General features: G+C 52.5%; 2 protein-coding genes across 4 annotated transcripts in view; both read left to right on the top strand.

The window, feature by feature from the left end:
• ATP9A (ATPase phospholipid transporting 9A (putative)) overlaps nucleotides 1-75,125 on the top strand; it is a 101,538-nt gene extending 26,413 nt beyond the window's left edge. The window contains exons 4-28 of the mRNA XM_053671248.1: nucleotides 1,508-1,616; nucleotides 14,055-14,113; nucleotides 15,388-15,439; nucleotides 17,200-17,294; nucleotides 20,104-20,184; nucleotides 20,916-20,991; nucleotides 25,769-25,845; nucleotides 27,125-27,285; nucleotides 28,642-28,784; nucleotides 29,680-29,792; nucleotides 38,076-38,288; nucleotides 47,131-47,292; nucleotides 55,068-55,160; nucleotides 56,360-56,443; nucleotides 57,749-57,919; nucleotides 59,248-59,346; nucleotides 62,417-62,506; nucleotides 62,582-62,726; nucleotides 63,469-63,533; nucleotides 66,001-66,156; nucleotides 68,955-69,019; nucleotides 70,608-70,716; nucleotides 71,199-71,256; nucleotides 73,046-73,249; nucleotides 74,663-75,125. Of these exons, the coding sequence (XP_053527223.1) occupies nucleotides 1,508-1,616; nucleotides 14,055-14,113; nucleotides 15,388-15,439; nucleotides 17,200-17,294; nucleotides 20,104-20,184; nucleotides 20,916-20,991; nucleotides 25,769-25,845; nucleotides 27,125-27,285; nucleotides 28,642-28,784; nucleotides 29,680-29,792; nucleotides 38,076-38,288; nucleotides 47,131-47,292; nucleotides 55,068-55,160; nucleotides 56,360-56,443; nucleotides 57,749-57,919; nucleotides 59,248-59,346; nucleotides 62,417-62,506; nucleotides 62,582-62,726; nucleotides 63,469-63,533; nucleotides 66,001-66,156; nucleotides 68,955-69,019; nucleotides 70,608-70,716; nucleotides 71,199-71,256; nucleotides 73,046-73,249; nucleotides 74,663-74,799 (2,817 nt within the window). The 3' untranslated portion in view covers nucleotides 74,800-75,125. The remainder of the gene's footprint in view (nucleotides 1-1,507; nucleotides 1,617-14,054; nucleotides 14,114-15,387; nucleotides 15,440-17,199; nucleotides 17,295-20,103; nucleotides 20,185-20,915; nucleotides 20,992-25,768; nucleotides 25,846-27,124; nucleotides 27,286-28,641; nucleotides 28,785-29,679; nucleotides 29,793-38,075; nucleotides 38,289-47,130; nucleotides 47,293-55,067; nucleotides 55,161-56,359; nucleotides 56,444-57,748; nucleotides 57,920-59,247; nucleotides 59,347-62,416; nucleotides 62,507-62,581; nucleotides 62,727-63,468; nucleotides 63,534-66,000; nucleotides 66,157-68,954; nucleotides 69,020-70,607; nucleotides 70,717-71,198; nucleotides 71,257-73,045; nucleotides 73,250-74,662) is intronic.
• Nucleotides 75,126-133,880: 58,755 nt separating this feature from the next.
• Nucleotides 133,881-258,840, top strand: NFATC2 (nuclear factor of activated T cells 2). Of its 3 annotated transcripts, XM_037133634.2 has the most exons (11): nucleotides 133,881-134,256; nucleotides 152,375-153,383; nucleotides 154,445-154,616; nucleotides 190,828-191,030; nucleotides 191,812-191,984; nucleotides 206,056-206,196; nucleotides 218,693-218,748; nucleotides 219,152-219,278; nucleotides 221,485-222,174; nucleotides 247,358-247,445; nucleotides 254,431-258,840. In XM_037133634.2, the coding sequence occupies exons 1-10, from the start codon at nucleotides 134,127-134,129 to the stop codon at nucleotides 247,399-247,401; spliced, it is 2,745 nt and encodes a 914-aa protein (XP_036989529.1). In that variant the 5' UTR covers nucleotides 133,881-134,126; the 3' UTR covers nucleotides 247,402-247,445; nucleotides 254,431-258,840. The 3 variants fall into 3 exon arrangements, with proteins under 3 accessions (XP_036989529.1, XP_036989528.1, XP_036989530.1); XM_037133633.2 differs by lacking the exon at nucleotides 247,358-247,445; XM_037133635.2 differs by lacking the exon at nucleotides 247,358-247,445 and having other exon boundaries at nucleotides 134,172-134,256; nucleotides 152,886-153,383.
• The last annotated feature ends 23,608 nt before the right edge of the window (nucleotides 258,841-282,448 follow it).

Genomic DNA, 282,448 nt, shown 5'->3' with positions numbered 1-282,448 from the left:
AATTTCATATATATGAACATGTATGTGTGTGTGTGTATATATATGTATATATATTGTAAGTGCATACACTTCATAAGTTGGGATCCCAAGATGTCCACGGAGGGAGCCAGCTGGGCGTCTCCTTATCTTTCCTGACTCTTACATCTCAAGTGTGGTACCTGGGGTGTGTGCTGTCTCCCCTCACAGTATCCATCTGCCTGGCCCGTGGCATAAACCCATCAACCGAAAGGATCTTGGGGTACAGACCTGTTCGCACCCCTGCGATCTCATTCACCTTATCGCTGGCACCTGTGGTGGGGAGGGAACTTGAGCCACGTTGGGTATAAGTATTTTGCTCTCTTAACTAGATTCATGTAGATATGACTGAGGAGAGATGGATGGTGCAGGAATTCGCATGCCTGAGAAAGTTGGCTAGGAAATGAGGTCCACTCGGGTGGATTCTTCCAAACCAGTCATCGGAAGGGCCTGTGGACCAGAGGCCAGGCATATGGGGAGGGAAAAGGATTCTTCACTCTGTGAGCAAGAACCAGAGGAGCCAAGGAGAAGGAGGTTGCTTGAGATCAATCACAATCACGCTAGGATGTGAAGTGTTTGGGTCTCTCTGTCTCTCTTTTTTAAGATTTTATTTATTTATTTTTAGAGAGGGAGAAGGAAAGGGAGAGAAACATCAATATGTGTTTGCCTCTCATGTGTCCCCTACTGGGCACCTGACTTGAAACCCAGGCACATGCCCTGACTGGGAATCAAACCAGAGACCCTTTGGTTTGCAGGCCGGCACTCATTCCACTGAGCTGCACCAGTCAGGGCATGTTCTTTATATTTTTACAAGGAGGAATGCCAGGGGCGTTTTGTAAGAAAAAGGAAGGAATGAATGTTCTTGCCTTTGTGGGTGGATACAGGAGGAAAATCTAGCTGGAAATAGTTCATGAGTTGGGCTACCTGACTCGGGAAGATGAAGCAGTTTTAGATTTGTTTATTAGTTGCTATGACTCTGTCATATGGAACAGTGTCTCTTAAGAGCAAGGACTCTGGAGCCTGCTTTCCAGAGTTCACAATTCCTGCTTATCGCTTAGGAGCTTCGTTACTCAACCTTCCCATGCCTCAGTTTCCCCCTCTGTAGCATGGCGATCCCTGGGATGGTGACCTGGTATGGCGGATCTCGTGGGGTCGTTGGGAGGGTGAGAGACATGGCCATCAGATGCACGTGTTAGCGGTCACCATCCCTTAGCCACCGTCTGTCTGTGGATGGGCAGCTTGGCTGTATCTACGTTTTTCACTCTCAGAAGCCCCTCAGAGTTGGTGAATGGGGCGTCCTCGTGCGTCTGTGTCAGTGAGAGTTCCGCCGGGGTGTGTGTGTCGGAGGCTGGTGAAGAAGGAGGCTTGCTGGGGCATGTGCATTTGGGGTAACGAGCTCGTTCTGCGCTGCCCTGTGGCCTTTTCCATCCCTGGCCACAGGAGAGGAAGCTGGGCTTCAGCAGGGCTCACCCCCTGTCCCTTCTCTCTGCAGGGCTTTGTGCTGGCCGTCACCATCATCCGAGAGGCCGTGGAGGAGGTCCGGTGTTACCTGCGGGACAAGGAGGTCAACTCTCAGGTCTACAGCCGGCTCACAGTGAGAGGTCAGCCTCCGGCCGCCTGGCCAGGGAACAGAGTTCAAGGCCTCGGGCCGACGGGTGTCTGGGCGCCGTGTGGTGGGACAGTCACTCAGTTGCTGGTACCAGGGAGGCTAACACGTTCCCTGGGCTTGGGGAGCCGTGGGCTGCATCCCCAGGTTGCCAGGTCCTCTGAGAAATGGTCCTGTCAGCCACGCATCATCAACGTGGGACTGAATTCTCTGCTCTTGGAATGCCCTGGTCGCTAATTCCTTACCTTACCCGGTCTGGCTGGGAGGGAGGAGTACGTCCTGGCCCCCTTTGTGTGGGAGGCTGTGAACTTGGCCCCTACATCCCTTTCCAAGGGAGCACAAATTCAAAGGATGCTCTTTCAACATTACAGAACTGCCTTCCCCTTTGTTACAACTCCCTTAATGTCACCACTTTGCAACATTAGTTTTTATGACTCTGTTTATCTACTTTAACATCGAATTACAGTTGGCATACAATATTAGCAACATTCGTCCTTAAAAAGGCCCCAGACTTACATCAGTACTGCATCTGTGATGATGTCTGTGTTGGCATCTCATAAAATTCTCAGAACCGAAGAGCGGAGAGGGCCTGACTCCAAGGGAAGGGACCAGATAGCCTTTCCCCACCCAATCCCTTGGGAGACACGAGTGTGTTAAGTGGCAGAACTTGAAAACCCACCCAGAACCCCGCAAAACCACCCAGCCAAGGCTGACTTGGGTCTCCCACTTCCAATTCTGTAGTAGATTTCCTGTGAGGCCAGCCGTGTTCATGAAAGGAGAGATGGGTACCTTCAGTTCCCTGACATCACTGATCCCATCCAGGGCTTGGTGGTGTTCCAGGAGAGGGCGAGGGAACAAAAGTGGGGCCTTGCCTGCAGGAAATGGAGGGTTCTGAAGGATAGAGAAGCCGGGGTGGGGGTGGGGCGGGTGGGGGGGTCGATGGTCCCTGACCCAGGGCAGGAACTGCTTTGGCTGAGCCGTTAGCCTTCCAGAGAAGCTGGCCATCCACGGTTTCAGGGTTTTGAGGAGAATTTTCCTTTTGGGAAAAATGCCAGAGGACTGTGTTTGGGCCTCCAAAATATTTTTTTTTCCTTTGAACAAAAATTCCTTAAGGGCATGAAAATGTTTGTTTTAGTGCATTGAGTAGATTTTCATAGTTGGTGGTCTTAAAAAAATCTGCAAGTCTCTGGCAGAAGGGGGAATTGAGAATTGGGATAGAAACAGACGTTCTATTACTGCCAAACCACTGTATTTTTAGGGCATTTTGCGCACTTCAGAATGAAGACTCAGTATAATCTTTGCAAAGGCAGGTGGCTTGGCCTTTGCACGCGGGTCATCGGAAGCCCTCTCTGGAGGGTGTGCTCTGTGGCCGTGTATATTAAAGCCTCTCTTAGTAACACGTTCTGACTATAACATTTAAAATGCTTGGCAACGGACAAAAGGCCCAGCGGAGAGGGTGGGCTTGGAGCCCAGAGGAGGGGCTCAGTGTGCCCCCCATTCTCGCATCCGGGTGCCTCCCTTTCTGTGGTTCTTTTCACACCGTGATTGCTCTTCTGGGCAGTGGTGTCTGTGCCCTCCCCGCAGCCCCTCTTCAGCTGCTGTGGTAGCCCCACTCCGCCCCTGCAAAGGAAGGTCCAGAGGAGAATTGGCAGATGGCTCGAGCAGTAAAAACGTGTCTTCCTTTGTTGGTCTCCTTTGGTGGCCCTCGGTTCCCATTGTCGCGCCAATGGGACAGTAAGGGCAGACAGAGCGGAGCGCTGAATATTAACCCAGAGCGGACCCTGCAGTTGTTTGGAAAGCCCCCCAGAAGGGGCACTGAAGAGACTCAGCTTGGGAAGTGATGGGGGGAGGGTGAGTTTAGTTATTTGATACGCTTTCGGGGCAAGGGCCAGAGAAAGAAGCCCAAACTGGAAGATCTCAGAGAGAGGAAGAGAGAGGGAGCCTTTTCTGACCTCAGCTTTACTATTTAATGACTTAATCACAATTGCTCGAGTGAGGCATTTCACCGGGAACCTTTCATTGAGTGAAGTTCAAAAGCAAAATGAAACAAGTGCGGGTCTGTATACCTGTGCGGGGCTGTTTCCTTGGGGGGGGGGGTCGCATGAGGTCTTAAAATGAATTTTTCAGCCCCATTTTTGCACTTAGAAATGTTTAGAAACCAGAATGTCACGTCCGTGACCACTAGCTTCTAAGCCACGGGATTTATCTACCATTCTGCGTCATTTCCTGATTAATAACACAGTTACTTGTACTAAGAGTGAAAATGATTATTATTTTTTTTTTTGGTAATAATTTCTAACAAAAGAGTTGCAGGACTCAGCAGAGAACTCGTGCCTGTCAGCCAGCTTCGTTTAGCCCCTAAATACTTCTTCTCTGTTTGATCCCCAAGAGGACACTTCTCTGCCCTAACACATCACAGTTGGCCGAATCAGGAAGCTCAGCACTGGGGCGCTGCTATTACTCTCATCTCGAGCCCTTACTCAGAACTAGCCATTTGTCACTAACGTGGCCTTTAGTAGCATTTTTTTTCCCCGAGGTCTGGGACCAGTCCAGGTTTGCCAGTTGCCCTTGGTTGTCTTTTCTTCTGGGCCTTCCAGCCTGGCCTAGCTCCTGGGTGTGCGTTGCCACTATGCTGCCGTTTTGGGGATGGACAGGCCAGTCCGAGGTCAGTTACTTCTTCGTTTGCCCCTCAGTTTGTATCTGCCTGAGGTCTCACAGTTAGACGCGTGGCATGCATTTCCAGCCGGAGTTAATATGGCTTTAAGAATGTCGAAGGCACGGGTCTTTGTCATGATGTTGCCAAAGCTTCAGAGGCATTATGTTAATCAACTTGAAAACATTTCAATCGAATTCTTTAGAAAAAAAGAATTCGATTTTGACCAACTGACCTGAAAGTGCCTTGGGAGGAAATGCGGATGACGGCTATTTTGTTTCTTTTAACAGCTGCTTTCGACCTTTTTTTCCCCATATTATATATGTATCTTTTAATGTCTGTAAAACAATAACAAGGTGGTAGCAATGCCCGAAGTGCATGAAAATTCACGGAGAAAAGTACACAAATGCTGAAAATACATGTGAAGTGATCTGAGGCTTCTTCCAACATTTCCGATCATTTTATTTTCCTCGATGTGTATCTAGAACAACAGGCCAGTGAGATTAATTTTTAATTTAATTGTCACGGTCTAATAAGGATTCAAAGTATTTTATTAACATAATCACTCATATGCATGGGAATGACTTTTTCATCATTCTTTTAAGAATGTTTGAGATTCCATTTTGTCCCAAATCTACAAACATTTTCTGTTTTTCTTTTCCCCCCCAAGGACATGCTTATTGATTTTTAGAGAGAGGGGAAGGAGGGAGAGAGACAGAGAGACCCGGATGTGTGAGAGAAACATCAGTCAATGCCTCTTCCATGTGCCCCAACCTGGGGCCAAACCCACAACGTAGGCATGTGCCCTGACTAGGAATTGAACCTGTGACCTTTTGGTTCACAGGATGACACTCCAATCAGCTGAGCCACCCCGGCCAGGGTGATAGTTTTCTGTTCTAAAGAGAGAAACACAAGGGGCCGGGCTTAGGGAATTCAGGGTCCAGTGAGGCATCTGGGCAGGTAAGCAGATCATTTAGAAAATCTACCTAACGGTTGTCCTTTACGGGCGTGAGTGTGGGGCCCTTACGAGGGAGGTCCCCTTTCCTGAGCACTGTGTTCCTGGTTCTGGGCTGTGCTACACCTGGATGGGACACTCCTGGGTCTGCCCCTCCCACCTGTGTGAGTAGGGCCCCTAACTGGTCAGTAATTGGACATTATCATAGCACCTGTCTAAGGGAGCGGCTTCAATGGAACTCTTACACGGGGAGAACATAGGGCTGTGCCCACGATTTGCTGTGCTAAGAAAGGCGGTACTGATGATACGCATCACACCAGGGGCTCGCTAAGTGTCAGTGGGTGAATAAACAGAGGTATTAGCCAGGGAGGTTATGGGAACCCAGCAGGGAGATGCTGACGCCGTCTTCCCAGAAGAGCTGCCCTTCATCCTGAGTCTTACGGGTTGGGAGAGAGCAGGGCTGCCTACGAGATTTGTGGTGTCCATTGAAAAATGAGCAGGAGGGCCCTTGCTAAAATACTGTTACGATTCTCAAGACGGGGAGAGCAGAGCGTGAAACCACGTGAGAGACCCTTCTGCTCAGCACTGGGGTCACGTACCCACGAAGTTGCCCGCATAAAGGTCAACCCAAAGGCCCCAGGTCATGATGGTCAAGCGTGTGTCGAGTCGGAACCCCGGGTTCTGGCTCCACCTTGTTCTTCCCAATGAGGTGGTCTTTCGGGAGCCTGACCCTCCTGGGGGCACAGGAGACCCTGTAGGCCAGTGAGGACCTGAGACCCTGGGGTCCAGGAATCTCTGTATAAGTCACGCTGTGGGGACAAGGTGGCGCCGGAGCTGTTTGAAGCAGGAGGCAAAGAAAAATGGAGCAAGTGTACCTACCACCAGCCAGCCAGGGAGGAGGCCTAGGCCGTTGTTTTTAAACAGCCCCGTGGGGGCAACTTTTCCAGGGAACTGGGGCTCAGAGGGGGGGGGGTGCTTCGGCTGAGGTGAGGTAGCTCGTTAGTGACGGGGACCCTGGCTGGTCCGAATGTGCAGCCTTAGCCTGTAGGTCCGGGCACCTATCGTGTGCCAAGACCTGAGTTCAGCCCTTTGCTGTAGACTATCTCAGCGGTTGCTGTAGTGTTCAGCCTTAGTACATATGATGCTGAAGGACTTTTGAGGTTTTAGTTTAATTTTTAAAAAGATTTTATTAACTTTTAGAGAGAGGGGAAGGGGAAGAAGAAGAGAGGGAGAGAAACATCAATGTGTGGTTGCCTCTCGCACACCCCCTACTGGGGACCTGGCCCACAACACAGGCATGTGCCCTGACTGGGGATCGAACCAGCAACCCTTTGGTTTGCAGGCTGGCATTCAATCTACTGAGCCGCACCAGCTAGGGCAGGACTTTTAAGATTTTTTTTAAAAACTTTTTTTATTGATTGATTTTTAGAGAAGGAGGAAGGTGGTGGTGGTGGGGGGAGAGGATCTGTTGCTCCACCCATCTATGCATTCATTGGTTGATTCCTATAGGTGCCTTGAGTGGGGATTGAACCCAGAGCCTTGGGATGATGTGCCAACCAAGTGAGCTAGGTGGCCAGGGCAGGCCTTTTACGATTGAAATCATTTTAAAACACATTTCTGAGTGCAGAGACACCTATCAACTCAACTCCAGGGGTAGAAACTTGAAAGCTGTTTCAGGATAATGCTCTCCGATCAGTGTAAGCCTCCCCTTCGCTTCTGCTGGAAATCTGCATTTCAGCGTGGTCAGAGGCTTAAGCAAAGCCCCTAGACCTTTATGGGTTTTGTGGCTCTAATTATAGAGCTGTGTCCCAAAATTAACAGCATGCAATGGCACTGGAAACCCCAAAGGCAGCGAAGAGAGGATCTTGAAGTGGAGCCAGCCCAGCCAAACTTTCAAGTAACTTTTGAGTCCAGTTACTTGAAAGGTTTGGGTTGGGTCAGGAAGGCAGCATGAGGAAGTGAACGGTATCTCTTCATCCTTGTCTCCTCCAATGCAAATGTTTAACTCCGGCGGATCGGGTCTGCCTCCATTACCACAGGTGGCCCGGGCAGTTGGATTTGCATTTTCACAGCATGAATTCCAGGGTTTTCATACCAGGAATGTTTTCCCCAGACCCAGTTGCAGTCACGGGCTAAATGAAGCAAGCGGCTAATTAGCCTGGAAAGAAACTGCAAACAGAAGCATAATTAACACAATCCCCGATGTGTCTTTCCTGCTGGGGACATCTGGGCACGCCGTGAACCGTAAGTCATAAGCCAGAGGCCTGTGCAAAAGGGAGGCCTGGAGTGTTTCGGTTCACACGTGGGGTCAAACGCAGGGATAACCTTTCCTCCTCCCCGGTTCTTCCCCGATAGCTCCCCAGTCACAGACTGATCTTGAGGATGTCTCGCCTCAGTGTGAGAGGAATCTCTTTTTCAATTCAATTCAGAATCCACTCTGGACCATCCTGCAGGGTGGCAAGGAATGCAACTAAATTTTTAGGGCAAAGGACATGTGTGTATTTCTTTGGGGGTATTGTGTTTTGTCTGAGTCCATCAGAAGGTAAGGTAGTGGAAGGAAGATGTGTTCGTTGCTGAGGAGTAGTTTAGCTACTAGTCAATGAATGACATCAAAACGCTATATTTCTAAACACAAGTTTGTGTTCTCTATATGCGTAAACACATGTTTCCCAAGTATAAACTCCATTCAGACCTGGGGGGATGCTAAGAGAGGCTTTGTGCATTCTTTAGAGAAGAGAATGAGAGCGATGGACTGTTTTATATCATTTCAGCAAAAGTTGTCTACTAAGGATCGCAAATACTGTTCGCTAAGCAAAGAACTTCTCTTCCTGACCTTCCCTCATTAAGATTCAGAGCCTCTGCTTCTAGCGGGTCTTATTTAAGACAGATCTGGCCAAACACTTTCTTACACATTCTCTGGCCCCTGCAAAGTTGTACTTTCAGATCCCTAAGGTTTTTTTTTTTTCTTCCAGAGTACTCAATTTCCCTTTCTTACAAATATTGGTGAACCGTTCTATTGTTTAATTAAAAAAAAAAAAACCCTCACATGCAAATTGCACCGTTATCTTTCCCGGAAGGTATTTCCCCCCCTGCTGGGCGTGCCGGTCTATTTCAGCATCCCTGAGCACTGAGAAGCAAGGAGGACCATTTATATATGTATTTGAAAGGCCTCTGTTGGGTATAAACGTGTCACAGCGAAACACCAGCTTTTCTTTTTTAAGTTCCCACTGTTTTAAACAAGCCCCAGGACATGGCCGTGGAGTTTCCAGCAATGCTTTTCAACCCTTTCACCTGTTTCCCGATAACAGTGCTTCCTGAGGCTTTGGGGCATCCCGACAGCTCTCCGGGAATATGAAATTTTCAACCTTAGACCCTGCGCACTCGGCTGCTGGGCCCGCAGAGGCGATTGCATGCCCCCCCCCCCCCCCCCCCCCCGCAGGAAGTGTACACTTGCTGTAGAGTCTACAACTCGTTCGGTCGGATCAGAGCGGGAGCTGAAGAGTAAACCATTAACCAGGGTTGGCGCACGTGGGTTGCTGCTGTGGATCTGCAGGATCAGTCTGCATCCTGCGTGCACAGTGAAACATAGAGCGAAGCTGGCGGGTTCGGGGTCAAAACACAGGCCCACACAGACTGGTGCCCAGAATCTATTTAAATTTTTTTTTTTTTTTTTGCAGGCTGGTCTGCATTTTGACTGAATTGTCGTTTGCTTGTTTCCACTCAGGGGAAACATCTGGTTTCTGCCCCCAGTGCGGACAGACCGCTCTTATTCTGAAGCTGTCATCCATGAAAAGCGTAGTTTGGGCTCAATAGGTTTGCTTATGAAAGGCTCGGGGTCCGCCTCTACAGAAATAAACAGCTCTCCTGATTGAAAGGTTGTTCCCCGCGACAAACCCCGGCTCAGAGGCGGGCTTGGGCGAAGTGGCGAAAGCGGAAAGGAATGAATTTATTTTATAGAGAGCATCTAATGATTGAGGATGTGGCTGGTGGAGAACTGCCCACTTAACCTTCGTGAAAGTCCCTTCGCCAGCCTCTGTCGAGTTTCTGCAAATGCATTTAAAACGTTCGGCCGGCCGTAGAGGTCGGAGAGGGGTGCAAAGCAGAAGAGAGATTTACGGAGCGGGGGTGGGGTGGGGAGGGGAAGGGGAAGACAGAGTCCTGTAGCTTCAGGTCTTAGAACCGGTTCAGGCTTTCCTGTGCACTTCACAAAGGTGAGGTCTTGGGAGTTTCTGCATCTGTCCGGGACAGCAGTGTCAGTCTCGGGGCCCCGTGCCAATGAAAAGGTGCGGCCCCTTGTTCGGAAGTTACTAAGAACTGTAAGATGACAACAGCCAGTCACTCACCCAAGGGTTGGCAGCTTCTCAGTGGGGTGTCAGGCGAGTCTGTGGGGAGATGGGTGTAGTCACTGTAAACGTGCTGGTTTATTTCTCCTATTTGTTAGGGAGACAGGGAGCTCCGCCAGAGGGCATCTGTATCTTGTTCTTTCTTTTTTAGTTTTTGCAAGAACTATGGCAGAACACTTGAAACAGTGGTTAAATTAAGGTTAGAAATGCTGTGTTCTGGGTCCTTTCCACAACTGAAGCGTGACTCCCTTCTGTCAGTCCCAGCCACTGAGGGCTCTACTCTTCATCTGACCAGCACCCCCACCCCGCCCCGCGCCCCAGCTGTGCCTTTCCTACCAACTGGGAGCCCAGGACGGGGACATTTTATTCGGCCGAGCTGGGAAAAGAGCTCAGTAAACGTTAGGAGATAAGTACCAGTATCCGCTCCACCCTCTCTCCTCTTCCTGTTTTTTTCTCTCCTTTTCTTCCTTTTGGTTTTATTTGTCTTCTCTCAGCCAGAACACATGTCTACACACAGACACCCACTAAACACGGGCCCTCCATACAGGCCTGAACTGCCCATGTTTTGGTCACCAAAAGGTGACGACAAGGGACAGAAAGTCCACCTTTACGGTCAGGACTGCGTGTGAGCTCAGTAGAGCGGTTGGGGACAAGGTCTCCCTTTTATGAAGGTGCAAAGCTGAGGTTAACACCCCCCCATCACCCGTCCCCAAATGCATGCCTGTGAGGGAGCTTTGCTGAAGAAGCACCCGGGGGGGGGCGGGGCTCCCGGGCGCACATGCCCCCCCCCCCCCCCCGCCCCGCCCTGCAGAGGGAGCCTGGCCTGTGGCTGCCGGTGCAGCAGCAGGAGGGCCAGCGTGCAGGTCGGCCGCCTGCTGGGTTCGCCACAGCCGCCTCTGCAAACACGGGATTAAAGGGGTTTTGTTGAGGTAGAGCAGATGGACAGGGAGAGGCCCAGTTCACGCTTGCCCGTCATAAATCAGGGCGCTCTGCACAAGAAGGGAAAAATCGGAGCCTGCGCACCGAAACGTTTGAGCGACTTAATTTACTATTTCTTTTCCTTGTTAGAAAAGCGCCTTGAGCTTATTGAAAAAAAATCAATGTGAAGAACTTAGAAAGTATGTGTGCCAGATCAGAAGATAAACCTCCGCATCCGCAGAAATTGCTCTCACGCCTTTCAGTATAATCCTTCGATTTTGCCCTGTGTCCCACTAACACACACATGTACGCGATTATTGTTTAATAAGACTAAAACACATGCCACTCTTCCAGCTGGATAGTAAAAGATGTAACCTGGTCTCGAGGATCGAACACCAAGCGTGATCGTTTGGGTCAGGCCACCAGCATAAATTTTAGTAATAAAACGAAAGACAACGTGTAAATTTATGTTTAAGAAAGTTGGGCCCAGCTCCGGGGAAGGTAAAGTTCACTAGTGTGGAGGGCCGAGTTGAATTTACGGCCTCCCTTCCAGGAATGCCTCCTTCAGCTCCCCAGGAAGAACCGCGGGGTCTGTGCCTGGTTGTGCTGTTGCCCCCTAGTGGTGCAAGAGGAATTGTTCAGGCAGGAGAAGAATTTGGCACCTTGGACCCTCTCTCAGCCCATTTCTAACGATCTGACTGTTTGGATCAGTGGGTACCCTTTATTCCCTCCGTAAATGTATTGACCAAAGCCCGAGACAAACGGATGCTTGAGCCTCCCGCGTGGCAGGGCCCAGGTCGTTGGACTGAGTTCCACACTCTGAACGGCGTTAGAGCAATTTCTTTCTGTGGATGCAGAGGTTTTATGGAAATGAGACGCTGTGAAATGCCCACGTTCTGGGGCAACATACTCATTCTTGGGGAGGAACTGAGGGTTGGTCCCGCCAGTCACCATCCGCTGCATACTTTCTAGACGTCAGTAGGGTTCACGGACAGTTCTTTTAGTGCCAGTTCTACTTACTGGGATAAACTTTAATAATTAAATCCCCAAACTAGTGAAAACCAAACCCAAATGGAACCTCTCACGGATGTTTCAATAGAAATATTGGAATGCTTTGAAAAGTACCAGTGATGCCGAATTATTAAAGAGACATGTGGTGTTATGTGAAAAGTGTGAAATATTGTGAAAATTGTAAAAATCTAGAGTTGTGCACTCAGGTTATTTCATTAGTGTTTGTAAGTTCTTTTTAGTGCTGGCGAAACAAAAACTCGAACTCCTCATCGTTAATGTGGAATATTTCTTGGACAGGGGGTTGAGTTATTATTACTATTTCTTTTCTGTCTTGGCTGGACATTTGTGTGTTCAGTGGGCTCATTACGAGACACCAATAACATAGATGTTTTATGGCGTAGCTCTCTTGGGTGAGATTTTGACCCATTACCGTGGTGCTGGACACTTGGCCCTGATCAGCCAATTCCACCGTCACTTCTCTCTGTTCCCTGCCTCCCGGTGATGTTCTCGGTCTTGCTAGAGGAGTTCCCGTCCGCACGCACATATCTGTGCCACTCACATGCTTTCTCACCTTTGTGCCTCCCTTTCCTCTGTTCCTGGTGACCAGTCTCCTTCATCTGGTTCATTCTGGGCCCCCCCCCAACATCCAGCATGTATAGACACCTCCCTGAACACCCCCTACCCCAGTCACTCATTTGAGTCATGCTTCCACTCAAGGGTGAGTGGCATGGGTCCCCACCCTTAGGCTAGGCCTGACCGTTCACCTGGCATTCAGGGCGTGATGCCGAATGAATCATCAGGGCTCCGCTGCAGCTCTTCTCCACAGGGGGGAGCTGTCCCTCCTACCTGCTCCCTTCGCCCTCCCCCACACACCCATCATTTCACACACTGTTTTGCACTAACAGCCTCTGACTGTCTTTCTCACGAGCTCATGGATTTGCACACTACAGCTAGTGGGCCAAAGTGAGCCCACCACCTTTTTTTTTCTTTTTTAATATGGCCTGGGGGCTGAGGATGGCTCTTGCATTTTAAAATATGAAATATACAAAAACCGTTAGTCGTTGTCAGGGAGACACTGGGAGAACTGCAGGCATTGTCTCAGTTCTCGGCTTGTAATACCCAGACTGCCTGTTGTCTGGGCCCCTTGCAGCCAAGTTTGTCATCTCCTGCCTGAGACTTCATCACTGAATTCTGAGGATATCATGCTCAAGAAACGTTTTTCAAGTTGAACTGGACTTACCATTTCTCATTCCTTCCTCTGGAGTCACACGTGGGTTGAATCCGGGTGCTGACCTGTTGTAACTGTGAGGCAGAGACAGGGCGTCTCTGAGCCTGTTCTCATCCGAGAGGAGATGATCTCACCTTCTTCTCCAGAGGAGGAGGGCCAAAGCCATGCACACGTCTGTTTCCGAGCTGGTGCTGAGCTCGGAATCAGGGCCTTAATGTTATTCTTAATTTTTGTCCAGGTAGACATCCGGCAAAAGTAATCTGATTGTTTTCATATAAACCAAACTATCTAGCAGTTATAAATTAAAAAAAAAATTAACTTGCTCTTCCTGAGAATGGCCAGAGGTGACCTCTGAAAATGACTCATTATTCCTTTGATCCATAAAATTATGCGAATCAGGAGGTTCAAATGTCTGTGTTCACCTTACGAACACCTGTGAAACTTCCCAGGCCATCAAGGGTGCGCGTATTCGAAGAGCCACCAAGCATGTGAAGGGTGTCACTTTACAGAAGCAAGGAGTGCCCTTCTGTCCTTAGTTACAGGGTGGAGTTGGTAGGTGTGCCCTGGCCAGGCAGTGGGACGGGACACGGGGCCCGTGGCTCCGAAAGGGGGCTGAGTTTTTGCTGCCTGGGCTTCAAAATGCAGAGAGTGTTGCTGAGCGGAAGGGTTCAGATGCAGCGTCTCCGGTCGTTGAGCACGTCCCGAAGAACACAGCTCCCTAGAGGCAGCGCAGGGCCGTGCGGGGCAGATCGGCCCTGCGTCAGTTCCCCCTGCCACATGGACGCGACCCTTCCTGACGAAAACAGTAGGTGGTTCCTGAACCAGAAGAGGAGGCTGCACAGGACAAACTGAAGAAACTTATGACCCGGAGGGTAAATTCAACATACAATAAATACTAATAAAAGCAAAAAAAAAAAAGTCATTTTGGATTAGCTTCTTTCTTTTTGGTGGAATTGAAAATTAAGAATCGCCCTTCTGTCTGTGCGGCCAACTCTTCCTTTTCCTCCCCATTTCTGTGTGTGGGGGGGGGTGTCTGAGGCTGCACCAACCCCTACGGTGTGGGCTTGGAGTTTCTCAGGCACCGTTAAGACAAGATCTCACTGGAAGGGGGGCGAGCACCCCCCCCCAGCTCTGTGTGGGGTGGGGGGGTGCTGGAGTCTGGAGCCAGCTCTGCCACAGGTGACCCCCTTCTCAGATGGGCAGGAGGTGGCGATGCTGGGGGCGGGGTGAGCTGCATCGACTCAGGAGGCTGGGGGACGCTCCGTCAAGACGGTGGCGTCCCAGTGAGTTCTGGTACCATGTGTCTCGGGCCTGTTCCCTTGCAGGGACCACGAAGGTGAAGAGTGCCAACATCCAAGTGGGAGATCTGATCATCGTGGAAAAGGTGAGCGGGGTCACACGGCCCGTGTGGGTGCCGATGGGAAGCCCCTGCCTCCGCTTCGAGGTCCGACCTGTGATTTGTGGATCTGACAACCGCTGTGGGCACTTCTGCTCCGCAGCTCCGCCGGGGGAGGCGGAGACACACACACGAAATATTTTTTGAAGTGTATGTGTGCTAGTTAGCCAGAAATCCTGCTGACAGACGCACGTTTTGATTTCCTGTTGGAAGTGTGTTGTTGTTTTGGAGTGCTTGTTCTTTTAACGTGTAAAGTCTTTGCTAGAACTCTGTTAACTGCAAACTGCATAAGTGCTGAAAAATGTTTGTCCCTTACCTTTTGAGCCATTTTAACTTGCATTTTTTGACTTAAAAACGTCGTTAATTATGCTTTTTATAAAACCATGTTTTTACGGGGAGGAGGAGCTCACGTGAGAACAGTAAAGCGGCCAAAAACTGCATCTTTAAAAAACAGCACCGTGAATTTGCTCGTTACTTCAGCAAACTTACATCTCTTCCTACCGTGTACATTTAGAAGGAGTTGGGTTTTGGGGGTGGTCCTGGAAAGTGTTAGAATAATATTTGATTAGAAAAAGAGTGTGTCTTAAACCAGTGTCTGTAGGAAGTGAACTGTGCTACTTTAAAAGGATTAAATCCGAGAACTCAAAGTTGATTTGCGGTGAAGTAAGGCTCTTCTGGGTGGCAGTGTGGAAGAACAACATACACCGTGTGTTTTCACAGAGTTCCCTCTGCTCACAATTAAACCCTGGCAGCTGTGGGCTTCTCTCTCTCTCTCTCTCTCTCTCTCCCCCTCTCTCTTTAAAAATGGCTTTTGTTGCTTCTCACAACTTGACTGCCTTACTCAAATCCCACTGGAAGCCAACATCCAGCCAGAAAATCGGGAGAAGCCAAAGCATGAGCAGGGTGTGCATGCCCTTCATTTCAGCAGGCAGCCTGGACCTAAGCCGGCGAGGGGAGCCGGCGTCCGGCCCGGGGTCCCCTGGCTGGAATTTCAGGAGGCGACAGTTGCATTTGCCACAAAACTAGAAACTCTCTTTCCGAGATAAGCTTCCAGTGGGGGATTAGACATGGAACAGCAGCGTGCAAGATTTTTTTCAGATTCAAAACAAATTAAATCCCCCCAATCTGCCTTTGACAAAGGCAGATGCTGAAAAGAGGTGGAGGGGTTTGGAGGCCCCCACCCCGCCGAGGGGGTGGGGGGCCAGGGGACGGAAACCCCCCACGTGGGCATTCACAGTAACAGTCTTTCTTCCCTAACACAGAACCAGCGGGTTCCTGCTGACATGATCTTCCTGAGGACGTCGGAAAAAAGCGGTAAACATCTGGGACCAATTTTGAAAATAACCATTAACCTTTCAGTGGTAATTTGGCAAAATAATCATTTGAAAATGTAACAGAAGTAGATGATCATTTCGGAGCCACGGAGGCGAATCCAAACAGCCCTTTTAATAGAGCGGTCTTCAAAAAAAAAATTTTTTTTTCCCTTGCTCACAGGGCAGTAAGTAGATTTTGATTGTTCCAAAGGTACAGTGAGTCGGTCGCTTGCTGAGTCCCAGCTGGTGAAGGCACACACACACACACACACACACACAAGCACACATGAACGTACGCACGCGCGCGCCCGGCTTTGGCTCTCTGGGCTGCGGCCAGCTCCCCACCAGGAGCTGGTGGGAGGTGGAAGTGCATCTGACCAGTGGAAACACACAGACCTCCTCTGTGCTCTGAGGCAGTGCCAGGAGGTGTGTGATGAGATGGGCCGTAGAGGGACAGGGCGGAGAGGTAGGTGGCAGAGAGGAACTGTGAGTGGCAGGGCTGCGCCCCCCCTTGCCCACCAGTTTGTTTGTTGTTACAGCCCGTGAGAGCGTGGACGCCACTCACGGCTTTACAGGACCCTTCTCCCTGTACCACGCCCCTCCCGCCCCCCGCCCCGTGAGCTGACAGTCCAGCCTGCCCACCCCATCAGCAGGCTCCCTTCTCCACATCTTCTTTCTCTTTATTTTTTGTTATTTAAGCCTCTCAGAGGGAACAGGGCAGTTTTTCTCTTGCTTATCAGGCACAATCAGAGATCTTTGAACCCCTGGAAAAAAAAATGCACGTTTATATTCCTTTGAGGTTACTGCAGCCTATTTTATTACAAATGGAATAAAAGTATGGGTGAAATGTTATACTAATAATTCGTGAAGTGATGCAGAGAGAGGGCCGTGGAAGGCCCTAGATGAAAGCAGCCCTTTAAAAATGGCAGCTTTGTCCTCAGATTGGCTGTGTCTGGGTCCATGAAAATGGAGTTGGACTGTTGTAGACTAGGGTCCCTGAGTTCTGTGCCCTCCAAAAAAAAAACCAAAAAAACAAATCCCCCCAAAAAAGATTAGAAGCGTTCTTCCTGGAGAGTCCTCAGAAGTGTCAACTGCAGCGCCAGTGAAGTCGTTACATTCTCTGGTGAAATACACAGCTGACCGGCAGCTCTGACTGGTGGGTGAGACCCAAATATGCGCCTGTGCAGTGTGCCGGCCGGCTGGCCTAACAGCAGGCGTCCGTAGTGCTCTGCAGGTTACGGGGACCAGCCCTTCAGTGCTCACCGTAGGAGGTTGCTGCTGGTTATCTCCGTTTGTACACTGGAAGAAACCGAGGCTCTGAGAGGGTGTGCAAGCTAGCAGTAAGCAGTGGAGCCCGGACTTGAACTCAGGAGGCCGGGTTCTCTGAGAGGGTGCTCCTGACCCCTGCCCAGAATGGACTCGAATGCTGGTTACCCCATGCCACCTGCTGTCATCTACTGAATCCTGACAGCAAGCTCGTGAGGTCTGCATTTCTCCCCGTTTTATAGAGAGGATGCACAGAGGGGTAGCGAGGTCAAGAAGCAAGCCCAGGCTCCCCCTGTGAGTGACTGGGGGAGTGAGGATTTGAACCCAGAGCTCTCTGGCCCTAGAGCTGACGGAGGGAGTGGGACATCAGGCACATGTTTACTCTCCCTTTTGGTGGTCAGCCATTTGTTGGCTGTTTGTACAAGCCCCCAGAGCTGCCAGGGGAAGGCCACTCGAACTGCCGGCCAGTGGACAGCCCCCACCTCCCTTCCACAGGGTCTTGCTTTCTGCGCACGGATCAGCTGGACGGGGAGACGGACTGGAAGCTGCGGCTCCCGGTGGCCTGCACGCAGAGGCTCCCCACGGCCGCTGTGAGTAGCTTTCCCTGCCCGGGCACGGACTGGCCACGGCCATGGCCAGGCTCTCAAACTCGGGCGTCCTCTGGGGCCAGGCATGGGAGGTCCAAGGTGAAGCGGGGCTGCTGGGGTGTTTTGGGGTCCTGGGGAGCCCTGAGCGCTGGTCGGTTCCAGGCACCATGGCCATGGACAGTGCTGACTCGGCATGCAGGAAGGGGCTGGTCTGAGGGAAGCGCAGAATCTGAAATCTTGACGCACATGAAAGGTCGGCTCTAGCTCTGGCTAGAGCGGTCGTTCCTCTGCACAGGACCTCTGGAGGCTTCGCGGCTTCTAGGCATCTGCCTGCGTCCCTCCTCTCCTGCTTAAACCCGAGTGATCCATCTCCCTGCCGAGGCCCTGACCTCTGCTTCTGGCCCTCCTCCCACAGGCCGTGGCCACCCTGGCCTCTCGGTCAGGCGTGCTTCCGCCTCCCAGTCTTCCTTGCTGGGTCCTCCAGGGGGAGCGGTCACACCCCACTGCCTGCTGGCCGGGCATCTCCATCACATCCTAGGATCTTGGTCTCAGGTCCCCCAACCTCAGAGGCATTTTCTGACCATCCTCTCCCTGCATTTTCACTCCACCCCCCTCAAGGCAGCATCTTCAAGAACTGGGTTCTGCCCAGTATGTTCAAGGCTTAATACCCAGTGCGTGGAACAGCATATACCTGGTGTGTGGAAGAGCGAGTGGGCCCTCTCTCAGGAGGTGGTCAAAGTAGCCAGAACTGACAGGCACTCAGGGTCACCAGGGCCCCACAGTCCGTCCGTCCGTCATCAGCTCTGTGTTGCACCACGACCTGTAGGGTGTGGGAGGGAGAAGAGAGACAAAGAATAGGTTCAAACACAAGCCACATGTGTTGGATGTGGCAGTGGGTTTTTGCACCAGGTTACAAAATCACAATGTAATTTGAGCGCCCAGAGACCAACATATGCCCCCTGAGTGGTCTGCAAGGGTTAAGCAGAACACATAAGCTTCTCCTGGTCACACTGGTTGGTGCTGTTCCTCCCCCCGCCCTTTAAGGAAGGAGTGGGCAGGAGAAAGGTCCGTGTCTCAGTGGAGTTAACATAACGATGAGCGTGGCCCTGGTGTTAACTGTTTTCATTGCCAATAACGAGAAAGAGTGGCATTGCCGCCGTGACACGTTCAAGCCAGGATTCTAGAGCAGCGAGTCTCTCATTGAGGTCAGGAGCTCCTGGGGACCTGTAGGAGGCACTGTTGTGCCTCCGAGATGGGGCTCACCTAATGAGGGGCTCTGGTTTTATCAGGGCGACGTGTTCTACTTTCTGGTAAGATTTCTCCCAACAAAGGTTTCTGATCCTCAAAGCGATTTGTGGGACCCCCCTTTAAAGAGACAGCCTAGAGCCTAGAATCGCGAAGATTCCTGCCTGTCCTGATGCATGTCTGTGTGTATCACCCAGTTTAATAAACACTCTCTGCCCGCCCCCCCTGTCTGGCCCAGGCCTGGGTGGGGCCCGGAGAGCTCTCTCCCCTCTGGGAACTGAGCCTTTATGGCCAAGCAGTCTGAGTGGAGAGCAGCATTTCAACAGAGGTGTAGAGTAACAGATTGCGTGAAGAGATTTCCTCAGTAATATGTGAATGCATTCTTGTTTCTTTAAAAAAAAAAAACAACATCCCATTGTGTGAAAGTGCTGACTAGTCCCGCCTGCTGGAAGCCTCTGCCCCGAACCTCACCTCCGCCCCCAGGGGGTCATGTGCAGTCAGAGGTGATCCTCCCAGGCCTTGCAAACAGACAGCCGTGGACTTGCTGGGGGAGTGTGGTTGTACGGAAATGGGGTTGTTCTGTGTTAATTATTCTGTGACTTTGTACTCCCTTTGACTTGGAACGTGTCTCTGAACCTCTTCTTATGAGGCCCGAGAGGCCACGGTGTGAACATGTCTGCACATGAGGTCTCCTAGGTCGTCAGCAGAAAGGGGTGGCCCGTCATACCTTGTTGCCGTGGGGTACTGGGGCCGGTCTTGCCTGACCACCCGATTGGTTTGCTTTCCCACTTAGAAAATCGTGGTAAAATCCATATGGCAGAATGTTTAGCATCTGACTGCATTTAAGTGGGTAGGTCTGTGGCGTCCACTCATCTCGTGCGTCCACTCGTCTGCCGGCGGACACTTGGGTGGACCCTTTCACCTCTGGGCTGTTATGAATGCCGCTGCTACGAGTGTGCGTGTACGAACACCTCTCTGAGACCTTGCTTTCAATTTCCAGCAAATGGAATTGCTGCTCAAGTAGGAATTGTGTGTTTAGTTCTTTTGAGGAACTGCCATACTGATTTTCATGGCGGCAGCATTTTACATTCCCATCGGTAGCGCACAAGGCTTCCAATTCTCCACTCCCTCTCTGGCACTCACTTCTTTTTTTGACAGTAGCCATCCTAATGGGTGTGAGGTGTCCTTGTTCACTTTTTCACCTCTGCTCTTTCTAGGGCTTTGCACGGGGCAGGTGCCTGACAGCCATTTGTCAAGCGGGCGGGGACTTTCCTGGCCATGAGCAAGCCCCCAGCCCAGAGTGTGGTGAAGGGGTTCTGTGCCGTTGGTCAGTTGGGGGACCAGCATCTTCACCGTTGTGTCTCTCAGCGCCCTGGGTTATTGCTTTCAGCGCTTCCTAAACCTACTCAGTGGAAGGTTTTCCCTCTTTTCTCCACCCACCCTGTAAAGTTAAGCACCTACTTGCTTGGTTCAGAAAAGACAGCGGCTTTTGAAAGAGTGTCTGGTTGGCTGGCTCCTGCAAGCTCCCTCATCATAAACTGACTTTGTTCTTCCCTGCGTGGAACAGGATCTTCTTCAGATTCGATCGTACATCTACGCAGAGGAGCCGAACATCGACATCCACAATTTCGTGGGAACGTTCACCAGGGTAAGTAAGGGCAGCTCGCCGTGGACTTTGGTCTTGGAGCGAATGTTTGCCATGGAATCCTGCAGACCAGCATGCATGGGGCTTCGTCCGGAAGGAGCTTTCGGTGGGGGTCGGGGTGGGGGTCCCCAGGAAGGAAGTCCCGCCTGGCAAGCTGGCACATTGTTCCTTAGTGGGGTCCGCGCCACTGGGGTTTCCATTGGCCTCTCCCAGCTGGAACGACCCGACGGCTTGGACATTCGAGTTGTTATGATTCACATTAATGCTCAAATCTGGAAGATCCCATCTCCCTCAGGTATCTCTACGCATCCTGCCTGCCACTGATTAAGCCACTTCTCAACCATCTGGAATGGAAGTTAAATTTGGGTTTGAGTCACGTCAGGGACCGGGGACGAGAGATTTATAGAACCCACACTAACCAGTTTGCATGGTCTTTCTGTGAAGGCGTGAGGCTGCCCCTGCGGGATCTGCTTCTGCAGCTTAGTTCTCACCTGATAAAACTCTTCTTCCGTGTTAGAGGCTTGTCCTTCTTAAATCACAAGCCTTTTTAGGTGTTTCTGTGGGTGGAGGGGACCCCGAGGCCAGTAGTCCCCGCCCTCCTGGCTGAGCCGTGGGTGCCCACCCAGGGCTCATCATCCTTCTCTGCCTGTCGGGAGAAGAACAGGGTAGAGACGGCTTGTGCGTTTTTGTCCAAACTCGGCCCAAAACGCATGTGTCCATCTGTCCTCTTCCAGGAGGACAGCGACCCGCCCATCAGCGAGAGCCTGAGCATCGAGAACGCGCTCTGGGCCGGCACCGTGGTCGCGTCAGGTGAGGAGGCGCCTGCTCCGGGGAACGTGGTAGCAATTTGCAAGGGGAGGAAAGTCCTCTCCTGCAATTAGAGTAATCATCTGTCAGTGGGGACAATTAGTCCTCGGTCAAACGGCGCTTTCCACTTGTTCCGGCACCTCCAGGGAATCCAGCTGACACCTAATTGCTCCTCCGACACTTAGAGACATTGCGAGGAGCGGCCGCGCCGGCCCGCGGACTTCTCTGCAGCGTCCGCTCCGGGAATAGCCCTTAATTGCCCCTGCAGATTGACGTTCTAATCTGTCCCAGAAATGGGGTCTGCCCGGACATTCTGGCTGCAGGTCGTGGCTGTGAGGGCGGCCAGGCTGCGCCTGCTGGTCGGAGGGGCTCCCTGCACTGAAAGAGGCCGTGGGCCTGGGCTGGAGCCTCAGTGCTGAAGACACCAGGATGGCAGGGGGACGGGGGCCTTTCAGTTTTGAGCACTAGGGTGAGACTGAAGAGGAGGGGCCGTGGGGGTTCGAGCACAGCCAGGGGCAGCCCTGGTTGGTATCAGTGGGCCCCCGCCGGTCTGTCACGCAGTGTGACAAGCCCTCCTTGTGCATCACACATTTCCTTCAGCCATCCCAAAGGTGCCGTGAGGTTCGTGCCAGTATTGTCCCCATTCTGTGGATGAGGAAACTGAGGCTCAGTGAGGTTAGGTAACTCGCCCAAAGCCACACAGCAGGTAAAAGGTGAGCTGGGACTTGAACTCCAGAAGCAGAACTCATTGTGCAGCTATTAGTATATAGTAAATAATACATAATAACATAGACTATCATTAACAGAATTCCACCTCCGGCAACCTTCTGCCTTTACTATGCGAGGGATCCATTTTTCCCCTTTCATCATCTCCCTCCTATTAACCCAGTTGCCTCTGTTTGATGGCTCTTTGTGGCTCTGGGTACAACAGACACGTGGTCCAGATACCGTATGATAAGGGGAGGGAGTCCCAGCATGAGGGAGAGCCCAGGCCACCTGGTGTCCCTGTCCACAGACGCGCCACCGAATGCAGATGGACAGAGATGAGCTCTGCCCGTCGTTCCCGTGTGGTGCTTTTCTCCCTCCTGCCTGCATTGGCCGCATCCTCTGGGCCGTCTCTTAGTTCCCCTGGTGACTGCAGACGTGAGAAATCGGTCCTTAAGATTCTGCATGGTCCCTGCCCGGCCACTCCTTGGCTTCTGATGGCCTGGATGTGTTTAGTTCACCCTTGTTTTGATAACGTTAATTAAACATTTTGGTAATAAGGACCTGTGTAGATGCCCATCTGGTTTCATCCTGGTGCTTTTCTCCTCTCCTTCCTTCCTGCTCTCCTGTGCGTGAAGTGAACCCTGATCGAACGCTTGTGTTTAACAATGCCAGTCTCCTTCACCAGGTCCTGGCGCTGTGTGGTGCGCCCGAAAATCCTCGTCTCCACTCTCCTGGGGTTGGTAGTTTTCTGTAAGTTTAATGCACACTAAAGGTGTGGGGGGAAGAGGAGACAGGAGAGAGTTCTAGGAATTTGCTCTGAAACCAGTAAAAAGGCAAGTGATGGAGGGGCAGAGGCAGAGAATTCTGAGGTGGAGGGAGTAAAGTGTAGAGGCTTGTCGTCAGCCTTACTCTCAGAAATGAACAACCATCCTATTTACTAGGTACTTTTTATTTACTGAGTGCTTTGCTGCCATTCTCCTGCATTGGTCTCACAACATTAAATGAGGACATTCAGTGGAATGCAGAATGGACACTCAGAGAGGTTAAGCAACTTGCATAAGGTCACACAGCCTTGGAGCAGTCATCTCCTGGCAGGAGGCGAGTGGAAGGCAAATTGGAATCTTGAACGGGGAGGAAAGGATTTTGAAACATCTCATTTGACATGCATTGTGGAGTTAACACGTGCAATTTCTTTTCACTTGTTCTAATTAATAATCTCTCTGTGCTCGGTAATGTGGGAGGAGAGAGAGCAGGGGTTCCCCGGATCCACTGGCAGTTTCGGAGGGAGGCTGCAGAGCTGGCCTCAGTTTCCGTGGCTTCGTGCTACAGTCTGATTCTAATGCAAATATGGAGTTCAACATGAGCTGTTTCCTTCTGGTGCTCAACTCAAGAAATGGCCACCAAGAATATAATCTTAATTATATGACATTTTGCATCTGTGTTTCCTGTAGAATCTAACGCTTGTGTCTTGGTCACTCTTCTGTTGTTAGTTGGAAGTTTAAACCATAATAAAGCTTGCCAGGGTGGGTACTGAAGGTTCAGCATCAACCTGTAAGGGATGCAGTTGCCATGGTAACCCCATACTGTGCTGCTCTGCTGAGGCGTCACCAGGGCAGTGGTAGGGAAGGGGTGGGGAGGCTTGGTAGAAAAGGTGGCCTGGAGGTGACAGAGGCCAGGTGTTCTTGTCCAGCTCTTCTGAGACTCTCAGTGGTGAGGGACCAGTTTGTGGGGTTCCCCCAACCCCTCCCCCCAAATCTATACCGGGTGGGTCCATGCCCTGCTGTGTGCGACCAGCATGCAGGTCATGCCTGGCGTACCTGGCGGTCTGAGTTTGGTAATGGCTGCCTGATCAGTGGGGCTTGTCCTGTGACTGCATGCTCGGGAGTCCCAGCAGTGTCTGATTGCCTTAAACATTGCTGAACTCACTCCGGGGCCCGGCATTTCTCTTGTTGCCGACCGGGAACCAAGGGGTCACGGTGAGGCCTGACTGCAGGACCATGCTGTTGTGCAGAATGAGGAAGAGCTTCATGAAATGTCGACCACGATGGCCTTGGAGGAACGGGCCGGGGCCTGGCTGGCAGGTCAGAGAAGGGCCCCTGGTCTGCAGGGTGCAGAGGGTGAGAGGGACAAGGATGGCAGAGCGAGGAGGGGCAGTAGAAGTGACAGCGTAGGAGGTGCGGGTCAGAGGGCTGCGCTGGAGAGGCCCGGGTCACCCAAGGCGCACGGGCCCAGCGTCACCAGATCCTCCGGTTTTCCAGGAGAAGCCGGAGACCTCCACTGTTTTCCTGAAAGCTCCTGTCTTTAAAAGTTGCGAACGAATTCAGCACCTTGACAGCGCTGTGTTGGCCTGTGCTTTCTCTGTGGGGTGAGGCCAGGATCACATCTCCTGGTGGCAGTTTTGGTCTTGAGCGCAGGGAGATGTGGAGGGGAAGGCCATCTTCAGCAGTAAAGGTGATGAGGCTGGCTGGTGCCAGTGAGGGACCCTCCCTTGGGGGGCTCTTGTTAATAGCACAGGTTTCAGAAGAGGCGGGAGGAAACAGAGAGTTCTGTGAGTTTCCCATGAAACCTCTCGAACCCTGGGCATCGGGCGTGGAGGTGAGGAATGCAGTGAGTGAGCTCAGCCCAGGCTCGGCTCCCCCTGTCCCACCATCTGCCGTGGCCACAGGCCTGCCCGCACTGGAGTCGGCCACCTGCCCGGGAGCGGCCAGCAAGCTCCCCCGGCCTGCCATCTGCCTGCAGCAGAACGCCGCGTGCATTACACATTCACCTCAAGGGACCTTGGGGCTCTCTGTCCAGGGGACACAGGCCCAGCCCCTCATCTGGAGTCACTGAGACCTGGCTCGTGCCTCTCGGAGTTTCTGTCTAGTCTTTGGCCTGTGCTGCGCGGAGGAGAGGAGGTCAGGTGTTATTCGTCCCCGGGTCTGCCCTGAGAGCTTGGCAGGGACGGCCCGTCCCTGTATTTCGGGTTTCAGCTCAGATGTGCTCAGCTCCTCTGATACCCAGACCGACGGCAGCCTCGCCCTCCTCCCGGCCTCCTCCCGGCCTCCTCCCGTCTCTCCTGCCTGTCTCCACCACAGCACCCAGCATTCCCTTGGTTGCCGTGTTCCTTGCTTCCCTCCTTGACTGTCTGTCTCCCTTCCCACTATGTTGAGCGTTTTCTTGGCACACGCTGAAAAGGGAAACAAAGGTACATTTTTGATAGATGTCAGTCCCCACCGACGTCCCCCAAGTAGGTTGTTCCAGCTTATGCTCCCACCAACGGCAGGTACGACAGGGTTCAATCCCCCACCTCTTGGCTATCATCAGTCTTTGGAATTTTCTTTACTATGACAGGGCTAAACGATGGTTTGTTTCACAGTTCTTTGATTTGTCACCGGGTTGTGTTGTGCCAGGGGGTGGGGGTGGCTCTCAGGAAAGACTTGTCACCTGGACAGACAGACACCCCAGAGACATGCTAGTCGGACACAGAATCTGAAGGGAGTCAGACTCGGCGGCAGGAATGCGCTGTAAGAAGGTGGGTGGGTCCTGGCTGGTGTGGCCTGCGAACCAAAGGGCTGCTGGTTGGATTCTCGGTCAGGGCACAGCCCAGGGTTGCAGGCCAGGTCAGCTCTTCAGTGGGGGGGTGCGTGAGAGGCAGCCCCACATTGACGTTTCTCTCCTCTTACTCCTTCTCTTCCCCTCTGTCTAAAAAGAAATAAAGGATTAAAAAAGAAAAAAACGTAGAAGATGGGTGGCGTGTCTGTAAGTCCCCACAGCAGTTCATGCGGATAGCAGTGTTCTGGGCATTAACCAGCTGGCCCTGTTTGGCACTGGACACCTGCCATGTGGCCAGTGAAAGTGGGGAACTGCATCTGATCTCATTTTCATCTAATTTAAGCTTAAGTTGCCACACACGGCCGGCCGCTACCTTCCTGGTCAGTGTGGCCATAGGTTGCAGGTGGGCCCCAGCTCGAGCATGCGGACCCGCTCCCGGTGCAGGTGCTGGATTGGGAGGACGCCCTGTCGGGGGCGCAGGCCCTGAGCCTGCCGGTCCGCGCTGACGGTTCTTTGTGCCGCGCTGCTCTCGTTTCAGGGACCGTCGTGGGCGTCGTTCTGTACACGGGCAGAGAGCTCCGGAGCGTCATGAACACCTCGAACCCTCGGAGCAAGGTGCGTGTGCGGCCCCGGGACGTGTCTCCTGCTCGTCAGACCTCGCGACCTGGTGTGCTGTGACAGCTGGCGCTGGGGCTGAGGAGCCGGACTTAACAACGGGGGCACCTGACAGTGTTGTTTCATTTTTGCAAACCTGCTGTCTGCATACTTGTACATATGTACATAGATACAGCCATACACACATGTAACACCTGTAATACACAAGTAGGTGTTCATGCATATATATGAACATGTATATGAATATATATGAATACATATACCCATAAATGTTCGAATGTGAATACATTTTATGTATTCATATATATGAATACATACAATTTTACAAATTTATTTCTTGAAAAAAAATTATGGCCCAAACATTTTTGAACATATAACATTTTAAAAGCTTTTACGTGAAAGCAAACCATTGTTTGCCAGGTGTCACACGGGGTCCTTCACGCACATCTCATCGAAGCCTTACACCCACGTGTGAGCAGGTGCTTCCGGAGTGTGCGGGAGGGCGGGCCCGGGTTCAATCCTCCCCCAACAGTGGGCGGGGCCAGGTCTGCAGTCTGCCTATTGGCTCCATGACGGCTCATTTCCCACTGGGGCCCGCCCTCCCCACCCCCTGCCCCGTGTTTAGGTCAGAACGTTGCAGAACAACTTCCCTCTGACAGGTGCCGAGTTTCCCAAACTCCGGTCGTTTTCACCCCACTATGACAACTGTAAAATGTCACTTATTCCATGCCTTTGCCTTATCTTAGGCCATATTTCTGTGAAGTTACGGGTGTGCTGTGCTAGTTACGTTTTAAAAAAATACACGCTAAAATAAATAGGTAATTATTAAGCTAACGATGTTAATTCACGCAGCGCCCGAAAATCGGGAACCGCCAGGGGCGTGGGCCCCGCCCTTTCAGGCGCGTCTGCGTCAGCGTGTGGGGCGGTGCTGGGGGCGGGGACTGAGTCGCTTTACAGGTCCCTGTGCAGGACAGCGACCAAGCGGCACAGGGTCCCAGCAAGCGTGGCCATAACCTGGTCATGTGTTTCTAAGCCTGAGTCCTCTTCAGTCACCAAGAAAAACCTGATAGCAGAATTCTTTGACATCCCTTGGATTGGATGTCTGTTATGGACTCCAGCCCCCACCCCCTCCCCGTGCTGAGTGTCCTCAGCCAAAGCTGCAGGGGTCGTCCCGCCTCCTCACCTGAGTGGAGGGGCTCATGGGTGAAGAACCGTTCTCCAGGTGGGCTGTGGGTTGCACCCGCTAATCCCAAGCACCCCTTTGCGTCCTGTCCCCCAGATCGGCCTGTTCGACCTGGAGGTGAACTGCCTCACCAAGATCCTCTTTGGCGCTCTGGTGGTGGTGTCCCTGGTCATGGTGGCCCTGCAGCACTTTGCCGGTCGCTGGTACCTACAGATCATCCGCTTCCTCCTCCTGTTCTCCAACATCATTCCCATCAGGTGAGCAGAGGACGAGGCTGTGTTCGGGTGCCGTGACGGTGACTTCTCTTCGCCAGCTGGCCCCTTTGCCGAGCGAGGACCAGGAACAGTCAGGGTCGGGAGTGTGAGCCACACTGGGGGCTGGAGGGTCTCAAAAGCGTGTGGCTTCACGATCCCTCTTTTCTTGAGTGACTCTGTGCTCGGGAGGTCTTGCCGCGCCCCGCCCAGTCCACGGTAAGGAAGCCAGTTGGAGCTCATCTCACCAGCCAGCTCCAAGGGGTGGGTAGTGGCCGTGGGGAGTGTGTGCTGAGAAGGATCCTGAGTCCCAGTCTGGGTTCAGCAGGAAATAGTACAGTGACTGGTGAGCAGTGGAAGCAGGCGCCGATGGTTTGCCTCATGTGGAGGATGCATCAGTGGTTTAAAAATGATACAAGCAGTAGATCCTCGTGAAAACACCCCAGAGGTTCACAGTAGCCAAAGATTACAATAAATCAGTTCGGAGAAGATGGAGCACCTGTGCAGATGGATGGTGGGAATGGTCGCATAGCAGTGTGAACATCCGGAACTACCCACTTTAAATAGTAAACTTGATGTTGTGTATATTTTACCTCAATTTTAAAAAATGAGCATAACCCTGGCCAGCGTGACTCAGTGGGTTGAGCATCATCCCGCAAAGCCAAAGGTCACCTGTTCGATTCCCGGTCAGGGCACATGCGTGGGTTGCGGGTCTGGTCCCTGGTTGGGGTGCGCATGAGAGGGAAGTGGTTGATGTTCTCTCCCTTTCTCCTTACCTACCCCCTCCCTAAAATAGATAAATAAAATCTTTAAAAAAAAATGAGTATAGCACTGGCTGGGTGGCTTATTTGGTTGGACCACCGTCCTGTGCACCAAAAACTGCAGGTTTGATCCCCAGTCAGAGCCCTTACCTGGCTTGTAGGTTTGATCCCCAGTTGGGGTGCGAATGGGAGGCAACGGATCAATGTTTCTCTCTCACATCACTGTTTCTCTGTCTCTAAAATCAATAAACTTATCCTTGGGTGAGGATTAAAAAAGTGAGTGTACTATCAAAAATATATTAGTTCAGAGAACTCGGAGTTAAGAAGTGAAACAAACAACCGCCCTGTCCGCACTGTGAGTGGCCGTGGTCTGTGACAGAACAGCTTCATGGGCACAGTGAGTGGCTCTCGGGTGACTGGACGGCAGAGTTGACTCCGGCTGTGTCTGGGGAATTCAGCCCCAGGAGGGGCTTCTCCAGGGGGCAACTCCAGGTGCCGTGGCCCAAATGACATGTGCGGACAGTCCTTGCTGTTTACGAGAGGAGACACAAGGAGCCCTGCGTCGGTCCCGGTAACCGGTTTGCTCTGGTTTTCTCGCCAGTTTGCGTGTGAACCTGGACATGGGCAAGATTGTGTACAGCTGGGTGATTCGAAGGGATTCGAAAATCCCGGGGACCGTGGTGCGTTCCAGCACGATCCCTGAGCAGCTGGGAAGGATTTCGTACTTACTCACTGACAAGACAGGTGAGCTTCCTGCCCCCGGTCCCCCCACACCTGAGAAGGGGCGTGGGTCCTCTTCCTGAGGGTGATAGAGGTGTCTGCTGCTGCTCTTTCATTTTCCCCAGCTTTCGATGAAGCGCGATTGTTTGGGGATGATGATGATGGTAATAGCAACAAAGCTTTACATAGTACCACTACCTTTGTGCAGAGCACTGTTCTGGGGTGTTTATATGTAGTTACTTAGTTATTCCTCATCTCAGCCTGGTATTGTTACAGGTGAAGAAGTGAAACAAAAGTTGACTGGTTTGTTTCGAAGCAGCCTTTGAACACAGGCAGTTGGCCTCAAGTCCTGACCTGGTACCCCAAATTACTGCTCCACAGTTTGGTATCATAGTGGTTAAGAGCAAGGACTGGGGAGCAGGGAGGCCTGAGTTTCAGCTCCGTCTCCACCATTTCACATCCACAGGATGAAAGGGAATCTATTGCAAAGATCCGGGGTGGCTCACCAGGGCAGAGAAAAACCGGGTGTCTGGAAGGAGAAAAATCAGGAAAGTTCTTGCTCAAGGTTCAGGTTCCTTTAAGATAGAACCTGATTGGACTAGTGTATGTCACCTGCCACCCTTCTGGCCAATGGAATGGTCAGGCACCCTGACTGACACTCCCTGTGGACCATCCCAGGAAATGAGGGGAGGGGTAATTTCCCCCGAGGAAGCCTAGGATGCTGTGTTCAAAGGACAGGGAACTGGATTCCAGGCCAGCAAGACCCCACGGCAGAAGCAGGGGCGGGCTAAACCAGTGTGTGACGTGTAGTAAACATTCCAAAAAACCCCCATAAAAAACAAAACCGGTCTGTCACTGCTGCTAAGGCCAGTACCAGCTCCAGGATGTGGCCCCGTCACCCGTTTGCCTTGCGTTCCAGGAACCCTGACCCAGAACGAGATGGTGTTCAGACGACTGCACCTGGGCACGGTGGCCTACGGCCTGGACTCCATGGACGAAGTGCAGAGCCACATCTTCAGCGTCTACACCCAGGTACCCGCCGCCGCCGTCGGTTCTGCCGCCCACACCTTCATTGAGATGTGACTCGGCTGTGTGACTCCCCTGGGTACTGTCCTCATGGGGACTGAGACTTCTGTCCCGAGGGCTCACTGTGTGGCTTGCCACACTCACTGGCTCCAGGCTGAGCCCCCTCCCCGCCCCCTTCTCAGCACCGCTGGCCCGCTGATGACCGTATCAGAGTCTCACGGCGGTGGTCTGTCCCCCCACGCCCCAGCAGGAGACACGCCCTTGTCCATGTGGATGGTGTTTTTAAGAGCTTGTGGTGTTTGCAGAAGCCATTCCTTCTCAGGACATTTGTGTAGTTCAGCATTGGTGCCCCGTTTTTGGTTCAGCACCGGTCACACTCTTTGCAAAGTGTTCAAAGTCGGAAAACGACAGTACTTACTGTGAACTTTAATCTTGCGCTAGCGAAGCTCATGAATCAATCTGCCCATCCTGGCCGTGGGTTTAAAAGGGCTGAGTGTCGCGGGGTCAGTCCATCTCGAGGTTGGTGTGAGCCCAGAATCATAGCACCCCCCCCGACACGCCCTCCTCTCCTCACGTCTAAAACCCTGCAGTGAACACAGGAATACATCCGTGATGAGCGGCGTGAAGGCTTTCCCGTGGGGTTTTCTTTACAGGTTTATTGAGGTATAATTTACGTACTGTAAAATTCAGCTATGTTCAGTGTACAGTTCAGTGACTTTTTAGTAAATTAAAGACTCACGGAGCCATCAGCACAAGTCTGTGCCCGAACACACCCACCGCCCCAGCCCGTGAAAGCGCCATTCACCTGTGGAATTTATTACTGGGGTTTTGTAACAGTGTTGTGTGGGGCACGGTGCTCAGCACCCTGGGGTCACATCCCTGGGGACGGTCAGAGTCCCGAGACCCAGTTTCAACAGGTGAACCAGGGGGCCCCCAAGTACACCAGTCTGGGGACACCTGCGGGAACCTGAGGCACACCCTCATTTTTCAGAACATCAGTGTCTGCATCCGTGGACTCCAGAATCGACATTTTAGCTTCATCTTTGAAATTACAGCAGCGTCTAAATCTTACTCGTGGTCTTCAGACTGACCCAGGGGACCCCCCACCCCCCACCCCCTCACTCCACGTATCAGACCAGTGTGTTGTCAGCTCTGTGGACAAGCCCTTGAGGTGCCCTGCCGAAGGAGTCAGAACTCTGTGATGGGTTTTTTCCAGAACATCGAAATGTGGCTTGCAGGTTAGGGAGTGTCCAGGTGACAGGTTTGAGGGAGGTTATTTACCTGAATTAACCTCAGAGAGAAGACAGGTAGTTTTAAAAGATTCCAGCAGGAAAAGTTCAGATTATTACTACAAGCCTGTGTAAACCATGGGAAAATGGCCAACACCTTATGAGATCAAACCAGGACAGGCTTTCGATGTGGCGATTTTTTCCTTCTGGCTTATTTACTTATTGGTACCTGTAAACCCCAGTTGTGTTACAATTCCCCAACCATAAAATTTACCCCTTCAAAGTGTACAATTCTGAGTGCTTCTCAGTATGTTCTCAACTTTGTACTTCCGTCACTACTATCTGATTTCCAAACATTTCCACCCCCGCCAAAGAATCCCCACCCCTACTGCTCCTTATCCCCTCAGCCCCTGGCAACCCCCCGGCTACCTTCTGTCTCCATGGGTTTGCCAGTGCTGGACATTTCATGGAGACAAGACCACACAGTGTCTTCGGCAGCTGGCTCACTTCATCTAGCATAGTGTCTTCAGAGCCCTTCCGGGTGGTGGCACGTGTCAGGACTTCATTCCCCTTTGTAATTGAATAACAGGTGTGACAACCTGAATTATAATTTCCAATTGATTATAATTCCCAGTGTCCCTTTCCCTGACTCTATCTTGGGGTTGTTTTTTTATATCAGCTAATACTGTGAAAACTGCTGTTTTTTATTTTTATTGTACCTTTCCAGAAGTTTACCTTTTTACTGTTTTATAATACAAAATATAACATTATACAAAGCTAAACATACATATATGCCCGGGCTGGTATAGCTCAGCGGATTTAGTGTGGGCCTGCGAACCAAACAACCACAGTTCGATTCCCAGTCAGGGCACATGCCAGTTCCTAGCAGGGGACGCACGAGAGGCAACCATACATTGATGTTTCTCTCCCTTTCTCCTTCCCTTCCCCTCTAAAGATAAATAAATAAAATATTAAAAAATACATATATGGCGGCACTCAAACATTTTTTCCCCAATGTGTTACATGATAGAAATATTTCGAGACCGCTGGTCTGTGTTACCTGGTGTATGGAGTCATCTCTTCTATTTCACTCACCGCAGCAAGTGGGAATATCTTTAACTGTTAATATAATATGTGTGTCTCCCCAGGAGACCCAGACCAGCACTTCTGCGAATGCCTCGAAGCTATTTTGTACTCGTAAATTCATCTTTTTCAGAAATCACGGTTGATACCATTCCACACATTATGATCTGCGAGCTGTCAGTTTTCATTTAATACTTTGTCTCGATATTGTTTCAGGATTGTCCTTGGAAACTGGAACTCACTTAATACTTTGTCTCGATATTGTTTCAGGATTGTCATTAGGACTGGAACTCACCAAGCTCCTTTTCCATGAGTGCTGGTGGTGGACTTGTCAGTTTCTGGTTCCTTTCCCGCATGCGCCGGCCCGGCGGGGCTGTGATGGCTTCCGGTTGCCAGGGCTCACTTCCCGAGTCCCAGGCTGTGTTCCTTTCGCTTTCTGCCTCCATCGGAGACATGGATTGTTTTATCTGTGTTTTTTTCTCTGGGACACAGCTTGCTTTGTTTTGCACTCATCTAAAAAAGTTCTATTATTTCTTTATAATGTATTTATTTTTGGCTGGAAACAAAAGACACATGCTAGATAAATATGAAGGAAAAAACATTGAAATCACCCGTATCAACATCACACAGAAATACCAATGTTAACACCTGGGTATTTAAAACACCGAACTTTCTCTCTGCCTTTGTGTGTCTGGAGAGGTGATGGTTTACTTTGCTTCTTTGGGGAAGTGTGTGTGTGTGTGTGTTTCTTTTTCTCTTTAATCCTCACCCAAGGATATGTTGATTGATTTTAGTGAGAGAGGAGGAGAGAGATAGAGAAACATCGATGTGAGAGAGAAACACCAATCGGTTGCCCCTGGTACGTGTCCCAACTGGGGGTTGAACCCGTAGCCTTTTGGTGCACAAGATGACACTCCAACCAACTGAGCAACCCGACCAGGCCTGTGTTTCTTTACAGCAAGAAGGCATCATATTTCCGCAGGTCTTTTTAACTAGAGTTGAATTGGACCCTCTTGCATTCCTTAAGTGCGGGGGAACCAAATAACTGTATTTCTTAAAGTTCTTAACATAGTTATTGTTCATTTTGAGAAGCATTTCTGGTTGAAGAACCACTGTTAGAATAATACCATCCAACTTCCTTTTTTCACTCATGTCAGCGATTCTGATCATTTTTAATGGTTTATAACAGGGCCAGGACTAACTAGGGTAAGAAAAGTGAGGGTATCCACCTTGAGAGCAAAATTTGATGGGAATGACCCCCCAAAACATAGCAATCAAAATAAATCATAGTCTAATGCAACATTTTCAAAACTCAAAATTCATGCAAAAATCCACCATGAGCACAATATGGCAATTTTAAGTCGACAGGATCCGACTTGTGCAGTTGGGTCTCCCCCACTTCCTGGCCTTGGTGTTGTAGTGTCCGTGGCTTCGTATCGTGGGTTTTTTTGCCTCGGCATGTGATGTATCAGGACGGACAGTTCTTTGATGCGAGGGCTGTCCTGTGCATTCTAGGGGACAGTGGGGGAGAGACATCAATGTGCAAGAGAATTGGTTGCCTCTGGCATGCCCCCAGCTGGGACCTGGCCCACAACCCAGGCATGTGCCCTGACTGGGAATTGAACCAGCAACCTTCTAGTTTGTGGGAGGACACCCAACCCACTGAGCTATAGCAGTCAGGGCCATTTTAGGGTTTTAGCAGCATCCTTGCCTTCTACTGTCTAGATGTTTGTAGCAACCTCACTCACCCATCAGGGGTGGGGCAGAATCACCCAAGGGGAGAACCCCTGTGTTATCCAGGCTTCAATTTCTTTTTTTTTAAGTCTTTTTAAAATCTTTTATTCTTTAAAGATTTTATTTATTTTTAGAGGGGAAGGGAGGGAGAAAGAGAGGCAGAGAAATATCAATGTGTGGTTGCCTCTCCCACGCCTCCTACTGGGGAACCTGGCCTGCAACCCCAGGCATGTGCCCTGACTGGGAATCAAACCTGTGACTCTTGGGATTTAATTTCAAGGCATTGAGATTTGTTTTCTTGGTCATGCTTTGAGATGTCTGCTGTTCAATAGCGGCCACTATTTACTCAGTCACCTCCACAGCCTGCAGCTCAGTCGATGCATCTGGAACCAGCAGCCCTGAGCCTGCCTCTGTGGAGGTGCCCCTTCGCGGTTCACGGGGTACCAGCTTTGAGCATTCTTTGGGGAGTGAAGTGGGACTATTGAGACAGGAATCCCTTCTCTTTGCCAGTGCGTGTATACCAACCGCTGCCCATCCGTAATACCCATTAATACTACGAACGTCCGTGCAGCGGTGGTGCAGTTTTAATTGCATTTAGAGAGAAAATTGATCTTCGTGGTGACTCCGTATTTAATTTTGTATTGATCTTCCCTGTTCTACAGGACGGAGCTCTCGATGGGGACTGCCCCTGTCTCAGGTCACTAATGAGAAGCCGGGGACCACTTTTTATTGATTCCCTGAGTCTCATTGGGTGGCCGGGCGCCGTAGAATGACTCGGAAGCATTGGATGGTATGAGGCACCCCCCCCCCAACGGCCCACGTCAGGGGCCTTTGTGCATGGAGGTCCCGATTCCTCTCCCCACTCCTGACCCCACGTGGAGCTCTGCCACCCGCTTCCCTCCCTAAGAGGGCCGGTGGTTGCTTCCCCCAGGGCGGAAAGGCTCGTAACCTGCCTCTGTGGATGCCACATCTGTTTTGATTTTCCCCTGGTATTTTTTAAGTAAGAAGAAATGTGTGCAGGTTAAAGGGCCTATGGGGAGGAGGCCAGAGGTAAACACTGTACAACGTGAAACTCTTCCATATGGGGAACGTGAGGATGTTTGAGGACGGGGCCCTACTGCCGATGTGGCAGCACCCCCAGTAATTACCGGGGCCTTAATGTTACGTGTGGATCGCCGTCTGGTGTGCGAATGAGCCTTTCACTCAGCAATTAAAAGAGAATTTCAGAATCAGTGGTTATGACCCCTCCTCCCGGGAGCAGCTTAGTGGGAAAGGGGATACGTGTTAATTTGAGAGAGAAACAAGTGAGTCTGGGACATTCAGCCAGTGGCCTGGGGGTCGGGGCCAGTTCCCCCCCATCTTCGGATGGGTTGTCAAATGGTCCCCTGACCTGAAAGGGAGGTCCTTGCAAAGATGGGGGCTCTCTGTGTTACCCCACATTTGAAACATTAGTGGGAGCATTTGTCTTCCATAGACATGAAGTCAGATTGCTTATAAAAACCCAAGTTTGCAAAGGGCCGAAGGGCGCCCTGAATGCGCTTGGCCTTGCCTCCGGACCCCCTGTTACTAAAACTTCCAGCTGGAGCAATTACTCCGTCCAAGGCCTCGTTACTGACCCTCGTGTTAAGTCATAATGTGGCCCAGGTGCTGAGGAACGTGGGCGAAAACGCAGACGCTTGCGTCGGTGCCTAGAACAGATGCAGAAAAAAACGTTCTGGATTCGGCCTCCCTGGTCAAGAGAAACTTCCCAGACATCGTCGGTCCTCTTCATAATGTGGGAGTGAAATTCTTCATAATCAGAAGCACTTGGCCAATAATGATTCATTTAAACTGTAGCTCTGATTCATTACTCTAATTATTGTTACCATGCAGTGCCCTTTGGCCTGGAAGTGAAACTCCTGTCCTCTTGACACCAGGGGTTAACCGAGCAGGAAGCCAGGGTGGGGGGGGGTGCCTGCGTGACAAGAATAATTTAGTAATTGTCTAATTACCTGAGGAGTCGAATGCCCCTGCTAAAAATAGTATTAAAAAAATTAAACGCAAGCCATTTTCTTGTTTCCCGTCACCCATCTGTTCTCTATTTTGGGCGACCAGTGTGTCCACGGGTATAAAACGCGATTCATTCTCAAAGATCGGATCGCTTCTCCTCCGTTGGCCACAATGTGTTTTTAATGGAGTGGAGCGCCCAGTGTGTCCGTAACCTTCTTGAGCTCCCGGGACTCGGCTGTGGAGGCTGCAGGTCCTTTGTCCAAAACTGCGATTTAGAGTCTGGACCTGACCTGTTTGAGATGCATTTCTTAGAGATGGAAAAGTCAGCGCCCCCCACTGTCACCTCAGGGGGCAGAAAATTGTTTATTTACTAGGGATGTAACAAAGAAGCTGTCTGTTCTCATGTCATCCAGTAAACAAGCCACTTCTAGACAGAGGGGACAGTAACCCACAGGAAGCTTGGCTTCCACTGGGGAGGGCAAGTGGGGTAACGTGCATTAGGGGGCCCAGAGAAGCCCTTTTTCAGGAGCGGACATTTGAATTCAGACCTCCTTGATGGCACAGAGCGAGCCAGCCCCATGGAGGTCTGGGAAGTGAATGGTGTTCTAGGCGGAGAGCACAGCAGGTGCAAGGGCCCCGTGGCGGGAAGCAGTGCGGCAGTGTTCCAGGGACAGAGGAGGTCAGCGTGGCTGGAGCAGTGAATGAGAAGGACGATGTCGTGAAAGGAGGCTGCAGAGATGGGCAGGGGCTGATCAGAACGGCCCCATGGGCCCTGGGAAGGCATCTCAGTTTGACTGAACACTGCACCATAAGCTCAGTGGTCATTTTTCAGTGTCTTAATTTCTTATTATATTTCAAGGCAACAGAAACCATTTTTTTTCTTTTTTAAGATTTTCTTCATTTATTTTTAGAGAGAGGGGAAGGCAGGGAGAGAAACATCAGTCGGCTGCCTCTTGCACGCCCCCATCTGGGGACCTGGCCTGCAACCCAGGTGTGTGTCCTGACTGGGAATCGAACCAGCTACCTTCTGGTTTGCAGGATTTTGCTCAACCCACTGGGCCACCCCAGTCAGATCAGAAACCCTTTTTCAAAGGAAGGCCTTCATGGCACCCAATGTGTAACATAGAGAGGAGCGGGCTGCTTGTCTTCCACACTGGGATGCTGAGCGGGGGTGCCTGGGAATTCCTGCTCCCAGGAGTATGGAGCTGGGGTTGAACCTCACCCTGGAGCCCACTCCTCTCATTGGCAGGAAACGGGGCGGCCCAGTGGGCCTGTGTGACTTTTCACAACTCATCCAGGAATAAAGCTCAGAGCTGTTAACCTCCAGTGCTCTTTTCCCGTGTTGCGTGAAGCCATTTCCCCCAGGCCTTAGCCCGAGAAGGAGGCTCAGCCACGTGTTGAGAGGTTTGAACAAGGGGTTGGTGAGGGCTGTGTTAGCAACGGAACAGCTGCTTATGCGGGTTAAGGGCCCGACATCGGCATGGAAAGCAAATATTGAACGTGTACAGCAGTGCTCTTTGAAAAAAAAAAGTTACTCTCGAAAAACCTGCCTTAAGTGCAGGGCTAGGTACCATTCTGCGGGACCTTCATCTGGGCAGGCGTCATTCCTGTTGTCACTGTCCCTGGCCCTGCCCAAGTTGCTTGTGACGGATGGCTAGTACCCCTGTGGAGCACCAGCCGAAGCTGTTGTCTTTTATTTGAAACCAAGGACCTTTAAAAGGGTGATTCTAAACCAGGGCGGTTCGGGTCCCCCTGGGACATCTGTTGGTACATCCAGGGAAGAGAGGTGGTGCTTCTGGCATCTAGGAGGCGAGGCCAGAGGTGTGGGTGGACACCCTCCAGCGCGCAGGGCTGGGCCACTGCAGGGAAAGTCCGCCCCGCGTGCCAAGGCTGAAGCTGGTCTGAAACAGCAGGGTCGCTCACAGCGTGGTGGTCCCTGCCTAGGGGGGGCCCCCTCAACCCTCCCTCAACCCCACCCAAAGGTAGACAGAGTGACCTGTTCACAGGTAGAACCCCCACATTCATTATGCTGTAGTTATTCTTCCCTTAACTTTGCATGCTTTCTTTCCCCCAAGCATAAGTGATCGGACCCCTGACAGTTTGTGCCCTTTATCGCAGTGGGGCCGTGGACGTGCCTGAGCTGCCTGTTAGACCTGCGGTGGGGAGAGCGGATGCCCGCCTGGCTGTTCTTCCACACCCTCGAGACACTTCCGTGCCTCTGGTCACCTCCCATGTTTGTCTCCCCTCCCTGTAGCAGCCCCAGGACCCGCCGGCTCAGAAGGGCCCCGCCATCACCACCAAGGTGCGGCGCACCATGAGCAGCCGTGTGCACGAAGCCGTGAAGGCCATCGCGCTCTGCCACAACGTGACCCCCGTGTACGAGTCCAACGGCGTGACCGACCAGGCCGAGGCCGAGAAGCAGTACGAGGACTCGTGCCGCGTGTACCAGGCTTCCAGCCCGGATGAGGTAAGCCTGGGGCAGGTGTGGTTTTGACAGAGACGCCCTGCCCGTCCCCCATGGGCTGCAGGCGAGACCCCTGAGGGGATCCCAGGGCAAGGTCGACAGGAGCCAGGGAGCTGCAGGGCTGCCGGGCAAATGCACGTTCAAATGCATGCAGGATTTGGTCTTTCCTAGAAGCAGTTGTCAAGGGCTTGAGAGCTCTCCTCGGCTCTAAGCCAGGGCTGGTCTGGGTCTCCCTGGGACACGTGGCAACGTCTGCTGATACATCTAGGGAAGGGAGGTGCTTCTGGCATCTAGGTGGTGAGGCCAGAGGAAAGTGCACGGGATCTCATTTGTGATGCCGGTGGCCAGCCCATCCGGGGACACAAGGTCCCATTGAAACCACATCCCCTGTAAAAACAGTGTTATTGGGATCAAATGCACAGACCATACAGCCTCCCGTCAAACCTGCATAGGTCAGTGGGTTTTTAAGTACAATCACAGAGCTAGGCAACCACGACCACACTCAATTTGGGGACATTTTCATCACCCCAACAGGAAGTGCTCCAGCCCCCTCCCTCCCCCAGCTCCCGGCGGCCACACCCACTTCCTGTCTGTGCAGAATTGCCGTCTAGGGATGCTTCGTACAAATGGAAATGCGTAGGGGACCCTTTGTGCCTGGCTTCTCTGTGCTGTCACACGTGTCAGAACTTCGTGACTCAGTATGGGTGAGAGGTGTATTCTGTTGTGTGGGGAACCCTGCGTTCCCTTCATCCATCTGGTGGTGGCCATTTGGACTGTATGTGTGTGTTTGTTTGCTATAATGGGTGACGCTGCTGTGAACATTGGGGTACATGTGTGAGGGGACACATGTTTTGTCTCGCTTGGTGTATATTTAGGAATGGGATTGCTGGGTCACCTGGTAATTCTATGTGTAACCTTTATGTTTTTTTTTAAGGTTTTATTTATTTATTTTTAGAGGGGAAGGGAAGGCAAAAGAGAGGGACAGAAACATCAAAGTGTGGTTGCCTCTCACGTGCGTCCCCCGCTGGGGACCTGGCTTGCAACCCAGGCACATGCCCTGACGGGGAATCAAACCGGCTACCTTTTGGTTTGCAAGCCACTGCTCAATCCACTGAGCTGCACCAGCCAGAGAGCACTTTTTTTTTGGATAGAAAATTTGGAAATTTCAGAAGACAAGAAAGAAGAAAACAGGTTGATTGCATTCTCACCCATAAAGGACAATAGGCGACTTCCCCAGAGCATTCGGTCCCAGCTGACCTGCGTTCGGGATGTTACGTAATCGCCCAGCGCCTAAGCAGCACCGTTACTGTTGCCATTTTCAGAAAAGAAAAGTCAGAGGTAGCAAGATAGGTTTAGCCCGCAGTCACCAGGATATATTTTAAAGTTTCTTGTTTCCGAATAATGTCGGACTTAGAGAAAAGTTGTGAAATTTAGGATAAAGAATTCCCATTCACCCAAACTTCACTCGGATTCTTCCGATGTTAACATTTTTGCTCCTTTTCTTTATCATCCTCCTTTTTTCTCTTTGAAGAGTAAGCCGCAGAGATGATCCTCTTTTACTCACGAAAACGTTTCCTCTTTTACCTAAAAACCGAGGAGGTTTATCTGGGTCGGGAAACGAACGCTGATGCAGTACTATTATCTAACCAGCAGCTCTTCCTCGGATTTCAGCACCTGTGTTGCTAACTTACATTTTCACACTCCTCCCCGCCACCCCCAACCCTGGCAAAGTGTTTCCCCAGATCCGGGTCCCCCGCAGGAACACACACTGCATTCCGTTGTCACGCCCATGGAGTCTCTTTTGGTCAGGAACCAGTTCCTCCACTGGCCTGGTCTTTACCACCTGGATCCTTTGCCAGTGATTTTGTGTAGTAACACGTCTCCTGATATGGGTCCACCTGACGTTTATCTGGTGTGTGCTTGGGTCGTGCATTGGCAGCCCTGGCCTCACTGTGTGGTGTTAGCAGGAGACATGCGATGTTGGCGTGCCCTGCTCTTGGAGATGCCAGCTTTGGTCGCTTGGCCAGGATGCGGTCTCCAGAGTTTCTTCCTGGTAAAGTTACCGTCTCCCTTTGTAGCTCATCTTATGACTTCTGCCCCCTCCGTGGCTGGGCCAGGGTTCTGACCTGGGGAGTTTGACTTCAGAGCCCAAGTTCAGTCCTTTTACTAAACCATTTTTTTCAGATGCCCCTGGGGACATTTTGATAGTCTTCCAGTTTCTTATAGTTTTTTTTTTCCCATAAAAAATGGGAATTTTAATACAGGTGTGGTTTTGTGGCATCCTTTTTCACTTAACATTTTATCATGCCTATTTCCCAATTCTCTTGAATATTTCTTGGAAGGGATCGGTATGTATCCTGATACCTTTCACTGTTCTCACGTGTGTGGAACTCCGGGTGTTTCTGACTTTCAGCCATGATACTTATAAATGTCTCAGTGAGCATCCTTAAACGTAGTGTTTCTGACAGTGTTGTGCTTGGGTTCACGAATTCAGCAGGCACGTTTGGGTGCCTACGATGGGGTGCATGATGTCAGCATCGGACGGGCCTGCAGCCCATGTCCCCGCGGGGGTGGCAGGAGGGAGACAGCTGAGCGCCTGAGCCTCGAGCTTCAGCTGTGCACCCAGGCCGGCCGCTGTCCTTGTCTTCCTGCCTCCATGTGGCTGGGACGTGGGGTCGTGCCTGTGGGTGGGACGTGGGGCCCACGGTGGGGTGCCGTGAAGCCTTGCTAGGCAGCCAGTAAAGCCCATGGGTCAAATCGAATGAGTATTTTTCAGGCCCATGATCTAAACGGCCAGAGTGCTTCCCAGAAAAAAAAATTAAACCATTGTACTCCCCCACCAGTATCCCAGGACTGCCGATTGTGTGCTGGTTCACTTTAAGAAGGACAGGGCTTCTCTGACACAGGAAGTGTTCCAAGGGTCTGGACTCCCCTGAGCGATCAGCCAGCCCTTGTTAGCTGGGGAACAGCACAGAGCCTCCCCAAATCTCCGAAAATGATGGATTCTCAGATGTCTCTGTCTTTTGTCACTTCTTTTTCTGTTTGGGGGGGGGCAATGGAATGTGTCCCCCAGGAGACTCCTCCCTCCTTCCAGCCGGCTTGGTGTTTGCGGAACAGCTCAAGGTGTGACGCCCATTTCACCCGTGACCATGGACATTTGAACCAGGCTTTTTAGGGGTGAAGAATGTGGTGGCCCCGGGCCGAATGCTGGGGGTGGGAACTGTGTGCAGACAGAAGGACAGTAGGTGCGGATGATCCAACTGGTCTCCTCGGGCCGGACTCCAGTCACCGCAACTGGAGGTTGGTTGTCGCTTCTTCACTGGGGTTTGCCAGTTCGATCCCGATTTTCCGTTCGGGAATGGGAGGACGATACCACTGAATAGTAGCTGCAAGAAAGGGCCAGATTCCCTGTGCTGACAGGCTGGGAGCCAGCAGCGTCTGGGGACTGGCGGCATTTGGACGAGTCCCCAATGTTGGGGCTCTGAGCAGCCCTACTCCTGCCCCTGAGCTTCACTGCCCCAGTCGGTTCTTGAGAGGCAGGTGTGGTGCTCCGCCGGGCCTGCCCCACGCCCTCTGCCCCCGCCGAGCCGTGAGAGGCTTGTTGTAGGGCTGTGCGTGGAGCTGTCCCCGAGGGCGAGTCTTTCACGGAACGAATGCTCTGTGCTTCTTAGCTCCCTTAGGTTGCAGTGGACAGACCTTCACCTCTTCTCTCCATTCCTTGTACTGGGGTTCAGATTGGTCTTGCTTTTCTAGGCTTCTGAGTGGTGTCTGGAAAAAAAAAAAGGAGGTATGTATTTTCTTTTGGCCTTTGGTGTCTTCACAGGGCTCAGTGTCCCTTCTTGGTACTTCCCCCAACCCCCACAACCTAATTATTTCATGTTGCGCAGTTGTTTTGTATTTATGGTGGAATGTAGTGAAAATTATAGGTGAGAAAAAAAAAGTCAGCCACAATCCTGCTAACAAAAGGCATAGCGGCTGTTGGTGAGTTACTGACCAGCCTTCTAGACGATTTCAAAAGCGCTGTACCACCGAAGGCAAGCCTGTGCCTCGACTCACACCACGTGACCGAGAGCAGGCGAAATCGCTGCTCTTGCAGCCCAGTCTGTCGGGAGGCTGTGCTGTCCCCAGATCCCTGTGGGATTGGTTCCCCACGGTCAGGGCTGCGTCTAGAATCCTAACTTTGAAATCCTATATCAATAAAGCATCTCTGGTCCAGGCAAGGTCAGTCTATGAAATGCAGAGAGGAGCCAGGGTTTGTTTTACCTCGGAGTGGCCGGAGTAATTTCCGCCAGTTGGGGTAGCGTTCATTTCCTGTAACAGAAAGCAGGATTTCCTAAATTTGTTTCCTGTGCACATTCCGCCTGGGAAGCCTTGAAGGGTCTTCATTCAGCTATTGATTACAGCCCGAGGGGCCCTCCATACAGTAGCTCCTGGGGAGGAGGGGGAGATCTAAGGGAGCAGGCAGGCTTCAGCCAGGATGACCTCCTCTCACTGGCAGGATATGGGGGAGCCCCTGGGGGGGTGGTAGGGATGGGAGAGACTGTGGCAGGAACGCAGCTTTCAATGTGTCTGTTCCGTGGGGTGAGCGGTCAAGGAGGTGCGGGTAGTGCAACCCCATGACTTGCTGATTTGTTTTCTCCATGAATCTTTTCATGTTAAAAAAAGATTCTTAAACTTTAAAAATCACAAGCACTAATGTTTTCCCTAGAAGAAGTGGACACCATAGATCCAAAAAGAAATGGATAAACATAACCTGTAATTCTTAGCAATGACAGCTGTTTACGTTCTGGCATAGATTTTCCCAGTTTTCCTAAACTTATGTGTGTTTGTAGAAATATAATTTTATGTCTCTGCGCTGCAGCATTGTACGGTAGAAGGAGGGTACAGTGAGTTAAGTAACATCCTTCAGAAAGTCGTATGGTTTTCACAGTCCTGTAGGACTTAGGCGAGCATGTGTGTGGTTTTGTGTCATGGATGTATTCGTATGTATACTGCATGCACACACATTTATATACATAGGTGCATGCACACGTAGGTGCGGACATGCATGCATGGACATGCACGTGTGTTATATTTGCAGCGGGGAACCCCCTCAATCAGAGGTCAGGTACACAGGTGTTCTCACGACAGTATGTCCTTGCTTCTGACAAGAATTCAAGGCTCCTTCGAGAGCCTGACCGGGCACATTTCCCAGGCGCACATTCCCAGGTACAGAGGGAAAATGATCGAAACTTGTCACTGGTGGCTTACAGCTGACGCACCAGTGTTGCAAAGGGCCGGTCAGGGACAGTTCTGGCACGGGTCCTTCACACGGGCATCTTAGGGAGGGATTTCCTGACGAATGCAGAACAGGTAGCCGACACGTGAGCTGGGACCGGCCCCCCTTTGCCCCCTTCTTGGTTTCTAGCACTTGATCCAGTTCGGATGTCATTGCTTGTGCATTCCTTTACCTTAACGAGGTCTCTCTTCCTGCCGCTGCTCTGACCTCCTGCTGCTCTGACCCAAGGTTCCCTGAGACCCCAGCTCAGGCTGTTAAGAACAGTGACACTCAGGGCCCTGAAACCCTTTGGGATTCGGCAGTGGGGGGTGGTTCCTTCAAGGGGACGCTCAGACGTGTTGGAGTGAGAAGCAGCCTGATTTTGCGCCACCTGGTTGTGTGAAGGAGGGGCTTCCCACCACACCCCGAGGTGTTTGTTCCAGCCTTGGCCCGAAGGGGTGGTGAGCACCCCGATCTATGCCCTCCGCCCTCCCAAGTCTGTCTCTTCTCCATAGAACCTCGGCGGGGTGGGGGTGGGGGGAGAGGTGGTTTCCTGTGCCCCGTGAGAGAGCAGCTTTAAATGAACGTTGACAGAGTCACAGGAGGAGAGTGGAAGGTGAAAATGAACAACCCCCCGCAAGGCTCATATCCTGTTGGAATCAGCCCCTGAAGAGATGATGAGGTTTTGATTAGGACGAGGGACCCAAGGCTGTGTGTGTGTGTGTGTGTGTGGGGGGTGAGCAAATACAATCTTTATCACTTTTTATTGAGACAAGCATGGGTCCCTTAACTCTATTGAGAGACAGTAGAATGAAAGAAACTTGGTTAAAAGATATTTACTTACAGTCCTTGATTCTTCCTCCATTGGGGACACTTGCCATCCCTCATTCCAGAGTACAGCTCAGCGCTTCCTGTAACACACAGTCCTGTGCGGCCGTGGGTGGCGAGGGGGCCGCGTGGAAAGCCCCTGCTCGTTCTGGAGTCGGAGACCCCTTCTCCAGTGAGGTCAAGGGCAAGTTTTCGGGGATCAGCAGGTCTCCTCGAAGCCCACATTCACAGACTGTCTGCATCTTCCCCAAACGGTGAAATTAGGTTTTTAGGGGTGAAGTAACAGCTGCTTGGAAACAAGAATGAACAAATCCCATAACAGTTGGTTTGAAAACCTGCCAAGAAGAATTTTTCTTTTTCTTTTTACATCAAATTGGTTTGTAGAGGAATGTACATTTAGCCAAGCTTTTCTGGGCTTTTGTATACCTCGGTATTTGTGTGGTATTGGGACATTTATGTACTTAATTAAAAATAAAAGAGTTGCCTGTACATGCTAAAAATACTTGAGCAGCATAGAAAGATAAAAGTCAAAGCTGGAAGTATTTCTCTGCATGTGTGTCATTCCGGACACATTTTACATACAGATGGGACTGTTTTGTATATATGGATCTTTACTGGCTTGTTAATTTTAAACTTTGAAAGAAGATTGTTAGGAGGTAAGACGGGATAGTGAGTTAAACAAATAAATGGCTTTACAAAGACTCGCACAGGCTAGAACAGCCAGAAAAAAGGGAAAGAAAACCGGTCACGACTCGATTAGCCCTTTCTTGGGGGAGGTCAGTGTGAAAGCTTCTGCCGTGGGTCGAGTTGGAACACTAGTTTCTGTTCACCTGGCTGACTGGCTGCGGCGTAATTAAAACAGGGTGGAGTTGCCCCTTCTTGAAGAAGAACTTCTTTCTCATGTAAATTCAGTTAATATCTGCAACAGAAACCTAATTAGATCTGCGAGCCCAGGGCCAACTCAGGACGTATAAGCAATGTTTGGACCTGGGGCAGAAAGGAGAAAGAATCCACTTCAGGCCCAGGAGGGGGTGGGGTGGGTGGTGGAGCAGGGTCAGAGCCCGGGTTTGGGCTCCGGTTCGATGCCCCCCCACTCCCACAGGGCGTGACAACTCAGCTGAGGTGGTGCCTAAGGGTGCCAGGATGTGGGTGACTCCGTGGCCTTTCCAGAGTCTCTTGGTGGAAGGAATGGGGCCTCGGGGTGAACCCTGATAAAATAGAGGCGTCAGAGGCAGCAGCTGCTGCCTGATTTCCTGGAAAAGCGACCTTGACTTACCATCCCCTCAGTGAAGCAATAACCGTTATGAAACATCTCAGAAAAGCGGACTGAGCGGGTAATATAATGCACGGTGTAACCCCACTTCCAGGCGTGAAGATACTAAAGACGTTTCAGGTAGAGTTGGCGCCGCCCGTATACCCCTTTGCCAGCTCCCCTCACTCCTCCAGGCACTGTCCTGAAACCCACTCCCTTTTCTTTCCCGAAAGATTGTTCTACGAGAAGAAAGGGAGAGGGGGTAGACACCATGCCCCTGAACTTGGATCAGAATAAAGTGGCAGCTTGTTCGGTGTTGAACCCGGACACCTCCTCTGTTAGTTTCCTGCTGCGGTGGCAGCAGAATTGCTGTAAATCGGGAGTTTCCCCACGACACGGACTGGTTACACTCTAGTCCTGCAGGTCGGAGGTTCCCCGAGTTTCCCAGGGTGTTATTAGGGTGCGGGCAGGGCTGTCTCCCTCCCCAAGGCCCCGGGGACAGTCTGTCCATGCCATACCCAGCTCCCAGGGGCTGCCCACGTTCCTGGGTCTGTGATCCTCCATTATCACAGGAAGCGATGTCACACGTCTCTGACCCTGCTTCTGTCCTGACATTTCTTTCTGGCCACAGCTAGGGAAGTTCTACCATTTCAAGGCCCTGCATCTCCACTCTGTCTGCAAGGCCCATTTCGCCATGGACGGTACCTCAGTCACAGGTGCTAAGGCCTGGGACGGGGGCACCTTTGGGGGCTGTTGTCACTCTGCCTACCGTACCTCCCCTCGACTTTCTGATGGTGGCAGTTTGGTGGACGCCTGACACGCCGTGCCTCCAGGAGTACAGTGGTGACTGGGTCCCCGCCTGGCCTGGCCTTTGTCCCTTTCCACCAGCGTCACTGGGGGGCAGCTCCCCTTGTCCGAGCCTGGGCTTCGTCATCTGTGCGACCGGTGTTCTCAGCCTCAGCAGGGCTGATGTTTGGGGTGGGCTGATTTTCTCTTGTGCCTAGCAGTGTTCCCTGGCCTCCACCCACTCCATGCCAGCAGCAGGCACCCCCTCCCCCAGTGGCGACAACCACAAATGTCTGCAGACGTTGCCAGATGCCCCTTGGGGCGGGGGTGGTGGGGGTACAGAATGGCCCAGTTGAGAACTGCTGTGCATACCACCCGGCTGGGTGTCTGCGAGACTGTTCTGTCCAGGTAATTGTCTGGCCTGGTACAGAAGGGACCCGTGGGCGTCCTAACCACCTTTAGTCCCGTGCAGTTCTCTCCGCCTGGGCCCTGGAAGAGAAGGTGAGTTGTACCTTACAGGGGGCGGCCGTGAGGGCAGGGCCCCCACAGGCCCGGAGGGGCAGACGCCAGTGCTGGGGTGTCAGAGAGTTCTCCCCCAGGGACACGGCGGCTGCTTGCTTTCACCTGCCTGCTCCCCCGTCCACGACGGTGTTCATTCGCTTGACCTGTGGCCCAGGACCCTCCGCCCTGTGCCTGACCTTCGACCCTGTGTTACATTGTAGGTGGCCCTGGTTCAGTGGACAGAAAGCGTGGGCCTCACCCTGGTGGGCCGAGACCAGTCCTCCATGCAGCTGAGGACCCCTGGCGACCAGATCCTGAACTTCACCATCTTGCAGGTCTTCCCCTTCACCTACGAAAGCAAGCGCATGGGCGTCATCGTGCGGGTGAGTCCCCTGCGGCCTCAGCAGGTTCAGAGCCCCGAGTGTCTGTGGTGTCCCAGTGGCTTGCCACGCTTCCTCACCTCTTCCTAAGCACCGTTATCACATTGTCTGCTGCCCAGACTCACAGGGGGATCCAGTCTCCTAAGCAGAAAGGAAATTAGTTCCTCCATCAGGCAGAACCGCCGATAGCAGACCAGCTTCTGGTTGACCCGGTTCTAGAGGGAAAGGTCTCAGGAATGTGGATGGGGCCCTTGTTGGTACGGACACATTTCTCATTGGATGCTCTTTTGTTTGATAGTGTATTTTTTAAAAAGATTTTATTTATTTTCAGAGAGGGAGAAGGAGGGGGAAAGAAAGTGACAGAAACATCAATGTGTGCTTGCCTCTCACACACCCCCTACTGGGGACCTGGCCTGTAACCCAGACTTGCGCCCTGACTGGGCATTGAACCAGTGAACCTTTGGTTTGCAGGCTGGCACTCAGTCCACTGAGCCACACCAGCTGGGGCTAATTGTGTATTTCTTATGGAGGCGAAGTTCACATAATATAAATGAACCATTTTAAATGTATATTTCAGTGGCATTTAGTACATTCACAGTGATGTGCACCCTTCCGTCAAATGTCAAAACAGGTTTGTCACCCCAAGCGGAAACCTGGGTCCTGTTTAGCATCGGCAGCCCAGCTTTCTTCCCCCTTGTCCCTGGCGATCACCAGTCTGCTTTCTGTCTGTGGGTTTACCTGTTGCTTAAACGGAATTCCACAACCGATGACTTCCTGTGTGTGGTTCCTTTCCCTTGGCGTGACGTTTTCAGGGTCTGTCCATGTTGTAACAGGTGTCAGTCAGCACTTCGCTCCTTTTCATGGCCGCATAACATTCCACGCTGCTTATCTCCTTGACGGGCATTCGGGTTGTTCCCACCTTTTGGTCGTCGTGAACAGCGCTGCTGTGAACATGCACGTGCAAGAACTCATACACCCGTGTGCAGTTCTGTCGGGGCGCACCTGGGAGTGGAGCACGCCCAGTTGGTCCCTCTGTCACTGGGTGCTTCTGTCTTCTAAACACATGAGGCACACCCACTCTCTACGGTGCTGTCTGACCTTCCGTCCCAGCCAGCTGTACTCACAAGTCCTGGTGTTTGCACATCCTCCGCCACACTCGTTACTGTTTGTGTTTGTGTTTCCCGAATGACTCGTGGTGTTGAACATCTACGTAGGCTTGTTGGCCACGTGCATGTCTTCTATGGAGAAATGTCTGTTCAAGTCCTTTGCCCACTTTTTCATTGGGACATCTTTTTTGTTGCTGCTGTTGTTGAGTTGTGAGAGTTTTTTATATAATCTGGTCACTCGAGCTTTATCAGAGATATTATAATGAAAAGTTTTTTCTTATTCTGTAGGTTGTCTTTTTACTTTATTGATAAAATTTCTTTGGTGCACAGAAGTTACTAATTTTGACTCAATCTAGTTTGTCTTTTTTTTTTCCTTTTGTCGATCTTGACTGGGTATCACATTTAAGAGTTCATTGCTAAATCCAAGGTCATGAATTGACCCCTATACTTCCTTTTAAGAGTTGGGTAGTTTTGGAGTTTTGGGTCACTGGTCCCTTTTGAGTTAATTTTTGTATATAGTGTAGTAGGAATTCATCTTCATTCTTTTGCACGTGAATGTACCCAGTTGTCTCAGCACCCTTTGTTGAAGAGACTGTTGTCTCCCCAATGAACAGTCTTGTCTACGGCCATACCACCCTGAAGGCACCTGAGCTCGTCTTAACAGTCTTGACACCCTTCCTGTAAATATTTTCAACGTGTTTTCATTTGTACAGCCACAAACTTATTTTTAAAATCAGACCGCTCACTCAGCATCATCATTTTGCCATATTCATTTCAGAATTTCTTTTTATATTTTTGAAAATTTTGTTGAACTACAACATACACCGAGAGAAGCACCCACATTATAAGTGCACACACCTCAAGTGTTTGCAAAGTGAACACACCCATGTAACCAACCAGCAGCCAGAGCAAGGAGCAGAAGCCCACCCACCAGCACCGCTCTGCCCCATTTCTGGGCACTGCATCCCCCCGACGCCAGGATGTAACTCTCCCCCTTTCTATCGCTGACTCATTTGGTCTCTTGTCAAACTTTGTGTAGAAGAAATTGTACAGTAGATACCCCTTTTATATTTGATCCATTTGCTAAAATGTACATTTCTAAGATTCCTCTACATTTTTGCGTGGATTGTAGCTCAAAACATTCCTTAAAGAAATACAGCGTGCATTCCATCAAAGTCCCCCCCCCCCCCCCCCGGGCCCTCCTTGATGTTCTTCCTACACCAAGCTCCTTGCTCTTAGGAACTTTAAAATGCCGTCATTGGACGTGTTTGAGGATAAATAGTGTGCATTGCGGTGTTACATATTTTCATTCTCTAAGCGGCATTGTAGTATATGCATCATTTTTTTTACTTCCCATTTTTTTTTCTTGTTTGTTTAACACCAGATACACCTAATGTCACACACGTACACCCACCCTCAGCCCCGGCAGAGTTTTGACGCCATGCTGGGTGCGTAGACGCTCTTTCTTTGGTCTGTTGCAGGGCTCTCTGTATCAGTAGGCGTAGTCAGCTGCCCCAGCGAGAGCCCTCGGTGCGAGGCTCCGGTGTTGGGACACGCACCCCGGCAGCCTTCCCAGTGGGAAGGTGGCTGGTTGTAGAGCATCCACATCTTTACCTCTGCCGGGCATCGCCAACTCCTCCTCCACAGGGCTGTGCTCGCCTCGGCTCTCCCCGTGCTCGCCAGCCCACGTGGGATGGAGTCGGACTTGAAAACGTGTTGCCTGCCCAGAGAGTCTGAATTAACATCTCGTTTTCCGACTTGCTCTTTTACCTGGAGAGACCACGCTTTCCATCCCCGGAGGCCTGGTCACTTGGGGCCGCTTTGTTCTTAAACCTGGCTGGTCGTCAGAATTGGCCGTGGGAGCTGTATCAGGGTGGATCCCTCAGCCCCACGCCGGCCCAGCCCTGTTTTGGTGGTGGGGTGTCTCCCCACCGTGTGGCGTGGCTGGAACTGCCTCGGCCCATGAGAAATTTTGGAGTAAGAGCCTTGCATCTTTTCTGGATTTAAAAAAAAAAAGCGAGGCCCTCCTCCACCCTAGCTACACAAGTCTTTCTTGTCTTAGGGATCTAAGTTGTAGATTCTATTATAGTCACTAGTAACCTTAGTCTTAGTAACTAGTAATAGTAATAATTAGTAAGGGTAGCACTAGCAGCAGTAGTAATAGTAAGTAGCAACACCAGGGAGAATAACAGTACCAGTAGGTAACATCTGAATAGTGTTTATTGCACACCAGTCCCTGTTCTAAATAATTTGCATAAACTAATTCACTTAATTGTCCCCACCGCCTGGTGGGGTTGGTACCACTATGATTGGCATTTGACAGAGGAGGAGACTGAGGTCTAGAGAGGTGGAGAAATCTCCCCAGGTTCGTGTGGCTAGAAAGTGGTGGAGCTGGGATTCGGCCCGGGGCCGTCTGGCGTCCTGGTCCACACTCTCAACCACTAGGACCTGGGAGCTGGGGTGTGATGAAGGGGTGCTGAGCTCCCAGAGCCCCACCGGGCGTTCATCATGCATCGCTATGTAGCAGGTTACCCCACGCTTTGTGGCTCCACACAACACTAGGTATGATCTCACAGTTTCTGTGGGCCGGGAGTCAGGGTGAGGCTGAGCTCTGGGGCCCTGGCTCAGGTTCAAGGGCTCAGCTGGGGCTGGACCCACCATCCAGGGTTCAACGGGGCAGGATCCACCTGCAGGTAAAACCAGTGTTGTTGGCAGTTTCGGTTCCTGGGGGCTGTGGGCCTGAGGCCCTTAGTGCTTCCCTGGTGTCGGCCGGCGGCCACGCTCCTTCATTGCCATGTGGGCTTCTCCGTGGGTCAGCTCCCGTTTCCCCCGGCTTCATCAGAGTAAGCAAGTGAGTGTGAGTAGCCTTTTGTGACCTCACCTCAGAACAGACCCCCTGTTATGTTCTCCTTACTCTGTTAGAAGCTGCGTCCAATGCCCACTTGGTGGGTGTAGATCACACGAGGGAGTGGCTACCAGGGGGTGGGGTCCCCAGGAGCCCGGGATGACAGAAACAGCTCCCTGATGGTCGGGTGGCAACAGCGTGAACACGCTCTGACCACGACACAAGTTAGGGGACTGGCCCGCCCTGATGCCTGTGGGTGCTTGCAGGCTCCATAGGGCGTGTATACCTGGCACTTCTGGGGCTTGAAGGGAGCCTTTCTCCCACGCACCTGCCGCCTTCACATGGGTCGTACTTTGGCCCGACCGGTGGCTTCCGTGTCTTTAGTTCACGCCTGACGCCAGGAACGCCCGTGGCGTGGGAGCAGCAGCGGCAGAAGTCCTTCGGGTGGGTGTTTCCTGGGGAGTGAGCATCCTCATCTCCCATGGAATTACTTTACTTTTGTTCCAGCCTTTATTTTGTCAAGTTCAAGGGCTGTGGGCTCTGCTAAAGTCGTTTCAGGGTTGAGTCATCAGCGAAGAGTCCCCGGTATCAGCCCTCCTTGAATGAGTGGGCAGTCATGCACCCCACCCTTCCTCTGGGGGTAAAGGTCCTCCATTCCCAGACACATGTCCTGCGTTGTCAGGGGGGGGGCCGTGAGTTCCCCCAGCAAGAACGGGGCTCGTGCCCGGAAGTGTGGGTGCTGCTGGGTGGGCAAATGCACCATCTTAAAACAGGTCTCCACCCTTCCCGGGCCATACAGATGATCAGCGTTCGGTTAAGACATTGGGAGCAAATAACTCTGTAAAGAACATCAAAACTGCTCATCTTTATGTTTCCCACCGAAGACAGCCACTGTTAACGTTTTTGGAGAACTTCCCTTCTGTGTTTTTCTAAGCATATGTGAGTGGAGACGTCCATAAGCGTGTTTATGGAATTGGCGTTGGGTGCCGCTTTCTCTCCCCCCTCTCCAGTGAGCTGTATATGGTGAAAATTCTCTCATGGTATTAAACGTGGTTTTTTAGTGACTTTAATGCGTGCATGGTGTTTTGTTGGAAAAAAACACCAAATACCGTTATTTAATTAAATGTATATATTTTGGGGTGCTCGTGCTTCTCATTTCTCACTGCTGGAGACCCATCAGTGGGGAGCTGCATACCAGGCTGCCTTTGATGAAATGCACTTGGTCTTGCCCGTGTCTCTTGGTGGCTGACCTGTCTCCCTCTTTACTTCGCTTCTGACGGGTGGGAGCCGGCATCCAGGGCGTTGGGACCAGCCGTGCATTTTGTGCAAATCTCAGTCTGCTCCACTGCCGAAGTGGCTGTCATCCCGGGGCCATCTTCCCTGCAGGGGACACCTGAAGATACCAGGAGACATTTTTGGTTGTCACAGCTCAAAGGGCAGAGGCCAGGGCGGCCTCTTCAGGAAGGAGAACCTCCCGCCAGGGTTCACTGGGCCGGGGCTGAGTACTCTCAGTTCTAAGGTGTCCATACAGCCTGTATTTTGACAATTTTTTGACAACTGTCTGCTACCTGATGCGAGGAAGTGGTGGCTGGCTCGACCACTAGGTGGTGCCACTGGCCACTTCATCTACCAGTAGGTGATGAAGGCTCTTGGCCTGTCCAGTGACTGGAGACAGTGAGGGTTTTGCCCGTCCCCTGCTTCATCAACCCCCTTAGACACGCGTGGGGTCCCAGGCAGGACGCGGCCGGACCTTCTCACACCCACACAGCGAGGCCAGGCCTTTGCCTTGCCGTCTGGCTTCGCGGCAGCTTGGTGAGGCTCCGAGAAGCCACGTTCTTTCAGGGCTCCAGTGCTCGCCCTTTGGAAGGGAGACAAGGAGGGTCGCCCATGTTCTGTTTGTTCTGTGCACAAGTTGCTCCGCAGCCCTCCCCGCGTGGAGCGGTGACGCCGGGTCTGGGTCCAGACGATGATGCCCTGGTCATCGTTTGAACAGAGGCGGCCTTTGAACAGGTGCCAGCGCCAGGCCGCAGTGGGAGAAGATGGGGGCCCCCCAGACAGTGCCACACAGGCAGCAGATCTCTGTGAATTTGTAGCGTCATCTTGCCGTGATATGGGAACAGAGTAGCCTTGCGATGAACTTGGCGGGAGGAAATGACTAAGGGGAGGAGGCGGTTGACACGGTGTTTGTATTGGACGCGCCGTCCAGGCTCTCCTGGGTCCCTCTGGGGTGGAGGAAGCTGGGGAGGGGACCTTATTTCCTACAGCTAAGTTGGGAAGCACCTTTTGGGTGAAGGTGAAAGGAAAGAAAACAACTCGGATGCTTTCATGTTTGCACCCCGCAGCGCCCCTTGGCCCGAGGTGCAAGCAGGCACAGGCACCAGCTCCCCAAGGTCCAGTGCACTCTCTGTGGCTCTCAAAATGCAGGTGGTTGGTGCACACCACCACTCTGGGCACTCTGGGCTCCCTGGGTAAAATTCAGGCACGCCGCCGTGACAGCCACGCTCAGTTCCCTCACCCATCTCACCGCCTCCAGACTCCCGTGGTGGCATCATTGAGAAAAGAGTCCCACACGGGGCAAGAACCAGCGTTTCCCCGTCATTCCCCAAAGCCAGGGTTTCTCAGCCCTGCTGCCGAGGACCTAGGAGGCTGGAAGGTTCTCGGTTGTGGGACAGTCTGGAGCTTGGGGGGCTGTTTGGAAGCATCCCTGGCCTCATGCCAGCACTCCCACCCCTGTCGTGACAACTAAAAATATCTCTAGACACCACCACATGCCCCCCTGGGGGGAGGAATTGCCCCCGTTGAAAACCTCCCAGCTAATAAGGCTTGTTCTGCACGTGCAGTGTGACTGAGGGACGTGGGGGTTAGTGGCACTCAAACAGAGCGGGCATCTGATCTGTGGCGTGTCTGGCCCTTTGCCACGTGCTCTGTGTAGACGGTGTTGTCTCAGCCACAAAAACCTGTGCAGTAGGAGTTGTTTGCCTCCCCATTTTACAGGCGGGGAGACTGAGGGTTAGAGAAGAGGGGTAGCTTGTTCCATGGGGGGATCGGCCGGAAGCTGGCGCCAGGTCCGACCGATCCTGCAATGCCTGTTCATGGGGTTCCCGGCTTCCCAGAAAAGCTGGTCAGACCTCTAGCTAAGTTCTCAGGTACATGTAGGGGCTCGGAGTTGTCTGGGTCAGTGGTTCTCAGCAGAGGCGTTTTGCCTCCCAGGGGACATGTGCTAATGTCTGGAGACATTTTCTCTGTCACCCCAGAGGGGGGAGGTGTTGCCGACATCAAGTGGGTAGAGGGTCGGGGGCGCTGCCAAGGGTCCTGCCCTGCACAGACCACTCCCCCGCCACCCCCAGCATCCCCTCCACCCCTACCCCGGTAAAGAATTCTCCAGCCCCAGTGCTAATGGTGCCAAGGCTGCGACACCCTGAGCTAGGTAATCCCCATCCCAAGCCTTGCGGGAGGGCCACAGTGTGGTGACCTTTGGCAGTCCAGAGTGTGAATTTAACCTTATCTCAGCGTGGGCATTGTTCCTGGTGGAATGGTAGTGATTTTAAAAAACACACAGAAAAAACACAGAGTTGTTACATCCTTTTGATCTTGCTTTCATCAGACAATAATTTTTCAAATGCTTTGAGTTTTCTTCTCTGTTCCATGGCCTTTGCCCCAAAACGAGCACCCCCCACCCCCCCCAGTGTTTTATCTTGGGCCAAGTGGAAAAAAAAAAACCAGCCCTGTCTGCTGGGTGCCCTCTTACGCCATCTGTCGTGGGAAGCGGGCACTGCAGCCTGGAGCGGGTGTTCCTCCCCCGTCATTCTCGCCTTCCGGCCCCCCAGGATGAATCGACGGGGGAAATCACGTTCTACATCAAGGGCGCCGACGTGGTCATGGCTGGCATCGTGCAGTACAATGACTGGCTGGAGGAGGAGGTGAGTGTGGCGGGGGGCTGAGCAGCAGCCTGGGCAGCAAGTCCTGGAGAAAGCCCTTGCGCAGTGCAGAGAGGCGGGTCTCTGGAGTCCTGACCCCAAAACGTTGCTGCTTGGGATAACCCATCTCTTTCCCCTAGTTCCTGTGGGTCAGGGGTCTGGGCACAGCGTGGCCTGTGTCTCTGCCTGGGGTCTCTCACAGGCTGCGGCTGAGCGTTCGGCTGGGCCGGGGTTGCATTGTAAGCCTCAACCGGGGCAGGACCCACTTCCAAACTCGCTTCGTGGTCGTGGGCAGGGGCTGGCTCCTTGGTGGCTGGTGGCTGCTGGTTGGAGGCTGCCACGTTCCTTGCCGTGAGGACCCTCCCATAGGACAGTGTACGGTGCAGCCACCGGCTTTGTCAGAGGGGCCAAGTGCGGGAGCAGGACAGGGTGAAGACACGACGTCACTTATTCTCTCCCTTTTGCCACGGTGTTTGGTGGGAACAAGTCACTGGGTCCAGTGCACACTCAGGGGAGACGGTTGTACAAGGCGTGGGGACCAGGAGGCAGGATCCCGGGGCCCACGTCACAGGTTCCCGTCCCAGGTTGGGACTCAGAATCGGCAGCCACAGAGAGGGAAGGGGCTCTCGGGTTCCTGGGTCGGCTTTTGTCGCTCCCTCTCCGCCCCAGGCAGGTGGTTTGCGTGCTGCGTTCAGTAACATTATATACCTTCAGTTGGGGGGTAGGTTGCAAGCCCAGGTGCCGACAGGCAGGGGCCGGACAGGTGATGCGGATGGATGGAGCGGGCCAGGATGTGTTGGCAGAGCCCCCCAGCCCCCGACACCTGTTTTCTGGGCGCACACAGAAGTGCGTATCTAACCGGCCTCAATTGTACTTTTTCGGGAAAGCACGTTGGTGTTGTCGGAGGTACAGATTTGTCTGTGGAATCTTACAGCATTGACTTAAATTTCAGAACGTGTGCGGTGCCCAAGGAAATTGTGTGTGGCCCACAGGTTGTCACAACAGAGGTGACCTCCCCTTTAGAAGGGTTACCCAGGGAACACTGCTTCGGGTTCGGGGAAGGCGGTGTTCTGATTTGCTCTCTGCCTGCCCCCTTGGGAAGGACTGGGTCCCCTTCGGCCTGCAGCCCCCCTCAGCAAGAGTCAGGGACTCTGAGCAGAGCCCTTGGCGTGGCTCTCCGCTGACCGCCGTCTGCTTTTCAGTGTGGAAATATGGCCCGAGAGGGGCTGCGGGTGCTCGTGGTGGCCAAGAAGTCTCTAGCCGAGGAGCAGTACCAAGACTTTGAAGTAAGTGCTTCTCCCACCTGTTTGTTCTTTTTCCGGCCCCGCCCACTTCCCAGTCATACCTCCTCCCAGCTCCCCCTCGCTCACGCTGCTCTAGCCACCCTCATGTCATTGCTGAGCACAGACAGGCTCACTTCTGCCCCAGGGCCTTTGCACTCACTCTTCATTCTGCCTGAAACTCTCTTTCCTCGCATTGCTTGCCCCGTGGCTCACTCCCTTGCTCCCTTTGCCTCACAGGTCGAATACCACCTTCTCTGAGAAGCCTTCCTGGACTCCCCATCCATCACCCCATTTAACTTTCTTCGTTGCCCTTATCAGAGTCCGCAATGACCTTGCTTATATATATTAACATTTCTAATATCTCCTTTTTGGAATAGTCTTTTTGAGAGCAGACACTTGGCTAGTCTCCTTGGCTCTTATATCCCTGACATTTGGGATAGTCATTGGCACATAGTGTACCTCCCGGAAAATTTGGAATGAATTACCCTCCTGTGGGCCTGATTCTTTTCAATCCGTAGAAAATGTTAGGGTTGAACTAGATCATTGATTTTTATGGCCAAGAGTCCTGGCACAAATACATCTTGTTTACCATCTTGTCCCATAGGCTGTGTGTCCCTTGAAGGGAAGGGCCCTCCTTCTGTCCCCAGTCCTGGCATAAAGCCAAATGCGCACACACACACACGATAAGAAGGACCCTTGTCCTGTTCCACCCGGGGGAGCTGACATGGCTCTGTCTCTTTTACGTGTTTCCGTTCTTCCTAAAGCTTCAATTAACAACCATTCTAGCCCTGGTCTGTTCTACCTTCCTTCCTGTTTTACAGGCATCAGCCTTGGGTCAGCCCATCATGGGTGGGGGGTTTGATTTCCTTCCAGGTCTTTGCCAACACCATGAAGGTGGAAGAGAAGGGTTGGGTCGATGGTCTTTGGAAGTGGTACTTTGCCAAGGACCTTGGTTGCGAAGCAGAGGTTTTCGGTGGGAGAACCTGTTGGATTTTTTTCCCCCCTGAGATCTTGAGATGTGAGGTTGGGGCCATTATTGCTGCGTGGATAAAAACAATAGAGGCTCAGAGAGGTTAAGCAGGTTGCTGGAAGTTGCACAGCAGGTGAGTGTAGAGCCAAGAGTACAACTCAGGTCGGTCCAGCTGCAGTGCCTGGACTGATAAACTTGGAAGGGGACCGGGAAGCCTCGATTTTATCCCCCTGAGGTCTACACCACGTGCCGTGGTGGCGCCAGGCAGAGCCCTGTCTCATTCTTGGTGTCAGACAGCCTTGCTGAGCGGTGACTGTGCCCCCCGCTGTGTGTCCCAGGCCCGCTACGTCCAGGCCAAGCTGAGCGTGCACGACCGCTCCCTCAAAGTGGCCACGGTGATCGAGAGCCTGGAGATGGAGATGGAGCTGCTGTGCCTGACGGGGGTGGAGGACCAGTTGCAGGCGGACGTGCGTCCCACCCTGGAGACCCTGCGCAACGCCGGCATCAAGGTGGGGCGGGGGCAGAGCTCCGGGATCATATGCCTTGTCCCCTGAGCGGAGTGTGAAAAGACAGACAGGAGAGAGGTGGATGAGGTAGCAGAGGGGGCCAGGCACACAGGGGCCTCTGGCCTGTCACTGTCAGCCCTTGCCCTGCTGACAGCCCCAGTTTGGAAGGTGGCTTGTGCGTTTGTTTTTCAGCCCCCCCCCCCCCCGCCCACGCTGGGCTCCACGAAGGCAGGGCCCCCTCTATCCCTTTATCCCTCAGCGTTCAGTATGTTCATTATGTTTTTGTCAAGTGACCGGCCAGCCAGCTGTCTCTCTTGTGGTCTGGGCGAATGGGTGACCACACAGCAGAGTGACCACCTGCCTGCCCCAGCAAACGGCTGGATTTACAGTTTGTACTCTGCTGTTTGCGGCCAACCCGCCCGGCCCCCCCCAAAAAACAAAAAACCCTGATCCAGTAGTTTAACTGGGAGAGGCCAGTAGAGGGCATAGAGGAGCAGGCGACACCTATGTGGACCCTAGCAAGGGATCCGCCAACTCGCTGCCCCCGAGCTCCTGGAGACCCTGTGAGTGTTGCTGCCCTCCTCCACCCCAGAGCAGCTGCAGCCGTGTCCCTGGGCCTGCATTTGGCAAAAGCACATGTGAGCGGGGCTGCGGGAGCTTGTGGGTTAGACCCCCAGTGAAGGGGCACCGGGCACGTCCATCCCTGCGGGGCTCACCTGCCTGTGGGCCTGGATTTTTGTAAGCCGGATGCTGTCTGTCGTGTACCCTTGGCACCCAGGAAATTGCCCGTGAGAGCCCCCTCTGGGGGAACCGGTCTGGTGTCAGGAGGGCCTGTCTCTACTGCATTGTGGTGTTTAAAATTTGTCACTGGGCCATTTCTGAGACTTCCCTTCTCGGAGTTTTGAAGACTCTAGTTTCTGCTGCTGACTTCATCCTGAGGTTGGTTGGTTTGTTTTTTCCTACTCAAAACCATTCTGTCCAAAAGATGTTTTACTCCAAATTCTTCTTTACTCCAAAAGAAGAATTCCCAGAAGGGGGGCCATGAGGTCAGAGGCGGAGGTTCGTGATGTCTGCTGAAGCCTGTGGCCCCGCGGTTGTCTGAAAGCGTCCCACCGGTGTTGGCTGCCGCCAGACGCGGTTGCTCAGCATCCGGAAGCCCTTGACTCAGGCGTTTCCTGTGGTGTCGGGGGGACACCACCAGCCTTGAGGAGGTGAAAGGGACACGTAGCAAGTTCAGCTCGATGTTCTAGGAAACTTGGCTGATGCAGGCGACAGGCTGGCCTCAGACCCTGAGGTCCACAACGAGGACCACTGTCCTTCCGTAATTTCAGGTCTGGATGCTGACGGGGGACAAGCTGGAGACGGCCACCTGCACCGCGAAGAACGCACATCTGGTGACCAGAAACCAGGACATCCACATTTTCCGGCTGGTAAAGTGCTCTCTGCACTGGGGCCGTGGCAGCAGCTTGCCCCATAACCTCATGACCTTGAGTGGGCCCCTCCGGGGGAAGGGGGACCACAGTAACCGCCTGGGCGGGCCTAACATCGTCAGTTTGGGAGGAGTTACTGAGTGACCCAGGCGAGGCCGAAGGGTTCCTTCTGGTGGTTCAGGACACCTCGTTCCAACCCGGTGTGTTCATGTTGTGTTCTTGGCCTGGTGGGGGTCACTGTCTCTTTGAGAAGCTGATGGAAGTTAGGGCTGATCAGCGTGAAGTATGCAGATGAGCTCGGACGCGTGAGGTTGTGCGTGTAAGTCCAGGATTTCACTGAACCCTTGAAGGTCCAGTCCTTGGATAAGAAATAAATTCCAGCTCACAGATCCTGGCCTGTCTGCCCTGCTGAAGGAATATTTTTAGGAGCCTTTATTTTTATTTTGTTTTATTATGTTTTAAAAGATTCTATTTATTTACTTTTAGAGAAGGGGGAAGGGGGAGGTAAGAAAGACAGGGAGATAAACATCAGTGTGTTCGGCAGAGGTGTCAAACTCATGTCCACTGGGGGCCACATCAGCCTCTCGGTTGCCTTCAAAGGGCCAAAAGTAATTTTAGGACTGTGTAAATGTAACTACTTCTTAACAGTTAAGCGAGAGCTCAGCGCGACCGCCGGGTAGAAACAAGGTGCTGGGCCGGATAAAACAAGGTGGAGGGCCGGATTCGGCCCATGGTGCCTCGGCCCGCGAGGCAGTCAACGGGGTCCGCCGATATACCTGTAATGGATGAAGGGGGATGGGACAGGAGGCGCGAAGAATGGCAGCAAGACAAAGGATTCTGATCAAGCTGCAAATTTTATTTCAAAATGGAGGGTTATATAGAGGAGGGCAGTGGAGGAAGTGCAGTGGATAGGTGGCTTCAAAGCGTGCTCTAGCCTGCGATTGGCCGGGGGGTGCATGGCGGGCGCGTGATCAAGGCACTGATTGGTGTGCCACCCGCATGTCCAGGAGGGGGAGTTTCTATGGCTCCTGACTGCAACATCCTGTTATTCAGGCGTATCTCTCAGGTCTGATTGTATCAGCCTGTTTCAGGCTTATCCCAGCCCCCAACACCATGGGCCTTGTGTTTGCCACCTGCATTGTGAGAGGTATATTGATCAGTTGCCTCTTGAGCGCCCCCAACTGGGGACCTGGCCCGGAACCCAGGCAAGTGCCCTGACTGGGAATTGAACCCACAACACTTTGGTTCACGGGCTGGCACTCAGTCCACTGAGCCACACCAGCCAGAGCTTTAGGAGCCTGTAGAAGGAGGTGTGTTGGGTGAGCTCAGGAGGAATGTCCTGCTGTTGTTGCAGGCACTTGGCCCAAGCAGTGCAGGCATCAGTGGCTACTCCAAGGCTGGAAGCCGTGGACTGGGATTGGCTTTAAGGGGTTGGGAGGGGAGGAGCACTAGGTCCCCTCTGAAATCAGAGCCACCGTGCCAAACAACCGCAGGGACTGTAGGTGTTTTGGCGGTCTCCCCCTCCCTCCGTCTTTGGTCCATGGCACATAGACAGTTCTAGAAACCCAGCCATTTGGAGAACAACACAGATGGCGTTTAGAGGCAGATACGGTTGATCCTCATTGTCATGGCGTCCGTATCTGCAGATTCGCCTACTCACTAACATTTACCTGTCCCCTGAAATCCATACTCCAGATGCTTCAAGAGTCACCTGTGGACAGGTGGCAGGGGTGCAAAGTGAGAGTCTCCCTGTGTGCACTTTCCCAGCTGAGGTCGGTCAAGGTGATGCTGTGCTGCCCTGTCTCAGTTCTCACACTGTGCACAAGTGACCTTTTCACCGTTTACTCAGTGCCACTTTGTCGCATTTTGGGGCTGCTTCTTAGCGATTTCACTGTGCAAAGCGGCCCCCGGCGCAGAGGTGAGGGGCTGGCTGCTGTCCCCGAGCACAGGAGGCTGGGAGGGGCCTCACGGGAAAGCACATGGGTCAGATTGGCGGCTTCTGGGTGTGAGTTCTGGCCATGCTTTCGGTGCTAATGCATCAACGGATACATGTTTAAAAAGATGTCTTTAATCAGAAACACACGTGCAGTGAGGTTGGGTGCTGATCGCTTGACAAAAACAGGGCGAGCAGAGGCTCATAGGCACCCGGCTTGTGTGTCCCCAGCACCAGGGGCTCCGCGCTTGCCGATTCAGCGGGAGGGGGTGTCTGGCCTTTGGGCGTCTCTGCTCTGCACTGGAGAAACATGTCATGGGCCACACATTAAATCCGTTGTGACATATCATCACACACGTACCAAAAAAACCCTCATAATTTTCTAAGTAAATTTACGATTTTGTCTTGGGTCACATGCGGCCACAGGTTGGACACCCCTGGAGAGAACGAGCATCGCCTTGAATGTTCTAGAACTCAGGTTGCTGGCTCTTGTACTGCCCCCCCGCCCCACCCCATTCTGGCAAATGAAGTTCTACTTAAATGCAGGCACACCCGTGTGCTCACACAGTTGGCCGAGCCTGCCGAGGCAGTGCAGTGGGAGGAGTGAGCCGCGGGGCCACAGGCCCTAAGAACCCTCAGTGGTTGACATCAGGTCCTTGGCTGGGACGCTGGCTGCCCCCCCACCCGGCTGGGCGCCCGCCCCCGGTGTTGCAGCTGTGTTTCTTTAGGCGGGCCAACAATCTCCCCCTGCTTCGGTTTCCTTACATGCAAAGAAGAGCTGTCATCCTTGGCACCCGCAGGAGCCCCCCTGAGAAAGGCTCGGGGAAGTCCGTGGAGAGTGCTGAGCAAGGGCCTGGCGCAGGTTGAAAGCGCCGTCAGCTTTTGCTCTTAATTTATGGTGCGGGTCACAGCCCTCATGGGGAAGTGCAAGGGGACGGCCGGTGCGCGGCCTCTCCGGATTCCCACGGAATCACCACAAACAGGATTTCGTTTGGCTCTGGGTCCTGAGGCAGGGGAGGGGCGGGAGCCCTTGGTTTGGTGGCTATTGTCTTCACACCGGCTCCAGGAAGCTGCTGTTTGTTGTGCTGTAGTCCCCAGAGAGCAAGGCCTCCTCCACACCCCTCTGTCCCCCCTCAGGTGACCAACCGTGGCGAGGCGCACCTGGAGCTGAACGCCTTCCGCAGGAAACACGACTGTGCCCTGGTCATCTCTGGGGACTCCTTGGAGGTAGGCTGCTTCCTGCCCCTTCCCTGCCCTGGGGGAGGTGACCTGGGCTGACCCAGCCCCTCCCTCCCCCAACAGGTCTGCCTCAAGTACTATGAGTACGAGTTCATGGAGCTGGCCTGCCAGTGCCCAGCCGTGGTCTGCTGTCGCTGTGCCCCCACCCAGAAGGCCCAGATCGTGCGGCTGCTGCAGGAACGCACCGGCAAGCTCACCTGTGCAGTAGGTAGGCAAGCTCACCTGTGCAGCAGGTAGGTGGGCCTCGGCCTGGCCTGTCCCTCTGGGAGGGATCCTCATGGGATCCATTTTTGGGCAGGATCATCGGATCCTGCTGCAGTGTTTTTTAGACTGCCCCAAGGCCACTTAGCTTATTCGGTCATTGTATTTTCTCCCACTCCACACTATTTTTGTCATGATTATTATTCTTACTGTTTCCCTTGGAGAAAGTGCAGATAAGCTTGCCTGAGGGCTTCTCTCCCGAGCTTGAGCTTGAACTTCCTTTGCCAGCGACATGTGGGATGCAACAGAGGGGTAAAGACCACACACCCCGGCGCTGGATGTGGGTTCCACTCGCTACTGGTTTTTACTGGCTGGGTGCCTGGGTGGCTCCCCTCACCCGTCTGAGCCTCAGTCTGTTTGTTGAAGGAATGGGGTCATTACAGGGCTTTGTTCCATGGGTACTCAAGAGATTCAATGGAGTAGCTCTTAAAAAGTACTCTTCACGGCACCCTGTCAGTGCCTGGTCAGTGCCCGTCACCCGGTCCCCTGGCCATCCGCTCCTCCACACGTGCAGTCAGGCCCTGATACCACGGGCCGTTGGTATGGTTCGGTGGCGCTGTGCAGAAATGGCAGTTTGGAGTAAGCACCCCATAAAATGGTGAAGGCTAATAGCCAGGTATGATCATTGCAAGCAACCAAGTGCCTCACCCCAACTCCCCGCTTCTCTCTCCGGTCTGCGCGACCCACAGGTGATGGCGGCAATGACGTCAGCATGATTCAGGAATCTGACTGCGGCGTGGGTGTCGAGGGGAAGGTGAGCCGGGATGGGGTGCTGAGGGCTCGGTGTTGGGGGGTCTGGTGGCGTGGCTTGGCTGAGAGCCGCTCTGCCCCACGAGCTGGAGCCCCTTTTCCCCTCAAAGGCACAGCTTTAGTGCTTCTGGAAATTTCACATTAGAAATTGCACCTTGTAAGGAACCGTGTATCCCAATGACTGGGTCTCAATACCTAGGAGCCAGAACCCACGTCACTGTGTCTTACAAATGCTGTTTGTTTTTTTTTTCTTGCCAAACCTTCCACTTAAAAATGAAAGGTTTTTGCCACACTCTTAGGGTGCAGTGAATGTCCTTCAGACTTTTCCTTGGTGGTGGCCTTGTTGAGAGAAGGCAGGAATCAGGACTTGGTGAGCCGTTCTCCCGGGGACTGTGGAGCCCAGGGGCAGAGTTGGCCCGTCACTGAGAGACCTTGGCGGCTGCAGCGATCTCAAGCAGGCATGCAGTCACGACGGTTTTTCTGTTTCCTTCCTTGTCAACCACGTGCTTGTTGCCCATGGTTCACCCTGCCCTCTCTAATTAGCATCCTTCGCTACCAGCAAAGATACTGGCCACCAACTTTGTCAGAACTGGGTGCAAAATCAGAGGACAGAGGCCAGGCGCGAGGGCCCAGAGGCTCCCCTGTGCATTTTGGTCCAGGTCTCCGTGGATGTGGCTGGTCCGTAGCCCGTTTTTTCCTCCTTCATTCTTCCTGGTTTTTTTGTTTCCGTCCACACGAGCTGTGGTCTGACGGTGCAGAGTTCAGTGGCCCTTGAAAGGGAGGTTATGTCCGAGTGCCATGCACACGCCTTTTGTGCAGGTGTGAGGAAGCACACGCAAGTTCGAGCAGTGGATGGAATTCTTTGCCCGTGTCTGTGTAGAACTAAAACATTTTCCTTTATAATTAAACTCCAGTGGCTTTGTGGGTTTTTTGTTTGTTCTTTTGGAATATAAAAGGAAGAAGTGGTCACTGTAAACAATTAAAACAATTTAGATGTGGGTTCAGTGTCTTTTTTTAGATGGGTGCATCTAACTAGTGACACGGTCATTCTTTGGAATTTTTGTCTGTGTGTGTGTGTGATTGGATATGAGTGTGTATGTTCCAGGGTGAGCGAAAGTCGGCTTGTAGTAGTGAGCACGTGAAACAGAGCTGGTTCTTGTATTATTGCTCGTTGATTGTTGTAGTGTTTTCCATAAGAACAACTGTAAACCTACAAAAGCAGGTTTTCCATTGGACACATTACACATTTTTCATGCAGCTTACTGAAATCTGCCGTACCTTGGATTCTTTCCTACATCAGAACGTGCAGCTCCATCAGTTTTCAGCTTCTCTTAAACCTTTCATTTTGAAAGTGTCAACTCCTTCGGGAAAGTGGCACTGGAACAGCAAACACCTCTCCACGCTTCGCTTCCGTTTACCGGTTGTTTACGACGGCCACAGTCTTGGTCTCCCCGACCCCGTGCCCCGAATCTGCTGGGAGTCAGGTGCACCTGTAGTGTGCGACCCCAAACGCTCCAGCGCGGACCTCTTAAGAGCACAGGCACCCTACGTGTGCAAAATAACATTATTCCCCCCCCCCCACCAAACGCCGCAGTCATAGAATACTACATCATTTTCATAGTTTACTTTCTCCCATTGTCCCCAAAACGTCTAATAAAAATATCCGCAGGAACCAGTTGCCATATCTGCAGGTCACACGTTGCAGTTACCAGCATGCGCTTGTGTCTTGTTAATCTTTTTTTAGCGCCGTGCGCTTTCTTTGTCTTTTTTGGGGAGTTGGTTTTCATGACATTGACCTCTTTGAAGCGTGCGAGTCAGCTGTAGAGTGAGCCCCGGGTTGCTGTGGGTCAGGTTGATCCGATTCAGGGCCTGTGCTTTGAGTGTGGGCAGCTCCTAAGGGGAATTTGCATCTTTCCGTGGCCTCAAATGAGGAGGCACTGATGTCCATGTGTCCCAGGAGTGGCATCTGTCATGTGCTTTTTAAAGTTAGAAGATTCTAAGAGTTCCATTACGTGGTCGCACCTCGTGTTACTTCAGCTTCTATGAATGTGCCACATGTACGTTCATGAATGCGGCATTAAATGTTCCGTCTGACATGGTCGGCAGCGTCTGACCCCCCTGTGAGTGTGACCCCTGAGGGAACCGACTGCTCTAAAACTTCCGCCTCAGAATGAGCCTTTGCTTCTGACGCACATTACGAAGTGGGCCTCTCCCCCAAGGCTTCCACCAGATCCGTCTGACCTCCAAATTACAACTCTCTGTGATTCCGAATGTTTTCCGTTTACATAAATGCCTCTTTTTAAATCAAATTTAGACGTGGACCACCAGCTGTGTGTAGCTGGAAACCCAAGAACCCCTTTCTTGAAGCTCTTCAAAGCTCTCCTTACCAGGTCTTGATTTTTCGATTAAAACGAATGCATTTGCCTTGACCTCTCGTGCCTCTGACGGTGCCCGATGTCTTCGGGTTTCAGGAAGGAAAACAGGCCTCACTGGCCGCGGACTTCTCCATCACACAGTTCAAGCACCTCGGCCGGCTGCTCATGGTGCACGGGCGGAACAGCTACAAGCGGTCGGCCGCCCTCAGTCAGTTTGTCATCCACCGGAGCCTGTGCATCAGCACCATGCAGGTGGGTGGGCGGCCGGGGCCTCTGCCCAGGGCTGCGCGGCTTTTCCCTGGGAAAAGCCGGGGGGCGAGGCTGTGTCTCAGAGCTGTTGCCTGCTCCAGGCAGCTGGTCGACCTCGGGTTGCTCCGGATTCTTCATTTCTTGGGGTGTCAGAGTTGTTCAAATTGGGAGTTATAATTGGTTTGCCAAGGGGGGGAAAGGCAGTTAAATGCTGAGTAGATGCTTTTTTTCAGGCCAAAATAAGGGCCGACAGTGAACAACCACAAGAGAATAAAAAACCTGCTGCTCTCGAGAGCTTCCTGTGCTCTGGGCATTGGCCTAAGTGTTAACAGCGCAGCGTCTGTCTCGGTCCTCACACTAGCTTATGTCCACTCCACAGACAGGGAGTCTGAGGCTCAGGGGCGTGGTTTGCTCAGACAGGGGGACCTCAAGCCTGCACCCTAACCCAAGGTCTCCTCCTTGGTGCCCTTGGTGCACAGTGGCCGTGGCAGTTAACTGTGTCCTAGGCAGAAGGCCAAAGCCGAGGAAAGAACACATTTTGGGTGTTGAGAAACTTACCGATGGACTTTCCTCCACAGGCATTTAGGTGAAAATACTCCCGGTTAAGTGGGGAGAACACAGAGGTGATGTGTCTTAGAATTCACATCGTTTTCTGACCAAATCACTAAATACAGCAGGTCCTCAGTTTGTTCAACATTGATTCATTATAACATTGAGAACTTAATGTCATGAGAACTTAACTCCTTTTTAACTCAGCCTATGATAAAAACTTGTCTCATTATGTTGTTTCAATTAAAGGCACAGAACCTCTCGATGAAGTTAAGTGAGGACTTACTGTGTCTGTGATACTGTGAGCAAACCACGTTACCACTCGGGGCCTCAGTCTCTCCACCCGTGAAATGGGGATAAGACGAGCCTCACCTCTCAGACAGAAAAGCGGAGGATTTTAAAAGGGATCAAGTGCCGGAGGCATTTTCACTATTATTAATAAAAATAAACTGGGATCGTGTATAAAATAAGGGGACATTTTAATTTGTAGGAAAGGTGTTGAATCAGACACAAAAGTCGTGAGGCACCCTGCCTTCCACACTGAGCCAGGTGGGGCTGCTCTGAGTTTATGAAAATGTACTCTTTGCCAGCCTCGTCCACACCTGCCTTTTGGGGTGACTGTACATTTTTAATGTCTGCTGCGTTTGTGAGTGTGGGGGCCTTAAAGTGATTTTCACGGACGTGCTCTGAGCCCAAACAGCTGGTGTGGTCCGTCCGACCACAGCTGTACTCATTTACGTGGGCTCGTCAGTGGAACAGGCTAGTACCGTGGTTTTAATCACCGGGAGGTTAATCAGCTGGTTCCTGGGCCGGCACACAGACGCTGGCCCGGGTGAGCTGACCTGTGAGGCTCATGTGTTACTGGGGACACCGATTCGGAAAAAATACTGCACGGGGAGAGGTGGTTCTCTGTGCTAGGAAAATGCCCTTAACCCCTGTCCACTGTGCTGAAAGGGGCCGGCCAAGAGCAAGTGCCTGTTAGAATTGGACCTTGACCTTGGTCTCTCTGATAGATACAGACATAGTGCATTGGTTTTCCCCGCCCACCCACCCCCAAAGTGCTCTTTTCGAGACTGCATCTTTATGGTCAGCTGGTGCTTCTAAAGAAGGGTTGTCAGTGGCGATTTGCAAAACCAAACACCGGATTGTTGACCTCCTTACAGCCACCCTTCGTCTGCAGTGGCCCAGCCTGGGTGAGAAGTCACTTAAAAAGTGGCTTTCACCTTTCAGGTCTGAAGTCACGACCAGGGTGCAGCGAGGCCTGCCAGTGACCGTGGCCCTAAGGTCTGGGTTCTGTGCTAAGTGAGCACCTGTAGCAGGTGTCAAAGGGGGTGACGTCTGGGGTTTGACACTCCCCCTTATCACCAGGCCGGCTCAGCCTTTCTCTCCATGCTCCATTTTCAGAAACCCTTCAGGCATCGGTTGCCTCCGCCCCACTTCGGTTTTTACTGATAGAAATGAGCCCCGAGGCCACGATCCCTCCATGAGCCTGGAGATGTGCAGGGGGGGTGGTAACAGAGCATCAGGCCTGATTCAATCTCCCGTCCAGTTTTTTACCCGCAGTAGGTGATAGTTTCCAAGTCAGGAAGCAGAGGCTTCAGGAAGGGTTGGTAAATATCTTTATTGCTCTGTCTAGTTGCAGTTTGAACACTGTCAAAAATACTAAAACACATAGGGAAAGGAGTGAAGCCTTCCCTTCCCCCCTAGTCTCCAGGGTGACTGGTGGGCACCTTAGGGCAGGGGGTGGTTTTCCTATCAGGTTCCACGCCAGCCCGGTTTGCACATCCTGAGAGGCGAGATTTCTGAGCTGTTGGGAGTGTGGGCTCTGGGGACGAGGGTGGGGAGGGGGGCAGAGTCCTGAAGTGCCATTTACCTGCCCAGTTCAGGTGATAGATATCAGGACTCGATCCCACGCGTGGTTCTGGAGACTCTCAGAGCTCACGGAACTCAATGGCATGTTCACGGTAGGGCTGAGCGTGGAGTCCGGGGCTGAGCTCCCTGGCGCGAGTCCTGGCTCTGTCACTCGTGAGCTGTGTGATCTTGGGCAAGTCACTTAACCACTCTGTGCCTTTTCTCACTGGTCACGTGAGGAGGATGACAACAGTATCTCCGTCACAAGGTCGTCGTGAGCATTAAATGAGCTAACGTACTCAGGTGTGAAATAAGTGCTGGGTAGGAGTTGGGTGTGGTCTTTACAAACCTGAGTGAGGGTCCGTCACGTCTGGTAACGTCCTCCTCTCACCTCCGCACAGGCTGTCTTTTCCTCCGTGTTTTACTTCGCCTCCGTCCCTCTGTACCAAGGATTCCTCATCATCGGGTAAGGAAATGCAGAAAAGGTAGTAACTTTTTCTGGAAACCACCCAGAAGTGCCACCGCAGAGAGGAGAAACGTTGCATCATCGGTCCCCGCGTTGCCAGGCAGGCCGGGACCAGCAGCGCTGTTTAGAAATTCATTGGCATTGCTACGCTTTGGAACTGCTGAGCCCACAGGGTCCCCGTGCTGGGCGGTGTGGGGCTGGTGAGGGACAGCCGCGTGCCCACAGCAGGCCGAGGCGGTGGGCCAGTTGGCATCCAGAGCCCAGCTGCAGGTTTGCAGACACAGCCGTCCCCCTGGGGCCCCAGAGAAAGAGGAAAGTGGGGTCTGGAGCCGGCTGACCCCGGTGGGACATCCTGCCGCTGGGCCGGCGAGGCGGGCAGAGCCTCGATCGCTCTCTCCCGTGGGCGCACTGCAGAGCTTGGCCCCTGCATGTCACTGACTCGTCAGAAGGGTGTCACCTGGGTGTGTGCTGCCAGCAACCCCTGACCTGGAATTCATGACATTCCCTTTGCCCGGTTCAGAGAAGGTGCCCAGCTCGGTGGAGTCTGGTTACCATGTGCCCTGGGCAGGGAGGCTCAGGGCCCGCTTCCAGTCCTGAGGAGGCACGGAGAGGACAGCTGGCCCCAGGGGACACTCTGACCAAGGGCACCTTCCACCTTCTTATGTTTTGTGAGTTCAGCCTGTGAGTAGGTGCTGGAATTCTAACTGGAGAAATGGACTCTTCTGCCCTGGCCGGTGCGGCTCAGTCGGCTGGAGCATCATCCCGTGGACCAAAAGGTCACGGGTTTGATCCCCGGTCAGGGCACATACCCAGACTGTGGGTTTGATCCCCAGTTCTGGTGCATACAGGAGGTAGCCATTCCTTGTTTCTCTCTCACAGTGGCATTTTTCTCTTCTTCTCCCTTCCTTTCTCTCTATCTCAAAAAATTAAGCAGTGAAAAAAATGTCCTCGGGTGAGGATACAAAAAAGAGGATATCTTTTGCCCGGTCCAGGAAGAATTTTAAAAAAAGCAAAACATGCCCGAGGATAGCCAGGGCTGCCCTGTCCCACGAGGCCTTCTGTGGTCTGGGCCTGTTCCTCCCGGTTCTCATCTCCTCTCTCTGCCCGCTCAGCTTCGGCCACCCGGGCCGCCTGGCTGTTCTTCAGACTGGACAGACACATTCCCACCTCAGGGCCTTTGCGCTCACTGTGCGCTCTGCCTGGAATGCTGTGCCCGCCGACGTCTGTGTGGCTGCCCCTCACCTCTCGTGGGTGTTCACAAATGTCGCCTCCCTGGGCCGCCTCTCTGAAGTTGCCCCCACACCCCATGTCTTTTTCCCTCCTCCCCTTACACGTTCCTCCTTAGCACTGACCTCCGACACACGGCACCGTTTCCTGGGGTTGGTGACTGACTCCCTTGCCAGCTCTCAGAGGGCAGATGTTTTTGTCTGCTTTTCGTCTTGACTTTCTCGTGCTCAGAACTGGCTGGTAATAGACACTCGGCATGTAGCTGTCAGTGGTTGAATGGGAACTGGGCTCCAGAGGCTGGGCGAGCCCAGCGCTCCCATGCCAGGGGCTGCATCTGACCTGCGGTGACCTTCTCTCCTAGGTACTCCACCATCTACACCATGTTCCCCGTCTTCTCCCTGGTCTTGGACAAAGACGTCAAGTCGGAAGTCGCCATGCTGTACCCTGAGCTCTACAAGGATCTCCTCAAGGTCCGCTGAGCCCCTCCCGCCCCCCCCTTCCCTTCCTCCTGCTGTGTTTTCTATATAAGGTTTCTGATTCAAACACACTTGAAGCAATGGCTTTGGGGAGGAAGGTGTGGGAATTGTTTCTCTTAAAGTCGCACAGGTGCATGCGAAGAATATTAAACGGCGCAGTAATACATGAACCAAACACGAACCTGCCAACAGCTTTTGCAGAGCCCGACAGTCCCATTTTGCACCTGCAACTTGTGTCTGCTGCTAGAAGTGTTTGTACACACTGCTGAAAAGTGTGTGTGTGTGTGTGTATGTGCGTGCATGTGCGACTTCGTTTCTTCGTTCTCAAGGGGTTTGTACTAAAGGGACAGATTTATTTCTGTCTAGTATCAGTTCTCTTAAAATAAAAAAAAACTTCCTTTGGTGCAGATAGGCAGGTGGCCTCGTCTTGTCCTGGTGCCTCGCACCGTAACCTGTCCTGTCTTCCTCCCGTGCAGGGGCGGCCGTTGTCCTACAAGACGTTCTTGATATGGGTTTTGATTAGCATCTATCAAGGTAAGGAAGGGCGAGAGGGCCTCCTGTCTTCCGCTCTGGGCCTGGCCCCAGGGCCAGCCTTGCTGCTCTGTTGTGTACAGAACACGGAGCCGCTGGGATCCTAAAATCGCAGAGCAGAGCGTGACAGTGTGCGCCTGGGGGACCCCCCTCAGCGTGTCCTACGGACTCGAATGTGCGGCACCGGGGAGTCCCTGGTGTGAGATGGTGCTGTCGGCTTAATGAGACCAAGTCAGGGAAAAATGCAGTCAGTCCTAATCAAAACCTGCTGAGGTGTTTGAGCCTCGGTAACCAAAAGCGGCCGCTTTTTCTGAGGTCAGGTTGTCGTTTTGGGAAAATACTTATTTCAGCAGCCTCCAGGGAAGGGTCTGCCCCTATTGAAGTTTGAGAAGAAAATATCAAAGCTTCTCTTTGTCTTGTTTTTATTCCCCCCCCCTTTTAGAATTTGTTTTTGTGCGTGTTTCACAGTGCGCATTATATACCGTGGTCCCAATGCCTGCCTACACCTGCCCATACGTGACGTACAAGTACACATATTCGGGTTCACTTTTAGTGTTTTCTACAGTGGGATGCACAAAAGTGCAGAGAGCATTGAATTTGTCGGCAGGTGGTTGAGTCGTCATTAAAGAGTGAAAGGGGGGAGCCCTGACCAGTGTGGCTCAGTTGGTTGGGCATCATTCCACAAAGCAAAAGGTTGCTGGTTCAATTCCTGGTCCTGCCACGTGCCTGGGTTATGGGTTCGGTCCCTGGGTGGGGCATGTAGAAGAGGCAGCCAATGTTTCTCTTCCTGTCTCCTTCCTTCCCTTGCTCTGTCTTTAAAAATAAATAAAAACAGAACCTTTAATAAAAGCGAAAGGGGGTATTTTTGAGGACTGCATCAAGGCACAACGCATGCATCTAGTTAAAGAAAGCAAACCCTGGGTAAAAGTCCGTGATGGAGGGCAGGGTGCTGCTTCCCACCCCCCGAGTCTCCAACTGGTTGTGACGGGTTGTGACGGGTCGTGACAGGCATGGACGCGGGCGTCGGGGGGTTCCTGCCGGCCCTGCCTCTGAGTGTTGCTCTCGTGCTGGAGTGTTTTTGCTCAGTGCGAGGCACACTCCGTCCGGTCCCTGCCGTGCGTGATTCTTTGAGTGTCCCTCCGGGTCACCTCTGTCATTTTGTATAAAATGTACCATCTGAACTCGTGGGGTGTCCAGTTCAGTAGTGTTGGGTGCATTGACACTTTCGCAGGACACGTCTCCAGAACGTTTTCATTTGGCAAAACTGAAACTGTGCCCCCTCGACCACAAACTCTTCGTTTTCCCTCCGGCAGCCGCTGGGAACCTCGGCAACTGGCTCTCTGTGGCTGCCCGTGTCTGACTGTGACTGACTGTGGCCGCTGCAGAACCCGGTCTAAGGGGATTCTATGTGTTGTCTTTTTGGGACTTCCTGCCCCTCTCATTTTAAATATTTCTTCTTCCAGCCACCTCAGATGGTTACCATCTCCTCCTCCCTCTCCCTCCTCTCTCTCCTCCAGCCCCCTTGCAATTACAGACTATTATACAAGATTAAAGGGGGAAATCAGAAAGCTAGAATGTGATGCCTCTTTAAAACTCCCATAGAGCACCACTCATTTAACAAGTGGTATCTTTCATACCTAAATGGGTAAAAAAAAATCAAAAAGGGGTCTAGTGTGCGTGAGCAGAGTGAGCCTTGGCTGGGGCCGTGGGGGGGGAGGGTCAGCGCCAGCACAGAGGGCTGCGGGGGGAGCCGTGGCCCGTCCCCCACCCGGACTTCTCTCCGCCTTTGCAGGGAGCACCATCATGTACGGCGCCCTGCTGCTGTTCGAGTCGGAATTCGTGCACATCGTGGCGATCTCCTTCACGTCGCTGATCCTCACCGAGCTGCTGATGGTGGCCCTGACCATCCAGACCTGGCACTGGCTCATGACTGTGGCCGAGCTGCTCAGCCTGGCCTGCTACATCGCCTCTCTGGTTTTCCTGCACGAATTCATCGGTAAGACGCCCCCGCGGGACGGGAAAGCCTGTTCTCCGGGGTCTCACCAGCTTGTGAAGGACGGTGGCCTCCCTAGCTCTCGGGTCCTGGGCTCTTCGTCCAGCAGGACTTTGCCGTGCCCGTTTTCTTACGGGTGTCCCCTTGGGACAAATGGCAGTTTTGACCCAGCCCCCTGGGACCGAGGCTGTCAGGCACGGTCTCTGTGGAGAGGGTTTTCCTTCAGAGCTGTGTGTGCAAAGTGGCTTAGAAGAGGATGCTTTTCACACGAACAGGAAGCTGGTGGGTTTCTCCAGGGAGCTGACCCTGTGCCGGGCTCTGTGGAGCTGTGGCAACGTGAGCAGCCAGTTCTTGCTCGTGAACGGACAGCAGTCTGGCAGGACTTAACCCTCACTCAGCTGAGAAGCTGCTTTACCAGGAAAGCGTCTTTGATGACAACTCTTGTTGTATCAGCGAATACTCCTTAGGAAGGTTTTGGTCAAGATAAAGGAGCATCCTTGTGTACAGCAAAGTCTTAGAACAGTTTGTTGTCCCCAAAGTCTCTCAGAATAGGTTTTGTGAGCACCTACTATGTGCTCAATGGCTTGAGGCTGGGGGGGGGGCAGTCCCACGGCTTAGAAGACAGGAGTTCTGTCATCCGGAAACCTCGGTTGGTTGCTTTACACGTGGCCCTGCCACAAGACTGGGTAAGCAGCACAGGGTGGGCCTCAGGCCTGGCACTTAGTAGGTGCTTAGTCAAAGCCAGCTGCGTTTTCGCCACCCTGCGCTCAGGTGCAGGCAGTGGGGAGGACGTTTACTGGGGCCTCTGCTCCAGCTTGTTGAAAGCCACAAGCTGTCCCTCTTCTCTCTCTCTCTCTCTCTCTCTCTCTCTCTCTCTCTCTCTGTCTCTCGCCAAGACCGCGTGACTGTAGGGTTTATGTCCTACGGCATGGGAGGGGGTATGCCTGTCTGGGGTGGGGGGTGCTTAGCCTGCCTCACACCGTCCTCGGGTCTGCCCGGCGCAGCTTGCTCTGACCAGCACTCAGGCAGAAACGTGCCCCGAGGGTCACTCTCCGCTCTCTGGTGGCGGTGTTTAAGAAGACAGTCTCCAGCTGTCAGATCCCAGATCAAAAACACCTGCGAGGGTTGTCGTGGGTCTGCAGTTTTCTCTTGCTGGTTGTTGACGCGAGCCATTCGTCGAATAGCAGGAGTCCAGAACAGGTCAGGGAGCAGGGAAAGCAAGCACAGTCAGCCTGACAGCCTCGAGGGGCTTTTCGCCGGTGGCACAGCCGTCCCCTTAGAGACTGAGTGGAGGATGGGAGCCGAGGCCCGGAGGCGGCGTGTGGGGGATGGGAGGTGGCTGCGATGGTGCTTCTGGACCCCTCGCGCCTCCCGGCACATCCCTCGCCTGCTCACCGCTGTCTCGTTTGCTTGCAGACGTGTACTTCATCGCCTCTCTGTCCTTCCTGTGGAAAGTCTCTGTAATCACTCTGGTCAGCTGTCTCCCCCTCTACATCCTCAAGTATCTGCGAAGACGGTTCTCTCCCCCCAGCTACTCGAAGCTCACGTCCTAGGTGGTGCGTTAGCTGGAGGGGGGTCTGGCCTCTGCTCTCCAGACGGACAGAGTGCAAGCTTCGTTTCTCTTAACCGCCGCCCGAGGACTCGGCCAGAGCTGCGGACGCGTGCCGGGTGGACGCGGCGAGGCTCTGCCCCGAGCCCTGCACGGACCGAGGTGCCGGCACAGGCCTGGTGGACTCCCCCGTGGCGCCCGTTGCAGTGAATGTGAATTCGTCCTTCTGGGTGGCTCGGCCAAGAGATTGATTTCTCTATGGGTGACTGTGCCAGCTCCCTTATGACTTGAATTCTGTTGTCATGTGATAAAGGTTTCTGTCTAGTTGAAGATTGTAGAGGATTTTTGGGTTTGCTTCCCCCCCCCCACTGAACTGTCCTAATGTCTGTAGTACTCTTGACGTCATTCTCATGCCTAAAAACTGATTGTAGAGAAGCGGAAAGCTCTCGGTGGAGGTTTGGGGGACAGGACAGTGGCACCTGGTGTAAGCTGTCCAGACGCTAATCTCGATTGGGAAATGCCACGCATGCTCTGTCAGGTGGCCTTGCGCCCTGAAGCTGCGGGGGTGTCCTAGGGTTCGAGAAAGCCCGGGAGAGGCCAAGGAGCCCCAACGCTGTAAACCTTATGCCATCTTGCGTCCAGTTCAACCAACACCCATGGCCCTGGAATTAACATCACCTGCCACCTCGTAAAAGAATTTCAAAGGTGTTCTTCTGCTTTGTTCGAACCTGGTAACAATTATCAAGCCCGTGGCTGTCTGAGCCCCCCCTCATTTTCAGAGTTGTTTTCGCAGGAACTGTGCCACCAGACAGCCCCAAAATGTGTCCACAGGGTGATAAGAGCGACAACTAGTTCTTTAGACAACGGAGCTCATGCAGCTTGGACCCTGGGTCCAAAGTGGAAGGGTCAGGGAGGCGGCTCTTTACTTCCAGAGCTGTTTCCCGTCAGGAGGAATGATTGAGGACAGAAGGACGAGGCCGGGGCTTCTTACCACGGGGCCGTGCACGGTGGCAGCTTTGAGCAAGGGTCCCCTGTGGGAGGAGGCCCCGGCTGCAGTACTGGGGCCCGGGCTCTGTCCACAGCCTACGGGTTTCAAGGGGAACTTCTGAGAGGCAGCCAGTGGCAGAGACCTCCTCCCTGCCACACCAGGATGGGGTCCGTGTGCGTGAGCTTCTTAGGAAGCTGCGGCTTCTCTGTTCAGGACAAGAAGGGAGTTTTCAAGCACCAGCCGTGACGGCTGGGCGTCCTTGGTCTCTCTAGTCACTGTATGGGGCAGCCACACACGCAGGCCATGAGGGAGGGTTCAGGGTCTGGGTTGACCTTCGAGAGCCAACTGCGTTCGAGATCTTAGATTCCTGATTCATTCCTCATGAGTGCATAGCCGTCCACCTGCCAGCATGGCGCCTACTATGTGCACTCCCGCGATGGAAGCGCCGGCCTGGTTGTCGACATCCACGAGCAGAGGGTAACCCTGGTCTTGGGGAGCTGGGGTCACGAGGAGCCCCCCGTTCCTTGCCCTCGTGGCACCCTTGGTGTACTCAAGGTGTTTCCATTGCCCCTGTAAACCGCTAAAATGGCAGCAAGTTGCAGGCTCTGGTAAATCGGCAATGGGCATCCCTTCAGTTTTGTCTTAGGACGCGGCACTTTTGCGGTCCTGGCCCCTCTGTCGCAGCCACTTCTGCCCTCCCCCAGAGACCTGCAGAGAAGCACACAGGAGAGCAGGGTTACAGCGGTGGATGCGAAATTAACATGATAATTAATCGGTAATAAAACAATAGACTCCATTTCGCATACTCGCAACTGTGAACCTACTTTTACCCCACCCTGTATGGCAGTGAAGGGATGGCGATTTCGGAAGAGGATCCTTGTCCAGACCTTTCGGTGAGGGCTGCACCATCGTGAAGGCAGAGGAGGAGAAGGCTGGGCTCCCGGTGTTTGCGCCTCGGCCTGTCGTTGGGAGTCAGGCGGTCAAACTGGAGGTTGACTTCCGTCCTTCTGCTCTGCGCTGGCAAACCCGGAACCTGGCCTTGTCCACAGGCAGGTGATGGCCCCTGGGGGCAGGTCTCCTGCGTTTTTTGTTAGATTTCAGGTGTTCCCAGTAAATACGGGGAATGAAGGCGGTCTCTTCAGTCTTTCTTTAGTTCCCAATTTTGACCAAGGTAAGTGAGTTGACTCAGAAGATGCTGTGACATTGAGAAGGGAGGAAGCTGCTCAGAGGGGCTCAAGAAGCCATCCCTGGGAGGCCAAGGTTGCCCATCAGTGCCACCAAAAACATTCTTGTCCTGTCTTCTGGCGGAGGCAGTCGGGTGAGAGGGACCGAACCCCAGGTGTAATCCTCCCCGGCAGCAGGCAGCTTGCTCACACCCCCTGCTGGGGTCCGAGGGTGTCTAGAAACGCAGGCACGTACACAATGCTCAGACTGTGTCCGAATGTGAATCCCAGCAGAGAACCAGTGCGCGGGCGGGCTCCCAGGGGCTCTCCGTGTGGTCTGGGGTGGGGAGAGGGGGACCAAGAAACAAATAGAACACCTGAGCTATTTTGAGGGAAACTCCCAAGTTCAAACACCTTATTCAGAAGGCTTCAATAGAAGCCACGTTTTGCCTGGTTCTCGAATCTGGGAAGATCTTCCCTTCACCTTGGAACTCAACGGGGCCTCTGTCTCCAGTGGCCGCTTTCATCTGAGGCCAGAGGCCCCCACTTCCTCGAGATAAAGATTACGACCCCCTCTGTCCTCCAACTGCACTGGGTATTTGTGCCAGAGCAAGCACTTTTGTTATTTATTATTATTTTTGTTGTACCTTTTGGTGATTATTGCACGTGCGGGGGAAGAACGGATTCTGTTTGGTTTCTCTTTTTTCCCCCTCCTCCCTCCCTCCCTCCCTCCCTCTTTTTCTCTAAGAAAATGGCCAGACAAGCTTCTCCTTCTTGAGTGATTTCTCATGCCTGAGAGATATGTGACTTAGAGAGTGTGCTCTCGTGTGCACTTGTGTGTTGCCTGTGCTGCTGGCTGGGGCTCGTTGCACCGACTCGGGCTGCTTGGAGCCAAGGACGTGGCCACAAAGCAGTGAAGGGCGTCCCGGGAGCAGCTTCACATTAAAGCGGACACACCTGTTCACAGCCGCCGGGCGCAGGGCAGCCGGGGCTGGGGTTTCTGCCTGCTGTCAGCATGATCTTACCCAGACCCCAGACCACCTCCCTCAGGTGGACCCCTTCTTTGTACTGGTGGTCTTAAATACCAACATTTGCCTGCCCTTCCCCCAGTTTCTCTGCTGACATTTGGGTTATTTTCACAACTTTGGGCTGTATTTTGAGTTTTGCGCTCAATGGAAATTGACGTGATAATACCTGTTTTTCTTTCCCCAGACTTTTGCTTTTATACTTTGTTCTGTTTTTACTGGGGTGGGGATGGCAACGCCCTCCCGCCTTTCGGGGCCTCATTTTAAACCTTTGCCAAAGTTGCAGATGGGCTCTATCAGTTCTTCCACTCCCTCCCGCTTAAGGCAAACACGTATCAGTGCTTCTTCATCTTTTTTTGTGTGTTTGAAGTGTGTGTGTGTGTGTGTGTGTGTGTGATGTCATCTTAGGGCTTTAGAAGAGATATTTGGTTTGGGTTAAAATCCCATCATGCCCAGCTTTGTATTCATTTAAAAAAAGAACAATGTGAGCTTCGTAAATACAAGAGATTTTATTTCTCCCTGCTGCTTTTATTTTTTAATTTTTTAATTTTTTTTTATCCTTATCGAAGGACATGCTTATTGATTTTAGAGAGGGGGTGAGAGAGAGGGAGGGAGGGAGAGAAACATCAACGCGGGAGAGAAACAACAATCGGTTGCCTTGTGTCCGCGCCCCGACAGGGGACCGAACCCCAACCTTTCCATGAACAGGACGACACCACTCCAGCCACCTGGCCCACGCCAGTCAGGCTTCCCCCCTTCTTTCAATGTAAAGCCTTCTGTCATTGGTATATACTTCTGAGAAAATATTTCCATTCATGACGCCTGCTGCATCTTGGAAAGAATACGCGTGATGCTTTTGGGTAGGACCAGGAAACACAGCCCTCGTGTGAGCAGCATCTCCTGACGCCAAAGCAGCGTTCCCTGTGAGGCCGTGCTCTCTGCCAGGTGTGGTTCGGGGTGCAGTCTGCCAATGTCGCTGGACCGCGTCACGGAATATTGTGTTCATGGGGGCAGGTGGGGGGTGCAGTGTTCGCACACACAAAAAAATCGTGGCTAATTGATGGTTTTCTTGCGATGGGGCCCACGGTACACTCCTCTAGGATTCCGTGAGCTCCTCATTAGAAGGTCTCTATGGGCGATCCTCATTGCCGGCAGTCGGCAGGACAGCGTGTTTTGATTACGGGGGGTGGGGGGGCTCTGGAGCAATGCACTTGAATTCCGTAGGAACTCCCAGATGATTTGAATTCTCGACCCACTGATGGCACACATGTGATCCTGCGTGTTTCTGAACGGTTCTGCTTTCATTGTCTGCCAGCACGGCCCCTTGCTGTTGCCCAATAAAGCTTGTGTACTTCATGCCTGTGGGGGTCGTTTTAATTTGTGTGGAAACATGAATTCTGGTGTCAGGAGGAGGGCTTTGGGGGCTAATGCTCCTATTTTGTGCGGATCTCATGGTCCATCAATGGTAAATGGCTGTTTCTCCGTTTAAAAAAATTATTTCAATTTTGGCATAAACACCCCGCCCCAAACCCATGCATTATTTACCCAGTTCTGTATTCCAGACATGCCAGAGTTTCAAAAAGGGATCGATATACATAGAAAAAAAAGAGAGAAATGCATTCTACAAGATTCATATTTTATTTAATATGTGGCCCTTTGTACCATGATTGCTTTGGTTAGCTTTTTTTGTTTGATTTTTAAATCATGTGATAGAAGATTTAGGAATACGGCTACTTAAGTTGCAGGCAGACGAAGTTTCTAAGCGGTTGTGCAGGAGGCAGAGGACATGTTTTATCAATTTTATCTAATGATGCTCAACTAGGAGTGACTTTGTCCCCCAGGGGACGTGTGCCCCTGTCAGGAGTCATTTTTGGTTGTCACAACTTGGGAGGGATTGCTCTGTTTCTAGTGAGGAGAACCCAGGGTCGCTGCAGACCCCACGACATACACAAAACAGCCCCCACAGCGAAGAATTATTAGACCCCAAATGTCAAAAGTGCCGAGGTTGCAAAATCTTAATAGATCCAGCATGTCTGTTTTGCCATTTCCAGACGTGCTTCCTGACTTCCAAGGGAGCCCAGCATGATACACTCCTGTCTCAGCCGTCTATGCGTGCAACTGGCCAGATGGTTTCATTAGTAGCTCTCAGTGGTGTGAGCTGCTGGTTCGCTCCCATTGGCTTTCCATTGACGGCCATCCTCAGTTTACTGGTTAGAAAGAGGATCGTCCATGAACCGTTTTCATCAGCATTGGCTCCCCTGGGCAGATCGGGGAAGCCTGCTCTTAGCTGAAGCTGGACAGCGCTTTTCCTGAACCACGGTGCGAGGGTGTGAAGTCTTCGGACTTCCTTCACGGTGTGAAGTCTCGGACTCTGCCTGCCCGAAATTCTGTGAGCATGTGGGCGCTCCTCCAGCTCAGCCGCTGGGGGAAGCTGAGGATCGAAAGATGTTTCTGTTCTCTGTTGTCAACAATCAGGCAGGCCGGACTGACAAGACACTGCTTTCATGGTTTCAGAATTGATTTTGCAGCCAAGACCTCTGTTAAAAAGACATTTCTTTTTATGTCATTGACCAGACTATTTTGCTGGACTCAAAAAACAACCAACCAAACAAACAAGCAACAGGGTGGGGGTGGGAGAGGAATATGTAGTTGATCTTGGATATTTGTATTGAAATCTTTTGTTTTATTTTTCTCAACTGCAGTTTATATACAATATTATTTTGTATTAATTTCAGGTGTACAGCATAGTGGTTAGAAAATCATGTGCTTTAGAAAGTGTTCCCCCCAATATTCCCAGTACCCACCCGTCATCATGCATAGTTATAACAGTATTACTGAGTATATTTCCTATGCTGTGTTCCTGCATCTGTTCTGTAACTGTCCATCTGTACTTCCCAACCCCTTGAGCTTTTTCACCCAACACCCCCCCCATCTGGCAACCATCATTCTGTTCTGTGTATCTATGAGTCTGTTTCAGTGTTATTTTCTTGATTATATTGTTCATCAGATTCCACATGTAAATGAAATCATATGGTATTTGTCTTTCTCTAACTGGGTTATTTCACTTAGTATAATACCCGTTAGGTCAGTCCGTGCCGTTGCACATGGTATGTTTTTGTTATTTTTTATGGCTGAGTAGTATTCCACTGTATATACGTACCACAGGTTTTCACCAGCTCATCTGTTGATGGGTGCTTGGGTTGCTTCCATACATTGGCTACTGTAAATAGTGCTGTAATAAACACTGGGGGTTCTTCACATGTACCCAGAAGTAGAATCGCTGTGTGATAAGGAAGATCCCTTTTTAATTTTTTTAGGAAACTCCACACTGTTTTGCACAGTGGCTGTACCAGTCTGCACTCCCACCAACAGTGTATGAGCATCCCCTGTTCTCTACATCCTTGCCAACACTTGTTTGTTGATTTATTTTTTTTTTTTTTTTTTTTTTTAAAGATTTATTTATTTATTTATCTTTAGAGGGGAAGGGAAGGAGAGAGGGAGAGAAACATCAATATATGGTTGCCTTTCATGCATCCCCCGCTGGGAGCTGGACCGCAACCCCAGTATGTGCCCTGACTGGGAATCGAACCGGGACTGTCTGGTTCCCAGGCCCGCGCTCAATCCACTGAGCTACACCAGCCAGGGCTGTTTGTTGATTTATTGATGATAGCTATTCTGACAGGTGCGAGGTGGTTTTAATTTGCATTTCTCTGATGATTAGTGACATGGAGCATCTTTTCATATGTCTGTTGGCCATCTGTATGTCCTCTATTCAGGTCCTTTGCCCATTTTAAATGTTGGATTGTTTGTTTTTTTTGATGTTGAATAGTGTGAGTTCTGTATAAATTGTGGATATTAGCCCTTTATCAGATGTAACATTGGTGAATCTTTTCTCCCATTCGGTGGGTTGCCTTTTCATTTTTGTTGATGTTTCCTTTGCTGTGTAAAAACCTTTTAGTTGGATGTGGTCCCATTTGTTTATTTTTCCTTTTGTTTCCCTTGCTTGAGGAGATATATTAGAAAAAAATATTGCTAAGAGAAATGTCTGAGATTTTACTGCCTTTGTTTTCTAATAAGAGCTGTATGGTTTCAAGTCTTACATTTAAGTCTTTAGTCCACTTTGAGTTTATTCTTGTATATGGTATAAGAAAGTAGTCTAGTTTCTTTTTTTTTTGTATGTATCTGTCCACTTTTCCCAATAACATTTATCAAATAGACTGTTTTTACCTCATTGTATGTTCTTGCCTCCTTTGTTAAATATTAATTAACTGTATAGGGTGGGTTTATTTCTGGGCCGTCTGCTCTGTTTCAGTGACTTTTATGTCCTTTTATGACAGCACCATGCTGTTTTGATTACTGTAGCCTTGTAGTGTAGTTTGATATCAGGAGATGTGATTCCTCCAACTTTGTCCTTCTTTCTCAAGATTGCTGTGGTTATTTGGGGTCTTTTGTGGTTCCATATAGTTTTTTGAATTATTTGTTCTAGCTCTGCACGAAATGCCATTGGTATTTTCATGGGAATTGTGTTGGATCTGTGGATTGCTATGTGTAGTGTGGACATTTTAACCATGGTAATTCTTCCTGTCCAGGAATACAGTATATGCTTATTTGAATCTACTTTGATCTTTTTCTTTTGTGTCTTATAATTTTCCAAGTACAGATCTTTTATCTCCTTGGTTAAATTTATTCCTAGGTATTTTATTTCTTTTGATACAATTGTAATTAGAATTGTTTTCTTAGTTTCCCTTTCCATTAGTTCATTATTGATGTATAAAAACAACTAATTTCTGAACTTTTATTGTGTATCCTACTTCTTTATTGAATTTGTCAGTTTTTTTGTGGAATCTTTAGGGTCTCTATATACAATATCATGTCATCTTCAAATAAGGATAGTTTTATGTTGGGGACCACTCTGCCTGGTTTCAGAAATTGTAAGTACCCCCGATGGCTAAGGATGAGCAAGTGACCTCCAGAATGCGAGCCACAGGAGACAAAACTTGTCTCTGGTAGCAAACGCTGCCTCAGTTTCCTTCCTGCCCCCAAAACATGGTTGGAAGTCAAAGACGGGTAAGACTCCTCACAGCGAGGGGCAACCTAAGTCAGACTCAATCACTTGGGAGGCCATCATGGAAGGACTTGGGGGGCTGCAACAAAGCGTGAGCAATGGACCCTTGCCTCCCCCCCCACCCCCAGCTATGTGATATAGCCCGAGTTCTCATGTCCTCTGGGAGAAGCGCTTCCTGGCTCTAATTTACTGAAGCCTAAAAACTTGAGGGGGAGGGGTGCAACTCCTTGCCTTGCTAGAGCGGATCCCAGATCCTGGGGAAAAATCTGGCATCACAAAGAACTCCTAAAAAACCTGTGAAACCTGCTCTGCTAAGAGTGTTTTCATTCATAAGTTAAGGGTCCAAGCAGGAAACCCTAAAGTTTCTGCAAAACCCCTTCCCGATAGACACTGACTCAGACTAAGCCCTCAGATTTCTTTGAAATGTCATCTACTGTTTGATCCTTGCCGTCCTGTATTCCTGTGTATTACAACTCAACAAAAGCCCCTGGAGGAAGGGGCTCAAGGCCTTTTTTTCCTTGGAGAAACTGGCCACCTCTCTTTCCCAAGCAAATCATGTCTTGATAGTGTTTTCTTTCATCTGTGGCGGACGGGGGGACTTGCGGGAAAAATTGCCCCCACAGTTTTATTCTTTCTTTCCAATTTGGATGCTTTTTATTAGTTCTTCTTGTCTAATTGCTGTGGTGAGAGCTTCCAGTACTGTGCGGAATAAGAGAGGTGAAAGTGGACATCCCTGTCTCCTTCCCAGTCTTAAGGGAAACACTCAGTTTTTGCCCAGCGTGTATGATGTTGGCTGTAGGTCTGTCATTAATGGCCTTTATTACATTGAGGTGTGTTTCCTCTCTTCCCACTTTGCTGAGAGTTTTTATCATAAACAGGTGCTGGATTTTATCAAATGCTTTTTCTGCATCTATTGATATAACCATATAATTTTTGTCTTTTATTTTATTTATGTGCTGTATCACATTTATTGATTTGTGGACATTGTACCAATCCTGCATCCCCCCCAGAATAAATCCCACTTGATCATGGTGTGTGATCTTTTTATTGGATCTGGTTTGCAAATATTTTTTTGAGGATATTAGCATCTGTGTTCGTCAGGGATATTGGCATATCATTTTCTTTCTTTGTAGTGTCATTATCTGGTTTTGGAATTAGGATAATGCTGGCCTCGTAAAATGAGTTTGGGAGTCTTCCCTCCTCTTGAATTTCTTTGGAATGGTTTGAGAAGGACAGGTGTTAGTTTTTCTTTGAATGTTTGGTAAAATTCACCTTGAAGCCATCCGGTCTAGGACTTTGGTTTCTTGAGAGTTCTTTGATTACTGCTTCACTTTCACTAGTTCTAATCTGTCTATTCTCTGATTCCTCCAGATTCAGTTTTGGGAGATTGTATATTTCTAGGAATTTATCAATTTCTTCCAGATCGTCTAATCTGTCGGCATATAGTTGTTGGTGGTATTTTCTTAAAATCTTTTGTATTTCTTTGGTGTCAGTTGCTACTTCTCCCTTTTCATGTCTCATTTTATTTATTTGGGTCCTCTCTTTTTTCTTGATGCATCTTATTAATGGTTGTCAGTCTTGTTTATCTTGTTAAAGAACCAGCTCTTGGTTTCACTGATCTTTTATGTTATTTTTTTTAGGCTCTCATTTATTTCTGCTCTGATCTTCATTACAGTTTCCTTCCTTCTCTTCACTTTGGGTCTTGCCTGTCCTTTTTCAAGTTCCCTTAGGTGTAAAGTGAGATTCTTTACTGGAGATTTTTCTTGTTTTCTGAGAGAAGCCTGTATTGCTATGAATTTCCCTCTTAAGACTGTTTTCACTGTGTCCCCTAGATTTCCAGTTGTTGTGTTTTCATTTTCATTTGTTTTAAGGTATCTTTTGATTTCTTCCTTCTTATTGTCAATCCATTCAGTGTTAAGTAACATGTCGATTAATCTCCATATGTTTGTGTGTGTTTCAGTTTTTCTCTTGTGATTTCCAGTTTCATACCATTGTGGTCAGAGGAGGTACTTGCCATGACTTCAGGGATCTGTGTTGAGACTTGGTCTGCGTCTGCCGTGTAGTCTGTCCTAGAAAATGTTTCATGGGCACGCTGCTTTGGTGTGAAATGCTCTGAAGATTATCAGTTCAGTCCATCTGGCCTCGTGCGTCACGTAAGGCCACTGTTTTCTTGCTGATTTTCTGTCTAAAAGATATTGATTGGTGTCAGTAGGGTGTCAGATGCCCTAGTAGGACTATTTCTGTCAGCCTCTCCTTTTATGTCCATCAAGATTTGCTTTACCTACTGTACTTAGCTGCGCCTGTGTTGGGTCTATACATGTTTATAAGGAATATATCCTTTTGTCGGATTGACCCCTTTGTCATTTTGGAATGCCCTTCTTTGTCTTATTGGAACCTCTGTTTTAAAGCCTAGTTTGTCTAATCTAAGTATTGCTACGCCAGCTTTCTTTTTTCATTTCCATTTGCATGAAATAGGTTTTGTATCTCTTTACTTTCAGTCTCTTTGTGTCTTTCTATCTGAAGTGGGTTTTTTGTAGGTAGCAAATACATAGGCCTTGTTTTCTGATCCATTCGGCTACCCTATGTCTTTTTTTTTTTTTAAGATTTTATTTATTTATTTTTAGGGAGAGGGGAAGGGAGGGGGAAAGAAAGGGAGAGAAACATCAATGTGTGGTTGCCCCTCCAGTGCCCCCGCCCCCCACTGGGATCCAGCCTGCAACCCAGGTATGCACCCTGACCAGGAATCAAACCAGTGAAACCTTGGTTTGCAGGTGGCACTTAATCCACTGAGCCATACCAGCCATGGCTCTTTTTTTTATTTTATTGATTTTTGGAGAGAGAGAGAGAAACATCAACTTGTTGTTCTACTTATTTATACAGTCATTGGTTGATTCTTGTTTGTGCTCTGCCTGGGGATTGAACTCACAACCTTGGTGTATCAGGACCATGCTCTAACCAACTGAGGTAACTGGCCAGACCCTACCCTGTGTCTTTTGATAGGACAATTTAATCTATTTACATTTAAATTGATTATTGATAGGTATGTGTTTATTGCCATTTTTATACATATTTATATACCACTTTTTTCCCTTTTGTTCTTCCTAAAGAACTCCCTTTAACCTTTCTTATAATACTTGTTTGGGGCTGAGGAATTCTTTAGCTTTTTGTTTGGTCTTGGAAGTTCTTTATTTCTTCTTCAATTTTAAGTGGCAGCCTTGCTAAGAGCAGTAGTCTTGGCTCTCAGTCCTTGCTTTCCATCACCTTGAATGTTTTGTGCCAGTCCCTTCTGGCCCGGAATGTGTCTGTTGAGAAATCAGCTGGTAGGTGATGGCAGCTCCCTCGTAGGTAACTAACTGTCCTTCTCATGCTGCTTTTAAGCGTGTCTTTGTCTTTAATGTTTGCCATTGTAATGATGATGTATCCTGGGGTGGGCCTGTCTGGGTTCATCTTGTTTGGGAGTCTCTGGGCTTCCCGGACTTGTGTGTCTTTTTCCTTCACCAGATTAGGGAATGTTGTGGTCATTACTTCTTCAAAGAGGTTCTCAATTCTTTGCTCTCTCTCTTTTTCTTTGGGACCCCTACGATGTGGACCTTGTTATGCTTCGTATCATCTCAATGGTCCCTTAAACTTAAACTATCCTCATTGAATTTTTTTCTTTTTGCTACTGTGAGTGGGTGTTTTCTGTTACCTGGTCTCCCAAATTGCTGATCAATCCTCTGCTTCAGCTAATCTGCTGTTGATTCCTGTGTATTCTTTATTTCTGATAGTCTGTTCTTCATTTCTGACTGGCTCTCTTTTATGGTTTCTCTTTATTTAGGTTCTCACTGAGTTCATCCCTTCCCCCCTAAACTCTGGAGCATCCTTATGACCATTGTTCTGAACCCTGTATCTGGTAGCCCGGTTGCCTTCATTTATGTCTTTATCTGGGGACTTCTCCTTTAATTCGGGGGGCGTTTCTTTGTCTCCCCATTTTGGCCGCCTCTCGGTATTCATTTCTGTAGGTAGGTCTGTGTCTCCCAGTCTGGGTGTGGTGGCCTCATGTGGTACATGTCCCGGGGGGTTCGTTGACTCAGTCTCCCCGACCACCTGAGCTAGGTACTCCAGAAATGTCCTTGCGTGTGCTATGCAAGCCCTCCTGTGACAGTTGAGTCTTGGTTGCTGTCGGCCTGTTTGTGGGTGCAGTTGACCTCATTCTGGCCGACGGTGAGGACTGACCCAAACCACAGTTTACAAGCTGCCATGCAGGGGCGGACCCCGGGAAGCGGGACTTGCCCCTGCAGGGTGTGGTGCCTGTTTACATCTCCCGTTAGGCGTGCCCCTCGTGGCGCTGGTCAGGTTGAGAAACCCGATGTGGCCCAAAGCCCAACACCAGGTGTGTTGGTTCTGGGGCCTCTTGGGAGGGGCTCCAATGCAGGTCAGTGTTGGGACTACAAAGCGGTCCACGTTTGGGGGCTGCTTCTCTGAGACTGGGTACCAGCGGGAGGGGCTTACTGCCTCCTGAGCCTGGCTGCCTCCAGCACCCAGCCTGGGGAGGGAGAGCAAAAGGCCCAAGATGTGCCAAGATCCACTGGCACTTGTAGGCGGCTTTTCAGATGCAGTCACTGAAAGAGCCTTTGGTGGTACGGGAGTTGCATGAGGTTTCTCAGTGTGACACCGGGTGGGGGGCGAGTGGCGGTCACCAGGTCAGCAGAGGTTCCTGGAGCAGCTGTGAGAGGCCCCACTGGTGGTGTCTGAAACTCTGAGACCAGGCCAGGTCTCTCGGGGTTTCCCTGGAAGAGCCCACTCTGTGCTGCCCTGGTGGATTTTATAGTAAAGAGCTGACATATTTTAAGAAGAGAAAAAGAGCTGGCCAGAAGGAAGTCTGTGGAAAAGCCTAGGAGGAGACTGGACAGACTGCATAAACCTGTGAAGACGTCTCCAGAGTTCTGAGGTGGTGGCCATTACTCCCCAGCCACACAGCACAGCTGTGCTGAGCAGCAGGGCGGCACTGAGTAGAAACCTGAACACGTGGTCACTTGACCTTGGAGACCTCCTGGAGAAGGGACAGGAAAGCAAGCCCCCTTGACCTTCATTACACGAACAGACGATGGCCCGCCTTCAATGAGGGATACACGCACTCGGTGGAGACTCCTGAACCCCACCAGTCCCAAATGACCGATGTAGAACGCGTCTCGCAGACATCTGAGAACAATGTTCACCACCTTCAGAAGACAATCGTGGATGGTTGGAATGAAAGCCTTCATCTGCAGGAGGGGCCCGAGAGCATGATGAGCGGAAGGGAAGGACACAGGTTTTGATGGGGCCGAGCGCCCAGCACACGATACAGCAGCACCCGACCCAGAAAGAGAGACATCACCCGGCCTCTCTGTCAGAAGCCAATCTGAAGAGTCTCATTTGGCTGCTGACTTAACTGTGTATGAAAGAGAAAAAGAGAAAGTATCCAGAAAACTGTGTGAAGCGAATGAAATGAACGGCATGCTGGTGCTACAGAGACCGTCTCCAAACAGACCAAGCACCTGTATGGTCTGGACATTCGCAGCCCAATAGTGAGACTCAGAAGTCCCATAAAGAGCACCTGAAGCAGCTTCTGAGACAGCCAGTCAATCAGGGAGGAAAGGCACCTCCAGGAAATTGAGAAGGGGAGTCATCGGGTGTATAGTGACATGAACTATGCCCATCAGAAATGCAGGAAGGGAGGAGGGATGGTTGGATGGATGGAAGGATGGATGGATGGAAAGATGGGTGGATGGAAGGCAGGCAGGAAGGATGGATGGATGGATGGATACATGTATGGAAGGGAGGTGAATAGGAAGGGAGGAAAAGAATGAAGGAATATTGCATTCTCTTTGCAAAAAGCTAAAACATTACAGACAAGGCTAATGTCCCCTTTGGTGACCTGCTTCCCAGAGTCTTTCCCCCCACTCCCGGTGGAAACCTCCATCAGTGAGGGGCAGGTCTCCTGGACGTGTTCAGTGAGCGTCCCTGCGTGCACGTGTGTCTGTAAGGAATATGGGACATTGTTGTCCCTCCGTGCACATGCGTCTGTAAGGACATTGTTGGGGGTTTTCTGTGTTTGTCTTGCAACTCACTCCCATCACTCAGTGACAGAGGTGGCCTCTCCCCGGTCAGTTCGTGCAGGACTCTCTCTCATCCACTGTGTCAGAATAGTTCCAGAGTTCGGGTCTGTCCTGTAGCTTCATTGCTCAGTTCCCTCTTGACTGACACACTGTGGTTCCCAGGTTTCCTTTCCCACTGTTAGTGCTACAGCCCTCGTCCCTCTCCACGTGCCCAGGGGCCCTTCATTCGTCAGTCGTTCGAAACCCGTGTGTGTGGTGCGGAGTGGCTGACTCAGCGAGAGCCCTGTGCCCGTGGGACTGTGCATGTAGGAGTCTTCGGAACCAGCTGTGTTTCTTCTTCTTCAGTTTAGATGTGACCTGGTGGGAAGAGGGGGCTGTGGAATGGAAGGGACTCATTTCGATCCCAGCCTCTAACCGCCAGCTCTGGCACCTCGGGCACAGTGACCTCTCTGTCAGGGTCTGGGCACCCTCCGCTGCACCCCTCAGGGGACTGTCATGAAGAGTGACTTAAATACTTTGGGGGGGGGGACCTGCCCCTTAGGGAGCCCTCGGTAGCTACGGATGGTTACTGTCAAGTACAGTCTCTCTCAGCCCATAGGATCCGAGGTGTCCAGCTTAGACTTTCCTGCTGTCAACTTTTAAAGAGTTAATTCTGGCAACTTCTCTCTAAAGTGACACCAAAATCCCAAGCCAAGGCTTAAGAAGAATCTGAACATTTAGATTTCCTGCCAGTCCTGAATGACGTGGTGAGTGCGGCAGTCAGTGTGTTCTCCCAGGATTCCTCTGTGCCCCCGGGAAGAGCAAATGTAAAGTGCTCAGTGTGGCAACTTGGTCATGTTGGAGAAAGGTTGATACTTATTATTTATTAGTAGTAATAATAGTTATCATTATTATTCAGTTCCTACCACTGCTGTCAAGGCGATGGGCTAGAAGGACTTGGACAGGAAGTTGGTGTTATTTTCCTGAAGGGAAGTCCCTGGTTGTTTTGGAGCAGTTGATAGTGAAAGTACAAGGTCAGAGAGGAAGAACAACTGAGGCTTGGGCACTTCGGGAATCATTTGTTCTCAGCCTCACCTGTGCTTCCCCGCCCTCTGGGATGCAGATGGACATGGCATCTGTCTTCACCGGTGACCGGGTGTGGTCAGGCCTGGACCCTCAGGGTCTCCTGTTGCCACCTCGGTCGCTGCCTTTAGATGCTCTGGAGAGCATGTTTGGGAAATAGTGTGAACAGTCAAACTTGCAGAAATGAACATAGGAAAACATCTTCACGACCTATGGCCAGGCAAAGGGTTCTTAGACTTGACACCAAAAGCAGAATCTATAAAGGAAGACGTGATAAAGTAGACATCATTGAAAGTGAAGGCATTTGCTCTGTGCAAGATGCTGTTAAGAGAATGAAAGACAAGCCTGTAGAAACTATTTGCAAATCACACACCCCACAAAGGAGTAGTATCCACCATGAAGGATCCTTGTGGTGCTGGGGTAAAGAACTCCTGAAACTCAACAGCAAAATAAGCATCCGAAATAGAAAATGGCCCAGAGACATAGAGATTTCACCAAAGATGATACGCAGAGTGCACATAAGCTCCTGAAAACGTGTACAACGTCATTGGCTGTCAGGGAAATGTAAAATAAGAAAACAAGGAAATATCACACACCTATTAAAAACCCAAAAAAGATAGTGACACCAAATGACTGGAAGGATATGGAAAAACTAGTTTATCCACACACGTTACAGACAGTCCAAAAACCAAGTTTGGCAGTTTCTTAAAAAAACGACATGTGCACCAACCATATAACCCAGCAAGTGCATCCCTGAACATTTATCCCAGAGAAAAGAGATTCACATTCCCACGGACACCTGTGCAGGGATGCTTATAGCCCCTCTGCTCACTCTCGGCCCCAACTGGAAACCACACAGATGCCCCTGAGCAGGTGAATGGTTACACTGGGGACATGCACACCACGGGTGGGACTCAGCAACACAAAGGAACAAGCTGTTGATAAGACTGAACAATCTGGACAGCCCTTCAGAGAGTGATATGCATGGAAGAAAGGTTATGTACTCCGTGGTTCCATTAACTTTAGGTCCTTGAAATAAGCAAACTATAGAAATGGAGAACAGGTTGGTGGTTGCCAGGGGTCAGGGGCAGAGTGGGAGGCAGAAAGGGGTTTGGCTAGGAAGGGGCAACAGGAGGGATCCTGGCAGCGATGGGAACAGTCTGTGTCTGGGCCTGGTCAGTGTCAACGTTCTGACCGTGACACTGTACTAAAGTTTTGTAACATGTTACCATTGTGGGAACTAGGTGAAGAGTACATGGGCTCTCTCTGTGTTAGTTCTTAAAACTGCATGTGAATCTACAGGTATATCAAAATTAAAAGTTTGAGTGAATATATATAAAATGTTAAATTATATCAAACTGCTGTGTTTATATATCAAAAATGGTCTGATATACAGACCGATATTGATTGGTACTTTCACATGATTCAATCCAGTATTTTTTTTTTCCACTCAACTGAATGGGCAGCATTCAGAACATAGTTTGGCAGCTTGCTTTTCATTTTGCTCTACCACCCGTAGAATATTCCAGGCCAGTTCAAACATAGCTGCCTCCAGCTGCAGAGCTACAATGCCATATTCTAGGTGGCTATCACTGATTTTGACAGCTTCCTCTCTAGTGGACATTTTGGTTTTTTCCATTATTTAGCTTTTACATGATCCAGTGTATTTCCTTCTATTACATCATTTGTCCTGTGATCAGTCAGGTCTTTTTGATGAATTTTCAGCAGCATAATTGTTAGGTCCAAGGATATGTACATCTTTTACTTTAGTAAATGTTGCCAAATACCCCCCAAGAAGGTAGAACCAATTTTTACTCCCAGCCAGGAGGCCAGGTATGGGAGATCCTGCTGCTCCACACCTTGGGGAGACAGTTATCACACTTTGATATCTGCTAATAAGATAAATGGGAAAAAAGCATACCTCATAGTAATGGATATTTGCATTTTCCTTATAATGCCCAGGGGTCAGACTCTTTTTTTATCCAGTTTGCAAACCTGATCTACATTCATTTGGAATCTCCTGAAGGGACCTTGCTGTATATTTCCTTTTATCGCATAGAGTATTTGCATCCAGTGTGTTTGCATGCAGGGGAAGATTAAGAAATATTTGAAGATTAATCGCCACACCTTCACCCACCCCTCTGAGCCTCACCCTCCCCTCCTCAGGCTACGTGCGCAGAAGGACAGTGGACGTCAGAAATGTGTGGCTGGAGCTGGATGGCAGGCGGGGTCCAAGGAAGCTGGGGCTGCTCTGCCTAAACTTTCAGGGCTGTTTTTATAGGCAGCTGGGGCACCAGACTCAGGGACTTCTATGCGCTTTGCACAATCCAAAGAAAAATACAGAATTTATAAATGGCTACAGACTGTGTCATGCTAACTGGTACTTGCCAGTGAACTGAACTTAGTTTTCAGGAATCTTTCAGTCCCAAAAGCAAAGTACCCTGTTCTTAACAAATCAATCATTACATATTTAATTTTTGAATATTTGAAAATATACATATGTATTATGTATTTCATATGTATGATATGTAGTATATATTTTATATATATATTAGATATATAGTAACATGTCAACCAATTGTTGGTGCCAATTTAATGCCAACAGGCATCCCCGATTTGGGGTGCGGTGAAGAAGGAAACTCTATCCAGTGCAAAACAGTGAAACTGGGATAGAGCACGGCTGTCAGGTGGCCCCGGGGCCAGGCCCCTCTCTGGCTAGACAGCTCTCCTCAGCTCCTGGCCAGTCCGCTCTGTCCACAACATCTGTTTTGCAGCTCAGCCACGGAGAGAGAGTTTTCAGCCTTGGATGGAAAGGGAAAGTGTGGAGAGGGGAGCTTATAGTCAGCAGTCCCTGCCCCTAGTCCCTGATTGGTCTCTCCTCATGTAAATGAGGACTCCAAATCTGTGTAGTTTAATTGGTCCAAAAGGTGGTGTTCTGATTGGTCAGAGTAGAATTAATTGCTCAGGGTGGTAGGAGCTGTGTGGCTCTGATTGGATGGGAAAAGCCTCAGTCCTATTGGTTAAAATAGGATTCCAGGACCTCCTTTATAAGGGCTGACTCAGATGCTGGCACAGATGGCAAGAACACAGAGCAGGCTGGCACCTCAATGCAGGCTTCTGCCTGAAGTGCAGTTTTCGTGGGAGGTCCTGTGCAGAAATGGCTGCTAGGCTCTCTGTTTTTATTTATTTACTTATTTTAAAAGATTTATTTATTTTTAGAGAGAGGGAAAGGGAAGGAGAAAGAGAGTTAGACAAACATCAGTGTGTGGTTGCCTCTCACGTGACCCCCACTGGGGACCTGGCCTGCAACCCAGGCATGTGCCCTGACTGGGAATTGAACTGGCGACCTTTTGGTTCACAGCCCGTGCTTAATCCACTGAGCTACACCAGCCAGGGCTAGGCTCTCTGTTTTTAAAAATGCGAGCCCAAAGAGCCACCCAGATCCCTTCTTAGTAGTTATTTTCTTTCTCAGGGTTCATACTTCCATATAGCAAAATTTAAAGGGCTGTTTATTATATTTGGTCACTGACATAAATAATAAAACATTCATTGAAATATCTGTTAAAGCACTCAGTGAAGTTTTTATATGACTTCACAGATCTGGACCAAAGGCTATGACCTCATAACAGATACCTAGCAAATGGCAGGCGCTTCTTATCTTGAACAGTGGATGGGACTCTGGCTGATAGGAAGCCTTTTGTGCTTTTGTGAATGCTAACTGGGAAGACAGGAACATTCCAGATGGTTTTCCTCTCCCTCCCACCGCCCCCGCATGGGTGCTCGTGGGCAGCCATCCAGGCCTGTGGAAACCTTGCTTGTTCAGCTGTCCCACTGTGTGCCAAGAGACAGTGGGCTCAGGACAGATCCCTGCACAGAGGTGCTCTGTCTGGGGTTCCCTGTACAAACTGGGACTCAGTGAATTAGTCCCCTTCTAGAGAGCCCTCCTCCTTGGCTGACAAGACTCACCTAAGCAAGCATTATTTTCTGTCTTGTTTTCCTTGCTTCCTTTTCTCACGCGTAATTCAGAGCTCAGGAAAGCGTGGGGAAGATAAAATTGCTAGCGGACAAGGTATTTCTGGCTTCTATACTCTGTACATGATTGAGGTTTTTTTGTAATAAGCTTGTGATACCTCTTTAAAAATTCTGTTTCCCAGGTATTGGGACCATGGTCTGCAGCTTTTGGAGACACATGAAATGTTCTGATTTTGACCTATTTCCCTTGTCTACTGTGTCTGTTCACTTTACTATTTATTTAGTTTTATTTCAGTACTGGGAGTGGGAAAAGGAAAGATGAAACCAACTATTTCCTATTTGTCATTTTTATTCTAGATAATATATATATATATATATATATATATATATATATATATATATATATATATATAGATTCTATTTATTTTTAGAGAGAGGGGAAGGGAGGGAGAAAGGGAGGGAGAGAAACATCAGTGTGTGGTTGCCTCTCACATGCACCCCAGCTGGGGACCTGGGCCACAAACCCGGGCATGAACCCTGACGGGGAATCAAACTAGCCTTTTGCTCCGCAGAATGACGCTCAACCAACGAGCCACGCCAGTCAGGACTTCATCTACTTTTTCAATGTGACAGTTGCCGGATAGTTTAAAAGAAAAATTACACAAATTTTAATTTTTATATTGGGTATTCTCTTTAAAGAAAATTGGTGGGACCTTGAAGCAAAAAGGCGGAGCCACGTGAAAGGAAAATAGCAAAAGATGAAATTCCATGAACAGGCGGTCGCTTCTCCAGCCCAGCCACGAGGAGGCGCCTGAGGATCGAAAGACATTCCTGTTTCCTGTTTTCAACCACCAGGCAGGCCGGGCATACCCAAGACGCTGCTTTCATAGCTTCAGAATTTATTTCGTGGCCAACAGCTCTGTAAAAAACAGACATTTCTTTTTATGTTGTTGACCACACTATTTTGCTGCGGGGGGAAGAAACCCAACAAAAACGGGTGGGTGGGGGCTGGGAGATGAATATTTATTTGATCTTGAATATTTGTATTTTTGAATAATTGGCAGCTGGGCAGGCTTGCCCTGTGCACTGTCCCGGCTAATCAGGTTCTGAGACGAAATGTTCCAACAGCCCCGAGTACTTTAACTGTTTTTGTTATGAAACTTTTCAGGGTGACATGAAACCCTGTGGTATTTGTGAGGAGATCTATAAATGATGGATTTGCTCACCTCAAAATAGAACTGCAGTTGCTCCAAACTTTCCAGAAGTCAGAGGACAGTAACAGAATTCATTCAGGACTTGCTAATTTCCTACTTTAAATGGGTTACATAACAGAGGCGCCCCGCCTTTGCACCTCTCAAAACTACCCATGAAGCGATGGTGAGAAGTATCATTAAACGCCAGAAATAGCTTTGCTAACCTCTGGGAAAAAGATGAGTTTTTTTTCCTGATATCTCCCCCCTCTTTTTTCACCCAAACATTGCATAATGTCAAAAAAGTCAACTCTTTCCACGGGATTTAATTTCATGCTCCATGTGGCTGTGGTCGGAGGGGTAACTTAAGCACTTTGGGGGCTGGTGGATTTTTGGAGGATCACGCATTCCCGGATCGGTTTTCATCAGTAGCCTTAGCAGACAGATCCTCCCCATCCTGGGGCTTCTCCCTCTTGCTCCCCATCCCACCCCCAACTTTTGTGGATGAGCTAGCTACAATGCAGCGTCTTTTCTGAAAGCCTGACTTTTTGTAGGAATGCCAGAACGAAGCCGCTCCCCAAACTTTCCATATTGAGGTTTGGATTTTGAAATGAATTCCCCCTAAAACTCGGGCTAACTGAATCATATGTGAAGTCACCAGCCCCACAACCTATGCTTGAAGACCAGCCAGGTCTCATTTCTTAGAACTCAGTCTGCAGGTTCTTCTTGTTCACCCCAGGAACTCAGTGTTCCCAGCCTCCGCTGTCCATTTTCAAGAGACTTAAGGGGAAAACATTTTATTTAAAAATTGGGTCCAGATAAGCCCAGGGATATTTTTTTTCTTTCCCTCATGAAAGATTGCAGAAGCCAGAAGGAGAAAGGGGGAACAGGGGTTGTCTAGAATATGTTGACATTTTCGTTATTCATTCGTGAAATATTTACTGAGCACCTTACTGTGTGTTGGGTATTGTTCTTTGGGCTGGAGGCACAGTGCAGAACAAGACAGACAGTCCCTGCCTTCCTAGTGATTTTATTCTTGTGTGTCTGTGACAGGTCACATACAGTCCTAATATGGGGCAGGGTGAGGGGAGGACACACAGTGACAATCAGGGAAGAGCAGGAGTGAGGGGATGGGCCAGTGGAGCAGGAGCCTGAAGGATGAGAAGGAGGGAGCTGTGGAGGAAGTGGCATTTGGGCAGTGGAGTGTGCAAAGGTCCTGGGGTAGGAAAGGCTGGACATGGCTGGGCATGCAGTGGGTGGGGCACATGGCTGAGATGCAGTGGGTGGGGACCATGTTGTTTGGACTAAAAAGCCCTATATGAGAGCCAAGCAAGAATTATTATTATATTATTATTTTATCCTCACTCAAAGACATGCCCATTGACTTTAGAGAGAGGGGAAGAGAGGGAGGAAAGAGAGAGAAACATTGAAAGGTTGCTTCTCATACACCACAACCAGGGACTGAACCTGCACTGCAACCTAGACATGTGCCCTGACAGGGAATTGAACCCTCGATATGTTGGTGTATGGGATATGGGACGACGCTCCAACCAACCGCGCCACACGGCCCAGGGCAGCAAGCATTGTTGAAGGTAGCCCACCTCTCGTGTGCTAGGTCCCAGGGGCCCCGTTTCACCCCTTCTCCTCAGCCTCACTGACCCGCCCCCGCTGGCTCCCGCGTCCACCTCAGTGTTTCACAGGGGCTGACTTTATTGGCCTAAGTGATGCTAACTAGGAAATAAAGGTCCTTGGTCTTTGGATAGAGTTTCTTCTTGTTTTCCAGCAATTCCTGCGAAGGGTCTCTCTGTTCAGCCCTGCCTGGGGTGCGGCCCGCAGCGGCGCCAGAGTCACGCACTCCGGAGAGACGCACTCCGGAGAGCAGGTCCCCCCCCCCCCCCCCGCCCCCTGAGAATTGGGAGGTGAGTCTGGAGGGAGAACAGGTCGGGAAACAGCCATTGGCTGCCGCTCTTCCGAAGAGGCCCCATTTCCAGAGTGTGCCCTGCTGGGTCGGATGTCGAGGAGGAAGCTTTCTGCAGCCCTGAGCTGCGTGCGGGGAGCCCAGACTGTGTTCAAATTCCTCCCAGAGAAAGATAATAACGAGAACAGGCTGCGGAAAAGAATGCAGTTAGTGTCTTAAAGATGGGCAAATATTCATTCTCATTTGTCCTTTTATGTGAAACAGATTTCTAAAAAGGCAATTGGAGCAGCTAATGACATCCAGAATCATGTCGTTTCAAGTGGGGTGCAGCGGGGCTGGGGAGGGGGGCTGCAAATTGGTCCAAACAACTAATCAGACCCAAAGAAAGAGGTGAGCTGATTACCCTGGAAATTGCACAGGAATTCTTCAAAGATGTGGCCAGTAATTAGAGTGTAAGATGCAATTCTCTATGCACATAACTTAGCATAATTTTATTAGGGCTCTCATCACCACCAGAACCAGAGAAAATCTGCTAGCCAGGACTTACGTGGGCGTGGAGACTTTTGCTCTAGAATGGCCTCATGCTGGAGGAAGACACCAAGAGAGCGCACTGGCTTTCTTCTGGGCCCTGATGATGGCGTGGGGGAGGGCGGTGGGAGAAGAAATGAGTGCAATGTCGTTTTAGGGGATGCGCCGGAATTCGGGGGTGGCAGCATGGGGCATGGTGCCGTGAACCCAGCTGGAATCGAAACAGACTTGGTTTGCATTCCCACTCTTGTTGCGTGAGTGATACGGGGCCAACTCTTTAAATGCTCTGAGATTCGGTTCCTCGCCTGTTGTCGGGAGTGGCAGCGCCATGCAAGAGGGCCGCAGGGAGACTCCGAGGCAGGAGCGGTAGCTATCGGAACACCGGTCCCTCTGGGCAGAGGGCTGGCCGCAGACGGCGGAGGCTTGGCTCTCCCAAGCTCAGAGTCCTTCGTAAAAGTGGGTTTGTGACCCCAACCCTGAGGTCGTCTCCCTGGCTCGAGTTCTTCGAAGATCTCGAAGTTCGGGCTCAGAGGAACTATCCCACCCTGAATCTTCCCACCCTCCGCTGGGCTGGCTCCCCATCCCCCAGCCCGTGATCTGAGTGGGAAGTGAACCTGCCTCCTGTCTGTGGGGGCTGGCCTTGGCCTTGGCCTCCCTCCCAGAGCGCCCTGCCCCTTGCCACTTCCGGCCTGGGGTGGGCGTGGCCAAAGGAGCGAGGGGGCCTCCTGAAACCTCCAGGGACATGGACTTTGGGAGGAAGAACGACAATCAGTCACTGAATTAACAAAGCATTAATTTTTTTTTTTTTACGTGAAAGCAAAGTTATTAACGGAATGGAATGGGAGGCAAAATTGTCTTGATTTAAAGAAAATAAACCCCGAGGCTTTAGAGACGTGGCTGGTGCCCATAGGGACAGGGCTTCCTCCTTGAGTTCTGCTCTTTGGGGACCTTCGGGGGCAGCTGGCTGGGGGGAGGGGGGACTGACTTCCGGTTTCGCCCTCGGGCCGCCCAGGGCCTGGCTAGTGCTTGGGGCTCAGCAAACTTTGGTGACCCTGAAGTATTTTTTTAAAATTGTGGTGAAATATACATAACACAGAAGTTAGCATTTTAGCCATTTCTGAGTATATAGTTCCTTGTTGAGTTTTTTAGAGTGACTTTTGCAAGCCGGAGGAACCTGACTGAAAAAAAGGGGCCCTCACCTTGTGGCATTTTTAAAAACACCTTTACCTGAGAGTATCTTTTTATTGATTGGGGGGCGAGGAAGGAAGAGGGAGGGAAACACTGATGTAAGAGAGAAGCACCAATCCGTTGCCTTCTGTACACAACCCAAGTGGGGGTTGGACCCATGACTTAGGTACATGCCCTGACCAGGAATCGAACCCACAACCTTTTGGTGCACCCAACGATGCTCCAACCAACTGAGCCACATCGGCCAGGGCTGCTGTGGCATTATATAGTTAAAAATGAGAAAAACAGCACGGAGAGCGGCTGCAATGACAGCAGGCCCTCAGAGCCAGAGAGATGGCTCAGGGCAGCCTCATTCACAATAGTGCCCAGGTAGAGACAACCCGCGTATCCCTCCGCCGATGAAGGATAAACACCTCGGCATGTGACCGCACAACGGAATAGTATTCAGCCCTCAAAAAGGATCAAGTACCGACACATGTTCCCACATGGGAGGACCTTGAAAACATGAAGCTAAGTGAAACAAGCCAGACACTCTAGGCCACATATCACATGAGCTCACGTCCGTGGGATGTCCAGAGTAGGACATCTGTACAGGCAGGAAGCAGATGGGCGGTTACCACGGGCTGGGGAAGAGCGTAGGGAGCGGGGGTGACTGCTGGCCTGCACAGGGCTTCTTTCGTGGGTGGTGAAAAGGTTCTAAAGTTAGATTGTGATGAGGGTGCACAACTTGAAATGCACTAAAAACGCTTTAATCGTACGCCTTCCATGGGTGAATTTTACAGTATGTAACTTCTATCTCGGCAGCACTGTTTAAAGAAGAACCTACCAAACCATCTTCCCGAGTGGCCGCAGCGCACGGGAGAGCCGGTTGCTCTAATGTTGGTGCCTTTGGTTTATCTGTTCTAGCAGAAGCTGTGGGAGCTCTTCATGGTTTAAAAACATTTTTTTAATTTATTTTTTTTTAGACAGAGGAAAAGGAAAGGAGAAATGGAGACATCAATGTGTGGTTGCCTTTCGTGTACCCTCACCTGAGAACCTGGCCTGCAACCCAGGCCTGTGCCCTGACTGGGACTCGAACCAGCAACTCTCTGGTTTTCAGGCTGGTGCTCAATCCACTGAGCCACACCAGCCAGGGCTAAAAAGAATTTTTTTAAGGACTTTATTTATTTTAGAAAGAGAGGAAGGGAGGGAGAAGGAGAGGGGGAAAAATCAATGTGAGAGAGAAACATTGATCAGTGGTCTCTTGCACATGCCCCAACAAGGGGCTGAACCCGCAACCCAGGCCTATCCCCTGACCGGAATCGAACTGGCGACCTTTTGATTTGTGGGATGGTGCCCAGCCAACTGGGCCACACTGGTCAGGGCTCTTCATGTTTTTAATTGTATTTTTAAAAAATATTTTATTTATTTATTTTTAGAGAGGGGAAGGGAGAAAGAGAGGGATAGAAACATCAGTGTGTGGTTGCCTCTCACACGCCCCCTACTAGGGACCTGCCTGCAACCCAGGCATGTGCCCTGACTGGGAATCGAACCAGTGACCCTTTGGTTCTTAGGCCTGAGCTCAATCCACTGAGCCTCACCAGCCAGGGCTAATTGTACTTGTTAATGTCTAGTGACATTGACGTTAATGTCTAGTGACATCGATGTGTTTCACATGCTTGGTTGCCAGTTGCCACCCCCATGTCTTCTTTAGTGAGCTGTTCAAGTCTTTTGCTCATTCTTTTTTTGTTAGATTGTTTTCTTATTGTAGAGTTCCAAGACTTCTTTTTATGTTCTGGATACAAGTATGTGTTGAATGGGTCATTTGTAACATTTTCCCCCTACTGATAGCTTGTCTTTCCTTCACTTTGTTGTCAATATTTTGAATTCTAGCCACTCTGGTAGGTGTGTTGTTGTGGTATCTCATTGCGGTTTGAATTTGCATCAGATATTTCTGAGTCTGCTTTGTGGAGTCTTGGTCTAACAGCGGCTCTGGCCGTATGCAAAGTGCTTTGTCTGCAGAACCCATTTGAAAAGGGTGAGACTGTTGTCCTCTTTTTCACAGGCAAGCTCAAGGTCACAGAGCTCCTGGAGGAGAGGCGGGGCCCAGGTTGGGACCCAGGTATATTGTCTTTGAGGTAGCTGCCTCTTTTGACTATAATCCGTTCCAACTCTCAACTCCCCTGCGCCTGGTGAAAGCCCAGCCTGGCCCCTCTCCAGTGGGCTGCATTCCTTTACGGCATGTCAGGAGAGGTTGAGAAATGCCAGCAGAGATGACAAACGGATACGTGGTTATCTGACTCCCATCATTCCCTGGGACCCTCCTCACCTCCATCCCTGACAGAGCAGTTCCCGAGGAATTGCAACATTCTCTGCTGCTGTCATTGTGGCTGTTCCTACCTTCTAATTACCAGCAGAGTCAGCCTCGGGACGGGGTAGAAGCCTCAAGCCGTGAGTCATCACAGGGATATCGTCACCGGGGTGAAGAAAGGCCTCCCCTGCCCCCAACCCCAGGACTGTCTGGAGGGACCATTGGACATGCATGGCTTGTATTTTTATTAAGCACCGACTGAGTGCCAAGCAGCTTTTAGGCCCTGTGGATATGACGTTCACAGCCCTGGCTCTGTGATGGAGCTTTGGTTGCCGATGTGGCGGCGGGGTGGGGTGGGGGGCGGCAAACAAGTGTTATTTAGGTCTTCGCTCAGATGTCCCTTCTCTCAAGGCCTTCCCTGACCGTCCCCTGTAAAGTCACAGCCCTGGTCCTCCGTAGCCCTTACCCTGAGATATTTGTTCTGCGCCACTCGTACTACCAGAGCGTTATTTTCAGTCTAGCCCACCAGAATGCGAGGGCAGGGCTCATAGGAGAAAACTGCGTTTCACTGTGATAAAGGCCATGGGGAAGTTGAAGTACAATGCCTTAGAGCAGGGTTTCAAATTTATTTTCACCAGGAGCCACATCAGCCTCGAGGTTGCCTTCAAAGGGCTGAAATAATTTTAGGACTATATACATGTAGCTACTCCTTAACTGTGAAGGAGTTGAAATGACGTTCAGTGCATTTTGAGCTCAAAGCTGAAAAATGAGGGGAGCCAGCATTCATGGATGTGAAGGGGGAGGAAATGGCATGTGCAAATGCCTCGTGGCAGGGAGGGTTCAGTACATTAAAGAACAGAAAGACGAAGGGCCATGGTGGCCAGTGCCGATGAGTGGCAGGAAGTGAGTGCTATTGTCTAGTTGAAGGTCATGTGTTTACCCCCTGGGCCTGTCTCAGTCATGGCAGAGATGGTGCCTTCTGACTGGTGGAGGTCAGCTTGGAGACTCACTGTGTGCCATGCTGAGGGACTCCAGACCCCAGACCGTGGGCTCTGGCAGCCAGGCCACGTTGCCCCTGTTAGGACTGATTTCTTTCTCCAGGTCCCCCGCTGTGGCTTTTGATAGCTAGATCAATCCATGAGAAACTCTTTTAAGATTTTATTCATTTCTTATTTATTTATTTATTTATTTATTTATTTATTTAATTTATAGAGAGAGGGGAATGGAAGAAGAAAGAGTGGGAGAGAAGCATCACTGTGCGGTTGCTTCTCATGTGTCCCCTTCTGGAGACCTGGCCTGCAACCCAGGCTTATCCCCTGACCGGAATCGAACTGGCGACCTTCTGGTTTTGGGGATGGTGCCCAGCCAACTGGGCCACACTGGTCAGGGCTCTTCATGTTTTTAATTGTAATTTTTAAATATTTTATTTATTTATTTTTAAAGAGAGGAGAAGGGAGAGAGGAAGAGAGGGACAGGAACATCAGTGTGTAGTTGCCTCTCATATGCCCCTAACTGAGGACCTGGCCTGCAACCCAGGCATGTGCCCTGACTGGAAATTGAACCTGTGACCTTTCAGTTTATGGGATGATACCTGACCAACTGAACCACAATGGTCAGGGTGAGGAACTCCTTTAATTCTTGACAGAATTCCCCTGAGCCCAGGAAATACCTTTAAAAAAAGAGAGAGAGAGAGACTTCACAGCGCCATGTGGCTTCCAAATGGGGGTGTGTGTACTGCTTCCACCTGAATGATCAGGTTGGGTCCTCGGTGCAGCGGTGTGGGTTAAGTGGGGTCAGACTCATCTAACAGGTGAGGCGAGCCAAACACACTTCACTTCCAGACTTGGCAACTTACTAACCACTAAGTGCTGGGCAAGTCGTATATTCTGAGTCTGGATTTTTCTTCTGTGAAGTGGGTTTGTATGTGTGCGTGCATGTGTGTGTATGCCCAGACCCTAACTGCTAATACTTGCTGGGAGACAAATGCAGGGACGTACAGGAGGTGGCTGGCAGGGTGCTTGAACACGTAAAGCCCTCCTGTATCAGTGGCAGCTCTGGGGTGCATACAACTTTTCTTGTCACGGTGAAGCCAGGAAAGAGGGAGAGGGAATTTACTGCCAGAATGCAGAGTGGCTCAGAGACTGGAATTTGGGCTTGGAGCAGACAAGAGCCAGGACACACTGGGGATGCCCTTAGCGGGAGCCGGTCCACCTCCAGTGAGGTCACTGCAGCTTATCACCTCCAGCTTTATTGTCCCCCCCTGCCTCCTACCAACTGCTACCTGGTGTCACAGGAGAGTCAGTCCTCAAGGAAGAACCTCATGATCCCAGTCTGGGTCTCATGTGAGGATATATTGACGGACAGTTCCTCCAGACTGTCTGCTGTGGGGAAGATGCAGGTCTCCAAAGGGATTGTTTGTGTTCCAGTGGCAAACACAAGGCCCGAGGGCCGAATCCAGCTCTCCACCTCATTTCTACCCGGTGGCAGCACCAAGCTCTTGCTTAACTGTTAGGGAGTAGCTACATTTATACAGCCCTAAAATTACATTCAGCCCTTTGAAGGCAACCTTGAGGCTGATGGGGCCGCTGTTGAAAATGAGTTTGACACCCCTGGTTTGTGTGCTCCCATGAAGACAGGGTGAATGGGTGCTTTGTGGTCCAAGAATAACTCTTATCCTCTACAGTAATAATGTTGACCTTGTCACTGAACTCCATGCTCAAGACAGCACCTCTCTGGGCATCAGTTCCCACTCTGTCACAGGAAAGCACTGACTCCACACCAGGGCCACTCAGAATCTCCAGTGGAACTTGAGAAAAATGCAGACAGGCTCTTCTGGACCATCCCTCTTCATCAGCTTTGAAAGCTTCTCCAGGAAGTCTCTCTTATATCTCATTGGCCTGTACTGGGATACACACTCACTCCTAAACCAATCACCAAAGAGAGGGGAATAGATAATGACCAATCAGATTTGACCCCTGCTCTTCCTGCAGCCAGGGAGAGGGGCTGACAGGGTCTGCCTGTCTAAGAAGTCGTGGGTTCTGCTGGACAGACTTCTCCTAGCCAGGAAGGCTTCAAAATGAGGGTCCAGGTAACTTTTTCAGTCCAGGAGGCGTCCATGGGAGCTGGTAGCGTTGCCACCGGTCCATGGAGCACCTCAGAGGGAGGACACCTGCCACCTACCGGGGAGCTCAGGCTCCCCCGCTATGGAACCTACCTAAAATGTGTGCCAGAGCCAGTGGCGAACCTGGAGAGAAAGAAACACCAGGTGCTAGCGTCCAATGAGTAAGAGCTGTGGCTGAATTGGAAAAAAAAAATTGTCTTGCCAAGCACCGTGGCTGCGCCGTTGTTGACTTAAGGCAGGTTTTCACTATAGCGCCAGGTCCTCTGCTCTGCCTGCTGGGGGCCGTCCACTGCTCAGCTGTCAGCCCCGCTTACCTTCCAGGGGGCTGACAGTTACATGGTGGCACTTTCCCCTGGCATGTGACCTAACACAGCCACTTTTCTCAAAAGTTGGTAACTAAATTTGAGGTGCTGAAAGAAATATTGCAATTGAAATAATGCTTTAGGGAACGTTTATAAGCCTTGGAGTGAATTAACGTCTTAAAAAAAAAGGAGCCCCCCCGCTCTTTAAGCCCAAATACATACTTTTCACATTCCTTTTTAGGCACCAAGGGTTTTAACTGCAGTGTAAATCAGATTTTACAGGCCACATATTTCAAGTATGGAGTTCATTAAATGTGTGAAATTTGACGTTTGCGTCAGGGCGTGGCCAGGGTCTCCAGGAATGAATCGCAAATTGTGTTGGGCTTTCTGGTCAAGTTCTGATGCTAAGACCCCTGTGGACTTGCACAAACAAAGGGGTGATTTCTCCTCAAGCCTTCTGAAGCCTGGTTCTTCCTGGAACCCTGCTTCCAGGGAGCCGGTACTACTCGGAGATGTGGTGATACCATCTTTTCTTCAGGGTGGGAAACAGGAGACATGGTCTTTTCGTTGGTTTCTGAGTGGCGTTGATGCATTTATTAATCCAGTGGCCATTCACAGAGCCCTGACCGTGGGCCAGGCTCCGTGCGGAGCCCTGAGAATTCAGTGGCAAATGAGACAATGTCTGACCTGGTGGAGTTTGGAGTTTTGGGGGCAGACAGACATAGAATAGTTACTTTCACCAACAATTAGGCAACTGCCAACTGTGAGAAGTGCTATGAGGGAAAAGTCTGGTGCATTATGAAACCCAGAGGAGACCTAATTTTTTTCTTGAGTATTAAGGAAAGTCTTTCTGGGAGCCATAGAGAAGCTGAGACTTGAAGGATGAGTGGATCTGAGCTAGATTTAGAGTTGGGAATGTGGAATGAGGCAGAGAGCACGCCCTGTACTCAGTCAATTAATGACTAAATATTTATGGACCACTTGTGCTCTGGAATAGGTCTAATGATAGAGGGAAAGACTTGGAAGTTTTATCAGCTGAGGCTTATGGTTGCAAGTGACAGAAGCCCAATGAGTTGGGAATTTATTGGCTCATACACATAAAAAGTGCAGACTTCAGGCATGGCTGGATCAGGGAGCAAAATGCTATCAGGCTTCTCCTGGCTCTGTTTTGCTTGAGTTTTGCTTCTTTCTTAGGCAGAACCTCTCTAGCTGGTGGCCCCAGCAGCTCAGGATCACCTGCTACTAGTCTTTCAATCCAGCCCAAAGAGTGTCTTCACCTCATTAGCTCCAGAAAACATTCTAGGCTTGAACCTCATTGGTTGGCCACACGTCCAGCCCTGGCTGGACAATCACTGTGGCTGGGAGCCTGGAATGCCCTGGCTGGTAGTGCTGGGTCACGTGCCATTGAGAGGTAGGGGGAACTCTGCCAAAGCCATGAGAATGGAGATGGAGTGATTCCCCAAAGAAGAAATTGGGGGTGCTGGTATGAAAAAGTGATATGAAAAGTAATAGATGCTGTCAGGTACAGCTGTCACAGCATCAAGGCTCCTGGTGCAAAAGTCCTGGGGTGCTTCACCGGGTGCAAAGCTATTAGATTGAGCTTCTGTTCTGTGTCACACGCTGTGCTTAGAAAGGGCCAAACAAGGGCGCCTCCTTGTCCTCTAAGTCCCTGTGTCTGAGAAGGGACAGGAGATGTACAAAAGACCAGAATTCAAGGATGGGCAATGAGTTCTTTGAGAGCACTCCAGGGACAGAAAGCAAGGAAATGACTTTGATGGCATTCGCACAGGAGAGAGGCTTGCTTGAGAGACTCCTTGAAGAAGAGCTGGCATTTCGGTGGGCCACAGTGTAAGGGGGCCTTCCAGGTCAAGGAACAGCTAGACTCTAGGCTCAGAGTGTGGAACGTGGGGTCCGTCCTGCTAACTGTTCAAGAAGCCATTTCCTCAGAAGCACGGGCGTGCAGGGAGACCTCGGAGTACAGCTAGAAAAAGAAGCTGGAGCCGCATCCTTGAGTGGTCGGTGACAGGCACTTGAGTCAAACCAGCTCAGCCCTTACAAACGGAGGCTTATCCAGGGCCTTGGAGACACTGGAAAGGCCGCTTCTTTCTTGGTCTCCCAGCTCCGCTTTCCTCCTCTGTGGTGGCACGCCGGCCCTTAGCACCTCCTGGCGGCGTCTTCAGAGAGAGGAGTCCCAGCCAGGGACTTGGCCGGGCTGACCTGACCTGGCTCACTTGGCCAACGCTGAGACAGCTCCTATGGCTCCTGTGTTCAGGAGAATGTCACACACACGCTGGCCACCCACCCTCCTGCTGAGCCTGGGACTGAGGGCAGCCCCCAAACCACATGCGTTCAGAGGGGGAGATGCGTAACCCCTTCCCGCTTCCTAATCGAACCAAGAATGGCATTATCAGAGGGGGAGAAAGGGCACGCTGGAGAACCGCCCTGCAGCCAGCCATCCCACGGAGGTCTAACACCACAGTCAGGAAGCTGGTATTTGTCTCCGGAGGCCACGGGGAGCCATAGAAGGTTGTTGAGCAGGGCAGTGATAGTATGAGCTGAGCTGTCCTTTGGGAAGATACCTTGGCAGAGGTGGGGGCGGAGGGCTTGGTTAGTGTGGAAGGAGAAGAGATGGGGTGGTGGGAGAAGAGGCTTTTGTGGTGGGTCACAGGAAGGGGACAGAAGTCTGAGGTGGGGCAGTGGCTGCCAGAGTGGGGAAGAGAGACCCCATGGGAGAGAAACTGGTGGGATGGGGTGGAGGATATGCTGGGCATAAGGCAGGGAGCCCATGAGCCTGCTGGGTACTCAGCCGGGGCAGGGAGTTGGGAGCCACCCCCCCAGAGGCGGTAGTGATCTCGGAAGGACGCGACCCCAGGCGAAGACAGGGCTTTGGGAGGAGAACAGAGGGGCCGGTGTCTCTCCCCTGAGAGCATTTGGGGGCCAGTTGTGAATCCCACGGGCATCTGTGCTCTGACTCCGGGGAGGGTGGGTCCGTTTTCCACAAAGCTTTCCAGATGTTTGCTTTGTTGGTTTGCTTTATTTATTTATTTATTTTAAGTGGTGACAACGGGGGTGGGGGGTGGGTGTGTGGGGAGAAGGAACAAAACTGCAGTTGAAAGCGAGGAGCCCTTGAGGACAGGAGCCTGAGAGAGGCTGAGGACGCTGCCGTCCCAGGAGGGGCCCTTGCCCCCCGCGCCCCACCATGCCCCACCGCTTCCTCTGTTCCCCGACTGACTGAGGACGATTGGCCCAAGGTCCCTCCGTTTCCCTGTGTCCGGGCCCCCGGAATCCCTCGGGGACGGGGCCTGCAGGGGTTTTCAGCTGCTCCCAGCCACGGTGACTCAGATGTCCCCAGGCCTCCCGCCGCTATCCAGAGGCGGCCAGCCCCTCCCCTAGTCCCTCCGGCTTGGAAGTGGAGTTTCTAGAACCCGGCCTTGGTCTTCACATGCTCCACCGCTGACTAGCTGTCTGACCCCATGTGAGTGACAAAGCCTCTGGGCCTCAGTTTACTCATTGGAGGACTGTGGTCGGCCTGCCTCCTGGAGGTCAGTGGTGGGTCTTCCACCGGCGGTGTCCTTGCTGACCGGAGAGAGCACGGTCCAAAGGAGGGCCAGGGAGTGGCCGTGAGAATTTCTACTGTTGGGCTATGGGTACCTCTGCGCCCTGAGGGAAGGGACGGGGCTGGGCATCAGTTAAGATGCTCTTGGGTTCCAGTGACCGAGGCCCGGCCCAGACTGGTAGGGTGGCCAGGTGGAACCCAGGACAACCGCTTAAATTTGAATTTCAGTTTAATGACCATCTTCTTTTTTTTTTTTTTAGCTGAAGTGTGTTCTATGCACTGTTTGGGACATACATACACTAAAAATGTGTTCGGTTTCTCTGAAGGGCAAATTTAACCCATGCAACCTTACTAACTGACCAAAGGAAAGAGACAGTTTATCATCGAACGTGCAGGGGGTGGACTGCACGCTCATTTGGATTCAGGGGTTCAGATATCCAGGGTTCTCTCTCGCCCTCTTGGCTCTGCTTTTGCCCCACCGACTCTACTCCAGCTCGCCCCTCCTGTTGCAGCCACATCCTCCCACCTTCTTTTCCAACAGGAAAGAGTCGGTTTGCCCAGGGCCCAGCTGAAGGCTTCTTGTTTAACACTGGCCCTGACTCAGGCCCGAGCTCATCCAGGGCCAGTCTTGGTGCTCAGGGGGAATTCCACGTGCTGATTGGCTTAGGCCCTGGTCACGTGACACCCTCTTGTGCTTTTTCTCTTCCTCCCTGTTCCTCTCCTGCTCCCATTCCCTCGCCCCCCTTTTATTTGTGTATAAAGACGTTTTATTATTATTTCAATATGTAACATATCCATGACAAAACCAGACTGCGTTTTTAAATTTTTATTTTTTTAAATTTTATATTTCAATTGCAGTTTACATTCACTATTATTTTGTATTAGTTTCAGGTGTACAGTATAGTGGTTAGATAATCATAAACTTCATAAAGTGATCCCCCCGTATTTCCAGTAGCCACCTGGCACCATACATAGTTATTACTAATTATTGACTATACTTCCTCTGCCTTACTTCTGCATGACTATTTTGTAAGAAGGGTGAAGGGATTATGAAGTACAAATTGTATTTTTTCTCTTTTTTTTAGTAATATGTTTTTTTTTTAATTCTGTTTGTTTATTTTTAGAGAGGAGAATAGAGGGAGAAAAGAGGGGGAGGGAATATCAATGTGTGGTTGCCTCTCCTGCACCCCCTTCTGGGGATCTGGCCTGCAACCCAGGCATATGCCCTGATTGGGAATCGAACCAGTGACCCTTTGGCTTGCAGGCCCGCACTCAATCCACTGAGCCACACCAGCCAGGACCACATTGTATTTTTTCAAATGGCACATAAAGCACAGGATCATATTTCTCTTTGATTCCCGAGAACCTCACTGTCACTGGTCTTTCGGAGAATCTGCTTTCTGATGACGTCTGTGGTCCTGTCCCTGACAATAACAATGGCACTTGGTAGCAAAGAGCATTTCGTGGAGTTTTCCCACCATGGGTTCTTGTTCAAGGTGTTCACCTTTTTCCTTTACTTGGGTTTTTAGGTGTGTGGTCACGTGTTTCTTCATTACCGCGTACAGGATCTGGTAGAGGGACAGGACTCACGTGTTAGTGTGGAATCGCCGTGCAAGGGCGGGCGGTGTCCAGCGTCCTGCCATCCGATGGCAAAGCAAGTTCTACTTCGGGGTTCTGCTTGCCTGGAAGAGAAGCGTACATAGATTTATGGCGCTCCCACAACACAAAGCTTCATTTGGGACTGGAGATGAATGTCTCAAGATTGTTCTCTTCCTCATCGCCCATTTTACTGCCACTGCGGCCAAGGCGAATCAAGATGCTTATTGGGCGGCATGAAAAGAAAGTCATGAAGAGACACTACTTTTATCTGCCGCCAGGGACTGCAGTTTCTGTCCGTTCACAGCAACTGACCACAAGCCTGCCATCCTGTCTCCCCATGACCCAACTTCAAGCTGGGGTGCGGCCCCTCCAAGTGGCTGGCCCGAGAGTGAAGAGTGGGAGTCTTCAGTAGCCTGGGTCCAGGTGAGGTTCCAGCTCTGGTTGCCCCCCGCCCAGCCCACCCTTACGATGCCAGTCTGGATTTCATCTGAGGGACCAGTGACCACTACACATGGAGGGTTCTAACCTACCTGGTAGAACTCAGAAATGACCTGGCCCCCGGCCTGTGCTGCATGGGGCTATCTCTGAGGGAGGAGAAGAAAAGTCAGAAAAGTGAAGGGCACCATGTGCAGAGCCACTCCATGGTCTGCTGGCTCTGGGCTGGAGCCTTCACATGGCTGGTCTCTCTTTCTCACAACTGCTGTTTGAGCGTGATCATCTCTGTGCCACACACAAGAAAACTGAGTGTGTCACTTAGGAAACTTGTGGCTGCAAGTCATGCAAAACATGACTCAAACTGGCTTACGCTATAAGGAAGGGTATCATCTCACTATCAGGTGCTTCAGTGGTATGGCGGCTTTCAGGAATTGTGTGATCAAGGCACTGGTTCCATTTCTCTGCATTTCCTTTGGTTTATCCTTATCTTTCTTCATGGTAGTGAGGTGGGTGCTCCCAGCAAATGGGATAGTGTTTCCAGATTTTGGGTGCCAATGGGTGGAACAGAAGATGTTGCAAATGACAAAACAAAGACAACCAACAAAATAATTCTAAGTGAAAAAGAAATGTTTTCAGGGGAGTGGGAAGGCAGGAGGGAGGAAGGGAGAACATAGACAAATGTAATTCATGGAATGCGGTCACTTTCCCTGGAGTGCCAGCATCTCCTGCCTCGTGGGGCCAGGTTCTGTTTGAGGACTCTCTCTGGGATTCACCAGCCCAGGCTTCCAGACACAAAAGGGTGGCCTGCACAAGGGGCGAGTTCTTCTGAAGAAATGTCAAATGGTTCCCAAATGCGGCAAGCTGAGGACTCATCCACATCTGCCTGCTGGTGGGAGAGATTGTCATGCATACATAAGAGTTGGGGGCTGCAGCAGTTTGGGGTAAAAAAAATGGAGGAGTAGGGTCCATTTAGCCCTGAAAAGGGATACATCTGAAGTAGTGTGAAACTCGTGGTTTTTCTCTGGGGCTGGGATCCACACACTTCGTAAAGGGCCGGATAGTTGATACTTTCATCTTTGCAGATGGCACAGCCTCTGTCGCGGCTCAGTTGTACCCCTGCCGTTTTATCACGAAAACAGCCTCAGATGCTCCATAAACAAATGTGTGTGGCTACGTTCCAATAAAACTTTATTTATAAAAACAGGCAATGGGCCAGATTTGGTAATAGTTTGTCAACCCCTGACCTAGACCAAAGAGACTGTAGGAACAGTTAGTACAGATTGTAGGAACTTCCTGAGTCAGGAAGCTGGTATTGTTTAAAGTCATCTTCGCTAAGTTGTAATTTACATGTAATGAAATGCACATTGTAAGTGTACAGCTCAGTCAGCTTTGACCACTGGTCCCATCGAAACGCAGATCCTCTTCACTGCCTTTTGCACTTGACCTCCCGTCCTCCACCCAGCCCGTCCGTCTGGTCGCTGTCTCCCAGATTGGTTTGGACTGTTCCAGCATTTCATGTAAACGGAATGTGGCCACGTTCTCTTTCGGTCTAGGGAACTTGTGTGAGGCCCTTCTGGTCGGCTTAGGGAATCTATTTAGTCACTGTCCGGATTTTAAACTAGGTTTTTTTTTTTGCGAGTTCTCTGACATGCTGCCCTTCGAAAGGCAAAGGTGGAGCCTGGTTCCTTCGCCTTTGGCTGTGGGCTGGGCCTAGTGAGTCTTATCCAGGGAGCTGATGGATGTGACAGAAGTGGCTTCTGTGATGGGTCGCAGCCTCGGGGTCTGCCCGGTTCTTCCTCTTCACTCGCTCACTCCGAGGGAAGCCAGTGGCCATGGCGTGAGGATGCTCAAGAAGCCACGAGGGGAGCTCCACGTGGGGAGGAGCAAGAATCGACTGCTTTAACAGCTATTTAACAGTTAACACTTCTGCCCTGCATAGTGTTCTCTTCTAAGCACGGTCCTCATGTCAACTTCCACTGTGTCCCCGTTCTGCAGGTGAGGAGCTGAGTCCCTAAAAGGTCGAGCCACTGCCCACGGCGCCGTGGGCTGTAAGTGGTGGTGCTGGACTGGGACCCAGGGCCCACGGCCTTTGCCACTGGGCCATGGGCGTGCCTCTCCTCTCTGCCCTCCCCTGTCCCCCTGGCGCCGGTGGGTCTCCCTGCTTCCACTCTGTCAACCTGCGAAGCCTGTGCTCCTGGAGGCCAGAGACTGTCTTTTCAGCCTGTGTGGAGCTGGGCCCAGAGCAGGACCTCAGCAAGTGTGTGCTGGCCAACTGACTGACCGACTGGAGGCAGGATGGACGTGCTTGTCTTGAACCAGGAGAGCCCAGGGATCTTGAACAGCAGTGGCACTGCCCTCTCTTTGTCCTCCTCGCAGAGGTGGACAGCCCAGAGCCTGCCTGCCCTCCCACCCCCTCGCCCCTCCCCTGCGTCCCTGATCAGGGCGCAGGGCACACAGAGCCCCAGAAGAAGAGCAACGGCTCCCCGCTCCGTGGCCCAGGGCCGGGAGGAGCTGTGTTTACCTTGGAAGGCAGACCTCTTTTGTAACACTCACTTATTGTTGCCAGGAGCCCAAAAATACTTTTATTAATGGAAAAACAGGGATGGCTCCACGAAGAAATATTTTGACAAGCCCAGAGGAGCCAGCAGGAGGGTTCAGAGCACATCCTCAGGAAGCTTGGGTTTCTTATCTTTTAGGGAGCCCACTGGAAGGAAAGGGCTGCAGGCTCTTCCCGGCGGCGCCCCCACCCGGGTCCTGCGTGGGGCTCCGAGGCATGGCTTCCCAGGCTGGACTGTGCTGAGGTGGATTTCCGAGAGGTGTCCTGGTCCACACCCTGCTCCAGATACAGCCCTCCAGGTCACTACCCCATTCAGGTGTTCTCCCTCGTGACCATTTCCTGGGATGGCCAGCGGGAGGCCCAGAGCGGCCTCCAGGCATCTTCCTGGAGCTCCCAGGCACCCACCTGTGCCTGCGGGGAGAGGGAGCTTCCAGCGCACCCTTCCTCCAAACCAAATGGCTCAGGTGAGGGTGAGGGGTATCCCCTTACTGCTGTTCTCACAGAGCCTAAGGCTCCCAGATACAGGCCAGGGGCTATTTTAAACACCCTTACGTGTGCTAACTTCCCAGAAGAGCTCTCCAGTCAGGCACTGTTACCCACAGTGTGCAGATGAAGAAATTGAGATAGGGAGAGGTTAAGTAACTTGCCTAAGATCACGAAATGAGAGAGAGGCGGGTCTGGGATTTGAATCCAGGCCAGCTGGCTCTGGAGCCTGCACCTTAACCCCACCCCTGGCCGGCCATCTTTCCGAAGTGCGTATCAGATCATGCTACCCTCCATCGCTGTACCCGATGTTCTCGTACTCTTAAAATAAAATCCGTATTGGTTAGGACATGAGTTTAGCTGTTGTACTACAGATATACAAGAAGCAGTGGCCTAAACAAGTTAGATCATCATTTTTCTCTTACAGAAGATCTGGGTAAGGAGATCAAGGGTTGACCTGGAGCCCCCAGGATCCTCAGGGACCTATGTCCATTTATCTGATGGCTTCGTCTTCATCAACACTGTTTCTGTCTTGTGGCCCAAAGTGGCTGCTTGTGCTCCAACCATCAAGTCCCCTTTTTAGCAGAAAGAGGAGATGGGGAAGTGGAGAAGCATGTCCTGTCTCTTTAAGGGTTTGATTCCAGTCTCTTCCACCCTGTGACCTAGGAACAAGTCTTTTAACTGCTTTTGTTATCTTTGTAAAGGGAAAATATGTGAACTTCTTTTAAAGGTTACAAAGATTCGTTGAGTTAACACTGTCAAACACTTGTCATGGGGCAACATATAAGCACTCAGTACCTTTTAGCAACTATTATTATTGATGCTGTTAGGTGACACTGTTCCTCAGGCCCCCAGCCAGGTTACGTCGCCCTACTATGTGTTTGGGGGCTCCTGAGCCTCTCCCACTGTAGCCCAGGAGCCCCGCTTTGTACTGCACATTGACCTCTTGCCCCCACTGGATGCACACTCCCTGCAGACGTGCACTGTCTGTCTGGTCTCCCCACTGGGCCCTGCCGGCAGCACGTTCAGGGCTGCATGGCAGAATACTTGTCAAATGCATGGACGAATGATTATTTCCAGTGACAGTGGGCTCACTACCATAGAGGAAGCTTCCTCAGGGCCTTTGCACATGCTGTTTTTTTCTGCTTTTTAATGCATTTCCCCTGCTACCTGCATGGCCGGTGCTGATACCTTATTCAGTTCTGCTCAGTGTCACCTCCTCAGTGAAGCCTTCCCTGACCACCCTGACCACCCTGGCTGAAACGGGCTCCTGCCCCTCCACTTTGTTCTTCTCTTGGCGTACGTCGCCACTCAGCGGTGTGTCTGTACTTATGCGTTCGCTCTCCATCTCCCCCACTGGATGGTAAGCCCAGGGAGGGCAGCATCCCAGTGCCCAGAACACTGCAGGTACTTGGCAATGTTTGTTGAGTGAACGAACAAAGCAACAAGATAGCTCATTTGATTTTTAAAATACGAGAAGAATTCTAGTTATATGCACACCAGTCCTTCTTTTAACAACAGAAGGGTTGGCATTCGCCGCTGTGGCTCAGTTGGTTGGAACGTTGTCCCGTAAACCGAAAGGTCGTAGGTTCCATTTCCGGTCAGGTCACGTCCTGGGCTGCCAGTTCAGCTCCCCAGACAGGGCGCGTGTGAGAGTCAGCAGATCCCTGATTCTCTCTCACATCGATGTTTCTCTCCCTTTCACTCCTCCCCCCCCCCCCCGTAAAATCAATGAGCATGTCCTTGGGTGAGGGGAAAGAAAAAGGCCTGAATGTTTTGAGCTGAGCTCTCGGAATAGTGCACATGAGATAAACCGTTTCTGCTCCCTGCTTTTTTCCCTGCTGCCCACAGAAGGAGAAAAGCAAGCCAAGCCGATTGCAGCTCCAAGAGCCAGAAGCCAATTCCCTCTCCCTCCACGTCAGCACTCCAGCTTCTAGGAAAATCTTCCCTGTCTCCGAGGGCCGGGGGCATGCAGAGGGCTGCCACGGGCCTCCGGTCACATCGCAGGTGGGCAGGCAGCGTGGAGCAGTAGTGGGGGCCCCGCAGAGGGGCCCCTCTCTCTGGAGACTCGCTGTCAGCAGCCTGATCAGCTGGCAGGGAGTGTCGGGGGTTCTCTCCAAATACCTTGGAAACCTCCCCGTTGGGTCACATTCCGGCTTGGGGGACCCTGGGATTTACCAGGGCTCTCGGTGGCCGCCAGCAGCTGATTGGGAGGTAGCAGGATTCAGCACTTCTGAGTTGGAAAAAGCGGTGCTGGGTATTATTTTGGGAACAGGCAGTCGTAAGAACCTCCAAGAGCTGATCAGGGAGGCTATTAAAAGCAAGACAATGTATTTTGACATGAACCAGGCTGGGGAGACACCTCGCTCCCTGCCACAACCACGGAACTGGGAGTTTTTCCCGATGAGGTGAGCCTTTCCGTCTCTCGGAGATGGGGAAGCCTCTCCAGCTGCTTGGCCATGGCCCCGGTCCTTCTCCCGGGGCAATCCCAGCTGAGCATCCCATCCGCCTCCTGGGCCCCGTGACAGGGTCCTGGGCCACCGGCTGAGAAGGTGGCCAGATCGCCATGCTCGCCTACCATCCTTCACTGAACAAACAGGAGGACCTGGGAGCCAGGCAGCCACTGTTCAAGTTCACACTCTGCCTGCCACTTCCCGTTTGGTGACTTGGGGGTCTCTCCCTGTGCCTCAGTTTCCTCACCTACAAAATGGGCACAATAGGTAGTCTTCACCTACAGAGTTGTCGTGTGGGCCAAATGAGTTAGTGCATGCGGAGGGCTTGGGAGAGCCTGGCATGAGTCTCCCCTCGGTAGACATTCGATAGGTCTGTTTTCTGAGTACCCACCACTGCCAGACATCACTCCAAACCCCGAGGGACAGGCATGCCCCATTTTCCTAGTCTAGTGGGGCGATGAGTCAGAGCCAAGTCCGCAAACAGGTGAGGCAACTTCATGTTCTGTTATTCGTTCAGCAAACGTTTCTGAGGTCCAGCCTGAGGCCAGGCATCACCTTAGGAGCTGAGAACGCAGCAAGGGATGAAGCAAAGTTCCTGCCCTGGTGGAGTTTATATTTTAGTAGGGAGGGAAGGGACACGTATAATGCATATGTAATTTATTTGTGGTGGTGAATGTCACACAGAAAGACAACAGGGTGTTGCCACTGAGCTTTTCAGGGTGAGGTTCAGCATCAGGGCACAGGAGCCTGTTCTGGAGATGCAGGTCAGGGGAGGACACTTTCTGAGGGTGACATCTGAATTAAGGTCAAGGGGATGAAAGAAGCCAGCCATGAGAGGTCCTGGGACAAAGGGGGAAGGAAGGTCACAGGCCACAATGTGGGACCAAGGACAGGGAAGGGCAGTGAGGCTGGAGCGGGGGAGCAAATGGGAGAGGGAGGGGGACGAAGTCAGACAGGTGGGCAGGGCTGCATCTTGGAGGCCGTGGAGTTATCTGTTGTTCTCTCTGCACTTCGTGGCTTAAAGGAACAGTGTGCATTATCTCCCAGTTTCTGTGGGTCAGGAACACCTTAACTGGGGGATGTGGCTGTATCCCCTGAAGATTGGCTGTTGGCAGGGGGGCCTCAGTTCCTCCCCAGGGGGACCTCTCCGAAGGGCTGCTTGTGTGTCCTCACAGCATGGCAGCTGGCTGCCCCCAGAGCGAGTGATCCAAGAAAGCAAGGAAGAAGCCTTAGAAGTCTCGCCTTTTGACAACATGCTGGTGTCCCACAGAGTGGGAGGGGCCACACAAGAGCAGGAACGCCCAGGCTGGCTATGACCACCATGAGTATTTGAATTTTATCGAGGGGGTGGGAAACCTCTGAATTGGCGTCTTTGGTTTATCTGGGGACTTGCATAACTGCTGTGTGTAGAGACAAGTTGCTAGTCATTTTTGGTACCATTATTGAGCACTTACTGTATACCAGGCACTGCATTAGGCCACAATGTCATCTGATCTTCATGTCTCCTTTAAGAGGTAAGTGTAAGTCCGTTTTACCCATGGAGAGGCTGGGACTTCCTCAAAGAAGCATTTTCCAAGGCAAGACCTGGAGCCAGAAGAGAGGGGATGGGCAAAGAGAGAGAAAGCGGCCTGGGGGAAGGCCCAGCCCTGAGGGAGGATGCAGAATTTGGGGGCTCCGAGTGTTTCCGGAAGGCAGGAGCATGGAGTTCAAGGATGTGGGAGGTGAGTGATGAGGCTGGAAGGGGTGGGGTGGACCTGGGATTGTGGACTTCATTCTGAAGGCTATCAGAACCCCACGGAGGATTTTAAGCAGGGGGAATGACATGATCCAATATCCCCCTTAGATTTGGGAAAGACCACGAGGGACAGGGTAGACTTGAGTTGGGGGTGTGTAGGAGAGAAGCTGAGAGAACAGCAGGGAAGCCATGATGTTCCCAGGAGGGGAAGGCGGCGGCGTTGGTGGTGGTGGTGGGGTGTCCTGGCGAGGCTGGTCTGGTAGGCAGGGAGAGAGTGGGACGGACTTAAGAGATTTTTAGGAGGGAAGATGGCCGTGGGAAGGGAGGACAGAGCCGAGGATGGGTCCTGGCCGAGGCGGCTCACCAGAGCCCACGGACCACCCTCTGTGGAGTCTCCGGCGCTCACGGTCCCCCTGGACCATTCTGCTGCTGCTGTCATTCACCGCTGCTCCCTCGGCACTCTGGTGGCCTCGTCAACCAAGTAGAAGGCAGGGCCACTGTCTTCTAGAGTCTCCATCCCATTTTTGCTGCTCAGCCAGAGCGAAGTACATGGAATAATCCAGGAAATGAACAGATATTCGACAGGGAGCTTCCTAAAGCAATAGAGATGGCACGTGAGAGACAGTGTATAGGCTAGTGGGTAAGAACAAGGGCTCTAGAGCCAGGTGGCTAGGGTTCAATTCCCACCTCTGCTATCTATTGGCTGTGCAGCCTGGGGTAAGCTGCATAACCTCTCCGCGCTACAGTTTCCTTCTCTGTAAAGTGATAACCACAGGGCTGTCGTGAGGGTGCAGTGAGCCCATGCCTGCCACACAGCAAGTGCCCACGAATGCTCACCGTGATGGATAGCGCAGCACCAAGACAGACACCCCTCATTTCACTGAGCTTTGCTTCGTTGTACTCCACAGGGGTCGCCTTTTTTTTTGAATTTTTTTTAAACGAATCGAAGCAAGACCCTCTACCAGCAAAAAGATTACAACTCACTTTATGGTGATGCTTGCCCTAGTGGCAGTGATCTGGACTTGAACCTGCAACAACTCCAAGGTATGCCTATAAATCTCACATTTCTGGTCCCCATCCACCTCCGTCTGTCTCATGTTCTGTGTCTGAGACCCATGGACAACCGGAACCATCCTCTGCTGCCATCTGCCTGCCAGCCAGGAAAGGGGTGACGGTCAGGTTGACCAACAGGCGGAGGCGACACCCAGGTTAACAGTGCAGCGGGGGACCTGTGAGACGCCCTCCTCAGTGCTGCCCCTGCCTTTCCGACACTCCTGGTGTCGAATCCGTGGTTTGGGCAGCAGCATGTGGTGTGTCTCAGCAGACACACCTGCGTTTCTTATTTCTGAAGCTGTCGGCGGGAAAAGGCGCTAATAAAAACTTCCCCGGTGATTCAAGGTCCCCTGCAGCCAGCTGCCTTGTAGTCCCTGCCCAGGCCTTTCTCACCATGGCCACCTGGACGCCTTCTATTTGCTTTGATTCAGCTCCTCTTTCGCTTTTTCCTCCGCTGCTGGCCTGTTCCCACCCCAGCTGAGAGCCTCTATTTTGGGGACTTTTCGTGGATAATTAATTGAGTGGGCAGAAGCTCTCCACCCCCCCCCCCCTTGGAGCATCCCTTCAAAAAAAGGGAGAGTGCTCCAGAGAAGTGAAAAACAGTGGGTGGTTCAGTTCAAAAGGACAAAATATTTCTTGCCCTGGCACTGGGAGAGGAAAGAAATTGTCTGAGGCACCGAACAGCTAAACCGAGCAGCCGAAAGCTGCAGCCCATAAGGGCAAATTAGGTGACTCAGCTGCGACTCCCCCGGATCCAGTCCTTATGTAGCATTAATGTGCTCTAAAAGGGAAAAATGCTTAACTGTGACAAAGAGTGGGCTCTATTAAAAAAAAAACAAAAAAACGTGGCTTAATGCTGATTCTACCGAGTTCCAAAAGGCGGCCCCTCCAGGCCGAGCCAGGCACCTGCGGAGATCGAGACTCGCCTCCGAGGCCTGAGCCTGGGTGGGACCGAGTCTAAAATTATCCCCGATAATGAGTCTGGCCGAGGAGGGCCCAGCATGCTCATTTCCTGCCTCGCTGCTGGCCTCCAAGACCTCGGCTCCCAGGGAGGCCTCTGGGAGGCAGGGCCCAGGCCACGGGCTTTGTTGCCAGACAGAGTTGGGTTCAAGTCTGAGCTGGTTGTGTGGACATGACCCCGTGGAGCCTCGGTTTGCTCATCTGTAAACAGGGCTCACAGCATGGAGCCCAGTGGGAGGGCAAAACGGACTAGATCTTGCACAGACCTGCTTCACATCCTGCACGTGGCAACTGTTACATAAAGAGATGTCTGGAGGTGAAGGGCAAGGACCGCAGGGCCAAACAGTCTTCATTCTGCCTGAGTCACCTCTCACTCCTTGAGTGTGGGAAGCTGCTGAAGTCCGAATATACATTTCCAGCATTCACTATGTGCCTCACTGTTCTTAGCTTCCATCGTCCCGTCAGCTCTGTGGAAGGCACCGATAGTGTACCCATTTCACAGGGTGGGTAAGTGATCCCAGTGGGGCAGAACCGAGACCCTGATTGAAGAGTCTGTACTTGGCCCTACCTCTCAGATCCCCTAATTCATGCTGCCTGATAGAACTTTCTACAGTGATGAAAACATGCTAGGCTGTACTGTCCAACTGGGTAGCCACTAGCCACAAGCCACAGGTGGCTTTCGAGCAGGTGAAATGTGGCCCAGGCAGCCAAAGAACTGGCTTTTGCATTTTATTTTAAATTATGGTAGCCACCTGTGGCTAGCGGCTACCACATTGGGGCGCATAGGGAAGCCGCTCTCATCATGTGTGTATTACTCTGTAGGGGTCAAGAGCAGGAATTCATAGATGACTCTGGTGCAGGGCCTGGCATATAGTAAGAGCTGAGTTAGGGAGTGCTCTTCATAGTGTTGCTAAGCAGCAAGACCATCTTCAGAATGCAGTGGTTCTAGGCTCACAGCACTAAACAGAAGTTGAGTGCCGAGTTTCATTCATACCTTGAATGACCAACTTGTCCCAGCCTGCCCGAGAATTTCCCAGTCTTAAAGACTGAAGTCCTGCAGCCTGGGAACCTCCTCAATTCCAGGCAAACCGGATGTTGGCCAGCATGTTCCCAGCTCTGATGAGGGGCTATAGAGTCCTCAGTGAAGGGAGTCCCCTGGATAGGCTTCCTATAAAGAACCGAGACAGTGGCTGCCGCCCAGAACCTGCCAAGAAAAGCAACAGGCGAGCCATCCGCCCCCCAATGAGCCTCGGTTTCCCTTTCGGAAGGTTGGGGAGGAGGTCCCCCTGCTTGCAGACGGCTGCAAGGAATTCAAGGTACAAGGCTTGGAGCACGGGTGGGGGGCGGATAAGGCTGCTCTTTGGGAGAAGTGCAACACCTCAGCTGGACTGCCGGCTGAACCAGACTTCAAGGTGGGGTGGGCAGGCCACTGGCCCGGGGCAAGGGGAGGGGGGCTTCTCCCAGTCGCTCTTCATGGGACAGTGTCTCGGAGCCCAGCGAGGCCGCTGTGGGCCGCAGCATGGAATTCAGGGTGGTCCCACAGATGAACCCAACTCCTCTGAATGCCTCTTAAAGTTCAAGTCTCTCTGAAAAAGTGTGGGGGGTGGGGGCAGGGGGAGTTTGCTGATGAATCACCAGCTTTGATGCTACCAAAAGTTTTATCAGAGCTCACAAGAATATCTGAAATAGCCATTTTCAAAGCTGGCTTTATCTACTGCGGGCCCCGACTTTCCCACCCTGCATGCAAACGCAGAGGCAGATCTATGCTAAGTTTAGAAGGAGCAGCTCAACAGCTGAGTGCCTCTCCCTCTTCCCACCGGCCTGCTGGGGTCTGCGGCCCCTTCATGGGAGCCACGCGTGGCCTCCCACGGACCTTATTCCGGAGACCATGCAAAGTTCACGACATCCCTTCCCTTTATCGCCCTGTGTATTCAGACCGGGGGTAAACACATGGGTTGCCTGGTTTCGGTGCCTCTCTGGCCATTTCATTATTGCTGGAGTCTCTGAGCATCACTGGAAACCTTAGGTTTTCTAAATGAATCTAAAAATAGACTCTTTGAAAAAAAAAATCTTGGAGTGGCACAGAGTTGACACAAGGCACCGGTTATTTATTTCTTTTGCCTCCTCCCCCTCGACCTCCCCCATTCCCCCACCCTCCTCCTCTTCTCCCCATCCCTGAATACAAAAAATCAGGGCAGCCAGAGCCCCCCAGGGACTGGGATGGACCCCCGGGTCAGTATCCAGGGGCCTGACCACCTGGGGCGTTGGTGTGAGCCCTGGGCAGCTTTCTTTGGGAGGTGCCCACTTGGAAAGTGGGGGGCTTGGGGGTCTGGGCATGATTTATTGAAAGCTGCAGCTTGCTCGGGTAGGCGGTGGCTGGGGCAATCCTTGCAAACAGCCGCCTGGAGCTCCTGCAAGGCCGACTTGGACACTCGCATGCCCCCACCCCCTTCTCCTCTCCGGCGCCCGCATCACTCCCTCTCCCTGACTTTTCTCCTGAACAATCAGGGACTTGTGCTGGCGGCCGAGGGAGCCACGGAGCTGGCTGGCCGCGGAGGAGGCGACGTCATGGATTCCTGAGTGTGAAGTTTGCAGGAAAGCCCTTAGTTTTGGAGATGGACGGGATCCAGTGGTTTCCATGGTGCTGGATAAACAGGAGGAAACAGTGAGGGAATCCCGTTATTTTACTGCATTGAAAGCCTATAAACACGGAGCGCCGGGAAGGAAGTCGCGTTCCCTCTCGAGTAAGCCGAGCGCCGAGCCGCGCCGACTCCAACGCGCCGGGAGCCGGAGCCGGGAGCCGGGAGCGGGAGGTGCGCAGCTCCCGGGCCGCTCGCAGGCTCCTCGGCCAGGGCAGCCCCGCGAGCATGCTTTAGAGGACGGCGCCCCCTTGGCTCCTGGTCTCCCAACACAGAGCTCCTCTCACACGGCGCGCCAAGCCCCCGTCCCCTCCAGATGCAGAGACAGGCTGCGTTCAGGCTGGGGCACTGCCATCCCCTCCGCATCATGGGGTCTGTGGACCAAGGTAACTGACTCGCCCTCCTTCTACTTCGGCCGGTTCCTCCTCCCACCTCCCAGCCCTTCTCTTCTGCTCCTTTTCTCGGGCAGCGCTTGGGGCTCCTGGCTGAGCCGCGGGGAGGCCCGGGGACTCCGGTTTCCCAGGGCGCACAGGTAGAGCGGCCAGGAGGAGAGGCACCTTCGGCCCAGCCAGGCAGGGGAGACAGGAGCGACTTGAGCCGGGGCAGCGCAGCGTCTCACCGCGGGATTCCCTAGGCGAGGCTGTCATGGGATTTTCCCCTCCGCAGGACACCGGGAGTCTCTCGCTACTAACCCGCTGGCTGCTTAACCATTTCAGCACTTGGCTTTTGACAGCAGTTGCTCTCCAGCTGTATTATTATTGTTAATAATAATAATAAATCATTTAGTTTCCTTTTTCATTTTAGGAAGGCAGGCTTGATCCTTGACTATATAGCCAAAGTAGTCGTGAAGACTGGGCTTTTGAGCAGTTACAGCAGCAGATGCCCTGGGACATTTAAACACTTCCCCCTCCGCCCCCACCCCCTTTTTTTGATGTGCCTGGTGGATACAGCCTCCTGGTTGCCCCTTTAAAGTGCAATGTACCATCAGTTTGTTTTGCGGTCTGATTACGCTCTGCTCGCCGTGTTTCTGCCCCTTTTTCCTCCCCTTGGATTTAGCCCTGGAATCACACTACTGGGTTCTGAGGGGAGGGGCTTAGCGTATAAGAATATGATATGAAAATCTCCCATCTGGTGGGGATGGCGGAGGGGCTGGGGCTGCCCACGAAAGCATCGGGCTTTAAGAGTGGAAAGCAGGCCATGTGATGTGTTTTTCGGAGGCCAGCCCTGCCTGCGGTGGGGGCAGCGCCCGCGGAGGGCAGGGCTGCAAGAGTTAAGTGAAATAAATATGCGTAGGAGGGAGTTAGCCCTGGTGTCATAAAATCAGAGTTGAATGTAGGTTTTGTGCTCTGCGTGGCTGATTAAAGTTCTGGAGGGGAAGAAATGACAATTTCAGTAAATAAACCTGAGGGGCTTTTTTTTTCTTTTTTCTTTCTTTCTCCCCCCCCCTTTTTTTTTTTTTTTGAAAACGAGAGTGAGGCTGAATGCTTTGGGTTAGGTAAATGGTCTGCTGTGCCACATCGGATCTCAGTGACACAGATTTTTAGCTGAGTTGCACTTTCGAAAGTTAGACCCTGCCAACACTCTGAACGTCGTAACGGTACCAGTTTATCCTGCCCTCTGCAAACACTCAGGCGCGTGACATAATGACAAAAAATGTACTAATATGGCATCACCCGTAAAAGCGACACTCTCAGACAGGTGACAGATACATTAAAGTATCGGCTTTGCACTGTCACACATACGAGCAGAGTGTTTGAGTTGTGATGGTGGGAGTGGAGGGACAGACCAGTGCCAAAAGCATCTCTGTTTGGACGGGAAGGACAGACATGGAGAGAAAGTGAACGAGGGAGTGAGCGAGCTTGGGAGAGAGAGCGGGCTTCTGTTTGACTCTGATCTGATACAAGCCTCCCATTTTATTGGAGCCGCTCCGCCTCTGCTCCAGGTGGATGAACTTGCCCTTCTCCCCGGGTGTTGAAGCCTGTGTGCCTTGTGTGTGCACATGCACTAGCTACCCTTCCAACCCACGCTCATGCGCACAGGGATTGTGAGTTCATGCATGCCAGTGTGTGTGTGCACGTGTGGGAGACAGGGCACCACATTGTTCCCGGCGAATCACACTTGGCGTACCAAGGCAGCTGGGCACACAGAATGTAGTTCCAGGCATCAAAGAGCTGGCGAGAGAGACACGTCGACCGTGCCCTGCAGAGGGAAAAGCTAATGCCCCTTTAAATCCAACCAGCACGTGAGCACAGGGCCAGGCCCGAAGTGTGCCTGCGGACGGGGTGGGGCCATGAATAGCAAATAGAAATATTTGCATGGCAGGAAAATACTGACCTGGCCGTGCAGCTTTGGGTCGAGGCCCTGTGAGAAACTGAAGATCTGAGAGAGGTGTGTTCCGTTTTATCTGAAGTGGGATTATGGAAAGTATTTCACGAATAAACAGATCCAGAGTGAGCTCTGCTCACTCCTAGATGGGAACTCTCTGCCTTCTGCCTGGATTAGAATTTCTGTTTGGCCATATCACGCTGTGTGATCTTGGGCAAGTGCCTCAACCTCTCTGTGCCTCGATGTCTACATCTGTGAAATGGGTCCATTCATAATGATTCCCTTACGGGGTTGTTGTGAGGCTTAGTGAAGTCACAGATATAAAGATCCTAAAACAGTATCATGCTCATAGTCAACACTCGATAAATTTTAGCTGCAATTCCTGTTAAGGTTGCAAACAGTAACTTAGGTTGATGCTGGATTTTGCCACAGAAATTTTGTTGAGGAGATATAGTACTTCATACCTCTCCAGGTACCTTGCAACTTCCCGGGGCTTCACGGTAACACAGGTTGGGCTAAGATCATGGCTGCCCAGCCTCAGTTTGCCCATCAGTAAAAGAGAACAATGATCATGCTGACCTCACTGCATTGTCAGAAACATCCCATGAGGTCACGCTCGCTAACTGCCGACGTCTGGGCTTCTCCTGCTCTTAACACCCATGAGATGCTATTGCCGCCTGACTATTGAGGACCGCGGACAGCGAGCGCTCGCCTTGCCCAGGGTCACACAGCACGTTAGCAGCACAACGCCTGGCACGCAGGGGGGCCCTGCTCTGTCCTTGGGGGCGAGGGCGTGTGTATTCTGTGCTCAGAGCAGCACCCCCAAGGGCTTGTAAATGTTAAGTCTTCAACTGTCAGGGCGAGTGTCTCCGTAAGCTGTGGAACCCTCCTCTCGGGCACAAAGGGGGGCAGCGGGGCACAGAGAGGGGCAGGACCTGGCCAGGGGTCACCCAGCAGAGAGGAGCTGGGGCCACCTTTTGCACCCAGGCCCCTGACCATATGCTGCGCTGAGTCTGAGACTCACTAACAATTATCCTAATTTTTAAAATACCACTGGACAGAGGAGCCGACAGAGGGGGCCCACGCCTCCATCCTGGGTTCCTTCCCCACCTCTGCGTCGTTTCCCCACGTACCCTGGAAGGGTAGGAAAGGACTGTGGCGGGATGTGGAGGGCGGCAGCGGCAGCGGCATTAAAGATGAGCGGCCTGGGGCGGCAGCCGAGTTGCCTTGAGCACAGAGTGATTCAGGGAGGATTCCCAGTCTCGCCTCAGGGAAATGAATGGACAGTGTTTCCCCTTCACCCGGAGGGAACAAGGTCCCCAGGTGGCCTGGAGGTTCTGAGGCCAGCACGGCTTTTAGTTTTTGCAGAGAATAGAGACCCCCGCCCCCACCCCCCAGCCTTTCCAGTCTCTCCTTCTTTTCTCAGGACTCCGAAGAGACTACCATTATCAAAGACTTTTTTTCTGAGGACAGGGGCGAGGCCTCCTATCCTGGTGAGTCTCCAGTGGGTTCTAGGTAATATTTCTCCACCCAGGTGGTCAACGGCTGGAGACCTGGGTGAGAGGTTCAAATCCCGGTTCTGCCACTCACTAGCTGCGTCACCTGGTGCCAGAAACTCCACTGCCTGTGCCTCAGTTTCCTCACATAAGAAAGAATGATAGCAATATGTTCTGGAGTAATTATTATTTTTTTAATTTTAGAAAGACTTTATTTATCTTTAGGGAGAGGGGAAGGAAAGGAGAGAGAGAGGGAGAGAAACATCAATGGGAGAGAGAAGCATCATTCGGTTGCCTCTCATATGTGCCCTGATGGGTGTCCGAACCCACAACCCAGACATGTGCCCTGACCAGGAATCTAACCAGTGACCTTTTGCTTTGCGGGACCACGCCCCGGGCAACTGAGCCACGCCCATCAGGGCTCATTGTTAATATATTTGACAGTGACTCTCAGCCAATCAGAACAGCAGGAAAAGGGTACAGGGAGACTCCTCATGGGGCCAGACTTTAACCCTTTATCTGCTGAACTGCAGGGAGGGTCCCAAGAGAGCAAAGGCCCTGGGGGGTGGGGGTATGGCAGCCCTTATTGGCCAATCTGTGGAGAGTCTCCTTTTAATAAACCATATGACCCTCCACTTAATAAATAATTGCTGTCGCTATTCCTCTACCATTCATTAATTCACTATTTACCCTTCCCCTTCCCCCCAAAAAAAACTCACTTGAAAGAATAATCACCAAGGGCTTTCTTGTACATTTTCTCATTGGTCAGCTCTCACTGCCTAAAGGACTGAGTATTTCCCGTCTTACCCAGGAGAAGCCAGGCAGGTCACTATCAGAGGCCTCCTGGGCTCCTGGGGCCCCTGCCCTGTGCCGCCTGCTTCCTGTCCTGGCCACACCGGTGGCGACTGTCCGTGCTCCGTCCCTGTCCAGCTCTGTGGCCCCAGGGCCTAGAACAGCACCTGGGTGCAGTGGGTGCTCAGCGCTTGTTTTTGTTCCATGGACAGGAGAGTGAACGGATGGGCTGTGACTCGTAAAGGCCAAGGACGAAGACTCCCAAGCATGTGCCACCCTTTGGGCTTATGCTCTTAGATCTCCTTTTGACAATGACAGTGGCCTTTGGCTTCCTCTGTTCCTTACCTCGGGCCAGCGGCCGCAGCAGAATTCCTTGTGGGTCATCCAGCAGGCGCTTTCCTGCCGTTGTCTGGAATGAATCAGCCCCCAAAGGGAAACACAACAAACAGCCACCAGAACCATGACAGCGGCCACCCCTCACGAAGTGCCGACTACGTGCCAGGCACTGTCCTTGGGGCGTTCCATATGCCACCTCATTAATCCTCATACCAGCCTGGCAGTCAGTGTCTGCTCTCTGCACAGGGAGGCACAGGCAGTCCCCCAGGGTCACGTCACTAGGCCTCGCCCGTGTCTCTCCTGAGGGGCTGAATGCCCGTGACAATAAGGTGACCTGTTTTCCCAATGAGACACATGCTCTGTGGTGAAGCACTTTATAGATATGACGTCAGCGGATTCTCACAAAACCCCCGGGAGGCTGGTATTTAACAGGATTCTGGCTTAGAGATGAGGAAACCAAGAAGGGAGTGGTCAAGGCATTCCAAGGCCAGAAGCAGACCCAGGCCGATGCCAAAAGCTTGGTGTTTAAGGGCTCCGTGGTCCCGTTTTTCTGGTTTCCTGCCGCGGGACCACCCAGCAAGACTGCAGCGAGCTGAGCTGGAGAAGAGGGCCGCAGCCCCGAACGGAGCCAGCACTGCGCAGGGCTGGGAGTGTGTGTGAGGGTTGGCGCTTGTCCCCCCTCCACCCTGCTTTTCTGGGCCACTTGGGGACTTCCGGCAGCCCCCATCCCTTCCGTTCTTAGTTCTCTCCATTGTAATGGACAGGCCCAGCGACCCGTCTCTCCCAAAGCCCCTCTATCTGGTGCCCCTGGGGCCTGACATTCCAGCGGCTCTGTTCCCAGCCCGGACGCTCCATCCCGAGGTGGTCTCTGCTGTCCCCCTCGCTCCTGTGCGTGCACACACCCCCCGTTCGCACTGTTCCCTTTGTCTGGCCCGAGCCTGCCTTCCCACCCGGGGCTCCCTCCTGCCTTTACCCGCCTTTCTTCAAGGCCCAGCTCATTCTTGTCTCCTCTTAGAAGCTCCTGGACCTTTCGTGCATTTTCATCAGCGTTTCGAGAGCATCTGCTCTGTGGCAGTTCCCGGGCCAGGCGGGCCGTCTGCCCTCATGAGGCAAACGCCCAGTGAGTGAACGCAGGGCTGTCCATGGCGATTGCAGATGGTGTGAAATGCAAGGGACTGACACAGGAGAAAGGAGTTGCAGACGACTTGGTGTATGCGTGTGAGTGTGTGTGTAGGTGGGTGTGCTCATTTTCTGTGGCTGCCATCACAAATGACCACAAACCAGGGGCTTAAAACGACAGAACTGTATTCTCTCCCAGCTCTGGAGGCCGAAAGCCTGAAATCGAGGTGTCAGCAGAGCCGAGGACTTTCGCTCGCCCTGCAGGCGCTGCTGGGCGAGGGTCCTTGTCTCTCGCAGCTTCTGGCGGCTCCTGGAAATCCGTGGCTGTTCCTTGGCTTGTCATTACATCACTCTACCCTTGTTCCCACGTCACCCAGCCTTCCTGCTGTGTGCAGGAGTCTCCCCCACTCCTAAGAACCCTTGTCCTTGGATGAGAACCCTTACGTCTGATGGCCTGGGCTCAGCTCAATCACATCTGCAAAGGCCCTATTTCCAAATAACATGTGCACAGGCACTGGGGTGAGGACTTGAACCTGGTCTAGGGGGAGGGGCTCAATTCAACCCATGCCAGGAGGGACGGCAAATTCAGACTGGAAGGCCCCTTCCGGTCTGAAGAGAGGTCTTTTTCGTGGACCTCTGACTGGTAAGGCATCAGCTTGTAAAACGTCTGGGGTCGGCCATCCAAGGCAGAAGAAACCATGAGTGCAAAGGCCTCGAGGGGAGATGTGTGTTTGGTATATCCAGTGACCAGCAAGAAGACGTGTGGCTGGAACCAAAGGAGGGTGGCAATTGGGACAGGGGACCAGACCACGGAGGCGTGCCAGGGCAGGTTCGCGCAGGATCCTTGTGAGCAGTTGGAAGTCCATTCGCAGGGCAGTGGGGATGCACTGGGGGAAGTTTAAGCAGCAGGAGTATGATCCTGTGAATCTTCGGAGGGGTGTATTGACCTTTAGGTGGAGAACAGCCTCTAACCAGGTAAGCGTAAATGCTCAGGATGCTGGTGGGCAGCTGCTGCAGGGGCCAGACCGGACACGGTGGCTGGGACCCCCGAGTGGGAGGAGGAGGGGAGCAGGGTACTCCTGGTCCGCAGTGCATTCTCCTTTGCGGTTCTCGAAAGGCGGCGGTTCTGCAGGGATGTTGCCTGCCTTCGACGCCCAAGGGTAGAGGCGGTTAATTCTGCGAATTCCATGAACGAACCCCTGCGACGTGTCTTCCTCCCGGCCCAGCCCGGATTCCCCCCGTCAGCTCACCCTCACCCTCTGCTATCGCCGGGAGTCATAAGACTTTTCTTTCGCGTTTCATCTCGGTCCAAAAATGTTTCTTAGCAAATCCACCCTCCACTAATAGCCCAGGAACAATGTGACTCAGTAATGAGTATCAGATTTCTGTGGGACAAAACCATTTCTGTGGTGGCACGTGTGACTTTTAAAAGGAACACCACAACCTCCTCTGTGCCTCAGCGGGGGTCGTAGTGACCCTTACACATGGGGGGTCCACAGGGCATGTCCGTGATGCTCTCAGTGTGGAAAAGGGGGCCTGGCGACCTCAGCTGCCATTTTCCCTGTTGTTTTACTGTTTCAGTTCAAATTATTACGTTCCTTCAGCATAATAGCCTTCAGAAGACCTTCCCGAAGGGGATAAACCCTTTTTCCTCCAACGCCCTGGGGTCCTCTCTGTGGGGTCTGGACCATCTGCTTCTTCTGCCCTTGACCCAGTGAGTCCGGAGGTGTTTGTGGAGGGTGTTCTGGCTGCAGCGCTCCGGGCAGGTGCTGCAGAGAAAAGTCTACCCTCTGTGTCGGTAAGACATGCTCGTATGCAGTTGAAAGTCGGGTGAAGAGTCTGTGGTGAAGCAGTCGAGACCCACTCCTGTGTGAAGCCATTTAGGTGCTCAGTGAATGATCAAGGAATTCCAGTGAGGTCTCGATGGGAAAGAAAGATCGAGAAGTCAGAGGACATGCCATGTGCTTTTTGGGGGGTGGGCGGGGGCTGTGGTCGTGCTGAAGGAAGCCCTGATGGAGTCAGCTTGCTTGTCCTTGTCACTCCCTGGTTCGAAGATTATGAAGCGGTGGACACAGATGTGAGAGGTGCCAAGACCACGGCAGGGGAGAGGGTGGAGATGGCAGACACGTTGGTGCTGTCATCCAGGGGGACAGGCTGGTTGACGGGAGGGTGGCAGTGGGGACCGCGAGAAGGCAGATGGTTGAGAGAGTTGCGGGGGTGGCGGGGGCTCACCCTCACCTGCCCCTTCACTCAGGAGGAGGCGCAGCTCCCCAGGGTCGGGGGTTGGCATCTCCTGTTTCATGAAAGACAAGGACAGCAGTTTCAGGCCGTGGTGAGTGTGCTGCCCCAGTGCCCTGGTTAAATGCCGGTTCCACGGGCAGAGGGGACCCTGCTGTGAAGCTGGGCGTGACAAGGAGAGACAAAACCAGGTGGAAGGAGGCAAGAACCCGAGACCAGGGTGTCAAGCTCACATGCTCCTGGGGCCAGATGGGGACAGCTGGGCGGGGTCGGTGGGGACCTGAAGGGGGTGGTCCGTACTCACTCAGCTCCAGGGGACTGGTCTCCATCTGCTGCGGCCAGATCTTCCCATTTCTCAGGAGACATTGGACATCTGGATGTTTATATGAAATCTCTCAATTAGGAAAAAAACGTCACTTCAGATTTTTAGGAAAAATCACAGGGCAGACCAAACATAATTTAGAGCCGGGCAAAAGTAGGTCCACAGTGGCAGAGGCAGTGAGGCAAGGGGAGGGCGGCATGTGATGCCAAGGGGAGCGGGGGCGGGGCCGCTGCCGGAGTAGGCCAGGTGTTTGCAGTCACGCTTAATGGGAAGCCGAGAGGGGGATGCTGGGATTTCTGGTGTGAAAGGACCCTCTGGCTGTTCCGCGGCGGCAGAAGCAGGGAGGGGACCGCTGCGGTCCTCCAGGTGACAGGTGATGGGGACTTGGGGTCACTGGGGCAGGAGGAAGGGCAGTGAAGTGGGGGAGAAATGGCTGGGTTTGGGTTACATTTTGAAGATGGAGCTGCCTGGGTCTGCGTGTGCTGGGAGGAGAGGAACCCAGGGCTACTCCTGGGAGTTCGGCTGGAGAACCAGATGAAGGTGCAGGCAGGCAGTACCTGAGCTGGGAAGGCGGGGGATGTTCCCGAGGATACCAGGGTTTGGTGGGGACACGTTCCCTTTGAGATGCTTGTTGGATACCCCCATGTGGAGATGTGGGGTGGTGGGCAGTGGGACATCTGAGCCCAGGTTTCAGGGGAGAGGTACAGGCTGTGGATAAAAAGGAGCTTTATACCAGTAGGGGAAAAGGAGGGTAGAGCTCTGGGTTGTGGGTCCCTCCAGGGCCGAGTGGAAGGGGCCTCAGGACTCAGAGCCCCCAGCAGTGGTGCTGGGGGCCAAGAGGCCATGATCCTCAGGTACTTCTCTTAGGTAGGACCAAGGTAGGCCGAGTAGTTTCCCAAAGGAACACACTGAGCGCTGTTCTCGGACGAAGGGGGAATGATTCCGGGTGGGCAGCACCAACCCATGTCCACTAGAGCGGAGGCATTTAATCATTATGGGGGGGGGACGAGACAGGTGAGGATAATGCCGGGCTTTCTGCTGGTGTACCGCACGAGGGCAGGCTGGTTCGTTCTTTACCCCCCGCCAGGTTTCGGGGCTGGGCTTTGGGGCCTGTCAAGACTGAGAGCACCCATCGCCTTGATGTTCCGCTGTGAGTGTCCTCGCCTGCGTCACCTCCCCTCCCCCACCTAAACTTATTACCCACCCCTTCGGTGCATACCCCCCCCCCAGCATAGCTGTGCTGATGAGTAGGGACCAAAGAGGATTTCTTTGTAGCCTGACAACTAGAAAGTGCTTCCCAAGATTCTGAAATTTGGTGAGTCCTGAGCCGGGCCCTGGCCCCTGGAGTGGAGTTTGAATGTAAAGCAGGGGTGCTCACCCCTGGCCGCATCTGAAACATTCTGATCATGACTGGCGTCTGGGGGGGCCATTAACCGGCTCTCCAGGAGAGCCTGATGTGCAGCTCGGGCTGGGCAGCAGTGGCCTAGGTGCAGTTTGGGAAACCTGCTCCCTGCCGCTCTGCTTTGCTTTGGGGATTGGAGCAGGAGGAGGGCGGAAGCTGTAACCTTCAGACGGCTGCATCCTGTGATCGGTAGCAGCACCAGGCCCCTAGCAGGTGCCCCAGAAATATTCGTGGAGTGAATGATGAAGGATAGCTTCGCACACATCCCTCCATGGAGCAGAGAAGATGCCCCTCCCTACCGCAAAGAGTGTGTATTCTTCGTGCCTCCGGTTCACGGGGAACGGTGGGGGCAAGTCCCCACACAAGGTCAAGCTCAGGAAATCCCCAAACCTCTCCCACCCCCTCTTCCAATCCAGTGATTCTCAATGCTGGCTGCACATTAGATGCCTTGTAGATCATAAAAAAAAAAAAAACCCAGAAAACAACTTTTCCATGTTTTCATGCATTGGGTTTGGATTGGAACCTGAGCACAGGCTTGTGTAAAAACATTCCAGGTGCTTCTAATGTTCCATTAGGGTAGAAGACCACTATTCTGATCTTTCCTGCCTCCACAAGTCTGTGTTCTGACTTCACCTAACTCGCCCAGAGCCCTGGGGTTGTTTCATTAAGGGATGGCTCTGCGTTTTTATGCGGTGTTCCCCAAACGTCCCCGTTCATAACAGGCACCTTGGGTGCTTGCTTAAAAATACACACTCCCCAGCCTCTACTCCAGACGTCTGGAATCAGAATCCCGAGTGAGGGGGCCTGGGAATCTGTTTTTCACAAGCATCCAGGTGTGCTTGTTACTTGCCACAGCCCTCCTTACTCAGCCTGCAACACGCTGAGCTCCCGCTGGCTTTTGCTTTCTTTTGGTTCCTGCTGCCAGAACAGTCTCCCCCGCCCCCATCCTCCCATCAACCAGGTTCCTGCAAATGTCCCCTCCTGAGAGAGGTCCTTTGTGATCACAGAAGTCTCTGAAGCCTCCCCAGTCCGCACCACACCCCCGGCGAGTTCTCTGCTGACACCCTACAGGAGGCTGTCTCTGCTCTCCCCTGTGCTGCCTTCACGCCTGTCCCTCGCCAGAACCGGAGCTTCTCCCCGGCCATCGCCCGTCCCATTCAGGCTGCGTCCCTGGCACCTGGCACACTCGACAGGTGGTTGGCCAAGAGGTGTAGATGGGGCCTGTGCTTTGAGTGTCTGCGATTCTTTCCCAGGTCCTGGGGAACTGAGTTAGGGCCGAGCAGGTGACTGAACTTCGGATGCAGATCATGCCACAGCTGTGGGCTATCAGAGGCACACGGAGTTACAGGTCTGCCCCCTTGGGGAAGAAAAGAGGGAAAAGACTGGGATCAGCTGGTCACTAGGGCAAAACTACAAGCGGCAGCAGTTTTCTTGTCTAGGTTCTGGGTGGGGCAAGGCCAGCAGCACTCACCCCTGCAGGGTGGCAGGCAGTGGCCTCCCAGAGTGGCTGTGGCCCCCAGCCGGTAGCTAAGCTGGGGGCCAGGGCAGCAGGCAGCCGGCCTCCTTCCTGCGGGGCGCTGGCTAGCCTGGGCCGCCCGCCTCCCTCTCCCTCCCCTGGGTCCCTGGGTGGCGGCCCCGCCCCCGCTGGCCTGGCCGCCCTGTCCCCGCCTCCCCCCTCCCAGGGCTGCAACAGGTGCCTCCCCGAGCAGGAAGCTCGCGCTGCGCCGCTGCGGCTGCTCAGCTCTCCAGGCGCGTCCAGACCCGCTGAGCTCGGCACGCCATCCCAGACCCCGCGGCGGTCCCCACGAGGACAGTGACCCCCGCCACTTCACCTGCCTCTCCGCCTGCTTCCTGCCACTTTGTCAGCCCCGGCGAAGGGCCCAAGAGAAAGCTGAGCCTGCTCTCGTCCCGGCCCCGCAGCCCTCCTGTCTCCTTACGCGCCATGGAAGCCTCGCAACAGCAGCTAGACCCCGACGGAAGGGGCGCCTTGGGCCACGAGCCAGGGGACAGCCCCCAAGAAGAGCTGGACTTCTCCATGCTCTTCAACTATGACTATATGAACCCTCCTGAAGGTCGGTGGAGGCTCCCCCCGGCCTGGCCCCCCAGCCTGGGCTGGGGCTTGGGCCTGGGGAGTCGGCACAGGGCCCCTTTGCTCCAGATGTCCCACTTCTGGGGGGCTTGGTGAGGGGGCGCCTGTCCCCAGGTGAGAGGGAGGGCGTGCGGCGTCGGGGACTGCTGCCGCCCTTAGGGGGCGGTAGGCGCACCCTTGCCTCATAGAGCGTCAACTTCCAATTACCGTGACTTCTCCCCGAGGGAGGAGGTAGCAAAAGGTGGCAGGGGTCTCCGTTGCCTTCGTGTCTGCCGGGTAGTCAGAGGGCAAAGAAAGTGACCAATTCCCCTTTGGGGGGAGGAGGTGAGGAAGCCAAGGAGTGGAGTTATGGGAGGGGCTGGTGCTCCCGGAGGTTGCCGCTGCACCTAATTAATGGTCAGGGCAGGTGAAAGCTGATCTCCCCGCCTCTGCAGCGACTGGCGGCCTTCGCCTGGGGACTTTGTGTTGAAGCTAAGGAAGAGGGTGTCTGTGTCTAGAGCTGCGGTGTGGTTTGACTGCGCTGTCAGGAGGCCGGCCCATTTCCTCCCTGGGTGGTGCTGCGGCCTTTGCCAGTGGGCTTGATCGGCCTGAGCTTATTCGCACCGTTCCCACGTCCACACCCCACAGTCATAATGGCTGTGGGGGCTGGGAGGGGTGGAGGGGGTCCAGCGGGTAGAGGGGAAGCTGGCCTGTGGATTCAGCCAGGCTCTGCCCAAGGAACCTGCTTGTCAGTCCGTGCCTTCCGGTGCCCTCTGCCGCCAGGGGCTGGGGACATCCCCGTCCCGGGCTGTCACTTCACGTGTTCAACGGGAGCCTTTGTCAGAAGGAGGAGGGGGAGGCCACACACCCAACCTCGCTGTGTTTTTCTGGTTAGCAGGTTGTCTTGGAAAAAAAACAAAAAAACCCAACCAGGCTTCCTGATTTTGACAGCCCGACCTAGCCAATACTTGTTGCAGCCTCAGGGGTAGGCTTACTGGTAACTTCCAGATGCGCTGGGGCCCAGCCGTGGCCTGCGGAGTGCAGGAAGGGGTTGTGCTGGCTGCTTGTGTAGGCAGCACGCTCACCCACCCAGGTGGTGGGTGGGGGCTCCCCATTTCCCAGAGACGCCGGATAGGCAGATGGATGCGAAGTTTTAATTGCCTTGCACGCGTCTTCCCTGGCCACCTTAGGTGAGGGGCTTGTTTTGACCTCAGGGGTCCCCTTCCCTTCCCTTGGATACCAAGTGAAGACAGTAATTAGTAATTATTCTGCATTTTGGCTGGAGATGGAAATAATTAGCCAGCACGACAGACCCATCTTCTCAAGTTGCAATCTGGAGGCCATCCTTCGCTTTGAAAAGATAGGATTTGGAATCTGCACGTGATCCCTTTAGCATCAGTGGTCTTTCTGTTCGTGAAGATTAAAGTCATGTTTTGCAGGGGACTAATACATACACCCCTCCTGGATTTATAATCAGCTAACTTTTTTTTTTTTTTTGGCAGGGGGGTGATTTCCGGGGAAATAGTTTCCAAGCCAAATCTGATGGGAGGTGCTTTTTATAGTTTTTCTTGGCAGTGGTGTTTAGAAGCTGCCAGATGGGTATCTAAATGACCATAGTGAAAGCCCTGGAATCTGTTTTCTTTTTTTTTAATAAACTATTTTTTGGAACAGTTTTAGATTTACAGAAAAGTTGTAAAGATAATACAAAGAGTTCCCATATACCCAATACCCACTTTTCCATATTGTAAACATTTTACATTAGTCTGTATTAGCATCGTTATAATGAAGGGACCAATAATGATACATCATTATGACCTAGAGTCCATGCTTGGTTCAAGTTCACACTGTCTTTGTGTTCTATGAGCTTGACAATTTTGAGGAGCACTGGTTCGATCTCACAGTTAGGGTCTTTCTAATGTGTTTTCTCATGGTGAGACGGGGCATGGGTTTTGGGGGGGAGGAGCACAAATGTAAAGTGACCACCTCCATCACGCCCTGGCTAGGGTCCCTACTATCCGCTTTATCACCACTGACATTGACCTTGATGATCTGGCCAAGGAAGGGCATGTCAGGTGTCTCCACAGTAAAGTCACTCTTTTCCAAACTGCGCCCCTTGGGAAGAAGTTACTGGGTGCCACCCCCCTGTGAAGGATGGGGAATTATGCTCTGGGGTCTGTAACAGAGTGACACCTTGCTGGGAGGTAGGTGGCACAGAAACATCATGACTCCAAAGGGACATCTCGAGCCTTGAGAGGCTAACGTGAGCTGCTCCAGATGTGGGTCTGGCTCTGGCTCACCCAGATGTTTAATAGAGGTCCCCTTTCTCTGCTTCTGGGTGGTGGAACTCCCCAAGGGCCAACACTGGTCCTAATCTTGCTCTTGGGCTTTGTCTCAGGGGACAGTGTGATGGTGATGTGTGTGAGGTGTTACCTGTAACTCTGGGCATGAGCTTGGCAAAATCCAAAGAAGGAGAAAGGCTGTTAATGGGACAGATGTTGTTAGAGATTGGTGAAGGTGCTGAGGGGACTTCAGGGAAGTCGTGCTTGTTTTATGGAGCCTTGGCATGAGGCAGATGTTTATTAGCTCATATGATAACTCCTCCAACCTGAGCTGGTAGACATGGTCATCTCCACATCATACAGACGACACTAAGACACAGAGAGGGGAGGGAATCTTCCCCAAAAGGCAGAGCTGGTAAATGGCAGGACTGAAATACGAGCCTGGCAGACCTACTCCAGAGCCTGCATTCCGGAGGATTCCTCATTCCCTCCTTGGGTGGGAGACACATGTGAAATGGTTTGTAAGGGGTCTGGCACCATGGCAACACTGGAATTTAAGGTAGTTACCAACAGTGATCTTGGGCAAGTCATTTAACCTCTCTGAACCTCTGTTTGCCCATCAGTCAAATGGCTGAAGTAATAGTACTTATCTCATAAAGCTGTGTGCCTTGGATGAGTTAATCCATTTAAATCCACTAACAGTGTGATTTGTTGCTAGCGTTTTTGTTAAATCCTTGATTTTGTTAATAGAGGTGCTCAGTTAATGTGAGCCATTATTCATTTACTCATCCAACTAACTGTTGAGTACCTATCCTGGGGATGTAACAGAATAAGAATTGGCCCCTGCCTTCGTTGAGCTGGACCCTCTAATTGTTTTCTCTTGTCTGATTGCATTGGCTGATTTCACTAGTAGCATGCTCATAGGCGTGGAAATGGTAGGCATCCCTCCTGGTTTCTGACCCCAGCAGGAGAATCTCTAGTGTTGGCTTTAGGATTGAGGTGTATGTATTTAACTATGTCTAGGAAGTATCCATCCACTCCCATTTTTTTTGAGAGTTTTGATTAGGAGCGGGAGTTGAACTTTGTCAAACCTTTTAGCAGCAATGGAAAAGTGTGGCTTTATTTTTCTTAGATTTTTGCATGTTGACTTCTATTCAAACACTGCTGGTATAAACCTCACTTGGTGACTGTGTATTATTTTCTATGGTGGTAGCACCCATGTTGGTTTGACAACATTGGAAGATTTCTTTCAGCCGTATGCAGGAGTGATATTTGTCTGTAATAATAATATTTGTCCCTTTTTGTGTGCTATTAGGTTTAAGCATCTTTTATTTTCTATGCTCAGGAACAGTGTATTGTTGGGATTAACCAGTTTCTGAGGTTGTCATAGGATTCCCTTGTGAAGCCATTTGGACCTGGTACCTTTTGATGATGGTTCCCGGATCGCTTTGTCTATTGCGTCTGTGGGAAGTGGTCTGTCTACAGTTTCTATTTCTACTGGAGTCAGTTTTGGTAAACTGCCTCTAAAGAGATTATCCATTTTATCTGTCTAGACTTCCAAATTTATTTGCCTAGAGTCATACTAAGCAGATTCTTATCTTTCTTCTGCTGAGGGAGATGGCTGAGTACATAGTAACAGAAGGAATAGGGACACGGCTTTGGGAGTCCTGACCAGGGCTCCTGTCCCCACCTTAGATGAGGGCAATGCCGGCTTTTTGACTGATGAGAAGTTTAATTCCATGTGTGTGCTTGGGAGTTCAATGGATTCTTACTTCTCCTAACTGGTAACACATTGGGAGAGACAGATGGGTACTGGGAATCCCTAGTCACCTCCAGAGATGCCAGATGTCCTCTGGGCTGTGTTAGGGACTGACATATTGGGAATGCTCACTTCTGGTTTGCCTCAGTGGGTCTGGTGCACCCCTCCTTCGATTCCTGGTAAGCTTATGCATGTGTCTCTGACTTTGCCCTTGCAGAAGGGAAAACATACTCCTGGTCATTGCTTGCAGAGTCTGTTCTGGTGATCCTTACACTTCCTGGGTCACAGACCTTTGAAAGCTGACAAAAGCCCCGGGTCCTGAATATACACCCACTGCTGGAGCGCACACACACACACACACATGCCGTGCATGAGCACATGCCCCCTGGGGCAGGTCCCCTTTGCCCTCCACTGCCTTTTCTCCCATTTTCGGGTACAGTCACACACAGTCCCTACTGTGGCTCGTTCCCTGATGTCACCTGCACTTCAGTTCAGGAACACCTGCTCTCAGCCCACTCACAGGGGACAATTAAAACCTCATTCTCTCGGCAAACACTCCCTGAATGCTGGTTTGGTGCCAGGCCCCGTGGGGGCACAGAGACGGATTAGACGTGGCTCTGCCCTCCCCTGGCCCCCAGGTCTCTGTGAGACACAGCCCAGTAAACAAACAGGGACAAACGAGGTGCTGGGATAAAGTATCATGGGGTTTTTTTTGGTGCTTACTAAAAATAGTGTTCTACGCTAAGCAAGCAGGTTCGCCAACATGTGACATTCAGAGACGTCGTCTGTGTCAAGTTAAGGACAGGCCTTAATAAGCTTGCTTGTACAAACAGTGTCTCCAGGTGCAGCTGGAGAGGGGCAGGGAGGCCCAGAATTGTCAGGGAGGCAAAGGAAGTGGAGAGGAAGTTGTCTGAAGCATTCTTCACTGTAGAACACATGTCGTCCCGGCTTCCAGATCAAAAGCCCTCTGTTCGAGGTGGCCTTTGATTTCCCCTCCCCCTCCCTTTGGGAGGGGAGCCCTTAAAACCTTACAGCAGTCTTATTTGACCGAACGAAGGCCCATTCCCAAGGCTTTATAGTCCTGTAAGGTGATGGGGTTGAGGCAAGTTGAAAAAAGCAGCGTTGGTGCCCAGGGGCTCTCATTCCTGGCTGCACATTCGAATCTTCCGGCCATGCCGGGACCAGTGAAGTCATCGAGGGTCAGTTACCTTCGTGGATGTCTGGGGGCAGTGATAAGTGTCCAAGCAGGCCTTGAACCCAGGCAGGTGGGGTCCTGAGTTCCCGCCCTCAGCACTACAGCTCAGCCAGAATGTCGCCAATTCCAGCTTCAATGGGCCCCCAAGTGCAGGAGTAGCATGGGGTGCCTTCGCCCCTTACGTGTGATATTACCTAATTAGCAGTGGCATGCTCTTTGCCGCTCTCCTGATGGGATTATACTCATTATGAAATATGCAGCAAAAATAAAACATGGAGAAAGGACAGCACAGAAATAGGAGTTCGGCTGTTTTGATATTTCTTGCTATATCTCCTTGGGTTCTCAGGCAATGCCTCCTGGGGTACATGTTCCCCCAGCTCTAGAGGCCATTGGCTCAGCAAGTCGGAGCACTAGGTCTGAAACTGGGTAATCTTGGCTTGCACTTCTGACTTGGTTGCCTTCTGCCTGCGTGACCTTGGCCAAGCAAAAGTACCCAGCCTTAGCAAACATGCAATTAATAATTGTCAAGTAAATGGAGGACAAGTTGCGTGGTTCCTTGTTAGTAGTCTGCCCAAGGGCACCTGAGTTTGAGTCTCTGGGCTCTGTTTTCTCATCTGTGAGATGGGGGTGGTGATGGCCGGACTCGCCTGCCAGGGCTGACGTGACATTTCCATGGGATGGCGGGATCAGCATGCCAGCGGCAGGGCTGTGTGGATGTCAGGTGGCAGTGGTGAGGGGCTCTGAGGAACCTTCTAGCTCTCCTGACTTACTGAGGATTGGCCTCTTGGAGGAGCGAGTCTTTTGCCGTGGCCTTTGATGAATGAATCCGGAGCCTTAAGAGAAAATGGTCCAGGAGGAAGAGCCTGTTTGCTGTCACTGAAGAGGAGCCACCGGCGTCTGCGCTGGAGTTGGTGCCCAGCACGTTGTCTGACTTCTGCGTGTTCGGCGCTGACTTTAAGAACTCATCTGGCCCTGCCTCAGCCCCAGCCCCAGCCCCAGCCCCAGCACTTGGCTGGCTGCGGAGCTTTCCTGGTGGTCCCGACTCCAGGGCTGGGAGCTGCCCCTGTGGCTGCCTCTCTCAGGAAGGCAGGGCCTCCCCCGCCCCAGGTGTCCTGCCCCGTCCCCGTGGGACTGACCCCCTGAGCCAGGGCCAGGGAGATGCAGCCCAGGAAAGGGCAGGGTGATAGATGCCTTGTGGCTTCCCTCCACAGAGGACCTCCTCCTTCCTCCCGCCCCAGCACAGGAAACAGCCACAGGTTCCGCAGAGCTCGGGCCAAACTCAGCTTCCCCAGGCTGCTGGGAGGTTTGGCAGGGCGGGGGTGGGGGGGTGATGGTGGTGTGTGTGTGTTTCTTGTGATTGTTCCCAGACTGAGCTCAGGGAGGGGAGAGAGCCTGGACCCTGGGGCTCTTCCCAGGATGGGCCAGGGGCTGCTGTCCGCTTCCCTACCTGGAGCAGAGCCTGACACAGCTTCTCCCAAAGCAAGAGGAACAGCCTTTGACGCTTCCCTGAACTTTTAGGATGAACTTTTCCCAAAATATGGAAAAGTAGACATAATTTTACAACTAACTCCCATGTTCCCTTCACCCAGCTTTGACAGTTGCCAACACAGGACTGGTCTTCTCCACATCCCTAGAATTCCAGATGGCATCGTAGCTTATGAATAAAAAGATTAATAGGTAGCTGTCCGAGATGAGGACTCTTGAGAAACATCAAAATAGCATGATCGGATCTGAAAAAGTGGTTACCTAATTTGAAATGTCCGGGGTTCACATTCCCGGCCTGTCTCATTGTGTCTTTTCAACTGTCAGCTTGTTTGAACCATGCTCCACACGAGACCCTCACACTGTATTTGGTTGACACTGTCACTTGGCTCTTTTATTCTGTAAAAGTTCCCGCATCGTCCATTTCTTTGCCATTTATTTTTTGGAGGAAAAGGTCATCTTTCCCACGGGATTCCCCACGTTCTGGATTTTGCCAGGGGCACACCTGTGGTGTATTCTGGCCCATTCCTCTGTCTCTTGCACTTCCCATAAACTGGCATTTAGCTCCAAAGCTACGGGCCTTTTCATTCTTTAAAAAAACTTTATTGTGTTGACTGGGGTGAGATTGGTTAGTACAATTATACAGGTTTCAGGTGTACCATTGTATGACCCATCGTCTGTGTTTTATGTTGCGTGTTCACCACCCCAAGTCAGGTCTCCTTCCATCACATTTATTCCCCTTTACCCTCTTCAACCCCCACCCCCATTTCCCGCTGGTCATCACCACGCTGTTGTCTGTGTGTGTTTTTTGGGGGGTTGCTTAATTCCTTTACCTTTTTCACCCAGGCCCCCACCCCCATTGACAGCTGTCCGTTCTCCGTGTGTCTGAGTCTGTTTCTAGTTTGTTAGTTTATTCTGTTCATTAGATTCCTCAGATGAGTGAGATCAGATGGTATTCGTCTTTCTCCGCCTGCCTTATTTCACTCAGCATAATTCTCTGTGTCTGTCCATGCTGTCGCCAAAGGTAAGAGCTCCTTCTTTTTCATGGCCAAGTTCTGTTCGAGTGTAAATGTACCACAGCTTTTTTATCCACTCATTTACTGATGGACACTCGGGCTGCTTCCAAATCTTGGCTGTTGTAAATAACACTGCAATGAACGGAGGGGTGCTTATGTTCTTTTGCATTAGTATTTCAGATTTTCTCCATGTGTAATCTTTTTGAGGTAATACCATACTGCTCTCCACAGTGGCTGCACCAGTCTGTATTCCCACCAACCAGGTATGAGGTTCCCTTTTCTCCACATCCTTGCCAGCACTTTTTGTCGATTTATTAATGGTGGCCATTCTGACAGGAGTGAGGTGATAATCTCATTGTGGCTTTAATTTGCAGTTCTCTCATGATGAGTGACATTGAGCACCCTTTCTTATGTCTGTGGGCCATCTGTAAGTTCTCTTTGGCGAAGTGTCTGTTCATGGCCTTTGCCCATTTTTTAATTGGATCGTTTGCTTTCTTGGTGTTGAGTTTATAAGTTCTCTGTAAATTGTGGCTGTTAACCCCTTATCAGATGCATCATCGGTGAATATGTTTTCCCATCCAGTGGTTTGTCTTTTCATTTTGTTGGTGTTCCCTTTGCCATGCAAAAACTCTTTAGTTTGAGGCAGTCCCATTTGTTGTTTATTATTGTTATTTTTGTTTCCCTTGACTCGGACTTTTATTGCTTTTTTCCCCCTCTGCCAAAGAAATAGATCAAAAGCAGACTGTAAGCTGTAAGCAGGGGAGAGAAATTGCTTTTCCTGTGTTGGCATTTGGGACCCTCCCTGTGCCTTAATCTGAGGTTTGGGGGAAGTGTGTTCTGAGCCGGGCCTGCTTTAATAGCTACCGAGATGCATTTCTGAAAGCCAGCCCTTCCCCTGTGAATTTTAATGGAGCCATGCCTGGGTGAGCGTTCCGAAGGGAAGAAAACCGCCTGCAAAGCTCAGGATTTATAAAGGGCCTTATTAAAACAAACCTGCTTGGGCACGCCTGCAAAAGGGGGCACCCGCAATGAGGGCGACGAAACCAAACAACTTTTTAGGCCTGCGATGCCTGCAGAAGTTAGTGGAAAGGTTACAGAAAGGGGCTGTTCACCTGCGCGATCCTAAGAAGGTGGGCTGCAGGTCCGCGGTCGGCCACAGGTGACATCACTCTGTTGCCATGGAGAAAGGAGGAATGTCATTAATGGCCAGGATTGGCAGGGGCCGCTGATGAAGTGTGCCAGCTCCCGGGAACATGGCACCGAAATCAAAGCTCCTGGGGAAAAGTGTAAATAAAGGGCCTGTCCATCAATAAGGTATTAATTTTAAATCTCTGCTGCTGGCCAAGGGTTGCAGGGGCCTTGCTGTCTTCCAGGGGAAGTTCCCATTTGGGTTTCAAACTGGCTGAAAGAAAGGTGGAAACCAGCTCTCCAGGGGGCTGTGGGGTTCAATGGGGGCAAAGCTGTTCAAGGGGCATTTGCTGAGGAGGAAGAGAGGGGAAGGTGGCTGTCCCCTACCCATGTCCTCTGGACAGGTTTAGAGGGAGCCAAGGGAGCAGGCGAGGCCAGCTCAGTTTCGGAGGGCGGATTATCTGGTCTATTTCTGGTTAATTTTTCTGACCAGATCTTTCCTCCTCCTTTTGGCGAGGAAGCCACCCATGGCTGTCCTGTGCTGCGTGACAAGTGTCAGGGGGACTGTCTTCTGGTAGAAATGGCCATCTCTATGTCACAAGTTTAATTGCAAATGACCGACTTCTTAGATAAATAAAGTATGGTGCGTGCATGCAACAGAATACTCCCCAGTGTTAAAAAAGAAACTGCGGCCATGTACAACATTGGTGCGTCTCACCCGTACGGCCAAGCGACTGACGTGACATGTGCATCCTGTTCGAGTCTATGTCTGTGACGATCAAGAGCAGGCAAACCCCAGTCTCTGGTGAGACAAGTCAGGCAGGTGGGCCCCCCAGGTCAGGGTTTCTGGCCAGGCGAGGACACCAAGGAGCCTCTTTGCAGGATGGAAATGTTCTGCATATTGCATGGTGGATACCCAGGGGCACACACATGTGAAAAGACACGAGCTGTCCACCTAATGTGTGTGCACTCTGCTGCATTGAAGCGATGCCTCAGTCTGAATCCCAGCTCTGCCCACGATTGTTTCTGTGACTTGCCGTGCCCGAGCCTCAGTTTCCCCGTCTGTAACGGAAGGGTTGGCAGTATCTGCCTCCCAGGCTGCTTGGAGGCTGCAGAGAGGGAGACTGCATATACAGGAGCTTGCAGCGCAGTGAGGATCAGCTACTTGAATGAACAGAAATAGGAAGTTCTCTGAACTTCCTGAAGGCAGGAGGGCCCCACAGAAGGGCTTTTAACCAGCAAGAGATAGTTCTTTTCATCCCGGTTTGAGCCTGGTGATGAGACCAGGCGTCTTCCAAGTGCCTGGGCTCTGCCGGCCCATCCAAGAGCTGACCTGAGGCAAGCGGGGTCACAGATTCCACTTGCTTCTCTACCCCTCTGCAAAAGGAACTGGGTAGTGGATGTGTTTTTGCAGACAGCCGAGCCAGCAGCCAGTCTGCGAGGCTCGTTGCTTGCAAATCATCCCAGGCCGTGTGTCCCGGGCGCCTGGCCTCATGGCGTGCTGCCTGGACAGCAGGACCAAGCCCTCCTCTCTTCCCTGTCTGGGGAGGCAGACAGCTGTCTCAGGTGGGGACAAGGTCAGCAAGGAGCGGAGCGTTCAAGGTGGCTTTTTCCAGGGGTTCCACGTTGTGAGGCGGGAGAGTAAGCTGCCTCCCCCGTTTTCTGGAACTCATTTATCTGGATGGAATTTTGTTTTGCCTTTCATGCCCTGTGTCTGCATGTGTCACCTTGGAATGACGGCAGCGACAACCTGATGCTCCATCGCTGTTAATACACACGATTCATTGTTTGGGCGTCCAATCACCTTTCTGCATGCGTGCATGGGGGGCTCTTTGGAAAGTTGAATTTATTACTTGATGGCAATCTGTAGCTTTTCAGAGGAGGTCTTTTCAACAGGCAAGCTGCCAGATGAAAAACCCGTCCACCTTCCCACTCCTTTCGATGACTCCTTGCGGGGCCCTGAATGCTCAGGAAGTTCTGAGGGCCATCAGGATGGTGGGAGGCAGGGTCCCTTCCATCTTCTTCCCTCTCCTCCAGCTGCACATGTGCATCTCCAGGTTGGGGCATCCTAGGCATTGCTATGGCAACAGACTGTGATGTCTCAAAGCCGGGGCCTGGGACTTGCACCACCTTGGGGTGTGAGCTCATCAAGTGGTGGGCCCATCGCCTCCGACAAGGACGGGCCCCAGCTCTGGGGCCCCCTGCTAATCTGAGGGGTGTCTGGCCTCCATCCATGCCCTGGGTCTTCTCTTCCTTCATCTCCTTTCAGCCTGAAAGCACGGGTCACGTTGTCCCCTCCCCCCAGAGGACAGCTGCCTCCTCTAGGTTCCCTAGCTGGGTTTCTATTTTGGTCATTCTGTTCTGCTTCCTGAAAATTCCACCCGCCTGCAGTTCCCGGCGGAGAAGATGTTCTCTTGCTGTTCCTCTTTTCAAAAACGATCTGTCGGCTGGTCAGTTGGCACCAAGCGGTGGCCTCAGACTTGGCCGAGTGTCCCTGAGGGTGAGCAACAGGCCGCAGGAGGCTCCCTGAGGACAGGCGCTGGCAGGAGCCGCCAGGTGGCCCGAGTGTGGTTTTTCAAACAATCGTCCGCTCAGTCCTGTGGCAAATGGAGGGACTGTAAAGGTTCCAGAAGAAGGGAATCTGTGTCTTCAGTCGTGGGGGCAACTTCCTCCTGCTGGGGCTCCCTCCGAGCAGTTTCTATTCTGGGGACTCCCCATTTCCCTGTGTTGGGGTAAAGATGTCACCATCCAGGAAATAGCCCCTTTCATGCGAAGCAGGGTAGAGGAATGGTTTGGGGCATAGAGGACCCAACTACCTGAGACCGAATCCCAGGTCCGTCCCTCAGAGGCTGTGCAACCTTGGGCAAACAAGTCACCCTCTCTGAGCCTCATTTTCCCCATTTGTAAAATGAGGAAACTGTATCACCTGCTTAACAGGGTTTTTGTGGGACAAACATGTTAATATATGTTAAAAACATACAGTGATTCTTGGTGTGAGGAAATGGCATGATGTGTGAGCTATTACCATTTTTGTTACTGCGAGTAGTTCACTGAGTCATTAACACTTCGGTAAGATTTAGTTGCTCAGCTCCCAGGGAAAAGAGCACAGCGTGGACTGGAGGCGAGGTTGGAGGCTTTGCCTGTTCCCCATGTTTTCAGAAGGCTGGCGGAACCTGTGCTGAAAAGGGTCCCCAAAGTGTTAACGAATCTATTTTATTTTTATAAAAGTGTCTTCCCTTTTTAAAGATGCTTTAAAGGCATTGGGAGCTAGCATCTGCCACACCATCCAGTTGTTGTAAAATAAACCAGTGAGAGCAGAGAAAGGGTAGGACAGTGGCACTGGGGTCCCCCAACACTGTGTTGGCTGAGACCCCGAACTCAGTGCAGACTCCTTGCAGGGATGGGGCTGGAGTGGCCTCCCTGGCCATCTAGAAATTGTCCGGCAGTTTCTGGGAGTGGCCAGAGCCCTCCTCAAACCTCCAGGGGGCATAGGCGCGGGGTGAGCGCCCCCGAACATGCCAACAGGCGGGGTGATGGTAATGAGGACATTCAGACGTCTGCTGCCAACGACATCGAGGGCTGACAGTGAGCACAGGTCTCAGCTCTGAGTCACATCAGGTTTGAGGGCATGACTCACGGGTGGACGCGTCCAGCGGGGCGGGCCTCTGCGGTGTGCGGGCCCTGATGAGGTGCCGGGCTGCTGGGGGCCATCCTGCCTTGCGGGAGACATTTGGCAATACCTGGAGACATTTGTCGGTCGTCACAAGTGTGAGAGGGGTGGGGACGCTACTGGCTTCTAGCCGGGAGAGGCGGGGGTGCTTCCAAACACCCTGCAGTCCCCACCAGCAAGAATTGTTGTGTCTCAAATGTCAGTAGTTCTAAGGCTGAGGATCCCTGGCCCAGGGGTCTTGGGTGCTCTCAGGGCTGCCTCAGTTCAAGCTGTGGGACTCTGGGCAGGTTAACTCCCCTCTCTGTGTCAGGTCCTCCCCTGTGAAAGGGGACTAGACCATGCCTACCTCACAGGTTGTCATGAGGATTAAGTAAGTCACCATGTGTATTATGCTTTCAATAGTGCCTGGCACTCGAGTTTTCAAAATGTTAGCTGCTTTTGCTGCTGCTATTATTTTTATTATTATTATTGCCTGTCTGCCTTCAAAAGGCTCAGTTTAGTGGGGAGACAGACATGGGAATCTATAATCGATAGACTTTACTAGAATCTAGATGACTGTCTAGATCCTAGGAGCATGGAAGAATGGCCAGCTGATCTGGCCTGGAGAAATCAGTGAGGGCCTCCAGGAGGAGGTGACCCAAGGAGAATCTTGATGGACAGTGAGGAGAGGAGGCGTGGAAGGGAGTCTGGGCGAGGGGAACAGCACGTGCAGAGGCACGGAGGCACTGAGGACCTAGAGCAGCAACCTTTGAACCCCCCATCACCGTCTGTACTTCCTGCCTCTTCAAGTGCTGACACCTCTGTGGCGGGCTGGGACCTCCCATGGCCAGGGAGATGGTTCCACGTGGCCCACTGTTGAGGGCCTTGCATATAATGAGCCATGTCCTTGTCTTTGAGGGAGTGCAGTCTCCGGTAGCTGCTACTGTGTCTTTAAGTCCTTTCCTCTTAGACACTTGCCACTTTCTCCCACCCGTCGAGCTTTAAAAACAGTAGGTTTTCTGGGCAGTCACAGAAATGTCCCTCGTCTTGATCGAGGGGGCGGTTACAAGGGTGTCTGTAATATTTAGCAAAACTCCTCAAGCCCCACTCCCTAAATCTGCATATGGAAGTTATACCTCAATAAAACCAGAGTATCAGGTGGGAAAGGTGGTGGGCCTTGAGCTCAGAGCCTTTGGCCGGCCACAGCGTCTCGCTTGAGTTTAGTAACTTTTATTTCTATTGTATTTTTATGCTACCTTCTATTTATGGAGGTGACACTGATTTTCCATCTGTGGTAGTGGTGTCAGGTTTCCCCTTTAAATGAAAAAAAAAAAGTAGCCTGTGAATGGGCTTAAATAGAAATATTAGGTAAATCATGTTTACGGGGGGTAATTGATGGCTCCAGCAAAGATCGTGCACGTGGTCAGAAAAGGCAAGATTTCTGGCAACGGTGGTTCTGAGGTGACACTTGCTTTGGTCCAGTGCTGTGTGGGCACTGCGGTGACAGGGAAGAGCGTTGTCACGAGGCTGGCAGTTCTGTAGGGGGAAACAGTGAAGGGTCCTGGCCACCGGGATGTTCTAGTGATGAGCCCTTGAGCTGTGAGACTTACCGTCCAGTAGCCAGAGGACCGAGAGTTTAGCGATCTCCAGTTACCTTTATTTTTCCTGCTTGTTGTTTGAGTTTCTTGGGGAAGAAGAAGAAGAAGAAGAAAAAAAAGAAGAGAAAAAGTCTGCTGCTTGGATTATCATTAAAACCTGTGCAAACCCTTCAAATCCTTCTGCTTGGCCAGGCAGCCTCTGTTTCTGACCGCTGGCAGGGAGCATGTGTGATGTGTGATCGAAAGGCGGAGTTCTGTGCCTTTTCACACCAGCCTTGACGGGCTCTTTCTGATAAGACATAATGCAGCTTGTCTGATAAGGCCGGAATTTTTACTAAGAGACCTGGTGTGTTTTGTTTTGCCGGTTCAAAGGGTGATGGATTATCAGAATGTTGTTATGGATTTGACTTTAATCTCTTTGTAGGCTAAAAATCTAGGCTCTGCCAGGAAGGCGCACACACACACACGTGTGTGTGTGTGTGTGTGTGTGTGTACGCATGTACAAACCCAAGTTTATATCGATATGCAGCTTCACAAGAACGCTGAACCCTACAGAGTCTAGCTAGAAGAATCAGAGGGTTTTACAGAAGCAGCTGAGGAGACACACGGCTGGCTGGGTGGCAGAGGGAACTCCCTCCAATCCCCGCGTCCTAAACCAGGGTGCCCTCACTGTGTATCATCACCACCACCTTTAAAAGAAAAACGTGTCTCTTTGAGGAACTGTGTTTCTTCTCTCAGGGTGCTACAGAAATCAGTGTCCCCTTTCTGCCAGACCACTGTGCCCACCCCCCCACCCCCAGTTACTTAGTTCCCCTCCTTGGAGGAAGTCCCCATTTCCTGTAACTTCCAGCCACATGGTGTGAGTGTGTGTCTGTGTGTACCTCTTGCTTTTCTCTTTTAACTGTATCTTGCGGCCATTCCATTTGCACGCAGAAAGAACGCTTGCAGCCCTATCTCTAGCCGTGTTGTACCCCCTCCCCAGCCGATGGACACCAGGTTGTGTCCAGTCCTTGGGGACTGCAGACAGGGCAGCACTGCCGCATCTGCCACTTTGTTTTGCACGTGGCAGGCTTCCTCTGCAGGGTCAATTTCTGACAGTGACATTGCTCACTTCCAGGGATGTATGTGTTCAGGATTTTCACAGATAGTTCCAACTTCCTTCTTTCTACCTTTTGGTTTGGATAGTTGCATCTTTGAATAGTAGCTTAATATTTCACATGGACACTTTCGAAGTTAACCATTTTATTCATTCACCCAACCAACGATACTTTTTTAAAGGGCTTGTTTTGTGGCAGGTCCTGTGTCCTTGCTAGCAACTCAGTGAGAAGCTAGCAACTCAGTGAGAAGGGAGAGAGTCCTCATGAACTTGACTTATGCGGGGGATGCAGCTGGAGGCTGGGAGAAGGACCAATAATAAACAAATAAGTGGACTTGTGGGAAGTGCCCGGGGCAGAGTAGGGAAGTGTGAGTGGGGTCTGATCTGGTCACGGGGTCAGGAAGCCCCCCAAGCACCTGATACTTCACCTGGAGGGTTATGAGTAGCTTTAGTTATGTAGAGAAGGGGCTTGAGTATGGATAAGAGCAGAGCAGTTGAGGTTGAGGGAGCAGCAAGTGCAAAGGTCCTGAGGCAGAAAGAAACTCAGGGCTTTTTATGAACAGAAAGATAGCCAGTTTGGCTAGAGTCCCACAGGAGAGGTGAAGCAAGGTGGGCGGGCAGGGCCTAGCCAGGCTGGCCTTGTTGGGTTCATTTAACTTTACCCTAAGAGCTGTGGGAAGTCATTTCTGGGCTCTCCTGTGGGGTGGGGACACCATTTGGTCCCTAGAAGATCAGGTCAGCTAAATTAGACTCCAGAATGGTGCAGAAAGCACCGAGGAGGTTGAGGATCCCCTGGGCAGCCTCCTTACTCCCCCCAGTGGGCCAGTCACACAGCTTTAGGAAGAGGTCCCATGTGTGTCTGGCAGGCCCTGGAACTGCCTCTTTCACTTAACCTATTCACTCAGTCACTCAACAAACGTTTCTGGACGGCCTATAAGCGCCTGTGCCAAGCAGCGCAGCACAGTGAGAGATGTGGCCCTGTCCTGGGGGGAGGGGACTCTCGAGCAGGCTCACACGCTTCTACAAAGTGCGAGTGGCAGGCACGGTGGGCTTTGTGGGTCCCATGGTCTCTGTCACAGCCACCCACTCTGCTGTTGTGCTGCAAAAGCAAGCCACAGACCTTACGTAAACACCCGGGAGTGTCTGCGTCCCAGTAAAACTTCGGAAACAATCCATGGGCCGGGTCTGGGCTGGGGGCTGCTGTTTGCCTGGCCCTGGTCTAGGGCTCCAGAGTTCTCTGAACGGATAACTGAGGTGCTGAGAGCCAGTGACTGGTGTCAGTGGGGAAGGGATGTCCAGGGAATGGGGTGGGGCAAACTGCCAGGACAAGGACAGAGACCATCTTTGTGATGGGTCAGCCGGGGGAGGTGCTGGCCGTCTGAGCAGACCCATGAAGGGGTTAAGGGAAGCAGCCGAAGTGAGACCTTGTGTGGGGTGGGGGAGAGTTTCCAGGCAGAGGGGAAAAAACACAGTCGAGAACTCAGAGGCAGACTTGGCTGGAAGAAAAGCAAAGGTGTCAGCCGGGCGGGCGGGAGGTTCCTGAGTCAGGCTGGGGAAAAGTGGGGAGGGGTGGGAGGGGCCAGATGGGCCAGGGCCCAGGGACAAGTGTGCTTAGGATTCTAGGCCACATCTAGCGTGTCAGGGAAAGCCTTGGAAGTAGATTTCACAAATGGACGTTTCCAAAGACTGCTGTGTGGAGGATAGACCTTACGAGGCGAGGGCAGAGGTTGGGACGCCGGGGACACAGGGGTGGAGTGGGAGAGGGCGGTGGCTTGGACCAGGGTGGTTGTAGTTGGGGGAGGGGGGCACATGAATTCGGTTTATAATTAACAGTAGAGCGGTCAGGATTTGCTGATGGGTTAGATGTACGGGCATGACAGAGAAGAGTCCAGACCAAATCAAGTAACGACAGAGAGGGTGTAGGGACGGACCCCTGTTGAGCTGGGAAAGTGATTGACTGAGGAGTGGGTGAGGGTGGCGGGGATGGATAACTAGCTCCCTCACCAATTTCATTCTCCAGCCATGGGCCCCTTCGAGGTGGCAGCGGTGGCCGGAGTCAGATGGCCCCTCTTCAGGAAAGAATCAGGGCATTCTCCACCTGCTGGTTGTGATCAGTCGGGAGACCCTGGAGCCAGAGCCTCGCCTTGACTTCTGCAAGCCAAGTGTTTTGGCTGTGGGATTTCTAATTCTGCTAATTCTGCGTCTCAGAGCCGATCTCTCCCCTTCCCAGGGCCTCAGTGGCCTTATTTGTAAAATGGCATGTGAGATGCGGCATGTGTCAGGAGTCTGGGCTCCGAGCTAAGCCACTTCTTACTCAGGCACAAGGATTAGGGGTTTGACGCCAGAGTTCCGAGACCCAGGCCCCTGCAGCCTCCCCCTGCGTCCTTTGTCTGTGTCAGACACGTAGAGTGATGAGGGTCAAACTGTGGGTCACGACCCACGGGTGAGACAAGAAATCTGTTGATGGGGTTGTGACCCGCATGTAAATAGAGTAACCTTGGACAGGAGGAGAGATGAGGGTACCACGAGTAGCGGGGTAAGTATTGCTTTGGGAAACCTTTGTTTCTGGTGGGAGTGAGAATGACGGTGCGCAGGAGGTCGTGAGATAAAACGCATTTCTTCTGAGGGCCCCAGGTTCCGACGAAGGTCTGGAAGTAGTTAGCCCAGAGGGTCACCCAGGCCTCTGGCTGCTGCTGCGGCCCTGAAACCTTCCCACGTAGATCTCACCCTTGAAGGAATCTGGGATGTCACGCCCTGCCTTTCCTTCTGGTGAGGGGAGGAGGGTCCAGCTTGGGGTTTGGCCCCGGGGGAATTAAAATAATAACAATAAACAGCACGAAACCCAACCTGCGAATGCTCTGCATTGGGAGTTCTGTTTTAGAGGCTTAAAAAGACCCCTCCCTCCCCCTTCTCTTTCCAGAAGAACCGAATGCACATAAGGTCGCCAACCCACACTCCGGACTTGCGTACCCTGATGATGGCCTGGACTATGGCCTCAAGCCATACAGCCCCCTCGCCAGTTTCTCTGGCGAGCCCCCCGGCCGATTCGGAGAGCCGGATAGGGTAGGGCCCCAGGACTTTCTGAGCCCGGCCAAGCCAGCGGGGGCCTCGGGCCTGAGCCCTCGGATCGAGATCACTCCATCCCACGAACTGATGCAGGCAGGGGGGCTCCGCGTGAGAGACACTGGCCTCCTGGGGGAGCAGGCGTCGCTGGCGGGGGTGGCCGCCAGCCCGAGGTTCACGCTGCCCGTGCCCGGCTTCGAGGGCTACCGCGAGCCGCTTTGCTTGAGCCCCGCTAGCAGCGGCTCCTCTGCGAGCTTCATTTCCGACACCTTCTCTCCCTACACCTCGCCCTGCGTCTCGCCCAATAACGGCGGGCCCGACGACCTGTGTCCCCAGTTTCAAAACATCCCTGCTCATTATTCCCCCAGAACCTCGCCAATAATGTCACCTCGAACCAGCCTCGCTGAGGACAGCTGCCTGGGCCGCCACTCGCCCGTGCCCCGTCCGGCCTCCCGCTCCTCGTCGCCTGGTGCCAAGCGGAGGCATTCGTGCGCCGGGGCCTTGGCTGCTCCGCTGCCCGGAGCCTCGCCCCAGCACTCCCGCAGCCCCTCGCCGCAGCCCCCGGACGACGGGCCTCCCCCTGGCTACTCCCCAGCGGCTGGCTCTGCCGTCCTCATGGATGCCCTGAACAGCCTCGCCCCGGACTCACCTTGTGGGATCCCCCCCAAGATGTGGAAGACCAGCCCGGACCCGTCGCCGGTGTCTGCCGCCCCGCCCAAGGCCGGCCTGCCCCGCCACATCTACCCGGCCATGGAGTTCCTGGGGCCCTGCGAGCAGGAGGAGCGGAGGAACTCGGCCCCCGAGCCCATCTTGCTGATGCCGCCGACCTGGCCCAAGCAGCTGGTGCCTGCCATCCCCATCTGCAGGTGAGTCCGGCTTTGGAAACGACCCATTCCGGGAAACAGTCAGTCTCTGCAGGAAAAAAATCACGGCACATAATTCTGGAGCACGTGTCGTGCTTATATAATCTCCATGTGCCCTTTTCATAGTTGAGGAAGCAAGGCCCAGGGAGGTGAAGGGGGAGTTAGAGGTGTTGCTGGGACTTGAACTTGGGCGGGTAACTCCAGTCATGCTCCTGACCTTTAATATTAGGGAGTCTGAGTTTCTTGGCTCCTCCACTCCCAAACCAGACGCCTTTCTGGGGTTGGATGTCCTACACTGGACACGATAAATCGTAACCATGACGGGAAATGTCCTCTCTCTAAATCTTACGTTTCCCTGAGATCGTCATACACAGAAGCAAGAGCTGAAACAGCTCTCAGATGCTGGCGAAGCCATTTGCTGTGTGGTTATGGGAGGCCGAGGGTCCGAAAGCGGTTACCTGCCGAAAGTCACACGGCAGGGTAGCGACACACATGGTGTCACCACCCTGCTCCTCGCTGCAGTGTTCCGTCTCCAGTGAAGAGGAAGGCGTCCTTGGGTTTCTTAGAGAGGTGGGAGGTGCTACTCTTCAAATTCCCAGAGAAAAAGAAGGTGTAGCCATCAGAAACCTGCTAAATACAGTGTCCAGCACAAATAACGCCCCTCTTTTATTACCAAATCATAAGCATGTGATTCTGTCACATAACAACATCACGCTCGAGCGCGCCTAACACCATTTTCGGTGAAATGTTCAAATGAAAACGGCGAATGAACACACCCATGTTATCACCCCACCAACGACACTCGGGCAGACGTTTCCTCTGCCGGACGCTGGGCAATGAAACCAGCTTCCTGAACTGAGCTGTCAGCCACACCGTCCTCGTCAGGATGGACGAGAAAGCAAAGGGGACGCTCTCCATCTTAGGGAGGGGCCCTCCCCATCCCGTCTGAGAAACATGCCCCCCCAACAGCCAGCATTTCATTTGTATGCCCACGGGACATGATTTTCAGAAAAGGGGGCTGTTTACGTTATTGTACCTACGACTGACTCCGTTTCCTTCTTCAGTATCCCAGTGACCGCGTCCCTCCCGCCACTGGAGTGGCCACTGTCCCACCAGTCAGGCTCCTACGAGCTGCGGATTGAGGTGCAGCCCAAGCCACACCACCGGGCCCACTACGAGACGGAGGGCAGCCGCGGGGCCGTCAAAGCACCTACTGGCGGCCACCCTGTGGTTCAGGTATGGGCTCGAATTCTTTTGCTTTGTGTTCCTCACTTGTTACTAGGTGATTTGCTTCTGCAAAGTCTCTGCCTGTGGCTTGTCAGGTTGAGGGATGTGACTCAGCCTTTTACTCTTCTGAGAGATGGGACATTTGAGATTGAATTAGTGTCTGGAGCTAATCCAGCTACAGAGAAGCCAGAGAAGCAAGTCTTCTTGGGCTGGATGAGGACAGGAATGATATGCATGCTCAAGCTGCTTCTCCTCTTCTCTGTCTGATTGAGAAGCTGCCGGAGTTTCTCAGACATTTGTGTGTTGCCGGGCGGTTTCTGTAGCCATCCTTTTGTATTTAAGCTTCAGATGAGAGTTTATGGAGGCAAATCAATGTGCTCTTGAAGTAGTAACATTTTAAAACCGCACATAGTCAAACCACCTAAAAGAAGTATTAATAACATTTAGCTATATTTCCTGTTGCTTTTTTTCTATTCCCAAACATGGCAATGTCTATTACCATGCAGCTACACACTTGACATTGCAGTAGTTTGTACTCTGATGCTTTTTCCTTTTATTTTACATTATACCATGAATATTTCCTCCTGTCTTTTTCTTAGTAGTTATCTTTTATGTCTGTGGCTTTTAATACAACCTCAGGGTTTCTTTTTTCCTCAAAATAAGTAAAGAAGAGGTTTTTTCCCCCTCCAAAAATAATCAGAGTTGAAACAGTCTTAATTATCTAGTCTAGTTAACCAGCAACTGCTAACTACTGCCCACCAACCAACTCAATTTCAATACATGTAAATTAGTTTCACTTTTTTTGTATTTGCTCTAAGGTATTCTGCTAAGTATTATATGATAAGAATTCTGTGAGAAGCAGCTGATACAATTGCACATCAGAACTCTCTAGAGTAGTTGGTAAAAATGCAGATTCTTGAGCATCTCCTGACACCACTTAACTGGAAGCTATGTGACATGAGCAGAGTTCAGATAACAAACAAACAAATGCAACACTCCAAATCTTCATGGTGCTTTGGCTGTGCTCTCCTGGTTAAGGCCTCTTAGGATTATATTAGGAACTTAAGTCCTGGCAGTTGCTTTTTCTAAATCTGACATCACAACCATCTTGGGATCTCTTTCTATTCATTGCTTTTTTTTTCCCTCACCATGAGTCCCTCTTTCCTCGCACGTCTAGTCATTGTCGACTGTATTCTGACATTGTGATGATAACGTATACTAGACATTATGGAGACTCTGGATTTTGTTATCTTCCTCTAAAGGCTTACCTGTTTTAGGGTGGGATCCTCCTGTCTTGGAGGGTGGCGTTAGTCTGTGTGGTGGAGTCAGGGCCTTCGGTGGTCATCAAGAAACTCACACAAAGCAGATCAGAAAAGGGGGTCTGTCCGAGGAGACTATTACATGAAACCAATAGAGTCAGTTCAAGAAGAACCCAGACTTGGGAAGTCACCACTGACATCTTACTTCTTTGCTCAGGCAGTTCATTCAGCAAGCAGGTTCATTCTGCAAGTATTTGCTGGGCACCTACTTTTTGTCATATACTGTACTCGATACTGAAATACAGTGAAGAATAAAACGGTTATGATCTCTTTCATCATGGAGCTCATGTTCTAAGGGGAGAGAGGCATCAACTAATCACACAAATGATAAAACTACTAATGGTGGCAAGTGGCATGAAGCAAAAGCAGGTGGGGCTCTGGGAGGAGGAGCCCATGTGCATGGGAAGGACATCTGTTCAGATTTCCTGGAGGAGGAGGCAGGGACTAGACCTGAGGGGCTGCATAGAGGGAACAGCACCTGCAAATGGCCAGAGGCAGAAGGAAGCGAAAGGAACTTCAACAGAGGACCTTAAGGTTAAGGAGGCCAATGTAACTGGAGCATGAGGGGCCAGAGGGAGAGTGGAGGGAGGCAGAAAGGGGCCAGGGGCATGCGGGACCTGGATGGCCTTGGGGAAGAGTGTGGCTTTTATCCAGAGATGTGAGAAGCAGGAAGGAAACATGATGTGATTGAGGCTTCCGTCAAACCCCTCTCCGATTGCTCCTTTGGGGGGAGGAGCTGAGGTGAGGAGACGAGTTAGGAGGCTCTGTTCTCTTGGAATCCCTTCATTCTCTGATCTGTCAACAAATGCTCATTGAGCACCACTATGTGGCCGGCGTGGTTCTAGATTCTGGGGCAGGGTACGAACACAACAGCCAGAAATTCTCATCCTCGTGAGCTTGCAGTTGAGCAAGATGATAAGAATAGCATTTAGCACATGTCAGAACCTGGTCCAAGTGCTGTATGTGTGAACTTATTTGATCTTCAGAAGAGCCCCGTGGAGCAGGTTATGGTTAGGTCAAGGAGTTGTCAAGGAACTCATTCAAGGTCATGGTTATTCAGTGGTGGACATTGGACTTAGACATGGGGGTCTGTCTCCACCTTGTACACTATGTTCTCAGTCTTCCGTGTCTCTCTGCAGACCAGCTTTCCCTGCATCTCACTCTCACCAGGCAGAGGGGGTCCAGGCGGAAGTTGCCCACGCCTCCTGCCTAGGAATTTCACATGCCCAGTGCCGGCCCCTCGCCAGCTCAACGGGGCCAAACCCTGATTCTCAGGGAGATTCTAATGGGCCCGGGTTGGGAGGGTGCCAACCACCGGTCCAGTTAGCGTGGCCAGTGAGGTCAGGCCACGTACAGTGTAAGCTTCGCTCACCCATTCATCAGGGCTGGGGCCATGGAAAGTTCCAGAGAAAAGAAGGGATGAAGGTGCAATTCAAAAGACACCCTCTGTACAGCACCCGAAGTTCATGTCCTTCCTTCCAGCAGCCCCCAAGGCTCCACTCTTACTCTTGCTCATGACTTTGAAAACTCACTGTACCACCTAAAAATTTGTAGTCATCACAAAAGACACAGAGTGTGAAGTCTCTTTTTAAAAAACCATTTGCATAGTTTCTGTGCTCTTCAAAATGAAATGTGCTAACCCCTGATTTTTAGCATAGGTCGTCAGTTTTTGAAAAACTTCTTTGAAACCCAAAGAAGAGAGGGACTTTATGAAGACAAGTGCTCTTAACCTTTAAGCAGGTGCGAAAACCCCTTTCGAAATCTGGAGGGTGTCCTTCTGGGAAGAAGAGCAACGGAGCCCTGTTTTGCACCTTGCCTAGAGTCTTCTGCTGGTTTCTCTCTTGATCTCGGTCTCTCTCTTTATCTCGCCATCTGCTTCTATTTTTGTGACACACCGCAGCCCCCTCCCCCTCAATTATGGGTCCCCACCCTCCTCTTTTGTATTCGCCACACTATAATACTTAGTCTTTTTTTGCATGTCTGGCGGTGGTTTTATGCTCCTCTTTATGTGAAAATAAAGGGAGTACGAGACCATTTCATTCTCTTCCTTTAAATATAAAATTTAAAATCTTAAAAGCATATGCCATGTTTTGTTTTGTTTTTTCCTGTCCTGCATGTCACTTGATCTTGGAAGAAAATTTGTTCCAAGCCTTAAATGCGTGTTGGGTCTCATGACTCATTCATTTGGCGAGTGTTTTGTGGAGGTGCTGCTGTGTGCCAGGCACAGGTGCCGATGGGATAATGATGGGCGGGATGGGCACAGCCGCCGCCCTGCTGGTGCTCACGGGCACTGCAGGTGCAAAGGAGACCAGGGTGGTCTGGCGTGACCATTGCTGAGGTGCAGGCGGGTCAGGGAGGCCAGACCAGGACAGTCTGGAATGACATGTGCACTCTTAGGTAAGACGTGATGGCCAATTAGGGACTCATCTGTTGGATTCACAACTTGGGGCTAACTCCTTCAACAAAACCATGCCAAGAGAGTACTTGGAAGACTTGCTTTAGAGGGAGGGGCTTGCTGAGGGCGTGGCCTACGGACCGGAACCTGAAGCAGGTGACAGAGCCAGCATAGCAAAGAAGGGAGCCCTTCCTTTCTCTGTCATGCTGTTTGCTTTCTCTTTTGGTGGTGGGAGGAGAGTGTTCTGTGCCCAGAGTCAGCATGTGCAAAGGTCCCGAGGCAGGAAAGAACTTGGTATATTTGAAGAGCTAAAGGAGGGCCAGTGTCACTTGAGTTTAGCTTGGAGGGTGATGGTTGTCAGGGCCAGAACATGCATGACTCCTAGGCCCAGGTGGGGAGCTAGGGTTTTATTCCAGGGCAAGGGGAAGGGAGTGACGAGCTTTGAGGAGGGGAGGAAGGTGATTCTGATTTAATATTCTTAGGACCACTGGGTCTTCTCTCTAGAGAGTGGGTTAGAAGGACTAAGGGAGGAAGCAGGGAGATAATTCAATGGGCCGTGGCAGTGGCAGGTGAGGGATTGAGGTGGGAGTAGCTTCCACAGGTGGTGCTGGCTTACATGTGGGAGGTGAGGAGCACCTGGGTGGAGGGCGGGGCCCTATACCGTGTGGGAAATGTGGGAAGAAGTCGTTTCTTAGGGGAAGATTGTGAGTTCAGATGGGGCGTAGGAAGAAGAGCTTGTGAGGCATCCAAGCAAAGGTGTCGGGCAGGCAGTGGGGTACGTGGGCCCGGAGGTCAGAAGCACATCCTGACTCTGCAGCTGTCTGGCCTGCGGGGTGGCACAGGGCCACCTGCACCATCACTGGTGGCCTTGGTGTGTATCTGCGTGTCCTGGATTTATTCCTCACACCCTCTGTTGCAGTTGACATCTCTCTCCAGAAGCAGTGGACTGAGGGGAGAACCAAAGAAGAGGCTGGAGAAATAAGATCACAAACTGACAAACTCATGGGGATCAGGCAGCGAAAGGAGATGACTGAATTCGCCAAGTGCCGCAGAGCAATAGGGGGTGGTGGGGAGTAGGGCACAGCAGTGTGTGCGCCTCAGCTCAGGGAGGCAGCCACGCTTCAGCCCCCATTGGTTGTACCGTGTGGGAGTGTGGGTCCAATGTTGCCACCTTCTACAGGTTTTTCCCCCCCAAGGGGAGCTAGGATTCTGATTTTTTTTATGTCTGATTATGAAGTTTTGGCTACTAAATCAACCTTTGGATTACATTTGGCTTAAGATAAATATCAAGTTCACATTCTCTGGGGTAAATAAGGATGGTGCTATTCCAAGGTTTTTCAAATAGAAATGGAGATAAAGAGCGAGGCTATATTTATGCGATTTCTGAGAGCTGTCTGACTGGGGAGGGAGCACCATTAGCAGCCAGGCCCAGGCGGTCTCTCCTATAAAGCCAAAGCCCTGAATCCCATTGAACCAGGACAAGTTCATGGTTCTCTCCAGGGACTCTTAACTCTGCCCTGAGCTTGACCTGTCTCATTCAGCCCAGAAAAGGAACCACTCAATTCACCTCGAAAGAGCCACGTGCCTCTGGCGGGACCCTGCCATCATTTCCTCATTCCCTTTCAGGGCAGGATGCCGTGCTCCCTTGGGGACAAAACCTCCATTCACAGGCAGCTTTGCAAGGTTGGGCGTTAAGCATTTCCATAGGTCTACACTGGACCCTTTAGGGGACTTAATAATACTCTGGTTGAGAGTGGCCTGTAGAATGCCATTGTCATTTTAACCCTTCCCCCGACTGCTTCCAGACCCTTTAACCCTGTGCCTGTACAGAAATTCTTGGGTCAGGACACTTCATTATGTCCCTTTCAAAACACGTTATTCTTACCACTTCCTGGGGCATGTTTTCAGCTGGGGGAAAAAGAATTAGAAAGGCACCCTTCTGGTTAGAAAGTGATCAGGACACGGAAATGTTGAACCCCGGTGCGCACACCTCCGAAAACAACACTCTAGATTCTTTCGAACAGCTGTTCGGACATATGGAAAAAACGTGGGTCGTTCCTGCAGGAGAAATTCCTTACAGATGCAGAAACCCGATCTCCGTTTCATCCTGGTTAAGAATAACGAGCTTTGCAGGGAGAACAGTGGGGGGCCAGGGGCGCACCTGTTCAGGTTACCACCCCTCCCCGCCCCAACAATCTAGAGGAGGCAGGTCCAGTCTCCAAGCCTTTCCAGTTGTAACAGGGATACGAGACAGCGTCTTTCATTCTGTTGGATTTCAGCTCTTGTACTGTTTGCAGCTCACGTTAAATTATGTCTCAGGGAAGAGAGAAGCCAGGAGGGGCTTCCCACCAGGCGCAGCCGGAGTCCTGACGGTGAGCAGCCCTCCTCCAGCAATTGGCTGGGCGTGCTGGCTTCTATTTGACTAATAAAATGTGGTGCCGGGGGGAGGCCCTGCCCCCTGTTTTTAAGATGTGAAACAGGAAGCAGGTCTTGCTGATACTGATTGGCCTTGATCGGGGCTGCTGTGTTTGCTTCTCCAGAAAGTTCAATCAGGCCTTCTGCAAAGAGACAGGAAAGCGGAGTGAAATAAAGACTTGCGGCTCGGGCTTCTGTGGGGGCGCGTGTTCTGCGATCCCTGGGGGTTACTTTGCTCATTCATTTGGTGGGTAGAACGTTCTCCAAGCACCTTCTGTGGGCCAGGCACTGCTCCAGGCGCTGGGAATACAGCCGTGAACAAAACAAACAGAAGCTCCTGCCCCCGTGGAGCTGATGTTCTGGCTGCAGGGAGCTAAACCATAAATCCTGTAAATAGGAACATTAAATAGAATGTGGAGAGGTGCTAAATACTGTGGGGAAAACCAGTATGGGGCAGGGGAATCGGGAGTGGTCAGGGAGGCCTTCCTGAGAAGGAGACCTCTGAGCAAAGGAGGAGATGGAGGAGCAGAAGGTTCAGGGACCTGGGGCAGGTGCCCTCGGCTGGAGGGGACCTTGGGAGCAAGCTGGGTGCGGTCCAGAAACAGAGGAGTCCTGCGTGGAAGGAGCAGGGTGACTGGAGGGAAGAGTAAGAGGGAGATGGAGCCCCAGAGGAAAGAGGGTGGGCGGATTTGGGTCTGGGGTACCCTCTGAGGACTTCTGTTCTCGGGGAGGTGGGAGTCGGGGGATGAGGTTTCCACCAGCCCCCTCTGGCCTCGTGCTCACAGGAATGGACTTGCATGGGGCAGGGAGAAGCAGGGACGTGGGTGAGTTGCCATTTGCAGGGCCTCCAGGCCAACAGAGGATGGGGACCGGGTCAGGGTAGGGGGTGGAGAACGTTAGAAGTGATTGGATTCTGGGCATATTTGGAAAGTCGAGCTAACTGCAGTTTGGGGGGAGTTTGGCTATGGGCAAGAGGCATGTGTAGCTGTCATCTTTGGGAGGCAGGTGTCCCCAGGTTTGAGCCACCCTGCTCATCCCTGCTGAGACCCCCCCCCCTGGTTCTGAGGGAGCATAGCTCCATTTAGAGACGGAGATGGGGGTGCTGACTGATCCTCACCACCCTCCCCTCGTCTGTACTAGTCTTTTGATTCTAACGCTGGCAATTAATTTAGAAAGATTTTTAAAGAGTGCAGTCCAAACCCAGTGCATCTGCCGACCAGATGTGTCCCCCGGTGTGTGACCTTGGTCCCCCAGCGGGAGCCCGGTGGAGAAGGGAGAAGAGGATGTCCAGGGCGGGGCCCACACAGGCTAAGCTGTGGGGTGATCAGGAGATGTGGGGTTGGATGTTACCGACTTCAGCCAAAGACGAACTGATGATAGGTGTGAGGTGCTTTCGGTTCTCATTAAAGATAGATTGTCGTGAGTGTCAGTAAAACATTGCCCCCAGATGGGCACAGAAAGCAGAAAAGTCCCAGAACCTTGGAGAAACCACTGTTCTGAAGAGCGAGATTAAGTCTGAGGCTTGCAATATGTCTGGCAAGCAGTGGGAATGTATAGAGGAACCTTTGTGCGTTGCACAATTTTCCCAGTCCCTCCTCTGGGCCGAGCACTGTGGCCTTGTGATGAAAGCCCCACTCACCATGTACGTTCTTTCGGGCGACCTGCTCAATCTCTGCAGTGATGCCACGGCGTGTAGGTGGTAGGATCACAACTCTCCTTTTCCAGACAAGGAAGCTGAGACACAGGGCAGTTAAGCAACTTGCCTGATGTCACCCATCTGCGGAGTGGTGGCGCCGACCGGGACCGGGACATGGGAAGTCTGAAGCCAGAGCTCTTCTGCACCAGACCCTCAGATGGTGCAGCTTCTGGGAATTAGAGCTGGTAGTTTGGAGCAAGGTCGTCCCTGCATTCGTTAGCTCTGGGGCTCTGAGCTACTGTTCCGGCTTTCAGATGGTTAGTTTCGTGTTGCCTGGAGTCGTTAGGATTCTAGACAGACGTGCCCTGCCTGATCTTTGGCACAGCAGGCATGGGATCCATTTTTCTTTCTTGAGAAATACAGCAACTGACATGACTTTGGGATCCCTTGAGCTCTGTTGGCCTGGGGTAAGATCCCGGTGCCCATTCAGCCTTTTTTTGGGTTGATTTAACCAAGTCTGAGGCTGAGTGAGGAGAGATATTGGGAGCACTCTGTCCATTTACAAGTTGTTTGTTACGTATGCAGTCCTCGTCCCTCCGTGCACCCCCACGCTGAGCTGGGTGGGGGCTCTTAGCTCCATTGTGCAGATGGATAAGGGTGCATGGGGAAGCTAACATCACTTAACTGAGGTCAGGTAGCTAGGAAGCAGTGGCGCCCTGACCCTGGCTTTCAGTTTCTCTGTCCTCATCTTTCCACTTACCTATTCTTTCCTCTATGACCCACTCCCCAACGGCTCCGTGGTGAGCCCCAGTGCAGAGTACCCTGAGGTCCGGCTGTTGGGAAGCCCTCTAGCCAGGGATCAACACCAGGGTGAGATGGGCCAGGGCTTGGGAAAGGCTTCCCTGCGGCAGCTTTGGGCATCGCCTGGCGGGCACTAGGAATGGGCACTGGACCGGCTCAGCTCTGCTTTCTCCATTGAGGGACCAAAGACTTTCTCTGGTCCTCTGAGAGAGGAGTCATCTGCTGGAGGTGGATTTCAAGCACCTGTTAGTACCAGCGTGCCACAGGAGAGAGGGGGCTGGGACCCCACCCGGAACCCCTCCGGAAGCCCCCAGCCAGCTTGCTCTGACTGTCTGTAGGCCAGGTTGGTGTGCAGGAAGAGGGGTCCCTCCCCAGATGGCCCTGCCCCCTTCCAGGTGCCCTGTGGGTGTAACAGGTGTGTTGGGGGGGGGGGAAGACTGGTTTATTGAATAGTCAGCATTTTCTAATTTGGTCCCTTAAATGAGACTCATACTGTCTTGGAAAATGTCAACCCCACTCACAACAAAATTGTTGGCTGGACCAGGAGGAGGGAGGGGAGGAAAATGGGGGAGGTGCTGGCATCTGGCAGGGGCCCTGTTCTTTCTACAAGAGCAGCAGAGGCCTTCTGCACTGGGAGACAGTGTGGCGGCGAAAGCGGCCTGTTCTGAGCCTCCTGGAAGGTTGTGGGCTGACTGCCCATCACCATACCTGTGTATTGAGCGTTTACTATGTGACCAGCATGCCATATGGCGTAGTTCAGGCAGGCGTGATGCCCCTGTTCTGTGCATGGGGAAACTGAGGCTCAGAGGCATTGAATACCTCCCCCAAGGAGCACATGGTCACTAGTGACAAAGACTCTGATCTGACCCTGTGTGCCAGCCGCAGAAGGTGGTAGAGATTTTACCAACCCCATTTACAGATGAGGAAACTGAGGCTCAAGGTCCCACAGCTCATCAGAGGGGATGGAGCCAACACCTGCCTCCCCAGGTGTACGGAACTGGGCCGGGCTTGCAGCCAGGGCTTCGCGTGTGCTCAGCATTACTATTGCTGCTGCTTCTCATTCATTGTCTCCTGTACCCTCTGGCCCACGGCTTAGGAGTAGCAGATTCCAAACATCTGACACAGGTTTGAAAAGTTTGCATGGGTATGTATGTATATACCCCTTTCATTGTGAAAATATACACATACGTGTGTACACTGACACTATGTGCATGTATGTGTATGCATGCATGTGTGTGTATACGTGGATAAGTGGGAATCTGTGCTCCGCGAGTTTTTGTCCCAGTGTTTATTTTCTTGTTTTACTATGAATGCCTTGTTTAAAACATACAGGCAGGTGTAGAGAGACCCCGAACAGCAGCCTCTGCCAGCCACCTGCAGAGAAGAGCTGTCATTGCCACTGAGGCGTGTCTCCTTTCAGGGTTTTCCCATGTCTGTGCCCTTGAACCCACAGCTCTTGGCTCCTGCACAGTCGAGTCTGCATCAGGTTATGTTTATGGCACCAGGCGGAAGCCAGCACTTACCAAGATCTGAAAAAAACTGGGAATCATTTTCAGTGCTTTCTATGTACAAATGGACAGAATGCTACCATTATTTCTAGGCAGTCCTTGGGGACACAGAGAGGTTAAGTAGCTTGCCTAAGGTCACACAGGAAGTGGGTGGGCCAGGAACTGAACGTAGATTAGATGGTTTAGCTTCAAAGTCTGCACTCTGAACTAGTTGGGCCGCAGAGAAGACACAGAAATCTTTAATGATTCTGAGATCATTTTCCAGGTTGCTCCCAGGGGCTTTTATTGTCACTGAAGTGCTATCTTGAAACATTTAGGAGATCCAGTGTGGTCAAGCGTCAAGTCAAAATTTTCCCTTGTCAGGTGGCTCAGGCTCCTGCCTCCCTCGGTGCCTCCCCACCCACCTGGCTTCCTTCCCTCCCCGTGTTTGGCCACAGCAGCCAGCGGGCCCTTCCCAGAGGCAGAACAATAGCCGGCTTGTGGTTCGGGGCAGCCTCCCTGGGGCCGAGGTGGACCGTGGGCTCCTGTTGACAGTCCCAAGCGTGTCCCGTTGTGAGGACCTGGGGCTGAGACGCAAACTCAGGGAGGCCAGTGCAGCCTGCCCTTGGCATCTGACTCATCAGCATCTCCAGGGGGTCAGGTCCCAAGTGCGAAGTGGGATGACCAGACCTATGGTTAGCTGGTCCTGGGACCTACCTGACCTTCAGCCTGAGTCATTCCCACTTACCCACACTGGCGATGTGACCGTGAACAAGGGTAATCTGACCTCCCGGAGCCTCAGTTTCCCTGTTGACAAATTGGACAGAATGTCTCTCATCTTTTAGGATTTCTGTAGGAGACGAGACTGTGTGTAAAGCAATTAGCACAGTACTACGTGCAGACTTCTCTGGTTTCTTTTATAAATTAATTTTGTGGGGAGGAAATGGGTTCACGTGGTGCAGCATTTCAAAGACACAAGAGCTGTACAGGGTAAGGCCTGCCCTCCCAACCCCCCACCTCCCGCCTCCCCCACCCGGGCAGCTTCCTCTTTTCCCCGAGGCCCTTTCCAGAGGGGTCTGTGTCTGTCTTCTTCATCGTTGTCATCACCGTCATCGGCGTTGTAATTTATGAAGGGCTTGGCAGAATGCCCCGTACATTTTAAATTCTCGATAAATGATCGAGGCAGTTATTACTGTTGAGCTTAAAAAGGCATCGCGTTTGATTTTCCAAATAGGAAGTGAAGCCGAGTTGCTCTTCTTGGCATGGTTTGTGTAACCAAAGAGACCTTTCCTCAGGGAGCTGAGGGCTCTGTTAGGGAATCCTACCCTCCTAAGCTGAAGTTTGTTATAACGCTGTGAATACCGTTCTGATGAATCCAGTTTTTGAAACCCGCTTCGGGTCAATGTGTGGGAAGCCCCGGACTGACCTGACCCCAGGCTTAGTGACAAAAGAACTCATCAGCGTACACTGACTGTGTGCGACATCTGAGCACCAGTCCTCCCTCCTGCAGTGGAAGGAAAAGTCAGCGGATGCTGTCAGCACGAGGCTGACGCGATGGTTGAACAGGAGTAAGAAGAAGGTTGAGTTATGAGTGTTTTTCCACCTCTCTCTTATTTACTCGACAAATATCAATGGGGCTTCTGCCACATGGGCAGGCACCGTGCTGGGTGCTCCCCGCTCCGTGTGGTGCGTAGATCCCCTAGGAGATTGTTCAGAACGCGGCATCTCGGGCCTCACCGAGGTCCACTGAATCAGAGCCTGCCTTTTATGTGACCCCCAGGGGGTCCATGTGTACCTTAGGGCCGAGGCACATTATTATTCCAGGGCAGGGGTCCTCCAACTGCGCCAGCCAAATCTGGCCCGCCACCCACTTGTCTAAATAAAGTTTTATTGGAACACAGCCCTGATTGCATGCAGTGGCTTTGGCGCTATAGCTGTCGAGTTGCACCCTTGCAACCGAGACTGTGTTTTAGGCCTGAGAAGCCTAAAATGTTTACTATCTTACTCTCTACTGGAAAAGTTTGCTGATGGCAAAGGAGATAGAGTCAGGAACAGGGCAGACGCGGTCCCGTGCTCCCACAGAGCTGGTGTTCTGGTGGAGGGATGGACACTGATTCCTCCCCAGTGTGTCCGATGATAAAAAGCATCAGGAAGGAAAGTGAGGCAGGAGGGGGCGATGGAAAGGGATCGTGAGGCGGCAAGGATGCTATTTAGGAAAGCTCTTTCCTAAGAGTTGAGCCTTAGCCAGAGTTTGGCGTGCAGTGAGATGGTAAGCTGCATCCCACTCTCTTGGGGGAAAAGTGCTGTAGGAGAGGGAAACGCCAGTGCAAAGGTCCTGAGGCAGAAGCTTTTCAGGGGTCCACGCTGGGCATCAATTCAGAGGTGGGAGCTCGAGGGTCCGATTAGGAGTCAGGTATCGAGAGTGAGTGTGTTTTTTTGTTTCCACATGACATTTTCAGCGGCAGCTCGGTGCCTTTGGTAGGACCATGGAATGTAGACAGAGGTCTCCAACTCACAGCCCAGGGACACCTTCTGAGTGTCTCTGGATGCGGTCATACAGGCTGGGCATCGCGCAAGCACCTGGCCAATCAGGAGGACACCTTCCACATTTGTACACTTATCAAGACGGTTCTAACACGTGCCTTGTAAGGGTGCAGAGGAAGTTGCTAATCTGCACAAAAGTGTCAGATCGTGTATTAGCAGCGGCTCAGGTGATGCCATGCTTAAAAAGAGGAGAAAAAAACTGGAGCGTGAACGTGTTTTTGCGCTGGCCGCTCAGCCCACTTTCACCATATCCATGGCCCTGTAAGGCATTTGCGTTGAAGTCTTCATAGCAAGAAAGGCATTTCTGCTAGTCTCAAGATATCCCGACTCCATTGCTCTGTTTCTTGCAGGTGGGGTGTTCGTCACTTTCTCCTTCCCGCCCTCTCACCCACCAGACTGGCTGGGACAGGGAGGGGGGCCTTGCTGGCTTCCACCCCTGCCTGTGTCTTGCTGTGCAGCCTCAGCCCACACACCTGCCCTCTCTGAGCTGTGGCAGCCTGGCTCCAAAATCAGGGGGTAGCGCTCTGTAAGCTCCACCCACCCCTAAACGTACATGATTCTGTGACTCAGACTAATAGGTGTCACCCAAGCAGAAGTGCTTGCTTTTAGTTTTTGTTCGCTTTGAGGTGGGAGATCCAGCCTCCCTGCACCCTGACCTGCCTTAACTTGCGTGGTTTCCTTGCTCCAGAGTTGATTCATCCAGGGACTCGAAGCTGTTTTTTTTAGAGTTTGGGGATGATTGAGCTAGGAGAGTTAGAAACCTCTAGTTGAGTGACTGGTGCGTCCGATTCATGTAGCATCTTATCTAGGGCTTCAGTTACTGTTTTACTCAGGGCTTGCCTTCTGTGGGTCAGGCTGTTTGGCTGAGCCGACACTGTTGCATTCAGTCTCGGTGGGTATTCGAGTCGCCGTCATTGCCAGTTTGCAGAGCACCAGGTCGAGGCTTGCAGAATTAGAAAGATAACACAGTAGCCGCTCGGGCAGAGTCACGACTCGCACTGTTAGAAGTGGAGTTCGGGAATGTGCTATTTATTGAGAATGTGCCGGGCATTATCTAAGCTGGGGCTTTCATTTCCCGTTGTAACCCTGTGAACGGGTCCTGCTCTCTTACAAATGAGGAAACTGAAGCCCAAAGGCCCGTGGGACTTGCCCAGGGTGAGGCTTATGTAGGCTGTCAATGGAACCATTTCTGATCTCTCTCTTCTTCTTATGCCCTTCTCTCAGCCTTGTAAACTTTGACACGCATCCTGTTTACCTGTCGGCACCTGTCACAGGTCTGTGTGTCCATGTCAGCGAGGGAGATGCTGGTCCTCTGGTGGCCACTGACTCAACATCTTACCACCTGCCCTTTGCTTTGGGGGCCAACCTGTCATCACCCCTCCCTTGGGGGACAGCTACAGCCCCTAACTAGGTTCCCTGTCGCCCCTTCGTGCCCCTTGTTCAGTCTGCTCCCCACAGAGCAACCAGAGAAGTCTGTTTGGAATGTGAGTTGGTCGACCCCACTCGTCTGTTGGGAATCTGCCTGTGTCCCCCCCTCACCTGATACACACAAACTCCTCGCCAGAGGCTGCAAGACTCTGGGTCCTTTGCTCCCGCCGCCTCTTTAATCTTCCTCACTTCCTCCACTCCTGCCCTACTGGCCCCCTGCTCTTCCCCAAACACTCCAAGGAGGTTCTGCCTCAGGGCCTTTGCCCGTGTGAGTCTCTTTCTGCAGATATCCACATGACTCTCCTCTCTGCTTCTCTAAGGTATCGCTACCATTGTCACCTCCTCGGAGAAGCCTTCCCTGATTTCTCTCTCCAAATAGCTACCTCATCCACTGTCATCTTCTGCCCCTCGACTTTTGTTTTTTTGTAGACTGGTATGTTTTTCCTTTCTTTCCTCCCTCTCTCCCACTTATCTACCGTCCATCATTGCTCTATCTCAGTCCTAAGCACATTGCCTGTCACACAGTAGGTTCTTAATCTGTTGCGTGAACGGCAGTTGAGTGAGCATCCCCCCTCTTTCTCCGCCTGGGCCCCGCAGACGGCCGGTGCTCTGGGAGTGCGGGGGATGGATGTGCTGACGTGGGCAGCTTCTCAGTGGCTTTCCTGTGCTAAAGGAAGCGGGGGAAGGAAGTGACAACAATGAAGAAGGACCAATTCAGTTCCCGGGGACATGCCCAGGCTTCCTCTGCCCCCCATCTCTCTGCCCGGCGTGACTTGGGCTTGCCTAAGGCACACAGAAGGCAGGACTTGATGGACTGGGTACAAGTTAGTTTTATAATGATGAAGAAGAAGAAGAAAAACCTTATTTTTCACTTTCCTTTTTTAAACAAGAAGTATGCCGTGGGTGTTCCCTTGTGGTTTTTCAGTCAAAGAGAGGATTGTTGTTGAGCTCTGAGTTCCCCCCAAGGCTTCGGCTTTGCGTGTGTCTAACTTTAACTTTGAACTGGCGCTTTTAGGGCTGAGCCAGGGCTGGGGGTCCGGGAGCACATCTCTGGCCAGGGCACCAGGCTTGTTCATTGTGTTGGAGTGCCCGGCACACACACGCTGCCCCCAGGACCTCACCCCATCTTCTTCCTGTTCCAGCAGCCCCCTCCCCGGTCTGGTCCGGCCCCATGAGCAATGGGGTGGGGGCCCGAGCTGGTGGAAGCAGAAACTGCACTCAGAATGCCCTCGGTCCATCTGAATGTGGGTTTATGGGCTGGAGTTAAGACAGAGGTGGGTTAGTGCTCAGCGGGGAGCCTCTGCCAAGTCCTTCTGGGGGGAGAAAAATGCAGGAGAGGGTTGTATTAAATAGAATCACATTACGTTCGGACAGTGACCCAAAGCACTGCTGTGAGCGTGTATCTGGAGAGTCCGTGTCTTGCTTTTCCTTACACAACCGTGTGCCCTGCACACGTGTACCTGTTTGTTTGGTGTTAATTTTTGGTAGATCTGTTATTTTTGTTGCCCAGGGAGCAGAAGAATCGGTCTAGGTGTCCCTTGCCACTGGACCCGCTTGTCAACATAGTTAGGCAGATGTGTTGCTGCCCTCCCCCTGACCTTGGAGAGCGCTCGCAGCGGGGAGGCGGCCTTTGGGAAGCTGTGGCTTGTTGGGGCCCTGGATGGAAGTGGTCCAGGACGGGGGTGACCATTCTCAGCGGGGGGCTTTCCAGCACTTCTCGGTCCCACCTGCCAAATGCCAGCTGAGCTGCTGAGAACAGAGTGGGTTCTAAGGCTTTGAACTGAATATTATGGATGTTATGGTCACATTCAAATCCTGTCAGGCCCTGGCTGGTGTGGCTCAGCTGGTTGGAGCATCATCTCATAACTGAAAGGTTTCGGGTTTGGTCCCCTGTGCGGGCACAAACAGTCCCTGGTCTGGACGTCTGGGGGAGGCAATCAACTGATGCTTCTCTCTCTCCCTTCCTTGCTCTTAAAAAAAAAAAACAAGCAATGAAAAAAGGGTGAGGAATAAAACAATTTTAAAGAGAGAAAGCCTGGGGGCTCACTGGCATTTGGGCCCTAAAGAGTTGGGGTAGGTCTTCCTTTGCCCATCTGAAGGTCCCTGCTGCCCACCCAGTGCCTGCCGAGCAAGTAGGTGTCCATTTAGGGCCCCCACTGGCCTCCTTTCCAAGTGTGGACAATGCGCAGAAGGCGGGCGCACCCTTCTGCTGGCACCCGGCACGCGGCACGTGGCTGTCATCTCGGCAGCCATCTTCCTCAGCTAACAGGATGTCAGGGCTTGGGCAGCCCCCGGGGCCTGCTAATCCTCAAGGAGTTAGAGTGAGCTTTTTTCCTCCTTACAACAGACTTCATTTCCCTTTCCTTCGAAACATTCTTCTTGGCAAACGGTGGCTTCCCAGCCTCTCAGCATCCTGCCAGGGGAGGTGAGAAGTTCTCACTCACTGTGGAAAGACGCCGCGGGGGCCTCATTGATGGCAGCCGAGTTCCAGCCCCTTAAACCTCACGGGTCCTGAGTCTCAGGAAGATGGAGCCGTGTTAAATGGAATGAACGAAGATCCAAAAACAGTAGCAAAGGAAGAGGGCCTCGGGGCTCTACATAAGGTTGGGTAGGGCCACAAACCTCTCAAGAGTGAAGTGTGAGTGAGTCACAGATGTGTGCAGCATTTCCATCTGAAAGTAAAAGGAAAACTCTTAAACAAAGAGGAAAGAGGAGCTGGTGCAGCAGGAGAGCAATGGCAGGGAAGCCACTTGACTGGCTTTCCCTTGGGTGCCTGCCTTCTGAGCTGGGCGCCACAGGCAGCTTACTTGGCCTCTCTGAGCTGACAGGCAGAGCCTGGTGCAGAGCTTGGCATGGCGGTGGGGAAGCCTGGGCCCCATCCTCTCTCCGTGCCCCATATTCTCAGGAGGCCTAATAGAACCAAAGAATCGAATGATGACGTTGGGCTGCCCTAGAGAAAGGTTTGAAATGCATGATGGTGATGCCAACCGTGGTTGCTGCTGACATGTACCATTCTAAGGCACCATTCTAAGCTCTCTGCCTGTATTACATTATTTAATCTTCACCAGAGCTCACAAAGTGCCCACCTACTGTTATCCCTTTGTACAGGTGGGTGCCAGCATGTCATAGCTCTGATGAATCTTAGATCCGAGATGGGCCAGGTCAGAGCCAGCATGTCTTGGGCCAGGACATGTGTTTCAAGCCCATCCCAGTGGGAGAGCGTCCTGCATGTGGATGTGGTGCTGGCCTGGGCACAGTGAAGGGGCCCTGCATGGGCCAGGCTGCCCTCAGTCACTGGACTGCGTCTCAGAGCCCCGTGGCATCTTGGGGATTTGGTGTAGCCAGGTGTCCTACAGCTTTGGGCCAGCCACCTTAGACGGAAGGGCTAGTGGGGTCCAGAACCTGGCAAGTTAAGTCAAATACCAAGGGGGTCTCTCACCCCAACAAGAGACATAGATACACCGTGTCCTTTTGGGACATTGACCCCATGAGCAAATTGCCTGTTTGATCCAAACCCTTTCTCAGGAACGTCATCACTTTCACATTATGCAGACCTGACATAATGCCGCTGAACCCCATTCCACGTTCGCAACCGCCCCGGGAGAACATCATAAGGATTATAGCAAAGACGACTCTGGATGGTGTTTATTGAGCACTTACTATGTCCCAGCACTGTCCCACACAAGAGCTGCGTGTGTAACAGCTCATTCGTCCACCGTCCCTCCACTCCACACCTGTGGAAGGAAGTGTTTTCAATGGTGTGGGGAACTTGCCCTGCGAGTATAGCAGCTCCCGAGCCCCCCATTTTTACGCTGCTGGGTTCTCCTGCTTTGAAATCTCTTCTGGTTCCTGATGGCAGAGCCAGGGCCCAGATGGTTTGGGGGACTTTGCAGATGCCACACGGCTAACCGGAGGCCCAGGCTTGGAGGCACGTTATTGCAACCTCTCAGAGGTGCTGGCCCTAAGCTGTTGACCCCAGCATTGACTGTATGATGCTGTGCACGTGCGGATACATCGATGACCCGGGGGTGGGGGCAGGGGGGACACAAGATGACATGAAAGGAACATGCTCGGCCTTGATGGGGGCCCAGCCTGGCGCTCACTTGGAGGCAGTTGAAAGGAAAGCTCCGATAAGGAGACGCTTTATCACCCTCTTGACAGGCCAAGCTTCCTCCCTTCTGTTGCGTGAGCCTTAGACCTCTTCCAAGTCCCTGGCACAGCGCCCTGGCCGCCTCCTGCTCCCACCGAGGGCTCTAGCGGGCCACTCACAGGCAGGAGTGGGCCCGGGGATGGGTGGGTGCCAACCCTTTGAAAGGGTCTGGGGGCCCCACGGGGCCCTTATCTTGGTGCATTGGTGTTTCTGGGCCGGAAAAGGGAAGCACGGAGAGGAAAGGCTTTCTCCTGCGGCTTTTGTATTTGCTTCGCATTAAATGAGGCCAGGCTGCATTTTTGTTGTTTGTGTTCCCACTTTTCAACAAAAAAAAAATGATGAATGACTCTCGGCAGTGCCGGCGCCCGTCTCTCGGGGTGGCGGCAGCTCGCCACACGCCATGTCGCACTCATGCCCATTCCACTCGATACTTGAGCAGCCTCCTCTGTGGCTCTGGGATGAGCCCAGGGCCACGCCAAGGCCGAGTGGGGTCCCCTGACCTTCCTCTTGGCATGCGGAGCTCTGCGGGGAGCCCCGCAGGGCGTGGGGGATGCACGGGGTGAGCACCACAGCAGCAGGGTGTGCAGGGCTGGGAATTCATTCACTCCGCGGCCCTGGCAGCCAGTGACCTTGTCTAGACAGGAAGATGTGTGTGATTGGATTTGAAGACCAGGCTGTAACTCCTGTTGGGGTGAGAAGGAGCCCGGAGCTTTGGGGCCAGAATCCGGCTTTCCCCGGGGCCGAGGGGAGCCGTGGCTGGCGAGCGCAGGGGTGTCTGTGGCACTGCTGGGAGACGACAGGAGAGAGGTGGTGGCGCGGAGTGTGCACGGTGCAGAGGGGACCGGACTGTAGCAAGAATCTTACACCTTTCACAGAGTGGGGCCAGAGGCAAGGGCATGTGGGTGCACACATGTGAACGCTCGGTCGGTGGGAGGGGAGAGAGAAACGGACAGACTGATACACAAGGAGATGCTCACATTAACCGGTGTGCACAGAGCCGCTCGTGCACCGGAGGGTGTGCCCGAGCCAGTTTGCGTGGGCTCGTGGCAGCCGACCGTTAAAATTTCAGGTGTTCCACCGCGCTTTTCTATGGTCCCTGCCCCTGTGGATATCCACACCCATTGTATCCTGTGGCGAAAGCTCTGCACGTCTCTTCCTGGTGACGTCACACTGATGACGTGAATCAGCCCCCGCGGGAGTACCGTATTTTGCCGTGTGTAATGCACTCCCGTGTATAATGCTCACCCAAGTCTCTGTGCACATTGTACGCCGGATTATTATGCCCATGGTATGCAGTCACTATACCCACGTATAATGCGCATCCTTATTTTTTCCTCAAAAGTTGGAACCAAAAAAAGGCGCATTATACACGGAAAAGTACGGTATTTACACCACGGAAATTGGCAAACGCTGCAGACCAGGCCTGTTCCCTGGGAGACGTGGTTGTCGGACACTTCCCAGCCCACTGCTGTGCACCCCCTAGAACAAGACCGGCACACACAGGGGCAGGTCGGGGGCCGCCTGAACAAGTGCCTTTTGGTTTCAGGAAAATGCATGAACGTTTTTACGTTGGTTGATTTTATTTCCACTCCCGTGTCTGCACAGGACCCTTCTCCTCGTGCACGGCGGGGCAGCGGTGTTTTCCTTCTCGGATGGAGTGAAGCCCTTAGCAGATCCCCCGGGCTCCTTGAGCGCCGGTGTGCTGAGCCTCTCTGGTGTCTGGGCGCCGCCCCAGACAGTTCTCTTCCCTTCATGACCTACTGGTGGCCCCCCAGGACCCCCCTGTGCACTGTGCTCTCCTTCCCTGACACCTGCTGTGACAGGCTTTGTGTGGCACTGTGCTGCCAACTGTGGTCCCCTGGGAGAACACAGATGGCTTTTATCATACTTAGCATTTTAAAACATTTATAATTATTTTATTGGCACTTTTTTGTTCTGCATTTATATGCATCTTGCCTTTCCAACTGGTGTTCTTGGCTTCCTACATGAGGTAGTGCCATAAAGTTTCTTTGAAGATACATTTCTATAAGTAAAAATATGAACTGAATTCAAAAGAGAAAGATTCAGTAACCAGTAGTCCAGAAATAGATCAGGGCCGTGGCTGGAGGATGACCGAGGTCTGGGGACCACCGTGGGTGTGCTTTCTCCCCTGTTCTGGGGCGACAGGAACGGAGTGATCATACAGCGGTCTGGAGAATGGGCCTGGGAGCTGAACCTGCCCAGGCTGGAACCCAGGCCTCTTCCTTCCTTGTTGTGTGACCTCGAACAAACTGCCTAACCTCTCTCTGCCCCAGTTCCCTCTTGTGTAAAATAACAGAACCCACTTCATGGGGTTGTCCCGAGGGTTGAATGGGTTGATGCATACCAGCACTCAGAACAATGCCCAATGTTCAGCAAGCAGTCAACACAGCACTAGTTGTTCTCGTTGTTATGAGCCATTATAGCATCCCCCTGCTATGCAGATCTTTCCTAGTGTGGCTCTTCAGTGACTAGGCACTGCTCAACAAATATTTGTTGACCTGAGTCGAATTTTAAATTTTTAGGAAGCTGCCAGGCCTGGCACCTTTCAACCAGGAAAAAGCAGTTCGGAAACCAGACAGAAAGTAAGCAGCAGTTTTATTTCTAGCGTGCAGCATCGTCCCTCCTGCCTGTGGCAGACAGACGCCTGGCCCCCACTCACCTCCCTTCTCGGGGAGACCTTTCGAGCCGCTCATTCAGATCCTGTGTAAGAGGATGAGGCAGCTCTCAGACCAACTTGGGTGTTGTTACCTGATATGTTTCTGAGCAGTTGGATTGTTTGACTTTTTCTATATGGACGTTTCTTTTAGATTCACTTTCAGCACTGGCTCTTCAGAGAAATCATTTTTTTTTTTTTACAAAGCCTTTTGTAAAGCAGACTGCTATAGGTCCTGTTTGCACCTGGAGTTTTTAAAAACGGGGGCTTACTTAAGCATGGTCATCCTGTTTACATTGTGATACAGTTGAGGGGAACATGGAAGTGTGGAGGGAAAGATGTTGTAGTGGTGAAATGATAGGTCTTTCTATTAGGCGTAGGTTTAGTTGCATCTATAAAGAAACCCAAAATAACAGTTGCTTGAATGCTCAAAAATTTATTCTCTTATGTGGAAAGTCTAGAGATGGGTCGTCCAAATACTAAGAAGTCATCAGGAGTTCAGGTTTTTTTCTCTCTTCCTGTTCTACTCAAGGTTACCTCATGGTCCAAAATGATTGCTGGGGCTGCTGCCATCACATCCATATTCCCAGCAGTAGAATTCTAAGGAAGAAAGGAGACAAGGCAAGAGGGACTCCCCAGCTAGGTTAGCTTCCTCTCAGGGACCTTTCCGCAAGCCCTCCCCATACTTTTGCATACATGTCATCGACTCAAATCATTCATCTGCAGAGAAGGCTGGGAAGTGCAACTGCACTCCTCACCACTCTCATTGTCACCTGAGATCATTGGCATCCTGTTACTAAGGAAAGGAAAATGGATAACAGAGAGCAAGTGGCCTCTGCCACGGCAGATGGCCTTGATGAAATGTATTGTCCCACTGCCTTTATAATATGGTTTTGAAGTTTTGAAAGATGTGGCCCTTCCTTTGTTGTCTGATTTCCCATAGCCCATGGTCTAGACAGGTGAATGTTCAACTTGGAGACAGGACAGGGCTTTGGGAGGGGTCCGTGGAGATGCCCCCAGGTGGAAGGGCGGGAAAGATCCCATATGGTGGGTGGTCCCCAGGATCCTTTGAGATTCTTTTTCTCAGAGCCCGTGCCCAGACATCAAAACCCCCAGCCTTCCCTCCGGCAGGTCCCGATTGTTGAAGTGCTAGTTTCCGGCACCTGGAACCGTGTGCGGCACTTTGTAGGCACTTCATAGTCAGAAAAAGAATGAATGAACCTAAGCCTGGGCTTCCTCATCTCTAAAATCCAGATGGGCACCCTCGTCCTTCTGGCCTTCAGACTTAGAGCAGGTTCTAAGGTGGGGATTTCCAACCAGCGTGCCGCACGGGCTTTTAAAGTATGCAGTGCCTGACGGTTGAGTCGGGGACACTGACCTCTTTTCCCTTAGACGGTCCAATAAAAAAGGGAAAATGGTTGGCACAACAATAGCTGTTCAGCATGAGTGAACAAAAATCACACCTATTTTTTTTTGTCAAATTGGCAAAAAAATTACTACTTTTTGTTGGTGTGCTGCAGAATTTTAGCAATTTGTGTATGTGTGCCTTGAGATGAAAAAGGTGGGCAAGCGCTGCTCTGAGGGGTCATGATGACGTGCCCCAAAATGCTGGGCAAAGCGTAGCTCTGATGGCTTTTTAATACGTTTTTGTGATAACAAAGGTAATAATGGTTAATGGAGAATATCTAGAATATACAGACTACTCACTCATTGGTTACTAATTAGGTACCCACTAAGTGCCAGTCTCTGAGTCCAGGTGAAGGAGAAAAACGAGGTGTTTATTTCAATGAGGAAATAGACATTGAACAGGTCAAACCACACATAGGGCGAGTTTGGATCACGATGAAGTGTTTCGAGGGGGAAAAGTGGGTGTAATAGGAGAGAAGTCCTGGGGAGGAGGTGGTTCACTTCCTATTGAGGTAGTCAGGGGGCTCCTTGCCAGGGATGGGTTCCTGTAAGTTGGTATTTGAATGGCAATGAGGAACCAGGCAGACCAGAATCAGGGAAAGAATGGTCCAGATAGAGGCAATGGCAGGTGCAAAGGCCCTGAGGCAGCAGAGCCTGGGTGTTTGAGGACTGACACGGGGCGTGTGGCTGCCTGCTGTGGATGTAAGAAGGGAAAGGAGGAGGGAAAGCTGGAGAGAGAAGAAGGACTCAGATGAAGCAGGGTGTGGAACTGGGTTTAATTTTTTTATGCACCTGGAAGCGATTGGTGGGTTTTAAGTGGAGGACTGATGTGATCTGATTTGCTCTGAAAAGATCCCTCTGGCTGTTTTTGGAGAATCTGTGCAGGAGGTGGGGCAAGAGAAAAGCAGGGAGATTCTCAAGGGGGTGGGCACTGTGCTCTAGGCAAAAGACGATGGGGGGGGGTCCCAGGGAGGTGGAGAAGGTGCAAGTGGAGGATTACAGGTATACTCTGGGGGTCTGCTGGTCACTCTTTGTGATGACCGGGAGGGGCTTCCAATGCAGACTTTCTGCAGAAAATGTACCCCCTCCCCCCCGCCACAGTGTCGACTTATTTGAAGAGTGGTTCTCAACGGAGTGATTTTATTCCTCAAGGAACATTTGACGAGGTCCAGGGACATTTTTGGTCAATGCAACTGGACTGGGGGCTGAGCGGGGGCGGGTTACTGGCATCTAGGAGGAAGAGACCAGAGGTGCTGCTGAAAATGCTGCAGTACACAGGACGGCCCCGCGGCAGAGGGCGACCTGGCCCCCAGATCCACAGTCAAGCTGGTCAGCAGCACAGAGGCCGAGGAATCCCAACTCACTAGTTTTTCTTTTTTATCCCATTCCTTAAATACATTGTGGGGCAGTGATAATCGCAAAGGTACCATCCATCTACACAGGGACCCGATCCCTCACCAAAGGGGCATGTAGTGATTGTTCTGAAAAGCAGCTTCCAGCCTCCCATGGCTGAGAGGCTCTCTGCTGAATGAATGAGTGAATGAATGAATGGATGAATGAATGAATGAGTGAGTGAATGAGTGAATGAGTGTGGACCGGCCTCCTTGAAGGGGTGAGTCAGATTGGACAGGCCCATGCGCTTCCATCACGTTATGAAAGCCAGGCCCCGGGCGGCTCTGCACAAGAACGGGCTCCTTGTTCCTGGATGATGGGATTTGTTGAGCTGCCAAAGGGCCCCGCCTCTCGCAGGTCACCGCCAGAGGCCCGTCTCAGGGCCGTCTGGCCGTGTGCAGGGCACAGGAGTTATGCAGAGCCCTCCAAAAACCCACCCTTTGAAATGAAAGAAATTGGATCTTAAAATCCCAAAATAGCATGCGGAAAGGTACACATCACGTCTGCCTTCTCCCTTTTTTCCCCCTTGTGGCAAAAGTGACTCAGAATTCTTGGGCAGGATCCAGGCAGACCTGCGCGGCCCTTGCATCAGGGGCGGGGGTTGCAGTTTGGGGATAACGCACCTTTTTAGGGCCTTGGCGGGCTCAGCCTTTTCCCACCCATCCCCTGGTTCATTTTCAGCTTTTGACCCGAGAGAGGGAGGAAGGCCCATAGCTTTTGCCTCGCCCAGAGTCCCTGTCTGTGGTGGAACACTGAAGTGAAGCTGACGTGCAGTGTCTTGGGGGTGTTTTATCAAAGTCTTTTGGGGGCTGCTGTTGGGGCTTGGAGCCATGGGATTCTTGTCCCTGCATCCTTTTGGGGTGTTCATGCTGCATCTGTGCAGTGGTGTTGGGTACCACTGCTCAGGGTGGGATGTAGGTGGGTAGGGTTTCATGAGCTGCCTTCTGTCCCCACTTGCCCCTCCAAGAGGCAGCAGTCTTCCTCCTGTCCCCTGCTTCTCCCAGGGCCCAGGGCCCTGCAGACAGCAGGCACTTTGTTCGTCAGTATCAGGGAGGTGCCCTGAGCCAGAGAAACATGCTGTCTCTTGTCGTCTGGTGTTCGGGTGAACACAGGTGGCCCGGGTGCGGGGGGGGTGTTGCCTGCGCCTCACTTTTCCCTCCTGTCTCCACGAGGCTGCCAAGTCCCTGCACTTTTGACTCAGTCTCTCCCTGTGCCGATCCCTCCATGCTGCCTGGAGAAGAGATGGCACCTTTTATTTTTCTAGCCCGAGTTTGTCTGCTCATCGACTTCCAATGGAATTGGCCTAGTATAATACATCTCTTTCATGGTGAGACACATTCCTGCAGCCTGGCTCAAACGGTAGTGAATTTAGGCAGACTCCAAACGTGGGGATTCTCTCCCAGACATGAATAAGTCTCCTCGCTCAGGGCCACTGGGAGGATGACTCACACGGCAATATGTTGAGCCACATAGGAACCGGGGAGTTAATCTGTTCATTTATTTGTTCAGAAAATATTTATTGAACATCTACTATATGCCAGGTACTGTTCAAGTGCTAGGGCGCAGTGCTGAGCAAACTTTCGTTCCAGCGGGGGTGGGGACAGACAATAAGCAAACACAACATGTAACACTTACTGCTGTTGGGAAGGAACCCAGCAGAAAGGGGGGGAGGAGGCTCTGCTTTAGCGGGGCTGCTCGGGAAGGCCCTGAATTTAGGCTGACCCCAGAAGACTGAGGAGGAACCGGCGCTGGGAAGACCGGGGGAGAAGAGTGTTTCAGGCAGAGGGAACAGCAAGTGCAAAAGTCCTGAGGTAGGAGCAAACCTACCTGCCTGGTTCAGGAGCAGCAAGGGGGCCCAAGTGGCCAGACCAGCGTCAGGGACATGAGGTCGGTGGCGTGGGCAAGAGCCCGATCAGGCAGGGCCTGGTAGGCGGTGCCGAGGAGTTTGGATTTTATTCTAAGTGTCTCTGAGGAGCTGTACATTTTGGGGCAGAGAGACAATCCAGAAGACTTTCTTCCAAGACCTGAGACTTGGGGAGAGGAATTTAATTGTCGAAAGTCACCCAGCCATAGGTGGATGAATTGTAATAAAAGCCGCACGCTCTATATGTAGCTCTTTCGATCCAACAGCCCGATGAGTGTGCAGTGTCACGAGTGCCACTTACAGATGAAGAAACTGGGGCCCGGGGAGGAAAACTCGCTTCCCTCTCAGGACAGGGTACGTGCCAGAGCCAGGACGTAACCCCAGGCAGTCTGGCTCCAGGGCCCGGGATGCTGGCCCGGCTCCGGAGGGCTACAGAGAGGAGCCGTCCAGAGCCTTTGTTTGGCTTCTTCAAAACAAAACAAAACAAAACAACAGAAAAGCCCCAGCTCCTTCCAAAGGTCAGCTCAGAGAAGGCTCGCGTATTTCAGACCAGGATTCCAGACCCATCTCCCAGATGAGTCAGTTGCTCCTTGGCCAGCGGAGGTTGTTGGTCAGGCCAGGGATGCTGCTGGGGATCCTGAGCTGAGCTGGTGTTTCTGTGGAGTGGACCGGAGCCGGGGGCTGGGAGTGGAGAGGGGCGGGCGGAAGCAGAGAAGGGAAAGTTGGTGTTCCCGGCCCTCGACTACAGGAGGGGACAGCCCAGGGGTCCAGCCTCTTTGTTCAAGGACCCCTGGGGGGAGCCTGTGGGAGAGGGGACTGGGGTGTGGCCTTTGGTCCTGGATCCCATTAGGCTAATGGGCCTCGGCTCTGATCTCGCCACACCGTGTTCTAGGGCTTCCTCCGGGTTTCAAATGCGGACATGGTAATTGGAAACAAATTTAGCGTGTTGCAGGCCATCCAGCGCCTCTTCAGTGAGCGTGCTTGCTGTGCGGTAGATATGTCTGTTTTTAATTTCCAGTGATGTGAGAAATGTAGAATGACTTGATTCCTAATTTAGAATGCCGAGAGAGACTGACTTGCTTTGCTTTCAAGCCTGTGCAAAATGGCTAATTCTCTTGCGATGGCTCATCGTGTGCGTTTTCCGAACGTAGTCTTATCTGGGTGGGATGGGGGCACACCTGTTCAACACCGGTCACAGAGGTCTCCCGCCAGGCCGAAGATACATCTGGCCAGCAGGATCCCAGCGCGGGGGAGAGCAGACACAGGGCTCCTGTGCCATCACGCCCTGCAGAGGCTGTCCCCTCTGGAACAGGGCAGCCCAGGTGCCAGTTTTGCAACCAACCGAGGCCTGCCCACGCTGGGCACGGCACAGTGGTCGTTGTGGGCCTGGACAGTAATTGCCTGAGCTGGAGCAGAGCCAGTGTGGGCGGCAGATAGTTCTTCATCATCGGGCAGAGCAGGGTCATGTGGAATGGCATCACTCAGGCCCTACTGGTGGGCTCTCCTCCCTCCCAGGGCTGCTTACACATCAAGCACCTGCCTGGTGCTGTAGACATTCCAGGTGCCTCGGTGAGCAACTCAGATAAGCTGCCGATGTTCTAGTGGGGGAGGCAGAAAAAAGTCAGATAAATATATCGGGTGGTGATCATGGCTCATGCCTTGTAAAGCAGGGTGGGCGGATGAAGGGGGGGAAGGGTGTGGGGTGCCATCCTGGGGTCACAGCTGGGGACAGCCTCTCCCATCAGGAGTCATCTGAGGAGAGGTTTCAGTGGAGAAAGGGATGAGCCCTGTGGACACAGGGAAGAACCTTCCAAGCAGAGGGAATACCAGGGCTTGGATCTGAGTGAGATGTTTGCTGCTGGGGAGAGGGTACGGGTTTGAGCAGAGGAGTAATGAAATCTAACACTTTTTCTAAAGAACATTCTAGCTGTTGTATAGAGAAGACTGCGTACAGGTGGAGGGGGCAGGGTGGGTGGGGATGGAAGCAGGGAGACCAAGATGGAGGCCATTGCACTGGTCCAGGTGGACGCTGGGCCCAGGGAGGAGTCGACTGTGACAATGAGGGTAGAGATGACCGCAGCTCAGACCAGGCTGGAGGCAGCGAGGCTGGTGAGGAGCAGCCCAGTTCCGGGCGGATTCTGAACCCCGTGGCGTGTGGCTTGCTTCTCTCTCGGCATAGGCTCCACCCACTGACTGGAAGGAGCCTGCCGGCGCCCAGCCTGCCTCTCCCGCTGCCGAAGGCCTCCCCCACCTCGGACCCCCGCTCTGGGCTTTGAGTGGGTGGGTCCTGCTTCTCTTTCAGAGCAGGGTAAGCTCCTGCGCCTGCATCGGTGCCCTCATTGCTTTAGTTTTCTTTCTTGTGGCCTTTAGTGAAATGTCAAGATTCAGAGAGAGAAAAGCAGAGGAGGGTCTCTTTCTTGAAGTGAATGTTTTCACTTGATTTTATTTTTCAGGCTACACATTCAGAGAATACTTTTTGTTCTGAATATCGAATCATATTTTTTGTGTCATAGCCCCAGGAACGACAATCAGCAGCTCCCTGGACAGTACAACCCCTCCCCGAGAATGGTCCGAGTCTAGTGGACATTTCTAACTAGGGCCTGATTCCTACTTTGAATTTTATTTTGGTTACACACACATACATACAGACACGTACACACTCCCCACATTCGCACGAATAGGTACATCCGTTCTCACTGTTACACTTTGGAGAGTAACTCTGTGTCAGTGTGTAAAACGCTTCCTTGCCCTGTGCCCTACAGTTTCCCAGGTTGCACACTGCACACCTCCAGGGGGCGCCATTCATATTAACTGTCATGCTGCTTTGTAGCACATTCATTCTTTTCTAATAACAGCATTATATTCCATAATATACCACTAGTGACTTAACTAGTACTCTTTGTTTAAAAATCCTCACCCAAGTATATGTTTTATTGATTTTAGAGAGAGAAGAAGAAAGAGAGGGGTGAGGGGGGAAAGAGAGAAAGAGAAAGGGAAAAAGAAAAAATGGACGTGAGAGAGAAACATTGATCAGTTACCTCCTGTACACACCCCGACCAGGGATCAAACCTGCAACCTAGGTATGCGCCCTGACCAGGAATTGAACCAGCAATCTTTTGGTGTGCAGGATGATGCTCCAAGCAACTGAGCCGCCCAACCAGGGCTTGACCAGTACTCTTTTGATGGGTCTTTAGATTGTTTGTAGTCGTTTGCCCTTTTAAAGAGTGCTACACTGAATAACATTGTCCTGAGTGTTTTCCACACATCTGCCGGGACATCCATAAAATAACCCGCTCACTCCGAGTGGAGTTACAAGGGAGCGCACATTTGTACGTTCGAAAGATAACTGCAAGATTGCCTACTGCAAATTTGGGTGCCCCCGATTTCTGCAGACTCTGCCCTTACGTTTCCCTATTTCAACCGGGTCACGTGTTGCCTGGGTGGCGCCCCTGCGGTCTTTTGCGTGAGTCCCACAGAGCAGAGGAAGGGGGCGTTCCTCGTGCACGCAGACCTGGCTTCAAAGCCCTGCTCTGCCGCTTGCTCAGTGGGCGATCTCGCGTGTCTGAGCCTCAGTTTCCTCTTCTGTAAAAGGCAGAAGAAGAATTCAATAGAACTCCAACAACGCGGAAAGGCAGACATGCAACAACTAATTGGGTAACTCATTATATCTTGCAGTTACGATAAACACAACAAAGAAGACTGGTACTTGGGAGGCCCCGCCCCATCTGGGAAGCAAGGAAAGATCTTGTGAAGTTACATTTGAGCCACGCTCTTCAGTGTAGCTAGGAATTAATGAGGATAAAAGGGCGGGGAGGAAGTGGAGGGACAGGGGCTGTCCCTGAAAAACCAGACACAGGGAAGAATGTGGAAAAGGGGTGGGGCTGTGGTGGGGCGGGGCCAGGTCACGCAGGGCCTTGGAGCCAATGGGAGCTGGGAGTGAGTGATTGATGGCCAGCTGAAGTTTAAGGTCATCAATGGTGGGTGAGGACTGCAGGGGTCGCAGGGAAACTTTGCAGAAAGAAACGGTGGTAACTGCTTTCAGGAAGGAAGAAGCGATGGAGGAGGAGAGAGTGGGCTTTAGGACATAAAACCGGCAGGGCTTTGAGATGGGTCCAATATGGCGACGAGGCCTAGGGAGGTATTGAGAATGAGGGTTTCCAGTGAAGTTACTAACACATGCTCATTAGCGGGGTAGGGAAGGCTTGTTGGGGTGACCGAGATGAGAGAACAGCGAGGAACTGGTTTCCCTGGTGCATGCGGGTGCATGTATGTGAGTGTGTGCACGCACACACATGTGAAGGCCAGGATATGGTGGCAGGTATGTTCTGTGACTTCAGCATCCCCCCAAATACGGGCTGAATCTGGGACCCACGTGCGTCCGTCCAAACCGCCCCTCCACGTGCTGTGTGGCAATGGGGACGGCAATAAAACACGCCCACAGGCTTTTCTGTTCTTTCAGAGTGAAATCTTTGAGGATGATACCAATTTCCTAATATTCCAACTTCAACAAAAAAAATGCTACTTAACATTGTTAAAGTTTGATTTTAGTAAAATTCAAACCAGTTTCTTTGGCCAGTTGCCAGTCTCAAAATCAGTCCCACATTTTTGGATTTGGTGGCAGCCCCGTCCATCTGAGAGTGTTTAAAAAGCTCTGAGCAGAGCTGATAGGGAAATCGTTTTCCAAGGAAGATTCGTTTACAAGAGTTCTCATTGCAGTGTTTATGACGGGGGAAGTTTGGAACAACCTAAATGCCCAGCCATAGGGGTAAATTAAAACTCTGGTTGCATATATCGGATGGAACCACCAGGACTGGGACCTGGTGGAACCACCAGGACTGGGACCTGGTGGGGCAAGAAAGGCACAGTGAAGGTGGGGAGGCAGGGGAGAGAGGAGGGGGCACAGTTTAAGGCAGCACTTGCTCTCAGGTGCCCACCTTGCATTGGCACGACTCTGAGAGCCAGTGCCTCCTTAAATCATGCACGGAGGGCACCTCCCTCACCTTCTGCTAATCCGAGTGCTGGGAAATATTAGGCCGACACTCGAGATCATCTCATAAAACAAGACTTAATAGCAAGGGGAAATGGTCACACTATATTGTTGAGTGGAAACAGTATGTATAAAATAGAATCCCAAATATGTTCATCTGTGTGCCCAGAAGAAAAATCTGGAAGGACATACACTAAAATGCTTCTTTCGAGGGAGTATTTTCTTTGTAATTTCTGTATTTTTATATTATCTATATTTTCCTGCAATGAATGAACCCTTGTCAACTTTGGTAACAAGACCAAGGAAAAGCAAGAATCAACACATACCAAGGCCCCTTTATCTGTGCATCAGGATAGGAGGGGCAGAACTCGAACTTGGGGGTGGTATGGGGATGCTGACTCCAAGGTTCCCTGAGATGTTGGCCTCTGCGGTGCTCTCACTGAGCTGGAGGGGCCGACCTGCCCGCCTTATCACAAGCAGCCCAGACTCGGGAGAGCTGGCCTTTGTCGGAGTCAGGGGTCAGCTGTGACACAGAGGAAGCAACTATCCCCTTATGCCTGGGGTCCCACCCGATGGCTTTCGAGCTGTAGCATCACAAGCAACGCACATCACCCTGCGGAGCCTCAGCTCTCTCACCCAGAAAAGGGGTTGCTAGCCTGCTCTTCTCCGAGCACCGCCGTGCAGTCAATCAGCTCTGTCCCCCGCTGCCCTGGAGTCAGCCCGTATGATGCTCACCGGAAATGCCCCTACTTCTGGGAACCTTGTCGACAGCTGGGGAGATTACCAGAAGCAGAAAACTTTCCCTCTCACCTCGGCTGCAGGGAGTGGGGCCTCTTTGGCTTGGGGAACCAGCTGACCTTGAGCCTGTAGGTTGCAGCATCTATCTGCTGGGGCTGTAAGGTGACCCTGCTTGCCCACGCCCTTGAGAAGACCTGGCCTTTGGAGAAGACTGGAGAGAGACCCTGTGACCAAAATCTCCCTAAAATGGAGACAATGGGGCATTGAGACCTCGCCATCCTGAGACATCATATTGTGTGTGTGAGACCCAGGTCGCCTGTTTTCTGGAGAAGCAAGTAAATAGCGCTGTGCTTTCTGTACCAAACCTTTGGAGAGCCGATGGCCCTTCCAGAATAAGCACGTTGAGCAGTCAGGGCCTGGGCACTTCCCAGCACCTTCTAGGACAGGAGAGGTGGAGGGCGGAGGGGAACTGTCCTTCTCGTGCAGGATGGCACGGTCTCTCTTGTCACCTAGTGTGCCATGCCAGTGTCTGACTGGCCCACAGCAAGGACCGGAGTCGGTGCCTGGCTTTCGCCACACACGAGGGTGTTTCGGGTTGTTTTTCACTTGCTGGGACTTTCATATTTATTTGTCACCCTCCCCTGCCGTTCTGTGATGCCACCTCCTTGTACTGATTCGCGTCGTCCTGTGATGACAAGGAAAGTTTTCATTTCACGGGCACCTACAGGGTGTTGTGTTTGGGGCCCTTCACAGGTTGTCTTACTTCATCTTCAAAAGGGCCCTGGGGTGTGGGAGGTGAGGTCCCCATTTTATAAGAGCAAATGGAAACTCAGAGGGGTGGGGTCGCCGCTCCAGAGACACACAGCCATGAAGAAGCAGCACCGGGATTGGGATTCACGTGGGTCCGGCCCCGTGGGCAGTATATTCTTTCTACTGGCTCACGCCCCTCTCTGGTGTGGCCAGGGGAGGGACGCTGGCCCAGGGAAGGCGGGTTCTACCTGCTCACCTCGTATCAGCTGGTTCAGCTCAGCCAGGGGCTGCTGCGGCGCCCAGAGAGGTCCTTCTTCAGGGACAGGGTGTCTCTCTCAAGAGGCAACATTGTTTTGGGTGCTGTTTCCTTTCTCCATCTCCCTTTTCCTCTCTCTCATTCAGCCGGGAGAACACCCTTGAACTTATAATCAAGCGCTTCTTGTGTTTCATTTGAGGGCCTGGTCAGCACTTTCTGGTCTGGAGTCGCAGATCAGAGAACAGGGACCTAGAGCAGAGGCCGGGGGGTGGAGGGTGCATCGGGGAAGGGGGCAACGCAGAGCCTGAAGGCCCGGCTCTGCACCCTACTAACAGTACGGAGTGGGACAAGTTGCCCGGCTATTGCGGGCCTCAGTTTCCTCACCTGTAAAATGGGCCCGCCCTGCCTGGGGTGGTTGGGATGCTGGTAAACGTTGAGTGCAGTGCCTGGCCTGAGCGAAGTGCACACCCAGCTGCTGCCTCATTGGTGGTGGTGATCATTTATTCGCCATGTGTATTGATCACACTGGACAAAATAAACAAGGTTCCTGCCACCGTGGACCTTGTGTTCAGGTGGGAGAGGGAGAAACTAGGCACATAACTAACAAGAAAATTTCAGATGGTAATGAAGCAACTGTTCCGGTGGTGTGCTAGCGACTGCTTGACATCAGTTCCTGGGGGGAAATGAGCCAGATTTATGGCATTTGCCAGTTGGTGTGGTGTGTATTTCTGAGTGAATTTATTGAGACAAAGTGTTGTGTGATCCCAGCCTTCCTATGTACAACCGTGGTTTACATGACTACCTCCCTGCTCACTTATCTGGCATGACACCAAACAACACATTCCCGACCTGCTCAGAAATATTCCTACTGTGGCTGATTTCAAGCTACCAAGATGACGTCAACTGGCTCATAAAAGTCCTAAAAATTTAACAGTTGGCTCTCAGAAGGCTGAAAGAGCTGGCTCTAGCTCTGGGTGTGTGTAAATAATGTGGTTCCAGAAAGACCCAGGGATGCGAGAACTAAATGTATGGGTGGGAGAGTATTCCAAGCCGAGAAGATGGCTGTGCAAAGGCCCTGAGGTCACACAGCACTTGATGTGCATGGGGAACAGAAGGATGGATGGTGTTGGCAGGAGCCTAATGGTGGGGAGGGAGAGGAAGGCAGAGGCTAGGCCCTCGGAAGCCTCACAGACTGTGGTACCACGTTTCAACCTTATCCTCTGGCCACAGGGTGTCTTTGGAGGCTTGTAAGCTGGGGAGCATCTTGGCCTGATTTGTATTTTTAAAAGATCGTCAAGCTGTTCTGTGGAAGACCAACAAGAGGCCAGTTAGTGGGCAGTGGTGGTCCCTCCAGGGAGAGGCAAATGGGGGCTTGGACTATGTGCGCCAGCAGGGGAGGGGACGGAGGTAGCTGGATTCAGGTAGAGCTGTGGGGATGTGACAGATTTTATCTGCAGGTGTCCCTGGGTATTTACCATGAATACAGTCTGTCTACAGTTTCCCCTCTTCTGTCATCAGAGGAGGAAGGAAACTCAGTCCGTCTCGGCACACTATCTGTCTGCCTACTTTCTTCTCCATACGTGATGCTGTGTCTACCACTTCCTGATAAACCCAGGAGGCGAGCTGAGGAAATATGTTTATTTTGGCTCCAAGTGCAAAGCAAAAACAAAATCTCTTCTCAACACCATCCTCCTTCCTCCTATTTTTCTCACTGAGAACAGTGCCCTGTTCTTCAGTTGGCATGGAGGGGAAAGATAAGAGGCTCCGACCTGGGTTTCCGTCTTTGCCCTAGGGTGCCTCTTGGGGTGTATCAGACCTATAGGTACGTGTCGGGGTGTCTGCCTAGCAGATGATGGGACAGGGTGTCACCTGACTCTGCTCCATCTCCAGCTCATCTCTTTGTACAGTTTTTAAAGTATAGGAGAGTCCTGGTTTTCTAGACCAGCAGTGTCCCATGCAACTGTTCTCCATGATGGCAGTGTTCTGTGTCTGTGCTGTCCCCTACTAGCCATTTGTGGCTGTTCACCAATTGACACGTGGCTAGTGCAACAGAGAAACTGAATTTTCGACTTTGTTTAACTTTTATATTGGGCAGCACAATTCTAGACCATACGTGGTCATCCATCAGGCCTTTGTGTTTGGCGGTTGACTGGAGATTCTACTGACGTTTTATAGAATGTTATGGAAGGGTGGGATCTTGGTTGTGACTTGTCACAGTCCCCCTCAATTTGCAGAGAAGGATTAAATGATTCGCCCAGCGTTTCTTAGCTGGGGAGTGGCAGGCCAGGAACCCACCCTCAAACTCTCGGCTCAATACACTTTTAAAAAATGTATTATTCAAAACCCATGCTAATTTTCACAAATTTCTGGAAATACATTCTTCCTATAACACTGTGAATAAATTTAAAGTCCTCTGACCAACAGTCTCAATATCGATCCCCTTCTCCACCCCTACCAGTGGTCACGGCGTGGCCAATTTGGAGTGCAGCCTCCTGCATCTTTCCCTGTTGTATTTACATGTGTATAAATGAGTGGGTTGAAAACCTTTAGCATTTTAAAATTGGGTTGTATCACGCTACCCATGTTTTTCTACAGATTGCTTTTCTCCTTCAATAGTATATCTTAGATCTTTCTGGATCAGTCCAGAGATCTCTACCTTATTATTATTTTTTAATTGTTGTAGCCTTTCATAGCCTGGGTGTCTCATACTATGCATAAGCCTATTGGTATAACTAATTGTTTATTGTTCCACTTTTTTTTTTAGTAAACAAATTGGTGCATATCTCCTGCATGCACAAAATTTCTGCTAGGTACATAGGAAGAAATGAAATTACTGGGAAATGTGGAGTTTGCATTTTTAATTTAGTAGCTGTTACTCTTTAAAATAGCTATACCAGTTTGTGTTCCTATCAGCTGCATGGCAGTGCCTGGGTCCCCACAGCCCGCAAAACCCCCAATGTAACCAAACATCCACACGCGTGCCAGTCTAAAGGTGAAAAATGGCATCTCATGGTGGTTTCACTCGCATTTGCTTGTTCACACGTCCCGGTGAACATCTTTTCTATGCTGATGGCTGTTTGCTTCTCTGTGAATTGCCTGTTCAAACCTCTTGCTCATTTTTTTCTTTTGGATACTTTTATTAATTCACTCAGCAAATAGATACTAGGATGTCTACCAGGTGCCCAGCGTTATGGTAGGTGCTAGCGATTTTGTGGCAGCTGGAAGAAACAAACATTCCTGCCCTCAGAGAGGTGGGATAGGCGAGGTGTAGGGGAAAGCATTGAGGAAATGTGTGTTAGATGGGAGGAAAAGAGAGAGAAGGGGACAGGGAGAGCCACTGGGGCGGGACTCGGTTGTAAATAGGATGGTCGGGGGAAACGTGTCCTTGACTTACTGCTTTGTGGACATTCTTTATATATTCTGTCTGCTAATCTTCGGTCTGTTACACGTCAGACATTTTTTTTTCCAGTTTTTCATTTTCTTTTGACTTCAGTGATGGTACTTTCACCTTTTTCTTTTCTTAAGTTGCCAGTGCAAACTTTTTAACTGCACGACAGGCATGTAAAAAGTGAAAGTTCCTTCTTCTGATTTTCCCAGACAACCATGGTCAAGAGCTTTCTTCTGGCTATTTTCTGTCCTCACTACCATGTAACATTCCCCCCACCAACCCCCGACTGCCGTTTAAGCCTAGTTTCTGGCTCTTACTTCATAAATGAAAATCTGATCTGCCACATTCTTTCTTATGGCCACTGAATATTCCAACACAGAGAAGATCCCTGGGATTTCCAGAAATAGTCCCTTCTGGCTGGGCATCCAGGTTGCTTCCAGATCTCCATTCCTCCGGACGAAGCAGCAATCCCGTGCTCTTCCTGGTACCCAGGCGTTGCTCTTATCTTTTGTTTGTCGGATCACGGCTGCCACACCCTGCATATCAGTGCTGCTGGAATAATTTGGTTTTGTGTCCTTCCCCACCCCAGCTCCACGGCTACATGGAAAACAAGCCCCTGGGCCTGCAGATCTTCATTGGAACAGCCGACGAGCGGATCCTTAAACCCCACGCCTTCTACCAGGTGCACCGGATCACGGGCAAAACCGTCACCACCACCAGCTACGAGAAGATCGTGGGTAACACCAAAGTCCTGGAGATCCCGCTGGAGCCAAAAAACAACATGAGGGCGACGTAAGGGCCGGGGCTGTGGGCAGTGGGTCCGGAGGCGGGTCAAGTGGGGCCACGAGACAGGGGTTCTGGGGAGGGGGCTCCATGCAGTTGGCGGAGGCAGCCGTGGATGGTGGTTCCAGCCTGTGAGGGGCCCAGGCTGATTACTGCTGTAAAAGTCCCTGTCAGAACAGTTCTTTACCTAGATATTTTTCATGTGGATTGGGAGGAAGAACACTTACACGTCTTTGGATTACCTTGGCTGGGATGAGACTAAATGCCAATTGTTAACAGATTTGCCAGTTGCTAACGTTTTTCACATTTGCTTTATCATTCTCTCCATTTTCCCTGAACCGTTTGAGAGTTGCAGAAATCATGTCTTTGGGACTTTTTAAATACTTCCGTGTACATATCCCAAGAACAAGAATACATTCTTACACGAGCACAGTACATTTATCAAATCCAAGATGTTAATGTTGATACACTACTCTTATCTCTTGAGTAGTCCAGAAGTAATTTTCTCCAGTTGTGTATCTGAGGTTTGCAGATGCTTTGAGAGTCGAAAAGTTGGCATGCAAATAATCTGCCCAGAGAAGTGATTTCCACTGGGATTTCTCTAATTACCTCCGAAGTGTGTGGCCCGCCCCTCTCTGTATAAATCCTTGGTCGGACTACTTGTATCATAGTATCTTCCTGCGTCTGGCCGTGGAATTATTTTGCTTAGCTGCCCAAGGTGGTCTTGTGGGCGAGCCTTCCTGCTCGCCCACATGGCCGGTTTTAAATGGGGCCTTCGACCTTCTGGCAGCATCGACTGTGCGGGGATCCTGAAGCTGAGGAATGCGGACATCGAGCTGCGCAAGGGCGAGACGGACATCGGCAGAAAGAACACACGAGTCAGGCTGGTTTTCCGGGTGCACATTCCAGAGTCCAGTGGAAGGATTATCTCCCTGCAGACCGCATCGAACCCCATCGAGTGCTGTAAGTCGGGCTCCAGGCAGGGCGGGTGTTTGGAAAGCCAACTGTCTGTAACCTCCCGGCACCCCACCCTGCTCTTGGCAAGGCGCCCAGGGTTGGGTGCCCGGCAAGAATACGCAGGACCCACAGGGACCAAGAGTAGGCCCCAGATGACCAAAAGGCCTGAGCCAGAGCTCAGTTAAGGGTTTCTCTCTGCTTCTATTTACTTGTGGAGGGTTTTGCGGCCTCACAGGAAATTAAAAAATAATCTGGCTAATGAGCAGCCTACAGCTTTGTTTAGAGGATTGGAGACTTATAAATGTCGTTCTGGGTTTCAAAAGGGGTGGATGTAGTTGGAGTGAGTGCACCGCGGATCACGCCCTCTCTTCCTTTTCCTCTGTTGTTCCGTCAGTAAGAATAGCGGTGATATCACAGTGGCTTTCGCTTACCGAGCTCTCACGCACCCCGTGCCTGTGCTGAGTGCGCAGTTTGCAGTAGCCTGTTGACTACATGCAACCAGCCACCCTTGGCAATGGCTGGTGTCTGTCACGATGCTTTACAGAAGAGGAGGGAGAGAGATGAGGGGTATGGTAGCCCACCCAAAACGTGGCAGAGTGGGGGTTTGAACAGGAGCTCTGGCCCCCAGGCACTGTGCTTCCCCGGCACCCTCGGCCCATCTCTGGTCGTTTCCTGAGAACGTGCGTGGCGTCTGGCGCTGTGCCAGGGGGCTGCAAATGAGCACAGCATTTTCTGTGTCCTCAACGAGCGACAGGCTGGTGGAAGTGGAGGCGCCCACGCCAAGATGCAGAAAGGTTTCAGAATCCAGTGCGCGGTGGCTGAGGCCTGCCATTTAGAAGGGCTCCGGGCAGCAACCGGGCTCATCTCCACCAGGTTTTGAAAGAAGAGGCTGCTTTGAGCTCATTCTTAGGTACTTTTCTCAAGCTTTGTTGTTGGTTTTGCAATGAGATGGGAGCAAGCTTGTTGTCTACTTTTTGAGAGTTTAGAGATCATTTTTAAAGGCATAAAGAAGAAAAGAAGCAAGCATTGTTTCAGAAACAAAAGTGGTTCATGTTATCTGTTTAGCCTCTTTTAAGAATTTTATGTGGTTAAAATCACGTTCCATATTTCACTATATTTCAGAATTTTTTTCCTATTGGCATTTTGCTGTAAGGAGGTGTCACAAAATCAGTTACCTGCAGAGGCCAGGGCGGCCATGGAAACGAGCAAAGTGGGCTGGGTGGGCAGCAATAGGGAGTGGTGGGGACTGGGGACCACAAAGGCACATCCCCCATCGAAATGGGCTGTCGTTACTCAATTCCAGACAGTGTGTCCCCGTGGGAATGAAGACTCGGTGAGGCTACGTCTTCTGACTTTTTAAAATAGATCACAGTCTCTCGACTTTTAAAAAGCAGCAGCACATCCCAGCCACTCCTTGGGGTCAGACAAAGGCTGCACTGGCTTCGAGTGATCAGAGGTGGCCTTAACCAGATACTGAGTAAAGGGCGAGCCTGACCGTTTTATGCATAAAGGGTTGAGACAGACTGGCCCTTAGGATCAGAAGCCAGCAAGGGGAGAGGGTGGACCCTCTTCGGTAGAGCAGCCGTAACTTGGTGTTGGTTGGTCTTTGGAAATGGACGAAAGAGTTCTCCGATTTCTTCCAGCCTCGGGGTCAAGATGCGGGTCAGGCTGAATGTGGTGGGGAGGTTGTGCTCTGATGTTAGAAAAGCAAGACCCAACGGCAGGCCACACGGGAAGACGAGTGTGAAAAACAGCATCTCAGAAACACTGGAATTCCCCTTCTCTGCCCGCAGACCCACCCCGTCCTCTGAGGGCTCCTCGTGCTGGCCGCCCCACCCTGGCCTTGGGTTTGAACATCTCAAGGTGTTTAGGGAAGGAAACTCAGGCTTTTCCTCTGTGATTTGGGGGGTTTTGAGAAGAGCAGGTCTCCCCTTTCTGGCAAGTGACTCACTCTCCAGGATGAGGCTGTGCTTACTAGCAAGGTGGGGACCAGGCGGCGTCAGGAAGGGCTGTACCCAGGAGTCCATCTTCCTCTCCATCTTCCTTGCCTTCTCCCTCGGGTCAGCTTAACTCACGTCGATCCGAGACTTGAAGGATCATCACTGAACCACAAGCACCTCCCGCAAGATCTTCCGGGGGTTATAAAGTTGCTGGAGCCTTGCATTGAGGGTGTTTTCTTTTACTTTGAGAAAGCATTTGGCTGATTCAACTACCTGGTTTTGAGAGAGAAGGAAACTGAGACTTTCTTGGTAAAGTGATTCACTCATTTTTATTCAGCAGACAGTGAATCCAGGGTCCCCAGCCCTCTAGTTCTAGGAAAACCCTGCTTCTTTTGGTTTCTAGAACACCACTCTTTCTTGCAATACCAAATGGAGCTCCCCGATGGCCACTCTTCCTCTCACGCAGAATCTCCTGTGATTTGTATTTTCTTCTTTGTTCTTACGTCCTAGAGCAGTGCCTGGTAGTTCTATAAATATTTATTGACTAATTGTCTTACCGTGTGACCCTTCAGGAGATACTCAATAAATATTTATGGATAACTAGTCCACCCCACGCATTAGCACAGTATGTGCACAAGAAATATTTATTGACTCACTGACTTCGTGGGTAGCCCTTGGGGAGGGTGAGTGGGTAACAGAAACAGTCTGAGGGGCCGGGACTTATCTGCAAGGCTAACTTATTTACCTTGGACATGCCTTTTATGCAACATCTGAGGGATCAAGGGGGAAGTTCTCAGAGTCCAGTAGAACAAACCTGAACAAACTACTAGAGGCCACTGTCTGGAAGGCGGACCTACCAGCTGGACACGTAGATTCCTTCTCTGTATTTAAGGCCATTGTGCCAGAGGTCGTGTCTCACCTTTGCACAGACGCTATGTCACTAGCTCTTCAGTGTTGCCAAAGAGATACTTTTAGTTCCCTCCCTTACTTTCAGGAGAGAGTGTTTGGAACCTTCCCCTGCCTCCCAGCTCTGGACGCCGCCCTCACCCTCTTCCCACTCCAGGCAGATAGCTGTGCTGCGCACTTCCCTGGGAACGTGGGAGAGGTCAGAAGGGCACGCCCTTGTCATCTCCGACAGCAGGGCGCCTCACATGTCGTGGCTGTGGGCCTTCCCTCACCCGGATGCCTAGGAATGGGACACTCCTCCCTCTCTCTCAGGGCTCCTCCGTGTTCTCAGCTTTCACTCCACATCCCCTGGGGAGGTTGAGCCCTTGCTTCTCTCTTGTATGAGTTTCCCAGGGCTGGCATCACCAATGCCACCAACCGGGAGGCTTAAAGCAACGGAAGTTCATTTCATCACATCCGGAGGCCAGAAGCCCGGAATCAAGGTGTGGGCAGGTTGGATCCTTCCGGAGGCCGTGAGGGAGACTCTGTTCCCGGCCTCTCTCCCAACTCCTGCTGGTGGCTGGCCGTGCCCCTCAGCCTGTGGACACACCACTTAAGCCTCTGCCTCGGTGCTCACACGGGCTTCTCTCAGGGCGTCCAGTCTGTCTCTTCTGGGACACTCTTGGTGGATTTAGGGCTCGCCCTAATCCAGGCTGACTTCGCCTCCATCCTTATCTTGTTTATATCTTCAAAGGCCCTATTTATGAATGAGGTCACATTCTGCGGTTGGAGGGAGCTCTACACCCACACAGGGGTGTCCAACCTATGGCCCTCGGGCCTCCCGAGGCCCAGGATGGCCATGAACATGGCCCAAAACAAAATCATAAATTTACTTAAAACCTTTTTTTTTGCCCATTAGTTGCTGTTAGTGTTTGTGTATTTAATGGGTGGCCCAGAGACGCCAAAAGGTTCATTTCTTGACTTCACCTTGCTCTCTGTCCCTCAGTTCCGAATGCAGTGGGATCTTCCTGTGACTTGCAGGCCTTCCGCCTTTCTGTCATCTCCGACCAGAACACTGGTTCTCAAACTTGGAATCACCTGGGGAGTTTTTGGGGGGAAGAAAAAACTGCCCTGATTCTGCTGCAGAGCCTCTGACTTGGTTGGCGGGCAGGGAGACTCTCAGAGCCCCTCCCTCCCCCACCAGGGATTTGGAGGCGGGGACACAGTTGAAGCCCCTGGCCTTGCCTCCCCTCCCTTCCCCTGCCGGCCCCACAACCTCCTTCCAGCACTTGGCTAACTCCTACTCCTCCGAGGTCCCTGGATGTTTGGCCCCATGAGGAAGACTCTTGCCCTGACCTCTGGCCTCGCAGAGTAGGGACCAGCGTGTGTCACCCAGGGCCTGGCACAGAGCAGCTGTCTCCAAAAACAACAACAACAAAACCCCCACCCAACAATGAAACTGCGAAAACAAGCGTCTCCAGGCTGCCTAGTGGGAGAGAAGAGCAGTGAACAGCTGTAACGGAGACGTCCACAGGTGCTGGTGCCTCTTCCCCGTGCACCCTCTGGCTGGCCTTTGCAGAGGGGCTTCTCTGTCCGTCCCACTTCGGAAAACGCCTAACGCCACTCTCCACCAGGCCCCGCCCACTCTGGGTACAGCACGTGAATTCATTCTCCTCTCGCAGGAGTTGGGGGCAGGTATGGGGGACGGGCCAGAAAATGGATTTCTCACCTGGTCTTTTCAATCTCTCCACATAAATGTTTACTGAGGGATAATTAAGATACAATGCATCGCACAGACTGTGACTCTTCAGGTCAATGGCTCTGGACAAATGTGGGCAGCGCTGTGATCACCACTCAGAACGAGAGGCAGAGCACGCCCTTGTCCCCTGAGCGTGCCCTCGGTCAGGGCCCCTCCCAGCCGCCCACACACAGGCCCCCCACCAATCTGCTTTCTACCGCTGTGAATTAGCTTTCCCGGTTCCAGAACTGCGTAGAACGGACCTCTGCAGCACGCACACTCTGGTGCCGGCTGTGCGTGCTCCGCCCAGTGTCTTTGCAGTAGGTCGCTGTCACTGCGTGAACAGTCCTGGACTGTGTGAATGTAACAACTGTTCGTTTCCCTTCGATAGACACTTGGGTTGTTTCTGGGCTTTGAGTGCTGTGGATGAAGCTGCTCTGAACAGTCTGGGTCGGGGTCTCTGGCGGACACACGCTTTCCTTTCTCTGGGGTGAGAGCCTGGAATGGGATTGCAGGGTCCAGGGAGAGGGCGGGGCCCAGGGAGAGGGCGGGGCCCAGGGAGAGGGCGGGGCCCAGGGAGAGGGCGGGGCCCAGGGAGAGGGTGGCCCCTATTCGGTGCAGGTCTTTTCACTCTGTGTGAGAGTGTGAACATCCCCGTCCTCACTAATGGCCTATCTGAAGGTAGTAAAGACATTCTCTTATGTTTTCTTCTAGAAGCTTTTTGATTCTGGCTTTTGGATTTAGAGTTACAGTTCATGTCAGATTAAATTTTGTATATGGTGTGAGGTAGGGAGCGAGGTCCATTGTTTAGGGTGGTGATTAGTAGTGTGAGCCCAGGTTCAAATCCTGCCTCTGCCATTTACTAGCTGTTCAGTCCTGGGGAAGTTACTTGACACCCTGGGCCTCAGTTTCCTCATCTGTAAACTAGGAACAGCAACAGTACCAGTCTCATCACAGTGGAATCACCTCTCTGGTGGCGTGTCTCAGACTTTCCTGCTTGCAGCCTTCCGTAGCTCTGCAAAGCAGGCTTCACACACCTCCCTGGTTGCCCCCGTGTTGCTGCTGGGAGACCAGGGCCCAGGCAGCAGTGGGCAGGGGCAGGAGTTTAACAAATGCTAATTGTTTCTGGGGAGCTGGCAGCTTGGCAACGCCCCGCCGCTAAGAGGAATCTTGAGGGTTCTCTGGCCCGGACAGTGGGTCAGCTGCTGGTGATTGCAGGAAAGTTAGGTTTTCAGGAGCCCAGAGTTGCGGTGGCTCTTCCACGGATTGTTAATGGTTACCCGATCATATGGTTATGGCTCTGTAGAGCTAGTCATGCAGGGACGAGGAAGGCAGAACCACCCTTTATGGGAGACCTTCGGTCACACATGGTAACCTGTCCCATCCTCCTCGGGGTCTGAGAAGACTCGGCCATTCATTCAGAAATATTCATGGGGCACCGACTTGTGCCAGTGAGTGTTGGAGGCACGAAATGCTGCCTCCCCGGAGCTTCCACTCCAGCGAGTGGAGGTTTGGACGGGTTGGGGGATTGACTGTGGTCACACAGCTGGCCAGGGACGGAGCGGAGAGCTGGGTGTAAGGCCCAAGGTCTAGTCTCTGTCCAGGCTGCCCGGGTCCCCTGGCAGCTCCTCAGTCAATGGAGGATTCGTGGAGCTCTCAGGAAGGGCTCGTTATATGGAGACATGTGGGAATTTCCTGAAGGGGCTGCCTGTTAACACAGTGGAATGGTAGAGTAATCCTCTGATCAGGAGAGAAAAATACTAGCTCCTGCTTGGGATCTGGTGCTGTGTCTGTGTGGGTTGGCCGAGACGACCGGCCAGTCTGGCGGGCTAGGTGTTCCCGCTCCATCTTTCCACCAGGAAGCCGAGGTCCCGTGAAGTCTTTGATCTCACGCCCTGCAGAGCCTACGCACCCACACACACCACACCCCACTCCCGTGGTGTGAATGTTGACAGGTCCCTCGCAGAGGTGAACCCCGCACTCAGGGAGAATTGGGCTCCTCTGTCCCGGTTCTCCCACTTCCAGGGAAGGCTCAGCAGTGGCCAGGACGGGGGCTGAGGGCCCCGAGGAGCCTGTCTGCTGGCCCTGCTCACGGCCCCTCCCAGGCGAGGCCTGAGTCAGCACCACATTCTCGGCCAGGCCAGGCTCCGCGGGGCCGGCTCACAGCCAAGGACAGGGGCCTGATGAAGAGACAAGACAGGTTTATAGCAGCTGCAGCGCGGCAGCCAGGGCGGTGAGTCGTGCGAGCCAGAAGGAGAGCAGTGGGAGGACCCTTCCTGCCTGGGCCGGCCGGCCGCTTCCCCGCCCGGTCCTTTTTCATTTTACCAAAAAGGGGCCACTTGAGGTGCTGGAATCCCACCGTCTGGGTCCAGACTCCGCCTGCTGGCCCGACTTGGCTGTGAGCTGTCAGACACATATCCCGTCTCCTCTGGGAGACTCCATGCCCTCGACTCCAACACGGGAATACTTCCTGCCTCGTGACCTCCTGAAGGTTCGCATTGAGAATAAACATAACGTTCACGGAGCCCCGACAAAGTACCATTCACTCCCTATGCGTTAGCTCATCGCATCTGCAAACGGCCCTCTGAGGTTGGAACCATGAGTGTTCCCGTTTTAAAGGTGAAAAGAGAGGCACCGATGAAGTGACTTGCCTAAAGTCCCAAAGTTAGGATGTCACTGCGCTGGGCTTTGCACTTGGCCGGTCACACAGTAGTGTGCATATCTGTACCCACCCCTCCAAATGGCCTCATCCCGTGTGTGTTTTATACCATAAACCAAAAGGTGTGCGTGAAGTGCCTGGCGTCTTACGTACTCTCTGTGGCAGCTGTAATTATTTGCTGTTATTAGCAGAACCCACCCGCTCTGCGTGAACGAATTTTCCTGACCAGCCTCCCCTGTCTCTCTCCGGGGAGATTGTAGTTCTTGGCCACACACCTCCTACGACTGAGAGAATTGCCGACAGGCAGGCCGGCAGTCATGTCCCATTTCCAGGCCGACTCGGGCCAGCCCGGAGGACCCTGCAGCAGTGTGACTTTCCCTCATGGGGCCTTCGCCACTGCGGCTCTGTTCCCCATCAGCCATCGTTGCCAGCGAAAGTAAACACCCAAACTGGTTAAAGCAACAGCGCCCTGTTGATTCAGAGCTCATAAAACACAGGAACCCCAGGCCGCTTTAGGACGTGCCAGAATCTGGGGGCAGGAGGAAAGCCTGGGGAAATCTCCTGGCCGGGGCCACCTCCAAGCTGCTGCAGGAGCGGAGGGCCTAGACTGCCCCACAGCCGGGACCCGGGCCCTCGGGACAGCTTTGGCATGGGGGCCCTGGGTTGGGTTAAAACATGGCAGGGGCCGGATGATCCGGAATCTCTGATGCTTGGAAAGTGGAGCGGGTGTCGGTGGGGGTCGATGGGGGTCGATGTAGGGGGCCGGGCAGGCCCAGTGGCTTCCCGAGAGCCCTCCCACAGGCCCTGGGCGGTGCCACCCAATTAGCAGCATAGGTGTTAGAGGTTGCATCAGAGGGAGAGGGGGAAGTGGACCCCAGGAGGGTAATTTTGGTTGCTGTTTGCCTCTCCTCGGTTCCTCTTTCGGAGGCTAATTGGGTTCGTTTGCGCTGCCTCCGGGCTCTCTCAGCCTGCCCTGGAGGAGGTCCCCTTGTCCTCAGGTGGCCTCTTAAGCGTGGAACTTGACTCTCAAACAAACTCGGGTAGCAAGTCACCTGAAAAAAATTGTTAAAATGCAAATGTCCAGCCTCATCTTGGAGATTCGTAGAGCAGTGGGTCAGGGACATGGCCCAAGTGTGTGCATTTTTATTAAGTGCCTCCCCGAACCAGGTGATTCGGCTGGGATGGGGGGAGGGGATGGTGGGGGGGCCTCACTTGGAGAAAAGCTAAGGATCGGGGTTAAGAAAGCTGGGTTGCAGTTTGGGATCCACCAAGAACCACAGTGAGGAGAGCAGTAACCTGTGCGGATGCGGTCGGCACCTCCTCGGTGAAATACACTCAGACAACAGCGCTTGGCCGGTGCCTAGAAAATAGAAACTGCGGCTTTCGGTGTCTTCCACTTGCTGGCCTGCGTTTACTGAGCCAAACACACATTTTGTGAGTTTGCTCTTTCAGTTACTACCACAACTTGTGTGACGGGTCTGTTCACAGCCCCATTTTCGAGACAGGAACACTGAGGGTGAGCGCTGGAAAGCCCCGTCCAGGGGCCGCCTGGGCGTGGGGTGGGGGGCACTTCAGTGGGACTGAGATGCGGCCCACATGACAGGCTTGCCCCCTGGCTGGGGCTGCCCCTCGATGGAGCTGGGTCCTGAGCCTGTCCTTTGCTGTCTGTGCAATGCTACCAATCGTATTCTTCTTGGTTAAGCAGTTTAAAAAGATGCCAGGGGAGCAGACATTTTGCAAAGTGACTGAGCAAGAAAGAAAGTGGCGTTTTGAGAGGGAACGAGAGTGAAGACTGGTTTCTTGACTGGTGACTGGGTGTTCGGCGCTGGCTGTGTGGCTTGCATTAGACACACATCTTTCGATTGTGGTGGAATACACATAACACAACATGCACCATTTGAACCACTTACAAATGTTCAATGCGGTGGCGTTAAGACCATTTGTAATACTGCAAAGCTGCCACCACTATCTAGTCCCCGAACTTTTTGACCACCTCCCTGCAGAAACCCCAGGCCCGTTAGCAGGCACCCCCCTGACCTGGCAGCCTCCGGTCTGCTTCTGTCTCTATGGGTTTGCCTGTTCTGAACGTTTCGTTTAGATGGGACCACATAGTATGTGCCCTTTTGTGTCTGGCTTCTGCCACTCAGGATAACTTAAAAAAAATTTTTTTTTGTTCATCACACTGGAGGATATGTTTATTGGTTTTAGAGAGAAAGGAGGGGAGAGGAAGAGAGAGAAAAACATCATTTGGTTGCCTTCCATCTGTGTCCCAACTTGGGATCAAGCCTGCAACCTAGGCATGTGCCCTGATTGGGGATCGAACCTGCAGCCTTTTTATGTGCAGGATGATGCCCCAATTGACTGAGCCACCCGGCCAGGGCGGGTCACGATGTCAGGGTTCATCCACGTTGTGGCCTGTGTCGGCACTTCATTCCTTTTTGTGGCTGGGTAACATTTCTGAACGGTAGACCGCGTTTTGTTTACGCATTTGTCCACGGGTGGACATTTGGGCTGTGGGTACCAGAAGTTTTACCAGATGAGCACTGACCACCATGTGTTTGCAGGCGGCCCCTCTCACAGGGCTCGCAGGGGCGGACAGGGCGGGTGCTGGTGGGGTTTTATTCATCATCATTGTTTTTCTCGGTGATCTCTCTGTTTTACCCTCACCCTCAGAAATGTTTTGTCTGGGTCCACAATCGATGTTTTCTTTAAGGACATTGAACATATTATTCTTCTAATGTTTTGCCTTCCCATATTATAATTTTTTTCCTTTTTTTAAATTGAAGTGTAGTTGACATCCAGTATTATATTAGCATCAGGTGTACGGCTAGATGATTCCACGTGTGTGTTCCTGATGATGTGGTCACCACAAGAAGTCTAGTAACTGTCACCAGGCAAAGTTGTTAAGACAATGTTGACCATTTCCCCTGCGCTGTAATTATATCCCTGGGACTTTTTTGTTTAATAACTGGAGGTTTGCACTTCTTATTCCCCTTCCCCTTTATTCCCCACCCTCCCCACTCCCCTCCCCTCCAGCAACCTGTTAGGATTTCGCAGAGAAGGTGTTGGTGACTAAGCTGAAGTGACTCACCCAGGGTCACACAGCAGGGAGTTGGCACAGGAAGGACTGGAAACCATGGCCTTGTGACCCCAGAACTCGGGATCAGCCATACCGGGGAATTCTCCTGTGACTTCCAGGGTCCCGTATCATCCCCCTGGGGTGGTCCACTGGAACATCAAGAATTGTATTGTTCCTTGGTTTGTTTGTTTGTTTGTTTAAATTACATTAGTGTCCTCCCCTCAGGCCCCTGAAGCCAGAATCTCTAGAACAATGGTTTCCAACTAGGGGCGATTTTGGCTTCCTCCTCCCCAGGAGACATCCAGCCATGCCCAGCGGCAATTTCAGCTGTCTACAGGAAGGGGGGCTACTGGCCTCTAGCAAGTGGGGTGCTGCTCAGCACCCTAGGGTGCCCAGGGTGGCCCCCACCACACAGAGCAACCCAGCACTGACAGCCCACCCTCCCTCCCTTCCTCCAAAGCACTTCTACCAAACCCTGGACCTGGACCATTCTGTGCTGAGAAACGCTGCTGTAGGATGGGGGCCCAGGAAGGGACACCCACAGTTTTCAGCTCCCCAGCTGACGGTCATGTGCAGCCTGGGGCGCTTCTCAAACCCGACAGCTTACGGGCATCACCTGGACTCCTCATTTAGCTGTAGGTTTGGGCTGAGAGGTCTGGGTGGGGCCCCAGGCTCCGCATCCCTGACAAAGCTCCCTTCGGTGCCGTGGCTCCTGGCCGCGTGGTGAGTTGCAAGGTTGGAATATGTGTCAAAGCTCATAGAAGCCAAACTGGCTTCATGTGGCTCTCTTTTAATTTCCATGTAAAAAGATAGTTTTCCTTCAGGGAAGAAGAAGGGGTGGGAAGTACACGTTTAGCAATGAGACAATCAGTTGGTTGCTTGAAACTGCTTGGCTTCAAAGGGAGCAGCAGGGAAGTTGCTTTTGCTTTAGGAAATCAAGTTGTGTTCACAGCACTGCATGGTGATGCACAGAGCAGCTGGCCAGGCCAGCCTCTCTCCCAGAGCTCACGGCCACGTCCAGCCCCTGGCCTGGCTGGCTGGCTGGCTGGCTGGGAGCCCCTGGCCAGCTTGCCCAGTAGCAATGACTCAGGCTTTCCACCTGCAGAATGGGACAGATGGCTCTTCCCACCTCCCCACCCATCCTTGGGGCCACAGCTGCCAGTTCGCTGCCCCCCACCCTTCACAAACTCATCAAAGGCAGAGCTTAAAGGCCAGGACCTGCTTTTGTAGGAGATGTGACTGCTGTGTTTTGTTTTTGGTTTCTTTCTTTTTTTTTTTTTTTTACTGCTAATAAACCTCCATTTGCCGCAGCGCAATTAGGAAGTTATACAAAATGTGTATATTAAAAGAAAGGATTAATAACCCAGCCCATATGGGAGAAATTAGCTTCTGTGGACAGGCCTTTTCAATATATACTCCTAACTGGCAGCCCCCTGGAACAGGGCTGGCCGGCTGGGCCCTGGGAACGGAGAGCCTGGGCCAGCAGGATGGGGACTGGCGGGGGGTCGTCGTGAGCTGTCAGGTTCCCAGCTCCCAGTGAAGTGTCCGGGAGCCTCTGGCTGGTCCTCAACAGATTCCTTAAATGCTGCCAAGTGTATGGTTGCTCCTGAAGGAGCCGGTTTCAACGGAGCTCGGGGCAGAGGGAGGGGGTACTCGCCACCTGGAGGTGCAGGCGGGCCAGGAGAGGAGGGTGAGGTTTGGGCCTTGGGCCTCCCACGGCTGCCGCCCCGGCTCCCGGATGGGGAGGTCCACCGGCCCTTGGCACGGAAAGGGCTGGCCCTCCGCCCGGTTCTCGGGCTCTGGGAGGAAGGCCAGGCGCACAGGCTGACTCACCGGCGGGAGGGCCGGCCTCTCCGGCCCACGCTGCCAAGGAGAGGCCTGAGCAGATGGACCCTGCGTGCTGGCTGGGACCTGTCTCCCACCCTGCCCGGGGAGCGTGGCTGAAGACGGCCTCCATTTCCTGTAGGAGAGACCCAGAGCCTGGCTGCGGTGGCGAAGGAATGGGGCGCTCAGCTTTTGAGGTTCAAATCTCAGCCTGGCCTCGTGACCTTGGCCACAGGATGACCTGATCGTTCTCAGCTTTCATTTTCTCCCCAGTTAGGTGTGCATGAATTTTAAATAGAATTTATCGCAAATGTGCCTAATTTCAATATTTCCTTCCTCAGAAGGTTGCTGTGAGCATTCAAGTGTATTGTGGCAGCAAAGCGCTCAGCGTAGGCCCACCCATCCTTCTACCTTTCATTATTGCAAACACAGACGAGACTGTAGATGCGGAGAGATACACAGATATGTGCACCAAGATATATTGGGATATATTCATATCTAATCCCGTCCATCCATCTGTTCATTTTTCTCTTTATCTATCCATCCTTCCATCTATCCATCCTTCCATCTATCCATCCATCCATCCACCCACCCATCCATCCATCCACCCACCCATCCATCCATCCATCCATCCATCCATCCACCCATTCATTCATCTGTCCATTTTTCTATCCATCCATTCGTCCATTTTTCTTTCCCTCCTTCCCTCTCTCCATCCTTCCCTCTGTCCTTCCTCCCCTCCCTCCTTCCTTTATTCCCAAGCACCTCCTACCAAATCCTAGGCACTGTTCCTAGCCTAGGCTCACGGTAGTACACAAAGCAAAGCCCCCCCCCCTTATTGGGGCTTGCATTCTAGTGGGGGGAGAGAAAGACCTAAACCAGTAACACTGTGTGTTGTGTGTCTGTAAGTGGGAAGATCTTTGGAGAAAACAAATGAGGGTAAAGCAGGATAAAGGCAAGAGAGGGAGAGAGACACAGACAGACAGACAGATGGATGGACAGGAAATCGCTGTTTTAACTGTGGGGGAGGACGGTGGAAGGGTTAGGGTAAGGCAGCCTTTCTGAGGTGGTGAATGGAAACCTGCAAGACTCGAGAAAGGGAGCCATGCAGGTAATCAGGGAGGAGCCTTCCAGAGAGAGGCACTTGCAAGTACACCCCCTCCAAGATTGGAGTGTGCTGTGTGTGACCGAGAGATAGGACATTCTAACAGGGTGTCCAACCCGCAGCCCACGGGCCGCGTCTAACTCAGGATGGCTACGAATGTGGATCAACATAAAATTGTAAATTTACTTAAAACATTATGAGATTTTTTTGTGTGTGATTACATGTTGTGATGTACTTAATGTGTGGTCCAAGACAACTCTTCTTCCAGTGTGGCCCAGAGGTGCCTGAAATTTGGACACCCCTGTCAGCTAGGGCGAGTTCCAGGGAGAGAGGTCCGAGTGATGGTGGGGGCCCATCAGGGATGTCTGGAAGACCGAGTCCAGAAATGCAAATGAGTCTCAAAGTGATCCCGTGGACACCCTTCAGGAACTGGGTCCCAGCGTGTCGCACTTGCAAAGGTCCCCGAGGTGTGGCCTGACATCGAATGCAGAAGGAGGGGGTACAGTCTGGCAAAGGCAGCCTTGTATGCAAAGCCGGTTTGCCCATCCTTCCCTTAAAAATGAAATATGTTCTCCTTCCCCTTTCCCTCTGTAAGGAGGGCAGGCCCCTCCTGTCCCTTGATTCAGGAAAACAAAATGTGTCATTTGGCGAAAATTTGCCCAAATGACTTGGAGCACTTTTACAAGAACATGCCATTTGCCGAGTCTGGTTGGCGGGGGTGGCGGTTCCATGCTGAGCAGTGACAACAGGTGACAGAGGCGGGCACAGCATGTCCTAGCTCGGCACAGTGAAATGAGCAAGTCTCTCTCGGGTGTCCTCACCGTGCCTCCTTGTGCTCTGTCCTCAGCCCAGCGGTCCGCCCACGAGCTGCCCATGGTGGAGAGACAAGACACCGACAGCTGCCCAGTCTACGGGGGCCAGCAGATGATCCTCACCGGACAGAACTTCACGGCCGAGTCCAAAGTCGTGTTCACGGAGAAGACCACAGGTCGGGGCCTTTCCAGCTCATTTGCATCCACTGGTGCTGCACACAAACCCCACCTCTGGGTTCTCAGCAGCCCTGACTTGGGAGTGGAGCTCATGGTATAGAGGGTCCCATCCTGCCCTTTTTCTCACCCACGACACCTTCCCTGTGTGATTTTGACGTCGACACATCTCACCATTACGCCAATGTGCCATACTGTGTTTTAGCTCATGCCAGGCTGTTTCACTGGATGATAAGCTTGGCCCTTCCCACCCCCAATTCTCTTTTCTAAATTATTTTTTTCACATAAAGAGGTAAACATTTTCAACTTTTTACTATTATCAAGAAGAGAGGCCACACAGCATGGTGACTAAGTGCGCCTGCTCTGGGCCTGGTTATCCTGGGTTTCCATCTGGCTCTGCTACTTCCTTGCTGTGTGACCTTAGGCAAATTACCTAACCTCTCTGTGCTTGCTTTTTTGTGTGTATAGAATGATAACAACAAGAGGGCTATCACAAGGTTGGACGAGTTACTACATGTCGAACAATTATAATAGCACCAGGTATATTGTAGGCCGATAAACATGGGCTACTTATATTTTTATTATAAATCATGTTGCGATTTATACTTTTTAAGATTAATTAATCTTTTCGACAGGGATCTTCATGGGCATCTTGTTTATTGATGGTGTATTCCTAGCGGTGGAATCCCAGAGAGGCACGTTGAGGGTTTTACATACAGATTGCTAAATCACCCCCCAGAAATCCACAAACCGAAACTCCCACTGATACATGTTGGGACCGGTCTCCCTCCTTCCCAAAAGTGCCATCTTTTAAATTTAAAAAATTCGCTGAAATGGTACTTCCTTTAACTTTGCATTCCTTTGCTCTGAGAAGTCGAATGTTTCTGTTTATTGGACATGTGGTGTTCTTTCTCGCATGCACGGGCTGGCGATGTGTTTTGCCCACGAGGATGTCATCAAGAGAAAATGGTCAGAAGTAGGAAAAATATCAGGCTGTGCAATTACTTGTTTTTATGGGTGCTAGACCTAGTTTTTTCCCTAGTGGACATGATTTCAGTAGGTTCATTTAAAGGGGTATTGATGTTCGGTTCTTTGTGTGTTGCCTTCGGGATGATCCAGAGACACTAATAGGAAGGTGGTCCAGTTGCAGGGTGTGTGTGCTCTCCAAAGACACCTCCTCTAAGGGCTGCCCTTCAAACTGCATACATCGGGGACCTATTGCCACCAGGGCACCTGCTGACAGGAGGAAGCAGAGTGTGGGGAGGGGTGCCCCTTCCCAGTTCACACAAAGCTTCCTCGTGGGATGGACGCTGTGACCGGCCACTTTGAAAGCACTGTCTAAGGTGCAATTACAAAAGGCATTCGGTCAGGCCATGGCAGTGGGGGCTGGAGATGGATGGGTGGGTTTGGAAGTGGTTTAGAAGGCATGCAGCCGGCCAGTGGTGGTGTAGTGAAGGGTAGGAATGCGGACATTGAAATGCAGGCATTGCATTCTAGTATATGTTTGCCCAACACTTTATTTAACTACTCCCCTTTTATTGGGCACGAGGCTGCTTCCAAGTCAGTGCTGTTATAAGTAACTCAGTGATGAACATCTTCAATGTGCTCATTTTGTCAGCCAGATAAGCACTCCTGCTCTTTAGCCAGTCTGCTTGTGTTCAAACCCCAGCTCCACTACTTTCTAGCTGTGTGGCCTTAAGCAAGTTACTCACCTTCTCTGGGCAGCAATTTGCTCATCTGTATAATGAGGATGATGACAATCCTATCTCATAGGGTGGTCATGAGATTAGGAGCTCGTTACTTGCTCAGTACTTATGAAACTCTTGCTATATAGTAAGTGCTTGATATGTGAGCTAATGCTGTTTGTTTTGGTTATTTCCTGTATGTGGATTCAAGGGGGTATACCCATTTTTAAGTGTCCTGGGGGAGGTTTATTTTTCAGGGGGTGGAACAGTGTTCAATATTTTCTATAGCAGGAATTTGTGAGGCTCTGGTGAGTCAGGGAGCAAGCCGATTGCAGAGGCAGAGGCTGTTTGGCATGGGGAAATGCGTTAGTGAACGGGCAGAGGCTGGGAACGGAGAGGCCTTCCAGGGCCAGGTGGAGACAGAAGCTGGAGTCAGCCTGCATGCGGGCAAGGTGACTGGGGTCAGGATGGGCGGTGGGGCGAGAGAGCGCTATGAAGTTTGTCTCTTTGGTGTTGACGCATCGCCTGTACCAGAAAATCATCCTGTTGGCCTTCTGCCGACTTTCACCAGAAGTGTCTGGCTTTAAAATGCCTCATGAGCAGAGGGGGGAGGCTAATAATATACAGGTGTCATGTTACCCAGGGTGGCGGTTTCTGTGGGGCGGGGCGGGGGGGAGCCATGGGGCCATGTGGGGATGACTTAGAGGCCAGGCCCCACCAAGATCCCCTGGAGTAGGGAGCCAGCCAGCTTTGCGCCCCCCAGGGAATTCACATTCTTGTGAAGCTACTTAGGGGATCAGTTAAATGTGTGTTGAATGAATGAATGAATGAATGAATGAATGAATGGCATATATTGTCTAGCTTTTCTTCTCTTGGCCTCTGAAGAAATTTCACAGTCTACGTCTTAGAGGGCAGAACACTCAGCACCTGTTCCAGCTCCGTAAAGTGCCAAGTTAGTAAGACAAGGAATATTGAGAGCTCCCTGTGATTGACCATCAGTGGGCGGGCCCTTGTCTGCCACTTCCCACTGGTTGTCTTCTCTAACCCTGCAGTGGCAGGAGGCAGACGGCAAAGGAGAAGTCAGGGGACTCGCCTGAGGTCATACCCAGCGTCGTCCAGCCGACCTCACTCGGCCTCCATCTCCGACTCTGTAGAGCGAGAGCAACAGTCCCTGCCTCGTAGGGTTAAATGTGGAAACAGGCAGCGCGTACTCTGTGCCTGGGGAGTGCTCACCGAATGTCCGTCACTGTTTTTATGGTCCCCCCAGCATGATCCCAGCTCAGCCCATACACATCGCCCATCGGACACACGGTGCCCAGGGCACCGGCCTCAGCTGGGGGCTGGACAGGCTTTGGGGGTCCGCATGTTGTGGCAGTTACAGGCCCGGCTTCTGAGGTCAGACAGCCCAAGTTCAAATCCATGCTCTGCACTGAGTAGCTCTGGCATCCCGGACAGGTAAGTCACCCCAAATCTGGGAGCCAGCATTGCCCCTTATGTAACATAGAGATGACTGACTTCTCTCAAGAGACGAGAAGGTTAAATGAGATCACACAGATTAGGCTCTTCACACAGAGCTTGGCGCATTTTGGATGCTTATTAAATGTTAGCTTCTATTATTACCATTCTATTTGGCCTGTGGACAGACAGCAGTGAGTAAGATTTTTAGCTCATGGAACCAAGAGACGTTGACAAACATAATAATAATAAGCTATGTGCCAGGCCTTGTCCTGACTGTGACAGTCCTACAGGGTAGCTGCCACTCTCCCAATTTTACCAATGAGAAACTGGGCACAGAGAGGTTGAGTGACTTAGCGCTGGTCACACAGCCGGCCCACGGCAGCGCTGTGTTTGACCACAGAGCCTGCCCCCTTGACTGTTAGCTGTCCCGCTCCGAAGAAGCGTAGAACCAGGCTCCTTTGGCCAAAGGCCTTTCAGCTGCTCCGAGCCCCTGGCTGGAACCATTTTGCAGTGAGACAGGTCCCTGACTTCTGCAGCGGGACCTTGGGGCCGAGGGAATGCAGTTCGGACCCTTTCCTGTGTAACTAAGAACCCCGCCTGAATGTGTCTCCTGGGTGGATGCCAGCAGACAAGCAGGGCTATTTGAGATGCCCTGCACCCCCCGAGGCGCGGCGTGGTGGGCTTCCCTGGGGGATGCCTGGGGCTCCCGCTGGCTGCGACAGACAGGGACTTGCCTTGCAGGGCAGGGAGCTGGCTCTGCTCTTCTGACCCCAAGCACCGGCCTCCCAGCCCAGGGCCGCCTTCGGCAGGGGGAATCCCTGTTGCTCAACTTCTTTTTTCCAAAACGCACCCCCGTTCCCATCTCCACGGACAGCTTGGCTGGCAAAGGCACTGCAGGGCGGGGTGGAGCGGAGCGGCTGAAGTTTTCCGAGGCAGGGGAACCCCAGCTGGTTCTCACATTAAGGGAAGGTGACAGCCTCCGGGGCTAATCTTAGCCCCCACGTCGGGTCACTGGCACCGCCGGCTCCAGCCTTCTTTTTATAGCCGTGGGCAGGAATGGAGTTGGTGGTTTCCACTCCAGCGGGGTGACGAACCGGAGCCCGGTGGAAAACCAGGAGAGGGGCGGCGTGGTGCTCCTTAAGCTAGAAAAGCTTGGCGTTTTGGAAAAGGGCCTCTTATTTATAGCAGCAGCGATAATAATGGTTATTCTATTATTTTGATTACGACTTTTAATTATTTTCAGGACTCCAAGAGCCTTTCTGACCCGGTCCTTGCACATTTGACCAGTCCCTTGCTCACTTGTTATCATGACAGTGGCTTTACCCTGTCCCCAGACAGCCCGTGCTTGCTTCTGTCTTGGGACCTCTGCTTTTGCTTTCCTCCTTAGGATGTTCGTCTGTCTTCATGAGGCTGCATCTACCGGTTTCTTCAAGCCTCTGCCTCTCCTTGAAGTTGGTCATTCTCTCATCCAGCCTGCCAGCTCCTGTCCCATGGTCCTGCTCTGTGTTCTTGCAAGCGATCTTGTCTGTTCATTCCCTCACTTATTAACCAGTCTCCCGCTCTAGACTCTGAGTGTCTTGAGGTCGGGGACTTGGCGTTTCCTCCCGTAGCTGCAGCATCTAAAACAGTCCCTGGCACACAGTAGGTGCTCAGATACATCTTGCTGAATGAATGCATCGTTTGTTTTCATTGTCACACTGGTCCCAAGAGGTGGGTGGCATTAGCTCCACTTTAGAGATGAGATTCCCCAAGCCTCATGGAGGTCAAGTCATGGGCCCCAGGTGAGGCCCCCACTGGTGACAGAGCTGGAATCCCCAGCAGCATCGACCATCAACCCCTGAGTAATCTCTCTTGTCACATGCGAGAGGGCAAAGAGGGGCTGAACAGGGCCACCAGGGTATTTCCTATTTATCATTCTCCATGATGGCTGAAAAGCCTTTGTATAGTCTCTGAAATTTAAAAAATGTGTAACCTTTCCAGCGAAGTTCATGCCGCGAAGGGCAGGCTGTTCCTGACTTCAGCTGGCCCCCGGCCACCCCGGCCCCAGGCGGAGTCGGGGGTCCCAGCAAAACACTGCAAAACAGGAAAAAATCTAAGGACACAGAAATAAAAGTGATGTGGCGGCGGAAACGAGGTTGCCATGGCTTTGGGTGACTCCCCGCGCCTGGGCGGGATCCAATGTTTTGGAAGCTTCCTCCACATGACACAGAGTTTTGGAATTTTTCAGCTGGTAAATCTTTCTTAATTCGGGGCCCCCCGTCCCCGCCAAGTAGCTCCCTGGCTCTCTGTCCTGCGGGGGCGTAGGTTGGACACGTGCCTGCAGCGGCTCACTCAGCTCTGAAACTTAAATTGTTTGAAGGGAAATTTGTGTTTTGTTTTGTTGGACGATGTTCTTGGACGGGCCTGGTGGCTGAGGCTCCCATCACCTGTCGAGAGGGCAAATTGATTTTTTAGAGTGGAGGCGTGGGCGGTGGAATTCCCTCTCTCCCACTGAGTCATCCTGTCCGAATGTGAGTCATTTTATGACTTGGAGGTTCCCAAAGGTTATATTTTGAGCTTCGTTTAATAAATAGAAATGCATTTGCTTAAAATAAAGAAAGCTTTTTTTTTTTTTTTTTTTTGCTAAATTAAGTATTTTTCCATGAACCGGTATCCTGGAAAAAGCAAACCATCTTGGAGAAGGTGCTGCCTCCGTCCACCTGTTGTTTTCCGTGGGTTTGCCTGGCGAGGCGCTTTCTGAAACAATAGACTTGAGATGGGTGACCCTCTAGATGGGCTTCCCTCTGGGAAAGGTCAGACCTGGGCTGGGCTGGGGCATGACTAAGGCTCTGCAGCCCTTTGCCCTGGGTGACTCATGTCTGCCATGTCACCGGCCCCCTGGGCCGGAGCCCACCGCTCACTGCTGGCTGGGACTCCAAGCTCATCTCCAAAGACAAAGGCCAAATCCCCACTCTGAAGCCCCACTGGGGATGGAGAAAATGGTCTCGTTTCCCCAAGAGCTCAATGTTTGCCCAAACTTCAGCCCCTTGCATGTGAGCCCAGACTCTTGAGTGAAAGAATCCTGCAGTTGGTTCTGTGTGGGTGACTGGGACGGAGGTCACAGAGAAGGCAGTCCTCAGGCCCTGGCATTTCTACCGTCCAAAGTTCTTCTTGGGGCCACCAGGCCATCGCGTCATTTGCAAGTAGCAGGTCAGAATTCCCCCCAGCCCCCAAGAAAAATCATAATGTCTTCTGTGAGTTAGCCGTCTCACACCCTTTTCTATGATTTTCTCTATGTTTCTGAGACTGCATAGTTAAGGTGTGAGCAAGCTGGGTTTGGGGTCATTGGCAGACTTGTCTCGAAGCCCAGGTTAGCTCCATGTTTTGTGCTTTGAGACCCCCGTCCCCTGCCTCTGAAGTGGGCTTGGCAGTATTACGGTGATAAAAGATCTCGAAGTGGCGAGCATGTGGTGGGAGCCGGGAAGATGTCAGCTGACTCGTCCCCTGGGGGCTCAGCTTACTTGCCACAGGGTCAGGGAGGCAGGGCCGTGTTGCTTTCTCGACTGGGAGAAGAGTCCTTCCCTGGCTGGTGGGTCTCTTGCCTCCTGTCACCCCAGACCTGGAACTCCTACGGTCGTGGCTGGAGCTGGAGGGACTTTGGCCCCTGGCCCGTCCCTGCCCCACTTCACAGATGGGGAGGCCAGCTCACACAGTGAGTGAGCTTGACCGACTTCCTGGAGGCCACGTGGCTAGTCAGCAAAGGGCTGGTGCAGGCCGTCAACCGATGACAGCTCTTCCCTGAGAGGCGCCATGCCTGGGGTGGGATGACGGACGAGCTGACATCTGGCCTCCATGTAAGAGGACCGCGTGATGCCCTTTTAGCCTTGCTTCGCTTACTTGGCCCCAGGGCTTCCATCCCTGTAGGTGTTCAGACGTTTATTGAACACCTACTATATGCGGGCTCTGTGTCAGGTACTGGGGACACATGATAGATGTGTTCCATGCCCCTGGAAGGTGGACAGTCTCAACCGTGTCTATGACCAGGTCACTTTGAGCTGGGGGAGGTGCCACGAGGACAGTGAAAGCAGGTCATGGGCACAGAGCAAAGGGCCGGGGGGTGGTGGTGATACAGGATGTTCAGTTAAATACAAATCTCAGATGAACCATGAATTTCTTTAGTAGAAATATGTCCTGTGCCATGGCACAGAGTTTGAGACATACTTGGAGTAAAAAAAAAAATGTGTGTATTGTTTTCTGAAATTCAAATGTAACTGGATTATCTGTATTTTTATTCGTTCAATCTGGCATCTTTAGCGAGAGTGGTCAGGGAGGGCTTCCCTGAAGTGGTGGCTTTGAACAGAGCCTTAAAGGCAGGGAGGAGGGAGCTGGCGGACTGTAGAGGAATGTCCCAGGCAGAAGGAGCTGCCCGGTGCTGTGGCCCCAGGTGGGGGTGGGCCCGAAAGCAGGCCCTGGCGGTTGGTACAGTGTGAGTTGCTGGAGAGGCTGGTCCTTGCCGGGTCCTGTGGGCATGGTGGGCAGTTTGGGTTTTATTCCCTCAGCAATGAACAGCTGTTGGAGGCTTTTTTTGGCAGTGGGGGTGGGGCAGGCTGTGTGACATATTTTAAAGATTGTTCTTGCAATTTGGATAAAGAATGGACGCTGGGAGGTGAGTGAGGAGCCCCTGCCGTTGTGGGGGGGGTGGCGGAGAGAGGGAGGACTTGGGGGTCAGGAACCTCTCAGATCTCACTGGGCACATGTGGCCGTTGTGCCATTCAGGTGGATGAAATCCTCAGCTAAGGGGACCCTCCTTACTGCCCCCCATGTGCTTGGCTCCTTAAGTCTGTGCATCCGGGGACTACACATTTTTCTGCTCATTAGCTGTTGTAAAGCAACCAACATGACTTCCACCATCTTCATTTAGCTGATTTTTAAAAGCCAGAACTGGGATGCATCACGCACGGCCTCCTAACCCAAACTGACGTTTTGATCTCCTCCCTGTTGCCTGGAGCCCCATGGCACGCTCTCGGCCCAAGTGAGGACAGATCCACTTTCCTTCTCCTCCCGAAGGCCCCCTTGTTCCTCCTGCGAGTGCCGACTTGAGCCCCAGCTCATCAGGGCTGAGCGCTTCCCACTCCAGACTCCACGCCACCCCGCAGCTCCCTGACATTTCGCTACAACGTGGGGCCCCAGAGCTGCCTGCGAAGAGAAACCATTAAACCCGCTGAAGCATAGGGGCCCCCAGCCTGCCCACCGCTGGCTGTCAGGGCGGGCTTGTCTGGACTGCAGCCAATGACATCGAAGGCTCTGATGTTAATTGAGCAGGGCCCGCCACCCACCCCCATCTTTTTCTTTCTTTTTCTTGCTAAGTCTTCTCTAGACCCAACCTCTTTGCCCAAAAAAGTTGGCTCTTTCCTCTTCCTCTCTGAGTAAGACTTGGAAGGGCCGCTGTCGTGCTGGCTGCCGGTCCCCGTTAATTTAGGACGGGGGAACTTTGCCTGAACATCTGCTCCAGAGACCGAAGTGCTTTATTTCATCCCTGCCCAGAGCGGTAGAAGCGTCCTTGATCTTCTCGGCCTCTTCTGTTCTGGGCAGGCTTTCCCGGGGGCTGGGACCTGAGTGTAGGATGGGAGGTGGCTTTAAACAGAACTTGGGGCTGGGTGCATCTGGTTCCTTGTCTGCACCCGTATTCCAGGCTCCTTCCTCTGTTGGTCAGTTGCCAAAAGGAGTCTTCAACTAGGGCTCAGTGATTTCTCTTTGTTGGGTCCTTTTGCCGAAGAGGTCAGTAGCCAGGCAGTTCCTGAGCTCCGGCTGTGGGCTGAGCGCTGGGGAATCTTGAGGCCAGTTTGTTCCTTGTCAGTGATTACTGAGCATCTATTACGTTCCAGACACACAGCACTGGGGATAGAGCACACTTCCCTTAGAGACCAGCCCCTTGAGTGTGTCTGCCACATGCCACATAAAGTCAAAGACAGCCCCAGGGGACCTTCCCACTGGGGACCTGTTTGTTCAGAACGGAGTGCAGACCCCTCCTGAGAGGCACAGCCAGGCAGGATTTGTGACACTGCCTTTGGGCTTCGATGCCTGTGAATGCCAGAGAACGTGGGACCTTGGCTTTAACTCCTGGTTTAGGTTTTAATTTCTCATTCCCGTGAGTTTTTTTTTCTCTCTCTCAACATTGTGATAACAGTGACAAGAGCCAAGAAGGAGAAGCAGGCACTCGGCCGCCTGTCTCCCATGTTAGATGCTGTCCCTTTGTAGATGACCGTCAGCCCATGCCCACGGGCAGGAGTATTTATAACCGCCAGAACCTGTATTATTTTTTTAATTTAGAAAATCCTTGTGATTTTTTCTAATATTTTATTCTCATGCTTTGGAATATATGCCGAAAAAAATTCAAAGACACTGCTTCCATAATCTGTCCCCCGGGCCTTCACAGTTCTGTCTGCCAGCGCCTGTGTGACGTCACCTCCTGGGTGTCTGTTTTCTTGGAACCATGGGCTCCCTGGGCCCATGTGGGGAGGTGCCTGAGGGCACAGTGGGGTCCCCAAAGGAGGCTGGGCTGTCTGGTAGCTCAGGGAGCTTCTGCAGGGCACTGGGCTCTGCTTGTGAGGGGCCAGGGGCCCGCGGCCCAGGAGGAAGGAATGCAAGTTGCTGCCGGTCCTTGGTTTGGGAGGGGTGTGCAGCAGGGTGGGGCACTGACCGAGAGGGCCCCAGGGTCAGATGTCCTCGGGTCATGAGAATGTCATTGGGCCACCCAATGGAGGACACCTGCTCTCCTCTCGAGGCCGAGGCAGGCAGCACCCATCTCTGCCTCTCAAAGGCCCACTGAGGTGGGGCCCACGGATGTGGCGGTCAGGGCGGAGGTGCCCTGGGAAGGTGGGGGGCCTGGCATTGTCTGAGGAGGCTGCCGTGGCCAAGTTCCCGTGTGGGTACCCTGAATGGCCAGATCGTCTGCATTTTTTTTCAAGAGCAAAATCTGCATTTTTAGGTGAAATCTCATTTTGAAATGGCAGCAGCCAATTTTAAAAAAGCCTCTAAGCCATTCTGCAGGCCACCAAACAAGCCAGGTCTTGGGGGTGAGGCCAACTGATTTTTTTAATTGTGGTAAGAATACACATAATGTATCGACCGTTCCAACTATTTATCAGTGTGCAATTCAGTGGCATTAAGTATATTCACATCGTTGCATAACTGTCGCCACCATTGTATATTCCAAACGTTGATATGTTTTTGAAACAGAAGCTCTGTACCCATTAAACAATCACCCTCCCTTCGCTCCTCCTCCGAGTCCCTGGTGACATGCATTCTTCTTTCCGTGCCTGTCACTTTGCCCTTCCCGTGTGCCTCATATAGGTGGGATCATCGAATGTTCGTCCTTTTGCATCTGGCTTATTTCACGGAGCAGAGTGTTCCAAGGTCTGTTCGTGGTGTCGCAGCCTGTTTCAGAATTGTCCTCCCCTTTAAGGCTGAATAACAGTCTGTTGCACAGACAGACCACATTTGGTGTGTCTGTTCATCTGCCAATGCACACTTGGGTCGTTCTGCTCCTTAGATTGTGACTGTCACTGACTGCAGTGCCTTCTCTTGGCCCCATCAGCAGCCCTGGGAACCACAGACACTTTCATTTGCTGTGACAGGAGACGTCCTCTAGGCCCCTACAAGTTGTCGGGTGGTGGGGACGTGGTGAGGACGATTGCTTGGCCCCTCCCACGGGGATCTCACACTCCAGTGAAAGTTGCACACTGGCCACCCTCCTCCTCCTCCCCCTGACATGGGCCCGTTGCTTCCTCAGTCATTTCGGGAATCGCACCTAATGAGCCCACAAGGCCAAGACTCGCAGACCAACTTGGCACAGAGGCTCCAGCCGGGTCATCGCTTGTTTATCCTTAAGGTTGTCTAGATCACGTCAGCTTTGGGAGCAATCACGAGACTTCTTATTTACTGTTTTGGCAGATATGTTCTGTACTAGGAAGTGCAGGTAGTACACAGAAGCCAGGTTGCTGTGGTTGAACCTTAAGAGCCAAGACTGTACAGGTTCAAAGCTAACCCATCACAGACGATGCTCACAGCTGTGGTTTGAAGGGGGGCGTATAGAATGGGATATTGACGGTATAATGCTAAGTAAAATAAGTCAGAGAAAGAAAAACTGTATGATCTCACCATTTGGGAATCTAAAAAAACAAAAACAGAAAACCCCAAATGAACAAGCAGAACCAAAACAAAAACAAACTCACAGACACAGAGAACAGATCCGTGGTTAACAGAGGGGAGGGGTTTGGGAGGTGGGTGAAGGTCGGCGAGGCCGCAGTTGTATGGGGAGACTTTTGGGGCGATCAGTTTGTACTGTATGCAGATGTCAAATTATAATGTTGTCTGCCTGAAATGTATATGATTTTGTAAGGGGGTAAGGAGGTTTTGGACCAAATGTCGAGACATGGTACACATGCTAGCCCGCCTCAGAGAATCATGCTGCACATGAGCAAGTGAAAGGCCCTAAGTCCCGCAACAGGGAAACCCATGTGACTTGGACTCAGTGCTTTCCAAATGCTTCTTAGCTTGTAGAATTTGTTCGCTGTTCTCGTAAACCCACTCAATAATCTTCAGAGCCACCGTTCCACAAAACACCCTGGAAATGCCGGGGAAGATGATCTGTTTGAGCCCCAAACTGCCCAGCAGCCAGTGTAGGTGGTCAGCAAAAGAAGTCTGTCATTCGCAAATGCAGAGTTGCGTTTGGCCTGGCTTGCTGGCCCCAGCCTGGGGAGCTCATGCTGTGCTCTGGCAAAGGAGAGTTTGCTACTGAGCAAAACCTCCCGTCGACTGCTGCAGTGAGTCGTGGGAGATCCAGGCTGTCTGTCACCTGAACGCTGGAGGGTGGGCTCCTGGGTCTCCCTTCCCTCCAGTGACTCACAGGCCAGGGCACCTTAGGACAGACCGTGAGCCACCTGTGTTCTCAGACAACCAGGGGGCGTGTCTGGGACAGCCAGGGACCTCTAACGGGGCACTTTGGGCATAGCCTTTGGTTGAACACAATGTGCAGCGAAGTACAATGTGTAACAATACTGCTTTTATTTTTTTAAAGAGTGAAAGATAGGCATTCAGATGTAGAGAAAAAGATGGTGGCGATGGTATACTGGGCAGTTTTCCCCCTTATTTGCTATTGTCTTCTGTCAATACCACGTGTTTCCTTTGCAAAAAGAAATACACATGTAGGAAAATAAAAATACATATGTGCTCACACCTACACGACACACACCCAGACACCTTACTGAAATGATATCGTACAAAAACCAAGATAAACAGAAGCTGGTGAGTTTTTGTCTTAAGTCTCTGGTTTCCGGTAGTTCCAACAAAGTCTGTCATTTTTGCATCCTTCCAGATGGGCAGCAGATCTGGGAGATGGAGGCCACGGTGGACAAGGACAAGAGCCAGCCCGTAAGCGCCCACCCCAGATGACTGAGTGTCCCGTTGCATCCCTGGCCCACCTCCCTTGTGCCTTTTGCTCCTTCTTTCCTTCCCTTCATCCAAGTCCCAGTGCTTTGGGCCCAGCAGGCCCTCAGTAGGTATCGAATCAATGAGTGAATTAAATGCCCCTTGAGCTCTGGGCCCTGTGACTTGGTACGGTGACGTCTTAATAGACTCTGGTGGAATAAGTGGCAGTTCTTTCTTTGCTGCGGCCCACAAGCCACTCGATTCCCCTTGAATCGAGTGTCATCTGTAAGTGTGTGGAACGTGTTGGGACACCGTGTGGTGCATGGGCCGGTTCCACGTGCTTGGGGCCTCGGATGGGAGGTTAGGTACTGTCTCGGGGACGTTAATGACCCCTCCTTCCTTCCAGAACATGCTGTTTGTTGAGATCCCTGAGTATCGGAACAAGCACATCCGCACGTCGGTGAAGGTGAACTTCTACGTCATCAACGGGAAAAGGAAGCGAAGTCAGCCTCAGCACTTTACCTACCACCCAGGTGAGGGGCTCCCCCTGAAGGCCCCCGGGTGGGGAGAGGCAGCGTGGGGATGAGCGTGGCGGAGAGGACACGTGATGCCCTCGGCCAGCTGGGTGGCCGTGGGCTGGTGACTCAGCCTCTCTGTTTGCTCCTCTGTCACCTGTTACCTTCCTTAGAAGAGTTACTGAGATCAGCTGCACCACAGTGCTTAGCGCAGTTAACAAGTGGTGACTGATATTAATGGTATGAGCTATTACTGTCATTAGCACCTCCTTCTGGGAGAGGCGCGCGTGCGCTTGTTCAGAAGGTGGCAAAGCTGGTGGCTCCTTCCTGGTCTCAGATTTGGTCGTGATGAGGGCAGAGGTGACAAAGCCCTGAAACCCATGCAATGTGTTGGTGACCCTCCCAACTGTGGGCAGTCACCCTGCAGCCAAGTGGGTGAAGTTCCTGGGTGGATAACCGGCCCGGGAGGGCTCATTCCCACAAAGCACTGCAGTCCCACGCAGGGCGACAAGTGCCATGTCCTATTCATTCATTTGTCCAGAAAATGTCTGAGTGTCCAGTACTGTCCTGAACTTGAGGCCCAGCAGTGAACAAAACAGACACAAAGCCCTGCCCTCGAGGAGCAGGTACCCTACAGAGGGGACCTGGATGGTCAGTCGTACTGATGTTGTCGATACGCCAGATTTCGATGGGGGTTGCAGAGACCAGCTGTGAGCTGGCCCAGGCTTGAGTCAGGCCCGAGGGCCACCTTTGCCAGGTTGGAGACCTGTAACGTGACAGGGTCACCCAGGGTATAATTTCTGTCCCATGGCAGTTTCACAGGGAGTCTCTGGGCTGTTCAAAGCATGAACCTGAGGGGTGGTCCTGAGAGCCTGGCCTGGGGGGCTTGGCGTAGGTGCGGTGCGTCCACAGGTTTGTGTGGCCCCAGCCCAGGACAGATGGGACATGTGTGAGTGGCAGTGTTCTAAAGGGACCTAAAACTGAAGAGACACTCTCTGGGAAGGCTGTTGGCTGTCTCCTCCTAACACCGAGGTTCTCAGTTACGTTTCCTGCCGTTCTCCCCTCTCGTCTGCGGCAGTGAGCCCTCCCTGGGCCCAGTGGGCAAACACCTGTCCACCCATGGCCCCAGCAAGAACTCCGTGCCCCACTCGGGCCAGGGATGGAGGTGATGGTCTCTGAATGGCATCTTGGGAAATGATTTCCATGGTCAGTGTCAAAGCTGTGTTTTTGCTTTAGGTGCTTAACCTCCTGGCCCCCTCCAACCCCCAACCCGGGGGGAGGGACCCCGACTGGAGTACTGTCCATCACCAGTTCATTTAATCCAGTGAAACAAAGCTGGTTCCTCAGCGCCTGGATGTTAGAGAAGGAGAAATTCTGGTGACCCTCCTAGGTAGGGAGAGAGAGAGCAGCGACCACAGCACCACTGAGAGTGGAAATAAGATCATAGCAACCAGAGCACCATTGAGCACTCGCTGGGCGCCGGTCACTGTGCTCAGGACTGGGCGTGCGAGCTCATTCGCGACCCCCTCAACAGCCCCACAGGGCAAGCGCGCTTGTTCCTGCCGAGTAGCAGGCGGGGACGCGGAGGCCCAGGCCAGCGGGTCTCCTTCCCCCTGAAGTACTGCAGGACTGAGGAGGCCACCCGTCACCATTCTTATCCATTGAATATCTGAGTGTCAGTTGGGATCCAGGCACTGTTCTGGGTGCTGGGGACCCAGCAGTGAATGAAACAGGCCAAAGAAAAACCCTCCCTTGGGGGAGATGACAGTCTAGTGGGGGGTGTTCTGTTAAATGAGAGCGTCCAGGACGCGGAATGTTTCAGGTGGTGTTAAGTATCATGAAGGACAAGCCGGCAAGGGGGAGGGGAGCTGGGAGGGCAGAAGGAGGCGGGGGAGGCGTGATTTTAAATTAAGCGCCCTTCTCCGAGCTCTCCTCCTGGGGAAGAAGGCCAGAGATGTCTCAGGGTTGAGACAGAACTGCCATTCACAGACCATCTTTCCACTCTTGGAAAGACCTGTAGTTCAAAATCATTGCCCAGGGTTAGGTTTCTGACCCAAGGCCATCGTACAGGGAGCCCCCTGCCCAAGGCTAACAAATAACAGCCCAAGTGTTCGAGTCACCTGTTTGGCCCCCGCAGGCCACCGTCCCAACTTCGTCCACTAGGCCTCTGTGCGCGCGTCTGTGGCTCACTAAGAATGGCGCGCCCTGTGTGCTTTTCTCACAGTCCCAGCCATCAAGACAGAGCCCACAGATGAATATGACCCCACCTTGATCTGCAGTCCCGCCCACGGGGGCCTGGGGAGCCAGCCTTACTACCCACAGCACCCCAGGGTGGCCGAGTCCCCCTCCTGCCTCGTGGCCACCATGGCTCCCTGCCAGCAGTTCCGCTCAGGGCTCTCGTCGCCCGACGCCCGCTACCAGCAGCAGAACCCAGCGGCCGTGCTGTACCAACGGAGCAAGAGCCTGAGCCCCAGCCTGCTGGGCTACCAACAGCCAGCCCTGATGACGGCCCCCCTGTCCCTCTCGGACGCCCACCGCTCCGTGCTGGTGCATGCCGGCTCCCAAGGCCAAGGCTCAGCCCTGCTGCACTCCTCGCCGGCCAACCAGCAGGCCTCGCCGGTGATCCACTACTCGCCGACCAACCAGCAGCTGCGCTGCGGGAGCCACCAGGAGTTCCAGCACATCATGTACTGCGAGAATTTCGCACCCAGTACCACCAGGCCCGGCCCGCCCCCGGTCAGTCAAGGTCAGAGGCTGAGCCCGGGGTCTTACCCCACAGTCATTCAGCAGCAGAATGCCACAAGCCAAAGAGCCGCCAAAAACGGACCCCCGGTCAGTGACCAAAAGGAAGTATTGCCTGCAGGAGTGACAATTAAACAGGAGCAGAACTTGGATCAGACCTACTTGGATGACGGTAAGATGCCCGTGTTTCTTATTGCCTGTGAGGACTGCGCCCGAAACTCACCCCGGTCACGGGTGGCCTGGGTATCTCCTTCACCCCTTAGGGTCTCAGGGTCCGTTCTGTAATTTAAGGGGTGAATACGATGACCCTGAAGGCCTTACCCAAGTCTGTGCATGAATCATTTCCCAGCAGGACTTTTGGGGTGGGTGGTAAGAGTTATAGGTCCCCCCCCCCAGGCATTGTGAAAGAAAGAGCAAATGTTCTGGCCACAGGAGTGTCCCCCAGGGTCGTGAACCGGGTCAGTTTCACTGCTTCCACTCGCTTTCCATTTGCCAAATTTAGACCAAGGATAGGAAAACCGAAAGGAAGGAAAGCTAACCTTTTATTCCTGTAGAGAAAAAACCCACTTTATAGCCCTCTTTTGTGTGTTGCAGGGGGCGTGGAGAACAGGGAAGGAGCGGGCTCACTGAAAAGGGGGCTCTATGAGAAGGGAGCATGAATGGGAGCTGGCAGGCAGGCTGCGGGCACCTCTCCGCCGTGCGCTCGGGGAACAGAGAGGCACATTGATGGGAGGGGAACAGCAGGCTTCCGCTGTGGTGAGCCCAGCAGATGGGGTGGGTGGGCCCAGGACAAGTGTGGGGGCAGCTTTGTGTGAGTCTGTAGGTGCCTGAGTGTGTCAGTGGGGGCCCAGCTGGAGGCTAGTCTTACTGCAGTGGCTGGGTAGGTGACATTGGTCTGTGACACTCTCCTGGAGTCAGCCAGATGCCTTCCCCTGGGGGGCCACACAGGCAAACAGGTGGTTGGGGTTTCTTAGTGGGAGAAGGAAAACCTGTACTGCTGGCTGCCCCCCTACAGCGCCAGCCTCACACTTTTGGAGACAGTAGTGTCTGATGCCCCCTGAACCTCAATTATTTAGGAAAATTTGCTCTCAGGAACCCAGCCAAGGAGTAGGAAGTAAGGCAGAAAGCTTCGAAATCGCCACAAGAGTTATCATAAAGACCAGGTGCTGGATATCAGACCCTCGAGGGACGGGAATTGTTTTTGGTGCTGGCTCAGGGACCGCTGACTTCTGCTTCCGGCAAGGTGTTGGTGATGAGGGTTGTCTGGGGCACTGGGACTTCTAGAAGTTTCGCGTCTCCTAGCTAGTGAAGCTATCAAAAGCTTTCCCCAAATGCATCCAGCGAAGCTCTCTGGGCCACTTGGGATGTGGAGTGTCAGGCCGCCCCGCCCCCCGCCCCTGTGCCTAGCAAGGTTCACCTCAGGGCTTTGCTGCATCAGTAACTGACCCGTCTGACCCTGAATGATCAGACAGGCTAAGGCAGGGCCCCTGGGCTGGGTTTTGAAAGGCAGGTCCACGGGCAGTGCATTCTTGAACGAATGACACCCGAAAGGGCTCAGGTGGATTTTTGGTGCCTCTTTTAAAGGAGAATGTCACATGCAAAGCCAGCTGACACAGCATGCCTGTTGCGAGCAGATAAATGACAGGCGGCTGTAACCAGACCTGCCTCCACGGGCACCCGGGGTCACGCCTCCGGGCTTCAGTGCTTTATAAATAAATGAGCAAACGGGCCGGGTTGCTTTCCCCAGCTCGCTCTGTGTCTGGGCTTGGTTCAGTGTCCAGAATGAGAGACGTTCAGGCCCGTCTCTCCCTGTCCTGCCCCTCCGTCTTCCCACAGTAAAGATGAATGGCGAGCGATCCCTAACGGGCAGGAGTGAGTCTATGCCCAGCTCTCTCCGGCCCACAAGCATCCAGGTGGGCCTGCAAAGGTCAGGAGTCACCTTTGCGAGTCCGCCCCAGCCCCACAGCCACAGAGGTATTCCTCGTTCTCTCCAGAGCCTGCATTGTAGAGCAAGCAGCCGAGAATGGAGGCCTTCTCAGGCCTCCTGAGCATCATTCTAAACTGGGGCAGGTTCAGGTGGGAGGGAGCCCCCAGAAGATCAGTGCCGGGGCGGCCCTAATGCAGGTCTCCGAGAACTGAGTTGGGGGCAATCGCTTCTCCTGTTGGAGCCTTTTCTTAAGAACCTTCTGCACAAGCCCAGTCCCGTGGGCTCGGAGGAAGCGTTCTCTGATGTGAGGCTTTAGTTTTTCAATTTCAATTTTATTTTTTAGTTACAGGTGACATTCAGTATTATTTTGTGTTAGCTGTCAGGCGTGCAGCAGCGTGGCCAGACAGTCACGCGCTTCACAAAGCGAGCTCCCCAATAGTTCAAGTGCCCACCAGGCACTGTACGTAGTTATTGCAATGTTGCTGAGTACATTCCCTACACTGTACTTTTTAAAAGACTGAAAAAATGCATTTAAACCAAGCTTTGTAAAAACTCCGGTCACGGAGGGACTTCTCAGACTTTGAATGCACTAGTGGACGTTAGTCATCTCTCAGATAAGGGGGGTGGCACTTTGCCACTCCCAGATGAGAGAGCGCACAGTGCCAGGGGACTATTCAGGTGGTTCTGTGCCCGGCGTGGGCAGAGCCGTGGAGTGCGGGAAGCCCTGGAGTGCTGTGGAGTCCTGGCGTGGTCCTCCACGGCAGGCCGGGAACACCCCTTCTCCCACACGTGGGGGAAAGAACGTGACGGACTGTCATTTTGTCGCCCAGAGCTGCCCCACCTCCCTGGGCTGTGTGTGGGCTGCTCAGTTCTTGGGTGTCACGTTCCGGGGGCCCCCAAAGGGCGGCAGTGTGGCTGCTGGTTAGATGTTCAGTGCTTGACCAGCACTGTCCCCCAGGCTCTGCCCCATGCAGGACCCTCTGGCTGTGCCCACTGGTAAGCCCCCAGCTGCGCCACCCTGTAGCCACCAGGAAGAGGTGGGTTGCAGTCTTTCTCCTGATGCTGGAATTTCAGATCCCCCTAATGGGCCTTCTGATAGCCACGGGACAATCCGATACCACTGTTGGCTTCACAGGCAGGGATTCACACGGCTCGGTGTGTCGTTTTGGTTTATTGTTGAGAGGTGGACTGGGAATTCCTGCATCATTCCCCTCGTCTGGTTAGGAGGCTAGGATCCCAGGTTTCCAGATCCTTTCCTGTCCCTTTCATTGATGGCTCCCAAGGGCATCTCCCCCACAAAACACGAAGCTGGCCACATGAACTCCAGCAGGATGTGCTTCCAGGTTGTTTCTCAGGTACCATCTGTTTGCCTTGGGGTTTCAGCAAAGCAGGCTTTCCTTGGAAACTTTGTGAGAGCTAGGATTAGCATTTGGAGGGTCCAGGGGTTTCCACAGGTAGAAAAAGGAAGGGGTCACCAGCAGGCATGGTCCAAGTGCAAACAGGTATCTTAGAAGTCGACCACGCCACTCACCCGTGACCCCGGGAAGCCCCCAGTGTTTGGTAATCTGTTCCGGACCCTGTGCCGACGACCCCGGGTCTTGTCTGGGTGTCCCACCTGGCCGAGTCGTGTTCCGTCTGCTTTTCATCTCTGTCTCCTCTCCCCAAGCTGCATTCCTGTGCCCAGACACTGTCTGTCTGGGCTGTTTTTTCTTGGAACTCCAAAATACAACTTCCAATTTTCTCCACTCCAAGGGCTTGAGACAGTTTCAAAAAATCTTCTGTTTGAACTAGCAAAGTAAGTGATATTCCAGGGCAGGATGCATCCTCACTCCCCCTCTCCTCCGGTCCTCCACCCACCCCAAAGCAGGCCCTTTTTTTTGGTTCTGAAATGTAAGCTTTGTACACACAGACACTGGTTTTTCTCTGCCCCCGTGTCCCCTTCTGTGACTGATGTCTTCTTCCAAAGCCCCTGGTTGTACCTGGGAAACACCAGCAGCCCCCTGCGGTCACGTGAATTCTCCCTCCCCACTTCTTCCTCCCTCCACTCTCTCTTCCCACCCCTCCCTGTCCTTAGCCTCTGCCCCTTCCCTCCCATCTGCCTCCCCTGTGCCCGGCACTGTTTGGGGGCTCAGGGGTGCAGTGGTGAACAAGTCAGGTGGAATTGCTCTCGTGGGGTATTTTTTTTTTTTTTGCTGTAGAGCCACACATCTGCATGTAAGGTGATAACTAAGCATATTTCAGATGGCTATAAAAGCCACGAGGTTTCGAATGACACTAAGGAGTTACAGCATGGCTGGGTAGGGTGGTGTTGGCCCCCTCAGACTGGCTGCATAGCAAGGCTGTTGTGAAGAAGTGGGTTTGGGGAAGATGTGAGGGAAAGGTGTTTTAGGGAGAGGGAACGGCACTGGCGATGGCTAGGAGGTCGGAAGAGCAGCCTAGTGTTGGCGAGTTTTTGGCTGTAGCGCAATGTGATTTGATTTACCCTCTGAAAAGATCACTCAGGCTGCACTTGGAAAATGAATTATAGGGAGGCCAGAGCTGGAAGCGAAGGGGCTTACTTCATTTTAGACTAAGCCAGAGATGAAGCGGGTGAGTGAGTCTTGCAGCAGGAATGTGACGGAGGGGTGGTGTGTTTTACGAGAGGTGGTGCACCCTTCGCCAGTGTGGTCATGTCACATGGAACTGGAATTGCTGAAGTGTGACCCGCTCACAAGTAGTTCTTGCCACTTCTGTTGCCTAGAGCGAAGGGCCGCTGTGCCTTTGACCCCCAAGGCACCTTCCTCAGGCAGGTGGGAGTGTCGGTGCCATGCCGGGCCCAACCAGGTTTCCTTCTAGCCCCTCGGGAGGTTTACCTGCACAAGACAGACGATGCCCTGAGGGACAGCTGGGAAGTCCAGCGAGCATGTCCCTGCTGGGCTCGCCCGACAGATCATGGACCAAGGTTTGCTGCTCGCAGAAGGATGCACCCTCTGAAGCGCAGGAAGGGGAAGAGGGACGGAGAGGGAGGCAGCAGTCTGTGACCGGCGTGGCTTCATTCTGCAGGTCAGGAAGCCGGTGACACAGCAGCTCCTGTTTGCCAAGGCCATGGACAGCCCAGCTGCCACGTTGGCCCTGGGTGGCGTGGCTTTCTGGCAGCCTCGCTGGGGACTGGGGACCGTGGTGCCTGTGTAGGGTGAAACTCAGGGACTCTCTACTGTGACGAGAACCAAGTGACATGGTTGCCTGGCCGAGCAGCCCAGAGGCCACGGGCTCCTAGAGAGCCAGATACGGGCGTCGTAGGGTGGTGCTCTGCACTGCTGCGGAAACCGCCAATGCCAAGTTCAGTGCACAAGGCCACCGTTCTTGAGCACCAGCAGAGGCTAGGCCCCTGCTGAGGGCTTTGGTCAGCACTCATTTTGAAAGTTCATTTGAGAACATTTACATCTTCTATCGGCAATATGTTTACACGGTCAAAAAACGCAAAATATAAAAAGATATCCACCAGCCTCTGTTTCCATGCCTGCCCTGCCCCCTGTACGTAGCTTTCTCTAGCCCCGTACAGCAGTATTTTCCACTTATTTTTTCCATTTTTGCCACCCACCCCGCTCAGGCTTCCTTTAAAAAAAATCCAGTCCTTCCCTCGTCACTGCCCCCGTGAAATGTCAGTCCCGTAGACCTGCTGTCTCTCTGTGTGCGTACCGTGGTCCTTTGCAGGGCGCAGCCCATTGTCACAGGTAAGAATTCTTCACCCCCAAGACTCAGCTTTCACCCCGTGAGTGTGAGGGGGGGGCGCCATCCCCCTTGAGAATGCGTGATGTCAAGTTGCTTTATGTCATCACAAGCAGATGCAAATACATATATTATTTCCTCCCTTCCTCCTATAAAAGATAGATTGGTATACACACTGCTCCCCATGGATGGGGACATGGGTGTCTCTTGCTGTCACACTGGGACGAGTGACAGATATGGAAGTGGACAAGTATATTGGAGGCCAGTTCTCAGGAAGGGGATGGCTGGTCCGAGGAGCTAGCGGATTCGGGGTCTGTCAGGTGTAGACGTTTTGGGGTCGTCCCATCTGGCTTTCGGTCTGGCCTCATCGCTTCACTCTTTTGTGACCTTGGACAAGTCCCTTATGACAGTGGCCCCCAGCTCAGGGTTGTTGTGAGACCGGAAGTGGGAGCATCCCTGTGAGGAAAGCACTTTGAGCGGTACCTGGCATGCGTGGTAAGGCTCCGTAGTAGTTACTGTACTTTTCCTCCTCCTCCACCACCACCACCATCGTCATCAATTCTGGGTTGTTGGTGTGACGGTGTTCAGAGGTGGGGCCTGTGGGAGGGAATTAGGTCATGAGGGTGGAGTCCTCAGGAGTGGGATTGGCGCCCTCACAACAGAGACCAGCAGAGTTCCCTGGTCCCTTCCGCCACGTGAGGTTATCTGTAGTGAGAAGGCTTTTATGAGGAAGTGGGCAGTCTGCCGGCACCTTGATCTTGGACTCCCAGCCCACCAGAGCTGTGAGGAATAAGTGTTGGTTGTTTGTAAGCCACTCGGGGCCTTTTTTGTTACCGTAGCCTGAGCTGACTAAGACAGCCCCCGCCGGGAGCTGGTGCAGAGCTGGGCTTGGAGGAGCCCTGCGGCTCGCTCTCAGCCTGTGTCCTCATAATCCTGCTAGGCTGTGCCTTGTTAATTCAGCGAAGGGTATCGAGAGTCTTGTTAGAAAACCCCAAAGTCCAGAGAGCTGCTTGCCAAGAGAGGAGCCCACGAAATTTGCAAGAGCTCGCGTGTGAAGCTCACTGGACTGCCCTTATAGCAGGTCCGTGCCTCTCCCGGGGGAGAGTGAGCACCAGGCAGGTGCCTGTCACTGGGGGCATCTTTGCTTTGCCCCTCATGGTGCTTCCCTGCCTTTGAAGAACCTCAGTTTCCAGCTGTGCCCCTAGCTGTCCTTCCCCCACCCCAGTGCCGTGTACTCTGCATTGCTGGCAGATGCAAATGTAAGGAGCCCCTTTCCAGCTGACTCCAGACCCGTGAAGGCTTGGCCATCTTTCTCAATTCTGCAAAGCAGATGTTTCCAAAGGAATGTGCTCTTGCATCTTGAGGTCAGAAGCTACCAAACCACAAGAAAGCACATTCTCAGACTTGCTGTCCACTCAGTCCTCATTCCAGGGCAGCATCTGACCCGCAAAGAACAGACGGGGCCTAATGAAGGGGACCGAGAGAGACATCATTTGGTGTCATCTGCTGGCCCCACAGTCACTCACCAAAACCTGTGCTTTTCACTGTTCTGAGTCATTTGGGCTACAGGTACTTTTTAATTTATTTTTTAAAAATTGTTGCTCAAGTACAGTGGTCTCCATTTCCCTTTCACCACTCCCCACCCCACCCCGCCTCCTACCCACAATCCTACCCCCTTTGGCTTTGTCTATGTGTCCTTTATATATGCTCCTTGATGACCCTTCCACTATTTTTCCCCACTATCCCCTGCCCCTTCCCCTCTGGTTACTGTCAGTTCTTTATTTTGACGGTGGTCAGTTTGTCTCTGGTTTTATTTTGCTTGTTTGTTTTCTTGATTAGGCTCCACTTATAGGTGAGATCAGATGGTATTTGTCTTTCATCTCCTGTCTTATATCACTTAGTATAATGCTCTCCAGATCCATCCATGCTGTTGCAAAGGGTAGGAGCTCCTCTTTCTTTCTGCTGCACAGAATTCCATTGTGGAAATGTACCATAGTTTTCTGATCCATTCATTTATAAACTCGAGGTGGATAAAAGACTTAAACATAAGTCACATTATCATAAAAGCCCTAGAGAAGAACATAGGCAGGAAAATCTCAGATATTCTATGCAGCAATATTTTCACCGGTATGTCCCCGAGAGCAAGGGACATAAAGGAAAGTATAAACAAATGGGACTTCATCAAAATAAAAAGCTTCTGCATGGCTAAAGAAAACATCAGCAAAATGAAAAGGGAACTGACTATATGGGAAAATATATTTGCCAATGAGTCCTAGGACAAGGGTTTGATCTCCAAAATATATAAAGAACTTACCCAACTCCGCCCCAGTAAGACAAACAACCCAATTAAAAAGTGGGCAAAGGACCTGAACAGATACATCTCCAAGAAGGACATACAGAGGGTCCAGAGACATATGAAAGGATGCTCAGCATCACTAGCCATCAGAGAGATGCAAATTAAAACCACAATGAGATGCCACTTCACATAGGTCAGAATGGCCGTCATAAACAAAGCAACAAACAACAAGTGCTGGAGAGGCTGTAGAGAAGAGGGAATGCTGGTGCACTGTGCTGCATTTAATTTCCACCTCCAAATGAGGTTGCTCTCTCGTGATAACCAGTGAATGTCCTTGTGAAGGCCTAAGGGGACCAGAGAAGCAAGACTTACAGGCAGGTCGGCCTCCAGGCCTCCCTCGAAGGCCCTTTCAAACTTTCATTCTTACCAGCACAGAGCGCAGACGTGCAGACGCCGGCTTCCTCCCTTCGTGAGCCGTGTGCATGAGCTGGAGGCGCTGCTCATTCAGGGTGATGTGCCAGTGGCTACAGGACTGCGACAGGTCCTCCCTCATTCCCGACCTTGACCCGGGAGAACCCAGAATTTTCATGTCTTGCATTTACTGGATGCCTAAAAAAGAATTGACTTAAAGTGATGCAAAAAGAAATACATAACTTCCTCAGTTCCAGCTGTAATTGTTTTTTCTCTTGAGGAACACAGAATTTGAAAAGCGCTTGAGTTCTTTGAGGCAATGAAGTAGAGAACAACGATCAGACCTTACTTCAATACTTAATTTTCCTCTATGCTCCCTCATCAATAAACCCATTTTGCATAAATAATGAAGCTTTATTTTTCCAGGGGGATAAATACCCTCCTATGAAATAGTCCTGGTTTTACTTGATGCCACCGAGTTGAGAATCAGGTGCATATTGTCACCGTGGAACACTATTTTCTTGCCCTGGACCTTTTTGTCACCGTGGAACAGTTTTCTTGCCCGGGACCTACTTAACTTTATTTTAGCATAGATTTTTCTTTTACTTTCTACCTTTCCAGAAAAAAAAAAAAAGAGGAGCTTTGTTCTTGAGGAATGATGAAACCATTTCCCTGGCTCCTCTCCCCGCATTCTCGACACCTCTTTAATGTGTTACTGACCCGAGAATCTGGCGAAGCTGAGACTGTGTTTATGGAGGCTGGGCTGAGGCCTGTTTTGCCCATCCAGAATGTCAAAAGTCCGTCTGCGGGTGAAGACAAAGGCGAAGTGGGACTTGGATTTGCTGAAGGAGTCCTTCAGGTGCCAGGACGCCATCTGCCTCATCCCTTTCTGCTGCCACGAAATCAGATCCATGGCCAGGCAACCAAAGTGCAGGGCTCCCCGGTCCTTTTCCTGTGCGTGCCGAACACCCGACTTGATTTTGTGACGGGCTTGTCCGTGGCAGGCGGTTTGGACCTGAGTCCCAGGCCTTCTGCACACCAGCAAATGGGTTTCATCTGAAGCCTGTTAGTTCCACCAGCCCGGGAAAGTTGAAAGGCCACTCCCTGGAGGTTGGTTTCCAAAACCCTGGACAGAGCAGAGGTTCTGTTGCATCAGCCGATGATGTGGAGGCCCCATCCGAAATGCTCAGCAGCCGGTTCTTATAGATTTCTGGAAGTTGATGGTGCCTTTTGAATTCTCAGCTTTGTTGGATGACCAAAAAAGAACTGACCCCAAGTTGATTAATGCGCCCTCCCCGCTTCTCACAGATGGATTGAGTTGTGGTCTGCCCCAGCACTTGGAGTGGCGGTGGCCAACGGGTGTCTCACGGGCTGTGCTCAGCCTGTGGATATTTTGTTTGGCCCGCACAGTATTTTAAAAAAATATTTGGATTAGATGCCAGTGTTTAAAAACCAGGAGATTGCACATAAAAATACAGATTTCCGGCTTTCCTTGGAAAATCCAAGGATTTGGCTGCCCTGGGCCCCACGTTCTGCATAGTGGCTACCAGGAGTCAAAAGTCAAGGCTGGCCCTGCATGGGGACCACTTCCTTTAGACAGAGCACGTACTTGGCCTTGCCCCCCACCCCATCTCCCGGAGACGGGCGGTGTGTCCATGGTCATTTACCCGCATGCTTGTGCTCTTGTTCCTCTGACACTTGGCTGGGCTTGCGCAGTCACGGTTTCCATCTGGACTGGTAATTTGTATCTGTGACCTCTTTTCTAGAAGCATCGCCCATATCTGTGACTGCCTAACCCAGCACCAGGCGCACAGTCGGGGCTTGGGAGGTGTTGGCCCCTTCTACTTTTCTCCCTTCCCCCTCCTTGTGGCCAGGAGGAAGGTTTTAAAAAACATTTTATTATGAAATATTTTGAACGTGCCCAAATGGAGAGTGGCACAGTGCACACACGCACCAACCATTGTTGACTCGCAGCCAGATTTGTTTTTCTAGACTTCCATCTGTCACTTCCATTTCACAGTCATATTTCAAGACAAATCCTGGACATCAAAAATCTTAGACATCAAAACCGTATCATGTCACGTGTAAAATAGTATCTCTAAACAAGGGGCTTCTGAAAACCCAAATCCGTCGGCATGTACAGAACAATGAGAATCCCTTCATACCAAGAAAGTGTGTAAACTATCCACGGAACTGGATATCCCGTGAAATGTCCAGCTTAAACTTCCATGTGTGGTTGTCTCATACAGGAAATTCAGACTTTTTCTTTGTTTTATTTGTATTACTTTACGGTTCTCATCAGGATTCAGATGAGGCCTATGCATTGCAATTGGATGCCTTGGTTTCTGAGTCCATTTCCATCAGGAGGGGCTCCCTTTAGATTAAATAGCATAATCTCCCTTTGTTTATCATCACTAACATTTGAAGAAAGCAGGTCGTCCGTTCTGTAGAATTTCGCACACTCTGGCTTTTACCACTGATGTCCCCACACGAGGTTCCCCGTGTTCCTCTGTCCATTCTTTCCTGTAATTGGCAGTTGATCCTAAAGCAGCAACATTTAGCCAGTGTGCCTTGAGAATTTTTAAAACATGCAACACCGGACTATTTAGCATGAGCACTGACCTCTTTTCCCTTCAGATGGTCGAATTAAAAAAAAATGACAACAGTCAACACAATAGCTGTCCCATGTGAATGAGTCAAAATTATACCTGCTTTTTGGTCAGATCAGCAATAAACATATTTTTTAGTGCGCCACAGAATTTTAGTAATTAGTTTACATGCACCATGAGATGAAAAAGGTGGAAAGTTGCCGTTTCAGAGGCTCAAATGGCTTGGGTTTGATTGATTTTGACAAGACTGCCTCACAGAGGGTGGCGTGTCCTTCTGTCCGGTAGCACAGGGTGTGAGGTTCCCTCTCTGGGTGACGTCTGTTGACAGTCAGTGCCTGGTTACACTCGTTCAGTGGCGCCCTAACTGCAAAATGGTGACACTCTAGTCTCACTCTGCCTCCCCTTCCTCTTCCGGTAGCTGGAAAATTTCTATAAAGAGAGACTTCCCTTCGGCAACAATGGCAGAATTCATATAGAAGAAGCAGGATGAATGCTTGATTCTTTCCCTTTAGTTACCATTTTTTAAGATAATGGGTTGGTTCATTAACATCCCCCAATGGTGGTCAATCAGGGTATTTTTTGTGGGGGCGGGGAGGGTGCTATTATGAACTCACAGATTGAAGCATAACTGATGTTTCAAATTTAACTGGACTTTTCTTGGTAGTTCCTTTTGTCCTTATCGACAGAGAGATATAGATGTTACGACTTCCCCTTTCTTCCCACTGGCTCAGTGATGCACGCAGCTCCCCCGAGGCTTCAGGGAAGAACTAATTCTACCTAAATGCTTGTGTCGAGGAATCTGTAAGTGTGGCTGAACAGTAGCGGGAGTTTGCTGGGCAGGGGAAGTTGTGTACTAACGAGGACGTAAGGGGGGGCCGTGCTGATGGAAATCCAAAGTAACAGCGTCTGGAACAAGATTGGTGGTTTGTTTCTCATGTAACGGTACAAGCACAAGAGGTCAGGGCTGGTGAACTGGCCCTGTGGTGCCAAGAGTAGGCCCTTTCTGTCTTATCATTCCCCCATTCTTGGGGGGGGTGCCTTCATCTGCACTGTCCAGAATGGCTCCTGGATGAGGGGAGAGGGCAGGAGGAAGGGGGAAGGAGGGTATGCCCCTTCCCCATAAAGGTATAACTCAGAAATCACACCTAGCTCTTCATCTGATACTTTATTGGCCAGAACCTTATCATGTGATCACAGTGAGCTGCAGAGGAGGCTGGGAAATGTAGTTTATATATTTACATTACCCAGCCAAGTGCAGAGTTCAGACCTGTTCTTGTGGAAGACAGGAAGACTGGGCTTGGGTCTCCACACAGGAAGTGTGATCATGGGAAAATAGCTCCAAAAGGAGGTGGGCTATTTTGTATGTTCAGTATTCTTAGGGGTCTCTTTATCTATTCCACAAATATTTATCCCACGTGCCAGGTATAATCTTTAGGTCCTGGGGACACAGTGGTTACATAAAACAGGTGAGGTCCCTGCCTTCCCGGAATTACCTCTTAGTTTACCCAACAAATAGCTGTTTACATGCATTACAATGTAGAGGGTCACAGCACCACAAAGAAATCCTAAATGGCCAGTTACTGCTGACTCTCCTCAAATTCAGGGTCAGTCCAGGGACCCCAAACGTTTTCTTATTACCTTTTTGCCTGAAGCAGGGTTTCTCAGCCTCAACACTGTCGACATTTGGGGCCGGAGACCTCTCTGTTGTGGGGCCGTCCTGAGCATTGTAGGACGTTTAGCAGCATCCCTGGCCTCCACCCACCAGATGCCAGCAGCACCCCCCCACCCCCACCCCAGTTGTGACAACCAACCAGTTCTCCAGGTATTGCCCAGTGTCCCCTGGGGGAAGACTTGCCACCAGTTAAGAACCACTGTCGTGAAGGACTTAGTGCCTGATTTCTGTGAAATCAACAGCTTTATAACATTGAGTGTTGACCCGAAAATGTGATTTTGGGGGAACGGGGCAGGTGTCTGCTCTAGAAAAAGGCTATTTGTAGACTGGAGACTTTGTCGAATTCTCTGGGTGTGTGAAGCCACCAGAAACCAGTTTCTTGCTGCGCACACTGTGTTTCCCGGTGAGTGCTTAGGACAGTGGCTTCGGAGCTGGACTGAGAGCCTCTCATCACCTCTTCCTGGCCTGCGGCCTTGGCTGAGGTGTCCCACAAATGCTGGGGAGGGCTGGCTGTGCGGACAGAGCCTCTTCTAGCATGGCCGTGGGGGTTGGCTGCCTCAGGGAGCCAGCTGCCAGGAGGCATCCTTGTTAGATAATTTGCCTTCCTGGTTGGCTTCTGATCACCTGGTGCCCGTTCATGCATGCAAACCTACTGTGTGCTGGGCTTAGTGCCAGGTGCCAGGACACAGCAGTGAACCCAGTGGGTGAGGCCACTTCCCTGACAAAGCTCTCTAGCAGGGAAAGCTATTAATTAGAAGTTGGCCAATAAAAAATAAGAGTTTCAGATGGGGCTCAGGGCTCTGAATGAAATAAACAAGGTGATGGTGGGGAAGGTACCTTCAGAGGGGACAGTCAGGGACTGTCTCCCTGAGGAAGGGACCTGGATCTGAGAGTTGAAGGAAGAGCTGGGGGAGGAAATTCCAGGCAGTGGGAGCAGCATGTGCACAGGGCCAGAGCTGGGAAGAAGCCTGTGTGCAGGGACAGAAGGAGGCCTGGTGTCGCTGAGAACGTGACCAGGAGGTGACAGGAAGGGCGGCTCTGAGGGCAGTCCAACCACAGTGAGGCTCACAGGCCCTGAGAGAGGTTTGCATTTGATCCAGGGAGGGAAGGGAAGCTGCCGTAGGTGGAAGGTCGCAGTTCCGGGGGTATGTCCGCCAGGCCAGCAAGCACAGGAACTAATTATAACAACCATCCCTCCCCCTTAATGGGCACCTTGGAAAGGCAGAACCTCTCATTGCTGCATCGTGGCCGTGAACCCAGGCAGAGAGGGAGCTGTTTGTCTCTGGTCACAAGGCTGGAGGCCCGCCGGCCGAGCTGCTGGGGGCACGTGTGTGAGAAAGTGATCTAGCGTCGATTCGGAAGCAGAATGGAGCCTTATCGTGGGCCCTTTCACTCCCTGTGCCTCATGAGACTCCAGAAAATGGGCTTTCGCTCCAGACCCGAGGTCTGATTGCTCAGGAGTCTCAGGTTCAGCCGGTGCTGCTGGGCACTCTGAGCCCCCTGCTCTGTTCCCATCACCCCCCTCCGTACAGGCACTTTGGGTGTGGCCTGAGGTTACTTCATGGCTGTGAGCCCTCTGAAGCAAGTGCCTGTCAGCCTCATCCTCAGCGTCATCTTTGTCTGTCCAGGGCCATGGAAATGTCCCGGTCTCTGCCTTTGGGACGTGATAAGCCTCGTTCAATGTCTTCTCACCAGTTCCAGGCTCGGGCCCTCGGCGTAGGTGTCACAATGTCCCTGGTTGTCAGGGACCCTGTCCGGGCCACCCAGACCCCTGCTGAGTATGGGGTGTTGATGGCAGTCTCGTCAATACCGGCAGATGCCCAGTAGTGACCTGAATGTCTGTTAACAGCCACACAAGGGAATACTGAACAGCTGGGGCCAGGAGTGGACGGGGACCCTTTCCTGTTTGTGTTTGGATACTGTTGCGGTTTTCTTTGCTGCTTTGTCATATGCAAGCATCATTTAATTTTTTTTTTTTTAAGAAAAAGCTACACGTTTCAGGTCCTAGAAATGACTGCTGAGGCTACTATAAAAAGTGGGGATTTAGAAAACAAAAGCTCTCAGTTCTGCTCGGGGTGAGGCCCCACCCTCTGGGGGTAATCAACCTTTCCCCCACCTCTGTCAGCTTTGAGAGGAGGACCCCGGGGCTGTGCTGAGACTTTCTTGCCTCCGAACCTTTGCCCACGCCTCCATCTCCACCTGGAAAGCTGCCCCCACGCCCTTTCGGGGCCTCGAAATCAGACAGGCCCTCTTCTCTCCGTGGGGGGTGAGGGCCTCGTCCTCTGAGTCCGGGACACCTGGTTTCTCGGGGCCACTGTTTCTCACACACGCCTTCCAGGGGTTTCTATGTGTTTTTTCTCCTCTGCTCCAAGTCCAGCTCTCTGGGTGACAAGGACCCTGTCTCTGGTCTGGGCTGCTGGTGCCCCCGGGCTGACTTTGCACACAGTAGGCCCTTGACAGGATTTACTAATGTCCCCCTTTGCTCAAAGCCTGTCTCAGCTCCCTGCGTGTGAGACACTCAGCAAACCTTTGTGGGGCCGAAGGACTATCCAAGGATGAAGTGGAATATCATATATTGCCAGGGGTCTAAATGATTTAAAACTATCCATCAGCACACAACATCAACAATACTTGTTTTTAACAGTAATAATAACAGCTAATACTTAGGTGGCACTTGTCTAAGACTTTGCTATTTTAATTCATTTAATCCTCACAACAGCCCAATGAGGCAAGGACTGTTGTTATTCCCATTTTGTAGATGAGGACACTGTAGCTCAGAGAGGTTAAGTAACTGGCCCAAGGTCACACAGCCAATGAGTAAATTTGCAATATTCTTGATCTAGACTTTTCCTGTTTAGGGAAGGATGCCATACATATCTTTGGGAGTACAGGAGTACAAATAAAAAACACTGTGGCACCTGCCAGTGAGGCTCGCACACATATAAAAGCTGGGAGACAGCCTGCGTCCCAGTCCTAGAATTCAGGCCTCCACGAAACAGCTTTGGAACCTAGGGCTGTGAACTTGTCAAAGGCCTGAAAAAAACCTTAAGAGACACAGTGTGGGGGTAGGGTAGAGGGACCACCATCTAACTCCAGGAAGAGCTGCACACTTGGAGTGATAAGGGTTTAGTGTCAGCCGGAGCCCTTCAATGTTAGAGCAAAATTTAAATCATATTTACTGTGAGCAGTGGGGCTTGGCATGATCTGGCCCGGAGTCTCCACAAGTCAAAGTGCTGGGCACCCGCGGGGACGTCTTGGGACCGCAGGGAAGGATGCGCGTCTGCACCCGAATGGCACGGGAGGCTGCAGCTGGTCCCAGGCCCCCTCTCCTTGCCATGCTCTCCAGGCCTCTGGCTGGACAGAGGCCGCTGCTGAAGACCGCTCCGTGGACAGGCTGGGGCAGGCCCTCCAAAACGTGCTGGCCGCTGGGCCCACTAGAAAATCCATCCCCGCTCCAGCCTGCAGCGCTGCCCAGGGCCCGGCCATCCAGAGGTTGTTGTGACAGCAAACCCGAGCGCCATGGAAACGATTGTGCAACCCCCGGAGCGGCTGCCTGCAGAGCAGGGCAGCATCAGCTTGCTCCCAGCTCGTGCTTCATTCTCTTCCCCCTCCCACTCCTTGTCACTCTGTTGTGCTTGGTGTGGGCTCACTCTGGACCCAGAAGTGCCCCTTTTGCAGGGAGACCTGCAAGCTTGCTCCCCTTTTTGATGCCAAGAGGCCAGCGCAGCTGGTACATGTGGCCCCTCTTCTGGCTGCTGCCTCCTAGCTCCCTGCTCCTCCTGAAGATAATGTCCCCATGGGCCCACCTGGTACAGAGTGGGAGGTGGCCAGGGACCCCCCCCACCCCGGGATGGGCACCCGAGCTGGCTCGGCTTCCCTGTGTGGACGGCACACTGTCTACATCCCGGACCTTACCGAAGCTCCCTCATGGCCAGCAGGGCCTCCCTCCTGCTGTGGTCCAGGCGTTTCTGGGGGCGGAAAACAGAAACCAGCCCTGTGTTTTCCAAGCTGCCAGGCTTCTGAGAAATGCAGGCCTCAGCTGCCGCACGGGAACTCCCTTCTTCTGCCCACTCCCGACCCCTTTTAGGTAAGGGGCTGCCCACTCCCTCCAGACAGGCTTCCTATTGCGATGAGGGAGAAAGCTCTGGGGAGGGGCTTTTGCCCCTTGAACAGTTGCCACCCTTTGGTCACTGGCTCCTCCCAGGTCCAGTCCCCCAGCTGTTCGATGCCAGAGCTCGGGTCCAGCAGCTCAGCCCAAGACGGCTTCTTGGCGCCCAACTGTGGCCAGGCCCACCCTGGAAGGAGTTTCCTGACCTTGTGGCAGGCCTGGGGCACCTGCTGCTCTGGGGTTCCTAGCTGTTCAGGTCCCCTCTGTGTGGCTGGTGTCGGCTGAGGGGCAGGAAGGTGAGCGACCTGTTTAAGGTCATTCCAGCTGAAAGGCGAGCGTCTGGTAAGACTGGAGCCCCTCCCGTGGGTGCTTTGAATTTCCAAGAGGGGCCACTCCTCCTGCCAGTGGGTCTCTTAGGGAGACACGGGGATGGCATGTGGGCATGTGAGCGTGGCAACTCCTGTTTGTGTTTCGGTGAAGTTTAGCCTCCTGGCCCAAACTTTTCGCACTTCAGTTGGTTCCACTCAACACATTTGCTGAGTGTCTACTATGTGCCAGGCAGAAAACAAGTCAAAGCCCTCATTTAGTGACGTGCACTGTGGTCACTAGCCATGTGCGTGTGTGTGTGTGTGTGCGCGCGCATATGCTCACACGGACACCAAGGAACAGCCAGTGGCTGCTGTGGGCAGGAGAACTATCCAGTGATTTGGCCTAACCAGGTTCTCCTTGAACTTCAGGGGTTAACTCTGACCACTTCAGGCCTGAATGAAAGCTTCTGTCTTTGCCATTAAACCAGCATTTATTGGCAGGGGGGCCAATGGTTTTAAGTCTGCACCCTGGAATCACCGCCCGTTTTAAATCCTGGCTTAGCCCCCTGCAGGCGGCATGGCTCCGAGCGAGGCCCTCCAGCAACTGGAGCCTTGGTTTACTGAACTGCAAAAGGGGGATAAAAACACCACCTACTATGGGGCCTTGTGAACTTGGAGTGGGTAACACACGCATGAGGAGTTCCTGAGCCGGGACCTGGCACGAAGTAAGCACTCTGCCTGCACCAGCCACCAGCGTGATTTATCGACACCCGTGACCAGCCAGGTGAACAGACAGGTGCTGGTTGTTTCCAGGTCTTTGCCATCACAGACAGTACTTTCTAGAATGTTCTCTCTGTCTCAGCACATGCACACAGAGGGGTTTCTGTAGGGTTGTACCTCCAGGTGGCATTGCTTGGTCCCTGGGCGCGCACCTCAGCAGACAACACCAAATTGTCTCCTAGAGTGGCTCTGTCGACACTCCCATCGGCACACAGAAGTCATTGCGTGGCCCTCCGTCCCCACCTCCTCGGTGGATACAGGGAGATTTTTAAACTGGTTGTTGAAGCTTGTGTGTGAAATGGTATCTTTTGAAGCAGAAATGCCAGGGGCGAGCCCCACCATCTGCACTTGAACAAGCCCTCCTGGTGATTTGATGTCCTCAAGTCTGAAGCGTCAGTTCAGGAAACCTTTTTCTACCCTGATGTCATAAAGAGTGTCTCCTGTATCCAGTCTTACCTTTCACACTGAGCTGTGTCATCCATATGGAGTTGGCTCTTTTGTGTCCAGTTTGAGGGAAGGTTCTAATTTCACTTTTCTCTGCGTGGCTTGCTCATGGTCCTGGGCCATTTGCCGAGCAGTCTGTCCTTTCCGCCTGGGCCTGGAACCCACCGGCACTGGGAGGATCATTCCGCAGAAGTGTGGGCCTCCTCCGGGTCCCCCAGCCTCCTTCCCCAGCCAGGCTTTTCCACCCCCGGTAACAGAGCTTTGTTACCGCGGTGTCACAGGTGTTCTCCATTTCTGGCCGGCGCAGTCGCCAGCTCGCTGTCCCCAGAAGTGTCTCGGCTGTTCTCAGCTTTCTGCTTTTCTGCGGGAAGGTCGTGTTCGAGTCAGTTTTCAGGCCCCACATCACGGTGTCGGATCTTGGCCTCAACTTGAGATCGCCGAGTCTCTGGTTCAGACAGGGGAAAGCAGGCACAGCACTGAGTTTCCGTGGGTTTTTCTACAAGCTGCCCAGGTCACCTCTCATAACTGAAACGCAGGTTGAGCCACCTCTCACAGCAGCTTGCTGGCATTCCTGGCCACCGACTCTGTCAGGGGGGCTGGGATGCACCTGAGGAGGTCACGGTGGTCCTGCAACGTGTCCCCCCCTCGAAGCTTGGTGGCCTCCGTGGACATGTGCTCAGGGCTGGGATGAGGGGGCACTTCATTGGAAAGGCCTCCCATCTCTGGGCGTCTTCGGTTCCCTGAGGATACGCCACTTTTACAACCTGCCTCCAAGACTCGTGAGGCAGTAGCCCCACCCCACCTTCTCGGGGTGTGCCCCAGGCCTGGCTTGTGGTCCCAGAGGGGCCAAGCCGCTCTTTGCTTCTTAAATCTCATCCCCAGCTTAATGAGAGTGAACAACACGTGTGTTAGCTCGCATGCTACACGGTGGTTTCTACCGTGTAACCTGGTAAAAGTTAGGTCTCCCAAAGACCAGCCTTTGCTCAGAGTTGCGTGCAAAGAAGCAGGTGTTGGCTGCCAGACTGTACTTGCAAAAGAATTCCCACCTTCCAGTAGCTGGAGCCCGACTCTGTGGGTTTGAATCAGGCTTTGCTGCTTGGTGGCTGTCTCACCTGGGTATGTGATTTCATCCCTCTGCACCTGTTTCATCATTCATTCACTCACCCGTCCTGCCATGAAGTATTTACTGACCACCTACTATATGCTGGGCTCTGTCCTGGGTGCTGGCTATGTGCAGGGAATGAGAGATGAGGGTCCTGCCCTGGCAGGGCTATTACAACCCAGTGGTACAGGATTCTTGTAGCCCGAGCCATGCTCCCCCCTCCCAAAACCCAGGACCCATCGCCACGGTAACCGTGTACAGTGCCTATATTAGTGTCCCTTTGGGGTTCGCCCCGGTCCATCCTCGGATGTTGGCACCAGCTAACAGAACTGTAGGTGCGCCATAAGTGAGGTAATGTATGTGGCGGCAGTAACGGAAGGTGTCTGCTAAGTGGGGCTTCGTCAGCCTGTGCACAGGTGTCCTTTAGGAACCGTGGAGATGACCTTGGCCACCTGCTTCCTGTCTTTCCAGGGGACATTGACCGCCAGGCCTTGAAGAATGGCTTTCTGCCTCCTGCCCTCAGCCCCCCCCCCCCAGCCTGTAGATGGCAAGTCTGCACCCTGAAGGCTCACCGTGGAGGGGGGGCTTAGGGGAGAGCTCTGGATCACGGCTCCAGAAACCTGGCTTTGGGGATGAGCCTGTCGTGTGTTGCTTATCCAGGATAGCACGGACGTGTGTCCCTAGAGGTTAGGTCAGAGTGGGTGCCCCCCTTCTGGGCTGCTGTCCCCAACTGCCAATCACACGCCCTCCTCCCAGTTAGCACCTCAGCTTCCCACTCGAAACCAGAGCCTCAGAACTGCCATGTTTACTCATCCCGAGAGCTGGGGACAGTTTGGAGCACGATGTGGCACACTTTTCTCGTAAACTCTGAGGTCTTGCTGGTAAGATGTCTGGGCGGCTGGGTGCTGTGCGGCCCGCTGCTGGGGCTGGCTTCCGGAGGCCTCTGGTTTGCAGAGCTTTGGTGACTCAGGGTAGTCAGTGCACCTCGAAGTGCGGCCGGGGAGGGGCCCCTCTCTGCAGGATGTGAGAGCGCACCCCCAGAGCACAGCCGACCTCAGGCCCACCCACTCTGAAAATGCAGAAATAGCTCCCCAGGTGAAAGTGCTTTGGTGAAGGAGGGTGGCTGGGCCATCTGCTCCGGCAGCCTATTAACCAAAGGCTCCCTGTGTGGTGGGCTGGTGTGCACGAACCATGAGAACGGGCAGCTGCTGGCGTGTGTTTTGTCAGTTTGGTGCTGTGCCCGCTGATTCCATTGCATGATGTTTGAGATGCTTGCTACTATTCCCATTTTGCAGCTGAGGAAACCGAGGTTCAATGGTTGGCATGCACCCCCCCAGTAAATGTAGTGTGCTCACTGTGTGCCAGACACTGAGGCACCTGTCATGGGTTGCCTCGTTGGTTCCTTCAAAAACTGTTGGAATCCCCTGTGAAATCCTCAGGAAGGATTACTTCCCGCCTTTGACCAGAGGGTGCGGAGAGGACCAGGCTCACCTGGACAGCAGGGCGTGCTGGCTGGGTCTGGGTCCCAGCAGCCTGGCTCCTGACGGAGTGTTTCCCCACAACTCTGCCCCCTCCGAGGGACGGGGCTGCTTGTAAGGGCACTAATGCCATCCTCTGCGCCCCATCCTCATGGCCTGACCTAACCCTAATCACCTCCCAAAGGCTCTGTCTCCAAATGCCATCACTTTGGGGGGCAAGGCTTACACAGCAATTCGGGGGACACTGTTTGGTCCACAGCAGGGCCTGAATAGGTAGAAGGTTTGGTCCAGGGAGGAGTCAGGAGTTTAGACTCTGTCCGCCAGTCCTGGGAGAGTTACCGTATCTCAGGGACACCTGGTGTCATGTCGCACACATGCATTCCTGGTCAGTCACTCTGAATTAAGAGTGATGGTGGCCTTTGAACTGAGAGCATAAGTGTCAGGGCCAGACCTGTGAACCTCACTTGGAGAAATTTACGAGGTCTGCTCCCTGCTCAAGCCTGCTGGGGTTTCTTTCTGGGAAGCCAGTGGCTTCTCTTGCCTGGAAGGGGTAGGCTGAGTGGCCCAGGGGGCCCCTGCTTTATCTCGCTGTTTCCCCACAGGCTCTCGGCTGAACCAGGGAGGTGGAGGGTGCTGAGCCCTGCACTTGACCTCTCCCTCGCCCAGGCAGGCAGGTGGGTGGGCTTATGCAGACCTCCCATAGGGAGGTCTTGCCAAGTACATGTAGGGACAGGCTGGAACTCACAGGCAGTCTGCAGGTCAATCAGCTCTCACGGCTGAGGGACTCACGAGGGGGGCGGATGTGCTGAAACCTTTTGGGAGGGGGGCACTGTAAGCCAATGCAGAAGACAGATGGGAAGGCGGCATGAGGGAGAGTGAAGGAGTCGGGATGCCCTGTGACAGGACCCGCTTATGTTGGGCTTAGGAAGTGTGTGGTTGTGCTTCGAGCTGGTCGGGACACAGAACGGCCTGGAAGGTGACTTCATGGGCGGGTGAGATGGAGGCTGGGCTGGAAGGTTCAATAAATATCCAGTCAACCCCTTTCCACAGGGGCCACGGTGGGTTTGGAAGGAAAGGTCTCCTGGGGGGAGGGTGGTGGGAGGGGTTGGGACGTGTCCCCAGTGGTCACCAGGATGTTGTGTGTGATTCTGTGACGTGAGGCAAGGAGCTCAGGACGGAAACACTGCCGGTCCAGGCTTCCACCTGCCGACCCACCTGGAGGGACGAGCCGCCCTGCCCCAGCGCCTCCATCACGCGGCGCAAAGATAAGTCAACTCAAAGGCCGTAACACAAACAAATGTTCGGCGAGTGCCTCCAACCGCCAAAGAGAATGATGGCTTCCCAAACAATTAGGTATTTATTTTATCATCTCATTTGTGGTCACAGGCTGCTTTGCGGGTTTGGATCGCTGTTTCTTTCCAGAATGTCAACTGGATGTAGTAACAAGTGCTTTTCTTTTGTTTCCATTTTTTTTTTTAAGGCAGCAAGTTATTTTGCAGTACTTGCTTTGTGGCTGAGGCAGCTCAGCAGAGGTTTGGGGTGAAGGCCATGGTGAAATGGCTGGAGAGCGAGGAAGCAGGCGGTGGTGTGTTCAGAATGCCTTCCTGTGGTCACCGCCTTGGAGCGGTGCAGTCGCCTGGTCCGAGAGGTGCAGCGTAGCCACGTGAAAGCAAAAGACATTCTGCTGACTTGGGGGAAAGGACTGGGCAGGGAGCTGGGCTCCGGTCTGAGTTTACACAGTTGGTTCGTCCTTCCTTCTAGGGCAGCGTGGCTTGGACAAAGTCCAGGGTGGTTCTCCCTTGACTTAAGCCGATGTGTAATTATGGAACAAGTGGGCAGTAGATAAGATGGTTGGGAGGCACCTTGGTGTTTTCACTGCAGGACCGTCAAACTGAACGTACCTCCGACAGACCCGATTCCCGTCAGCTCCATGACCCAGACAGGTTCCCCCACCTGATCCCACCCCTGTCACTACTCTCAAAAGACTGCAGGCTGGTTGTGGCATTAAATTAGTTAAGATGACAGTTTCTTGGGTCTGTAAAGGCTGTATTTTATCTGTTGACACCTTATGCTTTCATGTTAATTATCGATGTTGATTAATCACTGACCATGGTCCAATCTGTATCCTAAATTGACCCATGAGCCTAGTGCAACAATCCACCAGCTCATGCTGAGGGTTGTAAAAATGCGACCTCCCTACGTAGGTCTTTAGCTGTAGCATCACGAACCATCCCCAAGTCGGGCAGTGGTTCTGGGACCAGAGGGGGCCCGCCCTGTCTGCGGGAGGGCTCGCTGGTATCTTGTAGGTGGCCCATGGCAGTTCCAAATGCTGGTGCACCATGGAGCGGGGGCTCGAATATGGCTCTGCCCAGCGCCGGGGGCGGTGCCTGTACCAGTCACTGCCTCAGTATAGTGACCTGAGAAATGGGCCCACCAGCGGCCCAGAGATGGTGGCAAGGGTGTGAGAAGGCCCCAGAACTGCCACCTGTAAAGGAGGAGGCCTGGGGACGGTCTGCTTCTTGAGTTTTGAGTTCAGTTGAATTAAAAACAAGGCCCTTCCTTCGGCTCTTGGTTCTCTGTCTTCCACCAAGAGACAGACAATGAGAGAGTGAAACTTCATGACTAAACAGGAAGCTGTGCCCCAAGAGGCCACAGACGAGCGGATGGGTTTGGTGCTTTGCACCGAGTCTGAACTCGGGCGACGAGGGGCAGGGAGAGGAGACACAGGCAGAGCAGGCTCGGCTTCTTGGGGACCAGACTTCTGAGTCCACTGAGACTCCCCTCAAAGCACCCACGTACTGGCCAGTGGGTGTGGAGAGGCTGGTCCCTGGGTCCACCCACCCCACCCTCCTGGTTCCAGTCACTGCTCCAAGGGTGTGTGACCTGGGAGTGTGCTCCTGGCCCCGACAGGTGCTCAGCACTGCTCGAGTGGGTGCGTGTGGATGAGGAGGAAATGTCCTGGCCACTATGGCCCCTTGGAGCGGGCTTTCTCCAGGAGTAACCACCGAGCCAAACATTCTACCTTAAGGCCCAGTCAGATCCGCCCTGCTGGTGGGTGGAGACCAGGGTCCCAGCACTGCGAGGGACCCTGCAGTCCCTGCAGTGATGTACTCGGGAGGCTGGAGGTTTTGGTTCCCGGATGTATTCTGAGGGCAGATCCAGAAGCAGTTGTGTGTGGAGGGATGTGGGCTGTGACCGAGATGGGCCTGAACGACCGGAAGTAGGGAGTGTCTCCTATGATGGGGACGAGTAGAACAGGGCGTTTTGGGGTGGGGTGGTGGTGAGTCGGGGGATTGCTTTGGGCCCTGAGATGCCCGGTGGGCAGTCAGAGCTCTGAGTCTGCAGTCCAGGCACAAGTTCTGGTCTGGAGAACATCAGTGTGGCCACTGCTAGGATACAGATGGTATTTTAAGGCCTTCTAGGTTTGGACCAGGCCAGTGTGTAACAGAGGGAGGGAGGGACAGTAAAGGAGCTGCCTGAGGGCCACAGGCTCCTGGAATTTTGGAGAGCGCATGGTCCCAGCTCTGCTACAGCAGCTACTAAGGAGGGGAGGGAGGTGGTCCTTTGTCCTGGGCTGCTGCCCCCACCAGGCCCAGCCTTGCTGCAGCCCAGCATTTGGGCGAAGGCCTGTGACTGCAGAAACAGATTGAGGGAGTGTTCAGGGCCTTGCAAGTGCGTGTCCTGGAAGGAGCCCCCTGGTGCCAATCAACAGGCATTTCGTAAAAGCCCGTCACTCCCTGGAAGAAGCGAACCTCAGACTACTTCTAAAGCAGGCACTCCAAGTGGACTCTGGCCTTGCAATTTGGCCATTTGAAGGGGAGTGAAAGAATACATGCTTTGAAAGCTGTAGGGGAGTCGATAGTGATTTAACATTGAAGAGAAAATGGGATGTAAGTGAAAGGTTTGTAAAGTAGGCGGCTGCCGGCTCCTTTGGAAGTGCCTTTGGTGCTCAGAATGGGCAGGAGCTATAAAAATAGTCACTTAAAAAAAAAAAACTGTCGGCCAGAGAGACAGGAAGAAAATCTACATTCTTAGGAGTTTGCATGTCTACTCTCTCACTACTAAGAATAGAACGGGGTCAAATTCAGAATCCATGAGAAGCCTGCAGGAGGATTATCTCTAAGTAGATCCCTAGCAAAGTTCTGATATTCTTTGCAGTAGAACTAGCTTATCAGTTGTCTAGGATCTGAAACTCCAGGACGTAGCCAGCAGCATGAAAACAAACGAAACCCACCATAATTTTGCTGATGCACTTGGAGCTCAGAGACCCCCATTTCTTTGCATAAAGTCCCTCATCTCAGTCACTGTCACCCTGGTGTGGGGTTCATCCTGGTGCGGATGTTAGGGTGACACGGGATTTGGGCAGAGGGTGAGTGAGCTTCCGTGCGGCCCTAAGTAGAAAGACTCATGAAATGGATGTTGTCAGCACAAGTCGGGAGCATAATAATAGATAGAGGTCGAACATGACGTTTTTGTCTTCTTCTCAAAAATGGTTTTGCAAATCTTTTTCAGAGCTGATAGACACACACCTTAGCTGGATACAAAACATATTATGAAACAGAATGACTGTGATCTTTGATCCGAGAAATCAGAGTTAAAGGTAATTCCTATCTTCTGCCTCTCCTTTTGTTTTCCAGCTGTGTGTTTTCTTGAAGTTGTGTTTTTTTTTTAGTAAAAGAAAACTTAACAACCTGAAGTCCATCCTCACAGACACCATTTCCTGTTTTTTAAGGGCCGGAACCCCACCACTTCACCAGGGGCTCCCTGGGGGGGGACAGCACCCCTGGCTTTCTCTGGGTCTGTGAGGCTGGGGCTCAAGGTTGGGGCGGGAAGGCGGGGGATGAGGCTCTGGGAATTTGCATGCTCTCCCAGGGAGAATGCGCTATGTCATGCCCCCCTCTGAAAGTTCTGCTCCTGTGTTTTACCACCTTCTTTTGGGTTTTGTGCACTTTGCTTGGTGTAGCCAGGGAGGCAGGCTGTGCATCAGTGGCGGGGCGCTCTGCGCTGGGGCAAGTAGATAGGAGGGCCCAGGGCGTGACTCTCCGAGCTCACCACACTTAGCTGTGTCCAGTCTTGACCTCGTCATCTCACCAGGCTGCTGGGCCCAGGACGGAGCTGGTTGCCCACCGAGCTCGGCACAGCCCCTCACTGAGTGTCAGGCTGTAGACCCCCCTCCCTAGACTCTGGGCCCAACAGAAGCGCCTGGCAGCTGGCAGACGCTATGATGCGGGGTGCAGTCCCTCTGTGAGGAACAGCAGGTCCGTCTCTGTGCCTCTGCCCAGCCTGATGAGGCTCAGTTACACGCAGTGCCCAGCACAGGGCGAGCACTCACCGGAAGTCAGCCAGCATCCGCCACACCTCCTGACACCTCCCCGGTTCACTGGGCTGGGGCTTTTGAATGGTCCCTTTGTCTGTGCAAGGGGGCCTGTTGCGTCACAGGCCGGACCCAGAATTCCTCAGCAGGATCACACTGACAGCCCGCTCCGGAAATGCGGTAAAAATGACCCTCAGATTCCACACCTTGTGGCACACACAGTGGAGGTGGCATTCAGAACCCTGTTCCCCAGAGGGTGGGGCCGGTGGAGACAGCACTTCCCAGAGGCAGCGTGAGCCCTTACTCAGGGGGGGGCTTTCTGTGGCACCTTCTCAGCTGTGAGCAGGTGAGGGCGACAGGGACCCCGGTGACCCCAGACTTCTTCCCCGGGGCCTCACGTCCCAGGAGCCAGGATGGCAAAAATGCACCTGAAATGTCGGGGCTGAGAGTGCAGCCACTGAGAGAAACCAAAAACAGGCCTTTTTAAGTGCACTTCTTCCCTCCCTGCTGTCAGAACTTGGCAGTGCTTCTGGCCCCGCTGGGGCCGGGAACTTGGGCCAGCTGGGCTGATCTGTGAGCTTGGAGGGGATTCGCCATGCACGGCCCCTCCCCCGAGGTGGCCCGCGTGGGCTCCAGGCTTATCAAGGGCTTTTTGTCCTTTTCATTGAACCTCTAAAGTCTGGCCTGGACAACTCAGTTAGTTCCCAAGTGTCCCCAGAGCATACAGAGATGGCTGAGAGGGGACAAATCATTTCCCTTTTGAAACCAAAGTCACAGGGGAAGACCCAAGGCCATGGCCACGTTTTCTTGTGCTAGTGGTTGGGGGTTGGGGGTGGAGGACAGGGGCATGGTCCTGGCTTCCAGAGTAGCTTTTCCCACAAGCAGCTGGAACAAAAGGCAGAAGCACCCGGAGAACATTCCCTGGGCTTTCCGGTCCCACGTAGGTTTTGGGAGTGGATTCGGCAAGGCACTGCCAGGGCAAGGGCCGGCCTCGCACCCCGGTCAGCTCTCGGCCTTTTGATTTGGCCCAGAGCATGCTGCGTCCTCGAGTCCCATCCAGACTTGGGTGTCTTTCTGGCCATGGCCTCTGTGGCTGGCCCCAGGCTCTTGTGGGCACTCACGTGGCCTAAACCAGATTTTTGAAAACACGTTTGAGGTTCAGGGGAGAAGCAGGACAGGGTCTATCCATCCCCTTCCTGTTGCTTCTTTCTCGGGGGAGTAAGTTCCAAAGTCAGCAGTTTTAAGGGGGAAAGGCCAAAAGTCAAAATTACCCTTGAAAAGTCTCTTAACTTGTAGCTGACAGTGTACCGTTTTCTGCCTGCAGCCCCGAGCGGCCTTGTCTCTGTGTGCCGCTAAAAGCAGCAGCTGGCACACAGGGGTCTGGGCCTGCGGGTGAATCAGAAGATCCCTGGGGCAGAGTGGATGCTAAGAGAAATCTGCTCAGTTTTTAGAACTTCAGTACTTGGTCAGCCCAGAATTGTTTGATGCCCAGTGCCGGGAGGAAGTGTTGGCTTCCCCACATGGCCACCCCCCAAAAGCAGGTGAATAAAACACCCTGGTTTTCTTTGCCATTGATATATATACTAGGGGTCATTAAACTACGCCTCAGGCCAAATCCCGCCCCAGGCTTGTTTTGATAAAGTTTTATCGGCGCATGGCTATGCCCATCTGCTCACATGCTGTCTATGGCTGCTTCCAATGCTCCCAGAACAGAGCTGGGGAGATAAGGGACCACATGGCCCTTTACAGGAAAAGTTTGGAGACCCCTCCTATATTCTTTATATCTACAGCCATTTACTAGAATGGTTATATCTTCTTGTTGATTTGTATGTGAATGACTTTTCATCATATACTGAGAGTAAGTGGAGGTTCAAAGGGAAAAGTGTATAATTTCTAGGTGCTCGCCTCTGTCCGTCTTTTCCTTCCCGGCGTCAGGCTTAGCAGCCACCCTGAGGCTGAGACAAGCATACGCCCATTCGTGTTGGGTTTTCAGCGCAGCGCCTCTCTCTGAGGGCGACCGAAGGTCAGGGGTGCTTGTGGCGGACCAGCACTACTGACCTCGGTTCTGTTCTGAGAAAGCGGTGCTCAGTGACCACCTCAACCACTCAGCACAAAGTTTCCCCTGCTGTTGACCCACAGGAAAGACGCCAGGGCCCTGTAAGGGCCATGACTGCTGAGCTTATTAGCACAGTCTCTGGGCCACCGCCCTGGGCTCAAATCCTGCTCCCTCCCCTTATCCTGCTACAGCAAGGGGCTGCCTGCCTGCATTTCTCCATCTGTGAAACTAGTGTGACTGCATTATTAGGTTCAGTGTGAGAAATAACTCAGCCCTTAGGACGGTGCCTGGCACACAGTCAGCCCTCAGCCATGTGGACGGCTCATATTCTTTTGTAGAGAAAAGGCTCTAGACAAGTCACAGACAGGCAGCCTATCTGGATGCTAGCAACCAGCTTCCCTAAACCAAGGGACCTGGGCTGATGGTGTGGGGTCCTTAAGGTGCGCTGAGATCGATGCACTAGGCACCCGCTGTGTGCGGGGCACGGTGCACGGCACCTTGAGGACACAGGTGACTCCAAGAACCTGGCAGGGGCGGCAAACAGAGCATTCGGAGAATTCAGTCCAGTTGACCCTCAAACGACACAGGTTCAAACTGCATGGATCTTCTGATAAGTGGATTTATTCCCCACTAAATGCTGTAACTATATTTTCCCTTCCTTGTGATTTTCTTAACATTTTCTTTTCTCTAGCTTGCCTCAGTGTAAGAATAGAGTATATAGTACATACGGCTTACAAAATGTGCTCTTCAGTAAGGCTTCTGGTCAACAGTAGGCTACTAGCAGCTAATTTGGGGGAGAGTCAGAAGTTATATGTGGGTTTTCCCCTGCCCAGGGGGTCGGTGCTCCCGGCCCCCCTGTTGCTTAAGGGTCAGCTGTGCTCGCTTCTGGAGGGACAGGGCAGGAGAGAAGTTAGGGTTTGGACAAAAAGAGGGACTAGTGGGAGACCTGCACGTGGCCAGTGTGGGACAAGGTGGGAGGGAAGGTCGGCCCAGGGGAGATGCTCAAAACATTTACTGAATGAATGACATGGGGAGGGCATCAGAGTGGGACCTGGGGAGCGAAGCCCAGTGAGCCCCAAGGCTGTTTCGCCTCTGTCGGAGCCTCCCTCTTCTCATTCATTCATGAGTGTTGCCGAGCACTTCCTGGGCACTGTTACAGAGCTGGGGACACAGTAGGGGGGACAAGGGACAGCACAGTGGGGTGGGGGCCCTGCAGGCCTCCCCGGGGCAGCCTCCAGAAGAGCCTGCTGGAGCAGAGCCTGGAACAGAGGGAGGAAGGAAAGCCCCTGGCAGGGCTGAGGCCCCGGGCGTGAGTTGGGCACGTGGGACTGCCATTGCCTCCGAACACAGGAAGCCGGTGTGGTTGGCCTGCAGGGGGTGGGGGAGGGCAGCAGGAGGCGAGGTCAGGGCAGGAGCAGGCACGGGGACCAGATCACAAGGCCTGTGGGGAAGCAGAGGGTTTTAGCCCTTCAGCCTGTAGAAGAGTTGGAGTGAGACTGAAGATGTGGGGGTGAGGCGGCAACAGGGCCGGAGGGGGGACGCTCCTTCTCCCAAAGGACAGACAGTGGGAAGGACGAAGGGAGAGCAAGCAGGTGCACAGCACAGAACTGAGGCAAAGGGCAGTGACTCGTTCCCCTGCCCCCCCCCCCCATACACACCTGAGTACCTGAGTCTGCAGTGGGGGACCTCCTGGACGGGAGACCAGAGTCTGGGGGAAGTGGTCACACGGAGACCCTCTCTCCGAGCTCAGCCCTGTCTTTCAGAGCGATGTGAATGCACCATCCTTGCTACGCCCCAGCTAGCGTTTCTGCTCTAGAACTTTCTCTCTCTGCACAGCCAGGGCAGCAAGCGCTGAGGTTTCAGAAAGAGAAGGTTCCTCCACCCAGCGAGGTTTCAGTGGGGTGTGAGTGGGCCTCGCTGCACAGCCACCGCCTGCCCCCAGCCGCGGGAGGGTCTGAGTAAGTGTGCGCAGCCCGCTGAACGGCCTCTACCCGAAAGCAGCTGTTAGAAAGCCCAAGGGGAAAGCGCTTCTGTGTCCCAGCTCCTGCACCCTGACAAAGGAAACGACCCTTTGGGGAGGGCCCTGATGCCAACCTCTCTGCCCACTGGCTATTTTTAGAAAGCCGAGGCCGTGGAAAGTTCCCACTAAGGACTGACTCCTCTGGTTTCCTAGGTTGAGAAAACAGGAAGCCCTTCAGAATCCGGGCTTTGAAAAGCTTTGCTGAAGCTGCGCTGACCACCCTCCGCCCCTTGGCATTCTGCTTTCACAGCCTCACAAAGGCCCCCGGGCTGCCAGGCCCCAAAGGGCTCACAGCGGGCGGGGTGGGGGCAGCCCTTCTCCATGGTTCCTGGTCTAGGGCCCCAGGTGTCAGCTGGCACACAGTAGGTGCCCAATCAGTGCTGGTTAACTAAATGTATGAATTCATCCTCTGAGTTCCCGTTCACAGGTCCCTTTCCACACTTTGGAAATGCTTGTTCTACTAGATGCATTCTCATACGTTAACATACATGTTGTCACATTTGAATCTATATCGTGCATACACACCACATCCATACATGCATACTGCTTGCTCTGCGAACCAGCGCCTGCTAGACACTGGGCACTGCACTAACTTTGTCACTTGTGTTCTCTCATCCACAACCCTAGAAGGAAGGTAACACTTTGGTGCACAGTTTAGAGATGGGGAAACTGAGGCACAGAGCAGTCCTGTCACTCAGGCAGGGCTTGGCCAGCGGGGGGATTCTGACCCTGCTCGTCAGGCTGTGGTACCTGCCCTCCCAACCTCTGTGCGGTGTCCCTCTAAAAAACGGCGAGCCTGGCCAGCCTCTGGCACAAAGCAAAGCACCGAGTACAGCCAGAGTCCAACATGGAGCACAGCGAACCCCCAGCTGTTGCCGCTACTGGTCCCAGAGCCCTGTTCACCGGGCGCATGCCCTGCAGGGCTGCCGACACCCAGCGCCCTCACAGAAGCTCCGAGGGGTGCACACCCCTGGGAGGTCCTCCTTACAGATGAGAATGCCCAGGTGCAGAGGGGTGCGCAGCTCTGACCCAGTTTATATTCACTCTCCTCCTCTGTTGGGGGGTGCGTGCTGTGGGCTCATCCAGGCAGGGGTCTCCCTGGGAAAAGCACCTTGCACCCAGCTCAAACGGGGAGAGACTTTGAGCAAACCTCAGCGGGGAGCCCTCACTGGGGATTTTCCATCTTTAACAGTAGGTCAGGCCGAGACGAGAAGAGAAAATAGGAAGCGGCCGTGGGAAGAATTCAGTGTCACAACTAGGAGAGGGGAGATATGTGTGCCTTTGCTGGGACCCCAAAGGGGTCTGCCTCCTGTCCTCTGCCACCCCTGGGACTGGGCCACTCAACTCAACTGTCCAGCCGAAGGTGTGCACACACCTGGGGCTCGGACACACTGGTGTCCGGGCTGCCGGCGACAGCAGCTTCTCCTTTCCGAACATGTTGGAGGAAGCCTTGTCACAAGGCCCATGATTCTGAGACCCCACCACCTTGATTCCAGAAACTAGTGTCCCAGGCAACTGGCCCAAGTGGTAGAGAGAGGGTCGCTAGCTCCTTCGTGCCAATGGCTGGCACCGTGCTTTCGGTTCCCAGCTCGGAATTCCACACTCCCTCCGAGGCAAGAGGTGACCCAAAGTTCCCCTCTGAGGACACTTTCTAGTTCTAAAGGGGGTGAGGGAACTGAACGAAACAGAGGTTACGTTTCCGTGGGTGGTTAGTCTTTGTGGTATTCACACCCACTGTCTTTTTAAAAGTCCCTCTTTTGAGAGCTGGACACTGTGGGTCAAGGAACTGTGTTTTAGTCACATAGTAGGTGTGTTTTCTGGGTGTTGTAACAGTGGGAGGAGTTTGGCAGACAGCAGACAGCCCGCAGTGCATTAAACAAACCGAAGAGAAAAAGGAGACAGTTACAGAAAATATGCCTCACGGACCAAATCCATTTCTGCTGTGATTTTTTTTTTTTTAATTTGCTATTCGGGCAACTTTCCCCAACAAATCCATAGCACAGATTACTGTCCAGAAAATAAGAGTGCGGGACGGTGTTTCTTCCATTAAAAGCTCTCAAACGTATTACCGCAGAGAACAAAAATATGGTTTGAGGGGACAAAGCCCAATTGTTTCAGGTGCTAGAAAGTGAATCTGATCCGTGTGTCTGGTGCCCCCCTCACTCACCCTACACTCTCTCTGTTCTCTTTTGTAGTTAATGAAATTATCAGGAAAGAGTTTTCAGGACCTCCCACCAGAAATCAGACGTAGAAGCAGCCCTCAGCAGGACACCTTCCAGACCCGACCCCTCGGAGCCCCCCGCTGCCCCTCACCCGCTGTCCCAACTGCACCTGCCCTGGCCGGAGCAGAGAGCTGACTGTCCCCTTCAGGAGCTCGCCACTTCGCTCTGGAAACACCAGCAAGGACACGCTGTCTTTTGATTTTTCGTTTGTTCTGTTTTAAATCCCAAAGAGCATCTCGGTTGACTTTACTGGTGTCCCATCTAAACCTTAAGTGCCTTCTGAGTAAGACAGCGCACTGAACGGCACCTGAGACCAGGGTGACTGGGGCTCGGGGTGCGGGCTGGGTCGGGGGACGGAGGACGCAGCTCCGGGTTTATTTTCCCAGCTCCAGAACCTTTAAAGGCAAGGAGTTCCCACATGGAGCAAGCAGAGAAGCTCGGCCCAAGAGTCCAGCTTACAGGCTGAAGAGACGCAGAGAAGCCCGCCTGTCACCTTCAGGTGTTACCTATTCACGCCACAGTGGGGCCACAGCTGCGGTGTATTTTTTAAATTCTCATTCTGAAGCGAACCTGTCTGGCCTGTACGAGATCACCTGTTTAAATTTCTCGGTGTTAAGTTATGACATGTATATGCTTATTCTTCCCGCTTCAGAGAGCTGGCCATGGTGGCTGGAGGTGGCACCTTGCTGGCCAGTGGCTCCCCGCCCCGCAGTGCGTGGGCACGGGCTGGAGAAGGGGGCCCAGGCTGCAGGGTGCGCTCCGGCACTGCAGCCCCCACCCTAATGGCTTTTCTGAGGTTCCCACTTTCATTCTTCCTAACAGCCAGGTGTTTTTCCTTAAAGCAGTTAAGATTGTCTAGCATGTGCATTGCATTCTCAGAAGGAACGGCAGAGGCCTAAAGCAATTCCCCCTTCCTCCCCCCACCCCCACAGTACAGGTATTTCTGTGAAGTGGTTGTGAAAAGAGGCAACTGGCAGGCCTCAGTGTTTCTGTGAGTGGGCTGCCCTCTCTGGCCTAGGCTCAAAGTGGGGCACTCAAGGTCAGGATTCGGCCCAAAAGGTCATTGGTTATTTTGATCTGAACGCATTGAATGCCCTGCTCGGCCCCCCAGAAAGACCCGTCTGCAGGAGCTGCCTAGTCCAGCACAGGACTCACCTGAATAGGAGCAGGTCCACCCAGGGCGGCTGTCTCCCTCAGACGGACCCCCCAGTTATACGACAGGTATGACCCCTCCCCGACCTCGGCTCCTCTCCACCGTGCACAGGCCGGGCCCTCCAGAACCTTCCTCCTTCGGTGCTATGTTTGCAAACAAAACCCTCAAAGTTCTTAGCAGGCGAGTGTCTATTACACAGGTGTGCTTTGTCTGCAGGTGCTGCAGACACCCCAGGACTAGCCAGGGATTGGCTTCCCAGTCTCTCAGTGGCGCCCTGGCGACTCACAGTGCATGCGCACACGCAGCGCTGCGGAAAGCCACGCTGCCGGCACTTCCTAATCCGGTCTGCTGGGCAGAAAGCCCAAGGAGTGAGGTGTGGCAGGTCAGGGCCCACTGGGGGTTTTCTAAGTGCTGGTTTTTTCACCCAGGTTACACAGAGGTAAAGCCTTCCCAAGAGCCGGACCGGGGGCGCAGGGCTTGGTGATCGTGGCCTGGTGTGTTTGCTACCCCAGAGGGAGGGCAGAGGGCCCGGGCTGGGGCATCTGCATGTTCCTGTCTGTACTCTCTTGCTCCAGATGGAGCATGTGTTCCCCCCCAACAACAGGGGCGCTCTCCTCCACTCGCCCAAGCACCTCTTTTAAACAGAAGGCTGGTAAGAGGGTGACTGCTGCTGCAAACTTTCGGGGTGCACAGAGCTGCCCAGTGGAAAAGCTTCCACAAGCAGTTGCAGCGAAAGACCTTTCTCTGCAGCTACAGCTACAGCTGTGCTGACTGCACTGGGGAACTCAAGTTCAAGGGTTCGGCGAGTGATTCATTCTCACTTGACCTGGCTGGGAGCCTTTTTTTTTTTTTTTTGCACATGAGGGAGTTTGGCCTTTCCTCAGTTAGCTGAGTGTTTAACCCAAGTGCCTTCCTGCTATTGTAGCAAAGTCGCTCGGCTTCACAGAGTGTGGGGTGAAAAGGGATGGATGCGTTTTCCATCATCGTCCTAACGGGGCGGCGACAAGGACCTCCTATTGGTTTAGACTCCTGTACGAGTGTGTGCTTATACGCATGCGCGTGTGTGCGTGGCACTCGCACCAGATTGTCTTTTTCAAAGATGTCTTAGCTGGCTATTATAGGAATAGACAACTATACCAACAGCAAAGGAAAGTGAGGCAAAGGCGTTTGATCCGAGACGCAAACGGGCAGGAGAGCATGTGAGGAGGAACGCACAGCTACCCAGAAAGTTTTGTCAGGGACAAAGGCCAGGAGGGAATTTCTCCAGGAGCGAAAACTCGGGAGAAACTGTTTTCGCAGTGGCAAGAGGCCCCCAAATCCTCTACGAGAAGGAGAAGGAGAAAGCAAGACGTCTAAGTGGCGAAGGTGTGTGAGCGTTGCACGTGAGTTAGAAGGATCTCTGTTAGGGGGAGGTTTGCACTCGCTACATTCGAGGTCAATTACACACGTAGCACTTCCAGCGGAAACGGAAACCTACCGCGTTGCTGAATGTAGTCTCTCCAAAGATTGCCGGTCTTCCCGCACTGTACAGAAATGCTGCCGCTTGATAATATATAACGGCCACCCAGATCAATTAGTGTATTATTAAATTTTATTTTCTTATCTGTATTTTTATGCTTTTCATCTGTCCTCAGAATATCGCACCCCTGTTGGAATTAGAAAAGTATTTATAAATGGTCAGAAGTCTTTTTTCAAGTGTCTCTCTTTACATATATGTTGATATTTTTTCTTCCCTAAGAGAAATGATGTATTCTTGAAAATGCGTTAATCATTCCAGAAAACCAAACTCCACCCCAGAGCCTGTCAGCAGTCAGTCACCTGTCTCCCGGACTGAGTCATCTCTGGAGAAAAGGGGGGGGCATGTTTTGGGGGGCAGAAGGAGCCACCCGCTTCCTGCCCAAGATGACGCTGCCTGACTTCCGCTCTGAGCCCCAATCTCGTCCCCGAGGAGAACGTTCTGAAGTGTTTTGGTCCCCCACTGAGTAGATGCTATTTGTAAAAGCCTGCCTGTGTTGTAATAACGGGGTTCCAGAAGAGCTCCTGCCCCCCAAACCCAAGTGCGGGCGAATGTTTACAGAGCCGACTGGATCCCGGCGGGTCATCCCCGCACACATCACCCAAAGGACATCCCAAGTTTCCCAGCAGGACACAGCCTTGGCCTCAGGTAGGACCCGATTCCTTCTAAGAACTGGGAGGCCCTGGTGCAGCCTTTTCCTGTTTATGTCCAAGAGCCAAGCCGCCGGCGCAGGCCGCTGCCACCTGAGACAGCGCGGAAACCAATGTGTTCTAATTGTCACCCTGGACTCAAGGGAGGCAGATTTGTTTATTTTCATGTCAACAGACACTTCCCAAGTGCTTTCTATTTTGCAAAATTGAACGGACATCAGGGGTCCGGTTAACAACTTTGTTCCCTCGGCGTTTATGAGAAAGAAGCATGGGGCTATGACATCCTGGACGAGTGTGGGGGGGGACTTCCCCAAACTGGTTTTGTTGGAGGGGCCACCCTGCAGCAGGCACCCGGCACAACTGCTGCTGGCTCTTCCTGGCCTGGGGCCTGGGCACGCGGTCTCACGGGGCCAGACCGGCCAGCGCAGGTGTTTTCCCGCACCCTGACTACACGCTTCGGAAGGTGGGATGGCAAGCATCGATTTCACTCAGCCTTTGCCGGTGCCTTGAGCTACAGCCAACATCCCTGTCTCAGCTCAGTCTGTCCAACACACTCTTCCAGTGCTCGGCAAGCTTGAGTGCTCCCTGAGGGAGCTCCTCTAAGACCGAGACAGGGTGCTGGAAGCAAGGCGGAGCGCTCAGCCTTGATGACCAGAATGACCTCCACCTGCCCGTTCAGGGACCGGATGAACTGGATGCAAAGGATGCTGCTTCCACCAGAGAAGGTGCTTTCAGCATTCTGGTTGGCTGTGGTTGGAATGAGCTCAGCATGCTGAATGTGTTTTCGGAGACCCTCACTTACCCCGGCTCCCTCTGCTGCCCTTGGAGCGGGGAGGATGTTGAGAACGTCCTAGCCAGTTCCACCCCAAATCCAAGTCTCTCCGACCGGTGGTGCTGGGAGGTTTAGGTTGTGAAAATCTTGACTGTTAAAGGCCTTTGAATACATCACATTCCTATGCAAAATGTTTTTAATCTCCAGTTTAATGTAGTTTATTTTTGCTATATGTAAAGTATTTTTATACGGCTTGTATCATGATAGAGTAGCAATAAAACAGTTGAAAGCATGGGCTACCGTGGAGTGTCTTGTCTTCTCTAGAGAGGCTGGCTGCTCAAACATCCCCTTTCCATGCCAAGTCCTTACAGCAAGGCGCCTTTCTGTGGACACACGGGTACGAATGTTCACCCCTCGTCTGAGCCCTCTGAGGTGGGAACCATTCACGTCACACCTTGAACCAGGGCACAGACGCCGCTCGCCCAACGTGACGGAGCCATGAGCTCAGCCTGCACCTGTCCGCTCCTCTCCCTGCTCTGTCCCCCACCGCTAGAAGGAGCTCCCAGGCAAGACAGATGTATAACGTCTCCCTTGGTGGCCCCTCAGAGGGTCCACTGGGCAGTTACGGCAAACTGGCCAGAGCTGGCCACTCAGAAGGCAAAAGCAGACCTTAAGCCAGCTTACAAAATCCCTAAGTTCAGAAAAGAAAAGGTACTTTTTACCATCAACCCACACACAGAATTACACATTGTAAATACTAGGACTTTCCAGCCAGCTTACTCCTAAACAAAAGCTCCCTTCACCCTGCTCATAGCTAAGGCACCTAAGAGGTGTGGAAGTCATTGCTATAGTTACGTCTTAATCTCGTTCAACCTTCATCCCACCCCTCACCTCCACCGACTGCTAAACCCCCAGCAAGCACAGCCACTCGTCGCTGCTCTTTCTTGGAATGCCTCCTTGGGGGTTTCCCAGCTGGGTCACGTGGGTGGGGTGGGGTGTCCCGAGCACAGGCAGGGGGGTGCAGAGGTGCTGGCTGCTGGAGACACCTACCTGAAAATGCCCAGCATCCCCCCTGGGGGCTGGGACCAGCCAGCTCCCGCCTCTTCCCTTCAGGGCACAGGGTTCACCTGAGGCCCCCGAAAGAGCTGCAGAACCAAAGCTGGTTTCCTGCAGAGCTTGCTGGTGGCCAGCCCCAAAGTACGTTTACTCCTTTGCAAATGGGATCACGTGAGACTGGGCCACCAGGACGGCACCGAGACACCCATCTGAGGACGCCTGCAATCGCTTGTGTGGTCAGGAGCCCCACACAGAAAGTTTGCCTGGGCCCGTGCCAGCCGCAGCTTAGGGGGGACTCGGCCCACCTGTGAGCTCGGCCGCAGCGGAGCACAGCTGATGTTCTTTAACTCGTTTTCTGAAAACTTAGGCCACATTCCCCGAATAGAAACCTTAGACAAGGACAAAACTACACCATTGCTTTAAAAAATAAGTCTGTGTTCCACATTTATACGTGAGCCCCGCTTGGTAAACACACTCAATTCTAGCCCATGCCTCAGTTTCCCCAGATGTGGAACGAAAAGTCCCTGCTTCACTGGTGTGGAGTGCTTAATAAGGAATGAACTATTGACACAGGATCCCATCATTTAGCGAACAGACTTCAGACTCACCCAGGCTGGGCCTCATTTTCCCCGCACCTGGAAGGAAGGATACACAGCTCTCACAACAGGTGTTGAGGTTTTCTGACCAGATCAGTCAAGACAAAAATGTGAGCCTACCGCGTTTTCAAACCCTGCACGGAACAGGGAAACCTCTCTGCCCCAGGGTGACTTGGGAAGTCTGTGAGGGTCCCTGGCCTGCTACGAGTACCAGCAGTGTGGTGCAGCGTGGTGCAGCTTGGTACGAAAGAGCTGAGATACAGCAGAACCCTGGGTCAGTAACACGTGGGCATTCAAGAAGTAATGAGACCTACGGGGGAGCAAAATGCTAACTCCTGTGCAGCCTTTTGGGTTCTCAAATTGGAAGGAAAATTTTTTTTTGGCAGAACCCGGTACCCTGTACGGTAATGGCGAGAAGAAGGCGCAGACCACAGGGACCAAATGACAGGAGAGCAGAGTGGTTTCTCAGTTTGAGGGACCCCGGTAGCTGGGATGGGCTAGGTGAAGCGAGTTTGCCGTGGACTCCGTGTTGTGTGGCGGTGCAAAGAGAACGGTCATGGGCCAAACGTCCTGTGGAAAGGGCTTCTCCCCACTCGGAACCGACTCTGCCTTCGCCCTCCCGGTACAAGTCAGAGTCAAGCTTCATAAATGGCTTGGTGCAGAGTTACCGCCAAAAGATGAAAATCCCTGCCCTACGCTGCAATTTCCAGAAATTCCTGGTTCACTAGAAATGTTAAATTCTGACTCCTGGCACTAAACTCCAGACACAAGGTACAATGACAATCCAACCCTTTGGGTTTTTTTGTTTTTTTTTTTTTTTTAACTGGAGAGAGAGGAGAAGACAGCCTTTTATGAAATACTGATGACATTGCCCAACACACATGCCTAGACCCCACTGCTGCTGGTCCTCAAGTGTCAGAGGACAGCCACAGCCTCAGGCACTGATGCCACTGAGACAGCTCTCCAGTCAGCACTCACAGGACAGACACACCTCCCCGTGTGCATGGTCCAGACCCAGAGGCACCGGCCTGCATGACTCCTCTGATGGCCACAAGCCATTTCCAGCTCTCAGTGCTCCCAATCTTCCCAATTCCCATCTCCTCCCCCGGCCCCTTCTCCATCCCTCCCAGCACAGCTGACTTCCTCATCTCTGTGCAGCAACACCAACTAAACAGTTGCTTAGTCTGTGCCCTGGGAGGGACCCTGGAGGCTTGCTGTCCCCATGCCCCACACATCAGCAAGTCTTGGTGGGTCCACCTCAGAGGTCATACCTCCTGGGTGACAGAGTGGTTCCCTTCTGTCCTCACAGCAGCCAGGTTGAGCTTAGAGGAAACTCAGACCATACCACACCTGTGCTGAAAGACTCCCAGCAGCTCCCCTTTGCATTCATATTCCCCGACTTGACGGAGGTACAACAGACAAACGAAAATTGTATGTATACTAGGTATACGCCATGGTATCTTCGTATATGCAAAAACGGTAAAAGTTACCAAAATCAAGCCGTTTAATGCGTATCACCTCACATAGTTACGTGTGTGTGCACGCGCATGCAGTGGGGGGTTGAGAGCTACTCTCTCAGCAAGTTTCAAGTGCACACTATTCACTGTTGTCACTACGATGGACACCAGGTGTCCAGAGCTTGTTCTCATAGTGTCAAATTAAGAAATCTTTGCACAGCAAAGAAAACCATCAACAAAATGAAAAGGCAGCCTGTGGAATGGGAGAGAGTGTTTGCAAAGCTATCCAAGAATTATGGCTTCTTTAGTATATAAAGAACTCATAACTCGATAGCAAAAAAAAAATCCCCCCAAAATCTGATTTTTTTAAAAATTGGGCAGAAGAACTGAATTCACATTTTTCCAGAGAAGACACACAGAAGGCCAACAGGCATATATAAAAAAGCACTCGACTTTGCTAGTCATCAGGGAAACGCAAATCAAAACCACGAGGAGATAACATCTCCGACCCAACAGGCTACGTGTTCTCGGAAAGATAAGAGCCGAGTATCGGGGAGGATGTGGAGAACGGGGATGTGAATTGGTGCAGCCACTGTGGAAACCAGTACGGAGCGTCCTCAAAGAATTAAAAGGAGAACGCCCACGCAGTCCACCAATGCCACTTCTGGGCGCCTCTCCGAAGGCGATAGAAACAGGGTCTCAAAGTGGTGGTTGCCCTCCCAGGTTCGCTGCAGCATCATTCCCAGCAGCCAAGGTGTGGGAACCACCTGAGTGCCCACGGATGAGTGGATAAAGTACCATCCGGGTCGTATACACAGTAAGATACTCAGCTTCAAGAAAGGGACATTCTCCCATTCGTGACAGTGCGGATGGACCATGAGCGCACTGCGCTCAGTGACTATACCGTATTTTTTGGACTATATGACGCAACCCCCACCCCAAATTTGGGAGGAATAATGGTTATTAATGCTGTTGAGTTCTGTTGACATTTACATTGGTGAAATACTATGTCATTTATGTTATTAAATATTTTACCACATTTTTTGCTTTGAATTATTTTTCCCCTATTTTTCCTCTAAAACCTAGGTGCATCTTATGGTCTGAAACATATGGGTAAGCCAGAGAGAGAGAGAGAGAGAGAGAGATGCTCCTACAGGGCGGTGCTCGCCTGTGGCATCTAAGAAAACACAGCCAGACTCACAGGAACGGGAGTGTGATGCCCGGGTTCGGGGAGGTTGTGAAAGTGCACAAGAGTTTCACCCTGAGATGAGTGAGTTCTGAGAATCTAACGTACAACACGGCGACCGTAGTAGGTAACAGGACTATGTGCACTTGACCCTCGACCCACGAGGGGGTCTGGTGCGCTGACCCCCATGCGATCCAAAATCTGCATGTTCACTTTTGACTCCCCCCACTTTGCTACTGGCCTGCCCTTGACTAGAAGCCTTACCGACAACAGAGATAGTCGATTAACATATACTTTGTGTCTTGTATGTATAATGTACCATATTCTTACCATAAAATAAGGTAGAGAAAAGGATGTTGAAATCATAAGGAAGAGAAAATACACTTATAGGATACATATTTACTGGAAAAAAAAACATAAGTGGATCGTGCAGCTCAGACCCATGCTTATTCAGGGTCAACTGTAATTGAAATTTGCTGAGTACACCTTACGTGATCTCACGCACGAGATCAGTACGTGAAGTGACGGCTGTGCTAATGAACTAGCTGGGGAAATCCTTGACACCCCACACCTGTGTCAACTCATCGCATGGACACTTGAAATATCTTACGTTTTGTTGGTCGACCAAACCTCAATAAACCTGGAGAAACGCCAATATTCTGTGGTGAGAGAACAATGGTAGAAAACCGTTCTGCCGTCTTGCAAACATCACTTTTTTTAATTTTCTTAAATCTCAAGCCTGGAGCAGGCAGCCCCGCCTCCCGAGTCAGGCGCAGTGCGGGTCAGGAAGGCTTCCCCTGGCCTTTGATCCAGATTTCCCGCAAGACTTCCCGCGATCTCCCCCGCCTGCCACTCTCCGGACCCGGCCCTGGCCCCGCCTGGGCCTCGCTCCCGTTCCTTGCCCAGACCGAACCCTCTCCCACAAGCCTCTGCTCCCCTAACCTCAGAAACGCTCCGACCCCAGAGCTTCACAGACCTGGACCCTCGTCATCCGGGTCTCCAGCAAACATCGCAACCTCAGAGGGCTCCCCCCACCCCAGCACCGGCTGGAGCAGAGGGTCCCGCCCAACCTGGGCACTCGTCACCACAGCGGGAATTCTGTTTGGGTGACGCAGAGCTTGCTGACAGTCCGTCTCCCGCACCTGTGCATTTCACGCGGACAGAGATGCTGTTTGCCTCTGTCCGACGCCGCGTGCACCAGACCCCGCACGCGCAGGAAGCCCTCCGGACAGTGCGCCAGTGAACAAAGGTGCACGAGTGACGCTGGAAACAGTGCTTTCATCCGGAATGAATCGTGTCCTACTGCTTAACACATTTTTAAACAATCCTCACCCAAGGATATGTTTGATTTTAAAGAGGGAGGGAGAAAGGAATACATTGATACAAAAGAGAAACATCGATTGGTTGCCTCCCGTAAGTGCCCTGTCCAGAATCGAACCCACAGCCTTCTGGTGCACAGGATGACACTCCAACCAACTGGGCCACCTGGCCAGGGCTCACACATTTTTTGAAGCCAAACATCTGACTCGAGGGAGCCCTTTCTGCTGTCCTGTATGGCTCAGTGTGTTCACCTCGGGAGGAAGAGCCCAGCCAGCCAGCTCCCCGCCCTGCACATCGCAGTGAAGGCCAGAGCTCTGCAGGACCCCCGAGCCTGGGGGGGTCTGTCTGCTTTCTGCTCTCTGGCAGTCACCTGTGGCCCTCCTGCCTGTAAAATCTCCAGCTGCAGCTCCGCAGCCCCTGGGGAACCATGAGACAAGGGCGGCGGCCAGCTGCTGTTTACAAGCCAAACGTGAAGCGACTGAGACAGACTCTGGGGAGTCTGCCTGACGAGGTGGGTGAGGACAGGAATGCGTGCCTCTGCCTGGCCCGTGGTCGTGTGTGCTAACACGCCCCAGCCCGCTGCTCCCCACGGCGGCCGTGCACTCCACCCCGTGGCTCGGGGGAGCCCGGGGCCCATACCTCGGCCCCTTTGTCCCGTTCACAGCAAACTCTCAAAGCCCCTCGTATTCCGTATTCCACTCGCAAGGCTCTTCGAGCCCCACTCTCTGCCCTCACAGACCCCTGATAAGTGTTCACAAACAGAAATTCATTATCTTACGGTTCTGCAGGTCAGAAATCCAAAACAGTCTCACTGGGCGAAGGTCAAGGTGTCCACAAGGCTCTTTGCTTTCTGGAGGCTCCATTTCCTGGCCTTGGGGGGGTCCTTCCTCCATCTTCCAAGCCAGACGTGGCCTCTCCCACGCCCGGCCCTGGCGTCCCTCCCCTTCCGACGCTGGCTCAGCTCACACGTTCCGGCCTCCCTCCCGTAACATTGTGTCCACCTGGATGATCCAGGATTCCCTCCCCCTGTAAAGTTTAGGAATCGCACCTGCAAGGTCCCCGTGTAGAAGGCAACACTTCCCCAGGTGCCAGGGATTAAAAGGTGCACGTGGCCAGGGAGGGCCGAGGTGGGGGCTGTGCTGCCCCCACGCTCCCCAGGAGCTGGGCGTCTGGCTGCTGGTCTCCCACAGCCCTGACATGGGGGGTGGGCTTTAGGTCTCTTCCTTGTCCCCTTTTGCCTTGTCTAGACTGTTCTCTACCAGGGATCATTGCCCCTATTTCTTGGTGATTTTGGCTTCTGGGCAAGGGCACTTTTTATTTATTTTTTTGCTTTACCCTTGTTTTAAGTTCTGGCAATTTCATTGGCCACATCCCGACTTCTCAGTTTCTTCAATTCTTCTTGTTCTGTGACTTTTGTCCTCCTCCTTCAGCCACCAACCCCTAGAGTGCTGGCTCTCAAACCTCAGTACGTATCAGCAAACCTGAGGGGCTTGTAAAATCCCAGACTGCCGGCCCCACCCGCAGCGATTCTGATTCAGGACCCCCAGACTGAGGGGCCAGAGAATCTGCGTTTCTGCCAAGGCCCCAGGTGATGCCCAGGCTCCTGGCTTGGGGGCAGCACTGGAACCGTGGCCCTAGACCTTGCGGTTGCTAAGGACTGTGGCCCCTCCACTGATGCCGTCTTCCCTCTCCCAGCACCTGGCTCCAATCGGTCTACACCCACCTGTGACCACACACCTTTGCCCCTGCCACCTTGTCACTGCTGCCTTTCCCAGGAGGTGGTGCCCCCTCCTCCCCTTTCCCAGCCTCGGCCCCTGGCCAGGCATTAGCGTCTCGCCCAAGCTGGTTCAAACCAATGCCCAAACCAACGCCGTTTCCTCTGCACCTGCACCCACGCAGGTTGCTGCAAAAAACCACGAACACCCTGCACACCTATGACCCCCCAGGATGCGTGGCTCCTATCGCTGCCGTACACCAGAGTCTACTTCTCCCCGTTGAGAGTCTACTACTCTCAACTCTCCCGAGTGACTCACGCCTTCTCCTCAAACTCCCAGCACCTCCTCCCGCCACTCTCGCTCTCTCTGGGCGGCCTCGCTTCCGATTTCCTAAGGAAGGGACGGCTGCGAGCCCTTCCCGCAGCAGGGCCCTGTGCCCGCTTTCCCTCCTTCCTGATATTCTCAGTGACTGCCCTGCTGGGGCTCGGGCCACGCCCCCTCCATTCCCTCTCCTTCTGGGGACATCACCCCTGCCTGCTCCCCGCTGCCTCCCTCTATCTTCTGCTCCATCCATGTTTCTGATCACGAGACAAACAGGCAATTCTCTCTCCCACCTTAAAAATAACTGTTGAGCCTCCCATCCCTTCAGCTGTTGCCTTATTTTCTGTTTTCCTTTACAGCAAAACTCCCTGAAATGCTGTGTATTCACCTTCTCCCGTGCCTGCCCCCTCCCATTCTCTCCTGAATCACTCCCATCAGCGTCCATGCCTTCCGATGCTCCCTCATCAGCGTCACCCATGACCCCCAGGTCATTGTGAAATCCAGCGGTCAGTTGTCCATCCCCCGCCCCCTGGATTGCTCGGCCGTCGCAGCGGGTTCCATTCCCTCTTCCTTGCTGTGTGTCCCTCATGTGGTTCCCAGTGGCCCCCAAACCCTTGGTTCTTCTTTCCCACTGGGCTCCCCTCATTCTCAGACGCTCGTAGCAAGGGAACACCCCAGGCTCAGCCCTGGACCTCTTTTCTATCCGCACTGTGTTTCCTTGGTGATCTCATCCCGTCTCCTGGTTTTAAACACCATCTGTGCACAGGAGTCCCAAGTTTATACCTGAATCCCAGACTCAGTTTTCTACCTGCCTACTGGACAAACTCCACTCGGAGCTCAGGGCGGCTTCTGGCCTCACACAGTGCGGGCCTGAGGCCCTCGGGCAACAGCCTGGGAAGGACCTGAACTCTGCTGGCAGCCGACTGCGCCTGGGAGTGGGTCCTGCCCCCGTGAGTCTTCAGGGGACTTCAGCCCCCGATGAGACCTTGAGTACAGCCCTGAGGTTAACCCTGACAGAGGCCCCAGGGAAGCCGCTCCTGGATTCCCAACTCAAGACCCTGTGAGATCGTACCTGTGCTGTTCTAAGCTGCTAAGTCCGGCGGTAATTTGTTCTACAGCAATGACTATAACACACACAGAGAGGGCAAGGAACCGGCCTGAGGTCACCCAGCATGTAGGCAGGGAGCCAGGATCCACGCCCAGTCTGCCCCTACAGCTTCTGCTACTAAGTCTCGAGACACAGCACCTTTCAGAATATCCTGCCTCTCGAGTTAAGACGGGCATTTCCACCAGAACTTCCGAGAAGCAGGTGGAGGCTCTGTGGACCCTGCTCCCAGCAGGCTGCCGGGCCTACGCGTCCGCCTCCCCCACCCACTCACTCAGCCGCCAGACGTTGGTCCTACAGCTCAGATCAGACCTTGTTGATCTGAGATTTAAAGCCCTGTGGTGACCAGGGCCACCTTCACAGGGCTCTCAGGGCCACCACGACTAGGCCCAGCCCATCCCTGTACTGCACAGAGCTGCTGCCCATGTTTGCTGCACGGGCCCGGCCTGCTGGTTCACCGTCTGGGACCAGCCCACAGGCCTCCCTGCACCTGGGCCCTTCCTTGGGGGCCGTCCCGCCCCGCCATCCTGCCCCCCGCCTGGGATTGGGAAGGACCCTCCTCTACCCCTTTATCTTCACCCTCCTGGCTCCCAACCGTCAGCATCCAAACACGCTAGGCGTCCCCTGTCTAAACAAATCAGCAATAAAATAGAAAAAGCCATCGACCTCACTGCCGCCTCCTGCTGCTGGCCGGGTCTCTTCACCCCTCTCAGCCAAGGCTCTAGAAAAACCTGGTGACGCGTCTTGTCCCCATTTCTCTCCACCTGCTCCCTCTGAGCCCCCTCCCCCACAACGACAATGCTGAAAAACCCAGGCCACCAGGGCCCCTCAAGCTGGATCAGTGAAGTCATCCCCACCCCCCTCTTCCTGGACTTCTCTGCAGTGCTTGGGCCTGTCGAGTTGTCTCCAGTGAACCTATCCCCTTGCTCTGGGGGTTCAGGACACCCCGTTTCCCCGGCCTCTTTCTCTCCAGCTAAAACGCAGGCATCCCAGGTCCTTGTCTTCTCATCCACGGGGGCCCATAGCTGACACCCGGTCACGCCCGAGCTCCTTAACTCCAGCTCGGACCTCCCCTGACCCGCGGAGACCTCGTGTGGAATTGTCCCGGGTGTGTCAGGCTGTCTCGCCCAGGATGGAACTCCTCAGCTGCCCCCACGCCTGCCTGCACCAGGCTGTTTTTCTCCTGGGAGCTGCCCTCAGAAAATGGTGTCACCGTCTGCCACTGTCAAACCTAGAACCCCCAGATTCGGCCTCCATGCACCCCCAGCCCCCCTCCAACTCCACAACCTGTGCCTGTAATACGACTTCTCCCCCAAGTGTCTTTCTCCCCCCACCCCACCCCCGATGGCCCGCCCCCCGAGGGCAGGGCCTGGTCTGTCTGGTCCACAGCCACACCCCCAGTTTGCTCACCTTTGAACTCAGCACAGTGACCGCCACTCACTGCACTGGTCACATCCCCACAGACACTCTCTGAGGGAGAGGCAGTCCTCACCCCCACTTCACAGGAGGCTGAGGCTCAGAGGTGTGAAGTCACCCTCAGAGGCCACTCAGCGGGAAAACTGCCAGGCCCAGGCTCACGCCCAGGGCCACCCATGTACCTCAGAAGCCCTGACTCTTGGCCGCCATGGGCACTCTGTCAGCCACCATGGGCCACCTCTCCTCCTGGAGACCCACAGGCCCCGGCCGTCTCAACAGAGAAATCGCCAAGACAGTCCCGGGCCCCAGGCTGCCACTCACTCAGGAGAGGGACTCCACTTCCCTGAGCCTCTGGGTCCCCTTCGCTGACCCAAGCCTCCCCGCTGGCGCTTGGGGGACCCAGTATGACGGCCTGGCGCCGAGAAGTCACTCAGGCCTCACTGGTCCAGGGTACAAAATGTGGCTGTTGGGGAGGGGGGCAACTCTCTGGACTGCATTTTAAAGCTGCAGGCAACCTTGAAATCTGACGGGGGACGTGAATTCGCCTCTGTTGAGTGCCCGGACCAGGTGCTCTCACACGGGTTTGCCCACATGCTCCCTCCGAAGCAGTCTTTGGTACTGCTGATACAAATATCCCCACTGCACAGCTGGGGAAGCCAAGGCCCAGATAACTAGTAAGAGCTGCCATTCATTCATTCCCGCACTCAACCACCATTTGTTGAGGCCGACACAGGCCTAGAACAGGGTGTTTTGGATACATCAGCAGGGCTGACGCCGCAGCAGGGAGGAGGTACTGCAGTGAGCACAGCAGGAGATAAGTAGCAAGTGCTCTGGGAGACAGGAAGTCGCTGGTCAGAGTGGCGAGTCCAACAGGCAGGGGGGCGGGGGCGGGGAGGGGTGGCGGGCGGTCTCCGTGCTGCGGTGCGTCTCCGGGATACGCCTGGCACCCTGCTAAGCCTGTTCCAAGCGTCCTGTCCCTGGAAGCCTGTGCAGGCACCTTGCAAACCGGGAGGCCCCTCTCATTCTTCCAGGAGAGAAGGGAGGCCCCGGGAGGACCCCTGCTGAGGAGCACAGGGCGGAGAATTGTCCAAGTTAGGACTAGACCCAGGTCTGTGTGTGCCCAAGGTAGGTACGCTCACAACCCCCACCTGTGCCCCCAGAGGGGAACCCCGTGGCCACAGGGGGCGCTGCCCATGAGTGTCAGATCTCTGGGGTCACGGCGCTGCACGAAGGTGAGTCCAGGGGCTAGGCCTTGAGTGTCACAAGCCAGAGGGAGGAGGAGGAGCAGACGCTCCCTAAGATGGGTGATGAAGAACCAGTCAAGAAGGTTTGTTTTTAGGTCTAAAAACCTGAATCTGGCCATGCACACGAGTGCGGAAATGCATGCCTCCTCCATAGGACTATTCGGAGCCCTGGAAATCTAACCGCCTTCCCCAGCCAGGCCGATGGGTGACGGCCAGAACCCCGAAGTGCCCCCTAAGTGGGTACAGCTGTCAGGCTTCCGTTTTTAGAAACATTCCTGTGTTTCCGTGACACTAAATACTTTCCTTCCTAATGAGCGTTTCTCCCTCAAACGGACGAATGTGGAAGATGCAGCCCCTGGGCCCAGCCAAGGTGGAGTTTGTGCAGAAATTGGCTTTCACATGAAATGCTGAGGCACGTTTTTAAGGTGAGGGAGGGGCATTTTCCAGCCACTGGAAGACCCAGATAGGGACTCTCGATGGAGCCCCACTGCCCCCTAGAGGCCCTGCTGGAGATGCCATCCCCGGACCCTGGGCAAGAGCCGCTCCGGGGCCCTCCCTGCCCCTCCCCTGGTCAGCTCCCCGGGACTACCTTTAGCCTGACCGCAGTCTGTCTGCTGAGTCAACAGGACAGGGGGGACCCTGAGCCCTGCCACAACTGTCTCCACCTAAAATAGCAGCCAACATCCACAATACCCCTGCCAGGCCTTCCCGAGGACTCGAAAGCCCCTGCAGAAAACAGGGCGCCCCAGGCCCTCCAACCTAATTCAGACAACCCCCAAGTCAAGCTGTAAAATTAGAGTAAGGAAGTCTAAGACGTCTCAGAGTTTTGCATGATGACGACATGGGTGTCTTTTTCAAAAAATTAATATCCTTCAAGTTAGGCACAAGAAAAAAAGTTCTTAAAGCAGCACTGTGCTTTTAGGAGGATTGGCTCTCGCTTGCTGAGCCAGTACTAGGGTCTCAGCGGTTCTGGGGGCTCCTGTCTTCCGGCAGCCCTGTGGCACTGTTCCAGTCACCTTTCCACATGCAGGGAATCTGAGGCACAGAGCTATTTAAGCAGCTTGCCCAAAATCTCGCAGTGAAGCACGAGGAGGGGGAGGTCCCCGCCTGGTCCCACTCAGCAGCATCCAGGGCCCAGCCTGTGCAACAGGTCTCCTGAGAAGCCTCCCCTGAGCCTTGGTTACAGCCACCCACCCGCCCCCAACCCTCCCGGTCTCCGCCCTCCTGCGTTTCCTTGCAGCTCTGCCTGCAACGCCATTGCAGTTCTGCTTTGGTTCTGTTCTGCCTCCCCTACGGCAAAGTCAGCTCTGTGACAGTGGGATGGGGTCTGCGGAGGTTGTCGCAGTGTCCCCAGGGCCTAGCACTGTGCCTGGATCATGGCTGGTGTCCCCTCAATATTTGAGGAAGGAAGGGAGGAAGGAAGGGGAGAAGGAAGGGACACGCCCCTTCCCAAGGAAGGGAAGGAAGCTGTACCTTTTTATTCTCCAGAAGCTCCCACTCAGAGGGGGAGGTAGACCTTACTGACTGTAGTAGGTGGAATGGTGCCCCCTCCTCAAAAAATGTCCACTAGGAAATCATGAATGTTACCTTATTTAGAAAGAGTGTCTCTGGGGAAGGAATTAAGTTAATGATTTCAAGATGAGATCACTCTGGCTCTTTGGGGTGGGCCCCAACTCCAAGGACAAGTGTCCTTTTTAGAAGAGGAACAGACACAGAGGAGAAGCCACGTGACTCAGAGGCAGCGATATCAGAGTGATGCCACCAGCAGCTGGAAAAGCACAGGAGGGTCCCTCCCCAGAGCCTTTGGAGCGAGCATCCACCTGCCAGTGAACGATTTCAAACGTCCGCCCTCCAGGACTAGAAGGGAGTGAGCTCTGTGGTTGCAGGTCACTCAGTTGGTGGCGATTTATGGCAGCCCTGGGAATCATACATTAACCACAGATGGCTCATCAATACTCAAACATCCTACAAAAGGACTCTCAAGAGGCCACTAGGAGGCGCCATCGGGCAAGCTGCTGTTGCTGGAGGAGCTGGGGCGTGCAGACTCCAGTATCATCGCTGCTGCTGTGGCTGGGCCTTAACAGCCTGCCTTCACCTACCTTCTGGATTTCCTAGAATTCCCTTTCCCTCAGCTCACAGCCCTGCCCACTGGAGCAAGGCCCTGGCACACAGGTGTGGAGCCCACCTGAGCCCACAGGTGCTCCCCCCCACCCTGCCCGGCTCCAACACCACCTCCCAAACCCGCTGGATGGAAGTGACTTCTCCCGCTCTGGTGCCTCGAGCCTGGTCTCTCCCAATAGCCTATGGACTCCAGGGGAAAGGGGCCCCTCACACAGGGCCCATCTCCGCACACGGTCTGGGGAGGCGAATCATGAAAACAGGGAGCTGTGTCCTTGGTCTAACACAGGTTTCCGATGCCACCCTCTTCTGCAGCACCCCTTTCTGCTTCCCTTCCTGTCAACACTGACCTCTGACCCCACTGACACCGTGCTCACCACCTCTGACCTTGCCCTTCCACACCCTCATCAGTTCACACCTTCCCTATGGGCAGCCCAGCCTTTGCCCTGGGGCGTCCTGCTGCCACTGAGCTCTGACCCCACTGACTGCAGAGTCCGGCCGGACTGGTGGGTCAAGGGCACTGCCCTACTGCCCCGCCCTTCCCAGCTCCTGAGCGGTGCCCGACAACACAGCTCAGACCTCGGGCTGCACGGGCACCGGCCAGAACCGGAAGCTGCGAGCACGGAATGGGCTCGGTTGGTGTGACTCCCTTCGGAACCGCATGGGCCGTCGTAAGCAGTCCCTAATATTAGCTAGTGTGATGGAGGATGACGATGATGACATCATCAGGCTGCCAGCTGGCCCCCGGTCAAGACGTGTATCCAGCATTCTCACGCAGACTCCGGCCAGCACTGCCCAGAGAGCGCTGCGGGAAGCCCGGGGCCCAGCGGAGGCCGGGCCCGCACACGCCCAGCCCTGGCCTCCCTCCACAGAATCCTGTTTCATGCGGAGTCAGTTTCTGTGGTGCTGGAAGATGCTTTCAAAATGATGCGAGCATATTTCTGAGGTCAACTTCTAATCAAAAACGACTCCCAGACGGTGCCCTGGTTTAAATAGAAAGAAAGGAGAAATTGGGTGAGTCATCATCCAAACCATTTGAATGAAACAAAGACACAACAAACCCTGCGCTTTCCTCTTGCGCCAGAACAGATGACCTCAGTCCTGCAGAGGCGCAGCTGGAGGAAATTAAGGGGATCTCCGGTTCCCCGAGATAGCGAAGACGGCACCGCCGGCCCACCATGACAGCTGGCGAGAACCGAAGCGGGGTGGCCGAGGAGGACGGAGTGGGGAACCCTCATCGGGCCTGAGGCAGAGGCGACAGCTCAGGATGGGGCCCTGGGAGCCTGGCACCAATGGGTGGGCCGAAAGAGAGCAGACCCAGGGGGCGCAGTCAAGAAGTGAGAGACCCTGAATGTGGAGTCCACCGTGGCAGTGTCTCCCAGAGAACTGGAGGGTGCTACCAGACCTAGATAGGGTTCCACGGTCGCCCCAAATAGCCCCAACGACGATTCTAGTTGCAAGGCCAGTAACTCCTCCCTGGGATTCTCCCAGGGCCCCATCATCCACTGCCCTTGACCTCTGGGGAAAGGGCACACAGCCATTCCCCGGCACTCTTGGGGCTCCCTTTGGAATGTGGTGTCTGCCAAGGTTCTGAACATGGAAGACTTGCCAGACAGACCCGTCCCAGGAGTGGGAGGAAGGCTGGACGGGCCGGACCGAGGCCCGCGCTGAGCAGGCGTAAGAGGTGGGCTCCGGGCGGGCTCCGTTATTCCAAAATGCGTAACTTCCGCCCAGGATTGTCAAGACGACTCACCACATTCAGAGAACTTTTTTTTTTTTTGTAACTTGAATTAGTTTCAATAATGTATGCACATGGTAGAACTTTTTTTCAGTAATAAAAATAGAATATTCCACGTCATCCACCCGAGCAGGGGCACGCCCCCCCCCTGGGGGTGTCAATTCTCAGTTCCACTTGTCTTGTTTTTCTGACGGTGACATTTACCTTCCATAATCTGTCTACTTCTGTGACTTGATTCATCAGCTTTGGACGGTGTTGAGAGATTCCTAATGTTGAAAGGCAGGAACTCGGGGTAGTGGCTCTGAATTCTCTCTGCTCACTCCAGAGTCAGGAAGTCAGTTGGCCCACTCGGATCCTTCCCTTCTGTGGTGTGTGTCTCTCCCAACATCTTCAGATCCTTGGAGGTGGCTTCTCCTTTACAGTTAGAGGATCAAGTTGGTTGATGTCTGTAAGAGGCAAGGGTCTCCTCCGATTGGCTGCTCTTTGAAAAGGTGGCACAAGCCATGGGACGTGAATGCCTGGGGGGGGGGGCGGGCACACCTGCCAGCGAGACTCCTCACTGGGTACAGGGCAGAGAGCCCACCAGTGGGCCACTGAGACCCCAAACGGCGGAAGCAGAGAGGATGAAACTAACCAGAGGTTCACTTCTCCGGGCGGAAGGAGGTCTGAGGTTAGGCAAGCCACTGCAGCCCCGTCTTGAATGAGATTTACCTTGTTTTAGCCACTGTCGTTGGGGCCTTTGCTGCACATATCTTAAACGATGACAGTCCAAACAGCCACCCTAAGATGTCTTCTTAGGCCCATTTAAAAAAAAAAAAAGTCTCCTGGCTGGTGTGACTCAGTGGATCCAGTGCCAGCCTCCAAACCAGAGGGTCCCAGTCAGGGCACGTGCCTGGGTTGCAGGCCAGGACCCCAGCTGGGGGCGGGTGCACAAGAGGCACCCACACATCGATGTTTCTCTCCCTCCCTTTCTCCCTTCCTTCCCCTCTCTGTGGAAATAAATAAATCAAATCTTTTTTTAAAATCTCCTTCATCGGTTTTGACAAGCAGAACAATGGCCCCCTAAAGGTGCCCACATTCTAATCCCTGGAACCTGTACGGATGTTTCCTTACGTGGCAAAAAGAAGCTTGTAGATGGGATTAAGTTAAGGATTTTGAGATGGAAAATGATCCTGGATTATTCGGTTGGGGCTGATGGACAAACAGGGTCGTCTAAGAGAAGCAGGAGGGTTGGAGTCGGAGGACACTCAGCAGCAGAAGCAGGGGTCTGAAGACACCGCTGAGGTCAAAGTCGGAGGGAGGAGCCACAGGCCAAGCACCGCAGGGGCCACTGGGAGCTGCACAGAGCAAGGAAATGGACTCGCCCCAGAGGCTCTTGAAGGCACTCAGCCTTGCTGACACCTTGGCTTTGGGGCTTCTGAACTCTAGAACCTAAGATCTGCCTTCCTGTTGTTTAAAGTCATTGAGCTCGTGTTAGTTTGTTACAGCAGCAACAGGAAAGATACACTAGAGAGGACATTGACCATAAGAAAATAAGGGTTTGTCGGATTTAATCCAACACTCACGAAGTGAACTACTCCGCAAGGAAACTACTCCTCACTCCCATTCTACAGATGAGGAACATGAGGCTCGGAGCGCTTCTGTAAACTGTCCAAGGTCACACACCTAGTAGGTGGCAGTGAACTTAGGATATGGTCCTACATAACGCTCTTCTGCCTCTGTCTTCAACAGCTTGCCCGGTTCAGAAGGGAACAGTGTTGGGTGAAGCCCATGTCCTGGGAAGTAATGACTTATTTTTTCCAAATTGTCAGGATTTACTTCTAATCCCTTAAACCCCCCTCTTCTGGTTAAACAATAATCTTTGCCCTGCCACAGTTTGGTGGCTCTGAGCTCCCACATGTGCAGCTGCCCGTGAGCACACGGCAGTCCCCCGCAGTCTGTGGACAGCCGAGGCCTGAGTCAGTGGCGCTCTTGGGGGCCTGGGGTGAAGGGCTCCCCGAAGCAACCGTGCTCCAGAAATGGCAGAAGGGGGCCACTGACGCATCCTAACACACCCTGGGGCCCTTCGGGCATCTCTCCGTCAAGACCACTTACAGAGGACTTAGAGGGAGCTCTGATGCCCCGCCCCTGAGTGAGGGTATCCCTTTTCTGCTTCTCTGCCTGCAGTGACATCTGTCCTGAGGTGGCACTACCTGACTGTCTCTGCAGGGGCTGGCCAATGTCCCTCTCTATCCCCAGACTCAGCCCCATCTCTGACATGGTGGTGGTGGGGGGAGGGGTGCAGCGGGTGGCGAACAGTTAGAATGCATCGGGTCAGAGGCCTCTGCGGTCTCCTGCTGGCCCCAGGTACTCAGAGGTTCTCGCTGACTGTGGGCGAAGCGTGTCTCGGTCCACACTCAATGCCACAAACCCTTGTACTCTCCTCATCTGTCAGAGGACCGGCCTTATGGGATTAAGGGTTCAGTGGAGAGAAAGGGCTGAGCACAGTCTTGGACAGACAATTTGCACCAGATTATTGAGCTTTCAGTGATCATTACTCTTATACATTGATTTTCTTAAATAAAATGAATTTCTTTCCAGCCCTATCCTCCCAAGGCCAGGTTTCCAAACCTTAGGCCAAGGTCGTAAACTGGTGGCCCCACACATGGAGCCCAGCCCAGCGATGAGTCTCCTTTGGCATGCGAGGCGTCAGCCCACACAACTGTTTTAAAACTTGAGATAGTCGCCAATGGAATTATTTAGGGTACATGTCCAGCTGATGATCTGAGACCCCAAATGAGAGCAGCCTAAAGAAGAGATTTTTTTTCTCTCCCTCTCCCAGAGTGGTTCAAGGATATGCAAGTGGATATGGAAGCTCCATGGGGCTGGGGACCCAGGCTCCCCCCTTCTTGATCTGTCTCCTTTACTTCCAGAGGTCCATGGCGGCTCACAGCAGAAGGAATGCGCATCTTCTGAGGACAAGGCCTGGCCATTGCCCACGTCATTTCGGCTCCGCCCCTTGGCCTGCGGCTGGTTGTTCGGTCTCACACGGTTGCTGGGGGTGCAGCTGACTTGATACAGCCTCAGACCCAGCTGTGAGCCAGAAGTACTGTAATCAAAGAAGAAGGAGAAAATCAACTTTGGAGACAAAGAGCAGTCTCTGAAACACTGAAATTTAAAAAGAAGGACATTTCAGATTCTGGTACACATTGAGTATAAATAGAACTAGTGTGCACTGAGTACTTGTATGTGCTCTTCTTGCATCGGCCAGGTGAGGGCGGTGCATCAGGGACTGTGAACTGGCATTCAAACCATTCCCCAGCCCATCCTGCCTGTGTGCCGGAGGCTCAGCTAGGGTCAGCTTCAGAATGGCCCAGGGAGTCAGTGCCACAAGTCCCTCCCCACAGCGCCTTCCCTCCTGATCACTGGGGGTCCACCAGGACAGTGGAAGGTGCCTGAGGGTTCTGTGGCCACTGCCCGTCCCTCAGTCCCAGGACCAGCCACTACCCACTGCCCCTCACCCTGGCTTCTTACCCTTGCCAGCCCTAGAAGCTGAGAAGCCTTTGGAGCAGCTAAGCTGCCCCCACGGGGGAGTGCCGGGCCACCCCACGGCCACCCGGTGGTGGAATCCCCCACATCAGGGCTCCTGGCTGCTCCAACAGGAAAGCCAGCAACGTGCGCCCTCACCTCCCAGCGGGTCATAAATATCGCTCCTGGAGATTAGCAGGGCCCCACACTCCCGTTTGCAGCCTCTCCAAGGGGCACGAGGCAGGACTGAGTCACGGCCCCCGGCCCTTTCTAAATTGGACTTAAAATGAAAAAATAAATAAGAGAGGGAAAGGGCCTGATTGTTTTTAAGAGCAGAAGAATGAGCTTTCTTTGTGCATGCAGGTCTCCAGAAGGACCCCAGGGAGTGAGCTCAGAGCAGCTGCTGCCCGCTGCCTCCCACCGAACTTCACCTTCAAGGTGAAGCCAGGAGCCAAAGAAAATATTGTGATAAAGTCTAAGTTACTGCTGATGCCCACCAGGGCCACTTGATTAACTGAACTGAGTGCAAACAAATCTCCCAGCTCCTTCCTCTCTGCAAATTGGCGAGGGGAGGCCAGGCCTGGGCCCAGAGCCAGCCCCTCCCTCTCCGAACACGGCCAGGCCCTGCTCCTTTCTTCTCGTGTCTTTCTGCAGGGTACACGGGACTCACTACCCAACCTGTGGGGCACAGAAGGAAAATGCAGGGTCCTGTGCAAAACACAGGAAAAAAGTGCTGTTCGCCAGTGCAAAAGCCCTAAGATAGTAAAGCTTTTTCCTTTCTTCTGTGACCTCTCCCTTGCCTGGTTGTGGTCATTTTTTTTTACTGGCTAGTTACGGTTTTCCTGAGTGTAGAAACATTTTAAATTTCAAATTATGAGGGTGAATTTGCAGTGTCCACCTTTATACGGCACAACCCTGATTTTCAATACAAATCTAAGAGCGGTTAATCCACGCACAGAATCCCCCAAATCACGTGACTCGTATATAGTTTCCTGTGGGCCACGTGCTGCGTCTCCAGTGGACAGTGGAGACGCCACTCCAAGCTGACTCTTCTCTCGGCACACGCACATTCTACCAGCGCTCTCGACCTCCTGGTGAGCGAGGCAGCGGAGGAGTTATAGGGTGTGGAAACCAGTGACCCTCCAGAAAAGCGACACTCACGAGACAGGGCTCCTCGGCGATGCCTGTGTCGTCCTGCTTTTGCCTTCTTTCCTCACGCAGAGCCGGTTCTGGTTCAAAAGAGAGCCTGGCCTCTCGGGGCTGTCGGCGCCCCCATCAGGACTCAGGCCTAGGTGTGGCACCCTCACCTTGGACTTGCTGCGGGAGCTCCGAATGCCCCTGCCTGGCGGGTGTCCAGGAAATCTGAAACCGTGGGGAACAGCGAGTGCTTCGGGCAAAGGATGGCAGAGAACGGCACCTCCTCTATGTGTCGAACTTCACTGACAAAACACGAGGTCAGAGATAAAGTGCAAAGTTTAAGAGAGTGACAGTGCCAAGTGTAAGGCCTGTCTGGGCTCAAGGACATGTGCAGTGGCACAAGCTACACAGCGATGGAGCAGACCCTAATAATGTATTATTTTTCTTACTCATGATGTATGTACAGTGTAGAAAAATTAGGATGTGCAAAGGCAGTGGGTGAGGGAGGAAATCTGAAGCCCTGAACTCCCATGTAAGAAATCTGGCCTCCTCCCCAAAGCCACTGTGTGGACAGATCACCCAGAGAGATAAGAGAGAGATACCCAAGGAGGCCCTGCTGTTTGAGCTGCCAGCCAGCATGAGCATCAGCTTCTGCATCAGCCTCAGCATCAGCTTCTGCATCAGCATCTGCATCTGCATCAGCATCAGCATCAGCTCTGCATCTGCATCAACTGAGTGAATGGCCTTCAGAGAAGCCAGCTTTCCTGCAAACCGCCCTGGCTGACACCATGTAGAGACAAGCTATTCGGCCGAGCCCTGCTCAGATTGCAGATTTGTGAGATGAATAAATAACTGGCTGTTTTTCAAGCTGCCAAAGGTTAAGGAACTTGTTCAAGGTCACCAGTTTGCAAGTGGTAGAATGCCACCTCTGTTCAACTCTGGAGCCTCTGCCCTTGGAAGACTGAGGATGAAATGAGACAAAGTGTGAAAAGGGCTTAGCCCAGAGCCCGGCACATGACACGTGCTCGATGAGTGGGGTCGTCACACTGTGGTCATTGTTATTCCTGTCACTGTCATAGTTGCCCAAGGCCCTCTCTGCACCTGCCCCTCCCCCTCTCTCCACTTTGAAAGGAGATGTTTGCAGAGCACTTAGCTAGAGGCTGTGTGTGATGATAGGAAAGATACAGGTTGGCCTCTGCCCCCAATTTCTGACTCAGAGCTCCCCAAACCCTTCTAATTGGGGCTGCTAGGGGAGTCTCTTGTTCTGCTATTTGGTCTTTAACCCTGGTTCCCAACAGAGACCCCACATCCCTTGGGATTTCCTGGATGAGGGGAGGGCCTTTTGTTCTAATGAGGTGACTGGGTGAGCTCCTGGTGGGTGGCTGGTCACCAGAAGGACCACACTGTGGGGATAGAAGCTGGGAGCATCCAGCCCCATGCCCATCCTCTAGAGAGAGGAGAAGAGCTAGAAAATGAGCTAATAATTGATCGCGCTTACACGAGGAAGCCTCTCTAGAAGTCCCCCAAATCGGGGATTCAGAGTTGAATCCATGTGCCGAGAGGGTGACACACCCCAACTCCCTGGGGACCGAAGCCCCCACACTCAGGATCCTCCTGGACCCACCCTACGTAGCTCTTTACGTGGCTGTTCATTCGCATCCTTGAAAATATTCTTTGTAATAAATCAGCAATAGGAATGTAACTGTTTTCCCCCGCTCTCTGAGTGGCTCTATTAAATTCTCCAGCCTGAGGAGGGGGTGTGGGGACGCCCACTTACTGCCGGTGAAGTCAGAAACGCAGGTGACGACCTGTACGTGGGACTGGCGTTGAAAGGGGACAGTCTTCTGGGGTCGGGGCCCTCGACTGGCGGGGTCCGAGCTAACTCCAACTGGCGTCAGTACTGAATTGAATTGCAGGGCACATGGCTGGCATCGAGAATTGTTGGGTGTGTGGAAAACCCACACACCTAGTGTCAGAGGTGGGTGTGCAAGTCACGTGTGGGGGAAGGAACAGGGAATAGAGCTCGTTCTGTCTGGCGTTCGGGGCTGCTCCAGGCTTTAGCGCCCTTATTGATGGGCGCCTCCCGCCTCCTGGCCCTCCGCCACCTGCTCGTGCCAGGCCTCACCTCCGCACGCAGACAAAATTTATTGTCACGTGTAGATGCGATGTGCACTGGTCACCGTGTGCACCCAGGACCGGCTGAGACCCACTGGAGATGCGAAGTGCCTTTATCATCCCCGGGTCCTCCCCGGGAAGGCTGACCAGCAAGGTCAGCTCCCAGGACAAGATGCCTCATGGCATTTTGGCAAAAGCAGCTGACACCCGCCAAGCGGACTTTCTCAGGACAGACACGCCCTGGGGCCCTCGGAGGTGGGAAGCTCTGCCACCAGGCACTGGGGCCTCCTGACTCATTGCTTTCCCAAGGTCAAGCAACATTTTTGAATGTCAACTGTCTCAGGCTCTGGAAGCCATGCTTTTGATCTACCCGGTTTGCAAGGCCAGCTCCTGGCCGGCTCTCCTCGCCTCCATCCCGAGAGCCCTGGCCTTTATCTAGATTTCCCGAGTGAGCTCGATGCTTTGGTAAGTCATCTTGAGATGTTTGCTTTTAAACTCTGGAGACGCCAGGCTGCACCCCTTCCCCACCCAGGGATGCCCTCGGGGCCGTGGGTTAGTCACCAGGCATCTGGAGTGACATTATCCCGGGGCTGGCAGCAGAGTGGGCGTCCAGCTGGGAGGCTCCTTCCTGGCTCCATCGTGTGAGTCAGACGGGGACATGTGCAGAAACACCCTGTGCATCCCTGAAGCACTGACCCCCTCCCTCTCCTCCCCTCCTCCCCCGCAAAGAACAACGCTTCTGGGAGAAGGGCCTAGAGCAGGATGGGAGGCTGGGCTTCGGACCCTTGAGTTGCAGTGATCGGTCAATCACTGAGCCATCGGCCCCCAAGGCGGGAGCTGCCCAGGAGGGCAGTGTGCCAGCAGCAGCCTGTGCACTGTCCCGTCTCCACAGTAGCCTGGACGACGGTGTTTGACAAAGTGTGTGCCCTCCAGGTCACCTGCACTGGAGTCACATGGGGATCTCGTTAACAATGCAATTTCCAAGGCCCAGCTGACACCTAGTGAATCCGAAGCTCAGGATGAGGTATTTTGAACAAGCGACCGGTGAGTGGTCAGCACAGCAAAGCTTCAGTCCCATTGGTCCAGGGTGCCGCAGGGGACACGAAAGCCCCGAGCCCCGAGCCCCCCCGACCTTCCATGTGTGTTTATCAGGGGCCTGCTGGGGCTGGCACCGCCTGACCCCCGGGGATTCCTAAGAGAGAACAAAGCAGAAAACAAAGAAACAAAACACGAAATGAAGTAACAACACAGCAGCCCTCACCCTGGTACAAATGGCAGTTCAGGGCACGTGTGTGTCGTGACGTTGGGGATCCAGATGACAAAGGCAAACAAAGAGATTATTCCGGCGAATTCCGGGAGGGAGATGAGACTGGGCCCAGGGCACGGCAGCTGCCTCCCCACGGCAGCGGGGGAGGAAAGCCCTTCCGGGGGCGCCGGGCAGAGACCTGAGGCCTGGCACAGGGTGTCAAAGGAGAAGGTTCCAGGTGACACGGCAAGGGTCACCTCATTCGGGTCACTTCTCGGTATTTCTGCCCAGGACTCGCCAGGGCCCCCCCCCCCGCCTTTTACATAAGCAAACCTCCTCCCCCCACAGTTTCCCTCAGGGTCAGGGCCTTCTGGGGACTCCCGGCTGCGGGTGGGTCCTTGGAGATCCTTGGAGATCCTTAACCAATTTCTGCTCTTGTCTTCACACCCTCCCCCCTCTGTGTGTCTCTGGGTCCCCTCCCTTTCTTTTTTTAAAAATAATCATTGATTTTTCTAAAGATTTGATTTATTTATTTTTAGAGGGGGAAAGAAGGGAAAAAGAGGGACACACTTCAATGTGTGGTTGCCTCTCACACGCCCCCTACTGGGGACCTGGCCCACAAC

The sequence above is a fragment of the Artibeus jamaicensis genome, unplaced genomic scaffold, assembly GCF_021234435.1.
Source record: "Artibeus jamaicensis isolate MK-2021 breed Jamaican fruit bat unplaced genomic scaffold, CSHL_Jam_final contig_685, whole genome shotgun sequence".
Classification (NCBI taxonomy): domain Eukaryota; kingdom Metazoa; phylum Chordata; class Mammalia; order Chiroptera; family Phyllostomidae; genus Artibeus; species Artibeus jamaicensis.
The sequence above is the reverse complement of the archived record's forward strand: the minus strand, read 5'-3'. Positions and strand labels throughout refer to the sequence as shown.

What these genes read in the sequence shown, in the direction of transcription:
- NFATC2 (XM_037133633.2), top strand. Translation starts at nt 134,127, where the DNA reads ATGGAAGCCTCGCAACAGCAGCTAGACCCCGACGGAAGGGGCGCCTTG. An exon ending in ATCGAACCCCATCGAGTGCT is followed by an intron (nt 191,985 to 206,055) that starts GTAAGTCGGGCT and finishes CTCTGTCCTCAG; the next exon opens with CCCAGCGGTCCGCCCACGAG. An exon ending in GCACTTTACCTACCACCCAG is followed by an intron (nt 219,279 to 221,484) that starts GTGAGGGGCTCC and finishes CTTTTCTCACAG; the next exon opens with TCCCAGCCATCAAGACAGAG.